The sequence below is a fragment of the Sturnira hondurensis genome, unplaced genomic scaffold, assembly GCF_014824575.4.
Source record: "Sturnira hondurensis isolate 20B ecotype Veracruz unplaced genomic scaffold, ASM1482457v3 Scaffold0020184, whole genome shotgun sequence".
Taxonomy (NCBI): Eukaryota; Metazoa; Chordata; class Mammalia; order Chiroptera; family Phyllostomidae; genus Sturnira; species Sturnira hondurensis.
The window spans coordinates 2,526,573-2,814,930 of record NW_028092815.1 but is presented as its reverse complement, the minus strand read 5'-3'; the positions used below and the strand labels follow the sequence as shown (position 1 = coordinate 2,814,930).

The following is a 288,358-nucleotide window of genomic DNA, read 5'->3' as shown; positions in this document are numbered from 1 at the left end:
TTTTGTTGTTGATTATGTTCCAGTTAAAGATGAGATCACATGATATTTTTCCCTCGCTGCCTGGCTTATTTCACTTAGCATAATGCTCTCCAGTTCCATTCATGCTGTCACAAATGGTAGGAGCTCCTTCTTTCTCTCTGCTGCATAGTATTCCATTGTATAAATGGACCATAGTTTTTTGATCCATTCATTTACTGATGGGCACTTAGGTTGCTTCCAGCACTTGGCTATTGTAAATTGTGCTGCTATGAACATTGGGGTGCATAGGTTTTTTTGGACTGGTGTTTCAGGGTTCTTAGGATATAATCCTAGCAGTGAAATTGTTGTGCCAAAAGGCAGTTCCATTTTTAGTTTTCTGAGGAAATTCCATATTGTTTTCCATAGTGGTTACACCACTCTGCATTTCCACCGACAGTGCACTATTGTTCCCTTTTCTCCACATCCTCTCCAACACTTGTTTCTTAATTTGTTTATGATGGCCATTCTGACTGTTGTGAAGTGGTATCTCGTTGTGGTTTTAAATTGCATCTCTCTCATGGCTAGTGATGCTGAGCATCTTTTCATATGTCTCTCAGCCCTCTGTATGTCCTCCTTGGAGAAGTTTCTGTTCAAGTCTTTTACTCATTTTTAATTGGATTGCTTGTCTTTGTAGACTGTAGTTTGTGTTCTTTATATATTTTGGAGATCAAACCCTTGTCTGAGGTATCATTGGCAAATATGTTTTCCCATGTAGCTAGTTCTCTTTTCACTTTAATGCTGTTTTCTTTAGCCATGCAGAAGCTTTTTAATTTGATGAGGTCCCATTTGTTTATTCTTTCCTTTATGTCCCTTGCTTTAGGGGACATATTCGTGAAGATGTTGCTGCGTGGAATATTTGAAATTTTTCTGCTGATGTTTCCCTCTAGGACGTTTATGGTGTCATGAGTTATATTTAAGTCTTTTATCCACCTCGAATTTATTTTTGTATATAGATTAATTTGGTGATTGAGTTTCATTTTTTTCGCATGTATCTGTCCAGACCTCCCAACACCATTTGTTGAAGAGGCTATTTTTACTCCATTTTATGCTTCTTCCCCCTTTGTCAAATATTGACCATAGAGACTTGGGTTTATTTCTGGGCCCTTCGTTCTGTCTCATGTGTCTATGTGTCTGTTCTTATGTCAGTACCAGGCTGTTTTGATTATGGTGGCCTTGTCATACAGTTTGATATCAGGTATTGCCCCAAAGCTATCATTCAGAATGGAAGGGCAGATAAAGTGCTTCCCAGATAAGGTCAAGTTAAAGGAGTTCATCACTACCAAGTGCTTATTATATAAAATGTTAAAGGGACTTATCTAAGAAAAAGAATATGATCAAAAATACAATGACAACAAATCACAACTATCAACAAATGAACCCAAAAAAATAAGAGAAAGAAAAACAATGAAAACAAAAACTAAGCAAACAACTAGAACAGGAACAGAATCAGAGAAATAGACATCACATGGAGAGATTTCAGTGGGGAAGGGGAAGGAAGGAATAGTGGGTAATGTACAGGGAAGAAGAAGCATAATTGGTAGGCATTAAATAAATGAGGAGAGGTCAAAATGGTATAGGAAACAGAGAACTCAAAAACTTGTAAGTACAACCCATGGACATGAACTAAGTGGGGGATGCTGGAGGGTTGGTATGTGCAGGGTGGAAGGGAGATAAAGGGAGAAAAATTCTGAAAACTGTAGTAGTGTAATTGATGAAATATACTTTTAAAAAAAGAAAAAGAATTACTACGGCAAAGGAACAGTGGAGTTGTGAAAATATCATGAAAAATATTTAAATCTCTCTATGGACCAGAAACACATAACTTAGAAAGAGGTCTAAGGATGAGGGGCACATTCCTGGTTAGGGCACATACCTATGTTGAGGGTTCAATCCCTCAGGGTACATACGGGAGACAACAGATGTTTCTCTCACCCAATGTTTCTTTCTCTCTCTCTTGCACCTTTCCTCCGCCTCTAAAATCATTAAATTTTTTAAAAATAAATTAAAAAAAAACAAAAACAAACTAAGCAAACCACTAGAACAGGAACAAATATCACAGCAATGAAGATCACATGGAGGGTTATCAGCAGGAACATGGAGGGGGCAGAATGGGGGAAAAGGTACAGGGAATAAGAAGCATAGATTGTAGGTATAAAATATATAGAGTGAAGTTAAGACTAACATTGGGAATGGAGAAGACAAAGAACTTATATATATGACCCATGGACATGAACTAAGGAGGGAGAATGGGGGTGGAGATTGCAGAGTGGAGCAGAACAAAGGGGAGAATAAAATGGAATAAAACTGTAATAGCATAATCAATACAATATATATTTTTAAAAAGCATACCATGCTCATGGAGAGGAAAAATTAACATTGTTAAGGGGGGTGGAGAGTGCAATGGAGATAAATGGTGGTGGGAAAATGGAGACAACTGTACTTGAAAAATAATTGTAAAAAATGTTCGTAATACCTAAAGCAATCTACAGATCCAATGAAATTTCTGTAAATATGTCAATGGCATATTACACAGAGCTAAAACAAAATAAAAAATTTACATAGAACTATAGAAGACCCAGAATAGACACAGCAATGTTGAGAAAAAAGAACCAAATTGGAGGTGTCATGCTACCTCATATCAAATGGTATTAAAAGGCTAGAGTAATTAAAACAGTATGGTATTGGCATAAAAAGAGACATGCCATATTTTGCCATGTATACTGCATGCCCAGGTTTTAGTACTAATTCCCATGTATAATTGTCATTTTTATTTTTTCCTCAAAAATTTGGGCAAAAAGTGCACATTATGCATGGCAAAATACAGTATATACCAATGTAACAAAATAGAGTACTCAGAAATAAACCCGTATTTATATTATCAATGAATCTTTGACAAAGGAGGCAAGAACAGATGATGGGGTAGAGCCAGTCTATTCAATAAGTGGTATTTGCAGAAACTGGACAGATACATGCAAAAAAATGAAACTAGACCACTTTATTACACTATATGCAAGACTAAACTCAAAATGAATTAAAGACTTAAAAATGTAAGACTCAAAACCATAAAACTCCTAAAATAAAACATAGTCAGTATAATCTCTCAGAACTGTGAGCAATATTTTTTTCTGATATATCTCCTTGGGAGTTGGAAATGAAAGAAAAAATAAACAAATGGTACTATGTCAAACAAAAAATTTTTTCACAGTGAAGAAAACCATTGACAATATGAAAGAAAAACAGAATGAGGTTAGATATTTTCTAATGATACATCTAATAGGGGATTAATAGCCAAAATTTATAAAGAACCTATGTAACTCAAGACCAAGAAAAAATCCAATTAGGAGTGGGTAGAGGATTCGAATGTACACTTTTTCAAGAGAACATACAGATGGTCCATAGACATATGAAAAGGTGTTCAAAGTCACTAATCATCAAATTAAAAGCAGAATGAGATATCCTCTTTCGCCTGTCAGAATAGTTATCACCCACAAACAACAAGTGTTGGCGTGGCTGTGAAGAAAAGGGAGCTCTTGCTAACTTCTGGTGGGAATGCAGACTGGTGCAGCCACTGTGAAAACAGCTAATAACTGAACTACTTATGACCTAGCAATTCCAATTCTGGGTATGTACCTGAAGAAACCAAACACTAATTAAAAAAAATACATGCACCCTTATGTTTCTTGCAGCATTATTTGCAATACCTATGAAAACAACCCAACTGCCCATTAATACATGAATGGATTAAAATAATGTGCTACATAAAATGGAATATATTGGTCGTAAAAGAAAATGAAATTTTACAATTTGTGACAATGTGAATGGACCTACAGTGTATCATGCCAAGTGACATAAGCTAGTCTGAGGAATACAAATACCATATGATTTTACTTGTATGTGAAATTTAAAGAACAATATAAACAAACAAATCAGAAACAGATATAAATACTGTTGTTTGCCAAAGATAAGTGGAGTTTGGGGGGAAACAATGAAGGAATTAAGAAATACAAATAGGCATTTGCAAAATCTTCACAGGGATGTAAAGTATAACATAGGGAATATATAGTTAATAATATTGTAATAACTATGGATAGACCAGAAATGTACTGACAATATCAGAACAGTTGTAATCATAGTATATGATTGTCTAAGTACTGTGCTGTACACCTGAAACTATACAATAATATTGAATATAGCTGTAATTAAAAAATAAAAAACAAAAAGGCAGTGAAAATATGGTATATTGATATTAATACAACAAGGTTTTTCCAGAAAGTATCCAGCCATGTACTATGAAAGATAGAAATATTTATTGAAGAAGATAAAAGATATAAGAAACATTGTACACAGGACAATGATGCCTCAGTCCCCTTCAAAGTAGGCACCTTGGGACCTCATCAATAAAGACACAGTTCCCCCAGTTGTCATCAGCTGCCTTTGCATATTTTCCTAAATCTCATTGACATTCTGAAATCTCTTCCCTTTCAAAGATTTTAGTTTTGGGAAAAGCCAGAAGTTGCAGGGTGCCAATTCTAGGTTGTAGTGAGGCCATGTCACCTGGGTGGTTTGCTGTTTCACCAAAAAACTCTGTATGAGATGTGATGCATGAGCAGGCACATTATCATAATGAAGCTGCCAATCACCAGTTACCTGTAGCTGTGGCCTTCTGAATTATCTGAGATATTTCCATGCAGGAATGCTCAATCAAGCTTAACACAAAATTTGATGCAGATTTGTTGCTCTACTCACTCAGTCATTTGGAATGCCACACAGTACACATGCTCACTCAGTGGCTTCTTCCACCCCCACTGACTAGTACAGTGAGGTTGTCATTGTTCACACATGTGCACTCCAGTCCACTCTCCTGGGCTGCCAACTTATGTGGATGTCAAGGAAACCATTCTCATTATATTAACAATGGTTGAACTTTTTCTGGACAGTTCTCATATATATGCAGATCAAGAACAATGAAGAGAAAACAGGAATATGGTAGCTATTAATTCAACTATATAAAAAATTACCTTAAACATCAATGGTCTAAATACACCAATTAAAGACAAAAATTGTCATAGTGGATCAAAAAACAAGATCAAAGTTTTTGCATAGCAATAAAAAAATAAAAATTAACAAAATGAAAATACAGCTCACTGAATGGGAGAACATACTTGCCAATGATACATCTGATAAGGGGCTAATTTCCAAATACATGTAAAAAAATTATATGACTCAACACCAGGAAGACAAATAACCTAATGAAAAAACGGGCAAAGGACCTGAAAAGACACTTCTCCAAAGACAACATACGGATGACCAATAGACATATTGTAACAGGGTACAGCCAAGGGGAGGGGCCCAAATAGGGATTTGTAATAGGGTCCAGAACTCAGTGTCTGGGAAATATTAGAAAAAAAATATGTAGGATGTCCTTATGGTCACAAGTCTGAGCTGGGGGATGGAGCAGGACCATTGAGAGCTGTTTTGAATAGCAACAGTTTTGCAGATAACCTCTGGAATGGTCGTTTAACATATCTATAACCTTTAACTGGTTTCACAGATATGTTAAACACAGCTGTGGCCAAGCTTTGAGCCAGGGGAATGGGAGTGACTTCAACCCATTATATAACTGGGAGGCAACTCCACCTGGTCACAGAGCCTACGTAAGAGCTTAGAGATGATTGGCTCCACACTGCAGGGCCACACCTGCCCAGACTTACTATGACAGCCCAGTAAAGCTGAAAGAATATGGGCGGGAATGCTGGCAGCTGTGGCCAATTGTGGGAGGAGTCAGAAATGGTGTGGCAGAGGAAGATTGGAGCTGGGATTTAAACCCAGGCATGGCAGCCATGGGGGGGGGGGGTCTTTTGGGACCACACAGCTTGGGCAGAGAAGAACCATGGACTTCTATTTCTTTTCCTGAGATATGGTACCCCGGACTGGGCAGAGGGGGAAGGAAGGACTGTGTGTTTGTGGGTATTCTAAAGGACTTTGGGATCTCAGTGAAGACATTAAGTCATTACTCTTAAGTTTGTATAACTCTTTAAATAAATAATCCCTTTCCTTTTCACCAATCTCTGGCACTGAGAGACATCTTTCCCTGAAGGCAAGGTGAACCTAATATGGGAGGAAACCCCGGAGCACAAGGATGGGTCCATTTGGCAATAGTATATCATTCAACACCCCCACCCCGAGTGTGTTCTGTAACCATACGAAAAAATGCTCAATGTCTCTAATCACCAGAGAGACTCAAATTAAAATCACAGTAAGATATCACCTCACACCTACCAGAATGGCTATCATCAGTAAATCAACAAGTGCTGGCAAGGATGTGGAGAAAGGGGAACCCTTGTGCACTGTTGGTGGGAATGCAGACTGGTGCAGCCACTGTAGAAAACAATATGGAGATACCTCAAAAAATTAAAAACGGAACTACCTTTTTACCTAGTGATCCCATTCTGGGAATATATCCTAAGGATCCCAAAACACCAGTTTGAAAGAATATATGCACCCTTATGTTCGTATCAGCATTATTTTCAATAGCCAAAATCTGGAAACAGCCCAAGTGCCCATCGTTAGATAAGTGGATGAAAAGCTGTCGAACATTTACCGCAGTAGAATACTACATAGCCATAAAAGGTAAGAAAATCTTACCCTTTGTGACAGTATGGATGAACCTGGAGAACATTATGCTGAGTGAAATAAGCCAGTCAGAGAAAGACAAATACCAGGTGATTTCACTCATCCATGCAATCTAATGAACAAAATAAACTGATGAACAAAATAGAAACAGAGGCATGGACACAGGGACCAGACCGAGTGGACTGGACAAAAGAAGGTGAAGGGATTAAGTATGTGTGTGTGTGTGTGTGTGTGTGTGTGTGTTTATACACAAAGGCACAGACAACAGTGGTGATAGCCACAGGAAAGGGGGTGGTAGGAGGAGGTGGGCAAAACACCCAAGAGGGAAAATTGGGACAGAAAGAACTTTGCTCGGGGTGACAAGTGCATGATGCAGTGTGCTGATAATGTTCCATTCAGTAGTGCACTTGAAAGCTGTATGGTCTTTTGAACTAATATCGCTCCAATAAATTCAATTAAAAGTAAATAAATAAATTATTGCTGGAATTTTTATTAAAAATTTAAAATAAACTAAATTTATAACTCAGAGACCTAACAGAAAAAGAGAAAATAACCCAAATTTAATTGAAATAATCAAATAACAAGGATCATAATGGTATTAAATAAAACAGAATCTGAAAATAAAATAGAAGTGATCAATGAAATTAAGATCAGTTTTCTTGAAGAGATAATCAAAGTAGAAAAAACTACGTCCATATGTAACCCGCACACGAATGTTTTAGGAGTTTTATTCATAATTGCCAAAACTTGAAAGGAACCCAGATGTCCTTCATTGGCTGGATAAATAAACTGCGATACATTCAAACAATGGGATATTACTCAGTGTAAAAAGAAATGAGCTATCAAGCCCTGAAAAGACATTGAGGAAACCTAAATGCATACTGATAAGTGGAAAAAAGCCTATCTAAACAGACTACATACTGTAGAGTCTAGCTATTCGACATTATGGAAAAGGCAGGATGGTGGAGACAGTAAAAAGATTGGTGGTTGCTAGGAGCTGAGGTCAAGGATAAATAGGCAGAGCCCATAGGATTGTTAGGTTGATGCAACTATTGTGTACAAAACTACAATAATGAATCCATGGCATTGACACATTTGTCCAAACCTACACAGTGTGCAGCAGCACTGTAATGTGAGCTATGCACTTTGAATGACAGCAATGTGTCAGCGTGGTCTCCCAGACTGTGACGCATGCGCACCCTGGTGTAGGACACAGACCACGGAGAACTCTGCAGAGAACATGGAAAAATCTGTACTCTCTGCTCAGTTTTGCTGAGAACATAAAATTTCCCTAAAATAAGATTACTAATTTTTAAATGAAGATAAACGGTTTGCCTTGGAATTCCTTTCTCCCACTTTCCCACAAGCTGAAACACAGATGAGCTCACGGCCTGCCTCTTACCTTGCACTGGTGTCGCCCTATTGGATGGCAAGCCGACAGGACTAGGGGAACTGGCTCCCCAAAGTTGCTCCAGGGATAGAACCCCGGGTCCTCAGCCCACCTGGTCCCTCATGTTGGGAGTGTATATAAGAAAGAAAGGGGATCTTCATTACTACAGCTTTACCTTTTTTAACCAACTCACAGAATAAATAAATGAGTGAACGAATATATGAGGTCTGTCCAGAAAAAAATCCAGCCGTTATTATATAATGAGAACAGTTTGTGTGACATCCATGTAACCTGGCAGCCAAGGAGAGTGGACTGGAATGTGATGCATGAACAATGATGACTTCACTGCACTAGTCCGTGGGGTCAGTCGACACCTTTGAGTGAGCACATGCACTGTGTGGCTGTCACATTCAGAATGATTGAGTGAGTACAGCAACAAATCTGCATCCAATTTTGTGTTAAACTCAAACATTCCTCTGTGGAAACATCTCAGGTGATTCAGAAGGCCACAGCCATGGGAAACTGATGACTGGCAGCTTCATCACGACAAAACGCCTGCTCATGCATCATGCCTCATGCAGAGCTTTTTGATGAAACATCAGATCACACAGGTGACTCAGCCCCTCTACAGCCCTGTGACTTCTGGCTTTTCCCAAAACTAAAACCACCTCTGAAAAGGAAGAGATTTCAGACCATTGATGAGATTCAGGAAATTCAACAGGGCGGCTGATGGAAATTAGGAGAACTGTGTGAAGTTCCAAGGTGCCCACTTTGCAGGGGACTGAGACATTGTCCTATGTACAATGTTTCTTGTATCTTGTACCTTCTTCAATAAATGTCTATATCTTTCATATTGTATGCCTGGATACCTTCTGGACAGACCTTCTGCACTGCACTATAGCACAAAAGGGCATCTAAGGTGGATTACAGTAATGTATCAGGTAAATTGCAATACAAAACCACATAAAAATGGGCCAGATATATAAGGCATTACACACTGGTGATTTGGGAGTCACTACATTTATGCAAATAGTTTAATTCACAAGTGCCTGAATTTAAGACAAAATGATAGATACATGCTCCAACGCATGTATGATGAAAAGAGTTATATTTCCTTCCATATGATTTCAGAAAATTCTAGGATCACATATGTTCAGGGACTAGGTATCTAGTCCATAGGACCCTACGATCAGTGCATTGGGAGGGGTATTTTTAAGCAGTAAAAGAAGTATGCAGTGGATTATAAGCCCCTGGGCAACAGAAGCTGTGGTTTCTCCCTCTTTTGGATGACCCTTCCTGCCCTCCCTTGCCTTCCCCATCACCCACCTCCCTCTCTCACACTTCCTTTCAGCACCCGGTCTCAGCATGTACACGACAGTGAGTATCTGCACTCTTCCCTGGGGACTGGATCTCTAACTGCAGTTCCCTGGAGAGGAGAGAAAGAGAGAAGGGGAGAAGGCCAAATCCCAGGGGAGTAAGAACTGAAACCTGTATCGATGTGCAGAAACTCAGTTAATCTACAGATGGTGACTTCTGGGTAGAGGAAGTTACTGATCTTCGTAGCCAACTCTGGGGAAAGCAGTACATCTATGGAGAGCTGACCTTAGATGACCTCTTCATTCAGTGAGGTCATGCCTCACCTCCCCAGGGAGATGTGCTGACTGGGAGAAAATCGGCCTCTGTGTTGCTAGGAGCTTTTTGGGTTTTTATTTCTCCTCTCTGCCCTGGTTCTTCAAGTTAAGATAAAAACTGTGGCCCTGAGAATGAAAGAGGGCACGCAAATAAGATGGCTCTGGCTGATGAAAAGGACTCTGTTAATACAGGGAAATTTGCCAAATCATTATATAACACCACACAGCTTTCAAAGTATTTTAGATCAGATAATAATTTTAACAAAAAAAATGTTCCCAATTCATGTACATGATAAAGTATTTGAAAAAGACAAACACAAAAAGAGACCAAATTATCACCACCCTGTGATGAGCACTGCGAATGTTTCAGGGTTGAGTCTTTCTCTCGTTCCCCACTTCTCTGATGATTTCTACATCTCTCATGGTCTCTCTTTACCTCTTTCTCTGTCTTGCATCCTGTCTTCTGCCAAACTGAGATCATAGAGTACACAGTGTTCTGTAACTTGCTCCTTTGTCTAATCATATGTAAAAATAATTTTTCCATTTTTAAACACAGAAAAACATGAGAGGATGATTAAGCTCAAAGCCTCACTCAGGTTATGTTTAAGTATAGCTGCAGTTCCTTGACTTACAAATATACACTGAGGACCCCATGGGTACCAGGCTCTGTGCTGAGCCTTCATGTGATGAAGGACATATGGGCTCATGGCACTGGTCATCCAATAGGGAGAGTGGATAGTAAATGAAGAATTACCAGTAGGGCAAACATTACATAAAAAGAAACAAAAGGGTTGTTGAGGATACACAATCATGGCCAGATTAGGGGAGAAAACGGTACCTCAGAACTATGCACTTGAAGAGGAAATCCTCAGATTGCAGTGACTTTGTCTCGTAGTGAACTTGCCTTTTTGCTGAGTCTCTCCATGGGGAAAAGCACATTAGTACATTCAGGCTGGTCTCCACCTACTCACCAATGACAACCTGTTACACAAGGGCAGTGTGAGAGGAACTGGTCCTTCCCATGAATCACCACTGGAATTTAAACAGGTGCAGTAAAAGAAATTCAGCAACATGGAGTTTTAAAAAAGTTAAATATTGCCTAATCTTTAATCCAGTAATTCCTTACCAAGTATCTATCCTAACAAGTTAATTAAAAACTTAGACACAATTTTATATATGAAATGTTCTTAGTACCATTATTTATACTAATGTGAGAAATGTAATAACCTAAATATTCATAAAAATCAGAAAGGTGAAATGCATTATAGTCTTTTCATCCAGTGGAATATTATGTAATAAATAACAATAGTTATAATTTTCTAAGTATCAACCATGTCCCAGATTATGTTGAAAGCTTTTGAAGTTTTTTTTTCAAGGAATATTTAATTATATGAGAAATGCTTATTATTTATGGTTGAGAGAGACACGGGAGTTGAAAGGTTTTATTTATAATCTAATTTGTATTTCTTCATGTATTTATATGCCTATCCAATGAAAAAATCAGAATGCTATTGATGGTAGAATTAGAAATGAATGGTAGTTTCCTGTCTTATTTTTTATAATTCTTAATTTTCCATGATAAGCATATATCAAACACATCAATATAGTGTAAGATATATTATCTAAAAACACATACACTGGAGTGTTATTAATCACTCTCTTGGACCAAATGCTTAAATGTGTTAAAAAAATAGGTTTCCAATTAAGACAGTGGCATAGATGAATGTGGTACTCACATCCTGCCACAATCACATCAAAATCACAACTAAGCTACAGGAGAAGTATCATTAAGAAACACCTAAAGCTAGCTGAACATGAGGCCGATACCTGAGGATATAAAGAAGAAGCCACGTGAAGACTGATAGGAAGGGAAGAGGTGCTGAACAGGCTGGCCCCACACCCATGCATGGTGGTTAAAGATCAGCAAGATTTCTCTGCTGCTGAGGACTCCCCAAGGAGTGAAGAGTCTCAGCCCCACACCAGGAAGCAGGCCCCCCAGTCCAGGGTCCCAACACCAGGAAGAGAAGTAAGTCCCTGTAACTTCTGGCTGTGAAAATCTGTGGAAGCTGTGGATGAATGAGAGGGAGGGCTTCTGGAGTCCCAGGGGTTCCTCTTAAAGGTCCCTCACACAGATTTACTTAAACTCACTCATTCTGCGCTCCAGGGCTGGGACAGTAGCTTGAAAGATGCCAGAAGCATACACGTAGGAACTGAATTGTGTGGCTTTGGGCCAGGGGCTAGGCAGGACAATGTTTTCCTAGACAGAAGCCACTGTTCCTTTGCTGAGCCCTATGCCCACAGAGCCAGCAGGCAGGTGCCATATCTGAGTATCTACCAGCCTGGTTAACACTATTTTCCCCACTCTGGAGATTCCTTGAGACCCACCCCACCCAACTTGTAGGCCTACCCAAGCCTTTTCCAATGGTTTTACCATATGAGTAGCCTGTCTTGGCTCAGACTTCAGATGTTTCTAAAATCTTTTTTAAAAAGCAGCCTTGGTATGCTCCATATCTCTTGCTAAGTGGCCCCAGGCCTGACACTAACAGCAACAACCAGCCTTAACTAACAGCTTGGCATCTCTGGGCACCTCTAAGCCTAGCACAATAGCAATCACCTGCAAATTGCTCTGTAGCTCATGCCAGATGGCCCTGAGAAGGACACAGGTGATGGCTGACCTTGGCCTGCACCTTCCTGGAGACCTCAGAGCAAGTGTTCCTAGTGAACAGATTCAAACTGTGTCTAAGCCTCTGCACTTAGACACAGAGGGCACAGAGCACTGCCGAAGTAAGTATTGCTCTGTGAGGTTGGCCACTGCACAGCTGGTCCTTTGCTGTGACTGCAGCCAGTCCTCAAGGCAAATCCCTTCCATTGATGTGCCAACAGCAGTCAAGGCCCAGCTACAACAGCAGGGGCACACAGCCCACACAGAGGGGGTGCACCTGAAACACACAGCTTGGGAAATAAGGGAGACTGCACTATGTTATACAAGGCACCTCTAATAAGCCCAGAAGACATAGCATCTCTATCCGACACATAGAAACAAACACAGGGAGGCAGCAGAAATGTGGAGACAAATGTTCCGAAATGAAATAACAGTATAAAACTCCAGAAAAAAGAAACCAAATAAAATGGAGACAAGAAATCTACCAGATGCTGAGTTGAAAACATTGGTTATAAAAGAGCTCAAAGAGTAAATGAACTTAGTAAAAATTTTGACAAAAAATAAGAAACCAAAAAAAAATGGAGATAAAAACAACCAGTCAGATATAAAGAATGCAATAACTAAATGAAGAATACATTTTAGGGAATCAGCAGTAGAGTAGAGGAAGCAGAGGATCAAGTTAGCAATTTGGCAGATAAAAAAGAAGAAAACACTGAAAGCAGCAAAAAAGAAAATAAAAAAATTAGGATAGTTTAAGAAGTCTCTGGGACAACTTCAAGCATACCAACATTTGCGTCATGGGGGTGTCAAAAGGAGAAGAAAGAGAGTAAGAAATTAAAAATCTACTTGAAAAAATAATAACAGAAAACTTTCCTAAACTGGTGAAGAAAATACAACAACTTCAGGAAGCATAGAAAGTTCCAAACAAGATGAACCCAAAGAAGCTCACACCAAGACACAAGAATTGTGTGGCTTTGGGGCACATAAGAATGAAAATGACATCTTTTTTTAGGTAGGCCTGTATCACTATGAATTTCCCTCTCAGGACTGCCTTCACTGTGTCCCATAAGTTTTGGACTGTTGAGAGTTCATTTTCATTTGTTTCCAGAAACTTTTTGATTTATTCTTTGATTTTACTCTAGACCCATTTGTTATTTAATAGCATACTATTCAATCTCCATGAGTTTGAATGTTTTTGAGTTTTTTCCTTCAGGTTGGTTTCTAGTTTCAGTCCCTTGTGGTCAGAGAAAATGCTTGATGTGATTTCAATTTTCTTGAATTCGTTGAGGCTTGTTTTGTGTCCTATCGTGTGGTCTATCTTTGGAAACGTTCCATGTGCACTTGAAAAGAATGTGTATTTTGCTTCTTTGGGATGAAGGGCTCCATATATGTCAGTTAAGTCTATTTGATCTAGGGTATTGTTCAATACTGCAATATCTTTGTTGATATTTTGTTTAGAAGCTCCATCCATTTTTCACAGTGGGGTGTAAAATCCCCTAGTGTAACTGTGTTGCTGTCAATGTCTTTATTGAACTCCTTCAAGATTTTCCTTATGTATTTGGGTGCTCCTATGTTGGGTGCACATATATTTACAATGTTTATGTCTTCTTGATGGATTCTTCCCTTGAGTATTATGAAGTGACCTTCTGGGTCTCTTTTTATGGCTCTTTTTTTGACTTCTATTTTGTCTGACATGAGTATTGCTACCCCAGCTTTTTTTTCCTGTTTGTTTGCTTGGAATATTTTTTCTAACCCTTCACTTTCAGGTCTTTTGTTCTGAGGTGGGTCTCTTGTAGGCAGCATATGTGTGGGTTATGATTTCTTATCCATTCAATACCCATGTTGAGTACCCCATGTCTTTTGATTGGAGCATTTAACCCATTTACATTTGTGTTTATCATGGATAAGTATTCATTCATTTCCACTTTTCCCTTTGTACCTATGTCCCTCTGTCTCTTTCTTTTTCTTCTTCTTCCTAAAGCAGTCTCTTTGGCATTTCTTACTATACTGAGTTGCTAGAGATGTACTCCTATAGCCTAATATTTTAGGAGGAGATCCTTATTTCACCTTCCATTTTATTTTATTTTATTTTTTTTAAAGATTTTATTTATTTATTCATTTATTTATAGAGGGGAAGGAGAGAGGGAGAGAAACATCAATGTATGGTTGCCTTTTGGACATCCCCTGCTGGTAGTTAGCCTGCAAGGAACCGGTTTGCAACCTAGGCATGTGCCCTGACTGGGAATCGAACCGCGATCCTCTGGTTCGCAGGCCCGCACTCAATCCACTGAGCTACGCCAGCCAGGGCTTTCACCTTCCATTTTAAATGAGAGCCTTGCTGGGTACAGTAGTCTTGGTCTTTCTTTTTCATTACTTGGAATAATTCATGCCATATCCTTCTTGTTTGTAGTGTTTCTGTTGAGAAATCAGCTGATAGTTTTATTGGAGCTCTTTTGTATTTTAACAGCTGTTTCTCCCTTGCTGTTTTTAAGATTCTCTCTTTGTCTTTAAATTTTGCCATTTTAATTATGACCTGTCTTGGCATGGGCCTCTTTGGGTTCATTTTCATTGGGACTTTCTGTGCTTCTTGAATTGGTGTGACTTTTCCCCTCACCAAATTAAGGAAGTTTTCTGTCATTATTTTCTCAAGCAGATGTTCTAACCCTTTCTCCTTCTTCTGGAATCCCTATGATGTGAATATTATTATGTTTCATGTTGTTTTGCAGCTCTCTTAAACTATCTTCATTCTTTTTGAGTCTTTGTTTTGTTGCACTGACTGGGTATTTTGTCCTACCTCATCTTCAAACTTGCTGATTCAATTCTCTGCTTCATCTAGCTTGATTTTAATTCCTTCTAGTGTACTCTTTATTCAGATATTATATTCTTTATTTCCTCCTGGTTCTGATTCATAGTTTCTCTGTCATTTTTCATGTTGATGTAGTTTCCACTAAGTTCCTTGTAGTTCTCACTGAGTTCCTTTAGTATCCTTATAACCACTACTTTGAACTGTGTGTCTGGTAAGTTCCTTGACTTTATTTCATGTAGCACTCTTTCTGGGGATTCCTCCTTCCCTTTTGATTCAGGTTGTTTCTTTGCCTCCCCATTTTAAGTGGCTCTTTTTGTTTTTTTTTTTCCTACATATTAGATTGATCTACTTTGACTTCCTGTCTTCATTGTGGCCTTCTGTGGCAGGAGTCTTGTGGGACTCAGTTGTCCAATCTCCCCAAACTCCTGAGGTGGATACTCTAGGGGAGGCCCTTCGTGCAATTTTCATAGGCTCTCTTGTAGTTGGGTTTTGGTCGTTGTTGGTTTATTCCTTGTTGGGTTTTCCCTTCTGGCAGGCTGACTGAGAGTAACAACCACTGCCACATCTTGTATGCTCCTGGTTATACAGGAGCTGCCAGAACAAAGCTAAAAACCCAGCAAAGAAAACTGACACCAGGAAATACCCCCCAACCACTACCATAATATTCACAACACATGAGCTAAGATTTATAAAGGTGGAAAGAGAATGAGCATATTATACAAAAGGAAAAAAGAATATGAGGTGACTAATGAGAAGAAAAATGATTGTGAGAGGGTAGAGGGAGGATAAATAATAAGATTAGGGAATAGGAACAAAGTGAAGAAGAGGAAAAAATAAAATTTACCATTCAAATAAAATAGGGAGGGAATAGGGTAAACTATATATATGATATGAGTTTTGGAGAAAAAGTAGGAACCAAATTGCAGTAAAATAACCACCTCAGTGATAGCCACAACAAAGGAACAATGATTGGTAAAGAGAATACTAATAGTATAAGAAAGATAAAAGAAAGAAAAGAAAAAAAAGACTGTGTCTAAAGAAAAAAACCTAATTTTGATAGGACAGAGGGAGGACGAATAATAAGCATAAAGGTTAGAAATCAGGCTAAGAAAGGGAAAAAAACATTTTAAGTGAAAGTAAGACAGGGAAGGAGGAAAGCAAAATGGAGTAGGACAAGGGAACAGCAAAATATAAACAGCAAAATAATTTTTAAATGTTTTAAATATTTTTAAGATTAAAAATTTAAAATAAATAGTAAATACCTAGGGATAGAGTTGAAGAAAGGCAACAACAATCTCAGTATCAATGACAGTTGAATACATATTAATAAAATTTGAATGACAACAAAGGATATTATAAGAAAGGAAAAAAGAATATAAGATGAGTAATGGAAAGAAAGATGGTTTGAGAAGATGGAGGGAGGAGAAATAGTAAGAGTGAGGAATAGAAACAAGGCATAGAAAGGGCAAAAACACAATTTAAAACAAATAAAAAAGAGAAGGATGAAGGGAAAGTAGAGTAAGAGAAGGGAAGAGCAAAAGATGAGACTAGTTTTAAAACTAAAATAAAAACAAGAATAAAGAATAGAAATGAAAACTGTATTAAAAATATAAAGTAAAAAAATAAAAATAGTGAAATAATAGGGATAAAATTAAAGACAAGGAAACAATGTTAAAAAGCTATACAAGAGGAAAAAATAATGTAAATAATGAAAAATAATGAGGTGGAATTCATCTCAGGAGAGTATAGTATTTGTTGGCATACTGTCTTCTTCTTTGGATCTGTCCCTGATATCAGCTGGTGTCCCCATCTAGCTTTAGGTAACCTGTTCAAGGCTACCAGTGATCCACAACCTGTGTCTGTCTCCTTCAGGCTTGGCTCTCCCTGTTCTTCTTCCCTGCTGTTTTTTTTTATCAGTACAAGGCCCAGGGGTGGTTCATCTAATGTCTGACGATGCAGCACGTACCACCTCCACCTGTCTCCAGAGGGTGTCTGGTGTGATCAGTAGGATGGGATCCCTGGGTCACCCCCCAGAAGGTGCTGTTCAGCCTCCAGGGAAGATGGGAGGTGTGTCCCTGCCCCTGCACATGTCTTGGTCTGTCCCAGGTTATTAGTGCTAAGGTACAGTTTCTGATGAATTAGCTGTCTGTTTCATGTGTGGGACCAATCTGTGTAAAAGGGTCATCTTCCTGCTTGGTGTTGATGGTAGCTCTGTGTGAGAGCCACATTCAGGGTTCTGTGTGGAGAGCTGCACCATTCTTTAATCTCTCTGCTCTGCTGTTTTCAGTTGAATAGGCTGGAGAAAGAGCCAGCATAGCGTCCAATAAAGTTTCTTAAAGGGCTCCTTTGGAGATGCCCTTTCTTTCCCCTGCAGATACACACCAGACAAAATTTTCTTGAGCCTGGCCTTGCCCTACTAAGTTTGCAGTCTTGCAGGTGGGCGATGGACATGCCTTCCCCTTTCCATAGGTTTGCATTCTGCAGTTTGGGTTGCCCTGCCTGGCCGCAAGGATCCCATCCAGTTCCTGGCTCACTGCTCTTACAGGAGGCTCAGACCCAAACTCTGCTCAGCAGGGGTGAGGGTCCTTCATAGGTGGGGTCCTACAATTCCTTCGCCATGTGGCCTTCTACTCTTCCTGGGCAGCTGGGTTCAATGGACACAAACCATACTATGAATCTGGCTTCTTTGCTATCAGAGTAGCTACATGCATGCATGTTCTCCACCCTCCACTCCCCTCTTTTAAAAAGTTTCTGTGTGGCACCCACATTGCAGCTCCAAGCCATAGCCCACCTCTCTGTGTGCCCCACTTTCCCAAAAGGCAAAAATTGTTTCTTGGTCAGGGCCGGCCACAGCCTTCCCATGCCTCTGACAATCTTAGGAGCCAGAATTTCTATTTTGGACCCTCCTGGTTGCCACTACAAGCATGGACATGCTGCACAGGAGTCTCCCAGACTTCATAGATCCTCCCAAGTCTCTCCTGATTAGGATTAGGGGTCCTCTGTATGGGGCTGGGCCCCCTGCTCCAGGATGGTGGGAGCCACCACACTGCGCTTTCTTTCCTCTGCTTCACGTACCTCATGCAAGATATTTCCCCTTCAACTTGTAAAAATCTCTTACTGGATGGTGCAAAGCCTCTTCTGTACTTCCTGGCTTCAAAATTTCATGTAAGCTAAGATCAATGGTTTTTTTATTATCTATTCATATGGGGTATAGAGCTTAGTGGTTAGACAATCATATACTACTTTACATAGTGTTTCCCTCGATACATCCAGTATCCCAGCTGACACCATACATAGTTGTCACAATATTATTGACTATATTCCTTATCCTTACTTTCCTGTGACTATTTCATAGTTACCACTTTGTGCTTCTTAGTCCCTTTGCCTCTTTCACCCAGTGCCCAAACTCCCCTCCTTTCTGACAACCACCAATTCCCTGTCTGTATCTATGAGTCTGTGTCAATTTTGTTTATTTTGTTGTTTATGTTCCACATATAAGTGAAATCATATTGTATTTGTCCTTCCCTGAGTTATATAAATGTTTAATCACTGGGTTGTATATCTAAAACTAGGGGTATAATATTGTACGTCAAATTTAATTGAAAAATTTAAAAAATTAAAAATAAAATCCTGTAGTATATCAGGTAGTTGTTAATAAAACAGCCTTGGCCCTACTTTCTAATGAATAGCCAGTTTGCTGTGTGGGCACCATACCCACTTGTCCACTGGTCAGATCCCACCCGGATCACCCTGGAAAATTTGGAGTTGTTTCTGAGAGAATCTGGGCTTCAATCCTGATGTTTTGCTTAATAGGTGGACCTTAGGGAGCAGCTCGAGTCATTTCTCAAATGCTGTTTCCTCATCTCTAACATGGGAATAATAATGTCTACCTCACACAGTTGCTGTGAGGGTGAAATGATGCTCTGCATGAGAAACTGCCTCTGCAGAGCACCTGTAAATGGTGGCTTAGTGCTGGCTCCAAGTTGCAGCTTGGGCTGCCTGCTAATGACCACATGACTAAGTTTCACTTTCATTGGTTTGCTGGTGAGATACGCATGCTGAGTTTGCACAGCCATGTGCCAACAGGATAAATTATGGCTAGCTGAAGGTTTCTTTTTACAGATGACAGTTGTGGTGAAATTACAGAGTAACCTTCAATCTTCTCCATTTCTAGGGAAGGCCTGATTCTGACAAATGGTGCCTATGCTCAGCTCTCTTTGCTCACATCCTATTAGGAGGAGCTGGTCACTGTCTCCAGACAGCAGCCAGAAAGAGAAGATTAACAGTTTTCAGGTTGCCAAGCCATAGCTGCGCTGCTTTCTTGCTGGTGGGAGAATCATAAATGCCTGGTCTGGGCTGTTCCTGGATGACTGAGGTCCTGAGAGCAAAGGCCATGGGAAGCAATAGTGCCCACAAGCCCTGAGCTGATCACTGACACAGAACACACCAGAGCTGTGAGGTCTTTTTTGTGTGCATGTTTACCCCCAGGGTTGCCTTTTTTCTCTGAAAGGGACTCAGCACAGTACCACACACAATTAGATACTAGGGCAATCAAGGCTTCATGAAGTAATTTATCATTTTTATTTTATAAGAAGTCCCTGAGAAGGAAAGATTCTGGGGCTTACGAAGAGCTTACATTTTAAAAAGTAATAGAGATAAATAAACATAAAAATCTCGTGACAAACATAAACCAAAAAAATCTTCAAAAGACACAAGATAAAGAGAAAAAAACACTGAAAAAAATAGAAAACAAAAAAGAAAAGAGAGTTCAGAAGAAGAAAGAATTAGAGAAGAACTACAAAAACAACCCAAAGACAATTATCAAAATGACAATATATCCATACTTATCAACAATTGCTCCAAATGTAACTGAGCTAAATGTTCCAATCAAAAGACACAGGTGAGATGGTGGAGGGACTGAGCAAAAAGGCAAAAGGACTCAGGGACATGGACAACAGTGTGCTGACTGCTAGGGGAGGGGAGTATAAGGGATTAAATGGTATGGAAAATAATACAATACCGATTAAATTTAAAAAGACATAGAGCAGCTGAATGGATACAAAATTATATATATATATATATATACACATATATATATGTGTGTGTGTGTAAATATATATATAATGTCTACAATAGATTCACGTTACATAGAAAGATATAAAGAGACTAAAACTGAAGAGATAAGATACTCCAGTAAATACAAATGAAATAAAACTGGGGTAGCAATATTTATATCAGAAAAAATAGAGTTTTAAATAAAAAAAGTACAAAGAGACAAAGAAAAATATTTCATAGTGATAAATGCATCAATTCAGGAAGAAGATAACAATCACGAATATCTGTATGCCTAACACAGTAGCACCTAAGTATATAGAGTAAATATTAATGGATATGAAAGGAGAAATTAACAGTAATACAATGATAGTAGGAGACTTTAATAACCTACTAACATTATTGGACATACCATCTAGACAGAAATTTATAAGGATATAATGGCCTTAAATGTCGCATTATACCAGATTAATTTAATAGACATTTATAGAATATTTTATCCAAAAACTGCACAATTCACATTTTTTCAACTGCTCATGGACCATTCTCAAGATTGATCATATATTCAGTCACAATACAAGTCTCGATAAACTCAAAAGAGTAAAATCATATTAAGAATTTTTTTCTACTCAATTAAAAATGGACAAAGGACCTGAACAGACACTTCTCCAAGGAGGACATACAGAGGGCCCAGAGACACAGGAAAAGATGCTCAGTATTGCTAGACATCAGAGAGATACAAATGAAAACCACAATGAAAGATGGTGGTGAGATAGGTGGGATCAGATTCCACTTCCCCATGCACATAGGTGAAACATCTAGCTGATCTACTGAAGAACAGAGCAAACAGCCAACAGCACCCCAACATATATGAAGATAGAAGACCAAAAATTGTAGAGGACATTAAAAAAACATGGTAAGGAGAATGTTTCAAGACAATAAGGTCCCTGGAACCAGTGCTGGGACAAGGGCAGCTGCTGCCTGATGGGTCTGCCACAGGGTTCCTGAGAAAAAGCCAGGTCAACAGCTCCCTCCCCTGCCAAACAAGGTTTGAGCAGCACCAGGAGCGACCTGATTGCTTGAAGTTGCAGAAAGGGGAATAAGGATGAGGTGGCAAATGCACAGGGTTTGTGAGCACCCACAGAGTCTGTGGATGCTATCTGGGGAGTGTTGAGAGTTGGGCCGTGAGGGGCTTTGACTAGGATAGTCCCTGCTCTAGTTGGAGAGGTGGGCTGTGGGACAGAGGACAGGCCCTTGTATGGAGTGGCAGGCTTGAGCAGGAGGAATTTCTCAAAAAGAAAACGTGAAAAAAGAGATACTCAGTGGCTGTTTGGGGAATTCTCCTGCAGCAGCAACTCAGCCCTCCTCCCCACCCAGCTGTGCGGTGGTGCAGAAAGCCCCGAGCTCACACCTGAAGTCCCAGGGAGAGTGCACACCATGAAAGGCCCATGCCACACCCACAGCCATGAGGAGAGTGTCCACCCAAATCTGTGGACTGGAGGCTGCCCAATTTGATCAGGAAAGAAAAAAAAGTGAGGCCAATCCCCCCTCAGCCTGCTGCAGCCAGGAAGACCAGTGAGACTGGCTTGGCCAGTTTGAAGCAAGCAGGAGGCTTTTTATATTTTAAGTAATTCTTTATTTATCTTTATTTTAACTCCCTCTTTTCCTTCTTTCTTCTTTTATTCCTTCTTCCTTTTTTTCCCTTTTTATCTTTTCTTCCTTCCTTTTTTAAAAATTCCCACAAATGAGACAATAAAACCTGAAACTGTGAAAAGACCAGAGTTGGACCCAAAGAGGGAGCATCCCAACAGCTGAGACAGTGAGATAAATTTCACTTTGCTACTCCAGAGAACTTTCAAGTTATTGTATATTTGTATTATTTTTTCATTATTCTTACATCTTTCATTGTATTTCTCTTCTTTCTGTTTAGTCTTTTTTGCTTGGCTGGTTAAATTGCATTGTTAGACTAATTTCCCTTGTTCTCTCTTTCATAGTGTATTGTCTGTCAGTTTACCATCTTTCACTTCACTCGTGTTCCATTAGCACACTATCCTAGGTCCTATACTTCCTATTCTTGTTATCCAGATCACATAGATTCTGTCATATGATTGTTGCCCCATTATTATTGTAAATAATAGCTGTTCTATACATTTGTAAATACTGCAGAGCACTCCTCCCAGATCTTAGCCAATTTCACTGCTTCCTGAACTTTATTACTGTTGTGGTTAACTCTATTCTCACACACACTACACCTATTTTCTATTGTGTATTCCCACTTTACCTCATAATCTGACCTCCCATAAGCTCACTGCTTTCTAGATCTAACTCACAATCCTTCCCTGCCACTAACAAGAGTTTTATCTTTTTTCCACCCTTTCTAAAAGGTGACTAGTTGTGTGAAATATCACAGTTAACACTATACGTATTCAAAGGATCTCCTATCTCTTCTCTATGGGCTGGTACTTTAAATACCATAAAGTACACTGCTGCAGTCTTAAACCATTTTGCCTCCACCCTCCAACTGATCACAAAAAAAGGTGGAAGTTGTGAACACCAGGATACCTGCTGGAAGAGGAAACCCACCAATAAAGGAACCACCAATGGATAACAACAGAAGAAAGTGCAGGTGGGAGTGGAAGCCACACTAACTCAATCCAGGACCAATCTGGAAATACAAAAAAATAGTGGTGAAATTACTCAGGACAAGCAACTGAACAAGAGCAAGAGAGAATTCTCAAAACCTTGCACACAAGGAAGAACCAGCTTCATTACAACCTGCCCACACCTGCACAACACAATACAAGAGGTGGTGGACAGAGTGACCCTCATTTAACCAGCTGGTGGGAAGGACCCATCAAAGAAAGACCCAACAACAATCAAAAATCAAAGGCAAACAGAGAGTCAACATAAACAAGAGCCCCAGACCAGTTAGCTCAGGAGATCAAGGAGACTGCACCGCTGAATCTCACAGGTCTTCTACCACAGAAGTTCATACCATAAACCCAGGGAGTCAGAACAGATCAATTTAAAAAGCAGAGACTAACAATCAGAGTCTCACAAACAATGGGAAGACAAAGAAACAATCCCCAAATGAAAGGAAAGGAGAAAGCCTCAGAAAGAATGCTAAATGACATAGAGGCAAGGCAACTATCAGATATTGAGTTCAAAGTAATGATTATAAGGAAGCTCAATGAGCTTACAGAGAATTACCAAAAACTGCAGGGAAACTACAATGAACTCACTGCAAACTATATCAACATGAAAAAGGAAATAGAAACTATCAACAGGGGCCAAGAGGAAATAAAAATATAATTTTTAAACTGAAGAACACAGTAGAAGGAATCAAAAGCAAGCTCAATGAAGCAAATGATTGGATCCGTGAGCTGGAGGAAAGGTAGAAGAAAACACCCAGAGTGAGAAAGAAAAGGAAAAGGGGCTCAGAAAGAATGAAGAGGGATTAAGGAAAATGTAGGACCACATGAAATGTAATAATATGTATATAATAGGGATACAAGAAGGAGAAGAAGAAGAGCAAGGGACAGAAAACCTGATAGAAAAAGTAATGATGGAAAACTTCCCCAATTTGATAGAGTAAAAGTCACACAAATCCTGGAAACACAGAGAGTCCCAATCAAAAGAGGCCCACTTTAAGATGCATCATAATTAAAATGGCAAAATTCCAAGATAAAGAGAGAATCTTCAAGGCAGCAAGGGAAAAACAAGAAGTAAAATACAAGGGGGACCCTATAAGACTAGCAGCTGACTTCTCAATGAAAATGCTCCAAGCCAGAAGGGAATGGCAAGAAATATTCAAAGTAATGAAAACCAGAGGCCTGCAACCAAGATTACTTTATCCAGCAAGGCTCTCAGTTAAAATGGAAGGCCAAATAAGCAGCTTTCCAGATAAAAGAAGCCTAAAAGAATATACATCCTCCAAACCAGCTCTCCAGGAGATGCTACAGAGTTTGCCTTAAGAACAGGAGACAAACAGTAAAAGAGAGAGGAACACAGGTATGAAAAATGGCAATGAATAAGTAACTATTAATAATAACCATAAACATAAATGGATTAAATGCCCCAATAAAAAGACACAGAATAGCAGAATGAATAAGAAAACATGACCCACACATATGCTGCCTACAGGAGACCCACCTGAGAACAAAAGACCTACAAAGACTGAAAGTGAAGGGCTAGAAACAAATTTTCCAAGCAAACAGACAGGAAAACAAGCCGGGGTAGCAACACTCATATCAGACAAAATAGACTTCAGAAAAAGGGCCATAAAAAGAGACCCAGAAGGTCACTTCATAATACTCAAGGGAAGAATCCACCAAGAATACATTAACATTGTAAATATATGTGCACCCAACATAGGAGTACCCAAATACATAAAGAAAAATCTTGGAGGACTTCAAGAAAGACAATGATAGCAACACACTTGCATAGGGGATTTTAATACCCCACTGTCAAAAATGGATAGATGTTCTAAACAAAATATTAACAAGATATTGAGGCACTGAACAATGACCTAGATGAAATGGACTTAACTGATATATATAGAGCCCTTCATCACAAAGAAGCAAAAGACACATTCTTTTCAAATGCACATGGAACATTTCCAAAGATAGGCCACATGATAGGACACAAAACAAGCCTCAACGAATTCAAGAAAATTGAAATCATATCAAGCATTTTCTCTGACCACAAGGGATTGAAACTAGAAACCAACCTCAAGGAATAAAACCCAAAACACTCAAACTCGTGGAGATTGAATAGTATGCTATTAAACAATGAATGGGTCAAGAATGAGATTAGGCAAGAAATTAAAAACTTTCTGGAAACAAATGGAAATTAACTCACAAGAATCCAAAACTTATGGGACACAGTGAAGGTAGTCCTGACAGAGAAGTTTATAGCTATACAAGCCTACCAAGAAAAAATAGAACCATTTCAAATAAACAACCTAACCCTATGCCTACAAGAACTTAAGGAACAAAGACAATGCAAAGGAAGGAGAATAAAGGAAATACCAAGATAAGAGAAGAATTAAATGACATAGAGACTAAAAGCATAATTCTAAGCATCAATGAATCCAGGAGCTAATTCTTTGAAAAGATAAGCAAAATCAACAAGCCTTTAAGCAGGCTCATAAAAAAAGAGAGAGAGAGAGGACCCAGATAAACACAATCAGAAATGAAAGAGGAGAACTTCCGCCAAGATGGAGGCATAGGTGGAAACACTGTGCCTTCTCCCACAACCAAGTTTGAATACAACAAAGGTTTGGAGAAACAAAGACACAACCAAACGACAGAAAATTGAATTATACGGAAGTCCGACTACATCTAACCATTCAACGGGGACGGTAAGAGGGGCGGAGCCAGCAGCGAGCAGGGTTGGGCAGGACAGGGCCCCTGACCCAGGTGCGCAGGCAGACGGGAACCAGTTGGGATGCGGGGCAGACCACGGGCGCATATTCGTGCACAGTGAGACAGACCACGCAGACCCCAGGGGGCGAGGGCTGACGGCGGTGGCACACTCGCGTGCAGTGGGATGAAACGCATGGGCCCGGTGATTGACGGCAGCAACTGCGGCACCGGTGAGGGCCGTGGCGGCAGGCGGGGGACAGGACTCCATAGTCCCTCTTTGACCCCGCCCCCACATACAGCGTCACAACCCAGCGACTTAGTTGCCCTGCAATACCAGTGAGAGCCATTGTCCCTCTTTGACCCCGCCCCCACATACAAGGTCACAACCCAGCGACTGAGTTGCCCTGTTCTAGTGAACACTTTAGGGCTCTGATCCTGCTATGGAACAGGCACGAACAACCCGAAAGATGGCACAAGAAGAACTCAAAGTCCCAGAGCCAATAACTCTAAGCGACCGAGAAATTGCCAGCCTCTCAGAAGCACAATTCAGGACACTATTTATCAGGATGCTCACAGAACTGGTTGATTATAGTCACAAATTAGAGGAACAAAGTTACAAATTAGAGGAACAAAGTTACAAATTAGAGGAACGTGTGAGGGCTGGACTGATTGAAATGAAGGGAGATGCACAGGAAACCAATAGTGATGGAAAGGAAACTGGGACTCAAATCAATGGAATGGACCAGAAGGAAGAAAGAAACATCCCACCAGAAAGGAATGAAGAAATGAGAATTCAAAAAAATGAGGAGAGGCTTAGGAACCTCCAGGACATCTTTAAACGTTCCAACATCCGAATTATAGGGGTACCAGAAGGGGGAAAGAAACAGCCACGAGTGGAAAACGTATTTGAACAAATAATAAAGGAGAACTTCCCCCATCTGGCAAAGGAAATAGACTTCCAGGAAATCCGGGAAGCTCAGAGAGTGCCAAAGAAGTTGGACCCAAGAAGAAACACACCAAGGCACATCATAATTACATTAGCCAAGACCAAAATGAAGGAGAGAATCCTAGAAGCAGCAAGGGATAAGGGGACAGTCACCTACAAAGGAGTACCCATCAGACTGTCAGTGGATTTCTCAAAAGAGACCTTACAGGCAAGAAGGGGCTGGAAAGAAATATTCCAAGTCATGAAATCCAAAGACCTACAGCCAAGATTGCTTTATCCAGCAAAACTTTCATTTAGAATGGAAGGACAGATAAAGTGCTTCTCAGATAAGGTCAAGTTCAAGGAGTTCATCACCACCAAGCCCTTATTATATGAAATGCTAAAGGGACTTATATAAGAAAAAGAAGATGAAAAATATTAACAGTGAAAGGACAGCAAACACACAGGTATTAACAACCACACCTAAAACAAAAGCAAACCAAGAAGACCGCTAGATCAGGAGTGGAACCATAGAAATGAAGAACACATGGAGGGTTAGAAACAGGGGGGTGGGAGGGGGAGAAGAGGGGAGAAGGCACAGAAAATAGCATAGATGGTAGGCAGAAAATAGATAGGGGGGAGGGCGAGAATAGTGGGGGAAATATAGAATCCAAAGAACTTGAGACACGTGGTTATAAACTAAGGGGGGGAGAATGGTGGGGGAGGGAGGGTGTGGGTGGAGGGGATTGAAGGGGGGGAATAGAACAACTGTAATGGTATAATCAATAAAATATATTAAAAAAAAAAAAGAAATGAAAGAGGAGCCCTGGCTGACGTAGCTCAGTGGATGGACGGGCCTGCAAACTAAAGGATTGTGGTTTGATTCGTAGTCAGGGCACAAGCCTGCGTTGCAGGCCAGTTCCCAGCAGGGGCCGCATGAGAGGCAACCATACATTGATATTTCTCTCCCTCTTTCCTTCCCTTCCCCTCTAAAGATAAATAAATAAAATCTTTAAAAAAAAGAAATGAAAGAAGAGAGATTATAACTGATACCACAGAAATACAAAGACTTGTAAGAAATTACTGTGAAGAACTATATGACACAAAATTATAAAGCCTGGGCAAAATGGACACATTTCTAGAAAAATACAACCTTCCAAAACTGAATAAAGAAGAAGCAGAAAGCCTGAACAGACCAATAACAGCAGATGAAATTGAAACAGTAATCAAAAAGCTTCCAACACACAAAAGCCCTGGATCAAATGGTTTCACAGGAGAATTTTACAAAGCATTTAAGGGAGAGCTAACTCTTATCCTCCACAGATTGTTTCAAAAAATTCAAGAAAATGGAAGACTCCCAAACTGTTTTATGGAGTGAACATTATCCTAATCCTAAAACCAGATGAAGACACAACAAAGAAATAAAAGTTCAGGTCAATATTGCTGATGAACATAGATGCTAATATCCTCAACAAAATATTGACAAACCACGTCCAGCAATACATTAAAAAGATCATCTACCATGATCAAGTGGGATTCATTCCAGGAATGCAAGGATGGTACAATATTCACAAATCAATAAACATAATGCACCACACAAACAAAACAAAAGACAAAATCACATGATCATATCATTAGATGTGGAAAAAGCATTTGATAATGTGCAGAGCCCATTTATGATGAAAACACTTAGCAAAGTAGGAATGGAGGGAGCATTCCTCAATATAACAAAGGCCATATATCAGAGACCTATAGCCAACATCATACTCAATGGGCAAAAACTTACAGCGTTCTCACTAAGATCAGGAATAAGACCAAGATTTCTGCTTTCACCACACCTATTCAATATAGTATCGGAAGTCCTAGTCACAGCAATCAGACAAGAAAAAGAAATAAAATGCATCAAATTGGAAAGGAGGAAGCAAAACCGTCATTGTTTGCAGATGACATGATAGTGTACATAGAAAATCCTATAGACTCCACCAAAAAACTACTTGACCTAATCATTGAATTTGGCAAAACAGCCAGATACAAAGTCAATACTCAGAAATCAAAGACATTTTTATATACCAACAATGAAACATCAGAAACAGAAATCAGAAAAAAATCCCATTTGATATAGCAACAAGGAAAATAAAGTTCCTAGAAATAAACCTAACCATGGAGGTAAAAGACCTATACTCAGAAAATTATACAACATTGAAGAAAGAAATTAAGGAAAACACAAACAAATGAAAGCATGTACCATGCTCACAGATTGGAAGAATTAACACCCTCAAAATGGCCATACTACCCAAAGTGATTTATAGATTCAATGCAATCCTTATTAAAGTACCCATGACATATTTCACAGATATAGAACAAGCATTTTAGAAATTTATATGAAACTATAAACGACCCTGAATACCTGCAGCAATTTTTAGAAAGAAGAACAAAGCAGGAGGGATCACAATACTTAATATCACACTGTATTACAAGGCCACTGTAATCAAAAAAGCCTAGTACTGGCATAAGAACAGACACATAGACCAGTGAAACAGAACAGAGAGCCCAGAAATAAACCCAACTCTCTATGGTCAATTAATATTTGACAAAGAAGGAAGAAGCATAAAATGGAATAAAAATAGCCTCTTCAACAAAGGGTGTTGGGAGATCTGGACAGATACATTTAAAAAATGAAACTCAATCACCAACTTAACCCATATACAAAAATAAATTTAAGGTGGATAAAAGACTTAAATATAACTCATGACACCATAAAAGTCCTAGAGGAAAACATTGGCAGGAAAATCTCAGACATTGACACAACAACATCTTCACAGATATGTCCCCTAGAACAAGGGACTAAAGGAAAGAATAAACAAATGGGACCTCATCAAATTAAAAAGCTTCTGCATGGCTAAAGAAAACAGAATTAAAATGAAAAGGGAACCAGCTATATGGGAAAACATATTTGTCAATGATACCTCAGACAAGGGTTTGATCTCCAAAATACATAAAGAACTCACACAATTCCACTCCAGGAAAACAAAACACCCAGTTAAAAAATGAGCAGAAAACTTGAACAGACACTTCTCCAAGGAGGACATACAGAGGCCTGAGAGATATGTATGGAAGAAAACAGAAGCAGGTAGACTACATAGTTCAGTGCCTTGTTCAACAATCCAGGCAAAAATTTAACATTACTCAGCTGAAATAAAGGCAGAGGAAGTGAGAGTAGAGAAGAAATACAAGCCACATTGCAAAGGGATGAGCAATAAGTTGTGAGACTATGAGAATCATGGGCTATTTTGTACTCATGGGCTATTATCCGTTCTCTCTTCTTCTCGTGACAGAAGTCCTCTTAATCTTCCCTTGAGGAAGCAAAGGCCCAACAACTTGACTCGGGCACATACCTCAAAATTGGTCAATGGGAAAACCAGCTATTCCACTGAAGTCTGACTTTTTTTCCTGAAGCTATCAGAAAAGAGACTTTGGAGGGGTGGCCAAGCTATAGAGCCTTCTGAAAACAAATGAGAAAAACAAAGCAAAAATACAGAGACAGAGTCCTGTTAACATTTTTGAGACTCCAGATCCTACTGTGCTTGAAATCACTGAACTTTGCAATCATGTGAACCAGTCTCTTTTCTTGGGGCTTATTAAATCAATGGAGCTGAATTTCTGTAACTTTCAGTGGAGAGCCCTGACTAATATAAGAACTGGCCAAATGATGCACATAAGGAAAACCAGAGTCAATAATGACCCGATTTTTGGAGATCTGAGAGGAAGGTGATTGTTGTAAACACAAAACGAAAGAGGTAATGCAGACAGCAATGTTTACGGATCAGTACATTACATGAGCTGAAACTCTGTGAAAAAACATTGCAACCAAGATTAGTATGTTGAATACAAAAAAGGCAGGGAAAATGATTCAATTTTAACAACAAGTAGAAAGCAGAATTAGTTCAGTTGATATAATATTTCTCTGCCTTCTCCAGCAAGTGGCATCTTCAAACTAAAGAGAATTGTACGAACACTGTAAAAAGATAAAAGAAAGTGAAGATGTATGACAGTCCAAAACTAACATCATTTCCAAAGTCTTTGCAATGCCCACAACACCCTTCCTGACCCCATGCCTACTGACCTCTCCTTCCTGGTCCCCTGCCATCCAGCCCCTCCCACTGCCACCTCCACCTGCTGCACATGCAGACTCAGACTCATTCTGCTCCAGCCACACTGACCTTCATTCTGTACCTGGGATGCTCCAATCTCATTCCTACTGCAGGGACTTTGCTGTCATTGTTCTGCAAGTTGGAGATCTCTTCCACCTTATTTTAGCAAGGCAGTCTTGTGTTCATCCTTTAAAAGAGACTTTGTTAAAATAGCCTCCATATAGTTGCTCTCAATCCAATGATCTTGTTTTGTTCTCATGATACACCACAGCTCTATCCAACATGATCAGATTTATTTGTTGGCTCCCTAGATCTGTGCTGTCCAACAGAGCAGCCACTAGCCAGACCCCATCTGGGGCTATGTATGTGGAGGCTGAGATTTTTGTTCCTCGCACACTCTTCATTTCACAATGGTAGGAAAGGGCTTTTTGTAAGACATAGGAAAAACAAAAAATATTTTTATCACAGCAACTCTTTGAAAATATGCCAAGAGAGATGGTCCAAAGGTGGTATTGGGATTTTTCCATTCTGAAGAATGTGGAACACTTAAATGTAGCAGTCTATAGCAGAAAGTAAGGAATTTCAGTCATCCTTCCAAGGATGGACTTAGGGCATGTTGGGAACAGAGTTGGGGGGAGGGCACAGAGAAAGGAGGGACTGCATGAGGCTCTCGGGGCTGACTCTAAAGGCTAGAAACATCTTCAGGAGAAAGCATGCTTTAGAATGTCCTTAGAGTTGTATGTGATTGTGGCAAATTGGTAGCATTTTTTCCTTTCTGTAATGCATTACACCTGCATCCTTTTTATAGATTTCTGGGCATATAAATTTATCTGACCACAGATAGCCACAGATAAAAAGAGATATTGACAAATAAGAAGACATCCAGACCAATAATTATCAAATGATGGTTTGCAAACCATGAGCCTTCAGGGTTCTTTGTCCCTGCACTCACTATGGGGTGGAATGGGGGCACCTGAGCAGATGGCTGCTGTGGAGCACCACCCTGGCCCCTTTTCATTGGTTTCTCTATTCCACTGCCCTTCAGGTCTTTTAATAATCCCAGAATACCTGGATCATTTCCAAATGTTAAGACCCCTTATTCAGGTCTCTTTTCCAGTCTTTAGGGTTATTTACTATAGGTTGACAGTCTATATATGGTTAAAACTAGTATTTATTATTGGACTGCCCTTGTCACTGGGGATAGCCTATAAATGGGCATCCTTTGCCTTTGGAGCTCCATCCTCTCAGCCCTCTGGCTCTCCCCTCCCTTGGAGGTCCTGCTTCTGGTAAGATTTTGTCTTCTATTCATGCACAGTGTGGCTAAAATAATTTTGAAAATCACTGATCTGAAACAGTGGCTCCAAAACATGGTCAAACATGGATATACTTTTGTATCACAGCATCATTGATGTTACAATATAGATTCCTGGGTCTCATCTCAGTCTCACTAAGTCAGAATCTCAGGCTATTGTCCAGTGGTAAAGCTAATTACCTGGGCAATAAGTGAACTGTCCATCACTGGAAGTTTCCAAGTAGAGACCAAATGATTGCATTTCAGCAAAGTCAATGAAAATGTCTTTGTTGGGAATTACTTTGAACTAGAAAAACTCTCTAATGTTGCCTCCAGTGGCATAAGGCTTGGACTTTGTGACTAGAAGAGATGGCAGAATTTCTTTTCCAAACCCTCTGCCCCTGGTGCCAGTGGATGGGTGGACTCCTGAGTTGTGATGATGGGGTTCTGGGCATTCAGCAGTGCTAACTCTGCCAGCGACATCACTGGTCCTTTAACAAGAATAACACTTCTTCAGGGTAATTATGAATAGGTCCTGCTATATTTTCCAGACAGAAGAAATCAATATAACCAATTAAAGAATTGAAATAATGACAAAACAGCTTAAATTCATCTTTCATAACTAGATAATAAATTTTTACATTTGAATATGGAGCATCTATTGATGTATGACAAACCAGGTGATGAAATTTCAATACCAAGCGCCATCTCAGCACACGTTGCAAAACTTTCCTCCTTCCTCTCCTTTTCTCTGTACTTCATTTTCTTCTTCCTCACCTCATGCCAGAGATAGATTGTATAAACTCTAAGACTGAACATGCCAGTCCCTGTCCTCTGCCTTTGTCAACTGTAAGATGCAGTCATGTAGGTTTAGTGCTGCCCTATTGCTGAGCCACTCCTGACCAAGTTCTGCATGCATATATTTCTTCATTCAACAGATATTCCCTGAAACTGTGATTGGGAATATGTTCTAAATCAGGGGTATCAAACTCATTTTCACTGAGGGCCACATCAGCCTTGCAGTTGCCTTCAAAGGGCCGAATGTAATTTTAGGACTGTGTAAATGTAACTACTTCTTAACTAGGTGCAAGGAGCTCAGTGCTGCCACAAGGTAGAAACAAGGTTCCAGGCCGGATAAAACAAGGTGGAGGGCCAGATTTGGCCTGCAGACCTTGTGTTTGCCACCTGTGTTCTGTATCATGTGATGGGAATAAAAATGTGAAGGATATAATCCTTGCTCCTTCAGGTGGAGAGGCAAATAGAAGGTTCTAGTAATGAAGCTTCCATGAATGCAGTGTCTAATTATGAGCATTCCTTTGTACCAGACTTTTCTTAATCCCAGCCACACATACTTGGGCCATTAAGCAAATTTCTGCCTCCATTTCTCATTCCCAATCCAGTTCCTATGTTGGGTTCATAGACCTGTTTCAGAATACCATCTCATGTGATAGAAATCCTACTAACAGGTTCACTTCATTTTCCTGGGGCCAAACCATATACTAGGATCCAACTGAGAGGGCCTCTTACTACCTCCTCCTCTCCATGTTCTCCCCTAGCTGTGCTGACCACTGTCTGATTTTGACATGAGTGGGGTTTCCTAGGTCTCACTAATCTAATGGTATAATGGAATCATAGTAAGCCATCTAAGTAAGCCACCTGGAAGCCATCTAAGCAATGAATGGATGCTGTCCTCCAAATTCCCCCTCTTTCTCTTTGAACAAGGCTTCTTCCAGCCACATGCCTGCTGATTTCCTCTCAGGATAAGTTCTTATCCTTGGCTCTTCATGAAAACTGTCTTCTGACAAGCTGCCCCACCACCTCAGGCTCATTGCCTATCTTAACAGACCAAGTGCTGAGGCTTATCGGTTCCCTTAACAGGCCAACTGATCAGGCCCTTTAGGACATTACATTGCCTCAAGTTAAGTTCAAATTTGTCAAAACCCCATATATGCTCTTATGGTTTGAATTGTCACCTCTACCCCAGAAATATTTTTGAAGTCCTAATACCCAATGCCTCAGAATATGACCTTATTTAAAAAATAGAGTTGTTGCATAATCCAGGAACTTCTGGCAAAGATGGAGGCATAGATAGATAGATACACTTTGCCTCCTCACACAACCAAAATAAGAACAACTATGAATTTAAAAACAAGAAATAGCCAGAACTGCTAGAAAACCAAACTGCATGGAAGTCCAACAACCAAGAAATTAAAGAAGAAAAATTCATTCAGACTGGTAGGAGGGAAGGAGATAGGCAGCCAGGGTAGAGAGGACCCATGGCAAGGTGCTGGCTGGAGGATAGGGCAGTCCCACATTTGCATGTGGATAAACCTGGAGGAACAACTGGGGAACAAGGCAGACCACAAATCCCATGGTTTTAGTGAGGGGAAATAAAGCCTCAAAACCTCTGACTTTAAAATCTGTGGGGGTTGTGGCAGCAGGAAAACTCCCAGTCTCCCAGGAGAGTTCATTGGAGACACTCACAGGGTTCTAGAATGTACATAAACCAATCCACCCAGGAATTAGCACCAGAAGGGACCAATTTGCTTCTGGGTAGCAGGGAAGTGACTGAAAATGGGGTGAGAGCCAAGAAAGTGACCTTGCTCCATTTTTGACTGCTCTCTGACATACAGAATCACAACACAGAGATTTGGGTTGTCCCACTCTGGCGAATACCTAAGGCTACACCCCTTACTACATAACAGGTGCATAAAGACAAAAAAATGGCCCCAATGAAAGAACAGATGAAAGCTCCAGAAAAAATACAACTAAGTGATGAAGAGATAGCCAACCTATCAGGTGCAGAGTTGAAGACACTGGTAATGAGGATGCTCACAGAAATGGTTGAGTATGGTCGCAAAATAGAAGAAAAAGTGAAGGCTATGCCAAGTGAAATACAGGGAAATGCACAGGGAACCAACAGCAAAGGGAAGGAAACCAGGACTCAAATCAATCATTTTGAGCAGAAGGAAGAACTAAACATTCAACCAGAACAGAATGAAAACACAAGAATTCAAAAAAATGAACAAAGACTTCTGAACCTCTGGGACAACTTGAAATGCTCCAACATCTGAATTATGGGGGTGCCAGAGGAGAAGAGAAAGACCAAGGAATGAAAAACTTATTTGAACAAATAATGAAGGAGAATTTCCCAAACCTGGTGAAGAAAATAGGCTTCCAGGAAGTCCAGGAAGCTCAGAGAGTCCCAAAGAATTTGGATCCAGGAAACACACACCAAAACACACCATAATTAAATTACCCAAGATTAAAGATGAGGAGAGAAGCATAAAAGCAGCAAGGGGAAAGGGGACAGTTACTTACAAATCAGTTCCCATAAGACTATCAGCTGATTTCTCAGAAGAAAGCCTACAAGCAAGAAGGGGCTGGAAAGAAGTATTCCTAGTCATGAAAGGCAAGGACCTTCATCCAAGATAATGCTATCCAGCAAAGCTATTATTTAGAATGGAAGGATGGATCAAGTCCTTCCCAGATAAGGTCAAATTAAAGGAGTTTATCATTACCAAGCCCTTATTACATGAAATGTTAAAGGGACTTATCTAAGAAAAAAGAAGATGATGAAAACTATGAATAGTAAAATGACAACAAACTCACAACTATTAACAACTGAAATTAAAAAATACAAAACAAAACAAACTAAACAAACAACTAGAACAGGAATAGAATCACAAAAATGAAAATCACATGGAGAGTTATCAGCAGGAAATGGGAGGGGGGAGAATGGAGGAAAAGGTACAGGGAATAAGAAGCATAAATAGGGACTTCCGGCCAAGATGGAGGCGTAGGTGGAAACACTGTGCCTCCTTGCACAACCAAGTTTAAAGACAACAAAGTTTTAGTAACAAAAATGGAACCAAAACACAGAAAATTGAACTGTACAGAAGTCCAACAACAACAAACCATTCAGCCAAACCAGTAAGAGGGGTGGAGTCAGCGGCTGTTGGAGAAGGGTTGGGCAGGAAAAATCAGCCGGAATGACAAGCGGCAGTTGGCAGATCCCAGGTGTGGAATGGCAACAGGCAGACCCAATGAGGGCAAAAGGTCACACATCCATACGCAGATAAACCAGGTGAAGGAGTGAGCAGCGAGACAGACTGCACAAGCTAGGGCCCCAGCGACGAGAATTAAAGCCTGAAAGCACCAACTGGAAAAACTTTTGGGGTCGAGGTGCCAGGAGAAGCTCCCAGGCTCACAGAGAGTTCATTGGAGAGACCCACAGGGTCCTGGAGGGTGCACAGGCCCACACACCCAGGAGCCAACACCAGGGGAGCCCGATTTGCTTGCAGGAAGCAGCAGAGGGGACCAAAATCCAAAAGAGAGTAGAACAAATGCCATTGTCCCTCTCTATCCCCGCCCCCACATACAGCATCACAACCCAGCAACTGGGTTGCCCCACCCTGGTGAAAACCTAAGGCTCCGCTCCTCATACATAACAGGTGCAAACAGACCAAAACATTGTGGCTCAAACAGAAGAACAAATCAAAGCCCCAGAGCCAATACCTTTAAGTGACCAAGAGATAGTCAACCTATCAGATACACAGTTCAAAATGCTGGTGATCAGGATGCTCACAGAACTGGTTGATTATAGTCACAAATTAGAGGAACAAATGAAGGCTAAACTAATTGAAATGAAGGGAAATGCACAGGAAACCAATAGTGATGGAAAGGAAACTGCTACTCAAATCAAGGGAGTGGACCAGAAGGAAGAAAAAAATGACCAAACAGAAAAGAATGAAGAAACAAGAATTCAAAAAAAAAATGAAGAGAGGCTTAGGAACCTCCAGGACATCTTTAAATGTCCCAACATCCGAATTATAGAGGTACCAGAAGGGGAAGAGGAACAGCAAAAAGTGGAAAACTTATTTGAACAAATAATAAAAGAGAACTTCCCCAATCTGGCAAAGGCAATAGTCTTCCAATAGAAATCCAAGAAGCTAAGACAGTCCCAAAGAAGGTGGACCCAAGAAGGAACACACCAAGTCACATCATAATTACATTAGCCAAGATTAAAATGAAGGAGAGAATTCTAGAAGCAGCAAGAGATAAGGGGACAGTCACCTACAAAGGAGCTCCCATCAGACTGTCAGCTAATTTCTCAAAAGAGAACTTACAGGCAAGAAGGGGCTGGAAAGAAATATTCCAAGTCATGAAATCCAAAGACCTACATCCAAGATTGCTCTATCCAGCCAAGCTTTCATTTAGAATAGAAGGGCAGATAAAGCGCCTCTCAGATAAGGGCAAGTTCAAGGAGCTCATCATCACCAAGCCCTTATTATATGAAATGTTAAAGGGACTTATTTAGGAAAGAGAAGATAAAAAATATGAATAGTGAAAGAACAGCAAACTCCCAGTTATTAACAATCACACCTAAAACAAAAGCAAACTAAGAGGACAGCTAGATCAGGAGCAGAACCATAGAAATGAAGATCACATGGAGGGTTAGCAACAGGGGAGTGGGAGGAGGAGAAAGGGGGAGAAGGTACAGAGAATAAGTAGCATAGACGGTAGGTAGAAAATAGACAGGGGGAGGACAAGAATAGTATGGGAAATATAGAATCTAAAGAACTTGAGACACATGGACATAAAAAAGAAGCATAAATAGTAGATACAAAATAGGGGGAGGTTAAGAATAGTGTAGGAAATGGAGAAGCTAAGGAACTTATATGTATGACACATGGACATGAACTGATTGGGGAGGGAGAATGCCAGTGGGAGGGGTGATGCAGGGCAAAGAGTAATAAAGGGGAGAAAGAAACGGGACAAGTGTAATGGTATAATCAATAAAATGTAGCTTTAAAAAATAAAAATAGATTTGTTGCAAGTGTAATTAGTTAAGATGAAGACATATTGGAGAAGGGTGAGCCTTTGATCCAATATAACTGATATCCTTATACTAAGGGGAAAGTGAATATAAACACATGGAGATGGAATACAATGTGGAGACAGAGAAACTGCCCTGTGATGGCAAAGACAGAGCCTGGAATGATGTTGCCATAGCCGAGAACACCTACCAGAGTGTAGAAGAAGCATGAATGGATCCTTCCCTACAGGCTTTGGAGGGAGCATGGCCCTGTCAATACCTCAGTTTTGGATCTCCACCCTCCAGAACTGTGAAACAATTAGTTTCTGTTGTTGTAGGCTATCCAGTTGAAGGTATTTTGTTATGAAAGCTCTGGGAAACTAATAGAGATACCACGTCACCCTCTTGGCTGTACCTCCAGGGGATTTGAAGCAAGGAAGGAAGAGACTCCAGTGTGGCTTGGCCACCAAACTTAGCACCAGACTTCAGTCCTTTTTACCCTAAGTTAGGTTATCGATGGTCACAGCCACCTGACCCTTGCCCTGATTATTTTGTTTTCCATGGCCAGCTGCTGAAACCCTTGTGGTCTTCTTAGCTTCTCTATCTGATTTGTGACAAGAGCAGGCTTTCAGCTTCCTGGCTCACAACTTAGAGACATAAGGAAAAGTTAATGCCTTTGGGTACAAGAATGGTTCTCTTGGCTTCTTTCAGTGTGTAGGCTACATGAAAAGAAAACAAAGCAAAACAGATAAGTCCATTATATTCCAAGGTAACACATGCTCACTATGAAAAGTATGTTTGTTGTTAAGCGACTTCTCCAGCAGTAGTTCTGACCTATACCTAATTCTCCATCATACATACGGAAACAGGGAATAAGCTGTTGCTTTGAGATGGAACAAAATTAATTTACCTACAAGGGAAATAAGCTTGTCACTGTGGCTTCAATGAATAGATCATATGAAGTACTAACTCATAAAATTCAGAAAAGTTAGAATTTACTGTTGTAAATTTAGAACCCATCTCAATTTGGCTTAGGAAAAAAAGGAATTTATTATTTAAAAAAAAAAAACACAGAAACTAGGATGCTCCCAGAGAAAAGAGGAAGGGGCTGGAAACAGAGATGGGCAAGTCCTCTGTGTTTGCTCACTGCCTTTGTCTCTTCTCTTTGCTCTACAACAGATGTACTGCCTTCTGTCTGAAGACCAGCTCTCTTGGTGCATCCATTTACTTGGCAGAAATGGCTCCCAAGTTCACAGGTTACAGGTCCAGCCAGTAAAAGCTTCTGTCAATCCCCATTCCTCCTTCCTGGGAAGAGATTCTAATTGGCCCAGCTTCAGTCAAGAGCCCACCTCTTCACTGGTCAGAGGTGGTAGGGGTGGGCAGGCCTGGAAAGCCAGAACATGGCTGCTAAGAGTTACCTCCGTGGCCGTGAATGGCAGTGACAAGGAGAATGGGCTAGCTGGGCCAACAACCCTCAAGCTATTTTCTACTATGATGCTCTAAGAAGCTTCTCTGAGGAACAGCTTGTACACAGCAAGTCAAAATAAGACTGGAAATAGACCAGATAATCAGCTCCTTTCTTGTTCTCAATTGGACTCAAAGATGCAATTAGGGGACAAGTCCTAGAGACTGACACCATGCTATCTATACCTAGAGTTATCCCTGTGCTGACTGCTCTTCTTCTCAAATAAATTCTCTGGCAGGAGACTCCTCAGTGCAAATAGACTAAAATACAATCCAGACCACTGAGCGTGGGCTCTATGTCTGGAGTTGAGGAAGGAGTTGGGTTAAAAATAAGGAGGGCTCAGAGGATAATTTCCTAAGAGGATGGGTTAATTGTCAAATGCCTGCCCCCTACTTCCTTCTTGAGAATACAGTTGTGAGTAGGGGAACACAAGTTTTTGTGTAGAGTGTTCTTGGTTCAAATCTTGTTCCCACATGGAAACAGAGAGTGGACTGGCAGTTTTCAGGGGCTAGGGGGTGGGGTTGTGGGGAGGTTGTGAGGCATATGGGGAAGTTTTGGTCAAAGAGTACAAACTTTTAGTTATAAGGTGAATAAGTTCTGAGGATCTAACATACAGTATAGTAACTATAATTAATAATACTGTATCGTATACTTGAGATTTGCTAAGAGAGTATATCTTAAGGGTTCTTATCACCCAACCTAAAAAAAAGGTAACTATATGAAATGATAGATGTGTTAATTAACTGGATTGCAATAAATATTTTATAATGTGTATGTATATCAAATCACCATGTCGCACCCCTTCAATACATACAATTTTATCTGTCAAGCATACCTCAATTTTAAAAATTAAAATAAAGAAGATTTGGGAAAATCACTTAACCTTTCCAAACCACCTGTGACATAGTCACAACAGTATCTTCCTCACAGAGCTATTAAGGATTAAATGAGATTGTCCATGAGAAATGCTTATCAAGATGCTTGATTTAATGCTCATTCTTATAACTATACTTAGTCTTATAACTATATTCTTTATTTTATTTTATTTTTTAAATTTATTTATTTACCTTTAGAGGAGGAGGGGAGAGGGAGAGAAACATCAGTGTATGGTTGCCTTTTGTGTGTCCCCTGCTGGGAGATGGCCTGCAGGGAACCGGCCTGCAACCCAGGCATGTGCCCTGACTGGGAATCGAACCACGATCCTCTGGTTCGCAGGCCTGTGCTCAATCCACTGAGCTACACCAGCCAGGGCTTATAACTATATTCTTATTGGCTTCTCAGTGGCCTTAGCCTAGCACTTTTTTCTTGTGATTTTATTTTCTTTTGTAGAGGACAGACAGCCCTAACACAAATTCTCAGACCTCAGGTTTGAAACAGGAGATCCCTGCCACCCAGCATTAGCCAACAGCCTGTAAGTGAGCTGTGCCCTACAACTACGAATACCCCAGAGCCCTATAACCTGTGACCCTGGCCTTTCTACAGCTGAACTGGGCACACAGGATTAGGAAGAAATGTATTATTAGTAGTAGAATATTATTAGCACTCTAGCAAATCAATCACAGATGAGTTTCAAAAATAAACTGAAAAGTAGAATTCTCATTTTCAGAAAGCGCCTGTCCCCAGAACACCTCCCATGTCAGTGACCCAGCAGTTACTGCTGAAATTGCAAAACAAAACAAAATGAAAAACTTTGACCTTTCAGTCTTTGCTACCTCCATTTCCATGTTTTCTGAAAACACTAGAGAGGAGAATAGCAGTGCATAATGACTGCACTGAACATGGACAAGGGGGCCCATCTTCCGTCCTGGAGAGAGGGCTGGTCCACTCAGAGCCGAGCCTCTTTGCATCCAGGTATAGAAGGACGGACTTGTCTCCCTGGGTCCAGGACATAGCTGTCACCCTCAGGGTACCTCCAGTGCTTCCCCTCTGCTGCCTCCCATAGCCAGGGCCCCTTGTCACTGAAGACTTGTGTACTGTGTAATTAATGAAAGGTAATGGCCTGTGTGAAAACTTTACCAGGGAGCTCAAAATGTAAACTCACATCACCAGTTAAGATGGATTTTCTCCCTCCTCTGAATCAACCTGCTCTATCAAGCATTTTTAAAGCTCATGGGGCCTGTGAAAGTATCCTGGGTTATTAATCTCAGCATGAGCACACTCTTCTCTCAACTGAGATTTGTACCAAAAAATACAAAAAGGCCTACAAAGCAGAGGGGAGCCGTTTTTCCCCTTTAGATCTATTACCTGCTTTCTCTTAGCAGAAAAAATAGTTCAGCCAAGAGTTCCTCACTGGCTGACTGAAGCCCCAAGCTTTGTTTTTGCTCAGAACTTCCAATACATGGTTACAAATCATCGCTAATGCTTCATGGAAATTAAGATTTCAAAGCCACTTGCTTTCTAGCCTGCCAGATGGCTTCATTTCACACTTCTAAGTGTTTCAGACTCTACACATCTTGGCAATTCAAATTTTGCTGTGGGGTTTATGGTCCTAGAATAGGAGTTTGAGTGGTGGATGGGTAATATAAAAAGTTTTTCAAAATTTAAAAATAATATCAATGAATTAATGGAATGAGTTCTATTGCTTCACTGGAATAGCATAGCCCAGTCATAGGAATATCATTCACAGGTAATTCCACAGCAAAAATTTCATTAGTCCACACAGCCTGTAAAAGGTCTTTCAATATTTATATTTACTGCCTTCACCCTCCTCTCAAATTCTACATCAGTTCAGTCGCTTTGTGTGGGCAGACTCAGGGAACTCCAGTCTTGCAGGTGGGTCGACACATTTGGAGTCCCTTGCCCAGTGTACACAGATGCACACAGGTGCCTAAGGAGGACCGAAAGACAGAGTCCTCTGAGTCCTTCCAGATTTATGGTTGCCTCAGTCTATTTGGGCCACTATAACAAAACATCACACCACTGCATGGCTTGTAGAGAAGCAGAAACGTACTTCTCGCAGTTCTGGAGGCTAGAAGCCCAAGATCAAGAAAGATTCAGTGTCCAATGAGAGATCACTTCCTGGCCTATAGACAGCTGCTATCTTCTCTCAGCATCCTCATATGATGTACATACAGGGCAAGGGAGCTAACCCCATTTATGACTCTCACTCAGGTCCTAATCATATACAAAAGGCCATAGTTCCTAATGCCCTCATATTGGAGCTTGGGATTTCACCACACATTTATTTATTTATTGTGTTAGAGATTTTATTTATTTGCTTTTAGAGAGAGGGGAAGGGAAGGAGAAAGAGAGGGAGAGAAACATCGAGTGGTTGCCTCTTGTGTGTCCACCACTGGGGACCTGGCCCACATCCCATGCATGTGCCCCGACTGGGAATTGAACCAGTGACCCTTTGGTTCACACACTGGCACTCAACCACTGAGCCACACCAGCCAGGTGTGGCTCATTACACATTTATTCTGAAGGAACACAAACATTCAGTCCAAACAGACTTGCTTTTAGGTTCATTCTGTCTCTCAGGCTTTGTGCTGAAAGAGGTATCAAGATAGTAGGTCATTTAAGTCTCTCATTGCCTTATGTTTTTTATTAGTAGTAGTGTTGTCATTGTTATATAAGTAGTATATTCATTAAGTAGAAGTTTAAAATAAGAATAAATCAAAGAAGCCAAAATTCAAAATACACATACACACAAACCACCATGGATTTCTTTTTTTTTTTAATTTTAATTTATTTATGTATCTTTAGAGGGGAAAGAGAGAGGGAGAGAAACATCAATGTATGGTTGCCTTTCGTGCATCCCCTGCTGGGAGTTGGCCTGCAGGGAACTTGCCTGCAACCCAGGCATGTGCCCTGACTGGGAATCGAACCGTGATCCACTGGTTCGCAGGCCCGTGCTCAATCCACTGAGCTACACCAGCCAGGGCCCACCATGGATTTCTTAATCCAGAAAACACTACTAATGATTCAGGGTGTATTCTTGCAGACTTCCTCAGCCTGTAACGACACACAGAGATACATGTACTCATACCACAAGGGTTGGCAAAAGTAGGTTTAGAGCTGTTAGCTTATTTTGTATTATTATTTATTTATCAGCAGTAATCATAACCTGCATGTCTTTTTTATGTGAAGAACTATACACCTGCTTCTGCCCACCCCTGTATATTTTATAGTTCTAGGTTTATACTACATTTACTATTTTAAAACTTTTATTCATTTAAGAGTGTGGACACCTGACTTGTGGGCCTTTGTTCAAGGCCATCTAAACCTTTCCATGCTCCATGTAATGCACACACAGCACTGAGTTTGCTTCCAAAGAGGAGCTTCCTCCCTGGAAGAGGCTCAGAGATTTCAGGAAGTTCACTGTCAGGGGTGATTTTAACTAACTAATAAGAGCAGGAGGATGACCTTCCCTGCTGGCTCCCACAGGCACGCACATTCTCAGCTTTGGTCCACTCTAAATAGAAGCGGAAGCCAGAAAGGGGAGGATGCTGGCCAAGGGAGGGGAAGCCTGAGAATAGGTTAAGGTCACAAACTGTGGGGCTGATTCCAAAGCGGAGGGCCTTGCTCTCACCTAGCCTCCAATAGACCCTGATGTTGGACATGAAACATAGATTAGTGGAGCAGTGGCTACTGCATCTCTTCCCTTTTAATTAGCATGGGAAGTGTCATGTCCTTGGCATTCCCCCCTGTTTCTCTCTCTCAGTCCATGAAGCCACTTGAGAGAGTTTTGGCATCTGGGATCCCCCTGTAGCTCTGCCAACCAGCCTTCTTCCAAACCCAAGGAGAGTGCTGTCATCCTCACACTCTCTGCTAACACACCTTGCAAGGAAGCTGCACTCCAGAAGTCAGTGCCTCTGAACAACCTACTAGAAAACAACCCCTCACCTCCAGGCGACCTGAAACGTAAGGGGCCCTCAGACTCCTTAGTGTGCCAGCCAGTCCCCTAGAGCTCCAGAGTCCAGTGTCCAGAGTCCCAAATCAACTGAGGCAACCATGAACCTAGAGGGACTCAGAGAACTCTATGTCCATGCATAAAACTAATGTACACGAGCCATGCACAGAACAGATGATAGAAACATGAGAAAGTTGACTATCATTCAGTCATGCATTCATTCACCTACCAGGCATGTATTGATGACCTATCATTTAGGAACTTCTCAGTCTGTCCCCAGGAAAAGGAACCAAGTCCAAATGGCACACCATGTCTACCAAAGCTGGCCACAGGGGCCATTGTAACTGAGGTCTCTGAAACAGGTTTGAGCCAGCTCAGCTACTCCTCAGAGCTCCTTCCCCACCCACCACAAATTCCTCATGTAGAACAATGGCTACGTTGAGCCAGTAGAAGCCTGGCCACGCTAGAAGCTCATTATGAGGTTCACTGGAGTTGTAAAGTCTTTGAGACTATGTAGAATTTTGCCCTATAGAATTCAACTCCCTATGCATGGAAACTCCCTATTCACTCCTCAGAGTGTGTGGCCAAACTTCTGATGGCTTTCTACTTGAACCTGTGTTTTAGTTCATTCCATACCACCTAATACTGGCCTAGTTGATGCCCACCCTGATCCTTTCACGTAGTTTTCCATCAGCTACCTTGATTTCAGAATCCCTTGCCTAGATTCTAACCTACCTCTGACTCAAGAACTGTGGCCAGAATTTCCTTTCCATGACCCTACCCTGATGTGAACAAAGCCCACTCTATTTAGCTGGCCACTGGTATGGTGACTAGGACAGCCATCAGCCCTAAGCAAGAGGTACCTCATCAATTTCTCCCTAAGTCTCACTCTCATTTAGCATTCAGTCACTATCATCCTCCTTTGAACCCTTTCATCCAACCACTGACCAACCTCAGTGCAAATTATGTTCTCTTATTGAACATGACATTTCAGGTTATGTAGGCACTCCAAAGCTGAACTCAACACCTGCCTCTGCCCTGCTTCACTGGCCAAGACTTACTTATCCTTCTTAAGTGTTTTTTATTCCAATTAAACATATCATCTCAAACTTATCCAAGTGAGAGCTCTAGGATTTTGCAAAAGACCTGCTTTTCCCACCTGTTTTTCCCATTTCTTATCTGTCACCAAGTCCACTTCATTCTAACTCTTTAAAAGTTGTTTTTTAAAAAGTTATTTAACATGGACAATAACAAGAGGAGGGTGGAGAGGTCTGTGGGGGTGGGCTGGGATTGGGGTAAAAGGCAGAAAGCTGTACTTGAACAACAACTTAAATAAATAAATAAATAAATAAATAAATAAATAAATAAATGTTATTTAATCTATCCCTTCCTCTTCAAGCTTAATTCTTTATTAGCCTTTACCTAAGTTAAGTATATAATGGCAAATGTATTTTAATCTGTCCTATCCACACTCTGTTCCTTCTTCTTTAAAGAAAGTGTCCTTTCCCTAATCCACAAAGGTTGGCACATCTCTACAGCCTGGACAATCACAGTGCCCAGCACAGCATCCACAGGAAGGACATAAGTTCCATCCAGAGCCAGTCAGAGTGCTTTCATGAAATTTGGCATAAGACTTCTTGAAGGAAGAGGGTTTCTTTCATTCTGAATCAGAGCTATGGGGACATCATCTTGAGGTTTCCAGCAACCACCAGTCTTGCCATCTGAATGTAGTATGAGAAAATACAACCCATACCAAAGAGAGAAAACTAGGAGTCAAGCAATGGAGAGAGATCTGATTACCTTGTTTGCCTACCTGGATCCAGCCATGCCTAAAGGTAGTTTGAATAGGTTTTTGTTTTAACCAGAGAACCGAAAAATACTTCTTTAGGTGGTACCTTGGCTTCTGGTTTCATCCCTAACTTCCTTCAGTACATGCTCCTTGACACTACCAAAGGGAATTTTATAAAATACATTATGATTCATAAAATGTAAATGTAATTATGTTATTTCCTCATCTAAGAAATATTAGTGACTCAACCTGATGTATAGGATTAATGCCAAACTCCTTATGCTAGCCTCTTGTGCTCTGATTGCCGACTTTTTTCATTCCCAATTCTTTTTTTTCTCACATGATTAGTAGTTTTATTTTATTTTAAGTACACTTTGTTGTTTATGCTGTTACAGTTTTCCCAACTTTTTCTCTTTATCTCCCCTCTGCCCTTCACCCCTCAACCCTCCAGCATTCTCCCCCATTCATAGTTCACGTTCATAGGTTGTACATATACATTCTTTGACTTCTTTGTTTCCTATACTATTCTTAACCTCTTACCATCTATTTTATGCCTATTAATTATGTTTTTATTCCCTGTACCATCTCCCCCATTCTTCCCCTCTCTCTGCCCCCTGAAAACCCTCCAAATAATCTCCATTTCTCTGATTCTGTTCCTGTTCTAGTTTTTTCTTAGCTTTTGGGGTTTCTTTAGGTTCAGTTGTTGAAAGTTGTGAGTTTGTTGTCATTTTACTGTTCACCATTTTTTTAATCTTCTTCTATTTCTTAGATAAGTACCTTTAACATTTCATATAATTAGGGGATGATGATGATGAACTCCTCTAACTTGACCTTATCTGGGAAACACTTGATCTGCCCTTCCATTATAAATGATAGCTTTGCTAGATAGAGTAATCTCAAAGTAGGTCCTTGCCTTTCATGACTTCAAATCCTTCTCTGCAGCCCCTTCTTGCCTGTAAGGTTTCTTTTGAGAAATCAGCTGATAGTTTCATGGGCACTCCTTTGTAGGTAACTCTCTCCTTTCCTCTTGCTGCTTTTAAGATTCTCTTTTTATCTTTAATCTTGAGTAACTTAATGATTTCTCCTGCCATCACAGCCCACAGTAGTTTACAGATAGCTTTGAGTCTTTAGTCTTCAGTTTCCTGTTCAGCCAGCCCTGCCTTGCCTTCCTAGTCTGCTGCTTCCCTGCAAATCCTCCCCACCAGCCCCGCCCAGCCCACATAGTCCCCTGACTTGCTGTGCAACCTCTCCACCTAGCTCCACCCCTCCTGTCAGTTAATGTTTCTTTAACTCCTTGGTTGTCAGAGTTCCATGCAAGTTGATTTTCTGGCACTTCTGGTTGCTTATTATTTTTAGATTGGCTGTTACCCTTCTTTTGGTTGTGAGAAAGTGTAGCATTTCTACCTACACTTCCATCTTGACCAGAACTTACTCACACTTTGAATCATTAATTCTCTTGCCCTCTTCATGCCCCTAAACAGTATCATCAATTTATACTCCACACTCCAGCTTTACAAACATGCTTGCCATTTCCTTACCATGCCCTGTTGTTTGCACATGTTTCATCCAGCTATTGTTTCCTGGCTGCCTGGTGGCCTCATGCCCACCCTTCGAAACTCAGCTTAAGAGATGCTGACTTCTTTAGGCAGAACTAGCCAATCTCTTCTCTATGCCCCACTAAATCCTGTGCATACCTTTATCACGTGTCCCTCTGTACATGCAACTGCTGATCTAACATGACAGTCTCTACTACTGGACTAATGCTTATTGAGGTTAATGCTTATATCTAATTTGACTTTGCATTTCCAGTGTTTACCTCTGTGTCTGGTATATAGTAGGTATATTGTACACGTGTAATAAATGGTTGAACAAATGAATGAATAATGAATGCCTCCTAGGCATGGCTTAGAGAGGTTATGCCAACAATCACATTTATATCAATCACAACAATGACAAACACATCTGTGACAAGTCAGTCTTGCTAATTACCTGCTTATTTTCTTCTTTCATTTCTATCCATTGTGCTATTCCAACCTGGAGAGCATTAGAACAGATAAGTGATGAAACACAATTAGAGTTTACCTCCCAGGCAATCAAAACATTTTAGAAAAAGCCACTCATTTGGCTTTCATCATTCTTGGTTGCAAAGAGGAGCACAGAGAAAGTGCCCACTGACTCCCAGCTCCCCAAGGCCTAGAGTCTTTCCTGTCTCCTGCACAGTGATGTCCCTAGGAACTCAGAGAGATACCTACTAAGTGTTTACCTCATAATCAAGTGATTGACAGATCACAGGTCAAAGGCAGAGCAGTAAGAGGATGTCAGCACCCTGACTGTAGTCAGCAGCTCATCTTCCCTTGGCCAGACATGTGATTCTGTGTTCTCATGCTTGTTGACAAGTCCTGCCCACTCTGGTGCAGCACTGCTGTCTTTCAAGCCCAGTTAGAACTGAGCCCTCGGCCTCTGACCTCAGTCTCATCAAGACTGTCCTAACCCCATGGGTCAGGCTGCATTTCCACTTGTGAGTGCCCTCCACCCTTTTTGGATGACACCACACACGGATTGATGTAGGGAAGCAGCTAGCCTTCCGGTCAGGCAGACACTCTCAGAAATGAAACTGGGGCAGACTGTCTCCAGGCAGGCCAAAACGTGACAGAAAGGAGAGCCTTAGGGTGTACCTGCCCAACCAGGTACTCTAACCAGGTCCAGTCAGATGTATATAAATGCACACATATTCGTGTTAGTCATTGATCCTGAAGATTCTGAGAGAACTTGGGCTGTGTTGGGGGAGGAAAGGAGGTGAAAGAAACTGTTTTTATATTACAGCAAAAACAAGTTAATAAAATAGGTGGGACATGGAAGCATTATAAGAAACTAACTTTCAAAAGTAACCAAATCACCCTGGCCAGGTGGCCCAGGTAGTTGGAGCATCCTCTCATGCACCAAAGGGTTGCAGGTTTGATCCCTGGTTAGGACACAATCAGGAGGCAACCGATCGATGTTTCTCTCACAGAGATGTTTCTCTCTCCTCTCCTCTCCTCTCCTCTCCTCTCCTCTCCTCTCCTCTCCTCTCCTCTCCTCTCCTCTCCTCTAAAATCGATAAACATATCTTCAGGTGAGGATTTTTTAGAGTCACTAAATTGGTTACTAAAAAAGTTAAACTGACACCACATAAACAAAAGCAAACACAAAAACCACATGATCATATCAATAGATGCGGAAAAAGCTGTTGATAAGGTACAACACCCATTTATGAGAAAAACACTAAGCAAAGTGGGAATAGAGGGAGCATTCCTCAATATAATAAAGGCCATATATGAAAGACCTACAGCTAATATCATACTCAATGGACAAAAACTAAAAGCTTTTCCACTAAGATCGGGAACAAGACAAGGTTGCCCACTTTCACCACTTCTATTCAATATACTATGGAAGTTCTAGCCACCGCAATCAGATAAGAAAAGGAAATAAAAGGCATCCAAACTGAAAAGGAGGAAACAAAACTGTCATTGTTTGCAGATGACATGATAGTGTACATGGAAAATCCTATAGACTCTACCAGAAAACTGCTCCAACTAATAAATGAATTTGGAAAAACAGCGGATACAAAGTCAATATCCAGAAACCAAAGGCATTTTTGTATAGCAACAATGAGTCAGCAGAAGCAGAAATCAAGAAAAAAATCCCATTTGATATAGCAAAAAGAAAAATAAAATATCTGAGAATAAATCTAACCAAGGAGATTAAAGACCTGTATGCAGAAAACTACAAAACACTGAAGACAGAAATCAAGGAAGACATAAACAAATGGAAACATATACCATGTTCATGGATTGGAAGAATTAACATCATCAAAATGTCTGTACGACCCAAAGCAATTTACAGATTCAATGCAATACCTATTAAAGTGCCAATGGCATATTTCACAGACATAGAACAAACACTTCAAAAATTTATATGGAACCACAAAAGACCACGAATAGCAGCTGCAATTTTGAGAAAGAAGAACAAAGTAGGAGGGATTACAATAGCTGATATCAAACTATATTACAAGGCCACTGTAATCAAAACAGCCTGGTACTGGCATAAAAACAGGCACATAGACCAATGGAATAGAACAGAGAGCCCAGAAATAAACCCAAATCTCTACAGTCAATTAATATTTGACAAAGGGGGCAGTAACATAAAATGGAGTAAAGATAGCCTCTTCAACAAATGGTGTTGGGAGAACTGGACAGCCACATGCAAAAAAATGAAACTCGAGCACCAACTTACACCATACATCAAAATAAATTTGAGGTGGATAAAAGACTTAAATATAAGCCGGGAAACCATTAAAGCCCTAGAGGAGAGCATTGGCAGGAAAATCTCAGATATTCCACGCAGCAGTATTTTTACTGATATGTCCCCTAGAACAGGGACATAATGGAAAGAATAAATGAATGGGATCTCATCAAACTTAAAAGCTTCTGCATGGCTAAGGAAAACAGTATCAAGATAAAAAGAGAAGCAACTGTTTGGGAAAACATATTTGCCAATGACACCTCAGACAAAGGTTTAATCTCCAAAATATACAAAGAACTCACACGACTCTACTCAAAGAAGACAAACAACCCAATTAAAAAATGGGCAAAGGACTTGAACAGACACTTCGCCAAGGAGGACATACAGAGGATCCAGAGACACATGAAAAGATGCTCGATATCACTAGCCATCAGAGAGATGCAAATCAAAACCACAATGAGATACCACTTAACACCAGTCAGAATGGCTACCATGAACAAAGAAACAAACAACAAGTGCTGGAGAGGTTGCGGAAAAAAGGGGACTCTAGTTCACTGTTGGTGGGATTGCAGACTGGTACAACCACTATGGAAAGCAGTATGGAATTTTCTAAGAAAACTAAAAATGGACTTGCCTTTTGACCCAGAAATTCCACTGCTAGGAGTATATCCTAAGAACCCTGAAACACCAATCCAAAAGAACCTATGCACCCCCATGTTCATAGCAGCACAATTTACAATAGCCAAGAGTTGGAAGCAACCTAGATGCCCATTGGTAAATGACTGGATCAAAAAGCTATGGTACATTTACACAATGGAATTCTATGCTGCAGAAAGGAAGAAGGAGCTCCTACCCTTTGCAACATCATGGATGGAGCTGGAAAGCATTATGCTGAGTGAAATAAGCCAGGCAGTGAAAGACAAATACCGTATCACCTTTAACAGGAATCTAAACAACAAAACAAACAAGCAAGCAAAATGTAACCAAAGACCCTGAAATACAGAACGTGCTGTCAGGGTCCAGAGGGGAGAGTGGAGAGAATCACAGGGGAAAAGGAGAAGGACTAAAATGAACAAGTATAAAGGACACATGGACAATAACTAAGGTGGGGGGCAGAGATGGGAGGGAGGTCAGGAGCATGGGGGGGCAGGGCTGGGAATACAAGAAAGAAAACTGTACTTGAACAAGAGTTAAATAAAAAAAGAGTTAAACTGCATCAGAATATGGCTCTTCTCTCTGCCACCAACTAATGGTACTTCTGGGATGGGAGAGAAACGAGGCCTCCAGGGTGCAGGAAGGTGAAAGCCTCCTGTGGGGTCACGCCTCAGTGACCACCACACTGGCTCTAACACCACCTTCTCAAGACCCCTATGGGACTGGGAAGGAGGAACTAGAAGGTGCAGGAAGGCAAGTAGATGGGGGCCCAAGACCAAGAAGAGTTCAAGGGAGATTTACACTGGTGAGGGCACCAAGCCATACCTACAAGGGTTTCAAAGGGGCTTGGAAAATTAGAGCCCCCAATAGACAGCCCTAGAGAAACTCACAGTGAGTGAGGCCATCCAGGTTAAGTAGCCTTCTGTGAGGAGGAAGAGAGGTGAGGAAAAGTCTTTGCAACTCTCTGCCATTGATGGTCAAAGATGGCTCTTCCGTTTCACTCATTCATTTTCACAGGAAGTCCATTGCCTCTCAAAACTTGGGCTTCCTTATCAATAAAATGGCAATAATAGTGCCTTCCTCATAAAGGAATTTGGAGGAATTGAGTGAGATGATATATGGAAAAAACTGAGCACCATGACTAGCAAATAGGAAATTTTTCAATATTACATTTACTAAAAAAAATCTATTTATTTATTTATTATTAGAGAGGAAAAGGGAGGGGGAAAGATAAATGTTAATGTGTGGTTGCCTTTGGTGGACCCCCCAGTGGGGACCTGGCCCACAACCCAGGCATGTATCCTGACTGGGAATAGAACCAGCAGCCCTTCGGTTTGCAGGCCGGTGCTCAATCCACTCAGCTACAACAGCCAGGGCATCAATATTATATTTATTTTTATTTGCAATACCAAGTTGGTATTGGCATTGAGCAGGCTCACATTAGCGGAGGCTATAGCCAAAAACAAGGAACAACTGCTCTTTGTTCGATAGAACTTTTATCTTATTTTTATATTATGTTTTTATTGTTCAAGTACAGTTGTCTCCATTTTCCTGCCACCACTTTCCCTTGCCCCATCCAGCCCCACCTCCCACCTTTAATCCTTTCCCCCTTTGGCTTTGTCCATGGGTCCTTTATACGTGTTCCTTGACAACCCTTCCCCTCCTTTCCCCCATTGTTCTCCCCCGCCCCCTCAGATCACTGTCAGTTTGCTCTTTTGAGCACCTTCCTGGCACTATTGCCAGGAATTTGAACATATGGACAGAACAGGTCACACCTAAGTGCCCCTTCCGATAGGATCCCCTTCGAGGGCAGCTGGGCTTCTGAACTGGAACAGCTCTGTATGAGCAGCGGCCTGCACCAACTCTCCAGGACTGTACTCTGGCATTGCACTTGTAGCCCAGAGGTGTAACCACAGGGGGACACCTGGAGGGAGAGCTGACTGTGAATCTTCAACACTTATTTCTGCATCTGTTGGTTTTCGCCTTCCTCTGGTGTTGTGGTTCACATGGCTGTCCTCCACTAAGAGAGGCCAGCCAGTCTCCGAAGGCACTGATCTTCAGCGGATATTCCTCTGACAACAGGTGAGAAAGCCATCCTGATTGCCTTTCCATGCAGGCCGAGGTCAGTCTGTGCCTAGACTTCCAGCTTTGTCAGTGTGTGCCTGCAATGGAGAGATGGAGTTATGAAGACACGCGCCCACCCAAATGTGGAGGAAGGTAGGGTTTGCCACCAAATGCGGCTGGTGAATTCCTCTGTCTCAGAAGCACAGTCTCTCTCCAAGGAGGCTTTTGTGGGCCATATCATGGTTTCTGTACCTGGCTGGTCCTCAGAATTACCTGGAGATGCAGCTTCCTGTGTTCCACTCCCAGAGATACTAATTGATTGGGTCTCTGGTGTGTGCCGAAAAGCTCCCTGGGTAATTACAGTGCCCACGAGGTTGGGTCATGCCGGTAGATCGTGATCAAGAAGGACGCAGAGGCTTCCAGGCAAGGGTGAAGGAGCCAAGGCCCCTTGTCTAGAGCTTTTGTGATTCCTCTCTTCATAAAGAGTGAAACTAAACAACCGACACCTGGCACTTACTATGGACTCCTTTCCACACAGATATTACAAAGACAGTCCTAATACCTGACGCCAGCTCTGAGATTCTAGAATATGTGTTACAATGTTAACAATGGGATCACTCAAAGAGAAAACCAAATAATCCACAATCTAGTTTTAAAGAAATTTCCCAGCTACTAAAAAAGTAGGGAAATAACATTCCACCTTGAAAGAGAGAAGGAAATACATTCTTTTTCTTTCTAGCACCTTCTCACTCAGATTTAGGAGGGAGTTGGGGCATAACTGACTGGGGCCAGCTGCTGCACTCTGCAATCCAGTGGGCTGAGAGGGCGTGCCTTCCAGGGACTGCTCTCAGCTCAAGACTGCTCTCAGCTCTCAGCTCTCAGCTCAAGACCTCGCCCCTCGAAGGGGTGAGAATGACAAGGCAGACCCTTCCTGAAAGACACCAACAGCCTTGTCACCCTTCTGCAGACTGCGTGGACATCGGCCTGCATCCCTCCAGCATCCTCCTCTGGTCAGACTTGGCATAGAATTAGATGGCTCTCCAGTCCTGCTTAGTTCTCTCCCCATTTTTTCTCATGCAGGCACCTCCCTTAACAAGGTTGTTTGACCTTGTCAGCCGCTGCTTTTTCACACCGTGATTCTCTACTCTGGATGCACTTTCCAATGACCTAGAAAACTTTTTAAAAACATCAGTGCCTCAGCCCTTCCACCCAACTTTCTGGTTTAATTAGACAGGGTAGGGCTCAAAGTCCCCAGCAATTCTAATGGGTAATGAAGTTTGAGAACTCCAGCTTTTAGAATTTCGCTGCTGGTCGGGTGCTAAGAACATCTTTCAAACTTTGCAAGGCGACTGCCTTGAGAAACTTAAGTGGTTTTTCCCCCAATGAAGGGGAAGCAATTGCTCAATTTGAAGGAATGTTGTTTCTATCTCCCTTCCCCATGTGATAAGGAGGGTCCCTGTGGGAAGGGGTCTCATGAGAACACCTAGACTCCAGCTGGAGACAAAAGTTACCAGCCTCAGCGGTCACAGCAGAGAGACCTGCATTGAGGGCTGGAATTGAAACACCTTTATTAGCCAGAAGAATGAGTATAAAAACTGTAGATTCTAGGTGCTGGATTCTGGTCACTGGTTTTCTGGAAGGACTGCCTGTGACCACCCCAGGAAGAAAGCTGGCTCTAAAATCTTTAGAAAGACGACTCTGCCCCTCTTCTCCATAACTCGTTCCTTTGTCTCACAAGTCTTTGAGTCCAACAATTCATTCTCACATCTAATCCAACTCCCTCCTACTGAGCTTTGACTACAAGTTTCTTGTTTGTGTCTAAAACAAAGGAAAAGCTGTTCTCACACAAAACTCTCAAGAACTGGCAGAGATGCTGGTGGAAGAGGGTAGATGCAGAACCGTCTGACCCTGGTTTGCAGAAACCCTCAGGTATAATTCTTTTCCTCCTCCAGTGCTCAGATGAGCAACACAGCAGGCGTTTGAGTTGAGGGTCCTGGACTTAATTCCTGCAATGAACAGTGGTGACCTGGGATTCTTAGTTGTTGTTGTCGATCCCATTTTTCTCACTTTTAAAGCACATAAGATTGTGTGGAGGAAAGGCCACATCAAATAAACAAATCATCCTTATTTGCACTTATTTCTACTGCTCCTTCTGCCACTCCACCTTCACCACCCTCACTAGCTCCACCTAAACTTTGTGAAGCAAAAGGAAGTAAAGAAAACTACAGGCCAACATCGCTGATGAACAGAGACACTAAAATCCTCAATAAAATATTGACAAATCACATCCAACAGTACATCAAAAAGATCATATACCACGACCAAGTGGGATTCATCCCAGGGATGCAAGGATGGTTCAATATCCGCAAATCAGTAAATGTAATACACCACATAAACAAAAGCAAAGACAAAAACCACATGGTCATATCAATAGATGCGGAAAAAGCTTTTGATAAGGTACAACACCCATTTATGATAAAGGTACTCAGCAAAGTGGGAATAGAGGGAGCATTCCTCAATATAATAAAGGCCATATATGAAAGACCTACAGCCAACATCATACTCAATGGGCAAAAACTAAAAGCTTTTCCACTAAGATCAGGAACAAGACAAGGTTGTCCACTTTCACCACTTCTATTCAATATAGTATTGGAAGTTCTAGCCACAGCAATCAGACAAGAAAAGGAAATAAAAGGCATCCAAATTGGAAAGGAGGAAACAAAACTGTCATTGTTTGCAGATGACATGATAGTGTACATGGAAAATCCTATAGACTCTACCAGAAAACTGCTCCAACTAATAAATGAATTTGGAAAAACAGCGGATACGAAGTCAATATCCAGAAACCAAAGGCATTTTTGTATAGCAACAATGAGTCAGCAGAAGCAGAAATCAAGAAAAAAATCCCATTTGATATAGCAAAAAGAAAAATAAAATATCTGAGAATAAATCTAACCAAGGAGGTTAAAGACCTGTATGCAGAAAACTACACAACACTGAAGAAAGAAATCAAGGAAGACATAAACAAATGGAAACATATACCGTGTTTTTAATTTTTTATTTAAAGAACAAATGGGATCTCATCAAAATTAAAAGCTTCTGCATGGCTAAGGAAAACAGTATCAAGATAAAAAGAGAAGCAACTGTTTGGGAAAACATATTTGCCAATGACACCTCAGACAAAGGTTTAATCTCCAAAATATACAAAGAACTCACACGACTCTACTCAAAGAAGACAAACAACCCAATTAAAAAATGGGCAAAGGACTTGAACAGACACTTCGCCAAGGAGGACATACAGAGGATCCAGAGACACATGAAAAGATGCTCGATATCACTAGCCATCAGAGAGAAGCAAATTAAAACCACAATGAGATACCACTTTACACCAGTCAGAATGGCTATCATAAACAAAGGAACAAACAACAAGTGCTGAAGAGGTTGTGGGAAAAAGGGGACTCTGGTCCATTGTTGGTGGGATTGCAGACTGGTACAACCATTATGGAAAACTGTATGGAATTTTCTAAGAAAACTAAAAATGGACTTGCCTTTTGACCCAGAAATTCCACTGCTAGGAGTATATCCTAAGAACCCTGAAACACCAATCCAAAAGAACCTATGCACCCCCATGTTCATAGCAGCACAATTTACAATAGCCAAGAGTTGGAAGCAACCTAGATGCCCATTGGTAAATGACTGGATCAAAAAATGTACACATTGTGTACATTTACACAATGGAATTCTATGCTGCAGAAAGGAAGAAGGAGCTCCTACCCTTTGCAACATCATGGATGGAACTGGAAAGCATTATGCTGAGCAAAATAAGCCAGGTGGTGAAAGACAAATACCATATGATATCACCGTTAAGAGGAATCTAAACAACAAAACAAACAAGCAAGCAAAATATGACTAAAGACACTGAAATAGAGAACAGGGGACAGCAACCAGAGGGGAGAGGGGAGGGAATTTCAGGGGAAATAGGGGAGGGATTTAGAGGAACAAATATGAAGGATACATGGACAACAAATAAGAAGGGTGAAAATGGGAGGGGGGAGCACGGGGGGTGGCTTGGGATGGGAGTAATAGACAGGAAACTGTACTTGAAAAATAATTAAATAAATTTTTTAAAAAGAAAATATTATGAATATCTATATGCCAACAAATTGGGCAACCTGGATGAACTGGATAAATTCCTAGAAACATACAATCTTCCAAAACTAAATCATGACAAATCAGAAAATCTGAATAGGCAGATTATACCTAGTGAATTTGAAGCCATAATAACAAAAAAACACTCATAAAAACCCAAAGCCCTGGCCAGATGGCTTTGCATGTGAATTTTACCAAATATTCTGAGAAGAATTAACATCTCTCTTTCTCTATTCCCAAAAATTCATAAGTAGAGAAGACTCTCAAGCTCATTTTATAAGGTCAGCACTATCCTAATTCCAAAACCAGATAAAGACATTACAAAAAAGAAAATTATAGGCCAATATCCCTAATCAACAAAGATGCTAACATCTTTAACAAAATATTGTCAAATTGAATAAAGCAATATAAGAAAGAAGATCATACACCATAATTGAGTGGGATTTATTTCAGTGATGCAAGGTTGGTACAACATTTGTAAATCAATAAATGTGATTCACCACCACATAAAGAAAAAGAAGAATAAAAACCATATGATCACGACAGTAGATGCAGAAGAAGCTTTTGATAAAATCCAGCACCCCTTTATGATAAAAAATAACTCTCAGCAAAGTGGGAATACAGGGAACATACTTAAATATAATAAAGTCCATATATGACAAACCCATTGCTATAATCATAGTCAACAGGCAAAAACTATAAGCATTCCCCTTAAGATCAGGAACAAAACAGATATCTGCTTTCACCTCTCTTATTCAATATAGTAATGGAAGACCTAGTCACAGCAATTGGACAAGAAGAAACAAAAGGCATCTAAAATGTAAAGAAAGAAGTAAAACTGTCATTATTTGCAGATGACATGATTCCATACACTGAGAATTCTAAAGATTTCATCAAGAAACTACTAGAACTGATAAATGAATTCAGTAAAGTAGCAGGATACAAAATTAATGTCTAGAAATCAGTTGTACTTTTGTATGTCAATAATGAACTATCAGCGAAATTAAGAGAGCAATCCCAGTCACAATTACTTCAAAAACAATAAAATACCTAGGAATAAATTTATCCAAGGATGTAAAGGACCTGTATTCAGAAATTATAAGACACTGAAGAAAGAAATTGAAGAAGACACAAATACGTGGAAGCACAAACCATGTTCATGGATAGGAAGAATTGACATCATTAAATGTCCATACTACCCAAAGCAATTTATAGATTCAATGCAATTCTTATGAAGATACCAATGATGTGTTTCACCGAACTACAACGAATAGTTCAAAAAATGTATATGAAAGCACAAAAGACTCCAAATAGCAACAGTGATGTTGAGAAAGCAGAATAAAATTGGAGGAATCATGTTACATAATATTAAACTATATTATAAGGCTATAGTAATCAAAATAGCATGTAAGTGGCATAAAAACAGACACATAAATCAATGGACCAGAATAGAAAGCCCAGAAATAAATCCGTACCTCTATAATCAGTTGATATTTGACAGAGGAGGTAAAGACATACAATAATCTAAAGATTGTTTATTCAATAAATGGTGTTGGGAAAATTGGACAAATACCTACAGAAAAATGAAACTAGATCGCCTTCTTAGCCACACCAAGAGTAAATTCAGAATGAATTAAAGACCTACATGTTAAACTCCAAACCATAAACATCCTATAAGAAAACACATGCAGTAAAATCTTTCATATTTCCCACAGGAATATTTTTTCTGAGATATCTCCTCAAGCAAGAGAAACAAAAAAGAAACAAGTAGGACTACATCAAACTGAAAAGTTTTTGCCCAGCAAAGGAATCCATCAACAAAATAAAGACAACCAAGTGGGAAAACATATTCACTGATACATATCATAAGTAGTTCATATCCAAAATTTATACAGAACTATAAAAGTCAACACGAAAAATCCCAAACAATCTCATTAAAAAATGGGCAAAAGATCTGAGTAGACACTTCTCCAAAAAGGACATATAGACAGCTAACAGACACATGAAAAGATGCTTAACATCATGAATTATCAGAGAAATGAAAATTAAAACCATCTGAGATATCACTTCACACCTGTCAGAATGTCCATCATTAATAAATCATAAGAGCTGGTGAGGAAGGAAGAAATGAAAGGTATGCAAAGTCCTGGAGGACAGGACTTTCCAATTTGCCTGTAGATAAGCTGGGAGGAAGGGGAACCCTTGTACACTGTTGGTAGGAATGCAGACTGATGCAGCCAATGTAGAAAGCAGTAGTGAGTTACCTTAAAAAATTAAAAATGTTACTGCCTATGACCTGTGGATTCCACTTCTGGGAATTTATCCAAAGAAACACGAATTCAAAACAACACAAGCATTCCTATGGTTCATTACAGCGTTGTATACAATTGCCAAGATTTGGAAGCAGCCCAGGTGTCCATCAGTAGATAAGTGGATAAAGCAACTATATAGCATTTATGATATACAGTGGAATACTACTTAGCTGTAAAAAAAGGAAGAAAATTTTACCCTTGCAACAGCATGGATGGACCTAGACAACATTATGCTAAGTGAAATAAACCAGTCAGAGAAAGATAAATACCATGCAGTTCCACTAATATGTGGAATCTAAGGAAAAACTGAACTAACTAGCAAAATAGAGACAGACTCATAGATAGAGAGCAGGCTGAAAGCTCTGAGGTGGGGGAGTCTTGTGGGGTGGAGGGGTTGAGGGAAAAAAACCTCTTGGACACAGACAACAGTGTGGCAATTGTGGGAGTCGGGTGGGTGGAGGTGGAAGAGTATATAAGGGGGATAAATGGTAATGGGAAAAATACAATAAAAAATAAAATGAAGTGAAAAAGGCATTAGGTAAACACTAAAGAAATTTAAATAAAAGAATTTAGCTAAAAAATAATAATGACAAAATAAAAATTGGAAACCTAGGGAGCCAGAAAGTACTGTGAAGATTGTGGAGAGGGAGGAAATTGGACTTTATGAAAGATTCACATGCATGGATCTGACCCTAAACAACATACCATGGACTCTGAAAACTGAATTGTGAGACAGACCACTGCCTCCATCCCAGACTGGCCACTGAGTCAGGTACAGGTAAGGGCACATCTGAGTGGCATCATGAAGGCTTTGCAAACTAAACCAACATGGGAACCACACACAGAAGTATAATCAGAACATGTGTCCTGTACCCAGCCAGGGTGATTGCCTACTAAAACAAAGATGTCAACACTCCCAAGAGGGTTTAGGGAAGACTCACAGTCTCATATCATAATAGTGAAAATGTCCAAAATATACTCTGAAATTACTTGACATACAATAAACCAGAGTCTCAACTTTCAGAGGAAAAGATAATAAAAAAGATACCAATGATATGATACAGATGTTGAAGGTTTGAAACAAAGACAAAGCAACTACTATAAGAAAATCCTCCAAGAAATAAGGTTGGACATTCTAGAACCAAATAGAAGGAATAGAAGTCTCAGGAAAGAAATAGAAGGTATGAAAAGAACCAAATGGAAAGCTTGGATTTAGATAGTATGATAGCTAAATTTTAAAAAATGCACTAGATGGCATCAACAGCAGAATAGAAAGGTCAGAAAAAAGAAACAATGGACTGGAAAAATACATCAAAAGTATTCCATCTAAGGAAAGAAAGATTTTTTTAAAAATTGAGCACAACCTGGAGGACATAAGAGATACTGCCAAAGTTCTAATATTTATTTCACTCTTACCCTAGAAAGAGAACAGAAAGAATGAAGTACAGAAAAATTATTAGAAGAAATAATGGCTGAAACTTTCCAAATTTCATGGGAAATATTAATGTATAGATTCAAGCAGTTCAACAAATCCTAAAAAGCATAAATCCAAAGAAATTCATACCAGAAACATAGTAATCAAGTTGTTAAAAGATTTTTACCCTGGGCAGGTAAGTCAGCTGGTTACAGTGTGGTCCTGATACACCAAGGTTAGCTGTACCATCCCCAGTCAGGGCACATATAAGAATCAACCAATGAGAGAGCGTTCTGGGCAAGATGCAGGTATAGGTAGAAATGCCTCCCTCCCTGGTACAACCAAAAAAGGATAACAATCAATTTAAAAACAAAAAACAATGAAAGCTGCCAGAAAAATCAAACTGCATGAAAATCTGACAACCAATAACTTAAAGATATATTCAATCCAGACTGGTAGGAGGGATGGAGATAGGCAGCTGGGGCAGAGAGGACTCATGGCGAGGTGACAGTGGACTAGGGCTGGGGAGGAGGCAGCTGGAGGACAAGACTTTCCAATTTGCCTGTAGATAAGCTGGGAGGAATAACTGGGGAGCAAGACAAACTACACAGCCCAGGGCTACAAAGGGGGAAAATGAAACCTGAAAACCTCTAGCTATAAAAACCTGTAGGGGTTGTAGCAGTGGGAGAAATATCCAGTCTCACAGGAGAGTCCATTGGAGAGAGCCACAGAGTCCAACAATATACACAAACCCACCCAGCTGTGAATCAGCACTTAAAAGGGCACAATCCACTTGTGGGAAGTGAGGGAAGTGACAGAAAGTGGGCCAAGAGCCAAGCAAACAGCACTGTTCCCTCTCTGACCCCTCCCCCCACATACAGTGCCACAATGCAGCAAAGTGGGCTGCCCCCCCATGAATACATAAGACTCTGCCCCTTACAATATAACAGGTGCACCAAGACAAAGAAATATGGCCTAAGTTAAAGAACAGATCAAGGTGCCACAAGAAGAGTTAAGTGAGGAGGAGATAGACAACCTATGAAATACAGAGTTCAAAACACTGGTAATCAGGATGGTCACAGAAATTATTGAGTTTAGCCACAAAATCAAGGAAGAAATGAAAGCTATGCAAAGTGAAATAAAGGCAAAATATACAGGGAACCAACAGTGAAGGGAAGGAAATTGGGACACAAATCAACCGTTTAGAACAAGAGGAAGAAATGAACACCCAACTGGAACAGAATGAAGAAATAAGAATTTAAAAAAATGAGGAGAATCGTATGAACCTCTGTAATAACATTAAACATTTCAACATCCAAATCATGGGGGTGCCAGAAGGAGAAGAGGAAGAGCAAGAAATGGAAAATTTACTTGAACAAATAATGAAGGAAAACTTCCCCAATCTTGCAAAGGAAATAGACTTTCAGGAAATCCAGGAAGCTCAGAGAGTCCCAAAGAAGTTGGACCCAAGGAAGCACACACTAAGGTACATCATAATTACCCAAGATTAAAGAGAAGGAGAGAATCTTAAAAGCAGCAACAGAAAAGGAGATAGTTACCTACAAAAGAGTTCCCATAAGACTATCAGCTGATTTCTCAAAAGAAACCTTGCAGGCAAGAAGAGGCTGGAAAGAAGTACTCCAAGTCACAAAAGGCAAGGATTACTACATCCAAGATTACTTTATCCAGCAGAGCTATCATTTAGAATGGAAGGGCAGATAAAGTGCTTCACAGATAAGGTCAAGTTAAAGGAGTTCATTATTACCAAGACCTTATTATATGAAATGTTAAATGGACTTATCTAAGAAAAAGAAGATAAAAATCTATGAATAGTAAAATGACAACAAACTCAAAACTATCAACCACTGAACCTTAAAAAACAAAAACAAACTAAGCAAGAAACTAGAATAGGAACAGAATCACAGAAATGGAGATCACATGGAGCGTTATTGCGGGGGGGGGGGGTTGGAGAAGAAGGGGGGAAGGTACAGGGAATAAGAAGAGCAATTGGGCCTTGGCTGGTGTGGCTCAGTGGATTGAGCACCGGACTGTGAAGCAGAGGGTTGCTGGTTGGGTTCCCACTCAGGGCACATGCCTGGGTTGCAGGCCAGATCCCCATAGGGGGAGCACAAGAGGCAACCACACATTGATGTTTCTCCCCCTTTCTTTCTTCCTTCTCCTTCCCCTCTCTCTACAAATAAATAAATAAAATCTTAAAAAAAAAAAAGAAGCATAGTTGGTAGGCACAAAATAGACAAGGAGAGGTTAAGAATAGTATAGGAAGTGGAAAAGCCATAGAACTTATACGTACAACCCATGGCCATGAATGGAGCGGGGAGATATGCTTGAGGGTGGGGTGGTGCAGGGTGATGCAGAGTAGAGGGCTATAAAGGGGACAAATGGGGACAACTGTAATAGAATAATCAATAAAATATACTTAAAAATGAAAAAGAAACCAACCAATGAATACATAAATAAGTGGAACAACAAGTCAATACTTTATCTCCCTCTGTCTCTCTCTCAAAATCAAGTAAAAAAAAAACAACTGAAGACCTGGAAGCAGCTAGAGACATATAGGAGAAACAATAAGCAATAATAAAGATAAGAGAAATTATTAATTAAATTGAAAACAAAAAAATAATAGAGAAAACCAAAAGTTGATTCTTTGACAGATCAATTACTTGATAGTTGATCAATTACAAGATCAGTTACTTGATATCCATCTACCTACCTATGTCTATCTTCTCCGTTTCCCTAGCACCTGAACCCTGCAAGGCTCCTGTGTGGTGGTGATTACATCTCTCTCACCTCTTTCCCCACCTTCGGGGTCTCTTCCCTCAGGGTTGCCTTTATCTTTTCTCTCCTTTACCCCTCCTTCATTTAAAAATCTCTTTCATAACTAACTCAGTAAGACAAAAACTTGTCTTTAGTTAACATTTTTACCACCAGTTATTATTCAGACCCCTCCGTTTCTCTTTCTCTAGTCCTAAGTAGAAACTCTAAGGAATTTCAGAGTAAAGCTGCTTCCAGTTGCCTTGCATTTAACCATGGACTGCAACTTAGCGAAAGAGGGTGTTGAATAGTGTTCTGTTTTCCTCTCTGAACTACTTATCTAAGATCCAGGAACACATTTGCATGTGAACTCTTAATCCATTTATTTTTTCTCAGAAGTGCCACGCTTTCAAAGCACAGAGGATGATTACAAGTCACTGGAACAGACATTGTAATGTAGACCCAGGGCACTGGGAAACACAGGTGCGTCACCTTGTTCTCAACACCATGAGAGAGGACATCTTTACATGTAGATACCACCTTTCTTTCTATTGCCATTCATTTGCCATGTTCTGAATAGGGACCAACAACGTGGTAAGCATTATGAAGATTCTGAGAAACTGCTTTTGGCTTTTAAAAGAGAGTTTATTTGCACAACTATGCCCTGAAATAGCAACGCCTGACTCTTCAGCATTCTGGTGGGAGCTTGGAAATTAAACCCTTGTGCATTTACACAGGAACACAGGAGTAGGAAAGTGTGCCTCACTTACATAAAGGTACAAATTAGGTCTAGGAGAGAGTTGGCTACCCCTGACGATTTACCACTAGAGTCAGCAGCTCCCTGTCTAGTCAGGACACAGGCCCATCCAAGCTCCCTAACAAGGCCACCTGTCTGGGTCAGGTGTCCTGGCTTTTTGTAGGGAAAGCCTAGATCCAAAAATAGATTCCGGACTTTAAGGCCACAGTGCTCTCCCTGGAATAGTGGTGTGCCTGACTCGACTCTCCCTACCCTCTTCCCCAATGCACCCCAATGGACTGAGTCTATACATCTTCCTTGAGAAAGCAGAGGCTCCTGTCTGGGCAGGGCCACCTCATTGGCAGCTATCCCCACCTGCCAGGGCACCACAGCTCAGCCTTGTATATAGGACCCCTATATACAAGCTCCCTTGCTAGCTGGCCAATCCCAGAACCTAAAATAACCTCTGCCTACCACCAGGGAAGCCATTGCTCACTTTGAAAGGCTTGTGGCTATTAATATGAGACAGAGGGGGAGAACTGGACTGGTCTTTTGGTCAACATCACCCTACCTCATGTTCTTCTGTAAATCAGAGCTGCATTCACAGTCCTCGTCAGAAACCTGATCAGCAAGGAGCCAGGAGAAAACGGAGCTTCACATTTGAACCCTCTGAGGCCAGAGAGAATTGTCTTTTCCACGCCCGAGCACCAGGCTTCTGGAGTGCAGAACATTTAATGTGTCCACATATTGAATCTATAAGGCCCGAGCTGCCTGATTTCTAAATGTAGCAATGTTTATCTACTCTACTATTGCCTCGGTAGAGTTTCCTGCCCTGACAATGCCTACCAGCTACCTGGGAAGTTTTAATAGGTTCCAGAGAGGCTGGTTCCATGATCAGGAAGATCATGAGACCCAGGAAGCTAACTTTTAACAACACAACTGGGTGCTTCTGAGGCAGCAGATGCATGAGCTGGCATTTGGAAACAATTGTACACCATAGTTCTGAGTAAATTAAAAACTCAGCTGGTTCAGCCTCCCTGTATTAGATGGCAATTTTGGCACTCAGACCACTGTGACTTGTTCTGGGTCCGTAAGAGTCCAGTTGGAACAGCCACATCAGAGTCTTTAGGACACCAGTTCTGCTCACCTTCCAGTCACCCTCCAGAACAGAGGCCTGAGAGGAGCGAAGCAGAGGTCACTGATGTGAAAAAGCTCTCAGCATGAAGAGACGCTACAACGGACTGGCATTTCCTCCAAACAGGTCTCACCTGTATTTTTAATCAAATCGTTCTGCTTACTCCCCATCTGCCCACTGACGCGGATGAATTCCTCTAGAGGTCACCGACAGCATGAAGTCTTCAAAATGCTGGGTACATGCCAAACCAGCGTCTTCGTGGGGGTCTTCTCTTTGTAATATTGCAAAGTGACAAACTAAAATAAAACTTCAGTAAGAAGATAATAGAGCCGACATTGTTGTTATGCATTTGTAAGGCCAAATTTTGAACTTCATCACTGTGCCACCACGAACTCTCTCAAGCTTTAATTATACAACAGCAAAAGAATGGAAACATGTTAAACAACCGTGAATGGGAGACTGGTTAAATGAGTGATGATACATCTACACAATAGAAAATTATACAACCCTAACAAGGAATTGGAAAGTTTTTTTGCCCTGATTTGGAAAAATCTTTGTAGATTTGTTAATTAAAAAATAAAAGCAAAATGTAGAATGAAGGAAATGACATATATATGTATTTTTATCTGATTATATGCACATTTCAGGAAGGGTATATTTTTTCTAAATAATATTGTTTTCCTTTAGGGAGAACTAAGTGTAATATATGTGTGTAGGGAAGAATGTGTAAAAAAGGATTCTCATGTACTCTTTTGTACTTTAGTAAATGTATTACTTATTCAAAACATTAAATTAAAAAAATATATGCACTAACAACTCTTAAGTATCATTGTGGGAGTGCAGGCAATTTGAATGGAGCTAAATGTAAAAGTATGTATATTTAGCTTTAGTTTGGTTTTACCTTTTTTTTGCCACCCATTAGCCTCTCTCATTATGTTTTGCTCACCCTAATTTTAGACCACATCTGATACAAACACACACCAGCCTGACAGTAGGAGGAGGCAGCTAAGAAGTGAGTCATGGAAAGAACATTTGCTTTGGGTGACTGATGTGCAAATAATGAAGAGTAGTTATGATTTGCAGCCACTTCTCTCCGGAAAGGGACAGCATCAAAGTCAAGACCTGCTACTAGTGTGCCCTGGAATTTGTACACTCTTACCAACCATCAAAGAGTCTGAGTCAGTCTGAGCTTACAGCACCTGACTGCAAACCCTGGCCTCCAGTGTTCCCCTCTGTGGAGCCACACCCTTACTCTTTGACTTGCAGCTTTCCTTATCAAGCACTGGCAATACTTCCCAATTTCTTGACCCTGGGCTGGCCTTTTGACTCTGTTTGGCTAATAAACTGAAGCAGAAACAACGGTGTGCCATTTCCAAGACTTGTCAGTAAGAAGCCTTGCACTCTTCACTTCCTCTCTTGGAACCCTGCCTTTGACATGAGCCCACACCTGGGCTACCTACTAAGATGAGAGACCATATGAGACAGCCCAGCCAAGATCAACAGAGTCTACCAGCCGACTAAGTGCAGACACATGAGAGAGTCTATCTGGGATTAGAGCTGTTCAGCTGACCTGTACACTCATAACTTAAATAAATGCTTATTGTTTAAGCCACTGGGTTTTGTGGTTCTTTCTTGCATAGTCTAACTATAGCAGCAGATGACAGATACAGAGCTCCTCTGCTGGCCTAGCTTTGTTTCCCTTCCATGTCTCTGCTGTTGTCTCCTGACTACCCACTCCTCAATCTCCACTGTGAGCTCAGCTTGTTAAAGAGCATCCATCATGTTTCATGTCTTTAATGCATAGTCTTTGACCTCAAAAAGTGGACGGTCAGGCGGGGAGGCAGGTGCACAGGAATGAAGTGTGCACTGGCCCTCATCAGTGTATAGGAGAGGAGCACAAGCCCAGCCTGGGGTTCAGCAAAGTCTGCTGACAATGACCTCTGAACTGTCTTAAAGGATGAATAAAAGTTTATTGGTAAGAGAATGCACAAGGGATTTCCAAACAAAGGGTACAACATAGGGAAAAGCACGGGGGCCTCTCTGTGAGATACTAGTGAGCAGTGAAATGGTTTCTACACTTTTCTCCCATTTAGAAATGATTCCCTGCTGGCTTCTAATCCCCACAGTGCCCCCCTGGCTTCTTCTCCTCCCACATCCCCCCCATTACAGTTGACAGCACCATGTCTCAGAGCTTCACCCCTCAAAGTGTCACCAGCAGACCAGCAGCTGCAATGTCATCTTGGGGCCTGTGAGAAATGAAGATTCTTTAGTCCCATGCCAGACACAAATCAGAATTTTCATTTTAACAAGATCTCGTGATAGTTTATAGACACGTAAAATTTTGCGAAGTGTTTCTTTATAACACTAGCATTGGGGGAGAGATAACAACTTGCTGTATTGCTTAGCTGTAAGTTTTGCAAAATTCAAGTTCACCAGCCGCCACTGTATTCTTTGCACCAACTACATCTTTAAATTGCCATCTAATATAGCTATTTTTCTTGTCATGTTTTGTCTCCCTAATTAGATCGTTACCAAGGTCGATCCTTGAGCAGCAAGGAAATGCAGAGATGGCAGAGGCAGAATCTTCTCCTTAGGAGTCTGCACTCCAGTGAGAGGGTCAAGTTCACTACAAACTGCATCTCAGAGCCCCTAAGTCTTGCTCAGTTCCTTGCCAACGAATATCTCTGGACAAGTTTCTTGATGTCACCAAACCTCTCAGTTTTCTCATTTATGAAAGGACGATAAACCTAAGTCGGAAGTTCTCTGTAAGGATATATACAAAGTGCTCAGCACAGGACCTGGCACAGAGTTGGATTTCTACACATAGTGGCATAAATGAGAGATAAACAGATATGCTGACATTGCGGAAAAGGGAGAGGTTACATTGAATTGAGTGCATCTGAACAGACCTTGCAAAAAAAGCTAGTACTAGAGATGGCAGGCAAGCACTGGTTAGGCAGAAACAGCAGTAGAGAGAGAGTTTTGTAGGTGAAAGAAATTAAATAAGTTCTCAGAGAAGAGATTGCACAGGCATGTTTGGGAGAACAAGAACTCATCTGATTTTCTTTTCCTGATTTGTGAATTTATTGATAGAAATAATCTTTTAAAAGCTAAAATAATTAGATCACTTTTTGAAAGAAATGTGTATCCATTTTATTCATTTAACAAGCCACTTTTACTCTAAAGAATAAAATGATGGGAAATAAGATTGCCCGGAAAACCTGCGCCATATGGCCACTTCACACTGTAGCTGACAAGCAGATTTGGCTGTTTTGCTGGCTGCCTGGTGCCCAGACACTGTAGGGTGAAGTGAGGACAGAGCCCCTGCTTCAGCATGAATGCCTCTGTCTTCTCACACTAGCACATTCCCTCCACCAGTCAGAATGCACAGAGCCTTTGCCATGTTGGGAATGCCTGGCTGTAACAGCACCGTTTGCCAAGCAAAGAGTCTATTTGTGAAGATAATGGCAATACTCAGACCAGGCCCTCCATGGGGGAACCTAGGCTCCTAATTAGCAAGAGCAGTGTATTTTAACGAGGACTCCTCAGTAGGCAGTGTGTTCCTGCATTGACTGCTGATGAATCTGGGGCAAAGGGGGTGTTGGCAGTGAGAGCACAGAGCAGGTGAAAGGAACAAAATAGAGAATGCTCTCATTTCTTGCAAACTTTAAGCCTTAGAATTGTTGATTTCCCTGTTATTTTGGCTGTCATTCCACAGTCTGCTTCTCTGAGAGTAAATGGCTCCTAGGAGAAGTGGAGAATCTTGGGTGAGCAGAGGTAAGCAGATGCATCAGTTTTAGCCACCCTGGACCTATTGCTGGTATAGACAACGAAGGCCCCAGGGGGACAGAGGCCCAGAAACGCGGGCATTTGATCTCTCTTGGAGAGCAATCAAGCAATTGCTAAAAGGTTTATGGAGAAATATGAATCTTGCTATTTTTCTGAATGGGCAGGAGAGAACAGCAATGCCTTGAGCCCCCATAAACCCGATGGAGAGGATCTGATATCATCGAAGGTCCTTTAAGCCAGAACTTCAGAGTCTGTTACTGAATGCTGATAACACCTCCGATGGATGACATTAATAAAGCATATCTCCTCAGCATCTACGCTGTTTCTGGTTTCCGATCTAGGGAGAATGATCTCCCTACTCTTAGGATGAAGAGCCATTCATTGGTGGAAATCAGTGCTCCAAGATGCATGAAGGAATTACAGGAACACCCCTAAAGCTTTAAATGACTTCAAATCTTAAGCCTCTTCGACTTATACCAGCAGAATGATTAGCTTAGTTGAACTCTAGTTGCTTATCTCTGATGCATCAGGGACAATAAGAAGACTGGGAAACTGAATGATTTTCAGCAGTAGAAAATATTCCTAAAATTACAGGCCTGGGAGTTTGATGATGAGCCCAAGCAAGAAAAACAGAGATTTAAAAAAATACATACATATATATTTGTGGGCAACTTGAAGAGAAAGAGGTGATATATATTTAGGATCAGGTCTAACCAAGATTGCTACCAAAAAGTCATGTAAATGAAGTAAGTCAGGCAATAAAAGACAAATACCATATGACCTCACCTTTAACAGGAACCTAATCAACAAAACAAACAAACAAGCAAAATATAACCAAAGACACTGAAATTGAGAACCTGCTGACAGTGACCAGAGGGGAGAGGTGAGGGGATAATGAGGGGAAAGGGTGAAGGTTTTTACAGGAACAAGTATAAAGGACACCTGGACAATGACAAGCGGCGGGGGGGGGAGGGTGTGGAAAGAGGGGAGGGAGGTGGGGAACGCTGGGGGGAAAAGGCAGACAACTGTACTTGAACAACAATTTTTTTAAAAAAGAAACCATTAATTACCCTCCTAGATCTCTCCTTTCCTTTCTTCCATAGTAACACAAATTTTAGCAGAGCTGATGGATACTAAATGGCCACAGACTCAGTGACCTAAATCAACATGAATTCATTATTTTATAGTTCTGGAGGCCAGGAGTCAAATGGACCGCCAGGGCTGCATTTCCTTTGGTGAATCTAAGAGTACACCCGTTTCTGAGCCTTCTTGGCTTCTGCAGAGACCGACTACTTCTTTGGCTTGCAGTCCTTTCTTTCATCATCAAAGCCACCAGCATGGCACCTAGAAATGGACCTCTCCCTCTTTATCAATGACCTCTGCTTCTACCCTCTGCCTCTGATTCTCCTGCTTCACTCTTAAAAGGACCTTTGTGATTATGTGGGACTCACCTAAATCATAAGAATAATCTCCTCACCCCAAGATCCTTAACTTAACCACCTCTGAAGCATCTTTTTGCTACATGAGAACACATTCACAGGTTGCAAGGATTAGGACATGGGTACCCCTCCAGGGAAGGGGCATTATTCAGACTATCCAAACTACCAAAAATAAAAACTTAATTTCCCAGCCTCACTTACAGCTAGGCTTAGGACATGCGAACAAGTCCTGACAGTGGATATGACCAAAAGTGAAGGAAACACTTTCCAAAATGTAGATGCGTGTTATTTGCTAAAACGTGAATGAGCCCTTTTGGATCATGCAGATAAGGGAAGTGTGTAGGTGTGGTTCAGCAACATGAGCCTAAGTCTCTGACATCAGTAATCTCTGGGGGTGAAGCCAGACTGCCAGTTTAGACTTTTTCATGAGAGAAAAATAAACTTCTGTCTTGTTTAAGCTAGGCAGACAAAATTATGAGGTCCGCCCATTATATTAACATTGTTAATATAATGAGAATGGTTTTCGTGACATCAATGTAACCTGGCAGCCAAGGACATTGCACTGGAATGCACATGCATGAACAATGATGACTTCACTGTGCTAGTCAGTGGGAGTGGTAGACGCTGTTGAGTGCTCATGTATACTGTGTGGCTGTTGCATTCACAATGACTGAGCAAGTAGAGTAACAAATATGTATCAAATTTTGTGTTAAGCTTGAACATTTCTCTATAGTAAATACTCATATAATTCAGAAGGCCACAGCTATGGGTAGCTGGTGTTTGGCAGCTTCATCACAAGAATTGCCTGCTCACGCATCACATCACATGCAGAGTTTTTGGTGAAACTTCAAATCACTCAGGTGACTCAGCCCTCTACAGCCCAGATTTGGTACCCTGTGACTTCTGGCTTTTCCCAAAACTAAAATCACCTTTTTAAAAAAGTATTTTTATTGATTATGCTATTATAGTTTTTCCAGTTTTTATTCCCCTTCCACCCTGCACTTCTAACCCTCCAGCATCCCCCCCTTAATTCATGACCATGGGTTGTACATATAAGTTCTTTGAGTTCTCTGTTTCCTATACCATTTTTATCTCTCCCTCTCTATTTTATGCCTACTAATTATGCTTCTTCTTCCCTGTACCTTTTCTCCCCTATTCCCTTCCCACTCCCTACTGAACTCCCTCTGTGTGATGCCCATTTCTCTGATTCTGTTCCTGTTCTGGTTGTTTGCTTAGTTTTTGTTTTCATTGTTTTTCTTTTCCTTTAGGTTCATTTGTTGATAGTTGTGAGTTTGTTTTTATTTTACTGTTTGTATTTTTTATCTTCTTTTTTCTTAGATAAGTCTCTTTAACATTTCATATAATAATGACTTGGTGATGATGAACTCCTTTAATTTGGCCTTATCTGAGAAGCACTTTATCTGACCTTCCATTCTAAATGAAAGCTTTGCTGGATAGAGTAATCTTGGAGGCAGGTCCTTGCCTTTTATGACTTGGAATACTTCTTTCCAGCCCCTTCTTGCCTGCAGGGTTTCTTTTGAGAAATCAGCTGATAACCTTATGGGGACTCCTTTGTAGGTTACTGTCTCCTTTTCTGTTGCTGCTTTTAAGATTCTCTCTTTGTCTTTAATCTTGAGTAACTTAATGATGATGTGCCTTAGTGTGTTCCTCCTTGGGTCTAACTTCTTTGGGACTCTCTGGGCTTCCTGGACTCCCTGGGAGTCTATTTCCTTCACCATATTGGGGAAGTTTTCCTTCATTATTTGTTCAAATAAGTTTTCAATTTCTTGCTGCTCTTCTTCTCCTTCTGGCACCCCTATATTTTGGATATTGGAACATTTCAAGCTGTCCCAGATGTCCAAAAGTCTCTCTTCATTTTTTTGAATTCTTGTTTCTTCATTCTGTTCTGGTTGGATGTTTACTTCTTCCAAATCATTGATTTGAGTCCTGGCGTCCTTCCTGTCACTGTTGGTTCCCTGAATATTTTCCTTTATTTCATTTTGGATATCTTTCATTTGTTCTTTCATTTTTGACCAAGTTCAATCAGTTCTGTGAGCATTCTGATTACCAGGCTTTAAATTCTCCATCAGATAGGTTGGCTATCTCCTCATTGCTTAGTTCTCTTTCCAAAGCTTTGCTCTGTTCTTTCATTTGGGCTGTATTTCTTTGTCTCGGTGCACAGGTCTAGTTGTTTTGTTTGACTGTTTCTTTAATTCCTTAGTTGTCAGAGTTCCATGCAATTTGATTTCCTGGCACTTCTGCTTGTTTACTGATTTTAGGTTGGTTGTTATCTTCCTTTTGGTTGTACGAGGAAGTGAAGGGTTTCTACCTACGCCTCCATCTTGGCTGGAACTCCTGCCATCCTTCCCTCTCACTGCCTTGTCTATTATCATGCAAATGTACTGGGACTTTTTAAGTGCTTTTTTGGTGTCAAATTGAGGTTATTGTGTGGTTTTGACCTTTATTCTATGTTATGGTATATTATATTAATGAAGTTTTATTTGTTAAAACAATTTAATTCTGGTGTATAAGCCTTTCATATAATAGTGGCTTTGGTTCACTAGTACTTGGTAGAGGATTTTTGCATCTGTGTTGAGAATAGATGTAGTCCTGTGGTTGTCCTGTGATATCTTTGGGTTGGGGTCAGGGTAAACCAGGAATGAATCAGAAAGTATTCTCTCCTCTTGTACTTTTGGGAAGCCTTTGTGAAGGGTTGGTATTAATTTGTCCTCAAATACTTGGTAGAATTCATTGGTAAACATATCTGGGCTTGGGTTACCCTGTGTGGGAAGGTTTTTATTACTAATTGAATCTTGTTTTACAGGTCTATGTAGATTTTCTATTTCATCTGGAGTCACCACTAGTAGTTTGTGTCTTTCTAGAAATTTGTCCATTTCATCTAAGCATTCTATTTTGTTGGAAACAACTGTATGTTCATAGTATTCTTTTAATTTACAATAGTATTTTACTCTTTCTTTTTCATTTATGTAAGATAACTAATAATATCACCTCTTTTGTTCCTGTTTTTGGTAGTTTGAGTCTTTTTCTTGCTCTCTCTTTCTCTCCAGTCTATCCAAACTCTAGCAGTCCAGCTAAACTGTCAATTTTGTTGGTATTTTCAACAAATGAACTTTTGTTTTTTTTTGGTTTTCCTCTATTGTTTTTCTGGTCTTTATTTCATTAATTTTTGCTGTAATCTTAATTATTCTCTTCTTCCTGCTTCCTAGATTTAGTTTGCTCTCTTCCTGTATCTTAAGGTAGAAAGTTGTTACTAATTTGAGATTTTTTTCTTTTTTAGTATAAGTATTTACAGCTATAAATTACGTTCTGAACACTGTGTCAGCTGCATTATATATGTTTGGGGATGTTGCATTTTTGTTTTCATTTATATCAGAGTATTTTCTAATTTCTATTTTAATTTCTTATTTGATCTGTTGACCATTTGGAGCACATAGTTTAAGTTCTACATATTTATAAATGTGTAAGTTTATTTCTGTTATCAATTTCTAATTCCATTTCATTATGGTCATGATTATACACTACAATTATTATGTCAGTCCTTTTCTGTTGAGCCCTGTTTTATGGTTTCACATACGGCTTTTCCTCGCTTAGGTTTCATGTGTTTTGAAAAGAATGCGCACTCTGTGGCTATTGACTAGAATGTTTTAGAGTTGTCCATCATGTCTGTTTGGTGAAAGTGTTCTTCAGGTCTTCTATTTACTGTTGACCTCCTGTCCAGTTGTTTTACCTGTTATTGAAAGTAGGATGTTGACATTTCCAGCTATTTTTGTTGAATTGTCTATTTCTCCTTTTCATGTTGTCAGTTTTGCGTTAGGTATTTTGAGGCTCTGCTGTCAGGTACACATTGGTTATAATTGTTGATGTGGACCCCAGATCATGGGGTCCACAGTGTTGTGGCTGAAATCAGACAAATACCCAGTCCTGTGGAGGAAAAGGGACGCCACGGCCACTCTCTCAAGAGGAGAGCTCGCTGACCCTTTCCTTAACAGGCTTTCACTGCTTTTCTGGGCACATTACAGTGAGGGTGATCCTCATTTACTAAAGCACAGGTTTGCTTTAGGTGGTACCTTTTATAGAAAACAAAGGAGAGGATGTTGGTAATTACATAAAAAAAAGAAGGATATTTGCAATGCACAGGGAAAAGTGGTTGAACTGGTTACACTCATCCTTGGAAGGTTTAGCATAGGTTTTAGGAAGTTACTTTAAAGATACATAGTAAATGTTTTCTGCCTTAATTCAGGGAGAGGGAATTTTAGCAAAAAGCAAGTCTCAAAGCGACCCGAGTACAATGCAGACCTGATTCCTCACGGAAGAACCTCTCCGTGCGCGTGGGTTCTGTGCACCAGACCTCACTTTCCACTGGCCTTTCTGAGTGGGAGCCAGGCCCATGCCACACAGAACGGTCTCCTATAACTGTTGTGTCTGCATCATGAATTGACCCTTTTATCATTACAAAATATTCCTCTTCATATCACGTAGCAGTTTCTGTTTAAATTCATTTTGTGTAAAATTAACACAGGGTGGGGCACTTACATGCCTTACAGTGTGGGAAGTGGTTGTGTACAGGTGGCTCACAGACACCAGGCACAGAAGGAGCGCCAGTGGATGGGTTGCATTCAAAATGAAGACAAGCAAGGATAATGCTGTGCTTCGGCGATGCAGTCACATCCTCTTCACTAGTAGGCCTCTTTGTCATAATGAACCAAATGTAGACTTATTTCAATTTTAGGAAATTCGGAGAAGTTTAGTAATTGTTAGGCATTTATTTGTTTCTTCTATTGTTTAGTATTAAATTCCAAAAATTTTTAGTGTATAGATAATCAGTGAAGCTTTGAGTTGATTTATTAATTGAAGTATCCTCTGTTATCACCAAAGGGGAGTTCTGAAATTAACCAGAGCCTCAAATCTACTGTTTGAAATCTATGTAAATGATACATGGGAACACATCATGTGGAGTCACATAGGCCCTTACATTTAGGAAAACTTCGTACTTGATTTAATGTTCTCCCATTGCTGTCGTAAAATTCTCACTAATTTTAAACAAGGGGGCATGCATTTTCATTTTGCACAGGGCCCCACAAACTGTGTAACCAGTCTCACACCTGTCCCTTCATTCCCCAGCATTTCCTCCCTCCATGCACTTCCACAGACACAATGCAGTTCCAGTGGTTAGAGAAAGCTAAACAGCATTGCCTGCGGAACAATGTAAGTTGTATCTCTTCACCTCTCTAATCTTTATAATTCCCTCTCAGTACTCTCTCTGTGAGGGAAAGTCTGGAGACTTCTAATCTAGTCCAAGATTCCCATTTCCCATTTAAGTAAACCAAGATCTGGATAGGCAACATCCTCCAGCTACCATCTAAATAATTTAAGTGAATGAAGTTGTGAAAGTTAATGACTAGTCGCATCAGCATGACAGGATAATAAGGACCTGTTCTTCTCCCAGACCTGGCCTAGCTCTCCTCCTAGGCAGAGCTGCACACCCCCAACCTCTGTCACTAGCAACAGTCTACTTTCATCTCCACAGTCTCTGAAGAATTAAAAAAGTCTTTGAGGGAGTACCCTTCACCCAAGAGTCCTTACACAATAACGTCTTAGTTTCTGAGAACCTTACTTTCTGAGTGCATGCCTGTTTCATCTTTTGCATGCTCTCATTAGTAGAAGCTATTTTCTCTCTTTACAAAAAATAGCAATCAGATTCTATACTAACTTTGGCCATGAAATTAATGCCTCTACTAAATAATGAGCAAAGCTCCTTTCTTCACACAACAACTTTTCAAATAATTTCAAATAGTTTTCCTTCCTGAGTTTTTTCCCTGCTGAACACTTGGTTCCCTGCCCTGTTACACAATAACCCAGTTTCTAAATGGTTCCTATCTTCAGTTCTTCTCTCTAGTGACCCTTAGACCCATTAAAATGTCCCTCATTTTCAGAAAGGGAACAGGACAAGGCAAAAGTATCATGACATTATATTTTGTTTTAATTTACTAATTGAAAGCCAGTAATAAAGCCAGAGGACCAGAAAGCCTGTGGCCAAGGTATAGGAAAAGTGAAGCAGGTGACAATACCCACCTGGAACTTGCTTAAGCAGAAAGAGGTTCTCTCCATCAGAGAGCAAAGAGCACTCTTTCCCTTGAGATCCAGTCAGAAAGTTCTAGGAAAGGGCTGTAATTGATTACACTGGGTCACGGTCCATCCCTGCATCAGAGAGTCAATGTTGGGTAAAAAGTGGTAAACTCTATCTGGATCTCACGGCTGAAGGAGTGGGTGGAGTACTACCAGGAGGGAGGAGAGCACTGCTCTCAGGAGGGAAAGGAGCTGGGCGAACCACAGGAGTGCGTCCCAGGGAGCAAGCCAACAGCAGGGGAGGTTATAACGTTGTAATGATGAAGTCGGTAAGACATCAGCAGTCCTGAAAAACACTTTAACCTGGCTAATGAGTGCCCATAGTTTTTTTATTTTTAAGGGAGAAAAGCAGATAATGAGAAAACCATAAAATATTAAGCGTATTGAATTTTTAATTGATATCTACTAAAATAAAATGCAACATTTGTGGTAGAAAAGAAATTACTTAAATACACTTTCAGTTCTAAAATCTGTGCTTATAACATGACTTAATAGATGTATGAAGGTGCTTTGAAAATTAAAATAGAAACAACTTAAGACCACGCAAAAGTGGAAAGAGCCAGTTGTTGAAGTGGAAGAACCTGCCTGGAATCCCCTTCCATTGTCCTTCCCTTGGCACCACTCCTGGGGAACAGACACGCAGATCATGCTGCCTGGATGGGCACTCGGAGTGCACACTATGCTCCTGAGTGCAGGGAAAGCCCAGAGGAAAATACCTCATTTGTCCAACTACAGGTGGGCTTTTGCTGAGAGCCATCCCAGGGCCTATAGACAACGGCATATATGCATTTGTAGCTGTGCGGAGCCAATAAGGTGGCTGAAATGTCACCAAGCGGGGCCACAGAGTGGTTCCAGCTTCTTTGTGGTTGAAGTCTGTTAACAGCCAAATCTGGCCATACATTCCCAGAACAGTCAGTATGCAAGGGAGGGAGTGAAAAGAAGTTAGCCAGTGTTGGATCCAGGCCAGCCAGCCTTCTAAGAAAAGGTGCCAGAAAGGGGCAGGAGTGACTTTGCCAAGAGAAAGCTCGCCTTCTCATGGAGACAAAACGCACTGGCGGGCCAGAGGCTCCCACGGGCCCAGCAAAGACATTCCTGCTTCTTTGAGCCTGCAGAGCAATTGGCTCTCCTGAGCTGAAGGAAGATCGATATGGATGCCTGGTAGATAACTGTAACTTGGAACTCTTTGGAGAGCTTCTCTCAGAGGACTTTGGTTATTTACACAAAATAGAGAAACACTGTTAAACATCAAAACTTTTGATGCTTACTTTCCAAGGGGAAGCACTGTAGGCTTTTAAAAAATCAATCAGCAAATATTTATCGGCAATGGCTATCTGCAAGCTATGCTGAACTGGTGAAGATTCCCAGCAGTGGTATAATGAAGCTATACACTACATGAGATTACCTTTTTTACAACCAATATACCTAAGCTTATATATAAAATGAATATTGTCTTTTTCAGAACAATTACTAGTTATTCCAATGCTGTTATGCTTTCTTTTTCATGGCTAATTTTCAAAATCCCTACATAGAAGAATAAGAAAGAGCAGTTATGAGGAGAGAGAAAAATATCTCTAAATGGGGGACATGTTCTCCCTTTCAATCAACCTCCCTGCCTCCAATGTTGCTATAGAAACAGGCAACCTTTCACTCAAGTCCAAGAGAAATAACACCACAATTGAAGGTGCATCTTTGAAGTCACAGATACACACAAACAAGTAACTCCAAGCTCTAGTCCAAATGAATGACTGCATTTTAGATTTCAGCTGTCATAGGGTCGAAATTCATCTTCTGCTTGGCTTCAGACCCCAATCCTTGCAAAGCTGAAAGTTCTTGGGTTCTTTAGTGGATGCACCAATGACAATTCTCCTCCCTACTTCTGTCTCTTGTCTTAAAAGTTCTCCCCTGAAATCCAGAATGACTTTGTTGTTGTGCTCTGAAGGATAAACCCAGGCAAAACTACTATAACACCAAGCTCTGTGGCAGGGTGTGAAAGTAAGATCAAGAATTTACACATCCAGCCCTGACTGGTGTAGCTCAGTGGATTGAGCACAGGCCTGTGAAGCAAAGAGTCGCTGGTTTGTATTACCAGTCAGGGCACATGCCTGGGTTGCAGGCCAGGTCCCTAGTATGGGACACATGAGAGGCAACCACACATTGATGTTTCTCTTCCACTCTTTCTCCTTCCCTTCCCCTCTCTCTAAAAATAAATATTTCTTTAAAAAAGAAAAAAGAGCTATTAGTATTTTTTAAAAAGAATTTACACATCCATCTTTGTACGACTTTGAAAGGCTTAGCACAGTGGGGAACTGGACTTGTTAATTACTCAGATAAATTCCAGTTGACCTATAAAATCCAAAATCAGTTGAACAATAGCAGTATCTTGAGAATGAGTGCACATCACTTCCTGGGATAATTGACAGCTAATAAGGATTAAGTAAACTAGGATTAATTTGTTCAGATCTGCTCCCAGTGGCATTATGGAAAGATGGAGGGCCTCAGGCTGTGGCTGCGGTTCTCCTGAAGGATGGAGAGACAGCTGCAGATAAGGTGCTGCAGAACCAGGCGGTCTTTCCATGTCACTGAGGGGCCTCTTAAGGGATATCTGATGAATAAGAAGAGGAAGCTCAATAAATGTACATTGTGAAGAATGGAGGTACTTAACACATGCTAGTCAGTTGAAACCTAATATCAAAACAAAACACCGAGTTACCAGCCGCCAAGAAAGAAAATCTAGAGAAGTGGTTGGAAGGCCAGGCCTAAAACCCAGGAAACTGCCACTGAGTGTCCTCACTCAGTGTCTGGTTATTGGTACCAGTGTCTGAGCACTGGGAAGTTCCGGGGTATTTCAGTAGATCTGGTGGGAGGGGGAGCTCGGCACTTAGTTCCTGAACTTTAGCTGGCAAACAGTTGGGGATTAACCATCATAACACATGAGCATATCTCGTGATACTGTGTTAGACTGTTTCGTGTCTGTGTCAGCTTTGGAATACCGATAGTCAGGATGTTGCTGGTAGAAGTGGGGTCCCTGCAGTGTCACTAGAAAAGCATTTTCTAGGACCCACGTGAGAGGACGAGGCTTCAGCCTGAGGTTTATTGTGATTGAAACAAGTGGCTGCCCCCAGGTTCCTGGTGTCCCATCTCTATCCGTCCCACTGTGGAAAAAGTCCGGCCTTGTTTTGCATTAGGCGCAGGAATAGGTCCAGTGTCCAGAAATTCTGTGCCATCAGCTCTGTCCGAGTTAAAGCCTAGTCGAGACCAGCGTTTGTCCGCGTCTGGCTAGCTTCCTCTGTTCCTGGCTGCGCTTCGGCTGGTGGCTGGTGCTCTACCCAGGCCTGCGCTTGGTGACCGCATGGCCGCTGGGTGTCTAGGCCATGCGGTCACCATGGTGTCTAGGCTTGCAAAGCTGATATGGAAAGAGAATGTGAGCGAGCACATGGGGCGAGTGCACGTGAGAGAGATAGAGAGAGGGGCAGGGGAGGGGGAGAGAGAGGGAGAGAAAGAGACAGAGAGGAAGGGAGAGGGATAAAGAGCGCCCCTTTGTTAGGCTGATTATATTATCAGGTGTTCTTTCAGACTAACCAATCAGCTTCCCTATCTTTCCTCGGGTGGTGTTAGTCCCGCCCCCTAGCCAATCTTTTTCTTCCAGGTCCTGTGTCCCTTACCCAATCCGATCTTTGTCCCAAGCTAGACTGACTGGCCTTTGTGGTCGTCCTCTTAGCTCCTACTGCTTGTTCCTCAGGGTGGAAGCACCTCCCCCTGTGCCATCTTTTACTGCCCAGCAGAGGGGTTTTCCCTGTTGTTTTGTCTCCCCCTCCCTAATTCTGGCTACTGACCAGTAAGATCCTTTCTGCCCTCTTCAGGGGATTAGGTCCTGAGGGCAGAGGATGCAGAGGTCCCCTGGGGAAGCTATGAATGCTGCAGCTTTCTAGTGAAGTAGGATCAGTGTACAATTCAGCTGCCCAGTTTTTCATACTTAATGTCTGATTCTCTTTCCTCCTTTCTTTCATTAATATCTAGCTGCTCTCACTAACAAGAAAGATACTAAAGGATAGTGTTTAGCATAGACTGTACAAGGATGCTCAAACAATATTATCAGATTTTGCTGACCTTATTTCAATAGACTAAATTTTTACTAGCCAAGAGTACCTCCCAGATTGTCATGTATGTTAGCAGTAAAAACAAAAAACAACAACAAATAAGCCTTCCAGACAAACTAAGTAATCAAATCAAATCCCCCCCTGTGTCACCTCTTTTCTAATTATCACTAAATTGTTACTCTGCTGGATGGACCACAGCTCAGGAGGTAGCATTACAGCACAGACATTAACCATAATCATTTTGGGAGGCACTAAAGAGAGTGGAAATGCATCTCTAAGACTGAGCAGTCATCTGAAGATATTCTAGGTTTCTGCTGAGGACCATCAGGAGTAAGGAGAATTGAAGCAGTGCCCAAAAGCATAAGAGGAAACCTGCCGTCTACAAGGATTGGTACCAAGGCACAATGAACCTCAAGAAAAGCAAATGATTCCACCGGGAAACAACCAATATCAATTTTTTAGATCTCAGAGAGCCTAAGGAGCATGGATCAGAATGCCTGGGCAAAGAAACTACATTTTAGACATGGAGAACATGTATAAAGGAACATGGGGAAGAAAGGAATTTTTGACTCAGAGAAAGGAGGAAAGAAAGAGGGAGAAGAAGTGAAAAGAACGTTGTTTTGGGTGGATGATTTGTGTCTGTGTCTTAATTTGTAAGGGAGATTGTGTGATGACATGGGGAAGTTAACACCAGTCAAAGGTGTTTTTTGCCTACAGTTTCCAAGAGAAAGAGCACATCATGCTACATGGGGCCCCAGGGTGAATCACTGGGTTTGGTCAGGCTGCAGGGGAAGGTGCTTGAGGAAAGTGTGAGCCACAGCCTTCAGTGGTGTTTCTGCAGGAAAGGCATGGTAGGACAGGGCAGACAGTTTAGGACTGGCTAACTTGTACAGTCCTGGGGAGCTCGGGGCATGGGGTAGTCCTCGTCTCCCACTGCAGCTCCTACCCCTTGTCTTTCTGCTCTGGCCACATGGGCCTCGTTGAAGGCCCTGAGACACAACCAGCTGGCCATTGCCTGGAATGTCCCCAGGGGCCCACAGAGCTGATTTCTCACCACCTTCAGCGTTCTAAGTAATGTCTCTCCATCAGAAAGGCTCTGCTGACCACCACGTATAAAGTAGCAAACTGCAGCCCCTATACACACACACATTTCTTTATCCCTTACATTGCTTTATTTATTCACAGCACTTACCACTAATTTGTATATTATGTACTTATTTTCATGTATCCCCACCCCCACCCAAAATAAAAATGAATATAAATCCCATGAAAGCAAGAACTTTGACAATCCCAAAAGCCAGAAGAAAGTCTGGCACATGAGTGATGTCACATGATTGGCATCCAATATATATCTGTTGAATGAATAAACAACCCCATTAAGAAGATATTTTCCTTCTTGTTCTCTATCTTGGTTTTTTTTCTCAGTTCCATGTCCAGAATTCCCAATGGCACTGTCCACTGAGAGACATGCAAACTTATTCCGCAAGAAAATTGCCCATTCTTATTAAAATGTCTCTCCTCCTCCTAGTCACTCCCTGGCCTACTGTCAGCACCATCAAGAAACCTGGACTCACCTATGATTCCTCTCTTCTCCTGATTCCCTGCTCTCAGTGCACCAGCAACTACCTCTGTTATTGATGTCCAGAACACAGGTCACTGTCCAGTCCTACAGACTAAGCCACTACTCTCTTTAACTTGGTCTTCTAACCTGTCTGTTCCTTTCTCCCTTGACCCATTCCCACTTCCCATCCAACTTGCACAAAATGGCCAAAGAAGACTTTTTAAAGATCAGCCCTGGCTGGTGTGACTCAGTGGTTTGAGTGCCCATTTACGAGCCAAAGGGTTGCTGGGTCAGTTTCCAATCAGGGCACATGCCTGGGTTGCAGGCTGGGTCCCCAGTAGCAGGTGTGCAAGAGGCAACCACACATTGATGCTTCTCTCCCTCGCTTTCTCCCTCTCTTCCCCTCTGTCTAAAAATAAATAAATAAAATATTTTTAAAAATAAATAAAACTAAGATTGCATAACTACAAACTCTTCAATGCCTATCCAAATTTCCAGAATTCTCTGTGATCCATCCCTGCCCATTTTTTAAACTTCGTCTTTGTCACTCTACCTAGCTCACTTTGCTCCAGTCATCCTAGCTTTCATGCAACTTTTTGAGGAGCCCAAGTTCATTCTTACTAAACTTTCCTACTTGGCTCCTTTTGTATATGCTCCTCTTCTCATGGCTGGTTCCTATAGACCATTCCTTAAATCTCAGCCCAAATGCCACTTCTTCGAGAGGCACTCCACTGTCCCATTTGTCTAAAGTATGTCGCGTGTTATTTTTTTCTAACACCACCCTGTTACTTCAAATACTATACAATTAGTCACTGTTTTATTCAGTACTTCATGGGGCAGCCTTTTCAGTGGGGTCCTGAGGAGTAGCTCTCTGGGTAATTGTGACAGGTCAAATGACATTTCAAGCCAGAGAATTGTACCTTGTCCTCTCTTAGAGCCTGTTGTCACTGCCACATCCAGCAACAAGGGCTCCTTTACTTTCTTCCTCCAATGCTCCCCTGATCCTCTAATCACATCCTGCCCTTCTGAGAGGAGTCAGAGAGAACAATGCCTGTGTTTGCATGCATGGAAATGCTGCAGCGGTGGCTATGGTCTGTCTGAAGTCCTGCAGGCTTGGGGGTGCTCGCTGCTCTGACCGGTGGGCAGGGGTGATCACTGGTGAGGGAAGGATCAGTGGTGGGCTTCATGGCCACACACTTATCTTACCTGGCAGAGTGAATGGATTTACCTTCACTGTTACCTGCCATGGGATGATTTACAATTTCAGTTGTATTTCTGACTGGGCATGAAAGGTTTTGTCTTCTGGAGAAGAATTTTTAATGTCAACGACGAATAGGAAAGATATTCCATAGACTTGGGAGCTTCTACAGTCATACCAACAAGGAAACAAAAACAGGATTACAAGCATCCTTAAGTGCTTTTGAATACATCTTACTTAATTCTCACACAAACCCTTAAGAATTTATCACTTTTTCATGTAAGAAAATAAAGCTTTTAAAAAGTGATTCTTCTCCCTTCACAGCTAGTAAATAACAGAGCTGAAGTCTCTCACTACATTATAAGTAAGTTCCTCCTTCCCTTTGCTTAAAACAGTCCCCGGGATGTGGGGAGAGTGAAGGGGTAACCGCACGGGACAGAAGCGGAGATTTCTGCCTGGGAGCTGTCACCACTGGGGAAAGTAGGAGGCTTGTGAACCTCGAAAAACTCATGAAACTTTAAACCTATATATGAACAAAAAAAAGGCGAGCCTAACTGGCACTACATCTACAATTACTGTTTACATTATAAAATGTATTTGTAATCAGATCTGGAAATAATCACTCAAGGATGACGCCCTGGAAAGAATAACTTCATATTAGCTCTTAGAAGGGCACTGATACCAGGACAGGAGGCATTCAGAGAACAGGAAAGTCAGCATCGCATTCAGTTTGACTATGTGTGCAAATGTGTTTGGGTGTAAGAAACTGTATAAAGAAATAACAGTTTATTTCTTTAAAAAAACACTATGACATTCTCTGTAAATGGCTGACTCTATGGGGTGGGTGGTGCTACAAGTTTTATTTTTAAAGATTTGTCATTAAACTGAAACCACCTCGTAGATGGATTATGAAATCCAGGTGTCAGAAAACCCCACCACTGAACACTGAGGGGCACCTTGGAGTTGTCTTAGAGGAACTGCGACTGGTATGGCTGTGGCCTCTTTTCATTCTGGCTTTGCCCCAACAGGAGGAAAAAGCAGATTGGGGAACTGAGAGTATGAAAGAATAAAGAGAGGAAAGAAATAATTTTTCATGACCAATCTGTGCCAAGACACTTTCTTTTTCTGTCTCACAGGTGTGTCCCTAGTTACTGTCTGGGGCAGGAGGAGGGTGAGTTGGGGTGACGGTTCAGTGGAGGATGCCTTCCATTTTTAAAATTTAGATTGTAATTGCTAGGTAGGTTGCCATCACCAGTCAATGGTCCACTCTAAAGCACAAAGAGTTCTGAGAGTAACGAGGCAGAGAAAATGGCTTCTGATATCTCCTCAATGCCATCAAATCAACAGTGTTCCTTTTCCCGAACTGAATATACATTGAACTCCACCCATGTTAAACCAGCTTTTTATTGGAGAGTTTAGGAAAATCTTCAAGCCAGCAGAATGGATAGTTTTCTCAAGCCTTCCTTCTGAGAAATGCCCTTTTCTCATTCTGTGTGGTTATTGAGGGCATATATCTCCAGCTACACGGTCAGAACACCCCATCCCATTGGACACACAGAGGTGGGCATGTTTCCTCACCAGGGCCCTCCCCAGGAACTTACACAGACTGAATGATACAGTAAGGTGAGGTTCTATCTTTAACTCTCAGGGTGATAGAGGCCAGCAACCTCTGGTGATCACCTTTGCTGTCACAGGAAGAAAATGTGCCTGGAGCCAACAGAACTAACTGCCTGTAGAACTAAGAGGTAGGGAAAAACATAGTCCTTTTGTTGTAATTTGGACCCCCTAGATCCAGTTGGGGCTGAAATCCTGGTGACAGAAGTGTAACACTATGATTTACCATCAGATGCAATCATGCACTGCAAAACGCCATTTCAGTCAGTGGCAGACAGCAGATGTGGCAATGATCCCAGGGGACTGGATAAAACTGGACAATTTCTACCCAGCAGTGATGTTATAGCCATGGGAAAGTCCTAGTGCTGTGCAGGACTCCCATGTTTGCAAGAGGCTGCTGTAAACAGGCCTGCCGCACTGCCAGTGGGACAAAGGCACAGCACATTCAATGATGGACAGCACTTAACACTTGATAACGACAACAAATGGTGATGGTTTATGTATTCACTACACTATGCCTTTATCATTATTTTAGGATGTACCTTTCCACTTATAAAAAACCGCAAGACAGTATGTTGGACTATGACTGCAGCAGCCTCAAACACCATCTGTTTACCCCATCTCTTGATTGTATCACCTTCTCTTGTGCTGATTTAATCTTGAGTTGTTTTATGCAGTAACATGCTGCCCAGGGTAGTGGCCTAGGAGCAATAAGCTCCATCACATAGTGTAGGTGTGTGTTGACTAAAACATGTAGGTGTGTGTGAGTGCACTCTGTGATGTTTGCACAATAGCAGCAATGCCTAAGGATGCATTTCTCAGAAAGTATTCCTATCCTTAAGTGGCACATGACTGCATTTGGTCTTCATCTCATCTGTGGCACAGAGTTCCTAAAATCATTGGAATTTCCTAAATAATAACAGAGATAAGGTATATTTTGTTATTTGTAACAAGCTTTTTTCAACCATACCTGAGTTTGTATTAATCAGGTGATTGTGGAAAGCCCCTAAAAATGATGTTTGGTTGCCAGTGGAGCCAGCCACAGATTAGATATTTGGAACTTTCATTCCAAACCCCTGATTTCCAAGGAGAAGGAGCCTGGAGATTAGCTTAATCACCAATAACTAGTGATTTAATTTGCCATGCCTGTATAAATGAAGCTGCCACAATACCACAAAGGATGGGATTTGGAGACCTCCTGGGCTGGGCAGCAAGACCTCATCCACAGGCTGCAGGGTGGTGCATCCCCCACTTCACCAGGGCAGTGCCCCCTGCTCGGGACCCTTCCTGGCCTCACACTGTATATCTCTTCATCTGGCTGTTCGCTTATACCATTTAATATGCTTCATAATAAACCAGTAACCTATCAAGTAAACTTTTTTTTTTTTAGTTCTGTGAGGTACTGTAGCAAATTCACTGAAGAGAGGTGGTAAAGGAAACCTTTGTGTTAGAGGCAGTTGGCCAAAAGCACAGGTGACAACCTGGACTTGTGATTGGTGTCTGAAGGGATGGGGTGGGTGGCGCAGTTCTGTGAAACTGAGCCTCTACCCTGTGGGGCCTGACGCTGTGTTCACGTGGTAGCAGTGGAACTGCATGGAGCTGCAGAGCACCTGGCAGAAGTGCTTGGTGTGGGAAAGAAGCTCAAACCCCTAGACTTGGTCACAAAATGGGCAGTAGTAGTGGTGAGTAGAGGAAAAAATAGGTTTTTTTTTATGAGAAACAAACAAATTTCCCTTAATGCTTAAGCTAAGTTTTAGTGTCTACAACTTGCATCCAAAAGATTCCTGACCAATACAAGGGAGGGGGCAAGGGGAAATCAAGCATTTGTTCCCTTTGTACTCTCTCTGTCAGTTTGGGCTGCTGTCACAGAACACCTCAGACTGGGTGGCTTATAAAACACACTTGTTCTTCTCATATTTCTGGACCGGGGGAAGTTCACGATCAAGGCACCAGTAGATTCAATGTTTGCTGAAAGCTCACCTACTGGCTCCTAGACTGCCAACTCCTTGCTGTGTCCTCAAAGGGCAGAAGGAGCAAGAGAGCTCTCTGTGGCTTCTTTAATAAGGAAGGACACGAACCTCATTATGAGGGCTCCTTACTTGTGTTATAATCACCTCCCAAAGGCCCCACTTCCAAATGCCGTCACGTTGGGGGTTACAATGCAACATACAAATTGAAGTGGGAGGGAAGGGAAGGACCCACAAACATTCGGTCTACAGCAACTACCTGTAAGGAGTTGAACCTTCTTTCTTAGACATTCAGAAAGGGTTCCTCGTGGGTATTCCCTTGATCCTGGCTCACTCTCTTCTATCTCACGTTCATTAGCCCTGTCCCTTAACTCCTTTCTTTTGCTTCTTCATTCAGTCCTTTTTTGTCTTGGAGAAGTAGTCAAATTTCCATCCCTGTAAGCTTTTTTCTTATACACAGTCAATTTCACATCTCCATGTTCCTGGGCTACAATGGTCTTACTCACACACTCAGTACTGCTGCTCTGCAGCAGGGAGGAGGAAATTCTGGAGTGAGAGGCTGCTGGCTAATGATAAAAGAGTCGGGGTAGCAGCATCAATCTTGAGGATAAGGGAGGGAGCAGGGGAGCAGAACCACATGCTGGATTATGGGTGGCTTCCCCTGAGGGTATCTGTGACCAAACACAGGTATGAAGTTAAGAATTAATTCAGAAAAAAAACAGTATTTGATCTAAATAAGAAATTTATATTCCCCTATTATCATAAAGTTGACCCTTTGAGACCAATGATCCTGGCCTCCTTTTATTAACAATCGTTTATCCCTTTACTAGTCTGAGTTTTACACTGTGTTATAACTCAGACTAGTAAAGGGATAAAGGTAAGAGGTAAGACTAAGAGGTAAGACTTAGAGGTAAGACTAAGAAGAAAAGTTTCAGTTGTCCTACCACTGAAATAAAAAGATATGTAGGATCTCATTCAGAAGAGAAGAAAAACAATGTTTAAGAAAACTTGCTTAAAAATGCTTTGGACCTAAACTGACCCAGTGCTTAAAAATCAGAACTTAGAGTTCCAGTCAAGATGACAGACAGTATAGGTAAGCAATGGTAATTGAAACCTAAAACTACATCAAAATTACAGCTAGACTACAGAACAACCTCCATTCAGAACCACCTAAGTTCTAGCAGAATAGAAGTCCTCAAACGAGGGAACTAAAGAAGAAGCTACATCAAGATTGGTAGAAGGGGCAAAGATGGGAATAGGCTGGTCCCCAACCAATTTGTGGCAATTAAAAATTGGGAGAAATATCTTGGCTGTGGAGGTCCCCTCTGAGGAGCCAGAGTTCACAGCCCCACATCGGAATTCCCAGCACAGGGTTCGGGTGCCAGGAAGACAAGTGTCCATAACTTCTGGGTGCAAAAACCAGCAGAGATTGTTTCTGAGTGAGACAGAGGGTTTCTGGAGTCCCAGGCAGTTACTCTTAAAGGCGCACACACGGACCTACTCAGATCCAGTAACTCCAAGCTCAAGCACTGGGGCAGCAGCTCAAAAGGCACCTGGGACATTTGAGGAGGGACTGAACTGTCCGACTTCAGGATGAGGGCTGGAGGGGCAGCTCTCTCCCAGACAGAAGCGCTGTCAGAGGCCACTGTTGCTTTGCAGAGTACCCCTCCCCTCCCTCCAGAGCTGGCAGGCAGGGTGTCACATCTGAGTCTCCATCAACCTGGCTCACACTATTTGCCCCATTCTGGTGATTCCCTGAGACCCTGCCCCACCCAGCTTGCAGGCCCCCCCCCCCAAGCTCTTTCCAGTGGCTTTTTCATACAAATTGCCTCTCTTGCCTCATGCTTCTCACTTTCCTAAAACAAACAGCATCTCATCTCTGCATACCCTGTGCCTCTTGCTAAGTGGTGCCAAAGCCAGAACTCATGGCAGCTGGCCTTGGTTCACAGCTTAGCTTTGCCTGGGCACCTCTGAGGCCATCATAAGTAGCAGCCATTGGCAGATCACTCTGTAGCTGGTGCCAGATGGCTCTAGGCAGGGCATAGTCAGTGGCTGACCTTTGTGTGCATCTCCTGGGAGGCCCAGACCCAGTGCACACAGTAGACAACTTTAGACCATGCAGGATTACAACTCTACCACCTTCACAAGAGACACACTCAAGGGGCTGACTCAGCATATACCAGAGCCCCACTGAAGCAAGTCCTGCTCCGTGTTGTCAGCCCAGGAACTTCTCCTCTGTAGTCCCAAATGATCCTGGCAGCTGGTCAGCCGGGGGGCTGGTCCTTCCTTATGACACCAATAGCAATCAAGGCTCAACTACGAGAGGAAGGTGCACACAACCAACACAGGGGGTATACCTGGAATGCCCATCTCTGGTGATTGGGGAGGCTGTGCCACTGGGCCCTTCTGGAAACCAACCACATAAGGCCACTCCCAGCATCACTGGGAGACACAGTAGCTCTACCTGACACAAACAAAAAAGCACAGGGAAGCAGACAAAATGCAGAGACTGAGAACCAGGTCTTAATGAAAGAATGGGAGAAGTCTTCAGAGAAAGAACTAAATAAGATGAAGGCAAGCAACCTACTAGATACAGAGTTCAAAACAGTGGTTATAAGGATGCTCAGGGAACATGGTGAGAACTTCAACAAGCATAAAAAAAGGTCATGAAAATCGTAAAAAAAGAGAACTAGTCAGAAATGGAGACAACACTAACTGAAATGAAGAATATGTTATAGGGAATCAACAGTGTAGTAGAGGAAGCAGAGGATCAAATCAGTGATTTGGAATATAAGGAAGCAGAAAACACCCAATAAGAGCAGCAAAAAGAATTTTAAAAATGACAGTGGTGTAGGGGATCTCTGGTATAACTTCAAGAATACCAACATTTGCAGCATGGTGGTGTGGAAGGAGAATAGAGAGAGTAAGAAATTGAAAACCTATTTGAAAAAATGATGGAAAACTTTCCTAAGCTGGTGAAGGAAATAAACATGCAGTTCCAGGAAGCACAAAGAGTCCCAAACAAGATAGACCCAAACAGGCCCACTCTAAGACACATCATAATTAAAATACCAAAAGTTAAAGACAAAAAGAGAATCTTAAAAGCAGCAAGAGAAAAGCAATTAGTTACCTATAAGGGAAGATCCATTAGAGCATCAGCTGATTTCTCACAGAAACTTTGCAGGCCAGGAGGGATTGGCATGAAGTCTTCAGAGTGATGAAAAGCAAAGGCCTTACACCCATCCAGCAAAGCTATTATTTAGAATGGAAGGGAAGATAAAGAGCTTCCCAGACAAAACTAAAGGAGTTCATCATCATCAAACTAGTATTACAAGAAATGTTAAAGGGCCTTTTTAAGAAAAAGAAAAAAAAGAGGTAAAAATATGAATAATAACTGGCCATAAAAAGAATGAATTCTTACTATTTGTGACAGCATGGATGGACCTAGAAGGTATTATGTTCAGTGAAATAAATCAGCCACAGAAAGAAAAATACCATATGATTTCACCTATGTGTGGAATTTAAAGAACGATATAAATGAACAAACAAAACAAAAGTGGACTCGTAGATAAGAGTAGACTGATGGTTGCCAGAGGGGAGAGGGTTGGGGGACTGAATGAAATAAATGAAGGGATTGAGAAGTACATATTGACAGCTACAAAATAGTCACAGTGATGCAAAGTACAGCATAGGAAATATAGTCAATAATACTGTAATAATTATGTGTGGTGCCAGCTGAGTACCAGAAATATCAGGGAGAACATTTTGTAAAGTATCTGATTGTGTAACTGCTATGGTATACACCCGAAACTAATACAAAATGATATTGAGTGTAACTGTGATTTTTTAAAAAAAATTTTATCAGCCTGGTTTGGCTCAGTGGATTGAGCACTGGCCTGCAAACCAAAGGGTCACTGGTTGGATTCCCAGTCAGGGCACATGTGTGGGTTGCAGGCAGGGTCCCCAGTGGGGGACATGAGAGAGGCAGCCATACATTGATATTTGTCTCCCTCTCTTGCTCTTTCCTATCTCTTCTCTCTGGAAATGAAGAAATAAAATCTGTAAAAATTTTTTTAAGAAATCTAATCTTAAAACATTTAAAAAAATTTTGTAATTGAAAAAATCGGAACTTCAAACAGTCATGCTTATGCTCAGGAATTTTTTACATTCTAGGAAAAAAATCTCAGGATGAAGTTAAAGATTGTTTTTGACTTTGGCCTACAGGGAAATCCTAAAGTAGTTTGAGAAGAGATGGAGGATAATAAAGGCAGAAAAAGCAATCAGATGATACCTAGGAATCTAGGAATTTACCCTTAAGTATATTATTAAGTATATATAATTGATACCTATATCAATTAACACTCATATAGCTGTAAGCCATGTTCCAACTACTGTCTTAAGTACTTTAAACATATTAATTTATTTAACCTTCATAACAACCTGATAAGATAATTTACTTTAAAGTTAGTATATCATTATTTTAACAACATTTTACCAATAGTAATAATAATGGCTAGCTGTTTTTGGTGCTAATTGTACCCATATTTTTTGTATATTATCTCACTTAACCTACATAAAAACTATAAGAAGTTAGTACAACTATTCTGATTATCTTAGGGATGAAAAAAACAAGACTTAGGGTGGTTAAGTAACTTTCCAAAGGGCACATAGCTAACAGTTGGTAGATTTTAGTTTCTAACTTTAAAACCTGTGCTCTGAATTACCGTACTATAGAGCAAGCATATCTTGCTTTTACATATTTAACATATTTAACAATATTATTACCCAGTTCTACCACCCATCTGAATGCAGCTTTTTACATTGGAGGCACCGAGCACAAGATAAAATGAAGAGTTTTGAAGTTCTCTTTGCAACAATGTAAACTAATAAAGTTAGAGGATAAAATCATAGGCATATACAACTTGCTATCAGTTTGACAGATGTTGATTGAATGTCAATCACAAGTTTTCTGAAATGGTATATGTTGTCAGATATTTTAAGGAGAGCTTAATAAAACCTACACTTACAAAGTGTGAAAAATTTGCGGGAAATAATGCAGCATTTGGGGCTAAGGATGAGAAAGTCTTAGCTGCCCTGAGCCTGAAGGGACAAGGAGAAGAGGTGACTGGGACCGGAGAGGGGAGTGGTATGGAAGAATGGCCACTGTACAGGAGCGGTGGCCTCCCGTCCCTGGCCATGGCTAACCCACAGCTATATGAAGGGTAGGACATCGGTGGACAGGGGATCCCCGGCCTTCTTTTATTTCCACACTATGATCTGTTAGTGTGTCCAATTAGCCACAGATGACTGAAGGCAAAGGGTCCAGAACTGTGTGGAAGTGGTCCACACTGTTGGCCTCTGGGAGCACAGAAGAGATTAAGATCAATAATGGCCCAAACTAGTGCATGTGTTCTGAGAAAACTGAATTGCTGAGCCTGCCAAATTGTGGACCGCTCTGAGATCTGGGGGATTCCCAAGTGTGGATCCCTGTAGAAGCCTAAGTAACTGGTCGGTCTGAGGACTATTGTAATTCCCTCAATCTCTCTCCCGGTCATTTATATTCAGAAAGCCTCTGACCCGAATTGAACCAGCCCAGAGCTAGTGTGCCCTCCTATTGCCAGCTGGCACAGGGAAGTGTTGAGTGCTGAAAGTCCCTCTTGGTTCAAACGCAATCACACCTTGATCCCACCCCTGGGGTAGCCCTGTTTGTTGTTGTAGCCAAAGACTTCCTCAGGAAGTGTCACAATCCCTGCTGCTCAACAGCTAGCTGCTTGGAGGTAAGCTCCAAAAGGTCACAGAGTTAAGCAGCAGCCAGAAAACCTGGCTCCTGACTCTGGACTTGCGCAAAGCAAATGTGGTCATTGTATGGACAACAAGACCAGACGCTGCTGCTGGCGTATTTATTCAAGCTGATGGGTGAAAGTGTCAACACGCCGGCCTGCTTCAGTTTCCTTTCTTACCCTTCCCTAGAAACCAACCCGAGGCGGGTGTTGCACACCACTCGCTCTTTCTTTTTTCCTTCTACTTGTATCTCATCTCCCACAGCTCACCCTGACTTGGGTTCCCCGCCATAATTCTTTGCTCGACTGTGCCCTCTGGATAAATCTCCACACATTTTTCTTTCTCTTTGTTCTGACCTCTGCAAACATGTACTTGTTTTCAGTTGCATGCCTCACATCTGGTTGAAGAAAATGAAAAAAGATGAAAAGAAGAACTCACCAACTAACTATTGCTAAGTTGCTGATGTAGTTCTCAATGTGTGCACTGTCCCTTATAGCTTTGGGGTCATAGTTTTAAAACCTCTCACTTGCCTGCTCAGTGGTCTGAGTCATCTCAGGTTGCAACTCTGAGGGCTGAGCAAGAAGGACCCATATTCTCAATTCTCACTGTTTCTGAAAGCAAGGATTTCCCCATAATACAGTTACATGCACTAAAGAGAAGAGGAAAGGGTGGAAAAATGAGTTCCTAGTAGGTGCTGAATATATTTGACATGGGTTTTAGTTTATTTGGACAAAGCCACCAGTGGAGAAGATTATTGCAAAGCTTCAGCATATCTTGCTATGGTTTGCTACTCCTAGTTTTTACATCTACTAGGTTGGTTCCTTGCATTTTTTTGGATCAACCATATCTTCATGTTACAATGTACTCAATGGTCTACTGTACTTATATCTTAATGAGAATGAACCCATTTTCCCACTCTCCTTAGCGAACTATTGCTTCTTGACTCATCATGTTCTCTCAACAGGAACTTTTTATGTAGTTTGAGAGTACTCTTGCTACAGCCACCGAGAAAACTCAGGTACAATAGCAGATGCGCCAGGACACTTAAACCCCTCATGCAGCAGTTCCTGCATCCTTCTGGTCCCACTGAAATTATTGGGGTACATGAGTCTAAAGCTCACCTGCTGATGATACACAAGAGTAGGGAGGACTCAGGCTAAAGACAAAGAAGAGTGCCCTGGCTGAACACGTGAGAGACCTGGAACAGATTACAAAGCATGCTATAGGTTCCTCTTCCCAGACAACCTAAAAATGATGGGAAAGGCTTGGTCAGTCTGGGCTGGTTGGAGTCTCTGGAACTGAGAGAAGGGCAACATGATTTTGCAATTTCTTTCTGGGACATGGTACAGTGTGGGGATTAGGAGCATGGACTTTGCAGTCAAGCAGGCCTGGAAGTGAAACCCTGTTTCGTTACTCACTAGCTGTGAAATCTTGGGCACACTGCTTCACCTCTACCGAGTTATAATGAGGGTTAAAGGAGATTAATGGAGACAAAGTGTTTAGCATAGAGCTTGGCACCAAAGTCCTCCATGAATACCAGTGTCTGCATTTAGCCTGGAGTTTCCTTCAAACCTTTCTTTCAACCCCTTACCCCAGGCCCATGGCACACGTGCAGACCCCTCCCATGTAACCATGGAGTTGACTTCCTCCATGTCCAATCTCAGAGTTGTAAATCTCCAACTCTGTGCTAGTTTGGCAATCTCAGTGGGTGCTTATCCATCAGCTGGCAGGGTAGTAATGTAGTTCCCACAGAAAAGTATCACCCAAGTCACATCCTTTCTTTCAGTTCACCTCACATAGAACCTCATGAAGATGATACTGCTGACAGCTTGACTGTTTCTCTCCATCCTTCAAGTCTGGAGTCACATGTTTGAAGAGCTAGAATCTTTGAGATGGAAGGAACCTTGGCATTGTTTAGCCTGGGGTAAATGCTATGCTGCAGATAAACCGAGGGTGGACCTAGAACTCAAACTGTGGGGAGCAGTGTTTGTAGGGAAGTCTTACTGTGCAGTGGACTTCTGCATATAATCTTCAAGGAGGGGCAGAAGTTGATGAGAAGTAGTGGGCACGGTGTCTAACAAAGGAAATGTGCAAACAAGCCCTGTTCTGAGAAACGGGAACATAGAGTGGCTAAGAGCTTGGGTGTCAGAAGGGAAGTAGAGATAGGCTAGATAGGAAAACAATTTCAGAAAAGAAAAGGAAACAAAAACCTTTTTTTAGAAATTGTACTTTCTTTTATTTATAAATATTTTATTTATTTATTTTTAGAGAGAAGGAAAGAAATATCAGTGTGTACTTACCTCTCCCACACCTGTAACTAGGGTCCTAGCTTGAAACCTAGGCATGTGCTCTGACTGGCAATCAAACTGGCGACCTTCTGGTTCATAGGCTGGCACTCAGTCCACTGAGCCACACCAGCCAGGGCACAAAGCATATTTAAATGTCTTTAAGTACTTCGTAGCATAAATTTCCTTATCTATTTTCTTGGGTAAATTTTCTTACCTATCTTCATCTTTTAAGATAAAAGGTGAAGGCAGGTATTGCCTCTTCTGAAATAAATGATTAGTTCAGTATCATGTACATCAAGGTCTTAAAATATAAAATTTTTAAAATGACTTCAACTGAACCCTCCACAATACCTCTGACTAGCATTTACTTTAGCTTGAATACTTGCAGTGTAAAGGAGCTTAATACTAGGAGGGGCAACTCATTTCATCCTTCTATTTATTTAAGTTCATTTGTAATTGAGGTATAATTACATACAGTAAAATGCACAGGCCTTAAATGCAGTTTGATGAGTTTTGACATATATGTGTACACAATGGCTTCATCAAATTGTAGAAAACTTGTAGAAATCATACCAAAAATTCCCCCATGCTCCCTTCCATTAACCACCCTCCCCTCACCTCCCACAGGTGGTGGGAGCTTTGTTTTGTGATTTCTGTTTCCATAGATTAACTTTCCTCTTCCTGGACTTCACATAGATGGAGTCATTCAGTGTGTGTACTGTTTTGTATCTGGCTTTTCTGATATAACAAAATATGGTTAAGATTCATCTACATTACTCTGTGTACTAATAGTTGGTTCCTTTTTGTTGCTGAGTAATATCTCACTGTACAAATGTACCTCGATTTCTGTATCCATTCTTGTACTGATAAATATCTACATTATTTCCAAAGTCTGGATATTAGAAGTAAAGCCACACTACACATTCTTACACAATATTTTTATAGCATATGATTTAATTTTTTTGCAATTCCTAGATTACGAGATAGATCAATATTTATAAGAAAATACCATTTTCCCAAATTGGCTGTGCCACATTATACTTTCCCCAGCAACGTTTGAGAGATCAAGTTGTGCCCTGGCTGCTGTGGCTCAGTGGATTGAGTGCCAGCCTACAAACCAAAGTGTCACTGTTTCAATTTTCCATCAGGGCACATGTCTGAGTTGCAGGCCAGATCCCCAGCAAGGGATGCATGAGAACCACACATTGATGTTTCTCTCCCTCTCTTCCTCCCTCCATTCTTCTCTCTAAAAATAAATAAATAAATAAATTTTTTTAAAAAGAGAGATCAAGTTGCTCCACAACCTTCTCAACATTTGGCATTTCTAGGTAGGGCAGATAGCAAACAAAGACAGGGAAGAGGAAGGATACTTGTCCCGCCCACTGACTCAGCAGTCCTTGAAATTCTCTGCATCTTTCCCATGATTTTGGAAAGAAAGTCTTTGAAACTGCTTTCATCCCAAGGCCTGAAAGGCTGGAAAACACCCATAGTGCCTAAAGAAAGAAACCCATCAATGCCTCTGGGTATTCATGCCCCTGTCCTGGAAAACTAGTCCTCCCTTTCCCCATCAATCACTATGTAACTTCTTCCCCCTCAATCTCCCTATGTCCCCCACCCCATCTGCCAACTCTATAAATCCTCAAGACAAAGGACTCTGGGCCTTGGTGCTCATGGTGCTTTGGTCCCTCCACTCACCAGGCAACCCAGCCTCTGTCTACTGGCATGATTGCCACCCAACCCTCACCGCCCCTGCCCTTGCCAGCCACACCTTTGGCCACCCTGACCTACACTGCCCTTTCCCCGCTTCAATCTGGACCTATGCCTTTCAGCCCCCACCCCCACCTTAGCTAGGCCAATAAGCCCTGTGCTTGCACGCTAATAGACTTGCTGATCTCTAATTCTTTGTTGCATTGGCAAGAAGAACTGAGTTTCTGGGAGTTTCTCCCATAACAACATCACTAGTATTAAAACAATTTTAACTCCTGTAGTGGGTGTGTAGTAGTAACCCACTGTGGTTTTAATTTGCATTTCCCTGCTGATCAAAAATGCTGAGCACCGTTTTTATGTGCTTATTGGCGAAGCAAACATTTCCTTTAGTGAACTGTTTGTGCAAGTGCTTTGCCCACTTGAAAATATTGTCTTTTTATAATGGAATTGTAGTTCTTTGTATATTCTGTTTATGAGCCCTTTGTCAGAGATACACAAAAGTAGACAAAAGTATGTTTACAGTTGTGAGTACATGAAAGTTTATTTTTTGTGTGTTATTTATTAATTATTAATTTGTATTACAACTGTAAAAATACTTTTGCCCAACCTTGTATATTTCTCTGTCTGTGGCTTGCTTATTCATTGTTATTAACAATATTCTTTGATAATCAGAAATTTTAATATTAATAAACTATATTGAATCAATTGTTATTTTATTGTTATTTGTGTGTGTGTGTCCTACCTAGGAAATACACTGCCCACCTGAATCTGAAAAGATATGCTCCTGTATTTTCATCTAGGTTTACAGTTAAGCTTTTACATAGGTTTATTTTTTACCTAAATTAATTTTTGTATATGATGTACAGAATGAGGTTTATTGATTCCACGTTGTTAAAAAGAAATGACAGGCTCAAAATGGAGTCACTTTTGCTAAGACCCATGTCAGCAAACTGAGACCTAACACCTAACCTAACTAGTCTCAACCTCCCCCAGGAATGCAACTTGCAACCAGCCAGACTGGAATTATCTGGTTAGTCCCTTCTTTCCCTTGGGAAGGCAACCTTTGGCTGAAACAGCATGTTCTTTGCTAATAATTTTCTACTTCTGCTCCCTTCATACCAAGCCCAGTTTCAGCTGCCTGGCACTTCAAAAACCAATGTTAGAGAGACAGGTGCTGGCATAAGGAAAAACGGTTCATTCAAGAGCCAGCAGCCTGAGAAGAGGTGCTACTCTCCTTTCAACACCATCTCCACCTCTCAGTGCAGGCAGGGTTTTATGGGGGGGGGGGGACAGAACACAGAGATCAAGGGGGGGAGGGTTGGAACATTCTCTGCCTGCGGTGCAGCAGTCTATTCTGATATGGACCTCGAAACTGGTACAGCAATGGTCTGGTGTTCATTATCCTGGTTTTACATCATCCTGGTTCCATGGGTGAAGGTCAGCAAATTTCCCAGAGCTGGGTTGCAGGAAGGTTGGGGTCTGCATCTTTCGAGCTAAACGTGCTGTTAATCTACAAGCTGCCTATTAGAGTTGGCACTTACAGAAACAATGTCAAAAGGATGGTGGGGTGGGTTACACCTTTCCGTTTTTTAAACCCTTTCTTTTTCTACAGTTTGATGAAGTTTCTTTCTATTTGCCAGATGGGATGCTGCCTGATTCATAAATTGTTGAATAAAACCAAACTGATCTTTAAATTTAGTAAGTTGGATTTTTTATTTTTTAACAATGTAAATAACTGTTCAAGTGCCACTGAAAAATTCTTTTCTTCTCATCAATGAATATCATTGATGCCTTTGTCAAAAAGCATTTGACTTTACATGTGTGATTCTATTTCTAGACTTTCCCTTTTTCCCATAGGTTTATCTATTTATGCCAATTCTGTACCATCTTAATTATTATAGCTTTACAGTAAGCCTTAAAATCAGGTTGCATAAGACTTTCAATTTTGTTCTTTTTCAGGATTGCTTTGACTACTTAGGTCCTTTATATATAAAATTTACTATCAGCTCATCAATACATTAAATTTTGAAAAGTTCATTCTTCAAAGATTTTATTTATTTATTTTTAGGGAAAGGGAGGGGAGAAAGAGCAGGAGAGAAACATCAATGTGTGGTTGCCTCTCACACAACCCCAACTGGGGACCTGGCCCACAACCCAGGTATGTGCCCTGATCAGGAATCAAACTGGTGAGCCTTTGGTTCCCAGGCTGGTGCTTAATCCCCTGAGCTACACCAGCCAGGAATGAGAAGCTCAATCTTTAAAAGTTCTTTTTAAATGTGAACTTATCTTTCCTGGCTCTTCTGTAATGTCTCAGTCCCACTCTACAATGTGAGTCCATCTTCTTTTACTTGATGGCTGAGCTGTACTCTCTGACAAATCTCCTCTATTTAGGTTTGATATCCCTAGTCCTTCAACTTTTTAAATAAAATATTATTTCTAGACATTGGTCTCATAAATTGTATTTGAAATATTTAAAATCAGTAAGGCACTGGCCAATATTAATGGACATGGCACTTGGGCAGTATCAGAACCTGGGAGGTTGCTGGTGGACCAGCCTTCACTGATGTTTCAGTTACTGGATCCTGGGGGAAGTCCCTGGTGTCCTAGGGGACAGGCAGATGGTCAGGACAGTGGGGTGAGGAGCAGTGCTCAGGGGCTTCAGCAGTGAATATTTACCAATGCACATGCAAGTATTTCAATGTTTTTACAACCAGAGCTGGTACTGGAACTTGCCTGCTGATTTTCAGCCCTTTTTCTCCATCGCTAATCTCTAATTTTGGAAGGAACTGTTCGTTGCTTGTTTTCCAGTATTGTTTTTCCCTTTGGCAGCAGCAGAACCTCTGATTTGTAGTTGGACACATTGATGTTCGGAAGAGTTCCCCTACTTTCCAGCGTCTTCTACCAATAGGTGTGGGTATATGACAAAGCTGAGGCCAGGTGATGTGAGCAGAAGGAGTGTGCGCACTTCAGGTTTGTGCTCTTTCTCTCCGCCAAAGTCTGCAACAAGGATAAGCCTTCGAGCCATTGTGGACTGTGCAAAGATAGGAGCTTGCAGTGCAACAAGATGGAAGGAGACTGAGCACCAGATAGTTTTGCAAGCAAGGCTGAGACACCAGCTTATGTGTGGGAGAAGTAACTTCTGTCTTGTGTAAGCCACCATTCCTTGGGGGCTTTGTGACATGCAGCTGAGTGTGACCACAACTCATGAACCGACACTAAGGACCGGTGACCTGCTACCTCCAGTCTCACCCTAGTTTTCTAACAGGACCACTCTGTAACCTCAGTCACCCTGTTTATGACTAGTCATTAGTTGTTTTTCATAGATGATGGCCACTGCCAAGTGAGAGCAGATAGATACAGGTTCCCCCTTGTTATGGGCTGAATTGTGTCCACCAACAAATTTATGTATTGAAGTTCCAACCCCTGGCCCCTCAAAATGTAACCATATTTGGAGAAAAAGTCTCTAAAGAGTTGTTAAGTTTAAATGAGATCTTTCAGTTGAGCCCTTGTGTCCTTATAAAGAGAGGCATAGCCCTGGTTGGGTAGCTCAATTGGTTGGAGCATTGTCCCAAAGTTACAGGTTCAATCCCCAGTCAGGACACATACAAAAAGCAACCAAAGAATTCATACATGGGTGGAACAATAAATCAATGTCTCTCTCTCTCTCCCCCTTCCTCTCCTTCTCTTTAAAACCAATAAATAAAAAGAAGAGGTACAGACAGACACCTGGGGGAGAATGTGCCAGGAGGGATGACTATGTTAGGACACAATCAGAAGGTCATCGGCAAGCCAAAAACAGAGTCCTCAGAAGAAATCAACCCTGCTGACACTTTGATTTTGGAGATCCAGTCTCTAGAATGACAAAGAAATAAAATTCTGTTGTTTAGACTACCCAGTCTGTGGCATTTTATTACGGAAGCCCTAGCAAGTGAACACACTTTCTGTAACCTCACTGCCAGATTTTCATAACAGCAAATCCTGTGGCAGATTCTGCCTCACATGTGGACAGTCATTAAACATTTATTAGTAACAGGGCACATTAAATCTCACCTCTCTTTTCAGTGCTTTCACCATACGGTTCTTGAATGTGCTTTACTACGTGCAGATGCGACATTCCAGTGTCAGTATTCAGATATACTTATGATTGGTTAGAGGTGACCAGAATTCTCAGATCCAAGCACAGGATGAGTCAGAGAACAAGATTCTGTTGCCATCTCTGGGGCTAGAGGACTTGTTATATTGCTACACCTGTTCATGCAATGATGGGTATGTCTATAAAATACTTTTTTGAAGATTTCATTCCATTTTTTAGAGAAAGGGGAAGAGAGGAATAAAGAGATAAAGAAGAACATCAGTGTGCAGGAGAACCACCCATCGATTGCCTCTTACCTGCCCCCAAATTAGGACCCAGCCCACAACCCAGGCACATGCCCAGACTCGGAATTGAACCAGTGACCTTTCAGTTCATAGGCCAGTGCTCAACCCACTGAGCCACACCAGCCAGAGATATGAAATATTTTTGAAAAGTCATGTGTCTTGAATGCTTCTGAATTCACTAATGAGAAGCCATTTCTAATATTCACTAAGCTAATTAACAAGACATTAATGAAAATCCATTTTGAATCTTTGTTACATCACTTCTATTGATTGAGATTAGAATAACCAAAATACTCGCAATGGCTGCCCCTGGAGTGTGGGCTTTCTTGTGGGAACCCAGCTGAACACCCCTGAGGAATAAATTCCTGGTTAGGACAAATGACTGTCCTAGGCTGCTCCCACACTAACACAGTAATACGTCTCTGTCCAAGCTAAAGTAGCCTAAATAAATTGCAGGCATGAACAATCCCACTGCAGGAGAATCCACAGTTCTAGATGAAAAAACACACCCCTCATGTGTTTTCCTTCATCTCAGACACTCACCACAGTGCAGCTTCGTTTCTGGTGCAAGAGTTGCGGGCTTTCCACACACTGAGCAGCTCCACTGTCCTACCATTCAGTCCAGCGCGGACATCCCCCTGGAGATGGCATCAGGTCCCGCAGATTCAGCCTTCGGTGGGCTGTGCCCCTCCCCTTCAGATGCTGATCACTAGTCCGGTTTGTCACCTGTGCTTCTGACCAAACATCTACACAAGTTGAAGGTTCCCATGATCCCCTCCTCAGGCTTCATACATTTGCTACCCAAATTCATCAAATTGATTAATTGGCCCACAGAACTCAGGAAAACCATTTTTTAAAAGTTTATTTAATTATTTTTCAAGTACAGCTTTCTGTCTGTTACTCACATCCCATCCCACCCTCCATGCTCCCCCCTCCCCTTCCACCCTTCTTAGTTGTCCATGTATCCTTTATATTTGTTCCTCTAAATCCCTCCCCTATTTTCCCTGAAATTCCCTCCCCTCTCCCCTCTGGTCGCTGTCCCCCTGTTCTCTATTTCAGTGTCTTTGGTTATATTTTGCTTGCTTGTTTGTTTTGTTGTTTAGCTTCCTGTTAAAGGTGAGGTCATATGGTATTTGTCCTTCAACACCTGGCTTATTTCACTCAGCATAATGCTTTCCAGTTCCATCCATGCTGTTGCAAAAGGAAAACCTTTTGTTTAATGGTTTATTTCAGAAGGACATGACTTGGGAACAGGCTAGATGGAAGAAGTGCACAGGACGAGGTGTGGGTTGAGGAGCAGAGTTCCCACACCTCTCTGGTGTTCACTAATCAGGCAGCTGCTAGAGCCCCATCCTTCTGGTTTACCGTATTTTTAAAAAGATTTTATTTATTTATTTTTAGAGACAGCAAGGGAGGGGGACAGAGAGGGAAATATCAATCTGTGGTTGTCTCTTGAGCACCCCCTACTGGGGACCTGGCTTGCAACCCAGGCATGTGCCCTGACTGGGAATGGAACCTGCGACACTTTGGTTCACAGTCTGGCACTCAGTCCACTGAGCCACACCAGCCAGGGCCCTTCTGGGTTTTTATGGAGGCTTCATTACATGGGTATGATTGATGAAATCAATGAATTGATATGACCTCTAGTCCCATTCCCCTCCCCAGACATGGGAGGGGGATGAGATTGAAAGTTCCAATCCCCAAATATTGGTTAGTTCCCCTGGCAACTAACCAATAGTTGCCCGGGGAACCATTACCTCTGTAGATGTTAATAGATTTAGATTAGGTTGAAAGGGTCTTGTTTTGAATAACAAAAGTCATCTACATTGCTCCTACCACTGAGGAAATTCCAAGGGTTTTAGTAGTTCTGTGCCAGAAATGAGATGAAGACTAACTATACAATATTTTTATTATAAATTACAGTAGTTTACATAGCCCTGCAGTTCCACTGATGATGGACACTTTTTTTGTTCATAATCACTATATTGTCTGCATTTACTTTTGAATACTTTAAGACAAACGGTGTCGGGTACGTGTGTATACAGCCACTTTAACTCCTGTGGGCGCACACAGTTAGCGTCAGGAGGGTCCGGGTCAGGAGTTCTGCTCTAAGTGTGGTCAGCAGGTGAAGCTCCTTGGTCAGGAATCCATGCTGCAGAGGTGGTTAGGTCACCCAGAATTTGCAGTATTGTCGTCTCACTCAGAATCAGGTGATGTGTGGATTAACAGAAGGGACATTAGAAATAATTCTTCATTGGCTAAATCAGCACTGCTTAGGAAGTGCAGGTGACTAAACTGGGCTTGTGTGGGCAAGCTGTGAGAACCCAGCAAAGGGCAGGCTAATCCTTAAGCTGTGCGCAAGGGTGGTCTTCATCTGCTCTTCTGCCCCTTTGCTTAAGAGAGAACTCTGTTGCCTGATTTGCCAGTTTGGTGGCCTGGGAACACTGCTCCTCTTCCTGGAGTCTGTGACTTTCTGCAGGGGCCTGGGGCAAGACAAGGCCTGACAGCGGGCCTGTCCCCAGCATCCAGGAGAAGGCTCTGTAGCAGCCTCTCTGCCTGTTTGTTAAGCCATGTGTGTGTGTGTGTGTGTGTCAGAACCAGATTTGGGGTTTTACAGCAATGTGTCACCTGATAATGAGGCAAAGGGACAAATACAAACCTGAATAAAAATCTGACAGTTGCCAAAACAATTGATCTAGCAACTATATATCTAATTGAAACTTCCCACGATGACAAATTTTATAGGCCACATGGTTTGACCTAACCCCTTGACATGCATAATCTTATTTAATCATTTAAAACTGCAGAGGTAGGCAATTCATTTACATGTAAAGAAAATCAGGTGCTGAGAAGGTGCCTGAGCTGGTCAGTGGCACATCTGGGATGTAAACCTATGTGAGTTTGCTGTTGGTAGAAATTGGGGACTTCGATGGGATTGTGAGAAAAGCACCCCGAGCACCCACATCAAGGAGACTGTGGTGTGGCCTTATTTAGGTGGAAACAGAAGCCACCCTCTGGGTTTCCAATGTCCCCTAACGCTCTCCAACAATCCAGGACCAGATCAGGGAAGAGAGCAGTGTGAATCCCCTTGGAGGAGCAGTGCTGTGGTCTCCTGGGTCACAGAGCTGTAGCTTCCTGGTGAAGCAAGCAGGCTCATGCTCCCCAGTTCATGAAGCTCAATGTCTAGTTCCTTTTGCCTACTTTTCTAATAACTAGTTAACTGCCTACAGTAACAAGTTGGCTCCTAAATGTCGAAACCAATGCCTTTGGTCTTTCCATGCTTCTCCCTGATGCAAGTTAAGCACAAATCAACATCTTGTTTCATTTACGTGATTAAATGTTCTTGAAAAGACTAAATCATGAAATGGAAGAGGGCTGGAGGGCTGGACCCAACTTTAGTGGGCAGGAAGACCAGCATGCGGTGGGTTCCCCACATCTGGGAGGTGAGTGAGGCGGGCTGGGGGAGCAGGAGATGGGCCCCAGGCTTGGCGGCCGTGCAGTGCTGCACGTGTCACTGTCACAGCGCAGAAGCCCCTGAGAATTAGGAGTAGGCTTTACTGGCTCTTTTTGGGGGCTTCATTTACATAATGTTAGAATGTAAAGGAAATTTGTACACAAGACCCACTGCCAACTTAGCATGTCCAATCTTGCTTAAATAGCCACAGAAGGGGAGAGGGTTCTCACTGAGCCCTCTGGGTAGCTGGGTGGGAAGTTTCCCAGCTCTGCCATTGTTTCAAATCTCAAGTGAGAATGTATTTGCCTCTGAGTAGATCTATTGGTATGATCCAAACCCTAATCACTGATTTAATAATTTGTTTGGTGTGAAGGACCTAATATAATTTGTTGAAGTGCTCTGAGAAAATATATTCCTGTATTCACAGACTCATTAAAAGCATTTGCATCCTGGCTGGGGTGGCTCAGTGGACTGAGTGCCGGCCTGCAAACCGAAGGGTCACTGGTTCCATTCCTAGTCAGGGCACATGCCTGGGTTGTGGTCAGATTCCCAAGTATGGGGCATGTGGGAGGCAACCACAAACTGATGTTTCTCTCCCTCTCTTTCTCCCTCCATTCCCCAGTCTATAAAAATAAATAAATACAATCTTTTAAAAAAGTTATAAAAATAAAATTACTTTAAAAAAAGCATTTGCAGTTTTGAGTCTGGTGGGAATGATCATTTGGAGGGTGTGAATTGAGCCCATGGCATCATATGAAATTCATGGGATGGGTTTAGGAGTGGCAGACAGTAAGAGTGGGATCCACGGTGCCCAGGAACAGGCGCCTGCAGGTGCAGTGCAGGAGGTGGTCGGAGGTGGCGGTGCACAGCACGGGCTGCGGGGCTGGCGAGTGGCTGACAGGGAGAAGTGAGCTCCAGGCTGCTTGGCTGAACAGGGGCCGTCAATCACCTGCACCTCAGCAATGACAGAATTACACTAGGCACTCCATTTGGGGTTCTGCTCCCCTGCACCAGGCCCTCTGCATTCCCGCTTCTGCACGGGTCAACACCCTACTACCTGTTTGCCCCCACACGCTACCTTGCCACCACCCTTCTACCTTGAAGCCTTTTCTCATTCTCCTCAGACAAATAAAATAACTTCCTGTTCCTCTAGATGGCAATTTCAGCCTTCTTTCTCCATGCCCTTGTGCGCCTCTGTGCCCCCCCACACACTCTTAAAACCACTGCTCAAAAGGTTTTGTTCTGCAGAAAGTTTTCCCAGATTCATCTTCCCCAAACCCCACTGATCATCTTTTTAAAAAAATAAGAGACATATCTGTTAAAGGATAAAATGGGACATACTGCAAAGGTTAAGATTCTTTCTGAGCAAATATTGCTTTGACTTGGGAAGCACCAAACTGGCAATGGTTAGGAGTGCTCCCTAGACAGGAGCCAGGAGGAAGACTTTTCTGGAAAAAAAGTGTGGAAGCAAGGGAAAGAAAGCATTTGGTTGGTGATAGCTTGAGGCACAGCAGGCTGTCTGTGACCAGTTTTGCTTAGGTTTGGACTTGCTGAGGGAGGCAGGCCACCATGGCATCAGGGTCACTGCAGTCCACAGGCCTTCTCGTGTGACTTGTCTCACATAGTTCCACACACCACGTCCCACACAAAGGCCTAGCAATTCCTGCCACGTTTGAGTATCCACGACCCACTGTGCACTCTCAGCTTCACATAGGAAGGGATTCAAGGGCAGGCCAGCATCAAGTGTACAGGGCGAGAGAGTTTATTTGTGAGGCAGTGAGGCCGAGAGTGGCCACAGCACAGACAGAGCAGCCCGTCTCCAGTGGCATTTACTTCTGTGAGCGAGGCTCATTTAAATGAGGGCTGGGGCATTCACCAAGGGGAGGACTATTCAGGATTTTTCTGGAGATGGGGGGTGTTGGTGAGGAAGGGGAGGACCTGACTCTCCAATTCCAGCATTGTAGGGTGTGCTGTTTAGTATGCTAATGTGTTACAATGAGTGGATAATGAGGCTAGGGGTTACCCAAAAATGAAATTGGTTGCCATGTTGGATCCAGCTGGCCTTATGCTGGTTCTAAGCCATAAATCTGTTGGGGGCTGGTCCTAATGACTCTGTGATCATTCCTGCAGCCCTGATCAGTTCCAGCCGCTTCACCACATGCCATGTCTCAGAACTATCACCTCTTGCAGGACTGACTCACCTGGTGCTGGCAGGACCTCAGCTGTCTTTCTAGCATTCTGTTGACGTGAACACGAGGACAGGCAACTGCCTCCCAGGAGCAGTAATATCAAAGTGTTCTTCCTTACACGACCAGCTGACTGCCAACAGCAGTGAGTGGCAGAGGTGGCAGCTGGCCCCAAGCAGTTGATTTAATTTTAAGGCGACATACTCTATCAAGAGCAAGACAGGGAAACAGATCCAAAGGCCTAAGCACAACACAGAAAAGGAAGCAGGTGCCGAGATAGTTGCTCTATGGGAGTCAGGACACGACCACGTGGAAACAGACGGAAAGCAGGGCTGCAGGGCTTTGGGGTGGCTGAGGGGGATCAGGCAGAAAAAAACAAGTGGCTGTTTAGGGGAGGCATCAACAGTGGTGGCCAGTGGGGGAGCGTTTTTCATCTCTGTTTTTCCTGGTGCAGAAGGATGGAAGGAGAAGGAAATCCTAGGTCTCTGTGGAAATGTATCACTGAAAGGTGGGCCACAGAGGCAGTCCGGGGTCTACTTCCAGGCCTGAGGAGCCCCAGAAGCGCTTTGGGTTGCTTAAACTGAGTTGTGTCTGAGCTGTGGGGAGGGGGGCACTCTGGTGCTTAGGGCTGAGCTCACCCTGCTGTTGTACTGCAGAAGCACAGGGTAGGGAAGGGCCCACGTGCTTTTGACATGTAATTAGGGTTTCAAAGCATCTCGGCTTGAGTTCCTCCCGCGCATTCCACATCCAGGAAGCAGAATCCTAGTCCATACTCTTCCTGGTGGGTGACCTTTAGCAAACCACTGTCTGACCTCAGGATGTTTTGTTCTTGCATCTACACAACAATAACAAATTTTCAGGTTCTCCCTTTACACACAAAGGCCCATATACTTTGTTACCAAGGTTCAAGAACTTGTGTTTCTAAGGGGTCAAGGCAAGATGCCCAGGGTCAGCAGTGGAACCAGCCTGTGCTCCACAGAGTTTGCACCCAAATCCCTCATTTGTAAAGTTGAATCCAAATCTGTCATTAAATTTGTCTTCTAGAAAAGTGTAGAAAGCAGGATTTGACTCACGAGCACGGTAACATGACTCCCCACTCGAGCACCCCACCTCCACAGGCACCTGGGGCAGGGACAGTGCTGGGTGAGGGAGGGTCAGAGCACACCCAGCTTCAAAAGAGGCATTTCTGCCCCGCTTCTGGCTGCTGCTGCCCCATTGCACCCAGGAACTGAAGTACCAGCTCCACTCCTCTCTTCCTAAGGGAGGTATCAGGTGTAGAAGTCAGCAAACCTGGGTTTGACTTAACCCTTGCCAAACTGTGTGATTTGGGGCAAGTCATGTAATCTTCCTTTCTGAACCTTAATTCCCCAAATATGTAACATAGAGGTGTCAATAATGGCTGCTTTGGCCTACTTCAAAGGCCTGCTGTGAGATGAAATCTGGTAGATAATCCTGTTATAATGTTATGCAAATGTAATCACTGCTATGCAAAAGCACTGCTATTTCCAGAACCTCCTCTTTGAATTCAAGAGTGAGATTATAAATTACTTATTCTACATTCTTGGTGCATATGTATTTTCAACTTCATACATTATCCTGGACTTTGCCTTAACTAAAGGAACTTTCGGTAACATCAGGAGAAAGCTATTTCTTTCTTTTTTTAAAAAAAATCCTCATCTGAGGCTGTCATTAATTTTAGACAGAGAAGGTAGGGGGCGGTGGAGAGGGAGGGAGGGAGGGACATGGGGGAGAGGAGAGAGAGAAACATCAATCAGTTGTCTCCTGTAAGCTCCTGGAATGAAGGTGGAACCCACAACCTACACTGTGCCCTGACCAGGAATTGAATCTGCAACCTTTTAGTGTATGGATGATACTCCAACCAACTGAGTCACTCTGTCAAGGTGAAACAGCTGTTCCCTTTTTTTTTTTTTTTTTTTTGCAGGATGGTCTTTCTATCTCACCCTAACTGGTAAGATGAATGGGAGTTGCCTGACTAAAGTGATGTGGGAGAGGGAATAAAGTTCACCTATTCAAGGTTGGAAGGTCCCTTTTCTGCTCCAGAGACTCAGAGATCTGGTTATGACTCACAGTCCATCTTTGGAAGGAGTGGGGCAGATGGTGGTAAGGAAAGTTCCGAAATTCAACTACTTTGGCCCCCTAACCACTACTCAACCCCTACCATGAGGCAAATGGGGGTGTAACGCCACCCCATTACTCATATCCATGCATTCTCTACATGTCACCGCGCACCCACCAGGTGCCAGTATTATGCTGGGCACTGGGAACCTAGACTGTGGGATAAGAGAATCCTGGTGTTGTGCTCCTGCTGCTTCTAGCTCAAGAGGAAGATGAGGTTAAAAGTAAAATGATGAGTGGGCATCAAAGGGACTTAGAGCCTCACAGACAGGGGATGTAAGCTGGGCTAGGTGAAGAAGGGGGCCTTTTGGAACCTGAAGGATGAACAGAAGTTGTCAGGCCAGGGCCTGTGGGAGAGTGAGAGGGCAGGTGCCACCACTTGAAAAGGCCACCAGAGTGAGAACAGAAGGAAGTCCAGTTAGGCTTTTGGGATTTTTCCCCTTTGTCTTCATGGCTGGTCTTGTTTTAAACATGACTCTATCTAGATAAAGGGGTGGAACACTGTGTCCACTGGACAGTTTTCCCATAGCTCTGCTGCAGCTCTAGCTCAGAAAGGCCTAGGGTGGGCAGAAGGACAGGGGAGGGCAGTTTGTAGTCTGACCACAGGCTGGGCCTTTTTACACAGTTGTGAGTCTGGTGTTAAGTCCCTATGGTTGCCAATTTCCTTATAATGTCTTCTAGCACCAAGAGCACAGCCACAGGGGGTGCAGTGTGGAGGGGGACACTGTGCTGCCTTCTGTCTGTCTTCATTCCCACACCAACCTGATGTCATTTCTGAGGAAGTGGAGGCTGTTTATACCCCAGATCCGGTTTTGAGGCTAGGAGGAACTCCTTGATCAATTGCACAACTCACCCCCCCCCCCCCCAATCTTAGGAGGCCTCTTCTGTGGCTGCTACTGTCTCCTGCTTCAGAGGGGGTCCTGGAAGGTGTGAGGAACAATCAGCACTGCTAGATCCCTTTGTTTCACATACGAAGAAACCAATGCTCAGAGCTAACCAGGACAAAACTCTCACAGTAAACTGGTTGCAAAGCCAGGACTAGAGCTCACGTCTCCAATGCCACCTACATACAATACTCCTATGTGGGGCCTTCACAATTTGCAGTGATTTAAGTTTATGTGCATCTTTTCATCTGATGCTCTCAGTAATTCTGTGTGATAGGTAGGGATTAAAATTCTTATTTTTCAGATGAAAAAACCTGAAATTCAGAGGGGTTGTTTGGCCAATTCGCCAAAGTTAGAAAGTGGACCTTCTGATGCAAAGTTCAGAGTGCTTTCCACCATACCACATGGATATAAGGCAGGCAAGGTCCTGGGGCTGGTAGGTTATCCACCAGAGAATGGCTTGCAGTACAGACAGTGATCACCAGAGAGGGCTCTAGGGGGTGAGTTAACCATATTTGGGCATTCTTGCCAATTGTCTAGCATCCAAGTTGCAAAACAACATCAAAATCAGCAAGAAGCTGGCCCTGCCCCACTAATCCTTCCCTGCACATTGCTCTCTGAACCTGTCAGCAGTTTGTGTGGGCAAAGTAGCTCCTGTCTTCAAATCCACACTTCAGGGGCACATGTTTTCTTCAGGACTCTGACACTTGCTTTTGTAGAGAAGGTTCTCATTAAATATATGTTGAAAGAAACAATAATTCAATTAGCTACAGGGTATTCTGGCACTGCCCACATTCCTCTCATTTTCCCTTGGGGTTACATGGTGGGTACCGGTGTCATTGCTGCTGGTCTTGGAAGGCCACAGGTGATATGACAACATGGCCCTGGATTAGATGGGGAGGAGCTGGCAGTGGTTCTGTTACTGGACAGGAATTTTGCCCTGAGTGGGTCCCCCTGGGACCAGCTGTCCTGTGTGGCGGGTTCTTGGCTTCGTGTAGGAAAGATTTCACAACACAAGCCCAGGTGACTATGAGGAAACATTTATTAAAGCTGGGGGCAGTGAACCAAGGAAGAGTTTTAGCATAGAAGCAATAGGGAGCCCAGGCTGGGCTGCTGTGGCTCACTGGGAAGTCAGAGAAAAGGGGACAGGTTCAGGGGATCAGCTTGGGACCAGCTGCCGCTGCCCATTGCCTTAGAGTTAGTTCAGGAGACATGTGCCTGTGAAGAAGGAAGTACCGGAAGAAAGCGGGAATGGCTCAAGCTGCTCCACAAAGGAGAGCGTGCTTGAATGTGCTGGGCCCTTTGTCTTATAGCTTCTCATCTCTGTCTGCCTGGCGGGAATCTTAGGGGCGGTCTCAGGGGAGGTCTCAGCCAGCCAAATATGCATCAGTTCTCCAGGTGAGCCCTTTCAGGATCAGGGTCTCTGCTCATTGGTCAGTGACAGGGCAGGGGTCTTCAGTCATTTCAGTTGGTCCTGGTGTTGCCCACCTGGTTTTGCTGCTTTTCTGGGCCTGGAGCTGAAATACAACTGAGGCCTGGATGTTGTCTCCAGGGAGGAAGGCCGGGGGAGGAGAGGTTACCCTGGAAGTGAGGTCCTTGTTTTCCCAGTTCTGCCCCCTGCCAGGCACTGGGAGCTTCCCCACTGGTGCCCATCTGCACCTGGCTGTAAATTGCTCAGCCATTGTGTTCAGCTCTCTGTCTCAGTTTCCCTATTCTACTAGCCAAGGAATTTTCCTACCTTCTCACTATCTTGTGTCAGTTCAGTGGGTTTCCCAAAGGATAAGCAATTTTCCTGGAGTGGTTCTGAAATTATGTTGAGATGGATAGAAAAACTGGGGAAGAAAATCGGAGGAGGGAGGTGGTCCGGACCTGAGGCCAGGTCCTCAGCAAGTCTGGCAATCAGGGAGTGTGGTAGGATTTAGGGAGGTGAGGAAAGGCAGGTTTCTGCTGATGGTGCTAGGTAGGGAAGGCAGCTCTGCTCAGCTGACTGGGGAACGAGAGGGAGAAGAGGCAGGACTCAAGCTACTGCGGTTTATTGAGTATGAGGAGCATCTGGGCAGAAGTAAGCTGACCATGGGCCCCTTCCTCTGAACCAAGGGCTTGCATGCCCAGCACTTCGTCTTATCAAAACCCATGGTCGAGTCCAGAGTACAGGGAAGCACAAAACTAAACAGAGGAGACCACAGTGGATAGGCCTTGGCTGCGCCCACAAACCTGCATAAAGTATTTACCTTGGTTGCCTCGGCAGCTGAAAGCGAAGTTCTATCTCCCGTCGTTGTTCAGAAGGTCTGGCCCTTCCAATAGAATTTCGGGTTCAAGTGTGTCCTCTCCACTCTTCGGGAGTCTGCCCCTTCTTGCCTCCGGTGGGAAGCCTAACACCCTCGGGTAAAAGACTTGCAGCACTGGTGGCTGCCTGCCGAAAGTACTGGCATTTGTATGCACCCATCTACGGCTGAGGTGGAGTGCCCCTGCGCTTGCCCACCCTGGAGGGATACCGAGTTGCCACTGGGCAGAAGCCCTGGTGTGGCTGTGGACCCTTCAGGTACGTTGTGGGGCCTCGAGTAGTTCACACTCCGAGTTTCACAATGGGGGCAGCTTCATCGGGACTCTAAAGTGTGCTCAGTGTTCTCTGAGCTACTTTTCTTTGGTCGTGGCTCTGCCTCCGAGTGGGGGTGTGGCCGGTGGCGGTGGCGGTGGTCGCTAGGCGTTGGTTTCGAGGAGGGACAAGGGAATGCAATACGAAAGGAGACCAGTCTCAGTTTAGGACAACCTCGACACCACACACCGTTGGTGGCAAATAAACCAAACCCATCGGCGCCCGGCGCGCCCAGCACAACTCTCGACTGCCGCAGGGTGCTCGGCCAGGTGTGCCAGCGGCGCTGAGGGGATGCACCCTCGGGTGCGCGCCTTGCCTTGACTTCCCCATCCCTCCGCAGGGGAGGGGCTGGAGTCGCCGCCGAGGCGTCGGAGCAGAGAAAGTGCGCCACGGGGACGCGGCTGCGGGCCTCCCACGTGACGGCGCCGCGCCGAGCGGGCCCCGGGGGCGGCGGCGGCGGACTCAGCAGGGCCGTGGGGAGGGGCGCAGACGCTGGAAGCCCGGGGAGCGGCGCGCGCGCGGCCCGGCCCCGCGGCTCCCCGGCCTCGCGCTGCGCATTCTCTCCTGGCGGCGGCGCCACCTGTCGTAGCGTTAGCTTGAACATGGCGACTAGGAGCAGCAGGAGGGAGCCGCGACTCCCCTTCATACTCACCCTGGTCGCGCTGCTGCCGCCCGGGGCTCTCGGCGAGGTCCGGACGCAGACGCTGCACGGCGGCAGCGCTCCCTTGCTCCAGGACCGAGGCTTCCGCGTGGTGCAGGGCGACCTGCGCGAGCAGCCGCTGTGGGCGCGCCAGGACACCCGGGGGGCAGGCGAGAAGCATCCCCGGAGCAGACGGAGCGCGGCTCTGCAGCCGGAGCCCGTCAAGGTGTACGGACAGGTGAGTGCTTTGCAACCCGCCTGGCAGCCCTTTCCTCTCCCTGCGGTTCCTCACCCAGCGTCCATCCTTCGCAGTAGCCTAGGTGCAAGCTACTGGGGACTCACTGGCTTGCATTTGTGTTCTTTCTCCCTCATGAGTTCAACCGTCAGCAGTTGAATTGCATTCATCTTTCCTTCTTGTCGACCGTAGCGAACGCATATCAGGTAAATCGCCGGGTGCAGTGCCTATTTCCCCAGGGTGAGTGCTAACCCGTGTAGTTTACGGTAAGTGTGGGGCAGGGGGACATTCAGCTTCATTTCACATAGGATGAAAAATGGGCCTGCCTTGGTGTATGTTCAGCGGGCAGTGGAGGCGAGCACCCTGCAGTAGACCCAGAACAGTAAGGTGAGAGGGTTACATACCTACCGTTTTTGACTACAATTAGGGGAGCAAACTGGAAATCTTGACATCCAGATACAGTCAGGAGGACCGTGTGTGTGTGTGTGTGTGTGTGTGTGTGTGTGTAAGGTTCTAATCCATTCCACTTCCCCTTCGAGATATAGATATTATTTTGGATAGGAATATCCCTCATGATTTGAAAGACTGCAAGACTCTGTTGGGCAGTGATATATTTCTATCCAGGCAATGCATTTATTAGGTCATGAATAACACGAATTTCACTTTTATAGCCAGCCTCACTGGTAGAAATCACACACTGGGTGTGTGGGTTAGTGTCAGCACTGGGGACATTAATTTGTCTGTGCTCCTGGTCTGTGAGAGTCCCAGGCTTGTGGCTCAGATGACATCAGCCAGACCAGAAGGTCGGTGGAGGAGAGAAAGTGAGGCTGGTGGAGGCAGCACAACTTTTGTAGTCAAAATGTTCCCCTTTAAAATAGAAATTAAAAGGTTAGAAGTGAAAAGTTTTACCTCTCTTCACTGATTTTTCTTTAGCTATTTCTTCAGGAAATAGGTAGAGTTAAACATTCAACCCTGGGAGCCAGGAGGAACCTTACAAACCATCTCACCCCCTTATGTCATGCTTTTACCTTTATTGCAGTGACATTGGTCAACTCTGTTGTGTCATGTTGTCAATGACAAACCCAAGCCAGGCAAGGTGAAGTGACTAGCCCAAGGGCACATGGGGTGGGGCTGCCTGCTCTTTGACATTGTGTCTGCATTGTTTAGCCACCTTTGGGGGATTAAACAGTTGCCTTGTCTTTATACAATGCTTCTTAAATACTTCATTTTAACATGTATACATGTGTGTGTGTGGCTATACATGGGGGAGGAATGGTGAGTGGGTAGGAGCATTTGTCTTCCATTGGCCATCAACACATAGGGATGAGTGTCTACCAGTGGGCACGGCCTGCTCCTTTCCCTGTGTTCCCTGGTACAGACCCTGCAGGTCCTTGTTCTTCTCCCCATCCTCGTCTGAAACTCTTGTGTACGTGTATTGTTGAAGTCAGCAAGGTGCATGCCTTCAAAAAGAGAATCCGAGGAGGAGGAGGGAGGAGAGAGGCTCCTGGTTCCCTGAGGCTTTGCAGTCAGCCCAGCTTTGCCATGTCCTTGAATCAGCACACCAGGGGCTCTGAGTGGGTCGGGGTGGGAAACAGTCCCTTCCAGGGCTCCAGAAGAACTTCCTAGACACACAGTGCACACACAGACACCATTGCTTCTTTGGATTTGGTTTGTGAAAGCTCCTTGGGGCAAGTTGAACAACTGTGTTCTCCTTGGCAGTGACTTCAAAACCCTCAGCTTTTATGTTCCAGCCAGATTGAGTTTGGTTCAGTTGCAGGAGTGAGGACTAGCACTCCAACAAATAATGAGGGATTCCTACCAAAAGTGAGGACACAGGTGATTTTTTTCCCCTCAGAGGCTGCCTTTTTATGCCATTGTTCTCTATTTCCTTGAGGTTAATGAAAGTGGTATTTGAGTCTTTAAGGAATGGCTTTAAACAGAAGGAAGAACTTCCTGTACTGCCTCAGTGACTGGAGGGGCTTAGCCTGACCCCTGGGGAGCTCTGGGTATTCACACCTACTTGGAATGACCTTTCTTGTGAGGGTGACCATTTGCCTGTTCTCCCTGGGACAGACCTGGTTTATAAGTTGTCTCTGCTGGTGATGAAAAGTGCTGCCTTTACTCTTGTAAGTGTCTGGATGTGGCCTATAAATTATATGGCCATCCTGCTTCTGACCATAGCCAATTTCCACTTTATACCCCCTCCCTTTAACTTTTAAACCTGTGGAATTTCAATGTTTTTCCATAGTATTGCTTGAATGAGAGTGGTTCTATATAGAGATGGTGGTGAGGGTGGGGGCTTGGGATATTTCATCTCTGCTTTCAGAAAACTTAAAATTTAAGGAGGAGATAAAGCAGGTGCAAATACAGGCATGTACTACCGAACAGGAGCAGGTAAATATGGGTACAGCAAACTCTCACAACTCTGTGGTGGGATCTTAGCAGGTTGTGTGATCTGGGAGGGCATGGGGATGGAGTGAGAAGGGGTTGGTGGGCTGCAGTACTCTGCAGCTTCTTGCTCTTTGAGCTCTGGATGAGTTGAGGATGCACAGGTTAAGGCTGGAAGCAGAAGCTGCCTGAATGCGAAGCCCTAGGAGTGATGTTAAGGCCACCAGCTTCTGGGAGAGGAGCAAGGAGGACTTTTTTTGCAGGGACATCCTACATCTGAGAAAGCTCTGTGTTGGAGTCACTTTTTCTCTGGCTCCGCTGACCTGTGGAGTTGAGCCCCTTCTTACAAAGGCCAAGTCCAAGAAAGGGGACTCCGTAATCCTTGACACACTGAATTTCTCTCTGATCTTGTGTCTGCTCCAGGGTGGCAGAGCTGTCATGCTTGCTTTTCCCTCTGCTTGTCTCCCTGTCTTCCCTTCTTCATCATTCTAGGGGTACTTTCTAAGGTTCCCAGCCTCTAGTGAGAAGCATTCTTTTGAGCTCAGATGCAGCATTCCCTGCCTTGTACTATGTTTCACTGCTTATCTCCTTGTTTGCTCCTTGAGGGCATGGATCAAAGTCTTTCACTTCTTTTCATGTAGGAGTGCCATTGGGGGATATCTGTGGGCCTACTGTGCACCTGGAAGAAGATGGGCCTGGAGGGTAGGAAGCACATCCAAGGTCTAGCAGAGTGCTTTGGAGGAGAGTCGAATGGAGAGCAAAGTAGGTTGGCCCAATGGTGGTGAGAATGGTGGCCAGTGGGGCCCTGGCCTCCAGGGACACCCTGGGGCCATTCTGAACCAGCAGCTCGGATTCTGGTGTGCAGCACTCTCCTTTTTTGGGTTCTCCTGGTATTGCTAAAATGTTGTTTTGGGGAAAAATCCTTTGGATTGAAGCGAAAAGCCCAACAGGATTTACAGGTTTATTTTCCTTCTGATGAACTCTCTCTGTAATTCCTGATTTTTAGAGGCCAGGGAGTATTCAGTGTCCTGGCTCGAGACTGAAATCCAAGTGTCTGTTACAGTGCAAATTCCTGGGACAAAGAGCCTTTTTTGGGGGTTGCATACTGTTTTGCTTTAGATCTCTGTGGAGTAGATTCTTGCGTGATACAATTGCCTGGGAAAGAATTGGTTGGTTGGTTCTGCAGTTAGGATGTTTGACCCATATGCTTGCAACAGATGAGAAGGCAAAGTATTTGCTGTTTCAAGTTAGCTTCTAAGTAGGTGAACAATTGCTTGGCCTGTTGGGTTGGCGTGATAAGGGATGTGACCTTGAAAAACTTCCTGGTTCCACTTGGCATCTCTCCTTATTGCATGCAGCTCAGCCTCTGGCCACTGTTTAGCTCATTAAAAACCTGTTTGTATTGGGGCATGCTGGGTAGAGGCTTTAGGATGGGCAAGAATGGGAGCAAAGGGGACGGGGATAGGCGTGATTGAACTGGTGAAGTGAAAAGCCATTCTGGAGAGTAGTTCCCTAGACATTTAGAGGCCAGGCTTGGAGAACATCTGATTTAGAGATCATGGATTTTGGTTTTAATTTGTGCTCTTTTCAAGAATATTTTCTTTATAGACTGTGAAATGAAGTTAATGTTATGCTTAATAAGTTGCTTTGATACCTGGGATCCAGGAAGGAGATCCTAACAGTAACTAACATCCTCAAACAAACAAACAAGCCGTTGGAGCATTTCAGTGTCATGTTTTGGTCTGTCTTTCCTTAGAGATGACAGCCATCTTTGCACTGTCATCACTTCCTCCCGGGTCAGAGGCAGGTGCAGCCAGCCTTGCGCTGCCCACCCAGGAGCGTTCTCATAGTCCACAGAGCAGGCAACCCAAAATGTAAGCTCGTTGCCTTTGCTATGTAGTCATTTAGTCTTTTTTAAAAAAACATTAGTTTATTTTTTAGTTAAATTTTGCTTAGGCAAATATTAAAGTGAATTAGCATTTTTGAGTAACCGATATGTGAAATGGCTGGCATAAACAAAAGCCAGTTTGGGGTTTACAAATTTTGACAAGTCCGATTCAGATAATTGACAACATAAGAATACAATAAAGCTGAGGTAATATACTGACTTTTTCTCACTCTTTTTAGCTTTAGCTGTGGAAACTACAGGGAGCTCACTCCGGTATGGTTTGAATATCTGAGGACTTGTGTTTTCTTGCCTAGCTGTGGGCCTCGAGCCTGCCTGACCCATCCTCTTGGTGTGACAGGGCATCCGTCTGCACAGGCATCTGTGTTTCCTCGGTCCAGCCAAGGAGACACACAGATCAACTTCCCTCAGTTTGAAAGGAGCTGCAGTTAATTTTGACCTAATTTACTGCTTTATTGAGCTGTGAACCTCAGTCCTTCAGAGAAGTGGCATGAGCAGGCTTCCCGCGTGGGGGGCGGTGGGTGCTGGTGATGCTGCCCATCAGAGCAAGCAGATGGGCTGCTGCTCAGGGTCCAGACGTGGCTTTCATTCTGTTGTTGTGAAACCCTCAGTTTTTTTATTCTAACATGGGGAATGCTTTGTGTGTTTTAGGGTGGGTTCCATTAAAAATAGGACTTTATAGCAATCACAATGGCAATAGATAAGTAGAATTCTGAATAGATAAACAGAACAAATTCTGTTACCTTTTGGGGAATTGTTAATAACTATTGTAACATCCACGATCATATCACTGCTACCAGCCAGGAGCTGGGAGATCCTACCTTCCTGGCCTAGTGACAGATGTAATGTAGTGCTCTTTGATAGATCTTTCTTTTTTTATTTTAATCTATTGATTTTAGAGAGAGGAAAGGGGAGAGAGAGAGTGAGCGAGAGAGAGAAATGTCAGTTTGGTGTTCCACTTACTTAATCTTTTATTGGTTGATTCTCATATGTGCCGCAACTGGGGATCAAACCCACAGCCCTGGAGTGTCGGGGGTGATGCTCCAACCACTTTACCTACCTGGCCAGGGCTCCTCAACAGACTGTCTGCGATGACGCAGACATTCTGTATCCGTACTGTCCAGTGTGTCCTCCAGCAACATACAGTGACTGAGCACTTGAAATGTGGCTGGTATGACTATAAAACTGAATTTGTTTTATTTCATTTTAATCAGTTTAAATGTAAGTCAAAATATGCACATCCAGCTCTGGTCTAGTGCACTGGACTGCCAGCTTGTGCAGGGTGTATGCTGTCCCCTCCCTAGCGGTGGCAACCTCTGCATCACCGAGGAGCTGATCTTCCTTGCAGAGAATTGCATTTGTTTTTACCACAACTGGCAGGGAAACGAGAATCGACGGCTATAGTCTAAACCCCGGGTGTTGGTGGCTGCTGACTGCCGAGCTAAGTAGTGGGAGTCAGTGGCCTTTCTTTCCTGGGTGGGGATTCAGGGACTGTGGATGGCACTGGGGGCAAGGTTCACCTTTGGGGGGCCTCTGCGCAGCTGCTTCCTCCCATCCGAGACGTGGTGATGAAGGCTGACCTCTGGGCCTTCCCTTCTGAGCCCCCTTGCACTGTGTTTGCCGAGGTGCTGTGCAGACCTGTGGGTCTGTTCCCCAGGGAAAGATGTCAACATACGTGCTTTAACAGTGGGGCCATCTCCCCCCCTGCCCTGTGCCTCCTGTGCTCTTGTGGCCTTGCCTTAGTGTAGCTGGGTCTGTCATCTCTGCAACCCTGTGGGCTGGTGTGAAGATGAGCAGCACTGGCTTGTGGTCATCGTCCCTGCATGGGACCCCCTTCCTGCCTGCCCTGAGACTCAGCATGCCACTAATACTGCTGCAGGCTGTTCGCTAGGAAGATTAGGACCCTTCACGATGATTCATCTCCAGCCCTTGAATTAGACTGAAAACACAGCTATGCATTCTCAGGAAGGCAGGCTGCTGGCTGCATTAGCATCCCAAATCTGAGTGGCAAATGAGCAGTGTAAAGATGTCTGTGTATCAGGTGCGGCTCCTGCTGTGTAGGGGCCTACATGCTGTTTCTCCACGGTCGTTTAAATGAAGAGAGGAACCAGCCTTGCATTGTTTGTTTGGGACAGAGACCAGCCTGTGGAGTAGAAACCCACTTCTGCCAAATAACTGTGAATCAGGGCAGGCCAGATGGGTAGGGTGATTCTTGTGTGAAACAACCGTGGGTTTGAGCCCATAAGTGGGTCCTGAAGTGAGATTTTCATTGATATGTCAGTTGGTGCTGAGATGAGATCCATCTACTTTGCTGAGTTGTAGAGCTAAATACTGTTGTATACTGTCAGGAGGAAATTTTTAACTCAGGAAACCTCTGTGCCCAGAAGGGATTGGGTAAGCTGGGACAGTCTGCTTGAGCATGGAGGGTCTGGGTTAAAAGCTGTCTCGGCGTGGGGGTGAGGGGCTGATTTGGGGACTGTCACTGGGGAGATGCAGCTGTGGCCAGTGAGGTGAGCCAGGGAGGTAAGGACCCTCTTTCTCTGTTAGCCCAGAGGTGCATGAGTGACAGTTCCACGGGCCCCACCTGGAGTCCTGGTAAGAAAGATGAGTGCCATGGCTGAGTTTCCCAGGCCAGGAGCCTGTTGGTGGCAGGGCGTGGGGACACAGTGTGGGTGAATGAGTGGCCTGTGAAAGTTCGAGGGTGTTTGAGAAAGACTGAAAATGTGTTAAGCCTGTGCTCAATTAATTGAGTAACATGAGACTCTGTACCTGTAACTTAGTTCATCTATATCTATTTAGTCCCCTGAAATTCTCTCACTAAGTAGTTAAAAAAAGGTCCTGTAATTAACTTGGCAGGGGGTTTGCTAAATTTGGCAAGATGTGTTGCTGCTGCTGGTGATAGGTTACTACAAGAATAAAATAGGACAACTGTAATAGCATAATCAATGAAATATATTTTTTAAAAAAGAATAAGGTCTTCAATCTTTACTTTTTATTTATTTCTTTTTAAATGTTTATTGTTTATGCTATTACAGTTACCCCACCTCTCCCTGCTTCAAGGCCCTCCACTTAGCCCACCCCCAACTTCCATAGTTAACCCCCACACCTTTGTCAGTGTCCACGTATGTTTATGTATGTTTTTCAACTAATCTCTTCACCTTCTTAGGAAAGAACCTAAGGGTTCAACTTCAACCCCTACCTCCACCCTCCCCTCTTACAAGCTCAGTCTATTCCATGTTTCCATGCCTCTGGTTCCAGTTTGCTCANTCAAGGCCCTCCACTTAGCCCACCCCCAACTTCCATAGTTAACCCCCACACCTTTGTCAGTGTCCACGTATGTTTATGTATGTTTTTCAACTAATCTCTTCACCTTCTTAGGAAAGAACCTAAGGGTTCAACTTCAACCCCTACCTCCACCCTCCCCTCTTACAAGCTGTCAGTCTATTCCATGTTTCCATGCCTCTGGTTCCAGTTTGCTCACTAATTTTATTTTGTTCATGAGATTCCTCTTAAAAGTGAGATCACATGATATTTGTTTTTCACCGACTGATTTATTTCACTTAGCACAATATTCTCCAGGTCCATCCATGCTGTTGCAAAAGATAGGAGTTCCTTCTTTTGTTTTGTTGTGTACTATTCCATTGTGTAAATGTACCACAGTTTTTTTATCCACTCATCTGCTGATGGACACTTAGGCTATTTTCAAATCTTGGCTATTAAAAATAATGCTGCTATGGAGCCCTGGCTGGCATAGCTCAGTGGATTGAGCACGGGCCTGTGAACCAAAGGATCGAGGTTCGATTCCCAGTCAGGGCACATGCCTGGGTTGCAGGCTAGTTCCCAGCAGGGGACACATGAGAGACAACCATACATTGATATTTCTCCTTTCCTTCTTCTCTAAAGATAAATAAAAAAATCTTAAAAAATAATGCTGCTATGAACATAGGGGTGCATAAATTTTTTTGAACTGGTGTTCTAGGATTCTTAGGGTATATTCCCCACAGTGAAGTTGCTGGGTCAAAAGGCAGTTCCATTTTTAATTTTTTGAGAAAACTTCATATTATTTTCCACAGTGGCTGCACCAGTCTGCATTCCCACCAACAGTGTACTAGGGTTCCCTTCTCTCCACTTGTTTGTTGATTTATTAATGATGGCCATTCAGCCTGGTGTGAGATGATACCTCATATGTGATTTTTATTTACATCTCTCTGATGGCTGGTGATGTTGAGCATCTTTTTTCTTGGTCCATTTTTTAAAATTATATTTTATTGTTAACACTATTACAGTTGTCCTGATTTTCCCCCTTTGCCCCCCTCCACCCAGTACCCCTCACTTCCTCAGGCAATCCTCACACCATTGTTCATGTCCATGGGTCATGTGTAGAAGTTCTTTGGCTACTCCATTTCCTATATTGTACTTTACATCCCCATGGCTATTCTGTAACTAACTGTACTTCTTAAACCCCTCACCTCTTCACCCATTCCCCCATACCCCCTTCCAATCTGGGAACTATCAAAATGCTCTCCTTATCCATGATTCTGTCTCTGTTCTGCTTGTTTGCTTATTTTGTTTTTTAAATTCATTTGTTGACAGATATGTATTGCCTTTTTATTGTTCATAGTTTTGATCTTTTTCTTAAATAAGTCTCTTTAACATTTCATGTGATAATGGTTTGGTGATGATGAACTCTTTTAATTTTTCCTGGTCTGGGAAACTCTGTATCTGCCCTTCGATTTTAAACAATAGCTTTGCTGGGTAGAGCAATGTTGGCTATAGGTCCTTGCTTTTCATAACTTTGAATATTTCTTGCCAATCCCTTCTAACCTGCAAAGTTTCTTTTGAGAAATAAGCTAAATGTCTAATGGGAACTCCCCTGTAGGTAACTAACTGCTTTTCTCTTGCTGCTTTTAAGATCTCATATAAGTGGTCTGTAGCTGTCCACTGGGTGCATAGCCTCTGGGGTTTCCTGGGTGGTGCAGGCCAAGGTCAGCGTGCACCTGTGTCCTGCCTAGGGCCACCCTGCATGAGCTATAAAGCAATCTGAGATGACTGTTTCTTGTGCTGGGCTTGGAGATTCCCAGGCAAAGCCAAACTGTGAGTCTAGGCTGGGTGCTGGTGGTGCCCTTCCTGGGGCCATTTAGCAAGAGGTACAGGGGCTGGGGGCTCAGTGAGGCTGGCTGTTGCTTGTTTGAGAGGATTTAGGAAGTTGAGAAGCATGAGCAAGGACCGGCCATTGGTACGAAAAAGTCACTGTTAACAGCTTGGGTGGGCCAGTAAGTTGGGTGGGACCGAGTCTCAGGATTCTCCAGGGTGGGGCAAACAGTAATAGATAGCCAGGTTGATGGAGTCTCAGATATGGCACCTGCCTGCTGGCTCTGTGGGAGGAGGGCTCAGAAAAGGGACAATGGCATCTACCTGCCTTTCTGTTTGGGAGAAGGCTATCCCCCAGCATCCACCTTGTCAGCTACTTCAGGTCCTCCCTTATGCCACTGGTGCCCTCCAAGCTGCTACACCAGTGCTGGAGCTCAGAGGGAGTGAATCTGAGTAGGTGAGTCCATGTGTGGGTTCTTAAAGAGGAACTGCTTGGGACTCCAGAAGTTTTGTTCACTGACTCAATCCCTACTAGTTTTTGCAGACAGAAGTAGTCGGGACTTATCTTCCTGGCTCTGGAACCCTGGGCTGGAGGACCTGGTGTAGGGCTGGGACTCTTCACTCCAAAGATATCCCTCCTGAATTTTTATTCACCACATGTAGATGTGGGACCAGCCTGTTTTGCATCTCTGCCCCTCCTATGAGTCTGGAAGGATGTGGTTTCTGTAATTCTGTGAGGGGCAGGCTACCACTCAACTCTGTTTCTGAGATGTCTGAGGATGGTTCTATAATTTAATTTTGATGTGGTTGTGTGAGCCATGTCTGCCTATGCTACCATCTTGGAGCATCTTTTCATATGTCTGTGGGCCCTCTATGTGTCCTCCTTGGAGAAGTGTCTATTCAGGTCCTTTGCCTATTTTTTAATTGGCTTGATTTTCTTCCTGGTGTTGAGTCATAAGAATTCTTTATATATTTTGGAGATTAAACACTTGTCCAATGTATTGTTGGCAAATATGTTCTCCCATATAGTTGGTTCCCTTTTTATTTTGATGAAGGTTTCTTTAGCTGTGCCGAAACTTTTTAATTTGATGTGGTCCCATTTGTTTATTTTTTCTGTGATCCTTTTCCTTGGCCTACGAGATACATTGGGAAAAATATTGCTATGTGAGATATCTAAAATTTTACTGCCTGTTTTCCTCTATGATTTTTATGGTGTCACAACTTGTATTTAAGTCTTTTATCCATTTTAAGTTTATTCCATTGTATGGTGTGAGTTGGTGGTCTAGTTTCATCTTCTTTCCATGTACCAGTACAGTTTTCCCAACACCATTTATTGAAGAGACAATTTTCACTTTATGCTGCTGCTCCCCTTGTCAAATATTAATTGACCATAGAGACCATATTTCTGGGCTATCTATTCTATTCCCTTGGTCTATGTGTCTGTTCTTATGCCAGTACCATACTGTTTTGATTACCCTGGCTTTGCAGTATAGCTTGGCATCACATATTGTGATTTTTCCTACCTCATTCTTCTTTCTCAAGATTTCTGAGGCTACTTGGGGTGTTTTTGGTTCCATATAAATTTTTAAAATATTTGTTCTAAATCTGTGAAATATGCCATTGGTATTTTAATAGGGATTACATTGAATCTATAGTATGTATATTTTTAATGATGTTAAATTCATCCAGTCCATGAATAAAGTATATGCTTCTATTTATTTGTTTCTTCCTCAATGTCTTTCTTCAGTGTTCTGTAGTTTTCTGAGTTCAGATGTTTACCTCTTTGGTTAAATTTATTCCTAGGTACTTTATTTTATTTTATTTTATTTGTGTTATAGTAAATGGGATTTTTTTCTTAGTTTTTCTTTCTGGTAGTTCATTGTTGGAGTACAAAAATGCCATTGATTTTTGAATATTGACTTTGTATCCCACTACTTTGCCAAATTCACTTATTAAGTTGAGTAGTTTTTGACTGTAGGGTTTTCTATGTACATACTATCATGTCATCTGCAAATAATGACAGTTTTACTTCCTCCTTTCCAATTTGGATGCCTTTTATTTCTTCTTGTCTGATTGCTGTGGCTAGGACTTCCAATACTGTGTTGAATAGGAGTGGTAAAAGTGGGCATTCTTGTCTTGCTTCTGATTTGCCCATCGAGTATAATGTTGGTTGGAGGTTTCTGCTATATGGCCTTTATCATGTTGAGGTATTCTCCCTCTATTCTCACTTTGCTGAGTGTTTTTATCATAAATCAGCCCTGGCTGGTGTGGCTCAGTGGATTGAGTGCCGGCCTGTGAACCAAAGGGTTGCTGGTTCAATTCCCAGTCAGGGCACAGGCCTGGGTTCCGGGCCAGGGATCCAGTAGGGGATGCACAAGAAGCAACCACACATTGATGTATCTCTTCCTCTCTTTGTCCCTTCCTCTCTCTCTAAAAATAAACAAATAAATAAATAAAATCTTTAAAGAAAACTTTCTATCTTAAATGAGTGTTGGATTTATTGAATACTTTTTTGCGTCTGTTGATAAAATCTTGTGATTTTTGTCCTTTATTTTGTTTATGTATTATGTTTATTGGTGTTCTATGTTTATTGATTAGCAGATATTGCACCACCCCTGCATCCCAGGAATAAATCCCACTTGATCATTGTATGATGATTGTATGATAATTGTATGAGGGTCATCATTGTATGACAGTCAAGTGGGAATGCTAGAAATGCGTTTGCTAGTATTTTGCTGAGGATTTTAAAATCTAGGTTCATCAGAGATATTGGCCTGTAATATCCTTTCTTTGTTGTATCTTTACCTGGTTTTGGAATTAGGGTGACACTGGCCTCATAGAAAGAGTTTAGGAGTCTTCCCTCCTCTTGAATCTTTTGGAATAGTCTGTGAAGGGTTGGTGTTCGTTCTTTGGACGTTTGGGAATATTCATATGTGAAGCCATCTGGTGTAGGGCTTTCGTGTGTGGGAGTTTTTTGATTACTGCCTCAATTTTAATAGTTGTTATTGGTCTTTTTAGGTTTTCTGCTTCTTGATTCAGTTTTGGAGAGTGTTTCCAGAAATTTTTCTGTTTTGCCAAGGTTGTCCAATTTCTTGGTGTGTAATTGTTCATAGTAATTTTCTGCAGTTCTTTGTATTTATGTGCTATCACTTGTTACTTCTCCCCTTCATTTCTTTTAGAAGATTTTATTTATTTATTTTTTTAGAGAGGGGAAAGGTGGGAGAAAGAGAGGGAGAGAAACATCAATGTATGGTTGCCTCTCTTGTGTCCCTAAATGGGGACCTGGCCTGCATGTACCCGGACTGGGAATTGAACCAGTGACCCTTTGGTTCGCAGGCCAGTGCTCAGTCCACTGAGCCACACCAGCCAGGGCCTCCTCTTTCATTTCTGATTTCATTTATTTGGGTCCTCTCTCTTTTTTCCTTGATGAATCTGGTTAAAAGTTTGTAACGTTTTTGTTTTGTTTTGTTTGGTTTTACCTTTTCAGACAAGGAGCTCCTGGATTCATTGGTCCTTTGAAATGCCTTCTTTGGTCTCAATGTTATTTAATTCTACTCTGGCCTTGATTAGGTATTGAATCTTTCGAGGTCAAAACTCAGGGGTGGATGTGGAGAGTTGGGCAGGGGTGGAGGGTGCCCATGGACATGGGGTTGTTGGGAGTTAGGCAAGGAGTTCACTGTGGAGTTTGGTATGCCCTGTGGGCCTCTGCAGGGCACCAGGCCTTCCTGGGAGTTCAGGGGCTTTCTCTGTATGGGCCTCTGCTGGGTTTGATGGGTCTTCTCTCCCTTAGCTTCCCTCATAGTGGGGAAAGAAGCCACTGGTCAGGTAAGGGCTTGAGGCCTTCAGCTCTGGGTGTAAGGTTTAAATGCTTTCCCTTTGGAGTGAATGCTAGAAATGAGTGTCTCCACTGCACTGGAGCCTTGGGAATGGGAGGCTGGGTTTCTGCAGGTTCCTGAGCTCAGCGGAGCAGGAGAAGACATGGCCATGTGCTCCGGGCCTGATGGTGCACGTGGTGAGTCTCGTGGTGTGTGTCGCTGGCCCTTGGCTTCAGTGCTCCAACCGGGAGATATTCCTAGTGACTTTTCCTGGGGAGTCGTTTTGTGGAGAAGGGCTTATTTGGTGTAAAGAATATACCAAATGACAAAAGGAAATAGTGTTTCAGCATTTTGAAGTTTATAAAGTATATTCATGGATAGCACCACACTTGATTCCTATAACAGCTCTATGATTTTCGGACAAGAAGAGTTATGGTTACTCTCATATCACAGGTGAGTACCTTGAGGCTCAGAAAGGTGAAGTGAGGTCGGTGAGCTGTGTAGCTAGTAAGTGCAGAGATGGGGACTTGGCCCACCTCTGGTTTGCTGGGCTGCCTTCACTGCTCATGAACATTCCGGTGCAAGTGCAAGCTTTGCTTTCAGCCAGGGGTCTACGGCCTTTTTGCTGTAAACTCTCTTTTTCCCTTTTAAAACCTGGAGGTCTCATCTGATCACACCCTCTCCTTTGCACTCCTGGCTACACTAATGTTCTTCTAATCTTTTGAGTGGGGCAAGTCCCAAGTCCCTCCTGTTCCTGACTTTGCTCTGCCCTTGCTCTGGATCCTGCCTTCAGTGTGGATGCATGCTGTTCCCCATCCCTGAAGTCTGCTGCGCCCAGTTCCTAGCTTGGAGTGTGGTGTATAAGTAAGTGCTTACTTACTTACTTACTTACTTAATAGAGTGGAGGTGGTGAAGAGGAGAGTCTGGGAAAGTAAATGTTTTGGAAGCATCCTAAAGAGCTCACAAAAATGGTTTTGAATTTATAGGTGAAACCTCACTTAATATTGGTCCTGGCTCTGGCGCCCAGCAGCCAGTTCACGCTGATGGGGGGCAGGTTACTTGGCCTGCCTGTGTGGGCCCTGCCCTGTGCCCTGGGTTTTGGTGTGGAACATCAGTTGTTGCATAACTTTATCTGTAAAATGGGGAAGATGGTTTAGATGTTCCTTGACGTTCCTCTGACGCTGATATTTTCTTTTTTTTAAAGATTTTATTTATTTTTATAGAGAGGTCAAAGGGAGAAAGAGGGAGAGAAACATGAATGTGTAATCAGTTGCCTCTTGCATGGCCCCAGCTGGCCCGCAGCCCAGGCATGTGACCCTCCTGGGAGCTGAACCGGTACCTTTTAGTCTGCAGGCCAGGGTGAACTACGGGGTGACTATTTTCAGGTTCTTTTTAATAGGGAGCCCTCCTGGAACAGCAAAGGAGGCTGGGACAACATGGAAGTGGCATGTGGAGGTCATGGTGAATGGGCTCTGCTTGCAGATATCAGCGAGCAAGACACGCCTCTGAGCTATTATTGTAAGTCACTGAAAATAAGATTACCACCCTTTGGGTAAAGAGAAAGGAGAAGGCATATTTTTAGGAAATATCTGCTTCTTAAAACAAGCTTATGATTCTACTGAAGGAGATTGTGGTACAGTGCTGTTTTTTAGCCCAAGGATATTCTCCTTCGTCTGTAAGATGGGCAGCCTGCATTTTTCAGCAGCGTAGTTAGTTAGTCTCATGGGTGAAGTGTCCTGACAAACACGAAACTCAAGTGAGCGGAGATTCCATGGGCCGGTGCCCTGTGCAGGGAGGTCTTCTTTTCTTTTTTTTTTTTTTTTAATATTTTATTTATTTACTGTTAGAGGGTAAGGGAGGGAGAGAGAGAAACATTGAGAAACAATAATGTGTGAAATAGCTGTCAGTCGCACATGCCAACTGGGGACCTGGCCCGCAGTCCAGGAATGTGCTCTGACTAGGAATCGAACCAGCGACCCTTGTTTGCAGGCCGGCGCTCAGTCCACTGAGCCACAGCAGCCGAGGGCATCTGTGCAGGGAGCTCTTAATCTAGACTTCAGCCCTTCTTCTGTGGTGGAACGTTGGGGAGGATAGTGAGTTTACTAAATACAGTGTGAGCACAGTCTCAAAAGTGACGCAGAGGTGGCCTGCATACCTAGCATTCAGGACCCGGAAACAGGTGGCCGAAGAAAACCTTGTTATCTGTGGGCTGCAGCAGTCTGTGTGTGGTCTCCTCAGGCCTGTCCTGTGGTTCGAAGGGCTTAGCAGCTGCCTCTGTCCTCACAGTCGAAGGACAGGATATTTGTTTTATGCTTTACTGTAGAATTTTGAAAATGCTGCTTTGTATTTCCCCGTTAGTGAGGTGGAGAAATGAACCACACCACCTCACTTGTTCTGGCGCTGTGCTCCAGAAGGAGGCTGTGTGGGAGGGGCGAGGACACCCTGATCTTCGGGTCTGCCTGTTCTGAAATGGAAGAGATGAATAGAGACAAGCTGTGACCATTAAGGACCACTGTTCTCCCAAATAAACCTCAAGGACTGGGCTGCAGTTTTATTGTCAGTTTTTTATCACCAGTCAGACTGGCAGCACTAATCCCCCCTCAGAAGGAGTGTGAACACTCTTGACAGGTGAGAAATGATTGGAGCCCCCATGGGCGCCTGACACCCTCTGGGCTCGGTGCATGTGGAATCAGTAAGTGGATGCCGAGCAATCAGCACCTGTGCACAACAAGCACTTGGCCTCCTTTTATTGGTGACAACCCTGAGCATGGGGAGTGGGGACGGGGGGGGGGGGGCGGGGGGCGCAGAAGGCTCTCCCCCTCACTCTGAAAAGAGGCAGACCATTGACCTGCTTGGGCATGCCACACCTGCACCTGAGAGGTGGTGTGCATGGAGGGGTGTCCGCCTGGGGTGCTGACGACTGCTGGGAGCTGGATGTGGAGGTGTCTCGGAGCCTGAAGCTAGTTCTCCAGCCAGGGACCAGGCGCCCAGAGGCCTGTGCCACTAGAAAGGGTTGCTTTGGCCAGGACCCAGTCCCCTGCTTCTCCATGACTCACTCATTCCAGCTGCATATTTTGGTGGTATGAAGCATCCAAATGAGATGAAAGAAGCAATTCTTAAGAGTGGGAGTGCCTAGGTACTGGATCAGCACTTGGAAGTGTCATGTTCTTTATAGGTCATAAATAGAGCCTTTTAAACAAATGAGTTGAATTTCACATAACATAGCCAATTTCAAGTGCACGATTCATTATTAGCATTTAGCACATTCACAGTTTTGTGCACCCACCACCCCTGTCTAGTTTCAGACCATTTCATCACCCCAAAGTTAAATCCCTTTGCCACTGAGGTTGTTGCTACTCCCCACAGCCTCTGGCAACCACAGCATGTGTTCTCTCTCTGTGGACTCACCTGTTCTGGACATTTCATGTAAATGGACAACTTTGGTGTCAGACTTCTTTCAATAGCATACTGTTTTGTGGTTTCCCTCATCTATCAGTAGATTATAGAGTTTTAACAACTGCCCTAAATACCTCCTGTGCAAAGCATCAGTCCTCTAGCCACTGTTGTTTAAGCCCCAGGCCCTGCCAGCAGGAAGGGGAATGGACTAGATTCACTGTCCCCCAAATAAATGTCATCAGAGACACATGGGGCATACCTTTGAGAAATGCTGATTCCTGGGCTGCAGTCTGAGGGAGTCAGAACTAGGAGGTCTGGGGTGGTTCTGTCAGCCATGTTTGGGACCCCTGGACCAGATGACCTCTGGGTCTTTATCTTGACTCTTAACCCCTGACCTGTGAACTCAGCAGAGGCCTGAGCACCTCCCAAGGGGGTTGCGCTTTGCCTTCTGACGGAAGCAGGGGCCCTTCCTGCTGCCTCTATGACTCCAGGTGATTGATGGTGTCTCCTTGATTGAGATAGGAGGCACAATCTCCTTGATGGTGTCTCTTGCCTGGTGAGCTGGAGCTGGGGGAGGGGGTGGCTGGTGCCTTGGGGCTGTGGTTATAACTCACTGCACATCAAGGATGTTCCTGGAAGAGCCACCCTTCCGCCCCTGCCACCCCTCCCAGACCTGCGCTGTGGCTGTGTCCAGGACCTGAGTGAGCAGGATGGATGGGAAGGATCTGCAGCGGTTGATGGGGGGATGTCTCTGGGGGTGGGAGAGGACTCAGACAAGCTGAAACCACCAGTGAAGGGAGGTCCACGGTGTCCCTGGTGGCTGGTGGCTTCCGTGGGCCTCTCTGGTTTCCTGGTCCCTCTCTGTGGAGAACCAGCCTTCATTTCTGTCTGTCCCCTTGATGTGGGAGGGGCGGGAATGGAACCCGAGGACCCTCCCAGGACGAGGACGTGCTGGGCTGGTGTCTTGCCCAGCGGGCGGCTCTGCTCTGCTGTCTTTGTGAGCTACCTGGTGGCCCTGGGACAAGCCACTTCTTGCCAGAGAGTTTTTTTCCCCCACTGGGGAGGAAAGTCCTTGCCCTTGTACAGTCTGCATTAGGGAGACAAGGGGCACCCAACAAAATAAAAACATCAGTTTTTTTAAGGTGTTTCACTAAGCTCACCTCTAGGCTTCCTTGTAAAAGGCCCTGGCAGGTTCTTCGTGCTACTCCCTCCCCTCCTCCTCTGTTAGGGCTTGTCCCAGGGCCCGGGAAGCCCCATGTTCCCTGAGCAGAAAGACTTGGTGCACATTGTGCTCAGACCTCTCTCCCACTCTGATTGCTGACAACTCTGCAACACGAGCATGATCGTGTTGTCACCTGCCAGCCAGGCTGTTTGGGGTGTCAGCCCAGGTGGACTGCCAGTGGGCTTTTCCTCTCCAGACTCCAGAGGAACTTGGACGATGGTTCCAGTATCTGAATCCTTTATGGACGATGTTGTAACTCCTGTGGTGGTGTCCCTCTGGTTCTGAGGGTGAGGATGTTTTTGGCAGGAGGAGGCTCTGAGTCCGAATTCTCAGGGCACTTCTGTGGGTGGGCTTCTTTCTGATCCTTCCCAGGGAGTGGCCTGGAGGGAGGAGGCGAAGAGGAAAGGCTGCTGCGGCTAGGCCAGGCGAGGGCGCCTGGCTCCTTCCTCCTCGTGGTATTCTGGGTGAAATAATTTACTTTTTTAAATTATGTATTGGTTTTGGATGTGCAGCTCAGTCATTAGATAATCATATACTTTATAAAGTGCTTCCCTCAATATGTCTAGTATCTCACCTGGCGCCACGCATAGTTAGTTACCAGTGTTACAGACTGGGTTCCCCGTGTGGCACATGGTGCGCCTGTGACCGCCTCTCGACTGCCTGTCTGTGCTCCCTGATCACTCCTTCTTCTTACCCAGTGCCCCTGCGCCCCGCCCCTGGCAACCCTCAGTTCTCTCTCTGTATCTGTGAGTCTGTTCCAAGTTTGTTTATTTATTTTGTCCTTTAGGTTCCACAGCTAAGTGAAATCATGATATTTGTCTTTCTCTGAGTGACATTTCACTCAGCACAATACTCTCTAGGTCCGTCCATGCTGTTACAAGTGGTAAGATTTCACTCTTTTTCTGGCCAAGTAGTATTCCTTGGTATATGTGCACCACAGCTGTTTTATTCACTTGTCTGTTGATGGGCACTTTGGTTGCATCCCTGCCTTGGCTCTTGGAGATGCATCATGCTGCAGCCCTGACTGGTGTGGCTAGGTCGGTTGGGTATTGTCCCACCAAGCTTAAGGTCACTGGTTTGATTCCTGGTCAGGGCACATACCTGAGTTGTGGGTTCAGCCCCTGGTTGGGGGGTGCTTATGAGAGGTAACTGATTGATATTTCTTTCTCGCATTGATGTTTCTCTCCCTCTCTTTTTCCCTCCCTCCCCTTCTCTCTAAAAATAAAGAAATAAAAATTATTAAATAAGTAATGCTTCAACTGAATAGAGGGGTGTACATATTCTTTCTTCAGCTAAATCACTGGGTTGTAAGGCTATTTATTTATTTATAAATACTTTATTTATTTATTTTTAGAGAGAGGGAGGGAGGGAGAAAGAGAGGGAGAGAAACATCAATGTGTGATTGCCTCTCACATGCATCCTACTGGGGACCTGGCCCACAACCCAGGCCTGTGCTCGGACTGGGAATCGAACCAGCAACCTTTTGGTTTGCAGGCTGGCACTCAATCCACTGAGCCACACCAGCTAGGGCTCTTCATATTTTCTTTTTAAATTTAGACTTCTGGTGATGCTTACCTGGACTTATCTGAGATGGAACATTTTGGGATTGACCTTTTTCCTAAAAAATATCAAGTATCTTTTCTATAAGAAGGTCTCATTTCAAATATTTTCCAAGAATTTGGATCGTGGGTCATGTTTGGTGCAGGTGCTTAAGACCCAAAGCAGAGCAGGTCAGGATTAGCTTCTTTGTTGCCGTCAGCCAGGAGTGGGCACAGGTGTGTTTCTCTCCCCTGTGTCTCCTCCTTGTGCTGTCTGAGAGCATCTCAAGCAGTGGGGAGAGTCAGGGGTGGAGGGGGGTGAAGGGGCGGGGCCTGCGGTTTGCATCAGTCCAGGGCAAGTGGTTGGGGGAGCTGGCTGTGTGCAGGCTGGATGGTGCAGGGGCTGCGCAGAGCCTGGGAACTCCATTTCCTCCAAAGTGTGCCTGAGATGGTGAGGCTGGGGAGCCCAGTCCTGGTGCAGCAGGAGGTGAGCAGGTGCTCCTGTGCTCCCCACTCGAGGCCTCTGTCCTGACCTTGAATTCATTCGATCACCCACTATCAGCATTGCTGTCAGTGTGCGTGTGGCCATTGGCTGGTTCTTACACCGAGGGGCGGAGCTATGGCTGAGGTGTTTTCCATGCCAGCTCTGAACTGTCAGGGACCAGTGAAACAGGAAAAACAGAAGTAATGTGATTAGTTTTCCCTAAACAGAATACTATGGAAAAAAAACTGTTTATTCTGAGATCGTATGTTTCCTCAGGTTTCCGTGTTAGCATGCCCAATGATGAAGTTAGCGTGCCCAATGATTAAACAATGATGATGGTTATGGATGGCGGTCCTATTGCCTAGAGGGTTAGGAACATAACAGGCAAATCCCAGAAGCCCAGCGGTGTGAATACATTTCCCAATGACGAGAATAGGAGAGCGAGGGGTGCTGACTAGTATGGGGCTCTCTCCCTTGGGACATGGGCCCCTCCGTCGTGAGGTTCTGCTCTCTAGGACTTCAGGGGCTTAAAGGCAGCTTTCGGATGGGAACAAGCCAAGGCCTTGTGGGGGCTGTGGCGCCTCATGCCTTCTGTCACGTTCCAGGGGGCTGGCACGGCTGCAGCGCAAGCCCAGGTCACACTCCACCACGAGGCAGCCTGGGCCAGAGAGGACCTAGATGCAGAGAACAGATGAGTCACATCTGACACAGTGGCCTTCTGACCTGGCAAAAAAAGAAGTGGCCAGCTAGTCTCCCGTTGGCCTTCCTAATTTATTTTTATTTTACTGGTTTAAAAAATTCAGGAGCATGGGAGCTTCTGCTAACAGAAATCCAAAGGTTGTTTCTCTTGAGGCCTAGAAAATATTTCCTTATTTGGGACACTTCAAAGCTAACTGAATAAAGCTGTTGTTTTATTGTTTTTCTCTCGTTATTCCTTGTTCTGAGCCAAGGATGAGCACCATCACCTGAGGGTCAGAGAAAGCATGCATTTTAGCAGAGACAGGAGCGTGTGGGGTCTCTCTGGCCTGTGCACAATTGTGAACCAGGAAGGTATTTCCGTTTGGAAGTGCAAAGATGAGAGGAACCAGAGATCTATTATTTCACAAAGGACAAGGAGAGGTGGCGTCATCGGCTGTGCTAGTGAGAGCCTGAGAAGGCCTTTTGCAGTCCTGTTACTTTTTAAACAACAGAGGACTAGTGCTGCTTCTTGGGGGAGCTGAGTTTGGCAGAATCTGAATAACGGGGAAAATAGGCCACCCTGGCCCTGTGCTCTAAATTTAAGTCTTAGTCATTTCTGATTGACAAGGGAGGAGAGTTGTGTGTGAGAATGTTTATGGCCATCCCTTGTCATGGGCCCTGATGTCTGTGTTGATTATGTCTCTTGTAGGTCAGCCTGAATGATTCCCACAATCAGATGGTGGTGCACTGGGCTGGAGAGAAAAGCAACGTGATTGTGGCCTTAGCCCGAGACAGCCTGGCGCTGGCAAGGCCCAGGAGCAGTGATGTGAGTATCGGCAGCTCTCGGAGTTCCTCTGTGCTGCCCAGGCCCTCTGTGGTCTGCAAGGTAGCTCCCTGGAGCGTGGGCGGGATGGGCTTCCTCACAGAGTGCGGGATCTAGGAAATAGTAAATGCCACCTGCTCGCTGAGCACAGGGTTGTGCAATCAATGGCCAGCACAGCTGTGTGACATGTGTGCCCCAGTGTGCAGTGCTGGGGCTTGATCCCATTTTGCTCAGCAGAATGCCACGGTGCAGTCCTGGGCAGAGCCGCCTGTCCACTGCAGGGCCCAGCGAGCCGCATGCTCCCCCACTCATACTCATTGCTGCGGATACCTTACAATAGGGTGAATAGTTGAGTTGGATTTGCTCAGATTCTTTTTTTAAGGTTTTATTTATTTATCTTTTAGAGATAGGGGAAGACAGGGAGAGAAACGTCAATCAGTTGCCTTCCTCATACGCCCAACTAGGGTGAACCCCCAACCCAGGCATGTGCCCTGACCCAAATCGAAACCTGCAACCTTTTGGTTTGTGGGACGACATGCCAACCTGTAGAGCCAAATGGGTCAGGATGGATTCGATCATGTCCGTAATTTCCACAGTGACCCTCAACCATGTTTGATAGTTCAGGTGCTTTGAAGGTATGAGGCCAAGTGCCACACAGGTGGAGGCCTGGGTTGCAGTGCTCTCCATCTCCACAAAGAACAGCCGTCTCTCCGTTTTTCTTGAAGTACATGGCCCTCTGGGGCAATTGTGGTTTTTCCACTTTTAGTGGAGATACAGGTTCCAGAAACATTTGCCTGAGTCTTAACTTGAGCTTGGGGAGCGGTGCTTGTCCCAGTGCCTGCCGGACTGGGGCTCTGGGGGGCCCTTGTCAGGGGTCTCGGCTCAGCTGCCTGCAGACAGCAGGACCCAGTGTTGCCAGGTCTATTTATTTTGGGGGAGAAGGTCAGAGATCTGGATTTTTATGTGAAAACTGCTGATTCTTAAAACTTGACAGCTAATGTGCAGTTTTTACATACACCGTGAAAGCCAAGTAAAACACACGAGGGCCAGAGCTGGCCTTGGGTCTTGTCTTTGGCTCGTGCTCCAGAATGCCGCTGGGAGGGAGGAGGAACAGTTCCTGCCTGAGGTCAGGGTCCGACATGGTGACCAGGTGACACTGTGGATGGAAAAGCACATTGTGGCGCTTTGGTTAGTCTGGCCAGAGGAAGCCGCCTATCACATCAGCCTAAGGGCACAGTTGTCATACGTGAGTATAGATCTAATTTCTGGGAGGTCCCTCTGTATCCACTTCCTGGGGGTCGGATGTGCTCTGGGATAGTCAAGTTAATTGGGGAAGCTACAGGCGGGGAGGACAGAAAAAGGGCTGGCCGTGCTAAAACAGAGCCCTGCCCAGGGCGGGTGCTGAGCAGTGGCAGGTAGGAAGCCAAGGTACTTGACAGCTACACTGGGGCTGTGATTGGAAGTGGGGCTCGGCTTTGGGGGCCAGTGACTTTGGCCATCAATAAACTTGACCAGGGTTCACGAGCACAGATGGCAGCATGTGGGCGCTGCTGGCCCTGTGAGAATCTGCAGGCACCTGGGTGTGTTCTGTGTGGCCACCGCCCGCAAGTGTCCCTTTTGAGTGCAGGTGGTGGCTCAGTGCCCCACTGTTGTAGACTGCTCTGCCTGGTTTCAGGAATTGTAGCTACCTCCCGTGGCTAAGGATGAGTGAGTGACTTCTGGGATGTGAGCCACAGGAGACAAGGCTTGTCTCTGGTAGCAAATGCTGCCTCAGTTTCCTCCCTGCCCCCAAAGCTTGGTCTATGTTGTTGATGGGTAAGTCTCCTCACAGCAGGGAGCAACCTAAGCCAGACATGATCACTTGGGAGGCCATCATGGAAGGACTCAGGGGGCTGCAACAAAGAACGAGCAGTGGACCCTTGCCCCCCCAGCTATGTGACATAGCCAAGTCCCCATGTCCTCTGGGAGAAGTGCTTCTTGGCTCTAATCCTCTTAAGCCTGAATACCTGATGGGGAGGGGTGCAGCTCCTTGCCTTGCCAGAGTGGATCCCAGGGAAAAATCTGGCATCACAAAGAATTCCTCAACCTGTGAAACCTGCTCTGTTAAGAGTGCTTTCATTCATATGTTAAGGGTTTGTGCAGGAAACCCTAAAGTTTCTGCAAATCCCCCCTCCTGACAGACTCTGACTCAGACTAAGCCCTCACATTTCTTTGAAATGTTATTTACTGTTTGATCCTTGCCACCCTATATTCCTGTGTATTACAACCCAATAAAAGCCCCTGGAGGAAGGGGCTCCAGGCCTTTTTCCTCTAAGAAACTGGCCACCTCTTCTCCCCAAGCAGATTGTGTCTTGGTAGTGTTTACTTTCATCCTTGGAGGATGGGGAGACTTGTGGGAAAAGTTGCCCCCATACCCTACTGTTGAGAATGCCCTCCTTAGGGTTTTTATGCATTCAAAAACTGGCTGCCCAGTAATATTTTCTGTGAGACAGATAAAGACCATAATGGTTGTTTCATGGTTTTGCTGGACAAACAGGAGGCCAGGGACACTACATGACTTGCATGAGGTGACTGAGCATGTCTGTCGGACAGCGGCAGCTGATGACTTCAGGCCCAGACCCATGCTGGCATGTCAGGGTGCAGTGTTGCCAGGGTGACCAGCTGCCTGGGTTTCAGCACAGAAGTCCCACATTTTGGGACCATCCTCAACCCTGGGTGAGCCAGGATGGGTGGTCACCTTGATATGGCCCATCTGCCCAAACCCAGCTCTTCCTCTGCCTCAGTATTTGGATGTATGTATGAGGAACCACTGCACTTTTGAAATAACACCCTGTTCCGGAGAGACCTAGACGTCAGACTAAAGGCAAAGGAAACGCGACATGGAGAGATAACAAATGGGTTGGCAGAGATCCCCCCATGTGTACAAGCTGCATTAGAGAATTGGCCAATGAAGTGGACTTGTTCTGATGTGCAAACTGAGTGCAGAAATAAATCGTGATTCAGGCAGCGGTTGCTGGTGTCAGCTTGGGGACAATCACATCTTCTTTAAAAAAGACCAACCGTGAGGCCCATAACCAGTTCGGAAGGGAAAGAACCTACAGAAATGAGCAACTGTGAGAGTTGGAGAGTGGCCAGCTCGTGGCTCTTCAGTCTGGAAAAAGGAGGGGCCTGGAGGCTGGGATCTGGAAGTCTAGCTGTCAAACCAGGGGCAAAAATGCATGTCCTTGCCCTGGCTGGTGTAGCTCAGTGGATTGAGTGCAGGCCTGCGAACCACACAATCGAGGTTCGATTCCCAGTCAGGGCACGTGCCTGGGTTGCAGGCCAGTTCCCAGCGGGGTACCCATGAGAGGCAACCATACATTGATATTCTCTCCCTCTCTCCTTCTCTTCCCCTCTAAAGGTAAATAAATAAAAATATTTTAAAAAATGCATGTCCTTGTGAATGTGTGGCCCGAGTGTGACCCTGTAGTGGGTGTGTGAACTAGTAGCAGGTGTGTGGATCTGTTGCAGGTGCGTGAGCCTGTAGCTGCTGTGTGAACCTGTAGCTGATGTGACACCCTGTAGTGGGTGTGTGAACCTGTGGCAGGTGTGTGAACCTGTAGCTGCTATGACACCCTGTAGCCACTGTGTGACCCTGTAGCGGGTGCATGAACCTGTGGAGGGTGCATGACCCTGTAGCAGCTGTGACTCTGTGAAGGGCAGCTCCTCAGCCCCCTCTTTATCTGTGACAGGTCTGGGAGGTGCAAAGAAACAATGGATGCTATTTATCCTGACCCCTCCCACCTCTTTGTTTCTATTCTCTTCTGTTTTGGAAAGTACTCGGATGCAACATAATTGGCCAAAGAGCTGTCCAGAGATAGTGCCCACCACAAGATCAGGGTCAACCAGAGGGCGAGTTGGGAATGGCAGGACTTGCTACCCTTGCACCCAGAGTGGCAAGATGTATGGTTGGTGCCCCTCAGGGTTGACTGGGGAGTGGGGCCAGTAAGTGGGTCCTCATTTAATGCTCTGTGACTTGAGGCAAAAGACAGAGTGAACCCAGTTTTACCATAGGCGAACTGATGCAAACAGGTTGCCAGGGTGTTGCATCCACCTTATAATGAAACAGTGTTGACCGCAGTGACATTATTCCAGAATAATGTCTTCCTCTCAGGGCAGGCTTCAGCAGCCCGGGTGGGGACGTGCTGTCCAGCCGAGTGCTGGCTCTGAAACCCTAGTGCCGGGGTCTGCTGCTTGCTACCAGTCTGGCCTCGGGCCAAGCCTTCAGCTTTCTCTTGGTCTCCTCATCTGTCTGTGAGACAGTACTAATGAAAATCCCTGCCTCCTGAGGGACGTGACCAGCAATTGTGGCTATTTTCTGGGAGCTGGGTAGAGATGCAGACTCTTACATCTTGCCCCAGACTTCCTGAGTCAGAACCTGCACTTGGACCAGCGTCCTGCTGGGCGATTCGAGGGCCTTTTACAGTGGAGAAGCACTGGCGCCGAAGTACTCAGAACAATGCCAGGTAGGAGTTGTCTCCTGTGCATTTAAGCTGCTCTTCCCTGCCTTTCCCTCTGTCTCCCCTTCTTCCTCTCTCCTCTTTCTTGTCTTCCTTCTTCCTAATATCATTACATGGTTTTGAAGTAGAGGGAAAGTAATTTAAAACCATTCATGTCGAAGGACTTGCCTTTGTAGGTAGCAGCTTTTGGCAGGTTAGTGACTCCTTCCCTTTTTATTTTGTTTCTTAGGGAGTAGTGAGCATCATGGAGGTGAGCGAGGACTGATTGGTGTAGACAAGGTAACCGAGTGCAGGGTTCTGGCCCACATGACCCGGCCATCCTGGGGGCAGGGCGTGAGTCTGGGGCTGCCCTGGAGAAAAGATGGATGAGCTGGAGCGTGGCGGGTGGGGTGTAGTGTGCAGTGTGGGGAGGTGCAATGTGGAGCTCACGGGCCCTCAGCCCCCGGCACTGTCTGAACAGGGGCAGGGACAGTGGAGGAAAGTGGGTCGCTGGGCACAGTTCTGAGCTTGGTTTTGCCCTTGAGCTTAGGATCTGTGTTAATCAAATATAAATAAGAATTATTGGGATAGGATAAATCATGTCGGAATTGTTTAACCTGGAGAAGGAAGGAAGGTTTGTGAGCAATTTGAGAGCCTTTAGATATAGGATGGACCTTTACATACTTACTCTTTAAAATTTTTTTTTAATTGAATGTATCAGGGTTATATTGGTTGATAAAATCATATAGGTTTCAGGTATACAATTGTATAAAACATCACATATATTTGTGGGGAAGGCTCTGCCTGCAGGCCCCCCCCACCCCACAGATGAACAGATGAGAATGAGTCTACCAAGACATGATCTGCTTGGGGAGGAAAGGTGGCCAATCTCTCAAAGAAGAAAGGCCAGGAGCCTAGTTTTCAATGGTCTTTTATTGGGTTCATTTTGCACAGGAATACAGGTAAAGCTCATTAATCATTTCAGGCAGTAAGGATAAAACAATAGATAACATTCAAAGAACTCTGAGGGCCTATTCTGAGTCAGGGTCAGTTAGCTAAAAGGCCATAAAACTTTGAGGAACATACTTCCTTCTTGGACCCTTATCATTTAATTGAGAGCATTGTAAACAAAGCAGGTTTCACAGGATTTTATGCATTCTTTCTTAGACCTGCTCGTCCTAGGGAACCAGCCCTTTCTAGCACAGGGCTACTCTGCCCTCTGTCATTGTTTCAGGCTTAAGTCAGGCAGGGGAAGTAAGGCAGCCAAGAGATTAGGAGACTTCTTGTGGACAGAATGAGGACTCAGGCTATGTCAAAGCCGAGGGGTGAGGGTTCATCACCCCCTTTCTCTATAACCCCCAAGTCCTTCCCTGAGGGTCCCTTCATGATCATGCCTGTCTTAGGTCGTCCCCCTCTTGAGGAATCTTACCCATTATTGGCTAACCAGTCATCCGCCCTGGGCCAAGCAGGGTGAAGTAAAAGGTGGCAGAAGGGGCTGCCCCTTCCAGGAAAATAAGCTTTGTCTCCTTAGTGGCTTAGGGTTCCAAGGTCTCTCACTCAGCCTTAGCCATGGGGGAGGGGGGTGGTGGTTACAGCTTCTGAAACCAGGCAGGCAGTTCCCAACATATATTGTATTATGTGCTCACCACCCAAAGTCAAGTCTCTTTCCATCACCATTTATCCCCACTTCTTCTACTCCTGCCACCCCCTTTCTGCCTGGTAATCACCATGTTGTTTTCTTTTAGGTTTTTTCTTCTTAATCCCTTCACTTTTCCCCTCAGCCCCCTGAACCCCACCCCCTGTGACAGCTGTCAGTTTGTTCTCTGTATCTATGAGGCCGTTTCTGTTTTTTTTTTGTTTTTTTTTTTAGTTTATTTTGTTCATTAGATTCTGTACCTAAGTGAAATCATAGGTATTTGCATACTTACTCTTAACTTCTATTAAGTAAGCAATCCAAAGACAGGGTTTCGTTTACAGGTGACAGTTAAGGCAGAACTTTCTGGTGTGAGGGCTGCTGTCCCTCCAGTGGGAGGGGCAGAGGGGTGGAGGTTCCCAGGCAGGTGGTGGGCATGGGAGAGGCAGTCTTGCTGCTGTTGCTGTTGGCAGGAGGTCCCTCCACAGCCTGGCCTGCAGGTCTGGCAAGCACCCTCCTCCTCTGCAGAGAAGTGCTCCCGTGTGGGAGGCAGCAGTCTCCCCGGAGCTGACGTGCCTGAACCTGGAATTGGAGGAGCCTGTCATAGTAGTTTTGTCACTTACACACTGTGTGACCTTGGGCTAGTCATTCACTTCTCTGAGGCTTAGTTTTTCTCATCTCTTTGTTAGTCACTCAGTCACTTACTAAGTCATTGAATTCACTCTTTCATTCATTATGGAATGCATGCACTTGCTCCCTTGGTGGTTCATAGTGGTTGGTATTTATTTACTCCAGACGTCTTCACTGAGTGCCTTTGGTGTTTCAGGTACTGATGGAGGCCAAGGTGAGAATAGCTCACAGAGTTTCTGAAGACAAAGGGATGTAATGTAAACAGAATAGCACTGTATTCTGAGGGGTGTTTCCCTAATGTGAACTTGCTCTCTCACCGCCTAGAGGCCGTGTCTTCGGTGCCTGGCATCTGGCACAGTGCCTATGTAAAGCCCTGCAGGCAGGGCCGCTGTGGGGCCAGTGGGTGCTGAAGGCAGCCCACTTTCTGGAAGGAGTCTAGCAGCTTCCATTTTTCTTGGAATTCATCTGTCATCTTTTCTTTTGCTCACCCAGTTCTAAGTAAGTTATTATTCATACTCTATTCATCTATCAGCCTTGTTTTTAATCGTCTGATTATATTAATTATGTTTCATGTTGCACAGGCGATAAAATCTAGGCACGAACTGTCACACAGCCCCCACCCATTCTAGTACCTTGTACCCGAGGTGACACGGCTTTCAGGGTTTGGCCTTGGAGGCAGCAGCCTGTGTCGGAATCCTGCTGTCACCTGCTGAGTTGCTTTGGCAGGAAACTATCCTGTTTTTGGACTGTAAGACGCACTCCCCTCCCCGCACTGCCCCCAGCCCCAATTTGGGAGGAATAATGGTTGTTAATACTTTTGTCAAGTTCTGCTTATATTTACATTGGTGAAATATTATGTTATTTATGTTATTAAATATTTTAGCACATTTTTTGCTTCAAAAATTTTTTTCCTATTTTCCCCCTCTGAAACCTAGGTGTGTCTTATGGTCTGAAAAATATGGGTACTCTTGTAAGCCCCCGCTGTCTTCTCTGAGAATGGTTTTCATGTTGTGTGTGCCAGCCTGGGCTGTGGTGAGCGCTCCCTGAGCCCGTGTGTGGAAGCCCTGGGGCAGGATCTGGTGCCCAGCAAGCACACAGGCCATGGCAGGCCTGCTTGGGTTTTCATGCGGTGGCTGCTGCATGGCTGGAAACCTGGAGATACCCGCTGGGGAGGTGAGGCCGTCGGGGTGCGCGTGGGCACTGCCACAATTGTGTCTTCTCACTGTGCAGGCTCAGAAGGCGAAAGAGGTGCTGGTGCCCATGCGTTTCACCTCTGTGCACACTTACTCTATTAACCCTCAATCTTTTCTATCTTTTGGGCTGTTCTATGGAGACTCACAAGGATTTTTTTTTTTAAGATTTTATTTATTTGTGGAGAGGGGCAGGGAGGGAGAACGAGAGGGAGAGAAACATCGATGCAAGAAAGAAAAATCGGTCAGTTGTGTCTCATACGTGCCTCAACAGTGGGGACTGAACCCACAGCCCAGGCATGTGCCCTGACCAGGAATCGAACCAGTGACCTTTTGCTGCGATGGATGGCACCCAAGCAGTTGAGCCACATGGGCCAGGGCTCCCACACAGATTCTCTTTTTCTGTCTTCTGGAATGCCGTAATTCATGAGCAGAACTTCGCAGCATGGGGACCAGGGATTAGATTACCTTTTGAGGACAGTCCAATAGAGGGCAAAGCAAATTCTCAATCCCTGTCCCTCAGACATGCACGTTCTCCCCATCTGTCTGCCCTGGATGTGAGTAATGAAACACTTGCCTCAGCTCTGGGGGGAGGTGGTTGTCACTGTTTCCACACGTGTCTTCCTTGGCGGAGAGGCCTGTGGGTGCGGGCGGCAGTGCTCTCTGCCCCCACGTGCCCCGCTTCTGCTTTGGGGGCCACCTCTACTTTGGGGGCCACCTCTGTTTTGGGCCACCTCTTCCTGCGCAGGGACTGGCCAGGAAACCACGTTCAGGCTCTGGGACAGGATCTAGACAGGTGTTGGAAGGTGACAGGCCTGTCCGCCACATTTCTCACCAACTCTTTTCCTTTTCCTCCCCTCCTCCATATACCAGGTGTATGTGTCTTACGACTACGGGAAATCGTTTCAGAAAATATCAGAGAAGTTTCACTTCGGTGAGGGAAATGGCAGTGAAGCTGTGATTGCTCAGTTCTACCACAGCCCTGCGGACAACAAGCAGGTGAGGAAGCAGCGGTGCCACCCAGGGCGACTTCACAGGGCTGCATTGTGGGAAGTTGGTGGCATGTGGGGGCTGGGAGGTGGAGGACTTCATCATCTCGTGGCACGACTGGGAGCCAGTGGCTGTTTTTCTGTTAGCCTGGGGCCTGCGACAGCACAGTTCTCCAGGTGAAACCTGCATAATCAAGCAGGCCAGGTGCTGTCTAGGCAGGATTCCCAGACAAACAGTGGTAGCTTAAAGCACAAAAAATCTGCCAACGAATAACTTGTTTGACTCATAGGTGGCAAACATGTTACCCAGTCCCCTGGGACTTATCTTGCAGTCTTCCCGAGTGGCTGCTGAACTCGTGGTTGGCCTGGCACCACTGATGTGTGTGTGCAATTGTGCATGTGCATGCATATGTGCACGTGTCTGCTTGTGTGCATGTGTGTGTCCTCCCTCCAGCTAGCATGGGCACAGGAAAGGACACCAGGCAGTGTGTTCTCCCAGCTGGCTGGAGTCTGACCTGGAGGAAAGGGCCCCGGCCTCAGGGTGACAGGGAGCGTGACTGGGGTGTAGGAGTCAGCCCTGGCAAGGCTCCTCCTGTGAGGGAACCCTAGCTCAGCAAGACCATTGTTCGTGATTGCTCTCATCCCCACCATCATGGTCCCTAACTCATTTCCAGGGTAGGATGGCCGCTTCTAAGGATGCTAAAAACTCCTTAGTGGCAAAAGCTTTCTGAGGTAAGGGTACCTGCTGCTCTTTGCTCATCCAGAAAGGGACAAGAGAGGTAGGTCCACAGGGTCCCTGCCCCCTGCCCTGTGGTGGCCTCTCCAGTTGCCTGTGGTCTGTTAGCAGAGTTTGTGTTCAGAATGCTCAGTGACTGGAATGACCGTGACCAGCCCAAACTGCCTGGGGAAGCTGGGTCCCGAAGGCCACCCTGCTGGGCTCAGTGTTCGACTTTCATTCCTGGGCTCTGGGGGGGTTTGGGGAAGAGGCCAGACCCTGGGGCTTTAGGAAGCCCCCCTTGCAGGTTTTGGGGAAGTGGGGCACAGAAGCAGTTTTCCTAAACACCTGGAATAGTTGTGACTGGGCCTCACTGGTCATGCGGGAGCCCTGCTCGATGGTCTCCAAGTGGAGTGGCCTCCAGGGATAGACTCTCCTCTTTCCAGACTCCTGGTGACAGAGCAGGTCCCCCTGTGGTGACAAGCATGGAAAAGGTGTTGGGGGGATTGGCTCTCTGGCCACCCCCACCCCAACTGTGGCCAGGCCTGTGTGGCACCTAGGACTCACAGGCTCCTCTTATGAGGGGAGGAGCCCTGCCCAGTGCCCAACTCGCTGCTTGGGCCCATCTCCCCATGGACAGGCCTGTGCCCCCACCTCACAAGCATCAGGTACCTAACTTGTCAGGCTGGACCTGCCTGCTGTCATTGTTTTTGCACATCGTCCCAGAGCTAATACTTGCTTGAGATGTGGCCATGAAGCTCCACGTTGTCTCTCTGCAGTCTTCCTCTCCTGCTGCCTCTCCCTCCTGCACGTCTCACCACAGGGCACAAGGTCCTCCCTTGTTATGGGTTGTGGTCAGCTGCTGCTAAGCCCGCGTGTTGGAGGAGTCAGAGATGGGAAAGGGGGTGGCGTGGGCTTCTGCTGGGAGGTTTGGTGCTGGGGGAGGGTCGGGCTTTCTGGGCATTAGGTCTGGAGAAGGAGCAAGGTGGGGCCATGGCACTGGGGCGAAGGGGGAGAAACCTGGTGCTGCAAGGGGAGGAGGGGGCTGTGTGCCTGCAGCTTGGGGCTGGCCTGCCTCAGGGGGAGCCCCTCGCATGCTTCTCGGGGTGCAGCTGAATGTGATTTGGAGTTGGTGTGCAGTGTGAAGGGGGCTACCTTCTTGGAGAACTTAGGGGCAGCGGGCCCTGGGCCTGGGGCGGCCTGGAGCTTTCTCTGCTGAATTTCTCACTCCCCTGAGGAAGCTGTGACCCTCCCCAGATGTCTCAGGAAGGAAGTGGTGACTCTTACTCTGCTGATCTCTATTACATTTGCCTCTGTCCCTTGGGAGGCTGTTGCTGCACCAGACCTGCCACTTCCTGAGAAGAGTCGCACGAGGCTGGTGCTTTGCTGTCAGCAGCAAGGCCCTGGGCCCAGCCAGGTCGCCTGTATCCACTGTTGGGTGGGCTCTCGAGGAGCACGATGACTTGCAATGGTTGAAATGACTGTGAGCATGTATGTGCTCAGCACAGTTACGATGTCACCAAAGGGCCACTCGAAATCTCAGGGGTGTGTCCCTGTGGAAGGGAAAGCAGGTGCTGGTGCAGCAGCCAGCGCTGGTCCTGTGACTTTGCCTTGTGTTGGCAACAGCTTGGCTGTGCCTCATGGGAGGGTGTGGGCCTGTTTTGCCTGAGCCTGCGTCCCACTTCCTCCTTCTCCACCTGAGTGCTGCTTGCTGACCCAGGCACCCCACAGGCCGCCTGGCAGTCCTCTGGGGGAATCGCATAGTCAGGTGGTGTCTCAATGTGTCAGGCTCTTTAGAAAGGCCACAGCATGTGCCAGTCAGGGCTTTCGACCTCAGTACTGGCAAGGCCCGGCCTTGGCGAAGTGAGGAGACAAGGGTCCCAGCTCTCTTTCCCTCGTCTGCCTCCTGGAGGGGTCCTCCTGCATCACTTCCCTCCTCATTGGCTGCATCCTCCCTCCATGGTGCTGTGCTGTGCTGTCTGCCCTCAGGCTGGAGAGTGTTTCCTGTGCTGGCATGGAGGTCACTTATGCTGTCATCTTTCCAGAGGTGTTGGTATACTCACAGGGAGCAGCGTCACGCAGCATGATGGTCCTCTGGAATATCACGTGTTTGCAGACAGGGTTGGAGGGCTGGGCTATGTGTAGACATCCTGAAACTGCCTAGTTGAGGAAGTGTCTTGTAGGTCAGCTCTGCTGGCAGATCTGTGGAGTCGGCCTTGGGGAGACTGGTAGCCAGGAAAGTGCAGGAACTTAGAAACAGAGGTAGATGTTCTGTGGCTTCTTTGTACGTGCGTGTGTGACATGGCCATGTGATGAACTGGGACCCCCAGGCAGTTGGAGTAGGGGGCCTGGGTGAAGTTTGAGTGGAGAAGGAAAGGCACCCTGTGAACAGGGAGTTCAGGGTCAGTGAATGTGGCTTCCAGCATGGGCGTGATTTCAGCAGTGAGAGCAGAGCTGGCGGGAGCCCTGGAGAAGGGAAAGGGCTTGCGTGGAGACTGCAAGGCCTGGTGTGTGGTTTCTGTGCAGGTGGGGCTGTTTCTTGGGGGAACGGTCAGTGCCGAGGGCCTTCATGGTGTCGGTCAGTCCCCTGTCTAAAGAGGCAGGTGCTTGCTTTTGTTTTGAATACTGTAGGTAGCTGGAGGAGTCTTTGAGGAAGAGTCTTTCTTTGAGGAGTTGTCTGCGGTAATGTCTCTGGGAAATGTTTGTACTCGGGAGTAGGCAGGGTGGATTGAAGGGAAGGGTTTGAGAAGCGTCAGAGGAGCAGAGCTAGAACACGCTGTTGTGTGGATGGGATGTGCGACACTGGGAGGGAGTGACCATTGGGCTTCACTGGGAAGGCATCCACAAGTTCAGTGTTGGATGCGGTGAAACATCTTGGCATGTCAAGGTGCAGATACTGAGAAGATGAAGAAAGTAGTGACATTGGAATTGCAGTGAGACGTCATGGTTAGATAGCTGATGTGAAGGTCACAGAAATGCTTGTTCTCTGAGGCAGCCGCGCAAACTATGTAGAAGGATAAGCCACGTTCTCAGCCAAGGGGGGAAGAGTGGTGAGGTTATATGGGGTTAGAGCATGGATGGAGACAGGAGAGCCAGCGAAAGAGTCAAGGACAGGGTTGGCCAGTGGTGGGTGAGGGAGGGTGGAGATGGGACCACATGGCAGAAGGCAAGAGAGGAGAGGGTTTCCAGTCAAAGGAGTGAACTAAGGGAGAAGGCATGTAAGTGAGTCCAATAGTACAGTGTAAGACCTATGAATTAAATTCAGGAAATGTTTCCCTTTTGTTGGGAGAAAGGAAGTAAGAATTGATGAGCTGTTAGAGATGGGCTTTGAAGCAGCTGGATGTTGCTGTGGATCCTGCTTCCTCCTGGGTCACCTTGAGCAGTTACCTCCCTGAGGTTCAGGGGCCTCATGAGGAAAAGAGAAGGTAATGACAACAGCTAAGCATTGCATGGCTGTGAGTGAGTGCTAAGTGTAGTAAATGAGGTAAGGCATGCAAAATGGCTGCTTAGTGCCTGGCACTTAGCAAAGTCTCTCGAAAAATGTTAGCTGTTCTCCTGAACAGTAGTCAGTACTGTGACTGGATACAAGGTTTTCAGATTCTAGAATGTGGAGCTGCAGGAAGCCATGGGGTGGACTTCCTTTCAGACTTAGAGCGTCCCTCTCCCCCAGCAATCACAGTGGTTTCCAACAGGAGACTCGGTGGAGTCACTTCTAAGGAACACTTTCATGCAAAATATGATGGCACTCACAGGGTCATTATTGTTTGCATGACATTCGTTTGCTTAGAATAGTTTTTCTTCTTTTTTAAAAAAGATTTTATTTATTTAGTTTTAGAGACAGAGGAGCGGAGGGAGAAAGGGGAGAGAAACATCAATGTGTGGTTGTCTCTCACACACCCCCTGCTGGGGACCTGTCTCACAACCCAGGCATGTGCCCTGGCTGGGAATCAAACTGGCATCCCTTTGGTTTGCAGGCCAGTGCTCCATCCACAGAGCCACACCAGCCAGGGTTAGACTAGTTTTTCTTTCCAAAGTTTAGAATGTTTTAAAGGTAGTTTTACTCGGGCTTCTGTGGAGATTAGAGTTTTACATTACATGATGTGGAGGAAACATAAGGGCGAGAACATATGAAAGTAGCATGTGAACAAGTGCGAAGTGTTGGTGCTGAGAGGACCTGGAGCTGGAGAGTGGCCTGGATCAGGTGGAATCAGTTAAGGAAAGTGCTTTGGACTGATTCCTCTGGACTGTTGACTGCAAGGGTCTCAGTGGCTGGCTCCCCCTTGCTCTAGTTTCCGGTTCCCAGGGTCCACCAGGCCTGTGCCCCACCCCCGCCGGCTGCCTTCTGGGAGCAGGGACTGTCATGGGGACTCTGGGTGCTCTCAGGGCCTGCCATCACTGCGCCTTCCAGCCCCGTTTCCTGATTGGCTCCCTCAGCCTCTTGAGAGCTGTTGGCACACCTGCGTGTTTTTCCCTCCCCTGTTTGCAAATGCAGACTGCTCTTGGAGTGTTCTTTCCCCCGCAGTCTTGCCTGCCTGTCATTTCTGACCTCCAAAACCAAAGCTTGTCTGAGTCTTTGCTCTTACAGGACTGACCAGGGCTTCTCATTTGATCTCACTTTCTCTCGAACTGTAGTTCTGGGTGGATACGCCTCTGCCCACCTCAGGGCTGCAGCTGCTGTGTGGAAGGATGCTGTGTTTTCACGGCGACCCCCCAAGTGCACGTTTGTTAGACTGCGCTGCCTCCACTGTGTCCCCTCAGAAACCCTTTAGCCTGGCTGTCCCTCTCTAGCCAGACTTGTTCAAAGTCACACTCAGCTGTGACTGAGGCGAGTCTCTTGCTGGACGGAGCTGCTTCCTGCCACATCAGGGCCCAAGGTGGCCAACCCCAGGGCAGCCGGGTTCCTAGGCTCCCCCTCGCCTTGGGTAGTGGGGAGAGCTTGAAGCTAGTTTTCCTCAGTGGGCGTGGCTTTAGGGATTTTCCTGGAATGGCACATCAGAAGATGCACAGCAGTCCCTCTGTGCGGCCAGCCTGGGGAATAGGACTTCTGTGTCCTGACGTTCAGTAGCCACCCTTCGACAGTGACCAAGTGACTCAGCAGGGAGTGAGCACACCTAAGTCATTTGAGAGTAAAAATTGGCTTGACCAACTTCATGACCTGGTGGACACAGTCTGGCTCTCTGCCAGGCCACCCTGCAGCCCTTCCCCCATGGAGCCTTCTCTGGGGTGTGCATCGGCGTCACTTCCTTGCTGGTGGGTGATGAAAGCGCTGTGCAGACCGCCTGGTGAGCCCTTGGCCCCTCACTGGTGCAGCTGGCCCCTGTGTGTGCATGCACACAGACACGGTGTGAGGGGCTTGAGTGGCTCTGGCCAGGCCCTGCTCTGAGCTCACCTCTTCTCTCTTGCAGTATATCTTTGTAGATGCTTATGCCCAGTACCTCTGGATCACATTCAACTTCTGCCGCACTGTTGAAGGCTTCTCCATCCCCTTCCGGGCAGCTGATCTCCTTCTGCACAATAAGGCCTCCAACCTCCTCCTGGGCTATGACAGGTCTCACCCCAACAAGCAGGTAAGAGAGCTTCCAGAACACAGTCAGGTGGGCACCTTGAGGTTTCTGTTATACTCCGTCTGTGTAGACTTGGTGTCTTTTACATGACTGCCTCCTGACCCCGCCCCCTTCTCTCTCTCGGGCTTAGCCATTGTGGCTGTTTCACTTCCCATGGCTCAGGAAAAATGTATCCTCTCGCTCTCTCAGCCTACATCCCAGCCAGAGGGCGGCATGTAGCACTTGGCAGGCCCTGTTCATTGAATAGGATGTGCTGTTTGGTGCCGATGCACCTTTGTCAGGCTCTGGAGATGAATCAGAGCCAGGTAGGAAGTCCGTAGTCACAGCTCTGCCAGGACCTGTCACCTTTCTGTTGTGCCTTTTCTGTCCTCTGCCCTGGACATGCTGCCATTGCCTGCCCTTTATTTGAATTTACCATTGCTGTTGATATTCTTTTTGCGTGCATGTGCACGTAATGTAAATGTGTGTATTTTCTTCCTTAATCCAAATGTGAAGGAAAGGTGAGTGATGGGGAGTCAGAGCCTTAGTAGGATTTATACATCGGAGTAAGAAACTTGCCAAGTCAAGAATATTGATGTGGTCCTGGCTGGTGTAGCTCAGGTGTTTGGAGTGTTGTCCTGTAAACTGCAGGGTCACAGGCTCAGTTCCTGGTCGGGGCACCTGCCTAGGTGCCAGCTGGGTCCCTGGTTGGGGTGCACTCTCACAAGATGTTTCTCTTGCTCTCTTTCTTTTTCCCTCTCTCTGAAATCAATGAGCATGTCCTTGGGTGAGGATTAAAAAAAAAGAATATTGTTCTGCTGAAATCCTGTGAAACCTCTAGATCCTGCAGGATTGGATTTGTATGAGTTTTGAATAACTTTGCTCAGAATTACCTCGGGACGTTTGCATTTCTCTACAGGCCCTTTAGCCAAAACATGATCTGTTTACCTTCACAGGCCTTAGGGAGTGACTCCCGTGTGGGCGGGGGCAGTTCACCAGTGCAGGGGGATTATTGTTATTTTTGGCCACCTCTTCTTGACACACTGGAAGAGGGAGCCCCAGGTACTGTCTCTGGAAGTTAAGGGGCTTTGGCAAGTCAGTCACTCATAGACAAACCCTGTGTGTTCAGTTGATTTCCTGGTACTTCTCAGTTCTGTATGTGGTCAGTGTCCTCGCCATTCAGCTTCGGCCACTGTGGCCGTTGCCATTTCTGAGGACACTTTCCCAGGTGAGAAGGAACAAGTATAGTCCTTCTGTTCTCACCGTCCGCCAAGGGCTGGTCTGAGTGAAGCCCAGTTTCTGACCCTCTGTAAACGGAGGGCAGGTCACAGTCACCTCTCTTCTGGCTTCTGCTGAGACCACAGTGACCAGCAAAGCGCAGGGTTCGGGTCTGGTCTCGCCTCCTGCCCTCGCTCGCCTCGGTGGCCCAGGTGCCCATCCCTCCAGAGTGCATGCTGCTCTGGGGGCCCTTCCTTGGGGATGTGGCAGTGCCCATCATACTGGGTGTGGTTCTCCTTAGTGACCGCTTCTCCTCACTTTGACCTCTGCAGCTGTGGAAATCGGAGGACTTCGGCCAGACCTGGATCCTAATTCAGGAGCACGTGAAGTCCTTTGCATGGTAAGTCGTGTGGTCTGTGAAACGGGAGCTACAGAATCTCCTTTTCTCCATTCCGGCTCATTGGCAGAGCCTGCCCTCCCTCAAAGTGCCCTGCATTTGGTTCAGGAAGCACATTCCCCAGACCTGGGAACTAGATCTGCGAGGGCAGCCGGTGCACTGGGGTGGATGAGGAAGGGAGATCTTAGTGTGGTGGGGGGCGGGGGTGTGGGTACAGAGCTTCTGCCGTTTCAGGCCCCCAGGGAACCAGGAAATCTTAAAGCTATGGTGTGTGTGAGACTTTGTGAAGACCTTCGGTTTTATCAGAAGTGGGGATTTTTCATAACATATTGTTTGCAGTGTCTGCTGAACATAAAATGTGCTAAATATGCTTTAGGCTGTGTGGAGTCAACTCATTTGTGGATAGAGTTAGTGAGGAGATTGAAGGTTAGCGGGGAGGAAAGACATTTGTGCACATAGCACATGTGCTGGCACAGCCCGTGGAGGCAGAGGAGGACGTGTTCTTTGCGGAGGTTAGGGTGTGGATAGCAGGCTGGGTACAGGGGTGCGAGGACAGAGTGGCCTGGAGCAGAGATGTGGCAGTGTGGGGCTGGGGTGTGGTGTGTTGGGTAGAGTTTGGGAAGGCCTGTCTGTATCAGAATCTGTAGTGCTTGAAAAAGGAATTCAGACTGAATTCCGAAAGCAGTGGGGAACTATTGTAGGTTTTTGAGGGGGAAAGTGAAATCAACAGTTGTTCCTTGTCCTGGCTGCTTCTGATCTTTTATGGTTACAGGGACTCGGCGTGTTGTAGCCTTGAGATGGTGCACGTGCCGGCGAATGTGTAGAATAGATGCCCCGGAGTGGGCTTGCTCATCAGTGGGTCGCTCATGCCAAACTTGATGTCTCCCGACTTAACTCTTGGTCTTTACTATCAGAAATCAGAGCCAACTACTTTCAGGTTCTGGTTGCTCAGGGTCAGAACTTGGAGTCCTTGTGGACCCCACGTCTGCTTCACGCTTCACATGCAGTCCATCAGGCGCACCCATCTGTCGGCCCCACTGTTAGNGTGCACGTGCCGGCGAATGTGTAGAATAGATGCCCCGGAGTGGGCTTGCTCATCAGTGGGTCGCTCATGCCAAACTTGATGTCTCCCGACTTAACTCTTGGTCTTTACTATCAGAAATCAGAGCCAACTACTTTCAGGTTCTGGTTGCTCAGGGTCAGAACTTGGAGTCCTTGTGGACCCCATGTCTGCTTCACGCTTCACATGCAGTCCATCAGGCGCACCCATCTGTCGGCCCCACCGTTAGCACAGACCCTGGGTGCACTGCTCAGCTGCCGCTTCCCCGCCCCCGCCACTGCCGGTGCCCGCCCTGGTCCTCCAGCCAGCCTTTCTACCTCCATTCTTGCCCTCATTCTTAGCGCAGAGACTCACTGATCCTGTTAAAAGCAGGTCAGATCATGTTGTTCCTCTGCTTTGAACCCTTTAATATGCATCATCATTTCTCTTAGATTAAGTGCCAGAGCACATTCCTATCAGAGGCACTTTGCATTCGTTATTTGTTTTGCCTGAAATGCTCTTGCACTTTAGAAAATGTAAGAGCATTTTATCTAGAAAAAAGATATAGTTTCTCCTTTCTTCCTTACCTCATTCAAGTCTGCTCCAATAATTGCCCTAAATGAGGTCTATGGTAAGGACCCTATAAAATTGCAACTGATCTCCTGCCATTCCTCATCTGCTGAACCTGATCTATTTGTTATTTGCATAGCACTTACCACATTTTAATATGCCATTATTATGCTTATTTTTTGTCTTTCTTATTTACTTATTTTTTTAAAAAGATTTTATTATTTTCAGAGAGAGGGGAAGGGAGGGAGAGAGGAAGAGAAACATTGATGTGTGGTTGCCTCTTGTACGCCCCCAACTGGGGACCTGGCTCACAACCAAGGCACGTGCCCTGACCAGAAATCAGACCGGGGACCCTTTGGTTCCCAGACTGGCACTCAATTCACTGAGCCACACCAACTGGGCCTGCACTTTTCTTACTATGCATGATTTTGAACATCTTTTAACCTGCTTTATGTTCGTTTTTATATCTTTTTTGTGACATCTGTTCATGCCATTTACCCTTTTTCTGTTGGATTTGTAATTGTATTATTGATTTCTAGGAGCTCATATTAGAGATTAGTCCTTTGTGATTTGAGATAGATTGTGTGTTTGTATTTTCCAGTTGGTCACCTGCCTTTGACTTGTATCCTCAATAAAGGCAGTGGCCCCTCGAGGTGGTGCTGGGTCGCGTCTGATTTTTCCAAAGTCCCATTGGAAGAGGAATGTCTTTGGGTTGGCGTTGCTTCTTTAGGGGTTGAGGCCCGTGAGGATGGAGCCTTGCAGCTGGTATCTCCAGCTGGTGTCTCTGGGGGCTGCCTCTTCAGAGAGGGCTGCTGTTTCTGGCCCGTTTGTGGTTCCCCTTGGGCAGAGGTTGTAGAGTCCTAGTGACGTTGGAACCGTGATCTCTTCCCAGTGCAGCCCCTACCAAGCAGTTGCACTTGGTTGAGATTTCTTCTTTCTTCTTTTATTGCAATTTTATTTGTTGTGTTTTTAATATTTTTAAATATTTTTTAAATGTTTTATTTATTTATCTTAAGAGGGGAAGGAAAGGAGAGAGGGAGAGAAACATCAATGTATGGTTGCCTCTCATGCGTCCCCTGCTGGGAACTGGCCTGCAACCCAGGCATGTGCCCTGACTGGGAATCGAACTGCGATCCTTTGGTTCGCAGGCCCGCGCTCAATCCACTGAGCTACACCAGCCAGGGCTAATATTTTAAAATATTTTAAAAATACTTTATTTATTTATTTTTGGAGAGGGGGAAGGGAGGAAGAAAGAGAGGGGGAGAAAGATTGATGTGTAAGAGAAACATTGACCAGTTGCCCCTTGCACTGTCTGACTGACTGAGGATTGAACCCTCAGTTCAGGCATGTGCCCTGACCAGGAATTGAACCCGTGACCTTTCACTTTGCGGAATGATGCCCACCCAGCTGAGCCACACCAGTCAGGGTGTCTTTTGCTCTATTTGAATTTTAAAGGGACACATTGCTTTTTTACTTGTTCAGGGAACTATATATTAAGAGGGCAGACCAGCTGGATTACTAAGAAAAGTTACTTCATATTTGGGAATTAGTATGTTATGCCTTCTGCCTCTGTTCAGACGTGTGGCTATTTCAGGGGTAAGGACAGGCTTATTTTAGATAATTACTGGAATGGTGTCAAGGAGGTACAGGCAATTTGGGGGATTTTCCCTGGGGATCATCCATTGTAAGTGAGAGTGTAATCTGACCCCTCAGAGAGTAACCCATATGCTTCTGTTCCAAAACACTTGTCAGCCTAACAGCAGCAGGGGAGTGGAAAACCCATGATTTGTTATTCAGAGCTGGAGATTGACAATCAGGACAGTTTGAGAGCTTTAGGGAAGGGGCCCCAGGCTGCCCTGTGGAGGTCTCTGAAGGATGGTGGGGGGGCCAGTGAGAGCGGTGGGGCCAGGTGAGGTCTGGTAAGGCTTGGAATTTGCAAATGAGGTCAAAGAGAAAGGGAAGTAGGCTTGAGTGAAGGTAAGAATGGAAGGCCAGCCACTGCCAAGCACCCAGAACATGTAGGGGGAGTGGCTTTCTGAAAGGGGAGGCCGGAGTCTGACGACAGAGTTGGATTGGGGTGAAAGTCAAGGCTGTTGTTTCAGATCTTGGCTGCTGCTTTTGGCCAAGAAGGAAGAGTAGAGGTGAGCTCTCAAATCTGATTAAAGGTTCCTTCCTCTCTGCCTTTGTAAAAATATCCAGCAGCCTCATTTTAATTTGCATATCGTTTAGAGGAGAGGAAGTGCTTTAATCAGTACTTCTAATTCTGGAAAGGGAGAGAACCTGCTGCCATCCCCACACAGGCACACAGAGTGCCTGGGTGATCCAGGTCAGGACCAAGGTGCCTGGTTACGACCCCTGGTTGTTGGGCCAAAGCCACCGTCCCTCACTGGGAAAAGAGACTGCTATTTTCTGCTCTGATCTTCCTTCCTCTTTCTGCCACCTTTTTTCTCTTCTTTTCATTTATTCTTTCTTTTCTTTTGTTTCCCTTCCCTTTTTTCCCCTTCCTTTCCCTTCTTTTTCCTTAGAATGTGCTTTTGATGGCACATCTTGAATGAATTTTATATATTTTCATTATCCTGAGAGCTGTTGTACAAAGGATGGAACTTTCCAAAGGCCTCTGCCTTTCCTTGGGCCACAGCTGCATCCTCGTTCTCTCTATTTTTAAGTTAACTTCCCGCCTGAGGAATGGTCTGCCTGGCCTTGGTGTTCTTATGAGTGTCAGGAGCCTGGGGCAGGCAGGTTAGCCGTCCTCTCATCTGCTGTGTGGGGTGCACCTGCGGGAAGGGGCAGCAGTTCAGAGACCCCCTCCTGGGTGGTTTGATCTCATCATGCCAGTTTTCCCTTTGGAATCATCTGTGTACTGATGGTCCACAGAACCCATGCAGCAGGGGTCTGCAGGTGGGAGCCCTGCCGCATAGGAAGGGATAGAGAGAGATAGGACATGGGCTCCTACGGCCTCTGCACTGTCCAGGAAGTTCAGACAGGCTGTGGTGAACAACATGGGATATCGTGATGTCATACATTCAGTGCAAGATAACGTGACAAGAAGCACTCCTGTGTACAGTAAGGGGACTGATTCAGAACCCTCCCAACCAAAGCAGTTTTCTACCTTTGTGTGAAACTCACATAAAGCTCACTAAAAAGGCTTGAACTTGAGTGAGGTAGAGATACATTGTCAGTGCTGGGAGAAGGAAGAGAGTGTTAGGGGAAGGCCTCCGGGGGGAGGGGGACAGGAACTTGGCCCCAGAAGATGAGCAAGATTCAGAGGTGCAGGCCAGCACAGATGGCAAAGGGGCCCTGCAGAGGGGTGTAGCGTGGACCGAAGCACAGGGGAGGAAAGGAGCCTGTGTTCCTGAGCAGGCCAGTGTGTGCCAGAAGGAGCTGGTAAAGGAGGCTCACAAGATGTGAATTTGCACTGGGTGGATGCTGGTTGCCCAGATCCGTGACAACAGCAACAGCCCTGAGCAGACAGACGGAGAAAAGGGCTCATTATGGCTCCTCGTGTGGTTTCCTCTGTTCTTCTCCGAACACAGCCCCCTGGAAAACAGTCTCCTTTCTTCCTCTGAGGTTCCTCACTTTGAGGCCAGAAACCTGATGACAGCCTCAAGCGTGACATACTGGTTTGAAAACTTTTGTCTTTTTCGTTTCCTTCTTTCCACTGAGGTTGGTTGGAGCCTGCCCTGAGGGGAAACCCAGGGTGCTCTGAAAACAGCGGTGACATAGAAGGCCTGACAGATGGCAGCCCCTTCCCTCTGCACTGCACTGAGGGGCCACCAGAGAGAGTTGGCAGCACTAGTGAACGGGCATGCGCCTGCAGTTCTAGCTGACTGTCTGCACCGCACCCCCCCCCCCCCCGCCCCGCCCCAGCAGAACTCCTCGCCCCCAGGGATCAGACTTGGGGGAGACGGTAACAGCTGTTTTTCTCCTCTAGGGGAATTGATCCCTATGACAAGCCAAACACCGTCTACATTGAACGGCATGAGCCCTCTGGTTATTCCACTGTTTTCCGAAGTACAGACTTCTTCCAGTCCCGGGAGAACCAGGAAGTGGTCCTTGAGGACGTGCGGGACTTTCAGCTTCAGGACAAGTACATGTTTGCTACTAAGGTGGTGGTAAGTTTAAGGTGCTAAGCAGTAAACTTCTTGGAGTTTCCTTTTTGAGGTGTGGCATTCTGTGATCATGCAGGAGAGTTCACCCAAGCAGGGCCCAATCACTGGGCATGGGGTGTGTGACAAGGGTGCCACTGCAGGCATCCCGGGAGGTTCAGGGCTGCAGGAGCGTGGCCACACTCTCGAAGTGTCTCCAGGCACCTGGTTGTTTTCCATGCATCCTTGACAAACAGGTATTTCTTTGAAATCCCAATGAAAAGAATTCAGGAGGGAGGGATGGGGCTCAGTAGCATTTTTTGTTAACTTAATTGCCTGATTTCCTTTCAATTTAGGCCAATTTCATTGTGAATTTTGACCCCACGTTAACTTATGTAGCTCATAGAATGTGCAGTCTTTGGCCAACAGGAGTCAGTGCTCTAAGAAAAGCAGTCATTGAGCTTCTACCTTAAATCTTAGCCTTTGGGAAAAATTTACCCTTGATTTCATGGGTGGGAGCCAGATGCTGAAATGGAGAGCTTGCTTGTTGGAAACCAGAGTTGTTGATTATTTAATAGGACTTGCCTTGCAAAGGTATCACATGGTAAGTGGCAACCACACTGCCCTGTGCAAGGGAGAGAACCAGGCCCTGTCAAGTCAGGTGGGACAGCTGTCCTAGTCTTACAGGACTCAGATGCTGTGGGGTCCCTTTGTCACTGTGGAGCCTTTGCCCACCGCCAGGGAATTGGAATTACAGCTCTCAGTGCCAGAGTTTGGTGAAAAGGAAAGAAACTGTTTATTCAAAAGTTATACAGACTTAGAGTAATGACTTAATGTCTTCGTTTAAATCTCAAAGTCCCTTAAAACACCCACAAACACACAGTCCTTCCTTCCCTCTTTGCCCTGGCAGTCTTGGGTACCATGTCTCAGGAAAAAAAAAATTCTGCAGCTCACTTCTCCTGGTTCCTCTTGGTCATCAGTGTTCGGCTGGCAGGCCTCCTGCGGTTCCCAGCACCATCAGCTGTATCATTGCTGCGATCTCCAATTCTCAGTCCAAACCCTGTGGCACCTCCTCAGGCCCCCATTTCCTTCCCTGCAAGATCTCGCATTGTCCTTGTCCCTAGTCCTGCATTGTCTTTCCTGTCATCTAAGCTGTGTGGTGAAGGGATCCCGAAAACCACGTGGTTAGCCCCTGCATGGCTGGTGCACCTGGGTTTAAAGCCCTGCAGGAATCTTCCTCTGCAACCCCATTTCTGACTCCGCCCACAATCTGCTGTACCTACCAGCACTCCTGCACTTTTCCAGCCTTTCTTGGCTGCCCTAGTAAGTCTGGGCAGGTGTGGTGTGGAGCGAACCATCTCCAAGCTCTCACACAGGTGCCGTAACCAGGGGGCGATGCCTCCCAGTTACATAATGGGTCCAAGTTACTCCCACCCCCCTGGCTCAAAGCATGGCCAATGCTACTTAATATATCTATGGAGCTAGCCAGCTGTTATAAATATATAAAATGACTGTTTTTGCAGTTATTTGCAATACTGTTGATATGCAAAATAACTGTTAATGGCCCTGCTTCACTCCTCCCATCCCCCAGTTCAGACTTGTAGGGGTGGTAATATCCTGTATTTTTTATATTTCCTGGACACCCCGAGTTTTGGATCGCATTTCAAATTCTTCATTTGAGGGGGGCCCTGGCTGCACCTCATTACACTAGGGGCTGTGAGTCAGCTGACCTAGTGGGCCTCAGGGCCCGTGAGGCCACTCTGCTTCCCATCACTGTTAACCTGAGGGATGGAAACCAGGTGTCCTGTTTCCCTCCATGTTCTCCTTTATGTGACTGGCAGCTGGCCAGGCAGAAGCGGGTCAACCACTTTGGAGTTCTAGGGCACAGAGAGGGCCAGCCCAGAGGGAAATCAGGGCGGAAGGCTGGAATGAGGAGACAAGACATGGGGGGCGGGGGGTGGGGGGCTGGAGACTGGTGGTTCCCCATGGCATACTAGGGGAAGTGGCTTTTTCAATCACTTTCTTCTGCCAGGCTAGGGCCTTGAGTCGCTCCCTGGATGTCCCTTTCTACATGCCTGTCGATTTGTTTTTCTTTCTCATACACAGACACACAGAGCAACAGAAGAACCTCTTGACCTCCCAGTGGGCAAGTGTGAGCTCCTGCACCATCTTGAAATCAGAAAAAAACCCCCAGCATTTGTGCTGCTTGTTACTACCAAACCCAATAAGCAGAGACAGGGATTGAATCTTTTTTTTTTTGAAAGATTTTATTTATCTCTAGAGGGGAAGGGAAGGAGAGAGGGAGAGAAACATCAATATATGGTTACCTCTCGTGCATCCCCTGCTGGGAACTGGCCTGCAACCCAGGCATGTGCCCTGACTGAGAATCGAACCACGATCGGCTGGTTTGCAGGCCCGCGCGCAACCCACTGAGCTACACCAGCCAGGGCGGGATTGAATCTTTATGGGCACTTTATTCAGAGGGCTGGCGATCCAAGAAGATGGTTGGTTCATACCCTAACAGACCATCTTAAATTCCATTTTAAAATGGCCCTTTTTATAAGGAGAACAAAGTGTAGGTAGGGGTTTGGGATTCAGTGAAAGGTAATCGGATTAAAAAACTGTACTATTCTCACCCTGCGTGGCGGGCGTCTCACCCTGGAGCATGTGGCTCAGATTCCATCCTGCTTGCAGTCCTCCCAAGACTGCTTGCAGTCTCCTGGTAGAACTGCTTGTGGTCTCCTGGGGTCAGGGTGGGTCCCACCTTCAGTTCCTGGAACAATAGCTTTTATTTGCACTGATTACTAAGCTTATTAGCTATCACATAAACTAAAATTTTCTAACTCTTGAGTCCCTGATCAATCTCTGAGTTTTCAGGGTTCATAGGTCTTTTCTGTTTCAGTTTCTTGGGTCTAGATTTTTTGGTATGATTTTAATTTCTTTCCCTTCCCTGTTCCTTCCTTCCTCCCTCCCTCCCTCCATTCCAGAAGGAGGGAGAGGCAATAGACAGAGAGGGAGAGAGAGAAACATTGTGGTTCTACTTATTGATGCATTCATTGGTTGATTCTTGTATGTATGTGCTCTGACCTGGGATTGAACCCACAACCTTAGTGCACTGGAATGCTGCTCTAACCAGCTGAGCTACCTGGTCTGGGCTATTTTTAATTTCTGGATTTTAAGGCACAGGGACTGATTCCCAGATTTGTCCTGACTTAGTCAGGAGTGACATGGAGAACAGTTGTACATTTCTCTTAACTCTGTTATTCGTAGCTCTCACACCTGAGGGTCTAAGTTGTATGAGAGGTGGAGCTTTCTGTGCCCTCCATTTTCACCTAACAGCTGTGCCTGTGTCCTGGACGCAGCTGAGGTGCAGGGAGCCCGAGGTTGGTCCTTGCTGTCCCTGGCCACAGTAGGTCAGGCACAGTGTCCATAGTGGGCATCGCTGACGCAGTCCCCAGCATGGTGCCCAGTGCGTGGTACATGGCCAATGTGCAGGGTAGTTAAATGAATAAATGAATGTCACTTTTTCTCGCCTAATTTCGAAAGTGTTGGCTAGCAGATTTTTGGGAGGTTGAGAGGTTATAAAAATGGCACACTCTCAGCTCTCTGTGTGGCTGACTTATTTGTGGCAGAACTGGAGTTGTGTGTTGGCCTCTCCCCTCAGCACCTGCACGGGCCGCCAGACCCCAAGGTAAGCTGGGCCGGCCCCTGGTGCTTGTTCTCAGGTGTGGTCTCAGGAGCACCTGCGGCCACTTTGCACAGGTGTACTTAGGCATGCTGGGGCCCCAGCGCATTTTAGGCTCCAAGATGCCTAAGAATTTTTCAAATTTGAGAAACTCTTCTCTGAGGTCTTCTATAAGGAGAAGCTTCTAATAACAGCAATTATATTATCAAAGAAACATTTCTCAACGGATGGATGAGGAGAGAAGAAACCCAGCCAGTAACGGAGAAAATGGGTGTTTTCCTGCTGTTCATTATGCTAAGCTAGTCGGCCAGGAGGATGGATGTGGGCCTCGTTGGCTCAGCTGGTTGGTCAGAGTGGTCAGGCCTGCAGCCATGACTTCTTTTCTGGGCCCTTAGGCTGTCTGGATTCAGGAAAATCAGAATAACTTTAATGTTAAGTGGATTTGAATCAAACTAGGGCAGTCCAGGAACTAATTGCAGATCAGGGAAAATTGGGTTCGGGCCGTTCTCTCTCTGCTGTTTCCGTCACCGTGAATAATGAGGTCATCTGCCAGCCGTGTCTATGGGACGGTTCTGGACCCAAGCCCTTTCCTGAGTGTTCTGGATACCTCGGTGCCTGCTGGCCTGGCTCCCGGGTCAAATGTTCTTGTGGTCTGATGTGCTTCCATTTTTTTAACCCGAGTTTAATTTTTATTTCTCGTTTTTTGAACATGACGTTCCTCTGTCTTAACAGGCCCCGTTATGATGAAGGGGCCACGACATCGAGGACGCGACCTTGTATACAATGGCAGCTGAGAGGCTATCTGCCCTCTGTGGCCTTGCCACCTGTGTGTGCCCCGAATGTCAGGCTTGGGCTGCCCTTTGCACCAGTGTTCGCCTGCAGGCAAGCACCTGGTGTGCGGGCTTCATGGAGTGTCCGCCCTGTCTGATGGTCTGCAGCTACCCCTGGCCTGATGCGGACACTGTGTTCCAGTGCAGCGGTTGGCAAACTTCAGCCCCGCACTTGTCAGTCACGCTTCCTGGAAACAGCCATCCACACTGGTGTGTGTGAGGTTTGTCACTGCTCTCACGTTTCGGTGGCCCAACGGAACAGTCCCATAGAGGCAGGATGGCTCAGGCCTTTACAGAGAAACATCTCCAGCCCTTATAGAGGCAGGTTTCTGAACCTGCCAGTTGGCATCGGCAGTCCAAACCCTCAGAGGTGTTGCCCCTGACAGGCTGGTCACAGGCCTCCAGGGCACGCCTGCAGCATATTCAGAAATCTCTCCTGCTGGCTGCTCATCTCCCGAGAGAGCTCATTGGCACTCTCACTGTTTTAACCAGTCAACCACTAGTTTTACTGTTGAAAACCAATTTCTAATCCAAATTTCGCTAATTTAAAGTGTAACGTTGATAGAGAAAACAGAGAAGAGGTTAATTGCCTCTGCAATGTGAACTTCAACATGAGAAGTTAGCTGACCACAACTGGTGTGCTGATTTTAGGATAATTGACCAGAACCAGCTGTTGAAAAATTATTTTTTCAAAGATTTTATTTATTTATTTATTTATATTTAGAGGGGAGGGAGAGAAACATCAATGTATGGTTGCCTTTCCTGCATCCCCTGCTGGTAGTTGGCCTGCAAGGAACTGGCCTGCAACCCAGGCATGTGCCCTGACTGGGAATCAAACCGCAATCCTCTGGTTCACAGGCCCTCGCTCAATCCACTGAGCTACACCAGCCAGGGCCTGAAAAATTATTTTAATTATGGTGCTACTTAAATATATGCAAATGTTAAACTAGATATAAGTACCTGCTGCTTATATCATGCACAATTATAAAAGCCAAAGATATTTACAGATTAAAAATGAAACGGTAAAAGCAGTACATTCAAAATTAATTTGTATAACACTTGTACTGAGATATAATTCATACCCCATAAATTTTTTTTTTAAAGATTTTATTTATTTATTTATCTTTAGAGGGGAAGGAGAGAGGGAGAGAAACATCAATGTATGGTTGCCTTTTGTGCGTCCCCTGCTGGGAGTTGGCCTGCAGAGAACTGGACTACAACCCAGGCATGTGCCCTGACTGGGAATCGAACCGCGATCCTCTGGTTCGCAGGCCCGTGGCTCAATCCACTGAGCTACACCAGCCAGGGCCTCATACCCCATAAATTTTATCCTTTTAAAGTGTACAGCTCATGGTCTGTAGTGTGTTGGCAAGGTTGTGTAGTGCTCATCACTGCCTAATCTCAGAACACTGTCTTCGCCTCAGAGCAGACCCTAAACCGGGTAGCATTGCTTCTCACTCCTCACCTCCTGGCCCTGAGCAGCCACAGACCCAGTTTCTTCTGCCCTGTGGATCGGCCTGCTCTACACATTTTATGTACAGGGAGCCATGGCACATATGACCCTTTGTGACTGTTTTCTTTTGAAGTATGATGTTTTCGAGTTTTCTGTGTGTTGTCGTGTGGATCCTCAGTTAATACTTTTAAGTTCACTGCTTCTGTCTTCTGTCAGTTCAGATCTCCTGTTGAACCTCTTTAGTGGATTTTCTTTTAATTTATTGTATGTTTTTCAACTCAAGAATTTGTTTCTTTTTTTCAGTAGTTTTTATTTCTTTATTGATTTTCTCTACTTGGTGACACAGGGTTCTCATGCTCCCCTTTAATTCCCAAGACACGATTTCCATTGGCACTTGGAGCACATCATCACAGAAGACTTGCATTTCTGTGTGAGGCCAGTGCTCAGTCTTGCTCAGGCACAGTGTGTTCCAACTGCGTGTGTGCACTTCATTGTTTGCTCATCTTGTTGTTTTTGTTGTTGAAAACGGGACATTTTTAATGATTCATTGTAACAGCTTCTCATGTCAGAGAACCCCTTCCCAAGATAATTCCTTGTTGCTTTTTATTATTGTTATTGTTGTTGCCATTTTGTTTTGTGAGTTTTCTGCATTGGTTTTGTAAAGTTTCTGTTCTTCGTTGTGTATGGCTCCTGAAATGTTGGATGATGTAGCCTAACGTTCAGGTCTTGGCTGAACAGAGGTTTCTGTAACGCTTGGAACGTATGTCCTGCAGCCTTTGCGGAGGCCCCTGGGCAGCCTGCAGCTCTGCCTTTGCCTGGATCTCCTGCTAGTGTGGAGCTACAGGTCTTCAGCCAGCCCGGAGAAATCACAGAAAAAAGGCCCCTGCTGGTCCCTTCGTGAATATGCTTGCAGCCACATATGCCTGACCTGGTGGATGCCTTCATCCCCAGGTTTCCCTTTTGTGCGTTTTAGTTATCCCCCCTTTAGTGAATTCCAGGGTGGTTCTGCTTCTCCAGCCATTGGGAGGTTAAACATTCCTCAGTTGTTGAGGTTTTCCGAAAATGCCCTGACTGCAGCTCTATCTGTGCAGTGAGTTAAATCAGGTTACATTAGGAGGAGAGCTGAGACTGCAGCTTTCGAGTAGGCCCTTCATGCAACTCACTCTGACATTTAAAAATCTACATAAAAGAGCAGCTTATACTGACCTGGCCTCCCCATGGGCCCTCATTAGGCCTCAATATCCTTGACTTTGGTTAGTTTTTTTTGGAGCTGTCTACCTACTGTTTTCTTTTCCTGGAATATTTTAAAGCAAATTTCAGATATATCATTATGTCCATAGAGCCTTTAGTACAGAGCACGGATATGGATGGTGGTGTTTTGCTGAGACCAGGTTAGGGCTTTAGCACAGAAAGGGCGGCGAGCACTGCAAACCACATGGGGTGCCTGTGCACAGTGCCTGGCACCCCCCCTCCCACCAGCTTTCCCTGACAGCATTCAGCTACGAGTGGCCTGTGACATCCTTTGGTCTTTGCTTGGCGCTATGTGTCATTTATTTTGTTTCTTTCTGCTTTTTGTTCCTTGGTTTCTCATTTCTTTTTGCTACTGCTATAATGTGAAACATAAATGTAAATGCACTCTCTTTGAACTCAGATTATTCCAGTACTTATATTAATTTATTTTTACTCATCAGCAGTGAACATGACAGATGAAAAAAAGAGTTCATCATAAATTATTAGGCCCTATAATATTGGCATGTGAAACAAAACATTCAAATTACTGCCAGATGCTGGTGAAGTTGTGTGTGCTGGTATTAACTGGCATGCCTTCCAGGAAGGCATTTTTATTGTCTATCAGAACTGAACGTTTTGACCTAGGAATTCTAAGAATATCATGCAGATATTCCTATGTTGCTCTCAAAGAGGCGACACACACGCGTGTGTTCATGGAAGAGCGCTTCTGGAAATGACCTCAACACCCACCAGTGGCTGAAATGAAGGTTGAAGTGCACTGTTAATGAGAAAGTTAAGTGGTACAACAGTCAGTCTATTCATGACCAGAGTTGAGAGGCGTTCCACGTATGACTGTCTGCACGTGGAACTTGGAGCCACACGTGTCGCTGGTGTTGTGTGAGGCCGCAGCACACACTCACAGTGCAAGTGCCTCAGCAGTCAGTGTCGCCCAGAGGGAGGCCGTCTGGGACAGTGCTCTTGTCCCGGGGACCAGCTCCCTCGCGTCTGTCTTTCTGCTCCGCCATCTGCACGTGTGGCTTCCAGTCTCAAGGTTCCCTTGTGGTTCAAGACCTCTTCGAGGCTTTACTGGAGTTGGGAAGAACACAGATGGAAAGGCCGAAGCAGGATCCTTTCCAGCTTCTTCACTCGCTTATTTAAGCAGCCTCCCTAGAAACCAGCACAACACTTGTGTTAATTAGTACTTAGTCACATGACCACAGAGGTACTTGCACAAAAGGAGGAAGAGAACCCTCATCTTTTTTTTTTAAATGTGTTTTTCTATTTGGATGGTCGACATCCAAATAAATTCTGGTTGACTGGATGGTTGACATCCAGTAGTATTTATATTAGTTTCCAGTGTACATCATAGTGATTAGGCAATGATGTAATTTATAGAGTGTTCCCCTGCTATTCTGGTACCTGCCTGGCCCCACATGTAATTGTTTCAGTATTATGGACTGTATTCCCTGTGCTCTGCTCTGCATCCCTGTGACTGATCTGTAACTGCCAGTCTGTACTTCGTAATCCCTTCACCTTTCCACTCAGCTCCCCAGCCTTCCCCGACTTCGGGAACTATCAGTTGGGAGAACCTCAGACATTTGGAATGGAGAGTAGGGTGCAGAACTTTTGCATTTTACCTTACACCTGTCTGCCTGTTGCATGCTTTCATGAGCATGCTTACTTTTTTTTATTTTTTAAAAGATTTTATTTATTTATTTTTATTTTTATTTTTTTAAAAAATATTTTATTGATTATACCATTACAGTTGTTCTATTCCCCCCCTTCATTCCCTTCCACCCGCACACTCCCTCCCCCACCATTCTCCCCCCCTTAGTTTATAACCACGTGTCTCAAGTTCTTTGGATTCTATATTTCCCCCACTATTCTCGCCCTCCCCCTATCTATTTTCTACCTACCATCTATGCTATTTTCTGTGCCTTCTCCCCCCTTCTCCCCCTCCCACCCCCATTTCTAACCATCCATATGTTCTTCATTTCTATGGTTCCACTCCTGTTCTAGCTGTCCTCTTAGTTTGCTTTTGTTTTAGGTGTGGTTGTTAATAACTGTGAGTTTGCTGTCCTCTCACTGTTAATATTTTTCATCTTCTTTTTCTTATATAAGTCCCTTTAGCATTTCATATAATAAGGGCTTGGTGATGATGAACTCCTTGAACTTGACCTTATCTGAGAAGCACTTTATCTGTCCTTCTATTCTAAATGAAAGTTTTGCTGGATAAAGCAATCTTGGCTGTAAGTCTTTGGATTTCATGACTTGGAATACTTCTTTCCAGCCCCTTCTTGCCTGTAAGGTCTCTTTTGAGAAATCCGCTGACAGTCTGATGGGTACTCCTTTGTAGGTGACTGTCCCCTTATCTCTTGCTGCTTCTAGGATTCTCTCCTTCATTTTAGTCTTGGCTAATGTAATTATGATGTGCCTTGGTGTGTTCCTTCTTGGGTCCAACTTCTTTGGGACTCTCTGAGCTTCCTGGATTTCCTGGAAGTCTATTTCCTTTGCCAGACTGGGGAAGTTCTCCTTTATTATTTGTTCAAATAAGTGTTCCACTCGTGGCTGTTTCTTTCCCCCTTCTGGTACCCCTATAATCCGGATGTTGGAATGTTTAAAGATGTCCTGGAGGTTCCTAAGCCTCTCCTCATTTTTTTTAATTCTCATTTCTTCATTCCTTTCTGGTTGGATGCTTTGTTCTTCCTTCTTGTCCATTCCATTGATTTGAGTCCCAGTTTCCTTTCCATCACTATTGGTTTCCTGGACATCTCCCTTCGTTTCAATTAGTTTAGCCTTCATATGTTCTTCTAATTTGTGACTATAATCAACCAGTTCTGTGAGCATCCTGATAAACAGTGTCTTGAATTGTGCTTCTGAGAGGCTGGCAATTTCTCGGTAGCTTAGAGTTTTGGGCTCTCGGACTTTGAGTTCTTCTTGCGCCATCTTTTGGGCTGTTCGTGCCTGTTCCATAGCAGGATCGGAGCCCTAGGTGTTCTCCAGAGCAGGGCAACTCAGTCGCTGGATTGTGACGCTGTATGTGGGGGCGGGGTCAAAGAGGAGCAATTGGCGTCCCATCTGCCATCTCCTGCCGAGGCCCCCACAGGTGCGGCAGCTGCCATCGTCACCGGGCCCATGCGTTTCGTCCCACTGCACGCGAGTGTGCCACCGCCGCCAGCCCTCACCCCCTGGGGCCTGCGTGGTCCATCTCACTGTGTGCGAATATGCGACCGCGGTCAGTCTGCCCCACACCCTGACTGGGTCCGGGCCACTTTTGCGCCTAGGTCTGAGGATCTTTCCTGTCCGACCCTGCTCCACTGCTGGCTCCACCCCTCTTACCATCCCCGTTGAACGGTTAGTGGTTGTCAGACCTCCATATAATTCAATTTTCTGTTTGTTTTTTTTTGGCTGTGTCTTTGTTCTCCAAACCTTTGTTGTATTCAAACTTGGTTGTGGGAGAAGGCACAGTGTTTCCACCTATGCCTCCATCTTGGTGGAAGTCTCGCATGCTTCACTTTTATAGTAACTGTAAAGAACAACTCAACAACAACAAAACCCATGGCTTAGTAACAAAAAGTATTAGGGCCTTATAATACATCTTATGATCAATAGTGTGGCACACTTGTTAATATTTTTCTTGGTGGCAGTAAAATATTGTAATAACTGTTGAGGAATATGTTATGTGTGAGCTGCCTTTTCCAGGTTTGGGAGTGATTCTCCAGAAGGAAGTGGGGTGAATTTGCTTCGAAGGTGTTTTGACCTGTGTATCCTGTGACTGACTGGCAGTTGTGGAGTGAGGCTGGCCTCCTGCATAGCCTTGGCACTCAGGCCTTCCCAACATAGGCGTGCAGCACCCGTAATGAACGCTGGGCCTGGGGCCCACTGAGAGCAACGGCTCCTTTCTAAGATGTAACCATGGTAGGAAGTAGTGAAAAATACGGAGCATAGACATGTGTGTGTCATTGGCATCTGTGTATTCATGTATATTCATAAGGGTTCAAAGAGGGTGACTTAAACTAATCGTCTGACTTTTATATGCAGCTATTTTACTAACTTAAGAAGGGATTTTGGGATGTATACATACTTTGTTGCAAACTATTTTTTTGTTCAGGTAATGCATTTTACATATTTTTAAAATTTTTATTTATTTATTTTTAGAGAGAGGGGGAAGGAGGGAGAAAGTGAGAGAGAGAAACATTGATCATTTGCCTCTTTCATGTCCCCCATGTCCCCTGGGGACCTGGCTTGAAACCCAGGCATGTGCCCCGACTGGGAATCGAACCGGCAACCTTGTGTTCCTTAGGCCAGCACTCTGTCCCCTGAGCCACACCAGGCAGGGCTGCATTTTACATTTTTAACACGTCCATCATTTCCTGTGGTCCCATACTGAGCACAGACTATGAACGTGGTTTTCAGGGTGCCGTTTTGGAAAAGCAGTCTTTCATACTTCTCACCTGGCTTCTTTAGAACATACTACTTTTATCCATTTGTTTAGTGGTAGCTTGAATACACATACATACACATGCATCAAATGAACCAAAAATAACTTTGTGTTCATCAGTTTGTTCTTCACATGGGACTTACTGGGCACATATGAGCATAGGGTGTTCAGTTGTTCTTTGCTCTACAGGAATTTAAAGTCCATAATAAACAGTAGTGAATAGTCAAGGAAAAATGAAGCCAAACTAACTCCTTCTGGCAGGGGCCCTGCATCCCAGTGCGTGTCATGGTCACGTGTGTGACTCTGTCTGAGTGAGGCTACATCTCCCTCTTCAAACTGCAAAGCCACATGGATGTGCTTCCTGCCCTTTTTCAGGTCATTGACCCTTTTGAGAATCTGGTAGAAGGTGTAGTAGACCCTCCCTAGCAAAATGAATGGGTGCATCCACACAAAAAAATGTGTGTGTGTGTCTGCAGTGTTCCCGGACCATGGAAACCCATCCAGAGAGAAGCCCCAACCCAAGTCAGCTTCTCATTTTGTAGGTACATAGAGACCTAAAGAGATGCAGTTATTTCCTCTTACTCTGGATCTTTTATGTACATTTTGAAGATTCTGGCCATGGTTAAATGTCTGTAAAATGCAATGTGATATGGTCAGCATCATGTGGAATACTCTATATACCAAAGAAAACATATTCTAGCAAAAGACATTAATGAGAAATCTTAGAAGACTGGAAAATTGAAACAATGAAAATTCCCTCATTTATTGGTACAATTGGAAGCCTTGTACCTCCACTGCTGTCCCATCTGACAACAGGAATAGAGTGGAAAGGAGAGTATGTTGTGTGCGCCAGGTGTGTGGGGTTTGGGGGCTCCAGGCTCCACCCCACCCATCTCTTCAGCCTCGTCATGCAGCCCTCTCCTTTTCACTCTCTGTCGAAGCCGTGGCAGCCTCCACCCGCTTTCCCAAGCCCATGCTCTCTCATCATACCGTTGTCCTTCCTCCTCATCTCATACCAGGGAGTCTAGGGTGAGAAGCGCTGCAGCCCAAGCTGGCCAGTGACAGCAGAGGTCGCAAAGCCTGTATTTGCAGTCACACTCCCTCCTTCGTGTTTTAAGTACAGTCAGAGGGGTGTGACTTTTCTATTTCCTCTTGTGCTTATATGGAGTGGTTACAGTGTGGCACAATTGGATTTTCCTCCTCTTCCTTGTCAGCATCTCCTGGGCAGTCAGCAGCCACCTTCCATGCAGCTCTGGGTCTCCTTTGGCCGGAAGCCCATGCAAGCAGCCCAGTTTGTCACAAGACACCCTGTTAATGTAAGTGGGGTTCGTGGTGGGGTGGGAAGAAGTGTCATTGTTCCCATGTGGAGGTCTGGAAAAGGTGCTGTGGGGATGTCCTGCTGGGTTGATGTTTGTGCTTCCTGCAGTCGCTTTCCAGGACAGCTGCCAGAGAGAGCCATGTGCTGTGGGCATTGTGGTCCATTTTTTTCTCCCAGTATTTGAGGCGGGGCTGGAGGGGAGCCCTTGCTTGCTCTAAGCAGGCAAGGATTGGTGGTGAGGTTTAGAGGAGGAGCTGGCACTGTAGGGCAGCAGTACTCACTTAAGTGCTGCCCTACTGCTCACACCTGTTGTGGTCAGACCAGGTATAGGCCCTGGGCCCTGCCCTTCAGACACAGGCGGGCTGGAGAGACCGAGAGCTCCACAGGAGAGGGGGCTGCATGCAGTCCAGTGCAGCCTGCGTGGCGCATGGAGAGGGATGGGAGAGATCTGTGTGGGCTGGGCCATCAGAGAAGTGGCCCCAGGGGGAGGGGACACTTGAAGGCTAGACACAGTGGCTGGTGTGGCAGGAGGCGAGTAGGTATGGAGGAGGGTGTGATAGAGAACGCTCTCATCAGTCCTTGGGTTTCTACAGGCTTACCTTCCTGTGGTCGCCGTGGAGAAAAAGGAAAGAAATTCATGCTAAATCTTATGGGGGAAAGATGGAGACATTATTCACTAAAAAGAGGTTTTTAGGCCGTCTGTGGAGTTCAGTGGCCTATTCTTATTTTGTGCCCCATTTTCTAGTGTGGGCCCTGTTCCAGCTGTAGAGCAGCCGCAGGGTCACCCATGGTCGGCCGGCTTCTGTGCTGAGGCTGGGGGAGTGTTGCGTTCAGTGGGCATCAGGTCACCCCCCCACCGCCCCAGGGCACTGGGGTGGCATTGATTTGGTGCATGCAAGGAAAGCTCTCGGAGCAGATGCACTTTTTGACTGATGTATTTTTTACTTTTTCTTCCCAAGGAATATTATATCGCAGATGCCTCCGAGGACCAGGTGTTTGTGTGTGTCAGTCGTAGTGACAACCACACTGACCTGTACATCTCGGAGGTGGAGGGCCTGAAGTTCTCCCTGTCCTTAGAGAACATCCTCTATTACAGCCCTGGGGGGACCGGCAGCGACACCCTAGTGAGGTAAGTGGCTCGGGAAGCTCCTGCTTTTTTACTTGTTTCTTTTTATCTTCATTTTTATTGTTATTGTTTTCTTTCTTTATCGTTAGTATTGGCACCATGACAGGGGCCTCACTTTCCCTGCTGGCCCTGTTCCCTCTGGCCTTCACCATGACCCCAGCCTCTGGGTGTGGGCTGTCGGCAGTAGCTGCACCTTTGCACTCAGTTGGGGCTGTTTCAGTAGCCGCATTCCTGGCTCTTGGTCTCGGGGAGCACAGCTGAACTCGGCTGGTGTGGCTGGGGTGTGAGGATTTTGAAAGGCTCTCCAGGTAATTTTTGTTTGATGCTAAGGCTGACCTCTGCTTCTCTGGATGACATCTAGCATCTTGACACTGTCCGCCTCTCACTTGGGCTCATTTGATTGACTTACCTCATTTTCTGTGTAAGGAATTAGTCTGTGTCTGGAAAGGCACCAGCAACGTCTGTCCTTCATCAGTAAACCATATGGTGAGCTGATTGTTCTTCACTAATGGGTGTTCCCTGGGCTGTGGAAGGTTCTAGGGTTTGGGGGAGGGATCGCTGCCATGAATTCGGGGTGGCACTGTGATTTCTTGGTGCTACTTAGTTCACTTTTTCTCCTTTGCTCTGTGATGAGGCAGACTTTGGAGAGGGGTCCAACTGTGGGTAGGATTGGTCTCTGCTCTTGGAAGGCACTGTCTGGTGAGGCTGACTGGTCTTTCCGGTGAAGCCCCAGCCACAGCCAAGCCGCCAGGTCCGAGGGACGCTTGCCTCAGGCTGGCAGTGCATTCAGGCAGCGGTCTGTTCGGCACACGGGCTGCTGCTCTGCGCCAGGCCTGTTCCCAGGACAGTAGTGAACAAGGTGCCTGCTCCATGGAGTTTGGTCCTGATGGGGAGGAGATAGCCTGTGAACAAATATGTCATCTGCCGGGTCATGGTGAGTGCTGAGAACACAAGAGGATAGCTTTCTGAGGTGTCACACTCTGCCGGCTGACTGGGCAGGATTGCTCCAGGAGGGCCACACTTTGCAGGTGCCTGGCTGGCACAAGGGAGGGGGCTGGGTGAGACCTGCAGGTGGAGGCAGTGGCAGATCCATTGGCTCCAGCATGGACTTTGTCAGTGTATCGTTGGAGCAGTGAAGAGGCCTGGGTGGAGCAGGCACCTGAAGGAGGGGGAGAAAGTCCCAAAAACAGGAGCCCAAGAGCAGGTTGCAGGCTGTTCAGGGCCTTAAAGGTCATGGAAGCAACTAAATTTTTTTCCTCTTAGTCGGATGGAGGGTTTGATCAGAAGATGGGCATTATTTGATTTAACCTGTTGCATTTTAAATTTTTTTTAATAAAACTTTTTAAAAAAGATTTTATTTATTTATCTTTAGAGGGGAAGGGAAAGAGAAAGGGAGAGAAATATCAATGTATGGTTGCCTCTCGTGAATTCCCTGTTGGGAACTGGCCTGCAACCCAGACATGTGCCCTGATTGGGAATCGAACCACAATCCCTTACTTTGCAGGCCCATGCTCCATGGGCACTGAGCTACACCAGCCAGGGCTAACCTGTTGCATTTTGTATCATTAAAAAATTATAATTTGCATTATATAAAGAAAAGTACATTCAACATAAATGGACAATGTTATAAGTAATTTTAAGTGAGCCCCATGTGAGTTTTTATTTTAATTAAATATTTTACTTTCAATTAAATTTTTTATGTAAAAATTTTTTTAAATTTAATTCTTGTTCAAGTACAGTTTTCTGTCTTATATTTCCAGCCCTGCCCACCCCCACCCCTGTACTCCCCACCTCCCTCCCATTTCCACCCCCCACCTTAGTTATTGTCCATGTGTCCTTTATACTTGTTCATGTGAATACTTACCCTTTTCCCCTGTGATTCTCTCCACTCTCCCCTCTGGTCCCTGTCAGCCTGTTCTGTATTTCAGTGTCTTTGGTCATATTTTGCTTGCTTGCTTGCTTGTTTTGTTGTTTAGATTCCTGTTAAAGGTGAGATCATATGGTACTTGTCTTTCACTGCCTGGCTTATTTCACTCAGCATAATGCTTTCCAGTTCCATCCATGATGTTGCAAAGGGTAGGAGCTCCTTTCTTTCTGCTACATAGTTTTCCATTGTGTAAATGTACCATAGTTTTTCGATCCATTCATTTACCGATGGGCATTTGGGTTGCTTCCAACTCTTGGCTATTGAAAATTGTGCTGCTATGAACATTGGGGTGCATAGGTTCTTTTGGATTGGTATTTTAGGGTTCGTAGGATATACTCCTAACAGTGCAATTGCTGAGTCAAAAGGCATGTTCATTTTTAGTTTTCCTAGGAAAATTCCATACTGTTTTCCATAGTGGTTGTACCAGTCTGCAATCCCACCAAAAATGAACTAGGATCCCCCTTTCCCCACAACCTCTTCAGCACTTGTTGTTTGTTTCTTTGTTTATGATGGCCATTCTGACTGGTGTAAAGTGGTATCTCATTGTGGTGTTAATTTGCATCTCTATGATAGCTAGTGATATTGAGCATCTTTTCATTTGTCTCTGGATCCTCTGTATGTCCTCCTTGGAGAAGTGTCTGTTCAAGTCCTTTGCCCATTTTTTAATTGGGTTGCTTGTTGTCGTTGAGTGGAGTCGAGTGAGTTCTTTGTATATTTTGGAGATTAAACCTTTGTCTGAGGTATCATTGGCAAATATGTTTTCCCATACAGTTGGATGTCTTTTCTTTTTAATGCTGTTTTCTTTAGCTGTGCAGAAGCTTTTACTTTTGATAAGATCCCATTTGTTTATGCTTTCCTTTATGTCCCTTGCTCTAGGGGATGTATCAGTAAAATATTGCTGTGTGAAATATCTGAGATTTTCCTGCCAATGCTCCCCTCTAGGACTTTAATGGTTTCACGGCTTATATTTAAGTCTTTTATCCACCTTGAATTTATTTTGGTGTATGGTGTAAGTCGGTGCTCAAGTTTCATTTTTTTGCATGTAGCTGTCCAGTTCTCCCAACACCATTTCTTGCAGAGGCTATCTTTATTCCATTTCATGTTACTGTCCCCTTTGTTGAATATTAATTAACTGTAGAGATTTGGGTTTATTTCTGGGCTCTCTGTTCTATTCCATTGGTCTATGTGCCTGTTTTTATGCCAGTACCAGGCTGTTTTGATGGCCTGTTTTGATGGCTGTTATAATGGCCTTTTAATACAGTTTGATATCAGCTATTGTGATCCCTCCTACTTTGTTCTTCTTTCTCAAAATTGTGGCTGCTATTTGGGGTCTTTTATGGTTCCATATAAATTTTTGAAGTGTTTGTTCTATATCTGTGAAATATGCCATTGGCACTTTAATAGGTATTGCATTAAATCTGTAAATTGCTTTGGGTAGTATGGACATTTTGATGATGTTAATTCTTCCAATCCATGAACATGGTATATGTTTCCATTTGTTTGTGTCTTCCTTGAGTTCTTTCTTCAGTGTTGTGTAGTTTTCTGCATACAGGTCTTTTACCTCCTTGGTTAGATTTATTCCCAGATATTTTATTTTTGCTTTTGCTATATTGAATGGGATTTTTTTCTTGATTTCTGCTTCTGCTGTTTCATTGTTGGTATACAAAAATGCCTTTGGTTTCTGGGTATTGACTTTGTATCCTGCTGTTTTGCCAAATTCATTTATTAGTTGGAGCAGTTTTTTGGTAGAGGCTATAGGATTTTCCATGTACACTATTATGTCATCTGCAAACAATGACAGTTTTGTTTCCTCCTTTCCAATTTGGATGCCTTTTATTTCCTTTCCTTGTCTGATCGCTGTGGCTAGAACTTCCATACTGTATTGAATAGAAGTGGTGAAAGTGGACAACCTTGTCTTGTTCCTGATCTTAGTGGAAGAGATTTTAGTTTTTGCCCATTGAGTATGATGTTGGCTGTAGGTCTTTCATATATGGCCTTTATTATATTGAGGAATGCTCCCTCTATTCCCCTGTTTCTGAGTGCCTTTATCATAAATGGGTGTTGTACCTTATCAACAGCTTTTTCCTCATCTATTGATATGACCATGTGGTTTTTGTCTGTGCTTTTGTTTATGTGGTGTATTACATTGACTGATTTGTGGATATTGAACCATCCTTGCATCCCTGGGATGAATCCCACTTGGTCATGGAGTATGATCTTTTTTGATGTATTGTTGAATGTGATTTGCCACTATTTTATTGAGGATTTTAGCATCTATGTTCATCAGCAAGATTGACCTGTAGTTTTCTTTCTTTGTTGTGTCTCGATCTGGCTTTGGAATTAGGATGATGGTGGCTTCATAAAAAGAGATGGGGAGTTTTCCCTCCTTTTTGATTTTTTAGAATAGTCTGTGAAGAATAGAGGTTAGCCCTTCCTTAAAAGCTTTGTAGAATTCTCCTGTGAAACCATCTGGTCCAGGGCTTTTGTGTGATGGGAGTTTTTTGATTACTTCTTCAATTTCATCTGCTGTTAATGGCCTGTTGAGGTTTTCTGCTTCTTTTTCATTGAGTTTTGAAAGATTATATTTTTTCTAGAAATTTGTCCATTTCACCTAGGTTTTCAAATTTCTTGGCATACAGTTCTGCATAGTAATTTCTTACAATCCCTTCTATTTCTGTGGTATCAGTTTTAATCTCTCCTCTTTCATTTCTGATTGTGTTTATTTGGGTCGTCTCTCTTCTTTTCTTGATGAGCCTACTTAAAGACTTGTCTATTTTGTTTATCTTTTCAAAAAACCAACTCTTGGATTCATTGATCCTTAGAATTGTGCTTTTAGTCTCTATGTCATTTAATTCTGCTCTGATCTTGGTTATTTCCTTCCTTCTACTTGCTCTGGGCTGTCTTTGTTGTTGTTCTTCGAGTTCTTGCAGGCGTCGGGTTAGGTTGTTTATTTGAAATGTTTCTATCTTATTTAGGTAAGCCTGTATTGCTATGAACTTCCCTCTCAGGACTGCCTTTGCCATGTCCCATAAGTTTTGGGTTGTTTTGAGTTCATTTTCATTTGTTTCCAGAGGCATTTTGATTTCTTCCCTAATTTCAGTCTTGACTCATTTGTTGTTTAATAACATACCATTCAATCTCCATGATTTTGGGTGTTTTGGGTTTTTTCCTGTAGGGTTGGTTTCTAATTTCAGTCCATTGTGGTCAGAGAAAATGCTTGGTATGATTTCTATTTTCCTGAAGTTGTTGAGACTCGTTTTGTGTCCTATCATGTGGTCTATCTTTGAAAATGTTCCATGTGCATTTGAGAAGAATGTGTATTTATCTTCTTTGGGATGGAGGGCTCTATATATATCAGTTAGGTCCATTTCATCTAGGGTATCGTTTAATGCTGCAATCTCTTTGTTGATATTTTGTTTGGAACATTTGTCCATTTTTGACAGTGGGGGGTTAAAATCTCCTACTATAATTTTGTTGCTATCAATATCTTTCTTGAGGTCCTCCAGAATTTTCTCTATATATTTGGGTGCTCCTATGTTGTGTGCATATATATTTATGATGGTAATGTCTTCTTGGTGTATTCTCCCCGTGAGTATTATGAAGTAACCTTCTGGGTCTCTCTTTATGGCCCTTCTTTTGAAGTTTATTTTGTCTGATATGAGAATTGCTACCCCGGCTTTTTTTTCTTGTCCATTTGCTTGGAAAATTTGTTTCCATCCTTTCACTTTTAGTCTGTGATGGTCTTTTGATCTGAGGTAGGTCTCTTGTAGGCAGCATATGTGTGGGTCATGCTTTCTTATCCGTTCAGGTATTGTATGTCTTTTGATTGGAGCATTTAATCCATTTACATTTAAGGTTATGATTGAAAGGTACTTATTCATTGCTATTTATGTGCCTGTGTTCCTCTCCATCTCTCTCTTTTCCTTCCTTTCCTTAAAGCAGTCCTTTTAGTAATTCTTGTAGAGCTGGTTTGGTGGAGGTGTATTCTTTTAGACTTCTTTTGTCTTGGAAGCTCTTTATTTGGCCTTCTACGTTGATTGAGAGCATTGGTGGGTAAAGTAGCCTTGGCTGTAGACCTCTGGTTCTCATTACTTGGAATATTTCTTGCCAATTCCTTCTTGCTTGGAGTGTTTCCATTGAGAAGTCAGTAGCCAACCTTAATGGGACTCCCTTGTATGTTACTACCTTTTTCTCCCTTGCTGCCTTTAAGATTCTCTCTTTGTCTTGGAGTTTTACCATTTTAATGATGATGTGTTTTGCAATGGGCCCCTTTGGATTCCACCTGATTGGGACTCTCTGTGATTCCTGGATTTGTGTGACTTTTTCTCTCATCAAATTAGGAAAATTTTCTGCTATTACTCTTTCAAATAGGTTTTCTATCCCTTGTTATTCCTCTTCTCCTTCTGGTATTCCTATTATTCCAATATTGTTACGTTTCATATTGTCTTGCATTTCTCTAATCCCTCCTCATTCTTTCTTAGCCTCTTTTCCTTTACTTGCTCCATCTGGGAGATTTTTTCTACTCTGTCCTCTAACTCACTGATGCAGTCTTCTGCGTCATCGATCCTGCTTTTCATACCTTCTACTGTGTTCTTCAGTTCAGAAATTGTATTCTTCATTTCCTCTTGGCCTTTGCTGATGTTTTCTATTTCCTTTTTCTTGTTGGTATAGTTTGTGGAGCGTTCATTGTAGCTCCCCTGTAGTTTCTGGTAGCGTGTTGTTAGCTCTTTGAATTTTCTGATAACCAGTGCTTTGAATTCAATATCTGATAGTTGACTTGCCTGTATTTCATCTAACATTTTTTCTGAGACTTCCACCTTTTCTTTCATTTGGGGATTGTTTCTTTGTCTTCCCGTTGTTTGTGATACTCTTCTTGTTGGCCTCAGCTTCTTAAATTGATCTGTTCTGATTCCCTGGATTCATGGTGTGAACTTCTGTGGTAGGATACCTGTGAAATTCAGTGGTGCAGTGTCCTGCGGGTATCTTGATGTTCTCCGCTTCCACCTACTTCTTTCTTTGTGTTTGTGTGATCAGTTGGAGGGGGAGAAAAAATTGTTTATGACAGCAGGAGAGTACTTTATGATATTTACAGTCAGAGCCGATAGAGAATAGACAATCTCTAGGCTATGTATAGTGTTGACCGTACTCTTCCACCCAGCTTTCCACTTTTAAGAAAGGATGGACAGAAGCTAAATCTCTTGTTGGGAAGGGAAGGCTTGTGAGTTGAATCTAGAAAGCAGTGAGGTTTTGGGCGGTCAGATTTTGACGTGAGGTGAGAGTAAAGAATAGTAACTAGGTGTACCATGTGAGCAAATAGAGTTAATCACTAGAGTAATAGAATTCAGGAACCTGTAAGGTGGTCTGAGGTCCGAGAGATGTGTTGTGAAGTATTTACCGTTGTATAGAACAGCTATTATTTACAAGAATATTAGAGCAACATTCATATGACAGACTTTATGTGATCTGTCTGAGTGGGGGTTATAGAGCTTGGGTAGTATGCCAAAGGAAAGCAAGTGGTGTGAAATATAGAAAATTAGCAATACACTGTGGAGGAAAGAACAGGGCAACCTGTGAAATAGTACAATATAACCAGCCAGGACTAAGAAACCTATACAGAAAGAGGAGGAATACAACGATACTATTAAAATAAAAAAGAAGTGAGAATAATGAAAAAACAATAATAATACACCTATGCAGCAACTTGAGGCTTCTCTGCTATAAGAAAGTGAAATTTGTATCAGTGTCAGTATTGTCGAGATGCCCCCTCTTAGGTCCCACTATGGTCCTTTCACAGTTCCCAGTTATTTGTGTCTCTTGTGGGTAAAAGAAAACTAAGCAACAACAAACAAACAATCCAACACACACACACACACACACACACACACACACACAAAAGTCAGGGGACAGGAGGAATAAGCGAAAAGTTTGGGAAGAAAGGAAGAAGGACTAAAACCAGACAAAAAGAAAGAAGAGGAACAAAGTATTGAAAGATAGAGCAATAATACAATTAAAATATATAAGATTACTTGGAAAAGAAGTTGCTAAAAAAAATAAAAAATCTTCTCTTGTCAGTTTCAAACTGTCCAAACCAGTTTTTCTGGTTGCAGCAGGAACTCTCTGTGGGCTGGGATGCAGGTGTGCAGGCTCGCCCACCTGCACCAGCCAGGCTACAGGATTGGGATGCGGACGCCTGCACTCCTGGCAGGCTGCCTGGGTCCCGCGGGATCTGGTACTGTCCTTCCCAGTCCTCTGGCGGGACCCAAGTGCTCCCACCTGTCCCCTGGATGGCTGCTGGGGTGGTTGGGCTGTGAGGCAGTGAGGCAAGTTGCTGTCGCAGAACACCTCAGTTCACTTTCCAATAAAGACTTCTCCATAAAGCCTGCCTCTCAGCCCAGCCCAATCCCCAAAAGATGGGCAACGACAATGCCCTTCTCAATTCCCCCTGGCTGGCCGCGGGTGGGCTGGCGGGCTAGTGACCACAGAGTCTGCAGTTGAACATGGCCCTCTGACCTTGTTACCTTTTAGGTAAACTTAAGCCCACAGGTCTCTACCAGGTATTGCCCAGCCTTTCTTAGACAGGGAGGGAGGGAGTCAGTTCTCTCCCACGGACCCTGTAGCAGGCCCAGGGCTCCCACAGAGTCTCTTGTAGACCCGCCAGGTGTCGGGCTTCCAGAGTTCCCTCCGCAGCAGGCACCCCGGCGATGGTCCCAGACCGAGGCCTCTGTTTCCTGGCCATGGCAGCGGCACCAAGGCCATTAGGTGGTGGCCGAGGTCGCCGGCCGCAGCTTTTTGTCTGTACTCAGGTACCATGCCGAGGGTGCAGGAGTCCGCAGGTGCAACTGCTTTTGTCCTCACTCACGTCCCGGAGTCCTCACTGACCTGCAGCTGTCTGGTCCCTCCATCACACTCTCTGGTCTGTTATTTTCATAAATGCTGGGGAATGGTTGGTTGATTATGCTGTTCCTCAGTAGATCTGCCTGGATTTTCTACCAGGTGTATGGGAGCTGGATTCTGTCTGTGCTACTCTGTCACTATCTTGAAACCTCCTCCTATGTAAAAAATTTTAAATGACAGAAAAATGTGAGGCGCTTCACCAATGTACGTGTCTCCTTGCGCAGGGGCCATGCTAATCTCTGCATCGTTCTCATTTCAGTCCATGGGCTGCTGAAGTGAGTGTGTGACTCGTCTTTTCAAAAACCTTCCTCAGGGCTGCATGGAAATTGAACAATGGGAGGGGACAAGAGTGCAAGTGGGAAAAGAGCAGTGAAAGTTTGTAGAAATCCAGGCCAGTGGAGGTGGATGTTGGGTGGACCCAGGGCAGTGGCCAATGATAAAATTAGTTAAATTCTGACCATTTGCTAATAGACTTGCTGATTCACTGTATGAAAGAAGGAGGAATTGAGAGATCACCGCTGCTTGGCCTGAGCAGCTGGTAGAATAAGAGCTGTGTACTGAATCAGGGAGGGAGGAGGGGTTACAGGTGTGTGCGTGCATGTGCACATGTGTATGTGTGTGTGTGGTTGGAGGGGAAGATTGAGAAATTGGGTTTGGACTTCCTGGATTCAAAACACCGTTAGATATTCAAGTGGAGGGCTTTTCAGATGGTCTCTCACCATGCTTTTCCATTCCTGATTCTTTTCCTTCAAATGTGCTATCTTTTTAAACAATATTAAAAGTTTTTTTCAATTACAGTTGATATTCGCTATTGTATTAGTTTTAAGTGTACGGAATAGCAGTTAACATTTATAGAACTAATGAAGCGATCCTGCGGATAACTCTAATACCCATCCTATAACATACAGAGTTATTACAATATTACTGACTACATTCCATATGCTGTACTTTACATACTTGTGACTGCTTTGTAACTGCCCCTTTGTACTTCCTAATCCCTTTGACCTTTTTTTACCCAACCATCAACTCACTACAGTCTGGTAACCATCAGTTTGTTCTCTGTAGTTACGATTTTGTTCTGTTTTGTTTGTTCATTTATCTGGTTCTTTAGATTCCACATACAAGTCAAATTATATGGCATTTATCTTTCTCTGTCTTTCTCTATCTTGTCTTATTTCACTGAGCATAATACCCAGTAAATCCATCCAGCTGTTGCAAATTGTAAGATTTCATTCTTTTTTTAAATATTTTACTTATTTATTTTTTAGAGAGAGGGGAAGGGAAGGAGAAAGAGTAGGAGAGAAACATCCATGTGTGGCTGCCCCTCAGGCATCCCCTGCTGGGAACTGGCCCCCAACCCAGGCATGTGCCCTGACTGGGAATCGAACCGGCGACCCTTTGCTTCACAGGCCCATGCTCAATCCACTGAGCTATGACAGCCAGGGCTTCATTCTTTTTTTATGGCCCAGTAATATTCCATTGTATATATGTACCATGTCTTTTTTTAATGATCTACCAATAGACACACGTTTAACTTCCATACCTTGGCTGTTGTAAATAAGGCTGCATTAAACATAGGAATGTATGTATCTTTTCAAATTGGTGTTTCAGATTTCTTTGGATAAATACTCAGAAGTAGGATTGCTTGGTTATACGGTACTTCTGTTTTTAATTTTTTAACTACTTCTTCTAATTTATTGATTTTAGAGAGAAAGAGAGGAAGGAGGAGAGGGGAAACATTGACCTATCATTCCGCCTACTATTGATTCATTTGTTGGTTGATTCTTGTAGGTATCCTTACCAGGGATCAATCCTCCAACCTTGGCATATCATGATGATGCTCTAACCAACTGAGTTGCCTGGCCAGGGTTATTTTTAACTTTTTGAGAAACCACTATACTGTTTCATAGTGAATGTACCAATTTGTAATCCCACTGACAATGCATAGGGGTTCCCTTTTCTCCACCTCCTCACGAGCACTTGTTTGTTGATTTATTGACGACAGCCATTCTGACAGGTGTGAGGTGATATCTCATTGTGGTTTCAATGTGCATTTCTCTGATGATTAATGTTGTTGAGCATCTTTTCATGTGTGTATTGGTCATCTCTGTATGTCCTCTTTGGAGAAGTGTCTATTCAGATCCTCAGCCAACCTTTTAATAGGGTTGTTTATTTTTTTGGTGTTAAGTTTTATGAGTTCTTTATATATTTTGGATATTAGCTCCTTATTGTCTTTAACCTTTGGCATTTTATGATGTGTGTTGATGTGGGCCTCCTTGGATTCATCTTGTTTGGGGCTCTCCGTGCTACTTGAACTTATCTGTTTATTTCCTTCACCAGGTTAGGGAAGTTTTCTTTCCTTATATCTTGAAACAGAGGCTCTCTTTGAGCTTCCTGGACTCCCTGGATATCTGTTCTCTTTGCCAGATTGGGGGATTTCTCCTTTGTTATTTGTTCTAATAAGTTTTCCATTTCTTGCTCTGCCTCTTCTCCTTCTGGCACCCCTATGATTCAGATGTTTCCATGTTTAAAGTTGTCCTGGAGGTTGCTAAGCCTCTCCTCATATTTTTTGAATTCTAATTTCTTCATTCTGTTCTAGTTGAACGTTTATTTATTCCTTCTGTTCCAAGTCTTTGATTTGAGTCCTGGTTTCCTTCCTGATGGTTCCCTGTATATTTTCCTTTAGTTCACTTGGTATATCTTTCACGTCTTTTACTTTGTGACCATACTCAACCATTTCTGTGAGCATTCTGAATACCAGTGATTTGAACTCTGCCTCCGATAGGTTAGCTATCTCTTCATTGCTTAGTTTCTTTTTCTGCAGTTTTGATATGTTCATTCGTTTGGGCCATGTATATTTGTCGGTGCACCTATTATGTAGTAAGGGGTGGAGCCTTAGATGTTTGCCAGGGCAAGGCAACCCACTTAGCTTTGTTGTGTTGCTGTATGTCGGGGAAGGGTCAGAGAGGGAACAATGCCACTTGCTCAACTTTCACCCTGCTTTCAATCACTTCCCCTGCTACCTCGGCTGCTGGTATTCACCCCTCCCTTCCAGTCTGAATGAATGTTTCTTCTTTAACTCCTTGGTTGTCAGACTTCCATACAGTTTGATTTCCTGGCAGTTTTGGTTGTTGATTGTTTTTGTATTTGTAGTTGTCCTTGTTTTGGTTGTGTGAGGAGACACAGTGTGTCTACCTACGTCTCCATCTTGGCTGGAAGTCTCAATTCTTTGCTTCATCCAATCTGCTGGTGATACTGTCCAATTTAGTCCTCATTTCAGTTTTTATATTCTGTATTTTTGACTGATTGTTTATGGTTTCTGTCTCTTTCTGTAAGTTTTCACTGAATTCATCTATTCCTCCACTAAGTGGATTAATTATCCTTATATGCAGTGTTTGAACTCAGTATGTAGTCCATTGCTTGTCTATACCGTGTTTAGTTTTATTTATTTTTTTGAGTTTTGTTCTGTGTTTCCATTGGGATCTGCTTCTGTGTCTCCTCAGTTTGGCTGCCTCCCTGTGTGTGTTTGCATGTGTTAGGTAGGACCATTCATCTCTGCATCTTAGCAGGATTGCTTCATGTAGAGGATGTCCTCTGGAGCCCAGGGACACAGCCTCCCTGGCTACCTGAGAGCCAGGTGCTTTGGGAGTGTTGCTCATGTGGGTTGTGTGTATTCTCCTGTTGTAACTGAGCTTTGATCGTGGTTGGCACATTGGTGATCTGGATTGATCCTCGGGTTGACAGACTCCGAGGACTGGTCATGACTGCGTCAGGCAGGCTGGTGTGTGGGGCTGAGCCCACAGAATGGAATTTGCTGTAGCAGTGCCCTGGTGCCTGTCCAGTCCAGTCTGCAGGTGTGTTGTTTGTGGAACTTATTGTGTGGTAATGTGGTGTGTTGTGTGGTGATGTGGTGCACCTCATCATGTGGTACTGCAGTGTAGTCTCATGCTGGCAGCCAGGTGTGTCATGCCTGAGGCCTCCTGGGAGGGGCTCTGGTGCAGACCCAGCTCAGCCACTGCCTGTGCTCAGCCTGGGGCCCCAGGGGAGGAGCTACTGAGTGATCCCCCCGTCGGTAGCTGCCTGTGCTGGGTTTGGAGGTGTCTCCTGTGGGATGCAGTGCTGCAAATCAAGGCTGCCTGCCACTGGTGCCTGGCTCTGGGTCACTGTGTATTTGGTTGGGGTTTGTGGATCTTTCCAAGATTTGGGGAAAGGCCTGCTGCCTGTGCAGTACAGCTACCCTAAACGGAGCTCCCCTTACAGCTCCTCTTACAGCTACCCTTACAGAGCTCCCCTAAACGGATCTGGGCAGGTGCATGAGTGAGTGGGGTGGGATCTCAGGGAGTTCCCAAGGCTGGGGTTGCATGGGCTGTGGTGGCCCTCTGGGTGGAAAGTCAGAGTTGGAGGCCGTCTGTTCCCGCCGGCCATATGGTGGAGAAGGTGCCACACAGGCACAGCAGTGTGTGCCTGCTCCGTAGCGCTGGAGAGAGCCTTCCTGCCAGACCTTCCTCTGAAGCCGGATGACTGAGTTCCTCCCCACATGTTTCTGGTGCTTTTAAAGCTGCTGTCTCTTCTCTGGAGATTATGGAGAGTGTATTTGAGCAAGTGAGCCTTTCTCAGGTCCTTTAGGAAGACACCTGGGTCTCTGATGCCCTGCCTCCTGTAGGCACAGAGGAACTTGGCTCATTTTCACAGCCACATGTGGAGACTCCTGTCCTTGGCACTGGTGCAGCCTGGTGTGGGGCTGGGGCCCCTTGCTTCTCAACGGGGACCTCTGCAGCCAAGAGACACCTCCAGATTCCTACTGCTGCATGTGGGTGTGGGACCAGCTTTGCACGTCTCTTCCTTTGCTACCAGTCTCAATATGGCTTCTCCTGTCAATTCTTACTTGTAGGAGTTCCCTTCAGCTGGTCTCCTGGTGGTTCCCACGGGTGGTGGCTCTATAGTCTCATTGTAAGTTTGCTGTGGTTGTTGAAGGAGGCGATTACTTTTATCTGCTCTGCCATCTTGACTGGAAGTTCATCTTCATTCCTTACATTTTTCTCAGTGGGGGCGCTGACAGGTTGTCGATTACTGCACACATTATAATGTCTTATAAACAAGCCATTCCTGCCATGATTCAGACTTGGGTGGTTCTGTTTTGGTCAGTGGCAGCCCCTTTGGGCCAGTTCCTATGACTTTAGCAAAAATTCATTGAGGTGAAATTTGCAAACTTCAACTTAGTCATTTTAAAGTGAACAACTTAGTGCATTTAGTACATTCATAATGTTGTGTAACCAACAGCTTTTTCTTCCAAAGCAGTTTTATTTCCCCAAAAGAATGCCTCTCACCCATTAAGCAGTTGCTCTCAGTGCTGCCTCCCTCCATTCTCTGGCAGCCAGCAGTCAACTTCTTGTCCATGCACAGAGCCTCTCTGGGTTTTTCCTAGAGAGGGAGTTGCACCGTAGCACACCCTCGAGTCAGGCTTCTCACCCTGGGACTAGTCCTTTAAGAGATGATCCGCCTGTGGCATGTGTCAGCACTCCCTTTCTTTTTAGGGTGAGTGACCTTCTCTTCACATCTTCAATATCTAAAATCAGGACTCCCACTGACCAGTTGTGAGCATCTGGCTGTGGGGTGGATGAGTCACAGCCTGCAGAGGTTTCTTCCCCTTCCACACTTGTCAGAGGTTTCAGATGGATATCTCATGGTCAGGCAGAGTAGGAGCTGGCAGCTATGGACCTGGCTCTCGGTGATTCAGCCCCATGGCCATTGTCCGGTCCCCTGACCCTTCCCGTGGTGACACAGGTCACTCCCACCTGCCCGAGCTAGCAACCCAGTGAGTGTCTTAAAGTAGGTTTAAATCGAGATTCAGACACCAGCATCCTGCTCAGCCTTCTCATTTTCTTCAGTTTTTTTAAAAGATTTTATTTATTTATTTTTAGAGAGAGGGGAAGGGGGAAGATAGGGAGAAAAATATCAATGTGTGGTTTCCTCTTGTACGCCCCCTACTGAGGACCTGGCCCAAACCCAGGCATGTGCCCTGACTGGGTTGAACTGGGGACCCTTTGGTTTGCAGGCTGGCACTCAATCCACTGAGCCACACCAGCCAGGGCCTGTTTTCTTCAGGTTGTATCTCAGGACTGAGCCTGTTCAGGTGTGCTCATTTGAGTGATCATTGTTACTTGTGTCTCCATCTCAGCACGATGAAATTGGGTAAGGGTGTCTTAACAGATGACATGGGCAGGCTAGTTCCCCCCCGAAAAAAACTTTGTGGTATTTGAAGTGAGCTATTGCTTGAACTGAATAGGGAAGTGTGGTGCCCGGAACTTGTTCTAATTTACTTGGAGAACTGGAGAGAGAATTATTAATAGGGGTGATGCTGGCAGTGGTGAGAGTGCCTCGTAGCAGTCTGGCGGAAAGCATTGTCTAGAGGGAGGAAGAAATGTGGCCATGCGAGTGCCACCAGGCCTCTGGGTGCCCCAGGGAGGCCCTGTGTGGCTGGCGGGAGTGGCGTGGGGGGGCTCTGGCTTTGCACTGAGGGTCACATGCTCCAGACCCTCTGGACAAAGGGCACACTTCCAGTTTTTAGAAGCCATGTGTGAGCTGCACTATGTTAGTGCAGCTCTACTGTGCAGTGAAGTTGCAGNTAGAGGGAGGAAGAAATGTGGCCATGCGAGTGCCACCAGGCCTCTGGGTGCCCCAGGGAGGCCCTGTGTGGCTGGCGGGAGTGGCGTGGGGGGGCTCTGGCTTTGCACTGAGGGTGGCTTCCAGGTCCTGTGGAGCTGCCTGGTGAGGCTCAGCCCAGACACACTGGGGAGTGTGGCTCATGCTGTGGTGAGGGCAGTCAGAGGGGAGATGACAGGTGGGCTGTGAACAGAAGGTGGAGTGTGAGAGATATGGAGGGCAGGTTTCTGCTGGGAACTAAGGGATAAAACTTGAGGAGCGGGACCAGGGGGCAAAAACAGAGCTCTCCAGAACGAGAGGCATGCAGACCTCCCAGATGTGAGAGATGCTGGTGAGTCTGGTTTTGAGAGGCTTCACTGCGATTGAATCCAGAGCAGCAGGAGGCCAGTAGACCTGGGGCCGGTTCCGAAGGGAGTGACCAGAAAATAGCCACAGCAGACCTAAGGAAACCCCACGTCGGAATATTTGGTGCTGAGTCCACACTTTGTTAGGGATACTGCTTGTCTCTGAGGTGGGGAGTGGCCATGTGCGTGAGGGGCAGAGCCCTCGCCCCGCTTGAGGTTTCGGGGCAGATGATGGGAGAAGCAGTCCTGCGCTCATCTTGTGCAAAGCTAGTGACTCCAGACCCTCTGGACAAAGGGCACACTTCCAGTTTTTAGAAGCCATGTGTGAGCTGCACTATGTTAGTGCAGCTCTACTGTGCAGTGAAGTTGCAGTGTCCTGGCACAGTGCGGTAGTCCAGGCCTGGAGGTCTGGTTCTCTGCTTCTATGTTGCAGGTGTGACCTCATGCTGCGGAGACGCCCTTGCCTCTGTGCTGCTTCTCTGGGAAGGGCTCTGCTCTGCTCCCCGACGGGGACCCTATGGGTGTCCGTCTAATCTGGGTGTCACGTGGTCTGCTGTATGGGCCCGGCCAATAACTGCTTTGCCCCAGTCATATTCCTGCTGGTTGGGCAAAATCGTAAGCCCTGGTGCTGTTTTTGGGTCTGGCAAGTCAGGCTTACTCTTTGCTGCTTCTCCGGACTCACTGTTTTGAACCTGAACATGTAGAGGTGACTCTTACATCAGCTTTTGTGTGTTGTGTATCATTCTGAACCCCCTGTGAAGAATTATTGATCAGATAAGGATCTCGGTGTCAAAGTTGTGGTTTTTTTTTTCCAAAAAAAGAGCTGATTATTCAGTCATAAAATGGAGTGAAGTGCTGATATGCTGCAATCTGGATGAAGTTCGAGAACATTATGCTAAGTGAAAATAACAATGAAAAAGGTCACATGCTGTGTGATTTCATTTATGCGAAGTATCCAGAATAGACCAATCTGTAGAGATAGAAACTGTGCTAGTTAGTGGACACCTAGGCCTTGGTGGGCAGGGAGCACTGTGAACGACTGCCTGTGGGCACAGGGCCTCCTTTTGGGGCAATGGAAGTGTTCTGGAGCACGGGAGTGAACTATGAGTGTGCTTCGTGCTGCCAGAGTATGTAATTTAAAGTGGTTAGACTTTGTGTAACTTGTGATGAAATCATACCCAAAACACCACTTTGTTTTCACAGCTGTTTGTTCTCTCTTACTGTAGGTATTTTGCAAATGAGCCATTTGCTGACTTCCACCGCGTGGAGGGGCTGCAAGGTGTCTACATCGCCACCCTGATCAATGGCCCCATGAAGGAGGAGAACATGAGGTCTGTCATCACCTTCGACAAAGGGGGCACCTGGGAGTTCCTTCAGGCTCCAGCCTTCACAGAGTATGGAGAAAAAACAGATTGTGAGGTATAGGTGGTTTTGTTTGGTTTGGGTTTTAACGCAAAGTTCTGTCTGCAGTCCTGCACTTACAGTTCTCAAACTCCATGCCAAGGCACACTGGGGTGCCCTGGTGAGCTCAAGGGGGCATTGGGGCGTGTTAAGTTTCTGATAGAAGCACCGTGACACTCACCATCCCGAGTTAGTGCACAGTTTTGACCTTAGCTCATGCTGTGTTTCTTTTGATGACGTCTTGTATGTGTGAGGCTGAGGTTCCAGCGGCGTGGTGGGAAGCGAGGGAGGAAGTGCAGGCAGAGCAGGAGCTGGCCATGGTGGTGTCTGGTGGGAGTGCGAGGGGCCACGTTGGGCCTAGCAGGCCCACACAGCCCAGTGTTAAGTAACTGTAGGTATTTGAGAATGAAATGAAATTTCATTTTTGTTCTTAATACTTACCTATGATGCTGTTATTTTAAACTGCTTCTAAGTTATTAGGGTGTATCTAGTTATTGGTATAGCTCTTCTAGCTTGAACGTACTACAGCAACATGACTGAGACACCTATTGTGCTGTAAACCAAGAGAATTTGAAAACGTCTCCCATAATTTATTTCTGTAGAACTTCTTTTAAAATTCCTCTTTGAATATTATTTAGGATTCTATAATTTTCCCTGTCTGTGGCTTCGTGTGAAAAACTAAGAAGACTAAACTGTATTATTTGGGCCCATAAAGCAGTCTCATGTACCTAGTCAACTCCTTTCTTTTCCCTCAGAACAACAGCTGTGGTCCCTGGCTTTATGGGATATACCGCATCTCTATTTTCATTTGACACAGGGGATCTAGGGCGTGTAAAGTAGGTGGACAAAAGGAACTGAGGGAAAACCAAGTGGCACTGATGTTTGGAGAAATGGTAACATCTCAGTGAGATGATGACCTGGTCTTTCAGATGACTGAATTTTGTTTGTCCGTGTTAAACATGTTGGCCTACTCGATGCTGCATCTGTGGCCTATGGGGAGATTCTTTTGGACATTCTTGCTGGAGAACATAGTCCTTCATTTATCTTCTGATGTGGCACCAGGTCTTGACTGATGACGTCAAATCTAACTTCGGGAAGAGGCAGGATGTAAGCACATATAACCAATCCCTAGGTGCTTCTCATTGATGCAGCAGCACCTTCTAGCTCTCAGAGCTCCGTGTGAGTCTGGTGTGGACGAGGGTGAGGCACTTTCCAGCGTGCGGTGGGACTCTGAGCCTCGGTTCAATGGAACTAATGGTATTGTGAAAATTCAGCTTCCTGTCTCACTGGCCTGTCAGTTTATTTAAGAGCTGCACAACAGTTCAGCTTCTGGCTTTTACTTCTGACTTTAGGCAGTGAAAGAAGAGGAGAAAGGTTGAAAACCTTGGTGGCGATTTGCGACCCAACTCGGTGTGCTCCAATTTTTATCAGCCAAACTGTGGTGCTTGCAAGACAGATATTTGTTAGAGATCCTTTTGTTACAAAAGCAGGTGTAGTGGCAAACCATGTCACAGTTTTTAGCTGGAAGTACCCACAGCATTATCCTGTCCAGAACAGATTCGATAGCCATTTCCTGGCCAAGAAAATCAGGCACAACTATATAGCCAAACTCATATCTGAGTTCCGCCTTATTTGCGGAACTCAGATCTGAAATGTAAGTGATGTAAGTCAGTTTGGGTAATTTGAAATCCTACGAGGTACATCTGTAGACTTAGTACTTTGTACAAATGCAGCCTACTTTAAAAAATTCGTTGTGGATACTTTGGTGTTTACATCTCATGTTATATATCTGGGCATCCCTGGTTGGGACGCTGATTGACACTGGTTTCTAGCTGTTTCTCTGAGAGTAGTAGGAGGAATTTTTGTATTAGTATTTTTCTGTTTGCTTCAATGAAAGGCATTTACGTGGTTCAGCTGATCATGCCCCTCTGCAGATGTGTGGGTGCAGCCAGACGGTGGCTCTGGTTTCCGTTGGGCCAGACCTCCTCCCTCTGCCTCTCGCTGTCTTGTGCACACACAGGCCTCAGTGTTTGGAGGGAGATGTAGGCATTATCTGCCTTGCTCATGGTGCCTGGGCTGTGTGTTTTGTAGCTCTCCCAGGGCTGTTCCCTGCACTTGGCCCAGCGACTCAGTCAGCTGCTCAACCTCCAGCTCCGGAGGATGCCCATCCTCTCCAAGGAGTCGGCGCCCGGTCTCATTGTTGCCACAGGTAAGTTGGCTGTGCCTGCTCTTCCTTCCTGAGTAAGCCATTTGCTCAGGTGCAGCCAGGTGCACAGGGACTGCCACCTTCTGCTGCCATCACTGCTGCCTGCAGGGTTGAGACATTCTCAGTTGCTAGATCCTACCCAGAATTTCCAGTTGGGCAAGGTTCTTGAAGTCAAAAACAATTAATTCCTCTTGCATTTCAGGTTCAGTGGGAAAGAACTTAGCAAGCAAGATGAATGTGTACATCTCCAGCAGTGCAGGAGCCCGGTGGCGAGAGGTGAGGGCCCCCCATTCTCCTTCGCACGAGATTGGCCTGAGGCTGGTCATTTCAGGGATGCCTGGGGCCTGTGGTGGAGATCACAGAGTCCAGCTGTGATGGTGAAATGAAGAGCATTACCCAGAAACACGTGTAGGGGCCTGCTGCACCCTGTGTACTCACAGCTTGTAATGCGGGTTGTGATTTGGCCAAACATGCTACTTTGAATCAAAAACGGGCTTTTAAAAAACGTGACTAACTGCTCCAAGGTGATCAGCTCCATGAGGATGGAGTTCCATGAGGATGAGGCCATGTCCATTTTGCTCACTCCTTTTCCCCTGGGACCTAGTGGTGTCTGGCATGGGGTGAGTATTCAGTGAGTATTTGCTGACTACCAGCAAATGACAGTGTGGTAGTAGCGTCAGGCCTGAACCTGGTTATTTGCTCTTTTTGTTGTTGCCGACATCACCCCTCTGCTCGCTGGGCTGCCATGCACAGGGGTTATACTTTCATCTCATCTGAGCTGTGGAAGAAGACTGCTCTGGCCTTAAAGTTGTGTGGTTAATTTGGATCCTTAGGCGCCGATGACACCAGTTCTTCAGGTGCAGCTAGTCCTCTGGTCCTGAAGTGCTAATTCAACCTGGGACAACAGGGAATTCCCAGACTCATAGAAAACAGTGTTTCACCAGCCTCCCATGACTGACGGAGGCCACAGGATGTGTGAAGGCTCCACTGTGCACGGCTGTTCTCAGAGGTGCTGTGCATGCGTGCAGGGAGCCCCCAGACCCAGGCAGGCCAGGTGTGATGCCCGGGGGGAGGTGGGGCCTTAGGAGTTGATGGATGTTCCCGTCCTCATGGTGCTTCTGATTGGGAAAGCAGTGTGAACACTTCTGTGTCTGACTGTGTCACACATCAGGCAGTCACGGAGCCCCACTCGGCCTGGCTTTTCGCAGCTACAGGGGACTGTCACAGGCCTCATCTCCAGCTGAGGGGTGGGACTCTGACACCACGTGCACATGTGTGCATGCTGTCTGCTTTTGTGTGTGCACACTCACGTGTGTGCATGTATGTGCACATCAAGTGCTATACAGTATGGTAGAGAATGTAAGTACTTATTCAGATGCAGGAGGCTGTTAAGCCAGAGGAGTCAGAAAGTGTGAGCAGGATGAATTCCCGGGACACCCTTGTCCTGCCTCCATAGGGAAGAGTAAGTAGCCACTCTCCTCCTCCTTGGAGCTGGATGTTCCTGTTGAAATTGGGTGTCCCCTCCTTGGCGCTTCAGTTTGTATGGTTTGTACCTTCTGACAGCGGTGTGGTTGGGAATGTGAATATCTGCAGGCGATTTCCTTCTGGTAGAAAGCGATGTGGTGTTTCTCCTCCCGTGAAGCGGTGGCCTCAGCTGGCAGCGGGGCTGCCGGCTGCACCTCCTGCTTGCCGTGCTTGCACAAGGGACCTCGTGTTTGGAAATAGCACAGAACTGACTGGGGCGTGGAAAGGTTGGGCTGTGTGAGCAGGCATCGTGGTCCGTGCTGGCAGTGTCAGCTTTAGAGGGACAGTCTGGGGGGTGTGAGGGAAGCAGGTGGTGGCAAGAATCAGTCCCACTTGGTCCTGGTGGGTTATCTTTTTAAGGTATTGCTGGATCCCATTTGCTAATCTTTTGTTGAGAATTTTAGCATCTTTAGGGATATTAGCCTGTAATTTTCTTTCTTTGTAGCATCTGGCTTTGAAATTAGGATAATACTGGCCTTGTAAAATGATCTTGAGGGCTTTTCGTCCTCTTGAAGTTTTTGAAATAGTTCAAGAAGAATAGGTCTTAGGTCTTCTGTGACTGTTTCATAAAATTCAGCTGTAAAGCCCCCTAGCCCAGGGTTTTTATTTGTTGGGAGTTTTTTGATTTTACTGCTTCAATGTCGCAAGTATAATCTATGCAGATTTTCTAATTGTTCCTGATTTAGTTTTGGATGAGTACGTATTTCTAGGATTTACCTATTTTTTCCAGGTTGTCCAGTTCGTTGGCAAGTAGTTCTCAATATATTCTTATAATCCTTTGTATTTCGGTGGTATCTGTTGTTACTTCTCTTTGATTTCCAATTGTATTTATTTGGGTCTTTATTTCTTTTTTAAAGTATATTTTATTGATCATGCTATCACAGTTGTCCCAATTTTGGGGGGACAACTTTGCACCCTGCCTGCCCTTCCCCATTACCCCCCATCTTAGTTCATGTCCATGGGTCGTACATATCAGTTCTTTGGTTTCTCTGTTTCCTATACTGTCCTTAACCTCCCACTGTCTATTTTGTACTTACCATTTATGTTTCTTGCTCCCTGTACCTTTTCCCACCATTCTTCCCTCTCAGATCTGTAGTCATATCTCTCATCACTGTCTTGTATCTAATGTGTCCATTTTCTATAGATGCTTCAAGATTTTCCCCCTTTGGTTTTCAGCAGTTTTTTTTATGTCATCTCTAATTGTGTTTTCCTTTGTGTTTATTCTTTCTGGGGACACTGATCTTGAGTCTGTAAATGTGTGTCTTTGCCCAGTTGTGGAGACCGTCAGCTGTTCCTGCAATGTGCTTCCTGCTCTCCCCACCCCCCTGCCCTTACTCGTTTGTCTTGCACCCCATTCGCCTGTGGGACCTTTGCGACTGTCCCATAGGCCCTGGAGCTCTGTCTTCCCTGCTTCTGCATCAGAATGATTGTTGCCACTGCTCTGGGTGTCTCTTCATGCTCATGAAGGGCTGTTGAGCCCTTTAGTGAATTTCTTATTTCAGATATTTTGTTTTTGTTAAAATTTTCTTTGTTTCTTTTATTTTTAAAATAGTTTCCACTTCTCTGGAGACAATTCCCCATCTTTTGTTTATCTCAGAACTATTTACTTTTACCTTATGAAACACAATTATGGTAACTGTTTTAAAGTCTTTTGTTAATTCCAACATCTGGATCATTTTGGGATTGGTACCTGTGATTGTCTTTTCCCTTGAAAGCTGGAAACATTTCACTGATACGCTTGTTTACTGAGCAGTTTTGGGTTGTATCCAGGACAGCAAATACAACGCGGGAGATGTGATCCCCTGGAGATGGTGAGCATTTCTGCTGCAGCCTGTGGTGGGCTCATTAGACCATAACCTGTGTTGTGTATTCTGTGGGTGGTCGTTGGAATCTCAGTTGAATTTATAAAGCCATTAGCGCTGCTGGTGTGGGGTTGTTCCTGATGGGTAGTTCAAGGTCGGGCTGGGACTTAGGTGAATACACACACAGAGCCGTGGGTTTCTTCTCCGACACCCTGTCCTCTAAGATCACATCCATGTTCTCCTTGGCCTTTAAGGGTTCTTTTCTCAGTTCCTTGGGCAGGAATCGTTTGTCTGGCTGGGGCTGAGTTATTCCACGCCAGCAAAGCCCAGCTCTGCAGGAGCATCCCTAGGTTTTATATCTCTCCAAAGGCTGCCTGGTGTCAGTTGGTTTTCGTCATCCTCCGGTAGGGGTCTTTTGTATTTTGTGCAGTTTGTAGTTGTGATCAGCAGGAAGAATGGGTTTTACCCTCAGAGTAGAGCTGGGTTTTCTGTTGGTAAATTTTTAATCATTTGGTGAGGGCAAGAGATTGGCGTTCTGTCTGCACAGTACCAGGTTGACTCCTGCCTGTGTAGTCTGCCACTAAAATCAATCACAGGTCCACTTTCTGTATTTGGGGCATGATTTGGGGTCCGAGAACTCGCTCTGCCCACCCACAGGGTCCTGTGCAGCAGACACAACTGTGGCTGTCAACGTGCTCTGGGAACCAAGAAGAGGTGTTCAAACAGTTGGAGTCACTGCTGTGTGGAGACACATGCGTGTGTGCCCATGCACATGTGTGTTTGCACAGGTGCACAGATGTTTGCCTGGGCACCCACACCTGCACACATGTGTGTAGCATGCTTGTGCGCGACCACACACGTGCACATGTGTGCACATGTGCTCGTGTGCCTCAGCGGTGGCATCATGCTGCTTTTTCCTTCCCAGGCACTCTCTGGGCCACACTACTATGCATGGGGAGACCATGGCGGCATCATCGTGGCCATTGCCCAGGGCACGGAGACCAGCGAGCTGAAGTAAGTGTTTCTGGTGGTGCTCTTCCGCGGGTATCACGATGCTCTTCCAAAGTGTGGCACAGCCGGTCACCGAGGTTTCTCTCTCCAGCACCGAGTGTGCATAGCAGCCCTCATGCTGTCAGGTGGCCACTTATACTTCGCTTTCTCTACAATGCCAGTAATGGGCTGCCCTTCCTCTCTCAAAGAGGCATCTTGAGCAATAAATGAAATAATTGTATTGATATGAAGTACAACTCTACCAAGTATAAATTAATCACGATTTGAAAACTTACTAGGGACTCTTTACATTGTTTTTTCATTGCATATGTGTTACACACATACAGAGATTTACTCATAGCATGAGTAACAGATAACAATGCATGAGTAGTAGTTTCAGGGTACCTGTAAATTGATAGCCAGTTGTCCTTACTGTGATGCATTTGGTTTTAGAGGTTCTCGCAAATAGAACTGGAAGGGACATTTGGGGTTAACCGCTCAATTTTACAGTTGAGAAAACCGAGGCTCAACAAGACAAGTACAGTGCCTTGCCTGGAGTCTCCCATTTCTCAGTGGCAGGGAAGACCAGCACTCAGGTGTTACCTTCTGTTCCATCCTCTTTGCAGTGTATCCCTCTGAAAAGCAGAAATGTCAGGAGTTTCTGACTTCTGCCTCCTGAAGTCTGATTTTATTAAAACCAGCTTTTTGATTACTTCTGGCCCATAGGTCAGAAGTGGATTTCATTAGCAGTAGGGTGGGGCATGCTGGCCCTCCTTCTCCCAGTTTCTGAGCTGAGCCCATGAGGTAAATTACTGAAGGAGAGGATGAGGGCCCTGTGATCATCGCAGTCAGTGCTGGGGAGAAGAAAGCCTTTCTGAAACAGGGCAAGTCAAGAGAGAGGTGGGCAGTTTGAAGAAGAGGTCTTAGCAGATGGTGCCCCTGTGGTTCTTTCTGAGCAGCCTGGCCTGGCAGCAGAAAGAAGCCAGTCCTGTGGTGGGTGTTGCTCCTGGTTTTCTGGTCCATGTGGCACTGGTCAGCTGCTGCTTTTGGGGCTAAGGGTCCGAGAGGCTCTGCTTGTGAGTCATGTACCGTATCTCCATTTGGGTTGGCATCAGCTCAGTGGAAGACAGTCACAAAGTATGGTTCTTCCCACATTTAGCTGTCATTTCTCTATCCGTTAATGCATTCATTCCCATCTCACACATTTAGTGGGCACTAATTCTGCGAGGTACTGTGTCCAATGAAAAACAGCATGTTTCCCCCACTCTGAAGGAGTCCACTCTCCAGTGGTAAGACACACAAATAAAAAAGCAATGTTTGGGGCGTACTTTGAGAGCACTGTGGGAGGGGACACAGTTTGACCTCCTTGGAATACATTTTATTCTTTGCAGGGCAGTCAGACTGTAGAGCTGGCTCCCGATCTCCCGGGTTTGGCTTTTCTGTGGCTCCCACTTGCGTTTGCATTCCTAGCTGGCTTCTCTGAAGTACCAGTTCTGTGATTACAGCCCCCTTCTCAGTCTGCCAGTGCATGTGAGCCCAGAGAACCCAGATCATCACTGCACCACCTGACCAGGAAAAGACACTTGCTGCCAGGAAACTCACAGGCCCTCCCAGACATGCAAAAGTGACTCACTGCAGACTTGGGGGATTGTGGCCACTGTAGCCTCATTCTGTTGAAGGTCATTGGGAGGTGCCTGTGTGTGTGGTTTAAATGAAGCGTTTACAAATGTGAAAACATGTACGGGCCTTCTCTTAGTAGGTGTGCGGTGTGCATGCCCCATATAGCAGGGTGAGCTTCACCTCAGTCTGCATAGCCACCTGGCATTTCCTCGGTCTGCAGCTCACAGAGTTCTTTTTGCTTCTCCTGCTGCTCTGCTTTTGACCGGCTGCTGCCTGCTGTCAGCCTTATCAGAGGAGAAGCAGGAGAGGATGTTGTAGTTGTCATACCCTCAAACTGCAGTGGCAATGCCCACGCATGAGAGAGGGCAGTTCTGAGCCAAACTGGATTTCTATGCAGGTCTGAGGTTCAGGTCCCTCTGCATTGGGTGCCCCCCACCCCCATCCCACAACCATCAGCCTCTCTCCTCCAGTCTCAGAGTGTACTGAGTCCTTTGTTAGGTACCTTTTCATTGCACGCCTCAGTTCCTCAGTTCGTTAGCCAGGTCTTGTACACAAGTGTTTCTATTCTGTGCAGACTTTGTAAATATGTGATCGTTCAGATATTTTTATTGCTGTTTTATTTACTAATTTATGAAACTGGAAGAGGTGTGGTGGTGCGGCAGATGCATAGCCCTGTTTGGGGGCACTTCCCAAGTGCTGTGTAGGTGACAGTTCCAGCAGCTCCGTGTGTGTGGCCTGGTGGCATGCAGCAACATGGAGGTGACCCCATCCATCTCCTTCCTCGCTTTACTGGGGCTCGTTTCTGTTAGGCACAGTTGTAGGTCCATTACACCAATGTTTGGGGAACATCTGTAATGAACCAGATGTTGTTCTAGGCACTGAGCACACACAAGTGAGTGGGGCATCATCTGGGAACTTTCTGGCTCACTGTGACTCTGCTGAGTTTCTGAGCCAGCTGGGAAGAGAGGCTAGAAGAAGGGACCACTTTGGAAAGGAGCTTCCAGGCCCAAAGCTCAGCCTGCCCATGGGAGGAAGCGGAGTGACGCCTGTAACTCTAATAGGAGGTTTAGTGGGGACCCAGGTGGAACGTGGCCCAGAGGTTGTTTTCCATTGCTCTTCTAAGTTGTTCATGTCTTTCTCTTCCTGATTAGTGCAGACAACTGAGAGTTGACAGTGATTTGCTTCAGCTTCTGCCTTGACTCTCCATGGAAGGTGGCACCTTTGTTCATGTTGATTGAAGTTGAGAGCAAGAAGGGGAACACTTTGCATTGTTCCTGTGTCTCCATGTCTGAAACGAGTGAATATGAGCCTGTTCAGGGGACTCACTCACTGCGCCTTTCAGCGTGCTATTGGGGGCTCAGGTTCTTAGCATTTGCAGCCAGTGCTCCTCATAGGAGGGACTTCGTGACTGGGTGTGCTGCCCGCCCCGCCCCCCCACACGTGATGCAACAAACCCATATGCAAGTTTGTTGTCTTGATTGAAAAGTGTGAAATTGGCTTCTGTTTCTTCTCTGCAGTATGCCTGTCAGCATAATGTATTCTTGGCAGTTAGGTACATACTAACAACACTTTGTACAAAGGCATCTTTCCTCAGAGCAGACGCCTGATTTCAAAAGGCTTCCCTCTGGGAGTCCAGAAGAACCCTTGGACAGGCTGCACCAGGAGCCACTGCCTTTTCCGGGTCTGAGTTCTGGAAATGGCCACAGCTCCACCACCTGCGAGGTAGCACTTGGCCCATCAACTTGATTGCAGCGCTGAATGCCAGTGACATTTCCCAGGAGAGTCTCGAAGAGGGCCATGCAGCTCCACCTCATTTTAACCCCTGTGAAGCTGCTTCTGCACCCTGAGTTACAGAGGAGCAGGTGTTCTCAACCACATTTTAACTGCTTTGGCTCTCATTGGCAGTATCTGTACAGGTGGCCTTGCGCCCTTTACGGAGCTGGTGCATTGACTTTTCTTTTTGTTAGTGGCAGCTCACTGGCTAATGTGTCCAGCTCTGTGAGAACCAGATATCTTATTTTGGGTTGAGAACAAAACATTTATCAGCACACTTGGGTTTTGTTTTTTTCGATGGCAGTGAATTTGTTTAACTGTGTGGTCCACAAAGATTCTTATGAAAAGAAGAGTGTTCTCTGTCATTATCTTGCTTTACGAGTGATTCTAAGACTTGAGCTCACTACAGTGGTATGAGAAGCAGATTGAATGAGTTAACTTATTCCTGTATCTGCTTCAGAATCACTCTAAACCAGAAGCATATCAGCCAGATGAGAATCTCTCCTCCTTGGAAGATCCGCAGAGGCGATCCCTTGGGCCCTGTTGACACCCTCTCGTGGCTCCATAACTGCCATCTCGGGTGTCACACACGGCCCCTGATGCAGGTAGGGGTGTGGTGCTCTTAGTGTCAGAGGGCATGTGTGCGCTGAATGAGCCTGGAAAAGCTTTGTGTCAGGCATTGAGACCCTGAAAGAGGATCGCTGCAGAAACACGGGGAAAGGAGCAGCTCTGTGAGCCATGAGGACCTAAGAGAACCTCGGGGGCTCCATGACCCTAACAACAGCTCTCACTGAGTGGTTTCTTGTGTCAACCATCCTGCCAGCTTGCTGGACAGTGAAGCACAGAGGCGCCTGTCTCCCCCTCCTCCTCAGTCCTGACACAGCACTGTCACTTCTGTGCTGCTGGTGCTTCAGGGGCCTCCTGGTTTCTTTTGACGTAATCTGCCTTGGAGACTTTGCTTAGCACCTAACTTTCTTACAACTTTAAAATTTTTAAGCCTTCAGGAAAAGTTGGAAGAATTACCTAAAGAACATTCATGTAACCTTCACCTTGAATCAGTGATTGTTAACAATTTGCCAGTTTTCTCAACTGTCTATCACCCGTCCATGCATCCATCCATCCATGCATGCATGCGTCTCCGATAAATAAGAATGCCTTTCTGCACAATCAGAATGCCGCTGTCCCATCTAAGAAATTCGCATGAACTTAGTATTACTCATAGGCCATCTTTATTTTTCCTTAGTCCTGTATTACTAAAGCTAGATTTTTTTCTAATCCAGGACTCAGTCAAGGTTGACCTGCTGCATTTGATTGTTACACCTCTTTAGTCTCTTAATCTATAGCCAGCCTTCTCCATTTTTTGTTTGTTTTTCATGGCTTTGATTTCTTATTTTTGAAGAATCCAGACCTACTGCCACATGGAATCTGTCGTGTGCTGGGTTGGTTCAGTTGTGTACAAGCGTACACAGGTGATGTGCTCTCCTCAGTGCTGTATTGGAACTGTGTGGTGTCAGGTCGTCCCACTGTCAGTGATGCCAGGGTTGGTGAGGGTGGGTGACTCTTATATCACCCACTGAGAGATCACATTTCCCTGTGAATGTTCTGGTCCCTAGCACTATGCACCCAGGGGTATTAGCCTCTGCTGATGGCCTTGTCTGAGTTGGTCATGACAGTGTGGGTTACAGAATGGTCACTTTTCTCAGTCTGTCATTGTTTTCAACATTTATTAGGTAGCATTGAATATAAGAAAATTTTTTTCTCCTGCATTTCTGTTTTACTTTTAGTATTACTTAGAGACCTGCGTCCTATTTTCAGTCAGTGCATAACCTGTTCCATTATCTTTCTTTTTTTACGTTCAACTTGCCATAAGTTTGGTCAGCTAGAGTGCACTGAGCTGGCTCTGGTGTCCTTTGTGTTGCCTTCGTCTGTCCCTGAGCACACCTCGCTCTCTGGCACAACCTTAAACTCTCTCTGCTGCAGGTCACGATTAGCCAGTTCCCCAGGGAGCCCTGTGTCCAATCCTGGTGAGTACTGCCTGGAAGCCGAGCCCTCTCCCCAGAGGCAGTAACGGCAAGGCCCTCTTGCTTGCATTTGGGCAGATACAGCACCAACGAAGGGGAGACCTGGAAAGCGTTCACCTTCTGCACACAGCCTGTGTTCGTGTATGGGCTCCTCACGGAGCCCGGCGAGAAGAGCACTGTCTTTACTATTTTTGGTTCCAACAAGGAGAATGTCCACAGCTGGCTGGTCCTCCAGGTCAACGCCACAGATGCCCTGGGTAAGCTGCTGCCTCCTTGCCCTGCTCATGGGAATGTTTACTGGCCAGAGCACCAGCTCAGATGCTCAGTACCTGGGAGCATGTGTAGTCTGTGGAGTGAGATGGACACATGCAAGGTAAGCCACTGAGGATTGCGTGGTTGCACTCGGGCACGTTGTGGTAGGACTCTGTGCTGTTTGTGTTTCCTCCTCCTGGTTGCAGTCACCGGCATGTCATAGGTGCAGGTACAGGTATGTTGAGTGTGTGGGTGAGTGACGAGCCGTTTCGGTCCGACAAATCCAGCTGGTGCCTCCTCTGTGAAGGGCAGTGGGCCAGGTGGTGTGGGGCCTCCTCAGTGTCTGCCAGTGCAGTTGGAGCACAGGCGCGTGAGCAAAGAGGGGAGATGCACAGTCCTTCCCTGGGCCCCTTCTCTGCCTTGGCTGAAGGTATTCCAGCTGCAGGGCTGCCCCTCAGGCCACCCATTCAGTTTCCTCCAGTTAAAATCCTTTCGTGTTTTGGATCCAACGACCTGTCTGTGATTGTCCCAAGCAGAAGACTTCTCCCTTCTTCTCTGCATCTAGAGTGTCAGCACACTCACCTTCCCGAGTCACCAGTCTGTGTCTGTCATCAGTGTGTGTGTTTCCTGTGAACTGATTGTAAGGTCCTTGGACATGAGAAGCTGTCCTCTGCATCTTTATTTTTCATGCACTGCAACGCCTGATAGCCTTCGGGGTAGTAAGGGGTTAATCAGTACCTGCTGATTTGAATGGCACTGAAGTGATAGTTCTGCATTATTTTCAGGCAGCATGTGTTCCAACCTAAGATGCACATATAAAAAAACATAAAATGCCCCTGCTGACCTAGGTTTCTTTGGAATACCTATAAAACCCTCTCTGGTTAACTTTGGAGTGAATGTGGATCAATTCAGTGGTCGTCCAGGTTGTCTTACCATCCTCAGCCTCAGCCTCCTTCCATGGAGATCCTATGCTTCCTCAGCAGTGACAAAATGTTCTGTGTTACTCTCAGGCCCATGACCAGATGTGCCCACACTACCCCAGGAAGCAGGCTGGGAGCTGTACTCCTGGCTGATACAACCTCTCCTTAGCTTTCCAGGAGATAAATACCTCCGGCTTCCCGTTCTGAAAGGAACTGTAGAATGTGCTAGAACATATCAGAGGTTTAGATAGTGCCCAGGGATCCAGATGGCAGTGGAGTCACCTGCTCCCAGCAACAAACTGGAATTACAACTAAAATACAGAACAATCAACCCGAATAACCAACTGACGACTAGTTGAACAGAGGTCTTACAACCAAGGATTTATAGAAGAAGCCACAAGGAGACTGGTAGGGAAGGCTGCCGTGTTGGCAAAGCTGGGCCCACAGCCGTGTGCAGTTGTGGAAAATCCAGAGGGACTTCTCAGTTGCACACATTCATCCTGAGGAGCGTGGGGTCTCCACCTCGCACTGGGCTCACCAGCTCAGAGCACTAGAGCTGGGAAGAGGAGCCCACCTAACATCTGGCTGTGGAAATCAGAAGGGATTCTGTCTGCCAGGGAGACATGGGGGTCTGCGAGAGACCCAAGCCTGCTCTTAAAGTGCCAGCAGGCAAAATCTCATTCGCTGCCACTAGCCCTGGGCTCTGGTGGAGATGTGGCAGCTTAGGTCGGACCGGAGTCATGTAGGCAGAGATGGTATTGTGGCTTCAGGGACAGGTCTGAAGGGACAGTCACCAGGGTCCCTAGCTGAGCCCTCTCCCACTCCGCCCAGAGACAGCATCCCTCCTGGCTGGAGCATCCCCCGCTCCCTGCACAGCAGCAGCCTGGGAGATGCCCAGTCCCACTCTCCCAGCGCCCTCGGGCCCTGTCAAGCTGGCACCCTGTGGAGCAGGCTGCTGGCTACGGCCAGCCTGGGCGTTCACTAGTGGCATCGGGGACATGTAGGAGGAGATGGAGCTGTGTGGCTTTTGAGTGAGGGCCCTTCTGTGCTGTATGCCCTCATTGCCATCCCCCTCCCCAGTTCCTGTGCTCAGCCTGCCCTCCACATGGCCACATCTCCGTCTGTTCCACCCTGATGAACTCTGTCGGCCTCGCCCTGAGGACTTCCTGACACCCTGCCTACACACAAAGGTCCTCAGACACAGGGTGGGTGGCTGACTCAAGAGAGGCTGGAGGCATTTGCTGAGTGGCCTCACACTCAGCACTGGCCCCGACTTTCAGCCTCGATCAGTCCAGGGAACACCACTCACCTGTGCCTGGTGACTCACCGAGACCCTGCCTCATGCAGCTTGTGTACTGCCAGAGACTCTGTCAGTGGCTGAGCCTCGCTGGCAGCAGGCAGATGGAGTTGGAGCTCTAGGTACCTTGAGTCCCTCACTGACCTGCCCCCGGCAGGTACTGGTGGAAGCTGGCCTCATTGTGCAGCTTTGGCCCCTGTACCCCCAGGCCCAGCAGAGGCAACCGGTTCACTTCGAGGCTCCTAACAGGTGGCCCAGGGCTGGTCACAGGCAGTGTCTGACGTTGATCTACCCCTGAGTCCCTCCCTAGAGGCCCTAGACCAACAAACCCAGTTTCAGGGCTTCGGAGAAAATGAGAGCAGGACCTTCACAGTCAGCCAGACTGAGGGTCAACTCTGCCCACAGGCAGGCCAGTAGCAACCAAGACTCAACCATACTAGGAGGACTCACATAACCCACATGGGACACCCCTGGACACCAGCTCAGGTGACCAGGGAGATGCACCACTGGGTCCCACAGGACACCCACAACATAAGGCCACCCTGCCGTGCCTGGGAGTCATAGCAGCTCTACCTAATACAGAGGAGCAAATATAGGGCAGCTGCCAATATGGGAGACAAACATGCCCCAAATGAAAGAACAGGAGAAATCCCCAGAAAAAGAACTGAAATGAACTGGAGGCACACAATCTGCTGGATAGAATTCACAGCCATGGCTGCAAGGATGCTCAAGGGCTTCGGGAAGGAATGATGACCTCAGTGAGAATGTAAAGAGATAAAAAGCATCAGGACACAGAAGCTGTGAAAGGGAACCAGTCAGAAGTAGGCAGCACTGGAGGTGGCTTTCTCCCTCCCAGCCTGCCCTGACGGGCATCTGAGCTGCAGTGGGCGCCGTCTGCGTGTGCATGGGTGTCCCCCAGCCTCAGAGCAGGGCAGCCCCAGGACGATGGGAGGTGGGTGACTGGGCCAGTGGAGAGGGGGCAGGGGCACCCATCCGGGGCTCCCTGTGATGCTGTGTGTCCTTTCTGCAGGGGTTCCCTGCACCGAGAATGACTACAAGCTGTGGTCGCCATCTGACGAGAGGGGCAGCGAGTGTTTGCTGGGACATAAGACTGTGTTCAAGCGGAGGATCCCCCACGCCACCTGCTTCAACGGAGAGGACTTCGACAGGCCGGTGGTCACTTCCAACTGCTCCTGCACCCGACAGGACTATGAATGGTGTGCTCTTCCTCGCTGTCTGGGGCCGCGTGGGGCTTCTCCATGGGCAGCACAGCAGCAGGCCAGGGTCTGGTGCTGGCCCCCGAGGGGGGGAAGGGAATCCTAGAAAACAGATGTTTATTAAGCACCTCGCAGGTTCCAGGACCTATGCCGGGCCCTTTTCCATGGGTTATTCCATGCAGTCTCAGCAGCCGTGGGCTGTGGGAGAGGCGCGGCCACCTGGGGACTCTGCCAGAGTCTGTTCCAGGATGACCGTTCTGCTGCTGTCGTCTGAGCGGGCAGCCTGAGTCGGGGCATGCCGGTGGCCCCACTGTGGGCAGTTCCCTTTTCTGAGGAGCCCTGTCCCAGAGGGAGTTCATTTCTTTATTTGATAGGAAATATGAATGTCTGTATACACACTCACTCACAGTCATTAGTCCTTGAACAGCCTATGCAAGGCGCTGCTGCATTGCTAAAAGGAGAAACGATGCACACACAGGTGATTGTGACAGGAGGTGGAAAGCACAGGTGGTAGCTGGGAGGATGCAGACCGGAAAGGGGAGGCCGATCTGCTCTTCAGAGTCGAGAACTTTCTGGAGGAAGTGCTGTGGGTGATGGGCCTTGAGGATGCACCTGGCTGTGTGCAGAGCTGCGTTCAGAGGAGGTGGAGCAGCAGGTGTGCAGGCAGGCATGGCAGTGGTGGTTTCCCTTGGGTGCCTTGTTAGGTGGGTGAGGTGGGGTCACTGCTGGGAGATGAGGCTGGAAAGAGAGACCTTGTTCCGGGAGCCAGAGAATGTCTCTGAGGGCTCCTGAGGAGAGGGGAGGACCAGAACAGGGCTCCGTTGGGGGAGTTGCTGTGGCAGTACAGCTGGGTGGTCCCTCGATCTGTGACCCAGCACAGACATTCCAGATGGGTATCAAACACAAATGGCTTGTTTTCTGTTGTTGCCAATGCACAAAGAAACTCTGGTTTGCTTTGGGAAGCACCCTCTTCTTGACTAAAGTGGGGAGTCTCTGGCACGCTGGAGCAGGGCCACACAGCTGGTCATGGGGTCTGTGGAGCCCACGTGGGCACTGGGCTGTGGCTGCCCTCCCAGCAGGTCTCACTTGATAGCACAGCTCTCCAGGTCTGGCCAACTTGGGTCCCGTACCAGAGCTTCTCAGACTTGAGTGTGCCTGTGAGTTTTCTGGGATCTGGTCAGACTGCAAATCTGGGCTCAGCGGTCCTGGGAATCTGCCGTCCCGCCAGCTTGCCAGCCTCGGCAGTCCTGCTGCTGCGCATCTGCGAGCTTACCTGTTGAGCAACAGGACGCACATTCCCTGTGAAAGCTGCCTGGTGCTGAGAGAAGGGCACAGACACTGCCCTGGCAAACCCACAGAGCCGCTCCAGGTGACCGTGATGTCAGTTCACACCCCTTCACCGCCTTTGCTCTGTCAGATGCCCCAAGACCAGAGCTCTGGCCTGAGGGCTCCTAGGGCTGGAGGCAGCCCCCCAGACTGATTACTGTGCCCTCTCTTGTCCCTCTTTTATCCCCATTAGGTACTTCAAAATGAAATGAAATAATATGCAAGAAAGCCTAACAGATCTTTGATTTTTTCCCCCTCGATGACCACTGTTAGGACTTTCCTAAAAAATCTGCCTCCCACCTGCAGCAGCTACAGTGACTCCGGGCACCAGGGGCTGCTGAACTGGCCTCCCGTGAGTGGCCTGGCTCTCCCTGGTCCCCCACGCCCACCCAGACGGCTCATTACAGAAACCTGGTGGGTCCCGAGTCTTTATTATAGAACAGGGAAACCGTAACCCCCCAACCCACCCTCAGGGAGCTGGGCTCTGTGAGGGCGATGACCCTGTGGGTGACCAGGGTGTGCAGAATTCAGGCTGCCCCATCCCTGCTCCTCTGGGCACTGTGGCTGCTGGGAAGGTGCCAGCCAGCCAACTGTGGGCGCCTTGGGGATGGTTCTTGTTGGGCTGTTGCAGTGAGAAGTGGGAAGGCCTGAAGACAGATGATGGGAGAGGAAGCAAGAGCAAGTGGATTTGTAGGGTCTGCCTACTAGTTCAGCTCCTTAACGGCAGCTGCATCTCACAGTGGGTCACTGCTGACAGTTTCTGCAGACCGGCCTAGAGGCCTGGCCATGGCCCCTGTGTGCCATGGTTTCAGGGGCATGTTCTTGTACATCTTTTTTAAAGGCAGAAAAAGAATTTTGAAAGTATAACCAACTCTTTTACATTTTGTGTTTCCCCACGTTGTCACGAGTGCAGCTGCCAGGGTGCATGGTGCCTCTCCCAGTCGGACCCTGCGCCTGCATAGCTTCATGTGTGGGCACGTGCACATGGGCCATCAGAACAGAAGCCTGGGAAGTGACACCTCCTTGGAAGTGTGGTGGATTTCGCAGTCTTCTGTTTATTAGGGGAGTGGGGGAGGAAGCTCCTTAACCCTTCAGCGTACCTTTACTGCCCGCCATGTCATGGCCTACAGTTTGAAAAAACCTGCCTAAAAAAGGAGGCACAAAAGTAATTAGCTAATGCTCCACATTGTTCCCGAAAAGATTTAGAGTAGCCATTTGATAAAAATTACCTGATTTAGTGAATAAGACCTGTTTGATACAGTAATAAAACTCTTCCTTCTGAATCATTCTATACAAAATGCTGCATGTGGGTTGTGACATAATATACACACAAACCACTTTGTCCTGTGAATATTTTTCACAAAGTAGGTGTTTAATAAGTACTTGTTGAACCAGCTAGAGTAAATGAAGCCTTTTGGGAAAAGCACATCAACCTGGAAAATTCCTCTGAATTTTGGATCTGTGGTTGGGGCAGGGCCTTGGTGAGCATGCAGTGAAGCTGCCTCATCTTAGAGTTGTTCAGTGCAGCTGAGGGAAGTCGCGTAGTTTGGGCAGAGCCGAGATGAGACCCAGGACCCTGCCTCCTACTGTGCTCCCTGAGCCTGGAGGTTTGGCGGAGATGTGGCCTCCAAGTTGCAGAAGGCCTCGAGCGCTGCGGTGCTGGGTCCCAAAGTGGGGGATGAGGCACTGGGGTGATCACTGGTAGTTTGTGGATATGGTCTTAAATAACATTGGTAAAAAGAAAAATTACTGGTTAAAAAAAGAGATTATTCTTTCTAATTTCTTTTTTAATTCTTCCAATCATGTCAAAGAGAAAGTCTTAGGGGGGCTAGGAATTCTTTACCATTTGCTAATCCTTTTAACAAGAGAGGGCAGGCCCCAAGTCTTTGGGTAGAGAACAGGATCTAGCTAAAAAATTTAATATTGTTTTGCTTTTGGCATAATGACTTGTGTTTGCTTATGGCATGTGGTTCTGATATGAAGTGTCTTTTGGAAGTGCACTAGTGTGAAAATATGACTGGTCTCCAAAGGGGCACGTCAAGGAACCTGCACTGCAGGAGGTTGAAGGACGGTAGAAGTTCCGGGGGTGGGAGTGAAATGCTGCAAGCATGTGAGTGACCCAGTGGCCTTAACAAACCCCAACTGCCTTTTCAGTGACTTCGGCTTCAAGATGAGTGAAGATCTGTCACTAGAGGCTTGTGTTCCAGACCCTGAGTTTTCTGGGAAGCTGTATTCCCCTCCCGTGCCATGTCCTGTGGGTTCTACTTACAGGAGAACAAGAGGGTACGTCTCACGAGGGCCATGTGCCAGGGATGCAGCATGGGTCTCCAAGTGGTGTGAGGGGGCACAGAGAACCTCCTGGGTCCCTTTTGTTCCTTAAAGAATTCCATGTGAGCAGGTTTCAAGTAGCTTGGGCAATATGTAAAGTTAGGATGCTCACAAACTTTTTGACCCTCAGTCATAAAAAATGCAAGTCTGTACGTTTCTCTCCATCGCTAGTTCTGTTCAGCCACACCTTTCAGCAGGGACACAGTTTCAGAGGAGTTTGTTGGAGAGATGCATGGGGAAGTCTTACCAGGACAGCACTCCAGCTGTTTGGTGCTGCTGGATGTGCTGGTCAGCGGGGCTGGCATCAGCCCTGCTTCCTGTTCAGTGGGGGACCAGGAGACGAGCTCCTTGTGCTCAGGTGGGAAATGTGTTCCCACCCAGTCACAAAGCCCTCATGTTCTTTGGTGTTTCTGACCTCTTGTTCTTGGGGTGGGGGGTGACAGATACCGGAAGATTTCTGGGGATACTTGCAGTGGAGGAGATGTTGAAGCACGACTGGAGGGAGAACTGGTCCCATGCCCCTTGGCAGGTAAGAGGCAGTTTCTCCTTTTGACCCACAGCCATCCCTGCAACACGGTTATCCTCTCGCCTGGGTCCAATATCATGGTTGGGGTTCAAATGAAATGTATTCATAGCCTTTTGACTCAACAGGAACGAGAAGTGTTTTTTTGAAGGGAATGCCCTTTGTTCATTGAGAAGCATCCATTGGCATCCGGCGCGTCCTGGGTTGGGACAGGTGAATGGGCCCCAAGGCCTGCTCTGTGCTCCTGGGTCTGTTTATCCGCGATGAGCATGAAGAGACTTGTGGCTTTCGGGGAAGTAGCTAAGGGGTCTATCTTAATTTTTATAAGAATAATTATCAGTAATAGTTTAATGGGATTTTGCATATTTTAATGTCCTTTTCCACATGTTGTCATTTTAATTCCTGAAGCAGATACTGTTAGCTCCACTGTTTTTAAAACATGAGGAAGCATGCTCAGAGGCAGGTTGGATGGCTTTTTTAAGGCTGCACATGTGGTAAGTGGCAGAGCCCATGCTCTTACCTGCACTTGGCTGTTGCAGCAGACGATGTTATGCCCAGCATCTTAGGTGACCATTATGCCTGCTGATTAAGAGCAGCTTCTCTGGAGTGTGTGTGCACACTGGAAGTGTGTCTGAGCCTGTGTTTCAGCCGATTTAGTGGTGTGGGCACAGGAGGTACTTCTCCTGTACGCACGGAGTTACTACCCCTCAACAAAGAGTTAGTCTTTTAGCACCTTTTCTTCACTCTCTTGCTGGTCTTGCTTCAGTAGTGCTTCCTTGTTCCCTCTGAGCCCTTCCCGCTGCTCACCCCTCTGGATGCAGGTGAGTGAGGGGCACAGATGTCCCTTGGCGGGGGCTGACCCCTCCCGCACCTGGAGCAGTATGTTGTCCTTGCTCACAGCCTGCCAGCCCCCCCCGTGGTTCCCATGCTTAGCTCATTAGTCCCTTAATTTAATCTTCCAGCTTTACCAGATCAATCAGCATGGAGACCCCTCACCGTGGAGACTGAGAGAGAACTTGCCTCCACAGACTCTCGGGGAGGAGCAGATGCTTCCTGGGGAGGGCTGCGGCCAGCTGAGGGGGCTTGGGCTCCAAGCGCCTGGGTGAAGCTCTCGGGAGCTGGAGTACTTGTGTTTGTATTAAGTGTTTTGAAGATAACTCAGCAAGGGACAAAAGAGTTTATTTAAAGTCAATTAAACTGATAAGAAAGATATTTTCTCTTTTGAGATAGTGGATAACTCAGGAAGTGAAGTGGAAAACTCTTATTTGTGGTATAGGCCACCTCCTCCACGTTTTTTTCTTTTTTAGTGTGTGGAACTGAAGGCAGAGATGTGCCACCACAGGGACGGGTCGTAGGACTGATGGAGACCTCAGCATCTGTGAAAATACGAGGTCACCTGGGCGTCTAGAAGGACTTTAAAAATAAAGCAGTTTTTCCCCATTATGATTACTGTAACAATATGGATTTCTACGCTGTGCTCATGTATGGCTGGATTGGCCAAGAATCTTTTCCCTTCCCTACGTGAAGTATTGCCACTACCCGAGGGAGTGTGGTGTGCCCCTCTCCACCTCCCCCTGAGGCACTGCCATGTTCCTGGCCTTGGCTCCTCTGCGCAGACATTTGTTAGAAGGAAGAGCCAGAGCCCCCCAGTGAGCTTCACAGAGGTCAGGGAGAGATGGGGCCACGGGCTCACCGTGGTTGTCCTCCCTTTGGCCACAGCAGAGTCACGAGAGCCCTGAGCTCCTGTGTCAGCCACAGGTTCCACCCTGACAGCCCCTTCATGGGGACATAAGTGGGAAGGAGAAACTAGTTACCATGTGGTAGTAGCTTACATACTTTTGGAGTGAAGTGACACCAGAGGCAGAGAAGGCCGCCTTATCTTTACTAAGAGCTGCAGGTAGATTTGTTTTTTATGCATTATCTGGCCTTCATAGATAGAGCTGTGGCTCGTACTCATGAACCCATCAAGGGACTGGAATGGGAGAAAGGGGAGGACAGCAGTGACAATGCAGACGTCCCACAGAGGGGTTCGGATTGGCCCTGGCCCTGTGTGTGACACGTTGTTGTAACGACGTGCAGGGTGCAAGTGTGTTGCTCGCCTCCACTCCCTTGGGAGTGTCCGATGTTTTCCAGGCTGTTCCTCACATGGGACACAGAGTGCTAGCTCATCTGGTTACTCCTCTGACACTAAGTAAATCTCTTTAGGAATTTGAAGCATCTATTTCTGTCACTTAAAAAAGGGCAACATGTGTCTGCATCATAAAAGGCAGCACCATGTATCGGTTACAGCGGAGACTGGATCCAGATGGCCTCTGTTCAAGGTGTGGGTCTGCGACGTACCCGTTGCATGACCCTGAGTGGGTCACTTAACCTCTCTGCTCTCAGTTTTCTCATTGGTGAAGTTGTGTTAATAGTAGTTCTTTCATTATGCAGTTGTTATTTGGATTAAACAGTGTCTGGTACGTAGTATGTACAGTGTTTATAAGTATCTGTTTAGTAGAAATAGTCTTCATGATAATCATGTTGTAAAACATTTTGTTAGTAGTCAAGAACAAATGCATTATTACTGTTTTAAAAACATGATAGGTTGATGTAATTGCTACGTGCTGTTGTAAACGATATTTAACAAATTAGAAAACTTAATTACAGTCTTCAGTGACCAGCGGTCTCTAGTCCCCAAGATTGTGGTGACATGGTAAGGGCTTCTCATGAGGACAGAATCATTGTCTTGTCTGGTGTGACCCCTGACATCTGGGCTGAGCCTTGGTGTGTGGGTGCTGGAGCATACCTCCTGCGGGATCTGGATGGAAAGAAAAGTGACAAGTCCTGGGCTTTGTGCGCGAGAACACCTGTTCAAGACTCAGGGGCTGTGAGGAACTCACCCTGGTGGGGATGTGGTTCTGTTGCACCTCTCCTGGGCTGGCCCCTGTGCTCTCGCACTGGCCCCACACCACGTGCCCTGTGTGGCTCTGCGGTCTGTGCGTGAGCATAGAATGGGTCCGGCATGCTGAGATGCTGCCGTGCACCCCGGCTCACCCTCCCCACTGTTCTGTGGGTCTGTGCAGAGGAGAATGAGTTTATCCTGTACGCCACGCGGAAGTCTATCCACCGCTATGATTTGGCCTCGGGAGCTACTGAGCAGCTGCCGCTCACTGGGCTGCGGGCCGCAGTGGCCCTTGACTTCGACTACGAGCACAACTGCCTGTACTGGTCCGACCTGGCCTTGGATGTCATCCAGGTGAGTCAGCCCTTGGTCTGGTCCTGGGGCTATGCCTCGCACCTGTCTGAACTAGGTAAACTTCTTTCAGAATGGCCTAGGGAAGTGGGTGCTAGAAGTTCTAAGTCATGATTCCTCTGAAGGCTGATGGAAGAAATGTCTCAGTTTTCTTTTTTTTTTAATTTTTAATTTAATTATTGTTCAAGTACAGTTTTCTGTCTTTTACTCCCATCAGTTTTCTATTTTAATCCTGTCTTTCTCTGCCTACCTCTGTCCCTGTGGGAAGGACAAAGGGAGCCCCAGATCCACAGTCCTGCTTGTAAACAAGGCTTTCCTTTGCCTGCTGGGAAGCTTTTAGGACCAGGGATGCTGGAGTTATTAGTCCCTTCCTGTCGGGCCACCTGCCTCTAGCACCCTTCTGCCCAGCCTTGATGCCATCACAGTTGACTCGTGTGCCATGGAGAGCCGTCGTGCACTTAAACCCATGCGCTTTCCAGGGCAGCTTCCAAAAGGAGTGCAGTTTCAGCAGGCTTTGTCTGGACGTCCAGCCTGACAGAAGTGTCACAGTGCTTGGACATCTGAGGGGTGGGCATGGGGGCAGGGCGACTGCTCAGTTTAGCACCTGATGGCCAAGAGCCTCTGGAGGGATGAAGACTGTGAAAAGCAGACAGAAAATCTTAACAATAATACCAGTCTGGTTTTATTTGAAAGGCAAACAGACGTGCACACCTTGGTTGCCTGAGTTTGTCACTGCGATGCAGCGAGTTCGGTGCTCAGTGCTCAGGATGGTGCAGACTGGCCTCAGGGGTCACTGTTCAGCCTGTCTGCTTCTAACAGGAAGTCAGGGCACATTTTAGAAATGCTTCTATTAAAATCTGGCTCTATTTGTCAGGAAAGCTGACTGATGTAAAACATAGCACTCCTTGCCAGTCAGGTCAAGTGAATAAGGGCCACCATCCGTGGGACCCCATAGGTGGGAGGTCGCTGGAGATCCCCACAGAGATCCCCTTCTCTCTCTGCAGCGCCTCTGTTTGAATGGGAGCACGGGGCAGGAGGTGATCATCAGCTCTGGCCTGGAGACGGTCGAAGCCTTGGCCTTCGAGTCCCTCAGCCAGTTACTTTACTGGGTGGATGCTGGCCTCAAAAAGATTGAGGTATGTGTTCCTGTGTCCATGAAGCACTGGGGGAGCACCTGGGCCTTGAGCCAGACTTGGCACCACGGTGGGAGCCAGTGTCTCATGGGACCCTGCGACATCTCCGAGAGTCCGGATAACGGAGTCCTGGAGCCTCTGGGGACTCTGGAGAAGGAGGAAAGGGCACGGTCTCAGAACCATTGCTCTCTGTCACAGTGGTCCTACTAAGAACAGCACGTGACCCCGTCAGGCAGATTTTAAGAGGACACCTGAAAGTTTGTGTTCTGGCTAGAAAAGATGTGCAACAGAAACAAGAATGGTAGAGACATTGCCACAGCACTGTTCCAAAGCTGTGACGTTTGTGCTCTGACAGTGCTGCAGTGGGCTGAGCAGCAGTAATGGCGTCATGATTGTCATCACCTTAACTGATGAGGCTGGTGAGTCCTTCTGTGAAGCATGTCAGGCTGGGGCCAGTTTGCAGGAACCCACTGGTTCATTCTCATGATGGCCCAGCAGGATGGCTGTCCCTCTTCTCATCTCACCCATCTGCAGCTTAGCACCCAGGGCACCACGAAGGCAAGCAAGGGCCCCTGATCACTAGGTCAGTACCCTGCTGTAGCCTGGGACCCTGCCATGGCACTTGCCACCAGTTCTCTGTGGGGCTGGCATGGGGGCTGTGGGGAAACCCAGGAGAAGCAGGTAGACACAGAGAGCCAGGACAAGTGGCAGGACAAGCCCCAGATGGGAGAGACAGGACTGGGCTCAGTCTTCATTCCAGTAGCTCTGTGACTTGGGTGTCAGTTCCTTCATCTGTAAGATGATGTCATGTCACAGGTGCTTCTTGGGGGTGTGACATGTGCCAGGCACAGCAGTATGACATGACAATACGCAGTAGGCAAGGCACATGGATTCTGATAGACAATAGACTTTAGTGGAGAAGCAATATGATGAAGAAATAAGCCAGTCAGTTCTGTTGGTGGTAAGTGCTGCAGAGAGCATCAGCCAGGGCAGGGTGACCAACCCTGCAAGGGTGCTGTGGGACCGTGTTGGAAATGGTAGGCAGGGAGGCGTCTTAAAGGTGTGACACCTGAACTGACCTCTGACTAAGGGCAGGGTCATGCCCATGTTCCAAGGCCGGTGAGAGAAGGGGATGGAGAGAGGTGCACAGTGCTGGGCTCACACTGAGCACACCATGGGTCTCTCCTCTCTCTCACCATGTAGGGCCTGTGCTCTGGCTAGTGCCCAGCTCAGTGCTGCTTGTGTTGAATGGTGCAAAACTACAGATGCTCACTGACCAAGGTGGGGCAGAGGAGGAAGGCCTTGAGGGAGTTCGGGAGGAAAGGCAGGATTTGATGAGATAGCAGAGGACAGGCCCCGGACGGGTATGGCAGGAACAGACAGGCTGAGAGAACCACGAGAACACATATCTCTCAGTAGTTGTAGGAACTGAAATGGAGGAAGGTGACGTGGGATGGGACTGGAGATGCCTGATTGCAAGGCCTCGACCCTGAGTGTGTGTTCTGTGGACAGGTGGCCTGTTGGGGACTGGGGCATGGCGGAGTATCATGGGAGGGTCAAGGAAGGAAGCATATCCCGTGCTTTGTGTGTGCAGCCCTCACACCCGCGAACCAGGGCACAGGTGGTGCTGAGACTCTGTCAGATCAAGTGCAGGTGGGCATGTCAGCCCGAGGAGCGAACAAGTCCTGCTGACTGGAAAAGGGGCAGAGTTCTGATCCATTGAGGGCATGTCCATAGGCAGGAGCTGAGAGGAGGCTTTGAAGGAGCTTAGGTCCGTCTTGGCTCTTTTCTGTTCCTTTTCTGGTCAGGTGGCCCATCCAGATGGCGACTTCCGACTCACGATTGTCAACTCCTCTGTGCTTGATCGGCCCAGGGCTCTAGCCCTCGCGCCCCAGGATGGGTAAGTGTCACCCAGTGGAAGTCAGTGAGTGCCAAAGGCTGCAGCAGCCAGGTCCTTGTGGGAATGCAAACTGCTGGGCAGAAGCTCTATTTCTCAGGACTGTGGTTGAAATCGTCTTTTGACTGAGTGTTGAAACCACGATCTCTGTCAGGTGACTTTTCATCGGTATCAGACTCTCGAGGCATCCAGATGGCTCACATCTGCGGGGATTTTCTCCCAACAAAACACAGTATTAAAAGTTACTTTGTAGACATGTTAGGCCTGATTGGGTGTTGGGAAGGTTCTGTATGTCAAGTTCCTCGTATGGTGCAAGCATGTAATTACTCCCATCTTACCTTGCCCTCCAGCACCTGTAGGTTTCCCAGCAATCCACATATACTTTGGGTTGCAGAAGTGCATGATTACTTTATCAACTTGGGAAACATAGCTGAAAGGGAAATTCTGGGGTAGCCTTTCTACCTTTCCTTTTCTTTTCTTTTCTTTTCTTTTCTTTTCTTTTCTTTTCTTTTCTTTTCTTTTCTTTTCTTTCTTTATTTTTAGAGAGAGGGGAAGGGAGGGAGAGAAGGAGAGAAACATCAATGTGTGGTTGCCTCATGTGCACCCCCTGCTGGGGACCTGGCCCTCAACTTAGGCACATGCCCTGACTGGTAATTGAACCGGTGACCCTCTGCTTCGCAGTTGGCTCTCAATCCACTGACCAATACCAGTCATGGCTGCTGTTTATTATAGCATTTATAATTGAGGATTAGATCTATTTTTAATAATAAAACAAATTTCTGAAAGTAATGCATGCACCTAAGATGTTAAAAGCAATCATAAGTTTATGAAATGAACAATATTTGTTTCCTTCTTTCTCACTATTAACTCTTCACTTCACATTTCCCAGGGCTTAAAAGTTTCATGTATCTCATTCAGAATTTTTTTTTAACCAATGTACAAGCATACATCTTTATAACACCCAGACACATAATACCTGTGTGCCAAGTAGAGTGATAAGATATGTACTAGTCTAAACATATTAAAGAATTTAATATCTGTTGAAGATAGTTTCATAGAAACACATGTGCATTTTAGGCTTCATAATAGTCTTTTATATGTACCATAATATATCACTTTTTCTGTAGGTTAACATATATACATACACACAAGTATACATATATTTTATTTAAAAATACATATTTTTGCTAGTACGAACAATCTTTCTTTGCTGTGACAACCATCTTTGTATATGTTATCTTTGCCTAACTTGACTACATCTGCAGATAAATTCCAGTGAAGGAGCTTTTGGGTCAAGGAATTAAATGGCTCTAAGTACTGTGATTGTGTATTATAGTGATTGTGTATTATAGTGATTGCTTATCTAATATAACGTCTGCACTGAAATCACAGCTGGTGCTTTTGGAGGGGCTTCTGCCTCTGTGGGGCTTCAGCTCCTGTCCCCTAGTTCTGGTGTGAAGGGTGTGCTTTCTTGTCTCCACCAGGGTGATGTTCTGGACTGACTGGGGAGACCTGAAGCCTGGCATTTATCGGAGCAACATGGATGGTTCTGCTGTCCATTGTCTTGTGTCAGAGGATGTGAAATGGCCCAATGGCATTACTGTGGATGACCAGTGGATCTACTGGACAGACGCCTACCTGGACTGCATTGAGCGGATCACTCTGAGTGGCCAGCAGCGCTCGATTATCCTGGATAACCTCCCACACCCCTATGCCATCGCGGTGTTTAAGGTAGGACTCTTGGTGTCCAGCATACGGCACTCTTGCGGCATGGGTGAAGAGTGTGCTGCAGTGAGGGTCCTGCTGTCTCTGGGCTTTTGCATACCAGCTTGTCTGACTTCTAGAGAGTAGCTCCTTACTGAATTTGAGGCAGTTTCCTTCAGGCCACGAGGAAAGAAGCCAGAAGAGAGAATCCAGGGCACTTACTGTTCACATTTCAAAAGGTCAGAGATGAGGTATTTCACGTGAAGTTCCCAATTTGCCCTTATACACCAGTGGTTCGTTTTGACTCCTTGTGTGTGTCTGCTGTGAGGTTTGCTCCCATCATTCCCTGATGGCTTCAGATGAGTCCTGCACCTCTGGTGTCGCTGGCTACTTCCACTTTGATGCTAGAGAGCAAAACACTCCTCCCAACACTGAGAAGCAGATTTCAAACTGGGTGGTTGGGCTTGTGGTCCAGCTTGAACGCTTATCAGATAGTTTCTTTGGGGTAGTTCCATCACTGTAGATATTGGGTGAGGTTTGGATAAAATCAATGACTCTTGCATTTAAGTGGAGTCTTACTGGGGCTGACCATTTGGACCGTGCCTTCTGGGTGTCCACTGCATAGTGGAACTCTGGTTCTTCCTGGGGGTTCAGAATAAAGGACTGAGGAGCTGGACTAAAGAGAAAGGTCTTCGTTTTAGAATGAAATCTACTGGGATGACTGGTCACAGCTCAGCATATTTCGAGCTTCCAAACACAGTGGGTCCCACATGACGCTCCTGGCCGGCCAGCTCACAGGGCTGATGGACATGAAGATCTTCTACAAAGGGAAGACAATGGGTAAGGCAGTATCTCCTTTTTATTCTCTACTGCGCTGACCTCCAGAAAGGGGCTGGGAGTGGGCAATCCGTGCAGGCAGGCTCTGGCAGCCTGCATCCTTGTCATGACAACATGCACATTAGTTAGCTTCTTCCTAATGACATCGTAATTTCTCTGTAATGATACACAAACAGCTAGAAAACAGCATGTTTTGCCTGCCTGGAGTGTGGGTGATTGGTAGGCAATTACTCCCTCTTCTTGCGTTTGCCCCCTTCCTGATGGCTGATGCGCCTTCTGTTGCAGCTGGCGAGCCCCAGCATGTGCGCGGTCGGTGTTGGGCACCCTCTGGGAGCCGTGCCCTGCTGGGTGTGCAGGCAGCTGCCACTTCCTGGTTGGAGTGCCGTCTTGAGCCTGGTTGCTCCGATGAGCATACCTCCCATGTAATGCTAGGTGTATGACTTAATTGTTTTGTCCCCACCGTGAAACTCTGAACCCCATGGAGAAGATCGTCTTTTTTTCTCAATGATTTTACCAGTGTCTAGCACTTAGTAGATGCCTGATACACATGTATTGAAAGAAGAAGGCATGAAAAGGGAAGGGAAGGATTGCAGTGGGTGCGGACAGTAGGTTTCTTCAAGGTCATTGGTGGAGACTCCCGGAGCTCTGTGAGGCTTCGACTCTCACTCCTAGTGTCCTCAGTCCTGAGACTGTCCTGCAGGAGGCCTTCCTACTCACTTCGCCGTTGTTCATTTCCTACCCACCCTGTCTGTCCTGCAGGAGAGACCTTGGGGCACTCCCAGAGGAACGGTCCTTTCAAGAAGTCCCCTCTTCATCTCAGGAGGATTGAATGAATAGTGTCTTGGGTCTGCTGACTCTCCTGGGTTTCCTCTTTCAAATTAGAAGGCAGGCGTTGTTCTCTGGGTTTTGGCTGGCCCTGTGCTAGGGGAAAATTGACAAAGGGAAATAACATGGTTGTAGATATTATTGTTAGCCTTATGGGACGAGTGAAGATATCATGAAAACACCCTTAGAAAAGTGTGTTCTTGAACCTGTAAATCAATATTATTGTTGAGTCTTCATAGCTGACCCGTGGGATGGGCAGGGCTGGTGTTAGGAGCTATGGTTTACAGATGAGGGAATGTGATCTCAGCTATGGGTGTGTTTTCCCAGGGGTCCCTGTCTAGTTTCGGAGCTGAGTTTTGCTCCAGCTAAATGGAGTAGTCACATTCTCAGAGGAGGTGCCTGTTTTAAAATAGGGAGAGATAAGGGAATCGTGCTCCTCGGCTCCAGTGACTGAAATCTCAGGGCCTTTGATGGAGGACCCCCACCCCCACTGATCCTCCTTGCTGGCAAGCTGAGTGGGTTGTCACCGCTGCTCTGAGTTGTCACCCTGTCCAGAGGAGTGGGTCTTCACATTGACAATGACTCATGAGCATGTTTGATAAGCACAGAGCAGCTCCTGACACACCATGTTCAGCTGGACTTGGAGTCCCGGGCTCCTCGCTGCGCAGTGTTGGCCAGCCTCTTACCCAGCAGGTGTGCAGTCCCAGCTGATCCAGACTCACTCTGGCTACTTAGAGTAAAAGTCGCTCCTGGAGGCGGGCAGGTGAGATCATGGTCTGTCTCCTGCTTCCAGACAGCTGGTTGGGGAGGCAAGTTTGTGATTTCTCAAACAGGCCGTTGGGTTCAGTCAAAGCTTTTGCAGTGGTGTCTGGCTCCCAGTACTGCTTCTCTGCAGAAGTTTCTCTTGGTCTTGAACCTGTTTGCTCCAGCTCGCCCACTTTTTTGGACACCAAAGGAGTATTTTGCAAATTCATGTTTTGTATTGGTGATCCTTGGTGCCGATCTTTATTATTTTTGTTGTCTTCTCCCGACACATGTAGGACTTTCTGCTAACATAAAGTAATAATAATGACAGTAACAACATTTACTAAGGGAGTGTGATCATATAGCATCACACTGGTGTGCTTTACAAGCTTGCACGGCCCCAGTCAGTCTTCCTAGGTCCACGTGGGCCAGTCACATTTCCATTTTATAGACAAGGACATGAAAGTTGGGTGCAGTGACGGTTCTATGGCACACATTTCGTAAGCATTTGAACCACAGTCTTGCTGGCTGCAGAGCCTGACTACAGTGGAGCCGTCAGCTCTGCTCCCTCTGTCGTCTGTGACAGCAGTGCCCTGGGGGCCACAGTGAGGTAGAAGCGCTTGATTTTGAATGGTTCTCGTCTCTGACAAAACTTTGTTCCCTTGAAACATTTGTTGATTGGGGATATTTGCTTTGAAACAGCTTTTGTCCTTTTTTGTCTTTATACCTGCCTGCTTTGTGAGTGGTATTACTAGAATTTATTCTTCATAAAGAGTGCTTTTTTCTTTAAATAGCTTCCTTTTCGAGGCTGTTAACACCTTTAATTGATGATGCTCTCGGTGCTCTTCAGAGCCTGCAGTGAGCACACACTTTTAAATATCTACAGTGGGGTTGCCTGACAAGAATATGGGGTTTGTGGCTTTGGGGAGAGGCCCCCTGTGCGGAGTCACCCTCTCATGCCAGGGCAGCCATCCTTCTTGGGTGGAGCAACCCCACCTAGTGTCATCAGTCTGAGGAAAAGCCATTGTCCCCACCCCCTCTGGTGTTCCCCTTTCCCCACCCTGTGGCTCTCTGGCCCTGCCCAGGAGTCAGCAGAGCAGGCTGGGACATAGAGGTCAGGGCAGACCCAGAGGGGCTCAGTGACAGGGTTGGAGCAGGGCCATTACCCCCACTTCCCCAGGACCCTGACTGGAGCTCCTCCCTCACAGGAAATCAGATAAAAACCCTCTCGAAGCTTCTGGCAGACACACCTGCTTGACTCAGTGGGGCTCCGCCTGCCCTGCTGAGGTCTACAAAAAATCCAGGGAAGACTCAGATGGGTGGCTCTGGGGCAGGGAGTCACACTGCTGTCTTCCCTAAATTCCGAATGCCCCTTCCTGCCTCGTGGGATGTCCGGTAGCCCCATCCTTCCAATCCCACTGGAGGCTCTTTCAGTGATGAGACCAGCCTCACAGCTGGCTGGCAGCCGAGGCAGGCGCAGGCGGGTGCCCAAGTAACTGGGCATTAACTGACCTGCCCCTGGGTCCTGGCTAGGAAAAGCCAGCCTTGGATGCATGTAGTGTGGCGTTTCCTCAAAAAGTTGAAAATGGAGCTGTCTTTTGACCCAGTGATTCCAGTTCTGGGAACACATATTGTAAGAACCCCCAAACACCAATTTGAAAGAATATGTGCACCCCTATGTACATAGCAGCCTCATTCACAATAGCCAGGGCCTGGAAACAGCCCAAGTGCCCATCAGTAAATGAGCGGATCAAAAAACTGATACATTTACACAATGGAATAGTACATGGCCATAAAAAAGAAGGGACTGTTACCCTTTGCAACAGCATGGGTGGACCTGGGGAGTATTACATGAGTGAAATAAGCCAGTCAGAGAAAGAAAAATATCACGTGATCTCACTCATATGTGAAATCTGACGAACAAAATAAACTCATGTAAAAAAAATAGAAACAGAGACCTGGACACAGGGAACAGGCTGATGGCTGGCAGACAGCAGGGGGCCCTGGATGAAAGGAGGTGCAGGGTCACCCGAAAAATGTGTATTCATGGCCTGTGGACACGGCAGTGGGGTGACGGCCAGAGGCAAGGAGGGCAGGGGCTGGGAGGAGTGGGGGAAAGGGGAGAAAACAGGGACCTGTAATAGTGTCAGCAATAGAAATAGAGGAAACAAAGAAAAAAGAAAGGAGAGGGGTGAAGCAAATGCTGGCGTTGGCCACAGGCAGGGAGGCCTCAAAGGAGTCCCAGGAAGAGCGGGGATTTCTCAGTCCCCCAGTCCCCTCCTGCTGCTCCGAGTCCAGGTGTGGGGACACTTACAAATCTCTGAAAGCAGCCACTGCATTGTGCATGCGTCCCCTTCTGTGGGGAGCAGGGGATCCCACGCCTGCAGTAGAGCCCCTCTGGTGCCTGAGCCAGCCCGTGGGTGGGGCACGGACCACAGGCATCCGGGAGAGGAGGCCTTCCATTCTGTCACCTTCTGGAGGGACTTCCCGATAGGGTATCTGAAAGTGCTCTGAATGTGATAAGATGTCACAGAGCTGCATTTTTGGTCTTCCAAGGGGACACTCTTCATGTGGGCACAATGTTCTTCCCATTGCCACCCCTCCCACGTAGACTGGTGTGTGCTGGGTCAGGGTCAGTAAGGGTCAGGTGGCCGTTTCCTGGGGCACCTCATGGACTGCGCCAGCGGTGCTGTCCCGTGCTGTCTTGGATGCCTTCTGGTGGCTGCACTGCAGCCTGGTGCCGGCCTTCACGCCCCTGCCCTGCTGTCTCATGCTGTGACTGCCTTGGTCAGCGTGGTTTGGGGTTTGCCCTGGACACTGTCTCTCTGACTAGTTTTCTGCATCTCTTTCTAGACCAGTCTCCTAAATGGCTGCACCCCATCTGGGGTCTGTACTTTTGGCTCTTGCTTGTTTGGTTAGGAGCATTCATTCTGCATGTGAAAATACCAGTGACATTATTTTATAGACACTACCTGTGTGAAAGTATTCTGTGAGTGTTTTCTAAAGGTTCTATTCCTGTTGAATATATGTTGTCCTTGGAATATAGAGAAAGTGTCCCAGATCCCTGTGGCGCTCTTGTCCCGCAGTGGCAGCTGCACATGCCCTCCTGTAGCCCGAGGCCTGTGTCCCCACGCTGAAGAGCAGCTGCTGCCTGTGGGGTGGTGCAGCCTCCACCAGGGCCTGCCGCCTCGGCCATAGGCAGCTGGGGACTCACCTGTGGCACTTCCAACCTCTAGCGCCAGGGTGTCAACCTCATTTTCACCAGGGGCCACATCAGTTTCACAGTTACCTTCAAAGGGCCAAGTGTGATTTTAGGACTGTGTTAATGTAACTACTCCTTAACTAGGGGCCACGTGCTCAGCGCTGCCACTGGGTAGAAACAAGGTGCTGGGCCAGATTCAGCCCGTGGGCCTCGTGTTTGCTGCCTGTGCTCTAGGATTATTAAGTTATTTGGGAAACCCTTTCAAATTTTTCTCCATGTGGACTTCCCTCGGTGGGTGGGTGTGTCATGTTTAGTGATGTCCTCTGTGGGCCTTGACGTGAGAACTTGCTGCCATATGTGGTTTTCATGTTTGTTATACCAGTTGGACACTGACCTGGTGCCCGCACACCAGCGCTGCTAAGCGTGCTATCCCGCCTGTCGGTGCCAACTGTCTCTGCCACATCCCGGCTTTCGGCTGCAGGCCAGGTGGCAGGCAGCTGAAGCCTTGGCTGGCGGAATGGGGTTCTGGTGGGCCTTTCTGTCCCTGAGCCAGCATGGGGGGTGGTCACTGTCAGCTGAGCTTTATCAGGAGTTTCATGTTCATCTTCCCTTTTTCATGATGAGTAGTCACACACAAGAGGCAAAAAACACATTCCACAATCTGTGTGGCTGTTGTGTTGCACGACACCGTTTTCAGCTGTTCCAGAATGGCTTATGTGCCCTCCCTCCTTTGCAGAAAGTGATTGGAGGCAGGAGCATTCCTTGTCTGCCATCAGTCGCCCACAAGGGTTTTCTGTCCAGAGCACGGCAAGGGGTTTCACGGCCTCTGTTGGGCGTCCTCTGCAGAAAGTGGAGCAGAGAAGAGGTTGGGAGTTGTAGGGCAGGTGCATGCCAGCTCCTCTTTGTCTGGGTGCATCGAGTGGCCACGTGCCTGGTGAGTCCTGTGGCTGGTTCAGCAGCCGCACTCGGGCATAAAGGAGGTGAGGAGGGGAGTCCTGGATTTCTGTCATTCCTGGTTGTTACTCAGGCATATGTCCTAAATGAGGGGTTTGGGGTCATAAGGAGCAGAATCCCACTCAAGCTAACTCAAGTAAAATGTATGGAAAGGACAAAGGGAGACAGTAAGGAGCCCAAGGGTGGACACTGGATGAACCTCTGGGGGACTAGAGCTGGGATGGCAAAGCCATCTGCCTTCCAGCCGCCTGAGTCCCTGCTGTGGTCCTGCCCTGCCAAGCCTGCTTTGCCTCCTCATTCTCTTCAGCATGCTCAGAGATTGTTTTTGAATAGCTTTGTCTGGCACCGGTTTTGGCTTGTCCTGCACCACCTTTGACACCCCCATGATGCCACCTCTCCCAGCCTCGGCTCCCTGATGATGAGATGCCCTTCAGCCTCCCAGTGCTAAATTTCCTGCATGGCTCTGGGGAGTGCTGATCTCGCTGAGGTTTCATGGGTCAGGAGCCTTCCTGAGGGCTCTGAGCAGAGGTGGTGGGCACAGTAGGTGCCCCAGCACATGCCACGTTGCCTTTCTCTCCGAGTTTCAATTTGTGACATCTGTACATCGAGGCGGTGCATGGGGCCCAGTCCGTCCTTCGCTGCCCTACAGTGTGTCAGGGCGGTGCTGTCGCCTGTGCTCTCTCCGTAGGAAGCAACGCCTGTGTGCCCCAGCCGTGCAGCCTGCTGTGCCTGCCCAGGGCCGACCAACACAGGAGCTGCCGGTGTCCGGAGGGCCTTTCCAGCATTGTCCTGCCCTCTGGTGACCTGAGGTGTGAGTGCCCTCGGGGCTATGAGCTGAGGAACAACACCTGTGTCAAAGAAGGTACATCCCTTTTCTTTTTGCCCACTGGCCTCCTCTCCTGTTTTTCTCTCCTCTCCTCTCCCAGGGCTCTCTGTTCCCTGATCTTTCTGAGTTCATGGAGAGTGCCCACGGGGAAAAAGGAAATCGCTGGGCACTCACACTCACCTGGTTCTGGTTCTAGGCCTGCAGCATTTCGGCTTTCATTCAGAATAGCCCTAAGCCGTTTACGTGAAAAGGATGGCTTGTGTTTTCAGTTTAATGTCAAGTGATACAGGCTTTGCTTAGAGGCTGCCTCCCTGGTCTGCTTCTACCACCTCCTCTCCTTGCCTGTCGTGCCCCACATCACAGCTCTACTGGGCTGGGAGCAGGAGCAGCTGTGCCTCCCCTCTGCCTGAAACACCCTGCACTCTGAGGCCAGTGTTAGAAAGAGCTTTGCGTCTATATTTCCAAGCTGTGACCAGTTGCCTATAGCAGCCACATCGTGCTCTTCCCCTGAAAAGCTGTTTAATCTTTTCTTTCCTGTCTGATTTATACCCTTGCTGTCAGCCTCATGCCTCATGCCTCTGTCAGTGGGGCGAGCCCTGGGAGGGGCCTTGCATGCAGAGCCCAGCTAGTGGCACAAGTTCCAGTCCTCCTCATGGTCCAGGCCACGCCTGCCCAGTGACCGTGACCTGCCTGCTCACCACAGCCCCCTGGTCGTGGGCAGTGGTACACCTGCCACCGCCTGAGAGTCTCCCTTAGAAATGTGAGCAGTGCCTTCCCTTTTAGACACAGGAAACTAACTGTCTTTCAGGCTCTGTACATCATTTTGATGTTATTTGGAAAGAAACAGACTTGACACTGAATTTCAAAAGAAGGGGAAAGGAAGCTTTTCTAGATTCCCCGTGAAAGGCCTTTGGTTTCCCAAACAGGAGGCCAGTCCTCACATGTTCTTGACCTTTACCAAGCAGGGCATTTCCTCTGCGTGAGCAGTTGTAGCTGCCTGTTTTTAAGAAGTCACAGGGCAGGAACAACACTGTGGGGTGTGTAAAGAAAGTCTCCATAGCCACTCGGTTGAGAAATTGAGTGTGGAAGAGCATACATAACTACCTGGGCACCAGTAGACAGCAACCACTGGGGTGGGACGCTGTGCCGGCGCAGCCGTGAAGAGTGTCTTGTGTGCTGAGGGCTTGCTGACACTGGCACGCGGAATGTCTACCCACTGGGCCAGCTGGCATCATTGCAACCACCTCTAAATGCAGTCCCGCTTGGCTCTTCCCCTTTGATTTTAACTGGGAGAGGGAAGGAGGGGCCTAGCGGAGCTCCATCCCCACCCCTGTGCAGCTGCAGCTGCCCTCTTCCTCTGTACCACCTCAGACACATTAATGGAGGAAGAGAAATGGCAGCTCAAGATAGACAGTCTTGTGGTCTGTCAGTGAGAGTAACGCTGGTTTCGCTTCCTCCCTGCCTGCCCCTGTCTCCAGAGAGCACCTGCCTCCGCAGCCAGTACCGCTGCAGCAACGGCAACTGCATCAGCAGCATCTGGCAGTGCGACTCGGACAACGACTGCGGGGACATGAGTGACGAGAGGAGCTGCCGTGAGTGCCCGGCCCGCCCTGTTTGCGAGTAAACAGTATTCACTGCTGCTCAGGAGGCCAGCCAGCTCCTGGGAGGGGGCGGCAGTTCAGGGCCAGGGTTTTCGGCCTTTTTCATCTCCTGGCACACACAGACTAATCACTAAAATTCTGTGGCACAGCAAAAATGATGTTTTTGGCCGCTCTGACAAAAATAGGTGTAGTTTTGATTCATTCATACTGAACGGCTGTTGTTGTGGGGGCTGTCGTCACTCTTTTATTTGACAGTCTTAAGGGAAAAGAGGTCTGTGCCCCTGAGTCAGTGATCAGGTACTGCAAATTCTGGAAATTTTTGCTGCGCGTCATTTGAAAATCGCTGGTCTCGGTGCTGGCTGGGCCCTCGTGCTTGGCGATGCCTGTTGGAGCTGATGGGTGTGTTCGGAGAACAGAGTAAACACATTTCCATCCCCAGCTGGATGTACATTACTATTTGAAAACAAACCCATGTCTATATTGGTTAACTACATCCTTGTAGGAGATTTGCAAATTAGCCTCACATGACTGGAAGGGAGTTTATATGGGTGTTGGCAGGCCGGGCTCTCACTGCGGCACTGCTGCTGTCATAAAGCTGGTGGCCTAGGCGGTGACCAGGGGCCAGTCTTTGATCTGTCAGTCCAGAGAGGGGAGCAGGTGTGGAGCTGTGCACCCCCACCTCCAGCCTGGAGGCCTGCCAGGCTTCACAGAGGCTGCTGTGCCTCAGGGGTGCGGCCTGGTTTGGTCCAGAGTGCGGGGACATCCACATGTCTGGCATGAGCGGCGGCTTGGGCCCTTGTGTTTCTCAGGCCTGCCTGCTGCAGCACATGACTCTGTCCCCAGGGTTTGGAGGCGCATGTGGCTCTTACTCAAGGTGGTTTTCAGTAGCTCCGATGGCCTGGGCCCTTTCAGTTGGTAGCACATTCAGCAGGGGTGTGTGGGACCCCCTTTGTTCCAGGCTCTGTACTGGGCCTTGGGATATACTGGTGAGCACAGTGGACCCAGAGTTTAAAGTCTGAAGGGGGAGCTGTAAAAGCAAGTAGCCATTTACACGAGAATGGTGAGTGCTGTGGCAGGGAATCCCAGGTCACCCAAGTCAGACTCGGGTCAGGCACCTGTGGAGGTGAGCCAAGCACAGGGGAAGGGACAAGATTCTTGGCAAGGAGCAGCAGTGAGAAAGCCCAGCAGTCGGACTGTGTCGGCCATTGAGAACCTAGTGGGATCACTGGGGCGGGGGGAGCTGAGTCAGGGCCCAGGGCCTGGAGCCACAAGGCCCTCTGGACTTTATCAGCAGCGCATTGGGAACTCTTGAACCTGACGTGACATGCTGAAGTGTTGCCTTGGAAGGATCAGCTGGAGGTGGAACAAATTGCAGGGGAGAAAGACCAGAGCCGCCAGAAATGGGAGGCCAGAAACCAGGCTTCTCTTTTCAGTGTTGCACCTTTGGACATCGAGAAGCTCATTTATGATCTCATGTTCTAAGCACAGAGGGAAGGGGGCCTCTGGAGGCGGAGTGCGGCCTGCCACCTGCGAGCCTGTGCAGGCCCCGATGCCCGTCCATGCAGACAGCCACTCTGCCTGTTGTGTCCTGCCTGTTCTGTCCTATTGGAGCCTTGAACCAGACCTTTCTTAAGAGTTTTCTGTGACTTCAATGGATACCTTTCATACCAAGGGGCAAGGGTTTCTCGAATAGCAGATTTGGGGAGCTAGCCTTTGTGTGTGTGCTTTATTTCTGAAAAATCGGCACTAACAAAACTCTCTCTACCTATCAGAAGGTCTGATATTTGTGGGGGAATAGCCAAAGCTCCTTAAAAATGTTCATAAAGGTTAACTGCTTCGGGACAGATTCTGAAAGGAGTTTATTACCTATCAGAGTGGGAGAGGAGATATTTCTTAGGATTTACACATTGCAAGAAAATTGTCCAGATGTGATTTGTCTTGGTGGTGGCAGAGAGCTATAAATATGCTGACCTCGTGTCCCATGGCTGGGGATTCTGGGCTGTGGTTTTTGCTAGGTGACAAGCCTGGGTCTTGTTGGGTCTGTGTTTTGAGAGAAAGACCTTCTCTGCATCTTCAGGGGCCGCTGCCCTCCCCACCAAGCTGTGACCTGGGCGTTGGGCCCCTGGGTTCCCATGTGGTTGGAGCTCCTCTGGGTGGAGCTAGCAGCTGCCTCTCACCCCCTCTTGCTTGGGTGTAAGTGTGCACTTGGATTGACCTTTCCAGGACCCTGAGACTTGTTTTCTGGCAATTTCATGTGGCTCAGGTTCAGACTCCACAGATGTGGCCGAGGTAAGGGGGTCAGGGGACCACAGGGGTTAACCCGGAGCCTGGGGACTGAGACTGTGGTACTTCTTGGTGCCTGTGTCTCCCTCCAAGGAGGCAGAGTGGGACTTCCCAGTCCTGTGGGGCATGGGGCAGGGATGGCACGGGGGTCACTGCTGTCTGGAAGGTCAAATGAGGCATGCTGTCCCCTGCCTGCGGTGAACATGAGGCCAGCAGCAGAGGGAGGTGAGGGCTGTGTTAGGAGCACGTCTCCCTCTTCAACAGCTGCCTGTGTTGGGCTGTCACGAGGCACCGGGGTTTTGATGGGAATCCCCTGCAGGCTGCCCACTTTGCACTTGTCTCCCGCCTCCCACCACGAGCTCAGCGACAGAGAAGAAATGGAGCACAAATGTGTGCTGCTCTGGCTCTCTGCCCCAGCACCCCAACCCAGCCCAGGGTCTGGCCATCTCCATGTGCCGGCCACACCTGCCACTCTGGAGAGCAGCCTTCCTCCCCAGAAACCTTCTCCTAGGTTCCTTTGCCTGGTTCCAGGGGGCAGGGCTTAGGCCTGGGCAGCCTCTGTAGAAGAGGGAGGACATCCCACTCTGTGCTCAGTCTGTCTGGGCTCATTGCATTTACAGCCCATTCAATGGATTCTGGTCCCAGACTTGATTTCTTATTTACCTTCATGGTAATGCCATGGGGGTGGGTATCATCTTCATGTAACAGAAGAGGGAGCAGAGGCTTGGAGTTGTTCGCAAGCTGCGGGTGCTGGAATTGAGATGTGTGCTGAGACTTTCTGTTGTCACTAAGTACTCTTGGCCACGCCACCTTTTCCGCCTTTTCAAGGAGGCTCTGGGAGGTCAAAGTGCATTGCTGGAGAAAGAGGCAGAGCCCGGCTTTGAAACTCGGCCTTGATGGGCTGCCGAGGTCAAGGTCTACTGCAGGAAACCTGCCTGCACACCACCTCTGACCTTTGTCATGGTGGGGGGGGCAGGGGGCAGGGGGCAGGCAGCTTCCTGTGGGAAGCTGGCCTTCCTAAAGGTGGTCCTCCAAGGTTAGGGTGTGTCTGTCACTTCAGGAAGACACCTCCCATCTGAGGGCATCTTAGGGGGTAGTGCAGCCTGTCAGTCTCTCCCCCAGTCAGACGCTGGCTTCTGCTTTTCCTAGCCCTGTTCCGACAACAAGCCGCCCATGGGAAGGCAGGCTCTCACTTCCCTGGGCTGCACATGTCAGGTTCTCGTGCCGTTTCTTCTTCATAAGCCTGGGTTTTGTGTCTGCTGCTACAATTAAACTGTGCTTCCTTCTCACGCTGAACTGGTTTTCCGGTGGGAAGTTGGTGTTTGGAGGAGTTAACTGTGGCTAGTGATTGTGCCCTCTCTCTCTCCATGTCAGCCACAACCGTCTGTGACCTGGATACACAGTTCCGCTGCCAGGAGTCAGGGACCTGTATCCCTCTCTCCTACAAGTGCGACCTTGAAGGTGACTGTGGAGACAACAGCGATGAAAGTCACTGTGGTAAGGGACCCGCTGCCCTGAGCCAAGCGTCTGATGGACCAAGGCCCAAAGAAGGTGGCTCCTTCTCTGAAACCACAGGCTCTGTCTCAAGGAGCCTGCTGTTCCTTTCGAATACTCTTTGGGCAGCTAGAGCTTGCTTCCCAACCTCCTTTTCGATCCTTCGTAGCCAGTGTAGAAAATGACAGTATTTGGAAAGTGTGCTGCATGGGCAAGGCTTCCCTTCCCTAGCGGCAGCCAGTAGTGAGTGTGGCTGGAAGCCATCCCCAGTGACCTCCCATTCCAGGTTCAGGTCTGCGTCCACTCCTGTGCCAAGCAGTCAGCGTGAAGGGTTCACAGGCATTCGTAACCATCAGGAGCTCAGGCGCCAGAGGGAAGTCTGGGTGGAGAACCGCTGTCCTCACGCCTCTGCCTGCTCCTCCTGTGCTCTCCCTGCAGAAGCGCACCAGTGCCGCAGCGACGAGTACAGCTGCAGCTCCGGGCTGTGCGTCCGCTCCTCCTGGGTGTGTGATGGGGACAACGACTGCAGGGACTGGTCTGATGAAGCCAACTGCACGGGTCAGTGTTCCTGGGCTCTCTGCCGAGCATGCACCTGTCTGTGGGCTGGTGGGCGCTGCGGCCTTTCCTGGTCGCAGAGTCCAGGCCCCGAGAAGTGGGCCTTAGGGCTCGGCCAGAGCCGTGCTGCTCAGAGAGCCACTCTGCGGTGAGTGGATGATGAGGGGCACACCTGCATCCTGCTCTGTCCCAGACAAGACTGGCTGTGGAGAAATGTTCACTGAACTGGACAGTGTCCTGAGTGATGGGCACATAGCTGATTTACATTGTAGCTCAGCTGCTTGTTGCTTCTGGACCAACAAGAAATGGCCCCCAGATGGGCCGCTTGTCTGCGGGCCAGGTGTTAAGTGGTCCTCGACGACCTCGGGTTTTGAAGCGGGGGTCAGAGGTTCCCCAGACAGGGAAGACTGAAGCTGTGCTTGTATGTCTGTGGAGTAGCATTCCATTACAAATGAATTTGGGAACAGCACGGGAGTGTCAGGGGAAGGCTTGGCCGTGGACCAGTGCGGTGAGGCTCTGGCTGTCTTGTGGGGTGACAGGCACCGCATGCAGATCACACAGTGTTTTATGACTAACTGACTGAGTCTCACATCTGTTATGTGGGGCAGAGCCCAAGGCTGAGGAACTTGTGGAGAGCTGAAGCAAATTTCACTGCTTAATGAGCAAATATTCTCTGCACCCTGCTCTGGAAATTGCCACTCAGTTCTGCTTAACCCCCTCCAGGGAAGGATGTGCGGGGGCTGGTTAGCCACCTCGTGGTGAGGGCAGGTCTGCCTTCCTGCCAGACCACTTGGCTCTGTTTCACAGTGCACTGGCCTCTCAGTTACAGTGCTGCTGTGCACTGTACACGGGTGCAGGTGAGACTGCCGTGTGCTGCACCCAGGGCGCCCAGCACTGCTGTGCCCACCTGGGCCTGCGCTGCCCTCGCATCCCATGACTGTTTTCTGACCACCGATTTGTGCTGCTTAATCTTTGCCCCTCTGGGGCTGTCACTCTGACCTCTAGACCCATGAGTCTCGCTTTATTTTTTTAATTTTGCATTTTAGATTCCAAATATAAGTGAAATCATATGGTGTTTCTCTTTCTCTGACTTTCTGGCTTTACTTAGCATAATACCCTCCATCTAGTTTCATCTGTGCTGCCACATTTTTTTGTTACTGAGTAATATTTCACTTTATATACATAAATCTCACAGCTTTTTAAAATTTTTATTTATTGTTAGCAGAAGGGAGGGAGAAAGAATGGGAGAGAAACATCGGTATGTGGTTGCCTCTCATGCGCCCCCTACTGGGGACCTGGCCCACAACCCAGGCATGTGCCCTGACTGGGAATTGAACTGCGACCCTTTCCTTTGCAGGCTGGCCCTCAGTCCACTGGGCCACACCAGCCAGGGCAGAGATAAGTGTTTTCTGAAGAGCTTTTGTGGGTTCCAAGTGCTGAAGTCTGTGGAGTACTGGGTCCTTGTGTAGATGGGTCTGTGTGCTGTGGGTGCGGCCGTGGGCTTCAGAGAGCTACACAGACCATGGCCAGCCAGCTGCTGCTTGTTGTGCAGGGGCTTGAAAACTTGGGTTCTTTGTATTCCCGCCTGCTGCAAAAATGGCCTCAAATACAGTTGGAATTGTAGAGAGTCGTGGAAACCAGTCTTCGCAACCCTTGGGCTGCTCGTGGTGAGCCATCTTGACCAAACGGGTGACTGCAGTTTGCACCCCAGCTCTGGCTTGTTTTGCTGCCTCCTGCTGAGCAGCCAGCTGTCACGTCCAGACCGTGAAACCAACAGCGAGTCCCTTTCTCGGTTGTCACTCTGTGCCTGGGAACAAGGCAGTCCTGGCTTTCATTCAGTTGTGGACACAAACCGCTCCTATTTCGGGGGAGGAGAGGAACCTGATGGAGAATGTGCTTAGTAGTGTTGGTTGGCTTTGAAGCAACTAGTATGCATCGGACCAAGTCTTTGACCAAGGCCTCGAGAAGGTTCTGAATGATTCCCAGGCGGCCTCAGCCTGGGTTTGTGGTAAGGCTGTTCACATGTGGCAGTGGCTCTATGCTTCCCTGCCTGCGGTGGTTTGGGTGACATGTGGCGCTTTTGCTGGTAGATGGCGCTGTTTGCTGTCCAGAAGGTCAGGCTGTTCTAGCTTCTGGGGCTTGCTTTGTGATTTTGGACAGATCTTTAATGCTGTTTGAATGTGAGGTTTTCCACATTTGAAATTGGTTAGTTTAATTAGAATGGGTAGTTTACTCATGGCCTTTCAGAGCTTGCAGGGGCCCTTAGATGTTGGTATGTCGATGAGGCCGAGCCCTGCGGACAGTGTCTGGACCAGGTCTGCAGCCCCGTCTCCTGAGCACCTGCTGTTGCCTCTCTATGGCTGCAGAGTCTGGGGTGGGAGGTGATGTTTGTGAGGAGGCCCGGTAGCACGGTAGCACGGCAGCCGTGGCAGCATGGCAGCACAGCAAGCAGAAGCAGCGCCTGCTTTGGACTTGGACGGCCCTGGTGCTGTTACATAATTACCTATGTGAATGTGGGCGAGTTGCCTGGTCTCTCCAAGCCTGTTTTTCAGCTGCAGAAGGGGAATATTGTTACCTTTGTTGTGGAAAGTAAGTGACTTTGTAACCTGTACGTCTCTGTTTATGCACCCTTTGTGAACCCCTTGAGACCCCAGCCTCGCCCCGTCTGGAGGGCCAGCTCCAGGACCCTGTGTTCTGGCGAGGAGAAACACATAAACTTAAGTGCCCACTGTGTCCCCTAGCACAGCTCAGCCGTTGGAGTAGCTCCTTGATGGTTGGGGGTCAGCGAGAAGGGGCGCCACTGACTGCTTCTCTGCTGTTCTGTGGGCAGCCATCTACCATACCTGTGAGGCTTCCAACTTCCAGTGCCACAATGGGCACTGCATCCCCCAGCGGTGGGCCTGCGACGGCGACATGGACTGCCAGGATGGCTCTGATGAGGATCCCACCAGCTGCGGTAAGCACAGGTGCTTCGGCCCCAGCCGGAGCTGCCCTCCCTGTTCTTGCATGCTACTGGGAGGGGGAGGCGGCTGGAAGACAATCGCGTCTGCCTGCCTGTGCACCCCCCTATCCCCGTTCTCTGCTCCCCCAGCCCTGTACAGCTCTGCAGCGTCCCACAGGACATGTGTAGGCTCCATTCTCAGGAAGGCAGTTGGCTCCTCTACTTTTCCGTGACAGCTGTGCAGGAAACAAATGCAGACCAGCTAGTGCACCCAGGGTGCCAAATGCAGCCATTGCCAGTGTTCTGCCAGCAACTCCCGTGCACACAGCAGGCTTTGCGACCAAGAGTTCCTGGTCATTGTCCTTACGGAAAACGGCTTACCGACCCAGAAGTTGAACCTTTTCATTGTAATTGGTTTAAAAACGAATTCCAAGGTAGTTAGTCACCTTCACAATAGAAGTTAACCTAAAAATACCTGACACAAAAACACAATATGCGGAATGCTTTTTTACACAAATATATACCAGGTTTCCTGTCCTTACCCCCTTGCTCTGTGTCTGTAGCAACAACCTCCTGTTTCTCCTCCGCTCTCAATACACATAGGACACTCCTGACACTTCTGGGCCACCAAGTGTGTGTTTTCCACACCAGGCAGTTGTGTAACACCAGCAGGGCACCCCTGGTGTAACTGCACCACTGTTTTCCTGGAGGCACCGCCAGCTCTTACAGGTTAGGCCTGAGTCCTAGGAGGCTCTCCCTCCCCCGCCTTGGGCGCCAGCCCCAGTCTGAGTGCACCTGCATCTCACACCGACCAGCTGTGAGTCTGGACTCCCACATGCCCTCCTGGGGTCGGGTCATTTGCTAAAATGGCTCACAGGCGTCAGAGGAACACTTAGGTTTTCCTGTTTATTGTAAGAGGCTGTGATAAAGGACAGAGATGAACACCCAGGCAGAAGAGGTGCAGCGGGCAGGGCTGGGGAAGGTGTGTGCCACTCGGAGACATGTCTGGGCACCACCCTCCGGCACCTCCCCCTGATCTGCAACCTGGAGGCTCTCTGACACCTGTGCTGCTGGGGTGTTTCATCTTCGTCACGTAGGCGTGACTGACTACTCACTCAGTCTCCATCCCTCTCTCCTTCCTGGGAGTTGCCAGGGCTGGAAGCGCCTGTGCCAGTCAGTCACCAGAGGCAGAGACCAGTGTATGTGTTTCCTGTTTTGCTCCACAGGGCCCAGGTTTCCGTGGAACTGCGGTCGCTGTCTCTGTGTTGTCACATACCACGGTCCTTCCCTGTCACAGTGTTAACGAAGATGGTTCCTCTCTCCGCGTTTGTCTGCCATTAGCAGTTTTCTGGCAGATGCATATTCACTTTATGTGACTATAACTCAGTTCACTCCATCATGCCTCATCATGCCCTGGGTGGGCATGCTGGTGGCTCTCGTTGACACTGTTAGTGCACAGCAAAACTCTTTGTGTCCTTGGAGACCAAAGCTCATTTTTTCTCTTGAGATGCAGGCATCCCTTGTTGCTGTTGGGGGTTGGTGCCAGGAAACCGTGTGGGAGCCACAACCTGAGACGCCCCAGGGCCCTGGTTGACCCCACAGCTGTGGACTCTGTGGCCCCACCCTCCTGCCCTTGTGGTTTACTGTCTGAGGTTGGCGGTGTCAGCTGGAGGGGGACCCACAGGCACAGAGGGCCCGTGCCTTCCTGGGGCACGTTCTTTAAGATGCAACTGCAGGGCCGTAGGTTCTGATTCTCATTAAGTGTTTCTGAATTTTATTTCCAAGTGATTACACTAAAAACATCTCCATTGGTAGTGTATTGTATGTTTCCTCAAGTCTCCCTTGGTGTTATGTCTTATCTTTTTAATTGCTTTCCCAAGTTTAATGAGTAGGCATTGTCTCATGTGGTTTTTAGCCCTTGCCACCTTTGCCTGTTGTTTGCTAAGCACTCTGGGCAGACTGCTGCAGCCTGGCCACCAGGCCCTGGCTGACTGCTCCTGGTTTCCATGCGAGGTCTCCAGCCGGTCACAGTGGCCCCGTAGGGAGCTGGAGGTCTGGAGGTTCGGACTTCCCCACTGGAAATGGGGGCTGGGGGGCGGGCAAGAAATAAGTGTAGCACTGAGGACCTTTGGTGAACTCAGGTGGGGCCTAGACCCCAGGGCCACGCTGGTTTGGGTGACCCCGTCCACTTCACTCAGTGCCTAGTTCCTCTCCAGGCGTGGTGCACAGAGTCCAGAAAACAGGCAGCCCTGCACTTGACCCCAAAGCTAAAAACTCTTTTTACCCTCAGTGACATTGTACTGTTTCTGTTTGATGTCTTTCAAATACATTCTTAGGAATGATCATTTTTTATAGGATTAAAACCCATTTCCTTGCCTTACCTGGCCCCCTGGTTGGTCCACGGGGGCTGTGTCTGCAGCAGCCACTCTGGCCTTCTGGACCAGCCACACGGCCTCGGGTCAGGCGGTGGTTCTCTGCCAGGGAGAAAGGGTGACCCAGAGGCACAAATTCTTTGCCAAGTGAGAAACCTGTTCTTAACATTTCTGGGACAGACTTTCTCCAAAAGGGCTTTGGCTTAGAATTCCTAAAGCATCAAGATGGTGAGTTATTTAAGAGAGCTTTAAAAGCCAGTGATCATAATCAGGATTTGTGTTTTTTCCCCATTCATTGAAGCTTTGCTTTTACTTTTAAAAGTATGTATATACACACACACACACACACACACACACACACACTTAAGTTTTTCTAGGGGGCAACATAACACGTTCACATGGTTCAAAATGGAAAAAAATATTAACGCCAGGGCCCCCACTAATGGACACACAGGTGGTTTCAGTCTCCCTCAGTATCATGGCGACAGACCTGCACGCACGTCCTTTCTCCGCTGTGCAGGCAGATTGTGTCTCTGTGGGTCTCACTGCTAGGTCTCACGCCACATGCTCATCACGTGCTGGCCACTGTAAACGGCCCTCCTCTTGGGTGCGGCCCCCAGCATGCACCGACTGACCGACCTACTGCATGGGGCACCAGTTCATTTCCTCCGCCGCTTGCCCATGGTCGCATTCCCTTTCAGAGAGGAAGTGCAATGGGTTCCGCTGCCCCAATGGCACCTGCATCCCCTCCAGCAAGCACTGCGATGGCCTTCGGGACTGTTCGGACAATTCTGATGAGCAGCGGTGCGGTGAGTCCCACCCTGCCCTGCCCCAGGGGCTCCCCACCGCAACGGCGCACCTTGTGGCCAGGCAGCTCATCTCCCGTGCACCTGCTCCCAGTGCATTTCTGACCCAGCTGGGCTGTGTCTGGGAGGAATGGAGCCTGTTGGACACGTGTTTGTTTCCAGTTCTCATCTCATAAACCTGAAGCGGGCGGTGGGCTGGCTGGTGGGAGGAGACCCAGAGGACCAGTGCCACAGCCATGCCATCCCATGGCCGTGTCTCTGTGTTTGCATCTTGGCATCTCGTGGTACAGGAGCACGGGGCCTGTTGGGTCCCTTTCACATGCACTCACCTCCTTCGACTGCACACATTTTCTTCACTCTCCATTGCCTCTTCAAGGCCCTGTGTGTGAACAGTCACACTGGGGACTGGGGCTTTGGTGTCCAAGCTGCAGGAGGCGGGGATACGATGGCGTCCGTGATACTGCTCCTTTGCGAAGGCCCCACCCCTGGCCTGTGTCAGACAGCTTGTCACGTGAGCAGTGATTCAGAGCGTGGGTTCTCGTGGCAGATGGCTGTGGGCTCCAGTCTCTGCTTCACCCTTGTCCCTGTGTGCTCCTGGCCAAGCCCCGTGTAATGCCCTCTCATTTCCTTCCTCCTCTGAGAGCAGGACAGTGATATCTCTCCTTGAGTTGTCCTGAGAATTCAGGGATGGGCTTTTCTGTCGGGTGCTTCTGGCCAGGGCCTGTCACGAAGCAAGTGCTCAGGAACGGGTAGCTTCCCCTGCTCCCAGGGGAGCCCTGCACCAGAGTGCCACTCCGAGTGCTCAGGGTCATCTCCCCGGCCCCCTTTCAGAGCCCCTGTGCACACGCTTCATGGACTTTGTGTGTAAGAACCGCCAGCAGTGCCTGTTCCAGTCCATGGTGTGCGATGGCATCGTGCAGTGCCGGGACGGCTCCGACGAGGACGCGGCGTTTGCAGGATGCTGTGAGTGGAGTGGGTGGGGTGGGTGGGGCGGTGGCGCCTCTGGTTCACAGGTTTCAGGTGCATGTCCAGTCGTGCATTTGCTGGGGCAGGTTTATGTCTCTTGCTTCAGAGGTATGCTCGTTAGTCATGTCTGCAGGGGAGACAGGGAAGGACCCAGGCCTTGGCTCCGGTGCCCCTGGTCTGACAGGCCTCCTTGTCCCTGCCACTCTGGGTGGGCTGCTGCCTTGCTCTGGTGGTCTTCACCCATACCTGGCAGCCTGGGTATTCACTCATCTTCCTGCCCATTGCCCCTTCTGGAATGTGTGCCCTGCTCTCTGTGGTAGCTGTGGTCCCGAAAGGGCCTCTCGTGGAGCAGCCTGGGCTTGGACCTGTCTGTTCCGGCTGCCGTAGCACAAAGGCCCACAGATGGGGCAGCTGGACCGACAGAAACACCTTGCCTCATAGCTTGGGGCTGGGGTTCCAAGGTCAAGGCATTGGCAGGTTTGCTCTCTCCTGGGGCCTGTGTCCTCTTAACTAGCCAGTGACCTCCTTCTCCCTATATCCTGGGCCTGTCTGTGTCCTAGCGCCCTTGTCTCTCAAGGACAGCGGCCACTGGGCTGACCGCTTCACCGGGATGACCTCACTGTGACCTCATAACCTTTCAAAGACCTTGTCTCCAGATGCAGCCACATTCTGAGACCCTGGGGGTTAGGCCTACAGTGGGTTGACTTTTGCTTCTAAGGGATTCTCGCACTAGACCTGGGGCATCTGGCCTTCTGGCATCTCTAGGCCACACTGGAAGAAGAGTTGCCTTGGGCCACATGTTAAATACATTGTGATATGTACCACACAAAAGTTTTAAAATGTTTTAAGTAAACTGAAGATTTTCTGCTGGGCTACATTCCCAGCTGCTCCCCCTGCCAGGCTGTCCCTGGGTGGGGCGCTTCAACTTTCCCTCCGGTCTCTGAGCAGCCCCACTACGTGGAGCTCTTCGGCGTGGCAGGAGCCGGGATTCACAGGTGCCCTTTTCTTGTCCAGCTCAAGACCCTGAGTTTCACAAGGCCTGTGACGAGTTCAATTTCCAGTGTCAGAACGGGGTGTGCGTCAGCCTGGTCTGGAAGTGTGATGGGATGGATGACTGTGGTGACGGCTCCGACGAGGCCCGCTGCGGTGAGTGTGCGGCTCCCCCTGGCCCTCGCTGCCCCTGCCCCAGCACAGCGGCCCCCCCCTGCACCTCCCTCTGCCCGCACCCCGGCAGCGTACCCTGCCGGTTTTTCTTCCCCAGTTGGGAAGGTCACATTCTCTATGAGGACTATGGTGGGTAAGGATTTAATGGTAATTATTTTGAAATCAGCGTCCCCTTCCTCTCCCAGAAGTTTTAGATGCCACAGTGTAATGGCATCATTGTCACCATTGGGTTGTCATCAGTAGTTAGGTTGTTCCTTTGGTCAGGTGTCCAAAGCTCAGGTATCCAGTCTGGGTCCAGGAAAACGGGCTTTGGCTGAGTGTGAGGACGAATTCTTGGTCACTTGCTGGACCTGCAGGCTGCCCTGGGATGGGGTGCAAGGGGCTGCATGCCTGCGAGGGCTTTATGTTCACCCTGGTGCAGGGCAGGGGACTGACAGTACGTTTGACCCCCCAGAAAACCCCACGGAAGCCCCAAACTGCTCCCGCTACTTCCAGTTCCAGTGTGAGAACGGCCACTGTGTCCCCAGCCGGTGGAAATGTGACAGAGAGAACGACTGTGGGGACTGGTCCGATGAGAAGGGCTGTGGAGGTAGGAGGTCCTGGGGTCTGCCCTCACCGAGACACTCTGCAGGCTGGCCCGTTCGATGGCTTTCTTTGGGGCTGGCTTCTCTGAGTACTGTCCCCCTGCTACTTGGAAAATTCACCAGCAGGCTTCGGTCATCCTAGGACCCTGTGTTCTGTGGTCTGCAGGGGGCAGCAGGGGCCCTGGGCCTGGCTGCTGCACGTGTGGATTGCAGAGCAGTGGCTCCTGCCAGTCCCTGGGGCTTGTTAGAGGTGCAGACTCTGCCCCCTCGCCCCCCGGCCTGCATCCTGAGTCGGAGGCCACACCAGAGGGGGTCCACACTGCTCCAAGAGAAACTGACTGACTGACCAACAAACAAACCGTCTATGACTTTGGTTCATCGTTCATCGTCAGCCCCTGGTCACTATCTGCTTGACCAGGGAGGGTTGGGGTAGGGAAGGGTTGCCAGCCACCATGCTCACAGGAAGAGCCACAGGTTCTGTGGTCCACAGGGGTGAGTTTGTTGTCATTGAATTGTTCCTATCGTCGATCATCTTGTCTTTCTCAGATCATTCCCTTGAACATTTCATACAGTGAGGGCTTGGTGATGATGGCCTCCTTTCACCTGACCTTATCTAAATCTAAGAAGCACTCCATGTGCCCTTCCATTCCAAAGGATAGCTTTGCCGAATAGAAACATCTCGAGTGAGATGGGTCCTGGCTTTTCATGGCTTATGAATACTTCTCTCCGGCCCTTTCTCTCCAGCAAGGTTTTTTTGGTGAAATCGGCCAATAAATAGCCTCATGAGACGTCCTCCATAGAAAGAGAGGAGGGACGCCTCAGGAGGGGTTCACCTCTGGAGAGGACATTGCCCCTTTTTTGTTTACTAAATCATTTGCTAAGCAGTCACTATGTAGAACATCGTGTGTGAGAACATCGTGTGTGAGACTTCTATGCAAGCAGAGCGACTGCTTACCTAGGCATAAGTGGAATACCATAAGTCATGAATGACACCACGGGACCTGTCAGAAATGCTGCTGGCAATGCTGGAAGTGCCCCCCCAAGAGGAAGCTTGTGACATGACAGGAAAATGTGGAGTTGCTGGCCCTGGCCTGGAGATAGAAGTATGCAGCGGCAGTTGTCCTTCATTCCAAAGTAATTGGATCCAGTGTGAGGATTACGAGAAAGAACAGGAAATCGGTGAAGTGATTGTAGCAGCTGTGTGGCAGGCATGGAAACCTGGCATTTTTGCAGAACACCTTTTCATCTTGGATGGAAGGTGCAGCTTTTGTGTGGGTGCAGGAATTCTACGGAAGAGCATACCTATGGACTCTGTCTATTGTGATTGAAAAGTGAAGTCTTTGGATGGCAAATTACAACAAAAGGGAGGTGAAGTATCTGAAACGGGAAGTTAATGCCTGGGAAGGACAGTTTGATCATTTGAGAAAGACATTGGCTTAAAGATATGGCAAAAGGAGAGACGCAGCTTCTGACGACTAAGAGGCAGCAGATGAGTCTTTGGAAACCATGAGAAAACTATGGAGGACAAAGGGTAACTCCTGGAACAGCTTTTACAAACCTGCAGGTGGAAGCGCCCCAGTCTGAAGGTGGAAAAATGCCAGAAAGAAAGGTTGTGAGTGGGAAGGTTGTTAGCAAGAAAGAGGATAGAGTGTCAGGGTGTGAGGTGAGAAAGGGTGGGACAGCTCTGCTGTTCTGTGCCAGTGAAGGTGTAGTTACGATCAAGACCGCCCTTGTCTCAAAAGCTGCTCACCCCCGAGCCTTGAAGGGGTGGTCACCACCAGCTGCCAGTCTTGTGGTTGTGTAAGGAAGACTTGACAGTGAGCTCCCTCTTTTTGGATTGGTTCCATCAATTCTTTGTCCCTGAAGTCTGGAAGTACATTGCCTTGGAGGGACTGCCTTTTGAAGTTCTTTTGATGTCAGACAGGGCCCCTGGCCACTCGGAACTGCCTTAGTTCGATGCCGAAAGCACCAAAGTGGTTTCCTCATCCTTGGATGTGACGTGTCCTGTCAGCCTCTGGATCGGTGGTCCTGAGGACCCGTGAGGTTCATCCTGCACAGCACTCTATGGAAAGGACTGGCAGCACCATGATAGAGAACCCAGGAAGGGAATGTGCCTTGCAGGTGTGGAAGAAGAACAGCCACCTTAGAAGATGCCGTCATTGTTCTAGGGGAAGCCATCGTGCTTGAAACAGTCAGTTCCTATGGAGTAAATTGCATTCAGACGTCGTGCGTGACTTCATGGGAACCTCAGGGGCCCGTCGCAGATATAGTGAAAGAGATTGTTAACATGGTACAAGCAGAGTGGAGGGTGAGGGGTCTTGAGGTGTGGGTCTTGGAGAAAGTCAAGAGCGAGTGGGTACCGCACCAGAAGAATTAACAGATGATGATGGTGATGAGAGTTTCCGCACAAGGGCTGCATGAGGAAGAGGGCAGCCGTGGAAGGACTGTGCCAGGACGTGTGTGGGCTTGGAGGGACCCTGGTTAGTTGAGACTGTTTCTGATTTGAGAACGCAGACATTTCCTATGGTCTGATGTTGCACCGACAGCAGATGGTGGATGAAGAATTGGTACTGTATGGCAACGTTGTTAGAGACATGGAAGAGCAAAGTGTCAAATGGAAATTAAATGTCTTTCTGTGAAGTTACACTGACTGTGCCTGCCTCCTCCACCTCTCCCGCTCCCCACCTACCTCCTCCACTAGCCGCAAAGCCAGCCCCTTCTCCATCTCCCCCTTTTTTTGTTTGTTAAATCATTTGAAGTTGTTAGGCCTGTGAAACCTACTATGTGCTGTTCTCGAATATGATCATGGGAAAATAACTTCCAAATACATTATAAAACACAAATAAGAATTAAAACAAGGAGGCATCCGAGGGCTGTCATAACCCAAACTCCTAAATTCAGTCAGTTGAAAAATGATACAAATGCATGGGAAAGACAAAAGTAACAGGTCTGGTTACATTTCAATTTTGGGAGAATTAGCACAGACTTCAGAAAGTTACTTTAAAGATATGCAGCAAGGGCTAGTATCTGAACTCAGGGTGAGAGTTTAGTAAGAGTAAATTAGAAAGCATCATTAAAATCAATAAACAACCACTGGGTCCAATGACCTGCATTCTCAGATTAAGTCCATCAAACCAGTGTTTGGAGTTCAGCATGGAGGGTCTGAAAAACCTCCTGCTTGGTTAAGTGTTGAATGTCCTTGCAGCATCAATTTTGTCCCTTTAAGTTGACAGAAAAAGTCCCTCTTAGGTGATGATGAATACCACTCCAGGAGTGTTCCACACAGCTTGGAGAAATCTGGATCAGGAGAGTCTAATGGGTCAAGTGTGTCGCTGTCAGGGAAGCCTTTTCTGTGATATGGCTTTTCTCTTCGCCAGCAGTTCCAAAGGTCACTCTGAAAAGCAAACACAAGCATACCCTCTTCCCCAAGTTAAGGGTTAAAATCTGAGGGCAAGTTGGCTTTGACTCTTCTGTCTTAAAATATATTACAATTTGGAGTAAAAAGCAACTCATTGTAATTTAGAAAGTTATAGTAAACATGGCCAATAAAATCAAATTTTGGGGGGAAGGACTCATGATGCAGGGAGGTGGCAGGTGGCACAGGCACCCTGACCCAGCGGAACAAGCACAGATGTGGGATGCCTGCCTGTGCCTCTCGCTTCTGTTTCGTCCTGCCTGAACCAGCCTGGGGGGGGAGGGGGGGTTGGTCCAATTAACCAGGACAGAGTTTAACCTCAAAAAGAAGCTATGTACCCCCCACTCCCAGCCCTGTGCATTCTGGGTCACCTTTCTTTCATAAGCCTGCAAAAGCAATGTCACCTGAATACTATTAGCCCAACTCAAACGTTGTCAGGTGATTCGGCTCCAAAAAGGAAAAACACTGTTGGTCCCGACAGCCCGCTGTGAGGGATCCGTGGACACGTCGTGCTTTGGCACTGTGCTGAGCCCTGGGGCAGCGCCACTGAAACTGGGGCCTCTGCGCCAGTTTGGGAGCCCAGTGTGGTCTGAGATCAAGCTTCTCATAACCTTTTTGGTTTTTGCTGGGTGTTTTCCTCAGATTTCCACACTCCTCCCTCCCCCACTCTGGGGCCTGCGACCTGCCCCCCGAATCACTTCCGCTGCAGCAGCGGGGCCTGCGTGACAGGCACCTGGGTGTGTGACGGCTACCAGGACTGTGCAGATGGCTCGGATGAGGAAGCCTGCCCCTCACTTGGTGAGTGCAGGCCCGCCTCTTCCACGGGTGGTGCCTGCTGTGTGGAGAGAGCCTCCTGGGTCTGCCCTGGGCACCACATGGCCAGGGATGCTGAGCGCTGTGGTCAGCCTACCTCCACCTGCCCCGCCCCCGAGACCAGGGGCCTCAGGGGAACTAGGGACTGGAATGTCTCATCTTTTATTAATGCCCCCTGCTCTTCCTGCAGGAAGATGCAGCCACCCTGCTTCCCACCCTGGCTACAGCTGGGGAACTTCACTCTCTTCTCCCCGAGATATCACGGTGGGATCTGTGGGGAACTCTGTGTGTGTGTGTGTGTGTGTGTGTGTGTGCGTGTGTGTGTGTGTGTCTGTCTGTCTGTCTTAGGCCCTGGGGAGTGAGCCCAGCCTCCTGCTTGCCTGTTGGCAGCCCTCTTCCTGAAACACAGGTGAGCGCTGTCATCTAGTGGCAGAACGCAGAGACACAGCTGAGTGTTTCTGCAGGAACCAGATGGCATGGGGGCTGGGGTGAACTGGGGGACCCCTGCTAGTGCATGACCTTTACTGAGTCCAGAGGTGAGGAGGCTGTGGAATCCTAAACAGGATTCCATTTCAAATTCACTTGTAGTTAGAGAATTGACCATTGTCTTCCATGTTTTTGTTGGTAAACTTCTAGGTCAGCCACCTGAATTCTCTACTTCATGATTCTTTGTCCCACTGCCGCCCTGTTTAAAATCAGTGGTTCCCTTTGTCCTCTGCCTGGAGTGGACCCTGACCTCTGAGTTCTATTTTCATGTCCCTGTGCAAACCGACCCCCTTATCTCTGCCCAGCTGGGCTCCCCACCTGCTCCTGACAGAGACCTGCTGCTTCTCTGCCTGTGCCCATTGATTGGCAGGGTGTCACTTCTCTAGAAGCCCGTGTCCTCATTGACCATGTGCTTCTCCTTCCTTCTCCGGGCAGCCCACCACCCATCACAGCACACAGAAGCCATGCTTATCACTGCAATAGACCTAGATGTGCCTTCTGGAAGTGTGGCACACAGGTCCCTGACAACAGAACCACTTCTGGGGCATGTCCAGGTGGAGCCCAGGAGCCTCCCATGCTGTCCACAGGCTCATGGAAGTGTGAGCCTCCTGTTTCCAGCAAGGAGGGGCCAAGTCTGTCGCTCAGGCCCTCCTCCATGGCCTGTTCATTGAGTCCTTTAAATGATGTGGGTCTCTTTTATGGTCTCATTGAATGCACCTTTGATTATGAACTATGATCTGCTGTATACGCTTCCTAGTAACTTCCTGTCTGTGCAGGAAGTTCCTTCTTTCTCTCTAACAGCTGTGCTTGGGGACCATGTGGCACACGGCTTTGAATCCATGACTTTGCCTGCTACAGTGAAAGGGAGACAGGTGTTTTGTAAATGCTCCTCAAATTGAAACTAATTGTAAAAAAAAAAAATAAGAACCCAAATAAAAAAAAACAAAACACCTTTATCTCCGGATCTTCCCCCAAGGGAAGATCCTCTGTCACCCCTCCGTCTAGTAACTTGATTATCCTTCTTTGAAAATTGTTTTTGCTGGTGGAAACTCTGACAAGGACATTAACAAACTTCAGCAAGTTCTTTTTTTTTTGCCTTTGCTGTTTCTTTTTTTAAAATATATTTTATTGATTATACCATTACAGTTGTTCTATTCCCCCCCTTCATTTCCCTCCACCCTGCACACCCCCTCTTTAGTTTATGACTACGTGTCTCAAGTTCTTTAGATTCTATATTTCCCCTACTATTCTTGCCCTCCCCCCTATTTTCTACCTACTGTCTATGCTATTTTCTGTACCTTCTCCCCCCTTCTCCTCCTCCCACTCCCCTGTTGCTAACCCTCCATGTGTTTTTCATTTCTATGGTTCCACTCCTGATCTAGCTGTACTCTTGGTTTGCTTCTGTTTTAGGTGTGGTTGTTAATTGTGAGTTTGCTGTCCTTTCACTGTTTATATTTTTCATCTTTTTCTTAGATAAGTCCCTTTAACATTTCATATAATAAGGGCTTGGTGATGATGAACTCCTTGAACTTGATCTTATCTGAGAAGCACTTTATCTGTCCTTCCATTCTAAATGAAAGCTTTGCTGGATAGAGCAATCTTGGCTGTAGGTCTTTGTATTTCACGACTTGAAATACTTCTTTCCAGCCCCTTCTTGCCTGTAAGGTCTCTTTTGAGAAATCCACTGACAGTCTGATGTGAACTCCTTTGTAGGTGACTGTCCCCTTATCTCTTGCTGTTTCTAGGATTCTCTCCTTCATTTTCATCTTGGCTAATGTAATTATGATGTGCCTTGGTGTGTTCTTCCTTGTGTCCAACTTCTTTGGGACTCTCTGAGCTTCCTGGACTTCCTAGAATTCTATTTCCTTTGCCAGATTGGGGAAGTTCTGCATTATTTGTTCAAATATCTTTTCCACTCGTTACTCTTCTTCTTCTCCTTCTGGTACCCCTATAATTCAGATGTAGGGACGTTTAAAGATGTCCTGGAGGTTCCTAAGCCTCTCCTCATTTTTTTGAATTCTCATTTCTTCATTCTCTTCTGGTTGGATGTTTCATTCTTCCTTCTGGTCCATTCCATTGATTTGAGTCCCAGTTTCCTTTCCATCACAATTGGTTTCCTGTGCATTTCCCTTCATTTCAATTAGTTTAGCCTTTATATGTTCCTCTAATTTGTGACTATAATCAACCAGTTCTGTGAGCATCCTGATCACCAGTGTTTTGAACTGTGCATCTGATAGGCTGGCTATTTCTTGGTCACAGAATTATCGGCTCTGGGGCTTTGAGTTCTTCGAGCTATGTTTTGGTTTGTTCGTGCCTGTTGTGTATGAGGAGCAGAGCCCTAGGTGTTCACCAGGGCGTGGCAACTCAGTCGCTGGGTTGTGATGCTGTACGTGGGGACGGAGTCAAAGGGAAGTAATGGCAGTTCCCTCTGCCGCCTCCCGCCACCAGGGCCAGGGCCGAGGTCTGTCCCACTGCACGCAAATGTGCGACCGTGGTCAGCCCGCCGCCTTGTGTACTCACTGGGTTCGCCCACTGGGGCCTGCGAGGTCCATCTCACTGCTCACTCCTCTGCTGGTTTATCTGCACGCAAATGTGCGACCGTGGTCAGCCTGCCACGTACCCGCACTGGGTCCACACTGCTACCCCGACTGCCTATGGGCCTGGGCTGGGGGATCTTTCCTGTCTGACCCTGCTCCGCTGCTGGCTCCGCCCCTCTTACTGGTCCCGGTTGAAAGGTTTGTTGTTGTTGGACTTCCATATAGTTCAATTTTCTCTTCTTTGGCTGCGCCTTTGTTTACTAAACCTTTGTTGTATTCAAACTTGGTTGTGGGAGAAGGCACAGTGTTTCCACCTACACCTCCATCTTGGTGGAAAGATCCCAAATTCTTATTTTTTAATAAAAAATGTATGTATACAGCCATATCTTTTTTCATGTAAAGTTTTGGATATATTTTATTGAATATGGTATTACAGTTGTCCCATTATTTTCTCCCCATTATTCCCCTCTGCCCTGCAACCCCTCTCCTACCAGCATCCCCCTGCTTAGTTCATACCCATGGGTGGGGCATATAAGTTCTTTGGATTCTCTATTTCCTGTATTCTTAGCCTCCCCCTGTCTGTTTGTATCTACCATTTATGCTTCTATTCCCTGTGCCTTTTCCCCCTCCCATTCCCCTTTCTCCCTTCCCACTGATAACCCTCCAGGTGACCTCCATTTCTGTGAATCTGTTTCTATTCTAGTTGTTTGCTTATTTCATTTTGCTTTTGTTTTTTTAGGTTTGCTTGTTGATAGTTGTGAGTTTGTTGTCATTTTACTGTTCACATTTTTATTTTCTTCTTTTTCTTAGATACGTTCCTTTAATCTTTCATATCATAAGGGCTGGTGATGATGAGCTCCTTTAACTTGACCTTGTCTGGGAAGTACTTTATCTACCCTCCCATTCTAAATGATAGCTTTGTCGGATAGAGTCATCCTGGATGTAGGTCTTTGATTTTCATGATTTGGAATACTTGTCTCCAGCCCCTTCTTGCCTGCAAGGTTTCTTTTGAGAAATCAGCTGATAGCCTTATGGGAACTCCTTTGTAGGTAACCCTCTCCTTTCCTCTTGCTACTTTTAAGATTCTCTCCTTCTCTTTAATCTTGGGTAATGTAATTATGATGTGCCTTAGTTTGTTCCTCCTTGGGTCCATCTTCTTTGGGACTCTCTGAACTTCTTAGATGGACTACCTGAAAGTCTATTTCCTTTGCCAGATTGGGGAAGTTCTCCTTCATTATTTGTTCAAATAAGTTTTCCATTTCTTGCTCTTTCTCTTCTCCTTCTGGCACCCCTGTGATTTAGATGTTGGAATGTTTAAAGTTGTCCCGGAGGTTCCTAGGCCTCTCCTCATTTTTTTGAATATCTGTTTCTTCATTCTGCTCTGGTAGAATGTTTATTTCTTCCTTTGTTCCAAACTATTGATTTGAATGCTGCTTTCCTTCCTTTCTGTTGGTTTCCTGAACATTTTCCTTTATTTCACTTTTCATAGCCTTCACTTTTTCATCTACTTTGCAACCATACTCAACCGTTTTGGGGAGCATCGTGATTACCACTGATTTGAACTGTGCCTCTGATAGGTTGGCTATCTCTTCATCACTTAGTTATATTTTTTCTGGAGCTTTGATCTGTTCTGCACACCTGTTAGGTAGTAAGGGACAGAGCCTTAGGTATTTACCAGGGTAGGGCAACCCATGTCACTGCATTGTGACACTGTATGTGAGAGGGTTCTGAGAGGAACACTACCACTTGCTCTACTCTTGGCTGGCTTTTAGTCACCTCCCCTGCTACCCACAAGCAAATGGGGTACTTCTGGTGCCGATTCCCAGTGATTGGTTTTGTATATGTTCTAGGACCCTGTGGGCCTCTCCAACACACTCCTGTGAGGCTAGGAGTTTCTCCTGCTGCCTCAACCCCCACAGGTTTTTTCAGTCAGAGGTTTGAGGCTTTATTTCCCAGAGCTGGAACCCTGGATTGTGCATCTGTTTCGCTCCCCAGTTGTTCCTCCCAGTTTATTCTCACAGAAATGTGGGACAGCCCCCTCCCTCAGCTGCCCCCTCACCCATCCTGATCCTCTAGCTGCTGCCTTTCCTCAAGTCCTCTCCACCCCTCCTACCAGTCTGGATGAATGTTCCCTCTTTAACTCCTTGGTTGTCAGACTTTCATACAGTTCAATTTTCTGGCAGCTCTGGTTATATTTTGTTTTTAAATTTGTCGTTGTCCTTCTTTTGGTTGTGCAAGGAGGCAGAGTGTATCTACTACACCTCCATTTTGGCCAGAAGTCTCTGAATTCTGACTAATCCAATGAATGAGTAGATTCCTATTTTGATATTCCATTCAGCTTTCATAACAATTTCTTCTTTTTAATGCACATCGTTTGTTCAAATTTAGATTAGGGGTATCTCTGGCTCTTGCATGCCACTTCTTCAGTGTGAAAGCCTCTTTTCTGATTTCATTGCCCCTGTCTCTCCCATTTTGGCTTCCAAGGAACCACACCTCGACGCAGTACTGTGTCCTCTCTGCACTGCAGCCCTCTCGGGGCTCCCTCATTGTGCAAGGATGAGTGCTGTGGTTTGCCTTGACCCCATTTTTAGCCTCGTTCTTTGCCACTCTTCTCCATGTGCCTGTTTTAGCAGACATTCTGTTGAAATTATAGACCACATAGAATACCTGAAAGTTCAATAACTGCTCTTCCGTTTGTGTGTCAGCTCAGGTTATTTTGTACCATTTGCTAATGCTTTCTCCCATCAGTAGCCTCTCAGAATTTGGTTCTGCAAAGTCATCGTGTCCAAGGATCCCTCAGCTCCAGTTCTGGCCGCGGCCTCTGTCCACACAGCAAGGTATCCCTACTGACTGTTCTCTGGGCCTGGAGTGAGCCCCTGCCCTAGGATGCCACTGCCCTCCTCAGGTTGCTCTTTGCCTTTTCCTGAGTTAGAGCCCCCATTTCCTGGATGTTGTGCCTGGCTTTTTCTTGGTTTACTCCCTTTCTTCGGTGGAGGTGAATGTGGTGATACGGGGCCAAGGGCAGTCACGGTCCTCAGTGGGTCTGTCTGCTGAGCTGAGCCATCTCACTCCTGGTCGCCCTATGCCCGGGCTCAGGCATCTCAGGGCTGCAACATCTCTATCACCCATTTGCTTTCTCTCTCTCTCTCGGGTTGGACTTCCAATTTCCTATATTTCAGACATTTTTCTTTTTTAACGTCTCATGTTCTGATGGAGCGTATTTTCCAGAAAGTTCCTGAGAAAGGTATGTGGGAGGTATATTTGAGGTCTTGCTTATTTGAAAGTGCTTTTCTCTCATCTTCAGACCTGATTGATTGTTGGGCTGGGTTTGGAGTTCTCAGTTGTAGATGATTTTCCTTCAGCATTTTGAAGGCACTCGTCCCTCTGTCTCCCAACAACGCTCACATGGTCCAAAGCCATTTTGAGTTGAATCTTTTGTGTGTGACCTGTTTTCCCTCCCCGGAATCTCTGTTTCCCCCTTGACTGGCCTTCGATGTTCCCTGTCATGTGAGGGTCCCTTTCTTTCCAATGTCATGGGCACTGATAGGCTTTTTTATTCTGGAAATTGATGTATTTAGTTTTAGGGGTTTTTCTCAAAGTATCCCATTCATGATACTTTGTTTTTCTTCCTGGAATTATTGTCATTCATATATTGGATCTTCTGGTCTGGTACTTATTTTTTCTAATCTTTTATGTTTTTTAATTTCATTATATATGCTCTCTGGAAGACTTATTCAACTCTATCTTCTAACTCTTCTACTGAGTTTTCCATATGAGTTTTCATGGTTTTAATTTTAAGAGCTTTTAAATTGTTAATACTGTTTCTTTTTTATGGCCCCTTTTTCATATTGATATATATTCTTTCTGAATATGATGGGGATATATATATATGTATATATATTTAGAGAGAGGTGTAGGGAGGGAGAAAGAAAGGGAGAGAAACATTGATCAGTTGCCTCTTATACGCCCCCTACTTGAGGCCTGGCCCACAACCCAGGCCTGTGCCCTGACTGGGAATCAAACCAGCAACCTCTTGGGTCACCATCCAGTGCTCAATCCACTGAGCCACACCAGCCAGGGCGAGGATATATTTTTTGAATTTTTCTTTTTACAAAGTCTCTATTTCCTCCTCCAACTTTCCTTTCCTGGGTGGAGGCGGTCTACATTGGTGTCTGTTTTTCATGCCACAACTTTTCTTCCCATACTCCTTGGTGGCTGCTTGGTGGCTGCTCGTGTTTAATGCTGGGGACCAAGGCACTGCTAAGAGACTCTGCTCAGGTGGGATTGCGGGGAGGGCAGCTGGTCAGCCCTGAGTTTTATGGTTGGGCTGTTTGAGAAACTCCTGTTCCGGTCATCTTCGGGTTTGTCTCTGAGACTGGTCCCTTTCTCTCAAAAAGCAGATTTGTACAGTCTCCTGCCTGGAGAATTACAGTCTTGCTGCTGGGTCCTTGAGCAGAAGGAGTAGGGTGTTCCTGCCTTCCACAGTCTGTCGGTTTAATCCCCTTGTCAGTACCACATTCTTGCTTCCAGCTGTTTGTCTAAATAACCCTCTCCCAGTAATAATCCTCTACCCTTTTATGGGGCCAAACACAGGGCAGTGGTCCTGGGGCTAGAGGGAGTGCAGGGCACCCACTGCTTGTTATACGTCTTCCCTTTTCCCTCTTCTACCATGTTGAATTGCCACTTTCAAGCTTTTTGAGGATTTGGTGATGTTGATCTTGCTAGTTCTTAGCTTACTCCCCTGACAGCTGGAAGCAAGATAGAATACAGATAGAATACAGCCTTCTGTGGCCTCTTCATCCACCTATCACTGTGTGTGTTTTCCAGCTTCCAAACTTTCATGGTTCTTGTCTTTCTTAGAATCCTAGGAGAGAGCAAGATCGGAGGCCACTGTCCAGTCAGTGTCTCTACCCAGAGCTCTCATGACCCCTCTGACACTGTCATCTCTGTGTGCGCCAAGTTGGTTGCTGTGGCCAGCCAGTCCCTTCAGTACTGAAAAGTGAATTTAAGAAATCTCTCTTTCTAGCAAATGTTACTGCTGCCTCTACACCCACCCTGCTTGGCCGATGTGACCGATTGGAGTTCGAGTGCCACCGGCCAAAGAAGTGTATCCCCAGCTGGAAGCGCTGTGACGGCCACTGGGACTGCGGGGACGGCCAGGACGAGGCCAGCTGCCGTGAGTGCTGGAGGGTGACACCCAGGAAGACCTCTGAGAGCACAGCCTCCTGTTCCCTGTGCTTCTCTGGTCTGAGTAATTTCATAATTTCGGTATTATCTCCATCTTGGAGATAGGAATATTAAGCTTCGAGGAAGATTATGTCATCAGTAACAGACTGGTATATTTATTTAGGGTTTTTTTGGTACAAAGTTGTTATCTTTTCATCATGCTATATTGCAAGTTCTTACAGGATGGAATACTCCAAAGTAATACATAGAAATCAAATAAGGATTAGTGTAAAATTCTACACTTACATGAAAAAAATGAGTAAAGTGTACCATTGGAACATTAAAATAGCAGGTCAGCCCTGGCTGGTGTAGCTCAGTAGATTGAGTGCCGGCCTGCAAACCAAAGGCTCACGGATTAGATTCCCAGTCAGGGCACATACCTGGGTTGTAGACCAGGTCCCCAGTAGGGGGCGTGTGAGAGGCAACCGCACAGTGATGTATCTCTCCCTCTCTTCTCCTCTCTAAAAATAAACAAATAAAATCTTTTAAAAGAACAGCAGCTTAGATAGACTCCACATTTACCAAAATAACAGTAGGAACACCTGAGCTGGGGAGGTGATCACACAGAAAGATGAAATGTAGAAACAGTTAACAAAAAGGAACTAGAATAGGACCTTCCTCCTGAGTGAGACTAAGTCATTAATTGTTATTCTTTACACGAGTTTCTTTGGTGGCCTGTCTCAAATCTGCCTTATTCTTAAGGATGTTGCTTAGTCTTAAAATCAAGATGTGTTCTATTAACAGTTTTCTTTAATTCATTAATCTGATAACCTCATCAAAAATGGAAATGAGAGTAGTGTGGCATGATTCTTCTTAGAGAAGCTAGGTCCTGAAAACCACTACATTCTGCTCTAAGTGTCTACTAACTATGTATTTAATAACTGGTTTAAGAATTGTCAGAAAATAATGACAACTTTATTTCCAATTTCTAAAACCCATGTTTTCCCATTTCTAAAATATTGGGGCCTGTTTCATGAACCTCAGAAGTCTTGGAGCTTTAATACTCAGTTTGATTATATTGACATATTTTATGACATTCCATGTTAGCATATGGAATAATTCTGTGATGGAGATGTTGGAATTTTCCAAAGCAGTCTGCTTCTGAGCAGAGAGTTCCCCCTGACTCTCCTATAAAAATGATACCACCCCCTCACACTCTTACTGTTTTTTTATATTTCTTTGTGGTTCTTATCTCTATCTAAATAACACATCTGTTTACTTGTTTGGTGTGTCTCTCTCAGTAGAAGGTAAGCTCCATTAGGGTATGTCTTTGTTTTACACATCACCATTTTCTTAGCATCTTACAGTACCTGATTCATGGGGAGACTCCCATGAATGTTCATTGGTTGATGGATAGATGGGTAGATGGGTAAATGGCGGGATGGGTGAATGGGTGTAGGAGTACATGGATGAATGGATTGATAGGATGGATGGATGGATGGATGGATGGATGGATAAATGGCAGGATGGATGGATGGCAGGATGGGTGAATGAATGGATGGCAGGATGGGTGAATGAATGGATGAGTATATGGATAAATGCGTGAGCAGACGGATAGGTGGATGGATGGATGACAGATGGTCAGATGGGTAAATGGTTGGATGGGTGGATGAATGCATGAGTGGGTGGATGGATAATGTGTGGCTGGCTAGCTGGCTGGGTGGGTGGGTGGATGGGTGGATAGAAAGATGGATGAATTCCACCTTGGGCTGCTGAGACTGTTAACACCAGTGGTTCTCAGACCTTTTCTAAATACTGTAATGCAGTTTTATCTGTGATTGAGTCCTTCCCACTTTTCTAAGGAAAACCAATTTCAGTACAGCACATAATACCCCTATCACACAGCAATTTTCCAGGAGATGGGGGATTATAGCTCATCAAAAGCATCACAAGCAGTTTTGACATTGTTTTTCTTCCATTGAGAATTACTGTATTAGAGAGCTCTTCTAAAAACATGTTTAACTGAGGTCTGTACCTCCCTCCCAGAGACGTGCAGAGAAGTCTCGATTCTTTTTTTCACATGAAAACTGGTCAGTTGAGGACAGTTGCTCTGGCATCTCATCTTCACCCCCGACTCCCATGTCTCTTCATCACTAGGAAGAAAACCCTGATTTTTGGTTCACTCCTCTTGGCCTTTCTGGTTGCTCTCATGGGGACATTGTCCAGTTCTTCTGCCCACTTCTCCAGGTGTGCTTTCCAGAAGCAGATGCTTCAGATGGAAAACAGGATTTCCTGTCTTTGTTTTAGAACAGGAGTTCCTCAACCTGGCGAATCCTGATGACTTGCTCTGGGGCTTGTAAATACTACACACACTCAGCTTCATGTTTCTGCTTCAGTAGTTTTAGGGCAGCTCCTAGGAATTTGTGTTTTTTTATAAGTTCCCCAGGAAAATCTTTTAAGAATCAGTTTTGTAGATTCTGTATTCTGAGATAACTACAATGGTTTAGTGGTCTCTTTCTTTATTTTTTATTTTTAGATTTTTAAAAATTTATCTTTAGAGGGGAAGGGAAGGAGAGAGGGAGAGAAATAACAATGTATAGTTGCCTCTCGTGTGTCCCCTGCTGGGAACTGGCCTGCAACCCAGGCATGTGCCCTGACTGGGAATCGAACTGCGATCCTTTGGTTTGCAGGCCCGTGCTCAGTCCACTGAGCCACATCAGCCAGGGCTCTTTGGTAATTTCTTTAATACTGGCTTAGTCATTGTATAGAACATTGTGTGTATATTTGCATAGGGTGGGAGGAAGGAGCTGCGGGTCGGGTTGGTCTTGAGTCCCAACAGAAATGATAGTTTGAACTCAGAAAGCCAAGGTAGAGGCCCCAGTGTGAGGTCTGTGCAAACATGGAGGAGCAAGTGTGTATATGTTTTCTTTGGCCACTGTAACAATCACCACAAACCTCAAGGTTTTCTAAAACCATTTTTTATTATTGACACTATTACAGATGTCCCTATTCCCTAGCCCGCTTGCCCTCCTTCACCCAGTGCCCGCCCCCCCCACCCCTTCTCTCTGGACATCACCACACTGTGGTCTGTGTCTGTGGGTCGTACACATCTGTTCTTTGACTAATTCCTTCACCTTCTTTCATCCAGCCCTCCCCCCACCCCTCTGACAGCTGTCAGTCTGCTCCATGTGTCCCTGCCTCTGTTTCTACTTTGTTCCTCCGTCAGTTTGTTTTGTTTATTCAATTCCACATATGGTGAGGCCACACAGTATTTGTCTTTCTCATAGCTAATGTCTTAAAACAATGCACATTTATCTCCTCACAGTTTTGTAGGTCAGAAATTAGACATGGGTTTTACCAACTATAACCCAGCTGTGGGCAGGTTGTATCCTTGCTCACTCAGCTTGGAGAGGTGCCTTCACCTTCCCCAGCTTCCCGAGCCAGCAGCCTCCTCTGTGCTCACACCTTCCTCTCTGACTGCACTCAGGAAAGAACCTGTGTGATCGGAAGGGGCCTACCTGGGTCATCCAGGATAAGCTTCCTATGTCTAGGCCAGTAACTTAATCACACCTGCAAAGTCCCTTTTGCCATGTAAGGTGATATTTAACTTGTGTCCAAGGTTAAAACATGGGTATCTTTGCCCTGCAGGAGCAAGAATGATTTAAGACCCTCCTCCCCGGAGGTTGGGTTCTGACATGGCCCCTGCTGTCTAGAGCTGGGCGGGCTGTGTGAGTCTGTCTAAAGGAAGTGTGAACTCCTGTGCCTGGGCCCGGTCTATACTTGTGGGGGGTAGTAGATTTGTATCTTTTTTGGAGCCTTTCTCTTCTTTTCTCTTTTCATAATTGTCTGCAGTAGTATGGTCATTGCTTAGTTTTTAGAGCCTTATGCAGTCTCATTATTGTTTATGGTTATAGAGTTGCATAACTTTTAATTTACCATTGCTCTTTTTTGCAGTATTTCCTTTTTTGGTAAAATATTTTGAAACCTATACATTTAAAATACTGCATAATGTGGGCATACCCCTCAATATTGTGATGCATCTCATTGTTACTAGTATTATTCAAACCAGAAATCAGAGCATCGTGCTGTACTAGAAGCTAATATAATAACAGAATAATCAATAGCTATGCAGACTTCGAGTTACAACTTGTTGATGCCTGTTGTCAGCCAGGCACTGTACCAGGTGCTCGATTTCATCGGCCCTCTGTAGACACAATAGTGGTGGAGTTGTCAGCCCAGTTTCTAGAGGAGAGCTGAACTTGGGTGCTATTCAGTAGTTCGCTCCATGTCACACAGAGCCAGGATTTAGAGCCTGCTTCGACTCCAAATCTTTCGCTTGTCACAGAGGCAGATCCCAGGCGTTCACATCAAGGGAGGAGGCCTCACAATGCCTGCTGGAGTTGCCTCTCATCATTCCAAATGCATGTTTTGACACACAAGCTGATTAGTTCATAGAGTGCAATCCGCTTTTCCCAAATGTGGGGAGTGTTGTGCACAACATGGCCCTTCCCTGTGTTTCAGCTACACGCGGCTCCTTGACCTGTCTGAGCGGAGAGTTCAGGTGTGAGGATGGTGAGGCCTGCACCCTGCTCTCAGAGCGCTGCGACGGCTTCCTGGACTGCTCCGATGAGAGTGACGAGCGGGCCTGCAGTGGTGAGCGCCATATCCCCTGGAGAGAGCCCTTCTGAGCTTTGCCTCAGTCTGAAATGGAAACAGGTTTCTCCCCCATTTCGGAGTACCAAGTGAGGTGAGGCTGGTCCTGCCTGTGGTGCAGCTGTTTCCTGTGAGGAAAGTGCCAGTCTGAGGTTTGTTTTCTAGGGATTTCCTGCGTCGTGTTGACGTGCCCTTGTGCTCTCAGTGCCCACACAGTCCTCCTCTCTGGAGTAGATTCAGTGACTGTCTAGTCCCTCAGGGTGCTGCAGCAGAGTACTGCAGATGGGGTGGCTCACAAACAATAAACATTTATTTTTTACAGTTTGGAGGCTGGGCCAGCTGAGGTCAAAGCCCCAGCAGACTCAGTGTCTGGTGTGGTCCTATGTACTGGCTTTCACTAAGCCGTGGCATGGCAAACAGGACGAGGGAGCTCTCTGGGGTCCCTTGTGAAGATACTAATCTCATTCAGGGGCTCTGACTTCATGATCCAGTATCTTCCCAGAGACACATCTCTGAATACCATCATATGGGGGCTAGGTTTCAGGATGTGCATTTTGAGGGATGCAAATGTTTAGTCTTTAGCAGTAATAGATCCTGCTGTGACGTTGGCTGTATATTTAGATCATCCTCTACTGAGCAGCTGCATTAAATGAGTACAGACAAGGAAGCAGAATGCAAGGAAAAAATTACTACTGGGAATTCAGGAGACTCTGGGAAAGGTTGTACAGGAGGGTTTCAACTCTGTTTTCTTGGGTGCTGAGATGACGACGGGGCCTGACAGTCTGGGTCAGGGTGGGTCTCTGCCAGGAATTTGTAACATATCTCTCCTGGTTTTCCCTTAATCTCTAGATGAATTAACTGTGTACAAAGTCCAGAATCTTCAGTGGACAGCTGACTTCTCTGGGGATGTAACTCTGACCTGGATGCGGCCCAAGAAGATGCCTGCTGTCTCTTGTGTCTATAACGTGTACTACAGGTGGGTCTGGCCACCGCTGCCTCTTGTGTCCATAACATGAACTACAGGTGGGGCCAGTTGCTGCTGAGGGAAAGCGACGTCCTTTGGCCATGGAATGGTCAGTGAACCCCATGATGTGTGCGGAGCGACTCTTACCAGTGGAGTCAGCATCTGCCACCCCGTGCTCATGTGACCGTGTCTTCTTTTTCTTGGCCAGGGTGGTCGGAGAGAGCGTGTGGAAGACTCTGGAGACCCACAGCAGTAAGACAAACACGGTACTGAAAGTCTTGAAGCCAGACACCACCTATCAGGTGAAAGTCCAGGTGCAGTGTCTGAGCAAGGTACACAATACCAACGAGTTCGTGACTCTGAGGACCCCAGAGGGATGTAAGTGCTACAGGTTATTTTTATGGTACAGAAAGACCTCATGTGAGATTTTCAGAGAGTTTCCCAAGAACGCTTAGGAGTGTGGGAGCATAATCAATGTGCCTCTAAAGTTTTAAAAATATTTACCAAAACTTACCTGTGCAAGGGAGTCCCCCATTACCACAGCTGGGTGAGCTCTTCATGTGCCACTGCCATGAGACCTACGTGCTATGACGTTATGAAGTTCACACATGTTAAGGAGAGCCCGGGGTGTTGTATAGTCTGCAGAAGACCACACGGGGAGTTGAAGTGGAGAAGCACCTCACTCCTAGACCCTGGGAGAGGCCCACGTGTGCTGCAAGGGTCATGCTGGCAGTTGAGGCAGGGAGCCGGCAGAGAGAGGAGCAGACCTTTGTCAGGGTTCTTGGATGGAGGTTCCCAGACTAAGGCTGGATTGGTTCAGTCTAAACCCAAAAGGGGGTTTTGGCAAGCTTTTCTGGGGTTTTATCAGAGGGGCTTATAGCGGGAAGGCCCTGGGAGGCAGGGTGCTACCAAACAGGAGGTGGGATCCAGCTGCTCACCACCACCCATTAGGCAAATTCCAGAGGCAGAGTTTGATGAGAAAAGAGAACTTCTGTTTACAGGCTGCACAGTCTGGGAGGTCGGCCAGTACCTGCCTCAGAACCAGGGCACTTAGAGGAAACGTGGCCGTGCTCTGCCAGACCAGGCCCAGGCTGCACCCAGCGCCCTCCTCTCACTGAAAAATGCCGCACTGTGGGGACCACAGGTGGCTGCAGCACAGCCACTCATGTGGCTCAGCTTCTCTCCCTGCCCTGTCAGACGTCAGGCTCCTTCCTGAGTCTGCCCACTTGGCTGGCACCACTGCCGCCACTTCCCACGCTGGGAGACTGGGGCCACGGCCAACTGCTGCAGCCAGCCATGTGGGGACTCTGTCTGCCAGCGCCCAGCCACACAGCTTCCATGGCCACCGGGTCCCACAGCACTTTGGCCTGCTTGTTTGTGCTGTGGATCCCAGAGGAAGCAGCGAGTGTCCACCTGCCCTCTGTTTAAATCTCTCAGTCCAAACGTCCCTGCACTCTGGACGGGTTCACCTCCCCCTGCTGCCAGGTTGACCTTTAAGGCACACTTGCCACTGTGTCCCATGGTTTCCCCTTCAACCAGGAATCAGGAGGGGACAGGAGTGCTTTTCCCATTGCCCATCACTGTCTAGCCTCACACAAACGCTGCATTGTGACTTTCTCCTGCCCTGGCTCCGCCCAGAGGCAGGGAATCTGTCCCTGTGCACTGCCCTAGTTTGGTTACAGGGTGGGGCTTGGGAGGAAGCTGGCTCACTGCCTCAGGCAGCTTTATCCTGTGGCCCCTGTCCCCCTCCAATGTTGGGTCTGGTCAAAGCTACCTGTATGGAAGGGAAGGCTGTTTGTCACTGTGGCTGTTGGGGGGCCAGGGTCCATGGAGACGTAGTGTACCCCATTGACTCAAGCCTGTAGCCCTGGTGGGCACAAACGTCTCTAAGACTTGGCTACACTGCAGTCTGATGTGTTATCTGCATTGTCAGAGAGGAGAAAGGTGTCTTGTCCATGCAAACACCACCAGCAGCCCTTTCTTGGAGAAAGGTCACAAAACCAGCCCCTGAGTCTTTCTTGTCCTTGTTTTAAGCTCGGGGAAATTCCTCCAGTTGACCAGTATGCAGATGGGTTTTCCCATTTGATTCTCTTCTAGTGCCAGACGCCCCTCAAAATCTCCAGCTGTCACTCCCCAGGGAAGCAGAAGGTGTCATTGTGGGCCACTGGACTCCTCCCAGCCACACCCACGGCTTCATTCGAGAATACATCGTGAGTGTCTTCCAGGCATGGACCATGTGGGTCGGGGTGCAGAGCAGATTTCTGGGTCTTTGCTGGAGCAGAGGTGTGTTCTGGGTGACTAGGATTTGATTTGTAAATAATGTTTCATGTCTTAGAACATTTTGTATCCCCTCTCCCACTCTCCTCTGGTCTCCCTGTAAGGTGTTAGGAGGCCCCAGACCTTTGGTTCTGCCCCAAAACACATGTTTGTGTCTCCCTCCAGGTAGAATACAGCAGGAGCGGCTCCAGGATGTGGGCCTCGCAGAGGGCCACCAGCAACTTCACAGAAATAGAGAACTTGCTGGTCAATGCTCAGTACACTGTCCGGGTGAGTCTTCCACCGTCTTGGCCCCTGGCTCAGTCGCAGAATGTGGGGAGGTGACTCCTGTTTCCTGAGAGCTCCCTGCATACCTTTGTGTAATGCTTAGCAATGTGCATAGTACCCAGCCCCTTGCCCTGGGGTGGGTGATCCTTTATTGGTCTCTTAAACCACTGTCTCGGAGAGCTTGCAATCAGACTCTCCTCAGATAACCAAAAGCAGTGTTGGCACTGCTGCTTCTCGGCCTTCTGCCCAGGTGCTCTGCAACCTTCCCAGCTACTGTGCAACCTTCCCAGCTACTGTGCAACCTTCCCAGCTACTGTGCTTCCGCACTGGCCTCTTTCCTCCTTGTCTGTGGCTGCAGGGTGCTGCTGCGTTCTAAGTGGCATTTATAAACTGATATTGTGAGGTTCTTACAAAAATATATTATCCCTCCCCTGAGTATAAAAGAGGTAGATTTAGTGCAAATGTGTTTGTTGAGAGCCTTAAGTGTGTGCGTGGGCTGCCTTATACTGATGAGTCCTTCGATGCCCTTTTCCACATGTGTGTGCAGTTGGGAGTGAGCATATGGACACACACACACTCACCCCTGCTCTTCAGAAAAACTTTGACCTTTCAGAATCCCAGCACCAGTCCTGTTCCCTGTACCCAGGCTCCTTCCCATTGCCTCTTTCCCCTCTCGCTTCAGTTGCTGGGGCCTATGAATGTTCTGCATCCCTCTGCGTATGGGTTTTTATGTCCCATCTCCAAAGTCTCACTCCTTCAGCTCCCTTGCAGTGCTTGCTATTGGCGTGTGCCTTTATTCCATCCTAACTCATACTCTGATTTGAAAAGGTGGCTGCGGTGACCAGTCGTGGAATCGGAAACTGGAGTGATGCCAAGTCCATTACCACCACAAAAGGAAAAGGTAAATGATCCCGTGTTTGCAGCCTCAGAGAGCAGAGCAGCCCTGCAGAAGTAACTTCCAGTGTGCCTGGAAGATGCTGACGCGTGGATTAGAAATTGCACATGGCCTCTTTCCCCAACACATGTGATGGTTGCAGCCTTTCTGGGTGACCCTTGAATTGTTCCTCCTCCTAGAACTGAGCATTTACTTTCCTTTTTTAAAAAGATTTTTAAAATTTATTTATTTTTAGAGCAAGGGGAAGGGAGAGAGAAAGAGAAGGAGAGAAATGTCGACCGGTTGCCTCTCCCAGGTGCCCCCACTGGGGACGGGACCTACAACCCAGGCACCTGCCCTGATCAGGATCAAACCTTTAGCTCTGTGGGACGATGTCCAACCCACGCAGCCACACTGGTCAGGGCAGGACTGAGCAGTTTCTACTGTGCAAACATACAAAGGGATTTCAAGGGCTGTCAGCCCTGGCCCTTTGTGTTAGTTCACAGTATCCAAAGTGCACAGTGTCCAGGGTGTCCTTTCCTCCCACTAAAGGCACACGTTCCTTTATGGTGTTTTCAGTAGAGTGCTGTGCAGACACACGCTGCAGCTCCCAGTGGCAGCAGCGTGAGGTATGCAGGGTAGTTTCCAGCACTGGGGCTGGTAGCCCGGTGGCTGCTTGCTGCCAAAGACCAGGTAGTCTGGAGGGCCTTTCGCTTGGTGTGCATCAGCTCATCTGATTGGACCCTGAGGACAACTCTAAGAGCAGATAAGGAACTGGAAAGAGGTTACATCAATTATCACAAAATCAGTAAGTAACAGAGCCTGATGAGAACCTGATCCTCCTGACCCCGAGGCTTGTGCCCTTGACCACCATGAGCCTGGCTGCCTGGCTGGATGTGTGTGTGTGACCGCAGTGTGGCCCGGCTTGCTGGGCAACTGGCTTGTTACCTGGCACGACTGGCATGTGTGCCTCAGGAGGGCAGAGACCTGGTCTGGTTTCCTCTGCTCTGGCACTGGCACCAAATATGAACCAATGGAATAGTTGGTGAATGAGTGAATTGAAGTAATTAAATGAAGGTTCTGGCACACTTTGGGAGACAGACTACATCCCACCTTCTTGAATGGTTTTCTTCATCTTAGCCTTGGCGCTGGTGCTTTTATTTATGGACTTTTGGGTATCAGAGCCAAAAGTGTGGCACAGAATGTGGTTGGGTATTTTACTTTAACCTGGATCAGTGAAAAACAGGCTCTGGGTCTTAAAGAATCACTGGCAGCCTGTGGAATTTGGAGGGTGTTGAGGTCAGGGCAGCAGGCAGCTGCATTCAGTGAAGTCATCTGGTCTTTGTGGGGATTAGGAAGGGGGTGCTGACCTCATACCACCCTAGAATTCTTACTGTGGTGTCACTGCCTTCTATAAAATCAGGGTCAAAATATATATATACTGACTCTACATTCTGGAAAGAAGGGACTTCAGAAGGTCAACAAAAAACATGGTCCTTGAACTTTCTAGGCATAACCTGCCTTTCACCATCTCAGTGGGTAGTTGCTTCTCTTAAAATTCTGTTACATGATTTTGATGAATCTTAGCTCCTGGTGCGCATTTGGTTAGAGTCTATGCAGGAGGCAGCTGCATGCTAAGTTGAAAAGAATGATGTCCATGACCTCATATCCTAATAATGTCAAGAAGATGGAGGCAAATAGTGGCATCAACCAGAAGCACCATATTAATTAGTGAGTGCAGTGGATTAATAACGGCAATGAGAAAAGCCACTGGTTACCTAGCACTTTCTTTTTTTAAGATTCTACTTACTTATTTTTAGAGAGAGAGGGGAAAGGAAAGAGAAAGAGAGGGAGAGAAATATTGATAGGTGAGAGAAACATCAGTCGGTTGCCTCTCAAATGTGCCCCAACAGGGGACCAAACCCACAACCCTGGCATGTGCCCTGACCAGGGATCAAAACAGTGGCCTTTTGCTTTGCAGGGTGACGCTCAACCCACTGAGCTACACCGGTCAGGTCCCCAGCACTTTTTGTGGAGTAAGCACCATGTTTGTTATTTTACGTGAATTGACCTCTCAGTTTGTATCAATGCCACAGGTACTTGTAATCTTAGTCTGTAGCTGAGAAAATGTGTTCAGAGGGGACCCTGACCTGTCCCTAGACATGTGGTTATAACTTGTGTCAGCTCAGGAGCAGCACCTGTGCTGTGTTGCTCCGAGTTGGCTGCCTGAAATGCCTAATGTCCTTTTTTCCTCTGGTTACAGTGTTTTCCTCTGGTTACGGTGTTTTCCTCAAGCCCAGTATTTGTTACATGGTTGATTATCTAAAGAAACTCCTCCAGATTTTGACGTATCTGTTTGCCACCAAATCTTATCCACTCCTTTGAGACTCTCTCGCCTTGCTTGTACAAGAGGCTTATGTGCTGAGAGTCTAATATACACGTGATCATTTGAACATCATCTCTTGAGAATATTTATCCCATTGAGCCTGTTTTGATTTTGTACAGCAGCGCTGTGCAGGCCTCAGAGGGCAGACCTTCACCAGGGCCAGCAGGATCCTGGTCACGTGGGCTGAGAGCTGGCTCTTCCCTCTGTTCCCCTTCTTCCCCTTGCCCTCTCTCCGGTTGCTGGTGGCTTTCACAGGGGGCACTTAACTGGGAAGAGAGAGAAAGGGAGTATTAGTTGAGTGCTAGACACTTCACATGCATCATTTTAGTGAATTTTCCCAGCTCTCTAGAGTATAGACGGCATCTTCAGGATCAATGAGGGAGTATTAGTTGAGTGCTAGACACTTCACATGCATCATTTTAGTGAATTTTCCCAGCTCTCTAGAGTATAGACTGCATCTTCAGGATCAATGAGGATACGTACTTGCCCCAGGTACCCAGTTCATGTCCAAACAGGAATGTGAACTCAGGTGTGTCAGACGCGGGAGACTGTGCTGTCCCCATTTGCCATGTGCACCTTCACATTGGTGACGTGCTGTGCATCCTGCTGTGGTCCTTCCCAGAGGACTCAAGGGCCCTGGGTCTCTGTTCCTGCCAGTAAAAACAGTGCTCACCCCACTCTCTGGCCTGGGTGGAAACAGGGTTGTTTTGGAGCCGTAAGTGGTGGAACATCACAGCCCAACCTACCTGCCAGGACAGCTGTGTGTTCACCTGGTGACTAGGCCCACTCACAGCTTCCGGAACGCACTGGCGAAGGACATAGACGAGTGACAGCAGCCAGAGAAACACCCTGCCTTCCTTACACAAGGAGCTCTCTGTCTCTGGAGCTTGAGTGCCAGGGACCCTCGCCTCCCACCCTCTCAGCATATGGCTTCACTCACTGAAATGCTTTTCGTTTCCAGTGATCCCACCACCAGACCTTCACATTGATGGCTGTGGTGACACCTCTCTGAGCTTCACCCTGACCATGGAGACGGACATCAAGGTAGCGTTGAAATTTCAAATGGCCATTGGGCGGGGTCTTGCTCTCTGTGGGAACTTACGCAGCAGAGTCCAGAGAGTGCCAGGGAAGCTGCAACACCAGGGCGAGGCCGGGCCCTCCCCACCGAGAGCAACTTCAGTTTTCACATGCACTTATTCTGCCTTCACCTGGTGCCTTCCTTTTTTAATCACATAATTAAATGGTTCACAGCTAGAGTGCAAATCAGGAGGTGGTGTGAACAGAGTACCTGTGCCCTGTGATTTTCAGCTTTATTGGATTTCCTGGTACTAAGTGCTAATGCAGAGGCTGCTGCAGTGTAAGAGTCAGACGCTCGGAAACGTGGCCACTTAGGCCTACCTGTTGTCTTTCTCTTCCATCATCACCACCCCCTCTGTCCAGCCCCTCTGCAGAGCCAGCAGCTGTGGCATGGTTACCTGTGCTTCGTGGTTTCTCAGGCTGACACTACCTTCCAAGGTGTCCTTTCTTGTCCAGGTCCCCTCACAGCCTTCCCTGTCTGTGATGTTTGGGTGGGACAAACAGCCCCAGAGTCCTTGTGCCATTTACTGAACTACCCTTGGATGTCATGCCTCTGGCTTCAGAGAAAGATGATGCAATTACTGGCCTTATGTGGACCATGTCTAGCTGGTATTTGGTCTTGAAACCCTTTTATGTGTGGTCCCATATTTAAAGATCTTGAGATTAAACCCTTCCAGGAGCTCAGGACTGGGAAACGGCAGTCTTCCCTGATGGTGGATGCACTTGCTCCTGTTAGATCATAAGGCCCAACCCAAACCCCTCCAAGCTGACCTCTCAGCCTCAACGGCAAAGACCACCCGAGCAGAGGTTTATCCTTAATGACCGTCACCTGGTTATTTTTTCAGTTGTTCCTCTTTCTGCCTTTATTAACTGGTTCTCATCCTTTTATTCTATATTAATTTCTTGTTACACTGAATGTGTGTCTTATATCATAAATGGAATCACATTTGCTTTTAGAAGTAGGTGGCATATCACTAAACATTCAGTGCCGGCACAAACAGAGCAGGCGGAAGAATCAAAAGAAACCACCTGCCTACTGTGAGGAACGAGGAAGCAGGGACCCAAGGTCTGCAGTGCTCTGTGACTGCTCTGCGTGTGACATGTGTTCTGGCTCCTGGCAGGTGAATGGCTATGTGGTGAACCTCTTCTGGGCATTTGACACCCACAAACAAGAGAAGAGAACTTTGAACTATCGAGGCAACATCTTGTCACACAAAGGTAACACCTTGCAGCTCATCTGTGTGACAGGAAAAAACAGGCTTGGCCCGTGCTTTTTGGCACTGGAAGTGTGTGTGCATGTGTGTGTGCATGGGCATGTGTGGAGGGCTCCTCAGGCCACCATTTGGGGCAGAGGGAGGATACTGCGAATGACCCCTGACTCCAGGGGAGGGGTTCCTGGGGGTTCCTAAGCCACCGTTGGTTCTTAGTGGAGATTGGAGACTTCAAGGGGAAGAAACTGGAAGCAGCTGGATGGGCCCTACGCAGATGGTTTCTGAGCTCCAAAAGGAGGACCCCCTGGGTTTAGTTGCCCGTCTCTCCTCTGGTGTGGTGAGCTCCTTCTTTGCTGATGGGAAGAGCACGGGCCTGGCGTGTTATTGGGGTTTAGCCAACATCCATCCAACAAGCTGAGCAAAGGGGGCAGCTAACTCTTCCCGCGTGTGCGAACGCTGTGGACCCTCTAAGACTCTCCTACCTGAAAATGGTTCAAGGAAAGATTTCATTTACTCCAGATTTAATTTAATGTGTTTACTTCTGTGGTGAAGGCTGTGTCGAAGGTGGAGAACGACAGGCCAGCGTCTTCCTTTCCTCTTCTGGCCTGTTTGCACAGTGCTTTTGAATCATGTTTTATTGCTGATGGGATATCAGTCATCATCTTTCCCTGTTGGTGGAAAATGAAGGCTGCCTAAGGAGGCCATTCAGGAATAAAAATAGCGCTGAGTGCTTACCGTGTGCTGGCACTTACTGGGGCTCTCAGAGTGTGTTGTTTCACATAACCCAGTAATAAGTCTGTGGGATATGCTCGTTTTACAGGTGAGAAAAGGGGTTCAGAGATGATTGAATAATCCCTCAGAAGAAGGGAGGATGAGCATTTGAACCCACATCTTTCTAATTCTAGAGCCTGTGATGTCATTGCTCCCATGTGACACCAGTGGAAATAAGGTCAACAGGAAATGCTTAGCTATTGCCTGGAATCCATGTGGGGCTCTCTGTGTGCCAGCATCAGGCCAGGCACTTCCATATAAACTTTTTTAAAGAAATCTCCACAGCCAACTTCAAAAATTGCTATCTTTTTCTTGTACAAACCAAAAAAAAAGGACTTAGAAAGTGTGAATAGGACTTCCAGCCAAGATGGAGGCATAGGTAGACACACTGCCTCCTTGCACAACCAAAAGAAGGACAACAACAATTTAAAAAGAAAAAACCAACCAGAACTGACAGAAAATCGAACTGTAAGGGAGTTCAACAGCCAAGGAGATAAAAAAGAAACATTCATCCAGACCCGTAAGAAGAGGTGGAGACAGGTGGCTGGGCAGAGAGGACTCCTGGAAAAGCAGCAGCTGACAGACCCAGCAAGGCAGTGGCTGGTGGAGCAGGTGGTCCCACATTTGCGTGCAGATAAACTGGGAGAAACAACTGGGGAGCCGGACAGTCTGCGCCACCCAGGGCACCAGCGAGGAGAAATAAAGCCTCAAACCACTGATTGAAAACACCTGTGGGGGTTGAGGAGGTATTGGGACAAACTCCCAGCCTCACAGGAAAGTTTGTTGGAGAGACCCATAGGCTCCTAGAATGTACACAAACCCACCCACACATGAATAAGCACCAGAAGGACCCAATTTGCTAGTGGGAAGTGGGAGAAGTGACTGAAAGCTGGCAGAGAGCAGAGCAAGCACCATTGTTCCCTCTTGAACCCCTGTCCCACATATAGCATCACAGTGCAGCCACGTGGGTTACTTCTTTTGGGTGAGCATGTAGGCTCCACTCCTCACTACAGAACAGGCATATCAAGATGAAAAAAATGGCTCAAACCAAAGAACAGATCAAAGCTCCAGAAAAAATACAACTAAGGGACGAAGAGATAGCTAACCTATCAGATGCATAGTTTAAAACACTGGTAATTGAGATGCTTACAGAATTGGTTGAATTTCGTCACAAATTAGATGGAAAAATGAAGGCTATGCTAAGTGAAATAAAAGAAAATGTACAGGGAACCCACAGTGACAGGAAGGAAACTGCGACTCAAATCAGTGGTGTGGACCAGAGGAAGAAAGAAACATCCAACCAGAAAAGAATTTGAAAAAATGAGGAGAGGCTTAGGAACCTCCAGGACATCTTTAAACATCCCAACATCCGAGGTATAGGGATACCAGAAGGAGAAGAGGGAGAGCAACAAGTGGAAAACTTATTTGAACAAATAATAAAGAGAACTTCCCCAATCTGGCAAAGGAAAAAGACTTCCAGGAAGTCCAGGGAGCTCAGAAAGTCCCAAAGAAGTTGGACCCAAGGAGGAACACACCAAGGCACATCATAATTACAGTAGCCAAGATGAAAATGAAGGAGAGAATCCTAAAAGCAGCAAGAGATAAGGAGGCAGTTACATTCAAAGGAGTTCCCATCAGACTGTCAGCTGATTTCTCAAGAGAGACCTTATAGGCAAGAAGAGGCCTGTATTCCACGTCATGACAGAGAAGGGCCTATACCCAAGATTGGTCTATCCAGCAAAACTATAATTTAGAATGGAAGGGCAGATAAAGTGCTTCTCAGATAAGGTCAAGTTAAAGGAGTTCATCACCAAGCCTTTATTGTATGAAATGTTAAAGGGATTTATCTAAGAAAAAGAAGGTAAAAAATATGAACAGTAAAAAAACAGCACACTCACAGTTATTAATCACACTTAAAACAAAAACAAACTAAGCAAACAACTAGAACAGGAACAGAACCATAGAAATGGAGATCACATGGAGGGTTATCAACAGGGGAGTGGGAGGAGGAGACGGGGGGAAAAGGTATAGAGAATAAGTAGCATAGATGGTAGGTAGAAAATAGACAGGGGGAGGGTAAGAATAGTGTAGGAAATGTAGAAGCCAGAGAACTTACATGTATGAGCCATGGACATGAGTTAAAGAGGGGGAATGTAAGTGGGAGTGTGTGTGCAGGGTGGAGGGAAGTGAAGGGGGGAAAATGACACAACTGTCATAGCATAATCAATAAAATACATAAAAAAAGGAAAGTTTGAATACTCTGATCAAGGTGATACAACTGAAATGTAGAGTCACACCTTAAACCCAAAGTTGTTCTGGCTCCGAAGGCCGTCCTATTCGATTTTCTTGTTCACAGCACATCTGCTTCATGATAGCATTCCCACCTGTTAGAAAGGGGATACATGTTTATTACAGAACATCTAGAAAACAAAAAAACGTGTAATAAAGATTTTAAATTTTCTATAATTTCAATTCCTGTGATAACCACTTGTAAATTTCAGATATTTTCTGAACTAAAATTTTCTCTTCATTCGTCTTCTGTATCCTTTTTATGAAATGAGAGTGATACTATATGTAGGTTTATATCCTGCCTCTTTACTTATCATGAAATTGTGAGAATTTTTAAAACCTCATTAACTATTCTTGGAAACAACTTTTGTTGGTTCTGAAACGGTTCGTGGGGTAGGCATGAGGTTGGTGGTGTATGCTGCTGCCCTGTCACCAGCAGTCGGAGCGTGGGGTTCCCACTGTGACGAACGCCGTGCGGACATCCTGGCTGCACCAATGTCTGATTCCTCTCTCATTTCCTGGGATAACCAGGTTGGAGGCTATGTTACCTGTAGGAGTCATTAGTGAATAACTGAGTGATTCTGTAAAATGGTGAAAGTCCTTCAACACGTGGGGCTCCATTAAATTGAGAGATCACACCTAGAATAAGGGTGCATGTATCAGGACACAAACCCTCTGTTCTGTGTTTGCAGTTGGCAATCTGACAGCTCAAACATCCTATGAGATTTCTGCCTGGGCCAAGACGGAATTAGGGGATAGTCCTTTGGCATTTGAGCATGTTACGACCAAAGGCATCCGCCCACCCGCTCCTAGCTTCAAAGCCAAGGCCATTAATCAGACGGCAGTGGAATGCACCTGGACCGGCCCCAGGAATGTGGTGAGTCAGCCTGGACAACCCGCCAAGTGCCTGCACAGAGGAGGGCATAATGCAGCGAACTACCTGTGGATTTGGACCACAGCCCCCTTGGCCTCAGCCTTGCTGAAAGCTGTTCCTCTTGGCTCCAGAGGGTGAGGGGTCGAGTGAAGCTGCCTGTGGGGGGTTCTCATCTTCCTCCGCTGTTCACTTGGCCCTCCACCATGGCATTGGCTTCCACTGTCACTTTCCATGTGTGGAGCCCTTCAGCATGCACCCTGGCTCCCTTGGCTCTTGGACCCCATCTCTGGCCTCTGGCAGGTCCCACTCCTTGCCACGGTAGCTTGGACCGACTGAGCTCAGGCCCACTCGGGCCCTGAGCCTTTACTGTGGCCTGGTCATCCCAGCTTAGTAAGCAACTTGGCTCTGCTGAGGTGGAGGGAGGGATGAGTGTCCACTGGGCAGCAGCCAGTGTCTGCCCTGCTGCTTACCCTCCACAGGTTTGCACAGCTTCCTATCCCACTTGGCACATCTGCTCGGCTCCCCATTTTGGGGCTTCACACTGGTAGAGTGCTACCCTTTTTGGGGATCCTCTCTTGTCCCTGGCTCATTGTGTAGTCTTTTAGTATAGCATCTAACTGTTCCATGTTTGCAACCTGTTGCTTACAGTTGTATCTCTTTTCCTTCTCTGCTGTCCCTGCTCAATCCCGAGGTCTTTGAGAGCAGAGACCATAGGCGGTTCCCTCTGCAGTGGTGGGCGCTGCCCTGGCTCGGCACTGCCCTGGCCTGGCATGCCCTCTTTGGGTGCTGGGAAAGTGAACACTCAATGAAGACTTTGCTCTGAGCACTCTTGACGGTTCCCAGGGTCTTAAATTAGGGACTTCAAGACAGTGAGGTCTCTGGCCCCTGAGCCAATGTCCTGTTTCATTGTCTCCTCTTGCCAGGTTTATGGCATCTTCTATGCTACATCCTTTCTTGACCTCTACCGAAACCCGAAGAGTGAGACAACATCACTGCACAACAAGACAGTCATTGTCAGTCGGGATGAGCAGTACTTATTCCTGGTAAGCTTCCCGCACCAGAAAGCCCAGAGGAGCTTCTCTTTTTAAGGAGTTTATCAATTCCTGAGCTCCCAGCACTGATTCATACCCTAGGGTGCTGGAGGGTGGGCTCCAGGGTCCGTGTTTGTGAGCGGAGGACCATCCCTTGCTCACACACATGCCTGGCAGCACTGTGCTTGTCTGGGACCGTTGTTGGGCAGCCTCACCCACTGCAGCCAGAGGACTGAGACTGAGGACCACACAAGAACTGCAGGACTAGAGGAGAGCTTTTGTCAGATTCTACATCTAGGAACTTCACCCACATGCTCCTAACACGTGTGCTGGAAAAAGATGTTGGGTAGACTATTGCTTGTGATTATAACAGATTTGAGGTTAATGTCTGTTGAGACAGGACTGGTTACAAATAGCACAGGTTACCTACAAGGGCTTCAGGACAAGTGTCTGGAAGAATCAGAAACACAGCAACTCTGAATGTGTCAACATGGGCAAGTTTCCACGCTGAATTATTAAGTGAAAAGTTAACGTGTGTGATATTGTTTTCACCATGTGCACACAAAAGCATCTATAAGTGTGTGTCTGTACACACACACACTGTACTGTCTACTTACATGTGCATAAGACATTTCTGAAAGGAAATAAATAACTGTCACCATTGGCACCTCTGGGAGAACAAATTAGGCATCTAGGGTAGGTGGGGAATTATTTTAGGCCACATACCTTTTGGTGCCATTGTAATCATGCCTATTGAAAAAAAGGGCTTAGTGAGGACTGCGTGATTCCACGTGGCGCTTGTTTCAGGTCCGTGTGGTGGAGCCATATGAGGGGCCGGCCTCTGAGTACGTGGTGGTGAAGATGATCCCGGACAGCAGGCTTCCACCCCGTCACCTGCACGTAGTTCGCACGGACAAAACTTCGGCTGTCATTAAATGGGAATCCCCGTATGACTCTCCTGACCAGGACTTGGTGAGTGGACCCCTTGTCCTGGAATCCTTGCTGCTGCTTAGTAGTGTTTGGGGTGGGAGAGGAGGACCCTATATTAGTGTAAGAGCCATAGGCCTGGTGATTGGAGCTCAGCATGAGGTTCCCCTTTTGTCTGGCCAAACATGGGGGGTCATTATAGGTACCTCTTCTGAATTGTCCCTTCCTCATTATTCCCAGCTGCAATAAATGGTTTGTCCCTCCTCCTCTGCCTTCTCACATTCCCTTTACTGGCCTTCCAAAATGGATTGGCAGACGAAGGTCTGCAGACCAAGCCCAGGCTGTTCCTGTGTTTGAAAAGAGTGTAATTAAAACCAAGTACACCCATCGTTCAGGTATTATCTGTGGCTGCTTTCATGCTGTGAATTACAGAGCAGAGCCCTTATGTTAGAGACTATTTGGCTCTCAAAGCCAAAAATACTTACGAACTGGACCCTCACATAAAACTTTATTGGCCCCCTTAAAAGAAGGGGCATTGGATCTAGAAAATACTCGAATTTCTCTTGCCCCAGTCTGCTTTTCCCTCCATCCTCTCTGCTCAGCTCAGCCCAGCAGTATTTATTTACTTATTTATTTTAAAGTATATTTTACTGATTATGCTATTACAGTTGTCCATTTTTTTCTCCCCATTATTCCCCTCCACCCTGCATCCCCCCACCCTCCAGCATTCCCCGCTTTAGTTCAGGTCCATGGGTTGGACATGTAAGCTCTTTCACTTCTCCGTTTCCCATACTATTCTTAACCTCCCCCTTTCTGTTTTGTATCTACCATTTATGCTTCTTGTTCCCTGTACCTTTTCCTCCATTCTGTACCCTCCCCTGCCCTTCCTACTGATAACCCTCCATGTGATCTCCATTTCTCTGATTCTGTTCCTCTTCTAGTTCTTTGCTTAGTTCATTTATTTTTTGGTTTTTGAAAGTTCAGTTGTTGATAGTTGTGAGTTTGTTGTCATTTTACTGTATATGTTTTTTATCTTCTTTTTCTTAGGGAAGTTCCTTTAACATTTCATAGAATAATGGTTTGGTGATGATGAACTCCTTTAACTTGACCTTATCTGGGAAGCACTTTATCTGCCCTCCCATTCTAAATGATATCTTTGCTGAATAGAGTCTTTGCCTTTCCTGACTTCAAATACTTCTTTCTAGCCCCTTCTTGCATGTAAGGTTTCTCTTAAGAAATCAGCCAATAGCCTTAGTGCTTGGCTGCAGAGATGCCTCTTGACTCTCAGTGTCTTCCTGAGGACTGCCTGTCCCTCTGTGTCCCCCTCCTCCCCACATATGTGAGTAGCGACCTGGGAGAGAGCACGCTCCTTTGACCACGCTCATTCGTTATCTCCTCTGACGACATCCCGCAGCTGTCCCAGTGGTGGAGATAAGGAAGTCGAGCCCTGGACTTGGGGTTTTCTTGCCTGTTTCAATGTACCTGCTGATGCCACAATGAATACAGCTTTCCCTGGGGTTGTTTTTGGATTGAATTGATACTTCTCTGCATTGTCCTGGCAGTGAGAACTTGTTGTAAGATTGGCTCTGGCCATCCAGAGGCCTTCCCAAGAGCAGAGTTGGACTTTGGTGCTCAAATTGCTGTGGGTCACAGCCACTGATCTGTCATGTTACCGCCCCGACCCACAAGGAGGAAGAAATGCCACATTTCTGCTTACCTGTCTCTTGTCTCAGTTATATGCAGTTGCAGTCAAAGATCTAATACGAAAGAGTGACAGGAGCTACAAAGTAGAATCCCGGAACAGCACTGTGGAATACACTCTCACGAAGTTAGAACCTGGAGGGAAATACCACGTCGTTGTCCAGCTGGGGAACATGAGCAAAGAAGCCAGCGTGAAAGTCACCACAGGTGAGCAAGGAGGGGCGAGGCCCGCTTGCACAGGAAGTGCCAGCGCCCCCAGCAGTGACAACATGGGGCAGGGCAGTGCGGGGACCCCTCTGGCCACTGTGTGGTAGCCAGGGCTCTGCAGGTCCAGCATGGCTGTCGTTTTTCATGTCCTGGTCTCTTTTCATTTCCTCCATGTTTTGACAGTTTTAGGGAAGAAGTGGAGGAATGACTGAGCGAGGTAGGAGCTAAAACTGAGTGTTTGCCACTAAAGCCAAGCATTGCATCTGGGGACCTGGGTGAAGTCACAGTAGTTCCTTGTGGCAACACTGTATGCAGCAGTGGAGGCAGACCAGTTCCTGGGCGGTAGACTGAGGGGGGCTTTGTGCCAGCCTGGGGCAGCCTTTGTTCACTCTCACAGTCAAGAAGCAGGTGATGATCTTGGTTATGGGGACAGTGGCTGGGTCTGTCACCGAGGCCCTTGATGTGGCCTGTGGGCTGGGGCCATGGCACTGTTCCCCTTTCTGGAGGCCGGGCCCTCCAGCCACTCACTGAGCTCTGGGCCCCTCTGCCTCTGGGAATGGGACACACACAGGCAGCAGATTGAAGCCCAGGTCCAGTCCCCTCCATGCCTCCCGTTCTCTCCCCATCCTGTTTGTTTTTGGCTGTCCTTGGGGCTAAGGGCTACTCAATTAGTGTCCAGATTTCTTGGCTAAAGATATTATAACAACAACAAAAGAAATGCCAGTTAAAAGGTATCTACCATGTGCTAGGCTCTATACTAAACAGTACATGTGTCCTATACCTTCCTTAAATTAATCTAACCCTTCAAGGCTAGCATTCTTTAATCTCCCTTTGACAGACAGGGCATCGGCAATTTCAGCGTGTAGCCACTAACTGCATCCTGTTTCATCTTTTAATTTTCAGTTTCATTATCAGCACCTGATGCCTTAAAAATCATAACAGAAAATGACCATGTTTTTCTGTTTTGGAAAAGTCTTGCTTTGAAGGAAAAGTACTTTGAGGAAAGCCGGGTGAGTTCCTTCTCCCTCCTCAGGGACTCTCAGCATCTCACTGAAACGCTGTGTGAGAGATGCGTTCCTCAATAGCAGGTTAGGGATGGGGAGAAGAACAGGCAAGGGAGGGAACTTGAGAAGCAAAGCAGCATTTTCTGTGGGATTGCTCATTAGTGAAGTGTTGATACTGCCCATTAACGATGAGAATCTGCACCAAGCACTGAGTTTCGGTCCTGAACTCCTGTTTCCCTAGGAGACAGGGTAGGGGGCTGGCCCCCCTCCTGTGCATCTTGAAGCTGGACTGGGGACCTGTGTTTCCCACACAGTGTTGTTATTGGTGGACGTTCAGTTCGTGCGGTGTCACCAGAAAAATAATGTTCTGAGACCTGCGTGGGAGGATGGGGCTGTGTGATATGGTTGATTGGTGATGTACAGTTAAGGGGGTTCTCCTCCCGACTTCCCAGTGTCCTATCCCTGTTTGTCTGGCTGTGGAAAAAGTCCAGTCTTGTCTTCAGTAGGAGCAGTATCAAGGCCAGGGCCCAGAGTTTCTGCTCCTTGTGAAAGTCCCGTGCAGGCCAGCATCCAGCCAGCATGCCCTGTGTTCCCAGCCACTGCCCATTGCTGTGCTGCAGAGAGTCAGCCTCCCTCCGGGAGCCTGCAGGTGGAACCTCTATGGCCTCGGGCCACGTGGCTGCGGAGGGAGCACGCACGAATGCGCAGGACAAGTGCAGGTCCCCCAGGCGAGAGAGAGAGAGAGAGAGAGAGAGAGAGAGAGAGAGATCGCTTAGTCCTCTGGAGTCCACGCTGTCTGCTGCAGGCCTAGTGGCTGCTTGTGTGCTTCCAAGCTAGAGGGCACACGAGTGGATGGATGGGCTAGAGAGAGCACTTCTTTGTTCTTTTGGGTTATGTATCTTCCACTCGGAAAAGACCAGAAGCTTTTCCAGAATGACCAGCAAACTTCCGAAGCTTTCACCAACTTTGGGCAGGGTCCATCCCGCATTGAGACGGAGAGGCCTGTATGGTCCAGCACCTCCCCCTACTCCCCCTAACAATCTGGTACTGGGTGGGGGAAGGGAGGAGAGTTAATGCCCTTGGTGGGGTAGAGTTCTGTGGTACCCTGGGGTGTGAAGCTGTAGCTTCCTAGTGAAGCAAGTGGGCTCATGCTTCCCATTTTATTAAGCTTGATGTCTGAAAGAAGGTTCAAGTTCACTAGAGATCTAGATGACAAAGGTGTGGCACTTTGACATTAAATTGGCAATGTTTTGGGGAAAGAGCATTACCAGTATGAGCAGTAGTTGGGGAGGTGAGTGCTCCGGGAACGTGAGTTGGTTCACCCTTCTGTGAGGCCCTTCAGGAAGAAGCATGAAGTACATTAGAAGTGTTGGCGCTGTCTGACCCAGCTGGTCTTTCCTCTTACTCAAAGGGAATAATGTGTGTGGAGAAGGTCTGTCCCTGGCTGTTCAGAGTGGTTTTATTTACAACAGCAGTGAGGAGGAAACAATCTAAATGGTCAACAAGAAGAGCCCTGGTTGATGTTCATGTCACTTCAGTTTTTTCCTTTACGCCTTTGGTGTTTTTGCAAATGTTGTGTCCCACCTCTGTGCGAGACAGAAAATAGTGAATGCTAGTGCATCAAGAAGAATGTGGAGATGGGATTCCAGGCAGGTGACTTTGGGAGACTGGATTTGGCAGCTGGCAGTCATTCGGGATCCCTCCTGGGGGCAGAAGCCCAGCATTCGGGTTGGGACTGCAGGTAGTGGTCTGTTCCTGGGGGCTCTGGCAGTGTCGTGTGCCCTTTTCTGACCCTGACTCCGAGTTCCAAGAATAGACAGGCCAAGGCTATGGTGACCAACATGCGGGTCTTTCTATGTTGGTGGGGGCTTGTGGTGTAGTGCTGGGGTGCCTGGGGATTAGCAGAGAAGGCCAATAGTGCACACTGGTCCCCACAGCAGGTGGGGCCCAGGCTGTCCTAGAGTGACTTTCCCAGCAAAGGCCTCCGGGGCTGTGCCTGAGGCGGTCTAGCTGCACGTACATTTACGTCATCCTGTCCTCCAGAGCTGGCTGAGGCAGTTTTTTATTTAAGGCGTGGCTGGTCTGGGGCTGCCATCAGCTTAGAAGAGCTAGAAGGCAAGGAGCTGTGGGTGTGGGCTGACAATGGAGTTCCCATGCATAGTTCCATGGAGAAATGTCCTCTCTTTTCTGCCACAAGGTCATTTTTCTTACCCCATTTCTGGAGTCCGAGGCATCTTGATTTACTTTTAGATCCCTTTATAGCAAACTGCCACTGAATTGTCCAGATTCTTTGTGGCATTTAATACTGCTTGAGACCAGTGGGCTGCCGACCAGGACCAGAACTCTGGATGTGTGCTGAAATATGTGCTAATGTGGCTTTTGTCAGGGCTGCACTCACTGCTTCCGCTGGGCGCTTACAGGGGTGTGGTAGTTAGGGGAGACAGTTGGGAGGGAAAATGCCCCTTTCCCGAATCCAGTGTCTCCATGGTAGTGTAAAGAGATCTTGTAAGAAGCCCGCAGTACTTTGATGTCTATGAAAGCTTGCAGTTGGGAGCTCACACAAGGTTGGAAGCTGTCACAGAAGCCGTCAGATTCCTTCCTCAGGCTCCTGAGCCATCTCTCCTGTTTGTCTTCAGGGCTACGAGGTGCACATGTTCGACAGCGGCTTGAATATTTCAGCCTACCTTGGGAATACTACTGACAACTTCTTTAAAATTTCCAACCTGAAATCGGGTCATAATTACTCCTTCACTGTCCAAGCAAGATGCCTGTTTGGCAGCCAGATTTGTGGGGAGCCCGCCATCCTGCTGTATGATGATTTGGGGGCTGGTAAGTTGGCATAGCTGCCAGTTTCTGGCTCTCTTTCTAGGGAAATGCATCAGGGATGTAGCATGGCTCAATGAACCTGTGTTTTTCTATGAAAATGTGTTCTACAGTGCATTTTAAATAATTCAGTTCTCCAGAAAATCACTTATATTCCAATTTAATCAGGCACCGATTTATCTGTAAATGCCTCCTGAGCCAGGCATAGTGTGAGGAGCCGGAGTTCCCAGGTGACTGCATTCTGCATGAAAAGTTCAAGCAAGGAAAGGTGGACAGGCTTTGTTTAAAAAGGAAGTTCCATTTGGGAAACACTAGGTTAATAAGTTTGTGGTTTTGTTTTTTAGGGCTTTTCAGAGCCTCCAATATGCTCCTATCTGCTATGATTCTCCAAGTTAGTAAATAGTTTCCTTGTCAGGGGTAGCTGATTTTACAGCCTTCCCCTGCATTTTAGCTGGGAACCCAGGTTTGGCCTGGGGTCTCTCCTAGGGATACTCATGATACCACTGTGGGCTCACACTGAGGGCAGAGGAGGGGAACCTTCCATTCACACAAAAATTCTGCTTATTTTGTAGTTGCTTGGCCAGGATTTCAACAAACTTTTTGCTGCTGGTCTTTTTAGTTTCACTTACTGCCAGCCAAGAACTAACCAGTGCTCAAGTCAAAATCCTGTGTTAGGCTGTTGAGTCCTGTGTCCGGGGCGTGCATGTTCGGGTAGAATGTTTACCCTTGGAACTGCCCTAAACAAGGGGAACCTTGCATACCACATCCCTTTGGGGAATCATAGGTATTAGAGGTTCTTAGAACATCCTGCAGGAAACAGACAACAGAACTCTTGTGAGCCTGGTGTGTCAGGAATAGAGCCTCCCTTTTAAGTGAAACCAGTCAGCAACTGTTTCACTTGGGGAAACACTTGCTGTGAGGGCAGCCGCCAGTGGCCTCTGGAACCAGAGTCATCAGCCAGAGTACCCCTGGTTCTGCCTGTCCATCTGCATCCCCCGTGCCAGGCTCTGCCCACGGAAGTGGGGTGCAGGCAGGAGCTCACCTTCTCCTGTCACTCCCCCAACAATGTCTCCGTCCAGGTGCCCCAGCCCAGGGTGGTCCTGTCATTCACCACCTCACAGGAAATGTGGTGGCTTTTTGTCTGTTTCGTTGTTCTCCGAAGTCAGCAGTGAGAGAAAGTAAAGCCACAGACGTAGACTTGCTAGATGAGGCTCTCAACCTGCCTCTGAGAGTCTCCTGTCAGGAAGACGCTCTGGGCACTGCCAGGCTTCTGCATGCAGCAGAGGCTGCTGAGCGGGACTCCTCAGGTAGGCCACAAAGCCTGCTTGCTGCCTCAGCCAACACTGACTCCCCAGTGCCCTTTTCCCGCCTGAGGCTCCACCTCTCGGGGATCTCTGACTTTGAAAGTCTACCCCTTTCAGGAAGGCTGGCCTGAGCCCCACAGGGGATGGCTTTGCCCTAGAGCAGCAACTGTCAACCTCTGTTGGCTCGCAGCACACGGGACACCAAAACGTACATTTTTGCCAGTCTGACCCCAAAATAGGTGTAATTTTGATTCATTCACACCGGACAGCTATTGTTGTGTTGCCTGTTGTCATTTTTTATTTGCCAATCTGAGGGAAGAGAGGGCAGTGCCCCTGACTCAGTAGTCAAACACTGCAGAAAGTCATGCCCTAGACCCTGTCAGTTTGTCGTCACGAAGCACATCTACTTGTTTGAGACAGTAGATGGGGCATTGCTGTTAGGTGAGAGACACTAAAATGGCTTTGCAGAGAGCTTTTTAAAAATGTTGGATGTACGCAAAAAGGCTCTCTTGCCCTCTCTTCTAATTTAAGTGAAAAACCTCATGAAACCTCATGAGCTGGTAAGGCACTATTGCAGTAAAGGAGTCTCATTTTTGTCACTTGATGGAGTTACAGGTAATTGCAGGTGGGGGGGACTTTGGTGCTCAGTAGGGGAAGTAATTGCAATCTCATTAATTAGTGGTCTGATTTCATATCCTCTTATGGAATGCAAACAAGTGGTCTTAAATAATAATGCTAATGAAATCAATGTTGATACCCCAACAAAGGTCTGCCTTTCGAGAGATTATCCAAATAACCCACAAGGCAGTGATTAGGCATCTGATGTAATTACCGTGTTTGCCTGCACGAGGCCGGGGTCTATCAACTCAAGGCAAGGAGCAGGGAAACACTCGGGCCTCGTGTGCGGGGGGTGTGCTGGGCAGGTGGTCTGCGTAGGTGTCGCAGACTGCTGGCCTCTGTGGCGTGTGTCGGGGGAGGAGGGGGGTCCCTGAGGCATGGCCTGGTCCTTTTCCCTGCCTGTGCACAGGAGGCTTACGGGTTGTCATCCTCCCTCGGCAGGCCAGGATGCGTCCGCTGTCCAGGTGGCCAGCTCTTCTGACGTGGCTGCTGTGGTGGTGCCCATCTTGTTCCTGATCCTGCTGAGCCTGGGGGTTGGCTTTGGCATCCTGTACATGAAGCACCGGCGGCTGCAGAGCAGCTTCACAGCCTTCGCCAATAGCCACTACAGCTCCAGGCTGGGCTCGGCCATCTTCTCCTCTGGGGATGACTTGGGTATGTGGCTCCTTCTCCCTCAAGCCAGTGGCGGGATTAGGAAGTTCCTACCTTCAGCTCATCTCTTGACTCCAGAGGGGTTTGCATGAGCCAACAGTACACTGCTTTGGGTTAAACCAGTTAGAGCCCTTTGCTTTGAATTGGCTCCTAAGTTAAAGTACCAGTGTTCTCAATTGTGCGGTCTGGCCTGACCAGGCACTGGTTTTATAGAAGCACGGGTAGCAGCTTGCCTTCAACAGGAAGGTCAGAGGGGTTCTGGGCTTTGGGTACCCCCAAAGGATTGGCAGGTTCTCAAGGATTTCTAGCCCTCTGGTTCATCAGAGACCTGGAGATGTGGTGTCTCTGGGGACCCCGGTCAGTCCAGTCTGGCTTTCCCAGTTGGCTTCTGGCCACAGACACCCTTTCTACTCTGCTGTTCCTCTTCTGACTGCTCGTGCCACCTCCCCGGTCCCTCTTTTATGTATTAATCACATAGAGCTTGGGGAGAAGAGGGGACTGTCCCCTTTACAAATGAATGCACACTCTCATACCAAACGCCAGTGGGACTAGTAGGCTACGTACTGTAACGAACTGGCTGTGTCTGCAGACTTCCCCCAAACCGAGGCTTCTCCAGACATCGAATGCTGAAGGGAGTCTCACCTTCATTCTTTTCTGTAGACGACTTCTTATTGGTCTGTAAGGACATTTGTCCCATTCACTCGTCATTTGAGATTAGCTGTATGCTTCTTCTCAGTCCCTTTTTGACTTTATTACAAATTCTTGGACAGTGTGCATGAATGGAGTGGTTTTGGTGTGTTTTGTTTTTGTTTTTGTTTTTTTTTGCTTCTGGTGTTCAGGGCAAAAGCAGCCATCCCATTACGGGGCCATGCCCTGACCCTGAATTTGGATTAGTACTCGCTGCACAGGATGGTGCCGGGGGCTGTGAAGGACAGCAGTAGGCTGGGATGCTGTCCTTGGAACACTTGAACCCTCTGTGGTCCTTTCCCTTAGAGCAGTGTGCATTCAGAGGAGAAAACCGACAAGTTCCCTGCCCTAACCTAGGGTGTGGATAGCTCAGAACAGGGAACTTCCAACACCCATTGGACTTCCAAGTAGACAGTAAGATTCTCCTTCCCAAAAGGTTGACTTGATTTACTTGGTTAAGTTCAAGCTGTCATCAGAATAAGCTTGGCCACCTGTTGATGGGGGGATGGCCCAAGGGTGCCAGGGAAGCTAAGCTGGGTTCCAGCCTTGATCTCGTGCCGCCTGCTGTGGGCCAACTTTCCTGGCAGGCGTGTGCTGGGCTGGGGTGGGTGGGGCTTAGTGGTGGGAGGTGGGGCTGATACATGGGCACAGCGAATCACTAAGCGCTGACCATTCTGCCTTCAGGAGAGGACGATGAAGACGCACCGATGATCACGGGCTTCTCAGATGATGTCCCCATGGTGATGGCCTGAGAGAGCCTCTTCCCTCCCTCAAAGCCAAGTGGCATGAATGTTTTATTTGACAGAGAGTTGATGGTTTATTTTACAAGATGCACTTTGAGTTGCAATGTTATTTTTATATGGGCCAAAAACAAAACAAAACCGAGAAAGGAATGAATAGACCACGTAGCAATCACCTATGAGCTGGAAGCCAGGCTGGTTCAGTGGCCATGTGGCTTCAACATGCCGTCACAGGGCTCACAGAGCTGTGCCCGCTGGTGTGCTTCCAAGTCTGTGAGACTGGCCAGTCTTGTTATTTTTCTAAAGACACAGAAATGTATTTAATAAAAACTTTAAGAGAGAGTGGTGGGTGGAGTCCCTCCTCCTTGAAATTATGCTTCAAATTTTAAATTTTGTTTGAGTTTAGTTTATATGGAAGTGGTTGGTGGGAGAAGATGCTTCTATGTCATTTTGTTAATTTATTGGGACTCTGTACAAGGCCAGGCCGTGGGGTCACCTGACACCACATGTGTTCTGAGCCCAGAGCGTGGGGGCGAGGGATGGAGCATTGTGCTGCCATCTGGAAACGATCCTTCTCTGTTGACTTGTGTGTCATGTGGTGGCGCCGGTGGAGAGCGCTGGCGGCATGGCTCCATGGCACCGACCTAGAGCTGCCGCCTGGGAAGCCCTGTGAGCTTCGGTTTCTGCTTACAGCAACAGCTGACGTCTTGGTCGCTGCCTTCTGCGAGATGCGGCTCTCAGAGCTGCAGCATGGTGTCACTGCTTCCATAGACATGGTGTCCTCATCACTGCAGGCATTGCTCTGGCTGTGGGAGAGAGCTGTGGACCTGTGCCAAGACAGATGTAGACAGCACAGTACCTAAACTTTCAGTTTTTGTTTTTGCGTGTTACTGAAGAATCTCAAGTGTAAAGTTTTGTGTTTATGTTGAGGTAGCCACTTGTTGTCCTTCAAAATCCATACCAGTACATGCAGTCATTTGGAACTGGGTCAGTGCATCCTCTTTGTTTCTTTTCTTCCACTTCCCTTGCCTGTATGTCTACCCGCCTTAGAAAGTACTGTTCATTCCTATAGAGGTACAGGAGGTCCATGAACTTGAGACCATTCAATCCCATTCACAGAAGCATCCACACTATTCCCTTCCTGTAAAGGCCACCCCTGTGTTCCAGTGGTGGCCATGTGGTGGGGGTGAGGACCTCCCTGTGGCCTGGCACCCACCCTTGAGAGTCGCTGTTGTGACCCCAGGGCCCAGCACATGGTGAACCCTGTGGCTGAGCCTCCCTGCAGCATGCCCTGTGAGAGGGAAGGGGTGAGCCCTGGGCACAGGGCAGTCCGCTTTGGGGTGGTTCACGCTGGCCCAGCTTTTGAACACAGCCTCTCTCTTAGATGCGGTGAGCTGCCTTCTCTCAAGTGCATGCTTTCTTTTAACCAAAAGACTCATTCTTGGGTTACGATACCATTTTCTCCTACCTAGGGATTGTTTGGAAAACAAAGAGCCAATTAAATTTAATTTGAAAATATACAGGGTGGGGGAAAAGTAGGTTTATCGTTGGACGTATGGAAAATAATACAATGACTGACAAATTGTACAAGAAGAATATGCTCCATTTCACGCGCTCACAGCTGCGAGCCTCTCCCCCACCTGCGGCCAGGAGCAGGACCACTTCAAGCCGCAGACTCTATCATGTCCTGCGGTGACACTGCTGCCCTGCTGGTGGCGCTGGCAGTGACCTGCTCCTACAGCGTACTTGCTTGTCCTACCTGTCATTCTCCTTTGTTCCTCTTTTACACACTGGAATTCCTTTCTCTTTGTTGTGTCGTATCGTATCATGGAGTTTGTTCACAACTCCAAGCCCCTTCCTGCCCGCTCCTGCCCCTTATTAAGCTCTGCAAGTGGCTGGAAGACCAGCAGTCTGATGGAATGTAAGTCATTTACTCGAACCACTAGGAAGTATGTTTTCTCCTCTTTTTCTGCCAGCTGACCAGTGACATCGGTAAAAGTCTACACAAAGGCCCTGAGCCCTCACTTTCCATTGTTCCATAGGCCAGCCTTGTACAGAGCACACATCTTCAGTTGGCACCCTGAGCTCTTCTGAGTGTCCAGTTGTGACTACCAGAGCTTCCCAGTACTCAGTCACCCAGCGCTGTGCAGACTGGTCGTCCCCGTACTGTGCCTCACCCCCTTCCCTGGAAAATGCCACTGTGCTGTTTCAGGAGCAGCAGCCTTTCAGAGCTGGAATATTTTATATAAACAGAAGAGCAAAGTTGGTGAAGACTCAGATAGATGCAGCTATGTGTAGATTGTATATTTTTGTGAACTTTGGAAGCACGCACTCCTTTTCCCCCTGCACAGCTGTGCGGGGTTTTGATGTATATATGCTCCCTGCAGGAATCCAGAGGTTGGAGTGACAGTAAGAAATGAAAACAAAAACTGTGTTTGCCCTTTGAGAGGAACCAGATAACTGCCTTCACTGTGACCAGTTGGAGCCCCCAGTTGTTGGTGAAGAAGGGGCCTTTGCATCTTGTTGGAGGTGCCATCTCAGAAGTTCACACTGTGCAGAGCATAGGATTCATTTTCTCCCAGGGCATACTAGACACACATCACAAGTGTGTGCACACACAAGCCCCTCAGTGTGGCAGGCAGGGCATTGTGCACAAGCTTCCTCTGGAAGCCGTCTTTGCCGCTTTGTGCACTGAATACCATTGAGCCTTAGAAGACATGGGTCCACACAGGTAAAATGCCAGAGAGGAGAGCTCCCCAGAGGATTCCAGGGAGATGCTGTGTCTCTATAGACCTGTTCCCAGGTGGGTGGGAAGCTCCAGCACTTGCTGGCTGCCCCAGCAAGCTGAGGATACAGTCGTGATACTGTGGGGCTGGCCGCAGCTTCTGACCTCGGGGAGAAGGGTTCCTGGGCTGCACTGTGGCCGCGGCACTCAGGGTGGTCTGGTGGGACACAGCTGTGCATGGTCTCTCCTGCCCATCGTGTACAGCCCCCTAGATTCTACTATACTTAATTTGGGGAGGGACTGGGGAGACAGAGGGTGTTGTGTGGGCCTTACCACCCACTTCTTAGAGAATCCTGCCCGCCAACATCCCCCAGCAGTCCCTTCATCCAGCAAGATTGTATTTCCAGGACTTCCTTGAGGGCAGAAACCTGATCCCACTAAGGGGTCATGATGAATTCCTGAGAAGGTTTTTCTCTTCTTTCAGCAGGGAGGGAGGCAGTCCTTTAGGGAACAGGTCCAGGGTTGTAGAAGCAAGCCGAATGCCACCTTCATATGTGGTTTTAGGAACCGACTCTACACCGTACAGAATCTCTGCTTGAGTTGGGATCATACCTTGACATTATGTTATTTTTCTCAATGGGAGTGTGTGCTGCCTTTCAGGTACAATTTTTGTGTAATAAAAGCCAGTGCATTTAGTTTACACAGAACACTTTCTATGCAAGACTGAGATATGGAATAAATACCAGGAGCTATGTACTGTTGGGTACAGGACGATAAACATGTTTTCAGAAGGGGCATCACCACTGAGCTGGGCCTGAGGGAGGACAGGTTGTGTGTGTGGCCCTACCCACCGACCCTGAGCACCAGTGCCATGGATTAAGTGTCAGAGCCGGATGACCTGAGTGGCACTAGCTTCCTGTGTAATGGCCCGAGTGGGGTGAATGTGAGTGCTGAAGTGGGGTGGTGTGCTCACATGTTCCATGTCCGTGTTCCATTTAAAGACTCTTGTTATGAATCATTAGAAGCTGAGCAAAATCAAAAGTATTTGCAGCAAAATAAAAGCCTACTCTGCTCTTATTTAAAGTGAAATGCTGTATACTTGTCTTTCTCCAAAGTGAAAATAGACATTTATGACTTCAGTTGCCTTGATAAGTTTCCAAATTGCTGATTTATGCTGAAGATTTTACTATATTGTTGCACAACTTGAAGATAATTTCTGTCTCAATGTCAACTTTTTTCACCAAATAAAAATTTAACTGAGTGAAGAAAACACCTGATTGAAAACCTGCTTGTGTCTTGAGCTGTTCTTTGGGGGACAATAACGGTGTCTGGGACAGTGCCAAAACTCGTTCAATTTGTCCACTGTGGGAGGACGTTCACTTTGTGGGTGTGGCCTGGACCGTTTCTGTCACTGATGAGCTAGATGTGGACTGTGGCCCCTGAAGGGCAAGGTGTCTTCGTGGCGACTGAGCGTTGGGGAGATGCTGTGGAGGCTGTTTCGATGTGACTGGGATTTTTCAGCAAGGGTGATGACTGGAGTGGGTCCCTCTGAGCTGTGGATACATTCATTAAGAGAAGACACTTTGCGAAGAGGGCAGTTTTCACGTCTGAGAGAAGCCAGGAGGGCAGGGTGAGGAGCTGGGTGTCCAGGGGCACTTTTAGGAGGTCCCCAAAAGAGGCAGTGAAGTCTTGGGGAGAACGCTGCTCTTTCCTTGGAGCAGGAAGTGGCTTGACCTGTAATTCGGGTTTGGAAAGTGGGGGACCTGGGGGGTGCAGGTGGTTTCCATCTAACGAATGTAGTCCGCTGCTCTTTTGTAAGCAGCGAGCCCAGATGAAACAAGTGTTATTACGCTGTTTCCTGGATGAAGAAAAGGAGGCACAGAGAGATGAAGTCAGGTGGTAAAGGGGAATCGGAGAGTAAGTAGGAACACCAGCCTTCAGTGCCAGGTGTTCCAGACCCCAGGCCCTGTTCTCTGTCCTGTGGAACCCCACCTCCGGTCACCGCTTGGCGTTGGGGAGAACGCAATCACCCCAGCACCTTGCACACACTTGGCATCTGAGGCTTTCAGGTTATAGCTCCTGTCACACATCAACAAGCCTTAATAATGGGGCCTTGATCCTTGAAGTCCCTTTGGGGAAGGTGCCCCTGGGTGGGGCTTGGGCACTGGCTCTGTGGGCCCCTCGGACTTATTCTCAGTGTCTCGTGGCCACGCACACCCACTCACTGAAGGAAGCCGCCCTGATTGTAAATGCACCCAGAGCGGGCTGCAGCAAGATCTGGGTGGCTTGAGAGCCATCGTTTCTGTAAGATTAGTCTCTCCACTGTTGATGTTCAAGTTTCAACTCTCAGAGGACACTGTTTTTGAAAGTGAGGGGGACACCTCACTGTAGCCCCCACATTGGACTGTTCCCATCAGTGACGAGTGTCTGGTTCCCCAGCCCACTGCAAAATAACCAGGGGAAGACCCTGGCAATGAAAGGTAAGAGGCCCATAGTTATAGGATCAGAAAGCCTTCCTGAGAGAAAAGGAACTCTACAAGCAGTGATGGGGTCACCTGCTGTGGTGCCTCGAGGCCCAGGCAGGACAGAGTTCTGTGCACGATGCAGCCACTTGGTGAGGGTGACAGCTCCACTCTGTGGGGCCTCTGTTCCTGGCCAGTCACTGTGATAGACTCTGGAACATTTCTTCTTAATTTTAAAAGTGATCTTGTGATTTAGGTATTAACTTTTGTTTTAAAAGATGAGGAAAGTTAATTTGAAGAGAGGGTGAGTAACCTCTCCAAGGTCTCACGTCAGAAGTAGCAGAGTTGAAATTTAACCCCAGACTTACTTCATTCCCAGGTTTCTGTTCTTACCACTCTCCTTTGCCCCTTTGGTACGGTGGTAAAAGTCTGTAATAGTAATGCTGCCTGTTTAGGGAATTCAAGGGCATAAGAAATACATTGTTAAAAAATTCAAGTTGGTATAAAATACTCATTTTGGTGGTACAGTGCAGTGATTCGACATTTACTCATCTTACAGTGCCATCACCACACTAACTCTAGTATTCATCTGTCAAAGTGCAAATAGATCACAGTGTTACTGACGATGTTCCCCTGACCTCCCCCCATGCCCACCCCTCCTGGCAACCATCAGTTTGATCTCTGTATCTGACTCAGGTTTTGTTTTTGTTTGTTTTGTTTTCTGCATTCCAATATAAGTGAAAAGATAAGGTATTTATCGACTGACTTCACTTAGCACAGCACTTTCTAGGTCCACCCACGCTTTTGCAGTTTCATTCTCGGGGACACCTCTGTTGCTTCATGTCTCGGCTGTTAAAATGTTGCAGTGAACATAGGGATGTGCGCATCTTTTTGAAGTAGTGTTTTTGTTTTCTTCAGATACAGACCCAGAAGTGGAAGTGCGGAGTCATATGGTGGTTCTACTTTTTGTGTTTTTCTTTCCTGCCATATCTCCATGCTTTTTTCACAGTGTCTGCAGCAGTCTGCAGTCACCCCAGCAGGGCCCAAGGGTGCCCTTTTCTCCATGTCCTCATCAGCACATGATACTTGTTGGCATTTTGATGGTAGCCATTCTGACTGGTGGGAGCTTATAACTCATCGTGGCTTCGGTTTGCATTTCTTAAAGGGTTTTCATCTGAAAGATTAAAATTGGTGTTTGGAGACATGAAGTATACGTACTTAAATTTCTTTGTGAAATCATTTATGTGGAACACAATATTCCCTACTGATGCTCGATCAGTGAAGCTGCTTTTTTCATTTGTCATTATTTATTGATTTATTGAATGGCAGTTTACATGCAGTATTATTTTGTATTGGTTTCAGGTGCACAGCACAGTGATTAGACGGTCATATACTTTACAAAGTGTTCCAACATTTTCAGTCCCCACCTGGTGCCATACATAGTTATTAGACTATTATCGACTATTTTCCCTGTGCTGTATTTTACCTCCCCATGACTGTTCTGCCTAAGATTAGGACTAAGAAGTACTAATCTGTAGTTCTTAATCTCTTCACTTTTTTCACCTGTCCCTCCAACCGCCTCTCATCTGGCAACCACCAATCCCCTCTCTGTGTCTATGAGTCCGTCTCAATTTTGTTAATTTTGTTAGTGAAGCCTTTTTTTAAATTAGAAAATGTTTCATAAATAATTCAATAATTAGAAACATGGACATTATTTTGCTTTGTGACAACCCAGTTAAAGTTTATCAAAATCCTTTGCATCTTGGGAAAAGAATGTTCAGCGCACATTTTATTCACCTTTATTTATGTACACTGAGGGCACACCATTGCCACATGCCCTATTAGGGCCATGCTGGGTTAGCCTGGGACCGTCAGGGCCCAGCAAAAGGAGGTGGCTGCCGTTCTTTTCAGCCAACTCTAACTGGCTTTGATGCCAGACCCCATTAGCTTCTTAAAATTTATGTGTGGGGTAGTTTGAGCCTGAAACAATTTACAGAAGAACAATGATGTTAAAATGCTAATGTTGTAATGTTGCAACCCTATTTAAGGCCAAAATGACAACCGGTAATGTTTTGGAATATTTGTATAAAAACAATAACATTTCATACTTAAAACTTGGCTTCAGCAAACTTTAAGGAAGAAAAAAAGACTTGAGTTTAAATGCAAATCAGCCTTTTATGAAATATGCCTTTGGTTTCATGCTTGTCCACAAAGTCTTAAGGCCCATTGAGTGACCAGGTCTTGTAAGTAAAACTCACTTCTCATTCTCTCTCTAGCAGAGGCAGAACCTTCCAGTTTCCCAGGGACTGCCCAAGCCCTGTGTGGCGTTGAGCTGTCTGAGCATGTATGTGCATGCATGTGAGCTGCCTGAGTGTGTATGTGCACACATGTGAGCTGCCTGAGCATGTGTGCACATGTGTGAGCTGTTTGTGAGCTGTCTGTGCGTGTGTGTGAGCCACCTGAGCATATATGTGCATATGTGCTTCAGGAATTCTTCGCAGGAAGTAGGTGAACCACACAAGAACATCAAACTCTTGGCTTCATAAGTTGACCTTATTTCCAACCCCAACCATCCTCAAAGGAGGACATTTTATCTGCATCGAGGTGTTTTACAGCCCTGAACACAGTGCTTCCAAAAGGAGGTTCAGAGGCATTTGGAGCCATGGTAGGAGGTGGCAATAAGTAAGCCAGTATGTAATTGCTACATGGCAGACATTGTTCTGAGGGTTTTGTATATATTAGCTCAAGTAATCCTCACAATGCTTCTTTAAGGAGGATATTATTCTTATGTTATATGTATAGATAAGGAAACTAATGCACAGGATGGCCAAAAAATTTACCAAAAATCACAGCAGCTAGTAGGGGGCAGTCCCGAGATTTCAACCCAAGTAACC

General features: G+C 46.2%; 1 protein-coding gene, 2 long non-coding RNA genes and 1 pseudogene across 3 annotated transcripts; 1 reads left to right on the top strand and 3 right to left on the bottom strand.

Annotated features, from left to right (window-relative positions):
* Positions 1–4,675: 4,675 nt before the first annotated feature.
* Positions 4,676–17,405, bottom strand: LOC118975234 (uncharacterized). The gene is made up of 3 exons (XR_005064028.1): positions 17,395–17,405; positions 17,228–17,231; positions 4,676–4,759 (listed from the first exon to the last, which is right to left on the bottom strand). It is a non-coding gene; the product is annotated as an uncharacterized LOC118975234 (long non-coding RNA).
* A 93,718-nt stretch (positions 17,406–111,123) lies between these two features.
* LOC118975226 (uncharacterized) lies at positions 111,124–112,827 on the bottom strand. Its single transcript, XR_005064026.1, has 3 exons — positions 112,223–112,827; positions 111,730–111,823; positions 111,124–111,537 (listed from the first exon to the last, which is right to left on the bottom strand). It is a non-coding gene; the product is annotated as an uncharacterized LOC118975226 (long non-coding RNA).
* Positions 112,828–113,042: 215 nt separating this feature from the next.
* Positions 113,043–284,049, top strand: SORL1 (sortilin related receptor 1). Its single transcript, XM_037029058.1, has 48 exons — positions 113,043–113,465; positions 134,690–134,806; positions 143,608–143,733; positions 149,844–150,005; positions 151,532–151,599; positions 157,137–157,317; positions 170,144–170,245; positions 171,207–171,376; positions 188,428–188,620; positions 190,694–190,811; positions 191,011–191,084; positions 195,060–195,148; positions 200,617–200,795; positions 204,038–204,224; positions 207,705–207,833; positions 208,322–208,407; positions 211,467–211,639; positions 212,641–212,772; positions 214,578–214,669; positions 216,151–216,397; positions 217,072–217,210; positions 223,621–223,794; positions 225,237–225,350; positions 229,017–229,139; positions 229,575–229,694; positions 232,522–232,647; positions 235,706–235,813; positions 236,642–236,773; positions 237,791–237,922; positions 238,395–238,529; positions 242,582–242,737; positions 250,802–250,951; positions 255,463–255,594; positions 256,444–256,570; positions 256,767–256,936; positions 258,656–258,768; positions 259,001–259,105; positions 259,931–260,003; positions 263,324–263,406; positions 264,561–264,657; positions 268,403–268,587; positions 269,508–269,627; positions 270,423–270,587; positions 272,276–272,450; positions 273,354–273,460; positions 276,091–276,283; positions 278,641–278,853; positions 280,222–284,049. Exons 1-48 carry the CDS (start codon positions 113,190–113,192, stop codon positions 280,287–280,289), a joined length of 6,636 nt encoding a protein of 2,211 aa, XP_036884953.1. The 5' UTR covers positions 113,043–113,189; the 3' UTR covers positions 280,290–284,049.
* LOC118975246 (uncharacterized) lies at positions 180,375–180,473 on the bottom strand (annotated as a pseudogene).
* Positions 284,050–288,358: the final 4,309 nt, after the last annotated feature.

Bases quoted from the DNA above. Each gene is read 5' to 3' on its own strand.
- SORL1 (XM_037029058.1), top strand. From the start codon at position 113,190: ATGGCGACTAGGAGCAGCAGGAGGGAGCCGCGACTCCCCTTCATACTC. The intron at 207,834-208,321 runs GTACGTCTCACG...GGGGGGTGACAG, and splicing joins ACTTACAGGAGAACAAGAGG to ATACCGGAAGATTTCTGGGG. The intron at 258,769-259,000 runs GTGAGTGTCTTC...GTCTCCCTCCAG, and splicing joins GCTTCATTCGAGAATACATC to GTAGAATACAGCAGGAGCGG.